The sequence below is a fragment of the Phyllobates terribilis genome, unplaced genomic scaffold (assembly GCF_046119375.1).
Source record: "Phyllobates terribilis strain yellow unplaced genomic scaffold, ASM4611937v1 Scaffold_2__4_contigs__length_985480577, whole genome shotgun sequence".
Classification (NCBI taxonomy): Eukaryota; Metazoa; Chordata; class Amphibia; order Anura; family Dendrobatidae; genus Phyllobates; species Phyllobates terribilis.
This window is the reverse complement of record NW_027362762.1, coordinates 778,415,706-778,704,063: the sequence shown is the minus strand read 5'-3', so window position 1 is coordinate 778,704,063 and position 288,358 is coordinate 778,415,706. Positions and strand designations below refer to the sequence as shown.

The window sequence follows — 288,358 nt, the reverse complement described above, 5'->3', positions numbered from 1 at the left end:
GAAGATGAGGAGGATACATTTCACCCTACGGCGCAGACACGGAGTGATGCAAGCATGAGGAGCACTGCATCCTTAGCCACAACCGTGTCTGTGGCCAACAGCGGTCACAGGTCTGCATCTCGCAGGGGCAACAAGGGTTGCCTAGCATGGGTCTTTTTTGTCACTGCAAAGGATGAGCCAACTCACGTTATTTGCAAACTTTGCGATAAAAAACTCAGTAGAGGGAAAAACTGCAATAATTTGACTACTACATCAATGAACGACCACATGCTCAAACAGCATTCTTTATGCTGGGAATCTTACAGCGCTGAAATGCGAACCAGCGCACCTCAACAACTATCAGCTGCCCCACCAAACGCATTCGCTGCTTCTTCCTTCTTCTGTGTTACCGTGCCAAATATTGTCATGAGAGTCTCTCATCGCAGAAACTCAGGTTCTTTACCCACTCCAGTCAGGCTGAGTGAAAGCCCGTCAGCTGTAACGGAAGCGGACACGCCTACTGTGTTTGTTTCACCGAGCACACTGCATGTTTTTCAATCCACCGTAACATCTGCACCTCACTCATGCTCAACCAGTTTTTCCTATTCACCATACTTTGCCCTCTCTCAGCACCTTAGCCAACCCTAGCTCCCGCAGTTGTGGTCACATAAAAGATTGTTTCATCCTACGCATGTCAAAGCTAAGAGGTTGAACTCCATCATCTCCAATCTCTTGGCCTCAGAAATGCTGCCTTTCCACCTGGTAGATACAGACGGTTTCTGAAAACTGATGGCCGTTGCAGTCCCCCAGTACCAATTGCCCATTCGCCATTATTTCTCTAAGAAAGCTGTGCCTGCGCTACACCAGCATGTTGCAGACAACATCACCCATTCCTTGTCTAAATCTACGTGTGCCAGGGTGCATTTCACCACAGACACCTGGATGAGTGATCATGGCCAAGGGTGTTACTTTTCGCTGACTGGGCACTGGGTGACTCTGGTGGCTGTGGGGGCAGGCGGGGAAGGGGCTGCTCCACAAATCTTGGAATTCCCAAGGCTTGCAGAAGAAACTTCTGTATTTCCCACTTCCTCCATTGCTTCTGCGTCCTCCGCCTTCTCTAGGGCCTCCACCTCCACACTCAACCTCTGCCTTAATGAGACACGCATTCCAAGGGTGCGGAGCGAATACACACCACCTCCGTACAGCGCAGTCAGGGCTCACCGTAATCAGGCAGTCTTCAAATTAATATGCCTTGGAGATAGCTACAGGTGAAGAGTTGTGGGCAGCTTTCCAGGCTCAGTTTGAGCAATGGCAGTCTCCACTGAACCTAGAGCCAGGGAAGGCTGTGTGTGATACAGGGTACAGCGATTTCTCCGCCACAGTCCTGGCCTGGATGAGCTGCTTCATAAAGTACGGAAGCTGTGTTCTCACTTCCGCTGTTCGCACCCCTCATGTCATCGACTTGCATCGATACACTAGCACAACAGAGTACAAGTCTGACACGTTGTGAACGATTGGAAAGGATGGTGCAGGAGTATCTAGAGTTCAATATCAATACCATCAGGGAGGGTTTGGACCCCCTTACATTTTGGTCTTCAAAAATGGATGAATGGCCTGAGCTCGCCTCTCACGCCTTGGAGGTTTTATCATGCCCGGCAGCCAGCATGCTCTCTGAACGTGTCTTCAGCGCTGCTGGTAGTGTCTTGACAGATAAGCGCACGCGGCTGTCCCCTGAAAGTGTAAACCGCCTAACTTTCATCAGGATGAAGTCATGGACCTCCAAGGACTTTTGAACCCCAATTACAGACTGTACAGAATAGGCGATGTTGTCGTTTTGAGTGTGCTGCATTGATCTCTTGAAATTGCAGTCTGTGATATTGCTTCTGTGCCTGCTCTTGCTGCTGTTGCTGCATGTTTTAGGCCCTAATTTTGGAAAATGTGGAAAATTCTGATTGTGTCTCCATCCATTGGGTTGGCTGTAGTGGGACAGGTATGGGTCTGTGTTAAACTACTTGTAGTCTGATGACATTGATTTCACTTCGGTGGTGTTAGGCCCTCATTTAGGGCAATGTGAACACTCCTGGTTAGGTCTCCATCTCCTGGGTTGCCTGTACTGGAAGAGGTGTGGGTCTTATTTACACTATTTCTACAGTAGTGAAATTGATGCCACTTTGCTGGCGTCTGCACAATTTCTTTTAAATGTGGGGAATCCTGATTGGGTCTTCATCTATTGGATTGACTGTAATGGAACCTTCCTGTTCTGCAGTCTAAATTGTGTAAGGTTGCGTACCAGTCCCTGCTGCACTCCTGATACAGACTCTGCCTGCTGCACTCCTGATACAGACTCTGTCTGCTGCACTCCTGATACAGACTCTGCCTGCTGCACTCCTGATACAGACTCTACCTGCTGCACCATCTAGTCTGTCCTACTGGGTCAAGCTGCTGCGCATCCGTTGGTCTGTCCTAGAGTGGCACCTGGCGTTCCTCGGGAGCCAAGTCTAATCTCACCATCAGAGGCTCTAGTGAACAGTCCGGTGCTTGCTTAGTCACGCCCCTCCAGGCTCTCCGGGGTCCGTGGCACAGTGGTTCCACAAACCATGTCCGTGACAGTGCGCCCTCTCAGGCAGGGTCCTCTCTCCTGTTGCACCAGTCGGTGAACCCTTTTGACATGTAAAGAGCAACTGAATAAATGTCGCTGTCACAGTAATAATAATTATAGTACTTGTACTCTGATTCAATTGATGGCACTTCCCTGGTGTCTACACCTAATTTGATGTGTTTTGGCAGCTTTTGGTCCCGTTTCTAGGTGTTATATATGCAGTTTTTTGGTCACCCCATTGACTCCTATGGGATTCGGAAATGTTCGACGAATATTCGGAGAATGAATTCGGCGTATATCAATTTGTTTGGTGAACTTTTCCGAACAGAACATTGAAATGTTCTCTCATGTCTACCGGTAGCGGGATTTTTCGGAACCCATGACAGCACCACGAGCGAGGGGATCCGCCAACCAAGGACAGGAAACCTACAGGCTTAAAAGGGCGGCATCTCAGAGCACGAGAGGACTGCCAAGATTAGTACAACAACAACCCAATTCACAACAAAGTACATACCCATAAAAATTTTCCTATAATATAAATATTACACATACACACACATATACACACACATACACACATGTGTCACCCTGGCCTGGATGCCACAAATGTATAATAAAGCTGTGTCTGAGAGCAAGGGGTAGGTTCTCTGGTCAGGGACCATTAGCATGCAGTACCTCCTGTCCCAGGCCAGTAGGGGGAGCAGGCTGCCCCTATAAAAGCTGGAGCTGGGGGCAGGGTTAGAGAGAACTGGATGACCTGTCTCTGAAGAAAGAGGTGTCCCAGAGCAGGGACAGACAGTTGTGTTGCAGCCTAAGAGGCCATGTGGCAGTAGGAGAGCCACGAGCCAGGGGCAAGAGGTGAAGCGAGCCTGTCCTGGCAGATAGAGAAACTAATCTACCAGACTTTGGTGTCTGAGGCTGTGAGGATTCCAAGTCCTACAGAAAATAACCATGCATGTTCCTTGGCCTAAGAAGTCCGGAGGTTCCGCCACAGCAGAAGGGACCAGCAAAGCCGTACCAGGCCGGGAGTAGAAAGGGACCCAAGTTGCAAGTCATACGGGCGAGAAGACATGGCGAGCTCAGGAACGTGGGCTATTATACCACGAGGAGGGAAATAGCCAGAAAGAGCGCAGAGAGCACGGTAGGCCTACACCCTCACCCTGACCAGGAGGGCTTCTCACTTGTTCTCAGACATTCACGCCTCCTCCTAGCCGGGACTGTTTTTGGGTCGTTTCACCTGTTTTAATAAAGACCCTGAACTGTTTAGAGGCCTCCGTTTCCTGGCTGCTGCGATCGGAATCATCCCCTCCACCATCCACTTACACTGCCCTGGGGCTACACTCTTCCCGTGGGGAGTTGTCCTACCCCTGTGCTGCGCACCAACACCAGCCTCAGTGGTCTGCCTAGCAGCGGCGGTTATCCCTGACCGCAATCCACGGGTGGCGTAGTCAGACATTCAAAACATTGATAAATAGACTGCCACAGCATTTGGTCTGACCACCCTGAGCCACGGACCGGGTTGCCACTACTACCCCCATTATTGCCCTGTTGCCCGGCTCCGAGTGCCCCACGGCCCAGGGGGCGAGTCAGCTTTGGCGTAGTCGGCAGGATTGTGACCAACCCGCCACAGACGGGTATTGCGTGCCTGGAAAAGACTTCACACTTACCTGAAAAACAGGTTTCCCGCCATCCGGAGCCGTTTCCCGCCATCTTCAGCCGTTTCCCGCCATCCTCAACCGTGTTCCCGCCATCGGACGCCATCTTCAGGACGCCGCGTGGACGTCCAAGCCGCGTGAGACCCGAAGCCCCGCCCTACGCACCGACGCTACGCAAGGTCCTGGAAGGAGTGAGAGCGACTCTGACGTCACCAGGACGCGATGCAAGGTCCTCGCCCGGAGCAGCACCAGCGGAGCCGCGGCCTACGGAAGAGGATCAATGGAAGGTAGGCCACGGTTGACTAGGGGGGAAGAAGATGTCGGACACGGAGGCGCCCACTACCACCAGTGCGGCTGCATCAGCGGTGATGCCATTCTCCCTGCCTTACATCCCTGGAGCGGCCTGGCTGCCCAAGTATTCAGGGGAGCCCCATGCACTAACTGACTTTAAGGAAAGGCTGTACAGTTTATTCTAAGTTTACCCCCTGACAGAGGAACAGAAGATTAGCATACTGACAGGGCAGTTAACTGGCGCAGCCCAGCAGGAAGTCATGGCCCGCTGAGGAGAAAAGGACTGAAAAGGACATTCTGCCTGGCTGCGGGGTACCTTTGATACACGTACCTCCGCTGAAATTAAAATGCGGTTCTACGGATGTAAGCAGCACAGGACAGCATCAGAGACTATGCCCTAAATTTGCAGGAAGCCTTGAGAGCCATCAAACAAGCTGACCCTGGCAGCGTGCAGGATACAGATAGGCTATTAACAGAACAGTTCATAGAAGGTATGCTGTCTAGCGCCCACAGGACCCAGCTGCGCTTCATGTTCTTTCAGAACCCTGATCTGACCTTTGCCCAATTTAAGGACAAGGCCATAAGGGGGCTCCGTGAACCCGCAACAAGTGGCGCTATAAACCCCCGGCGCCCTGCTCTCACCTACCACCAGGAGGCGGCGCCCTCCTCTATGGACTCTGTGGGGGGCGATGCACAGGCCCTGAACCAAGCCCCATCGAAAGATCTGCACCACCAAGTCCAGGAGATGACCAGGAGCGTCGCGGCGTTGACCAGGACCATCCAGGCGTTGCAAGTGGACCCGTCAAGACCCATCGAGTTGGCCTCAAGTCCGGAGGATGTCCCATGTCGTTGACAGAGGAGGACCCCGTCGTTCCGAGGGAGGCCCACAGACCGCTACGCGGAGGATGGACAGCCCATTTGCCGTCGATGCAACCAGCCCGGACACATTTCCAGGTACTGTAATTTAAACGGGTCCAACCTGGGGCAGAGGGCCAACCCCCAGGCATAAGATCACCAGGCCGTTATAATTGGCGTGATAAGTACGTTGGGGGGCGCCCGGTTTTACCCGTGGTGCTGGACGGTATCCCCATGAGCGCCTTGCTGGATACCGGGTCGCAAGTAACTACTATCCCTTATGTACTTTTTAAGCAGTATTGGACTGATGCTGATATAACACGGTATCCAGACAGTGACTTGAGCATCATCGCCAGTAATGGCTTGCCCGTGCCGCAGATGGCGTTAAAGGAGATGACCATTAAGATTGGTAAAGTTGAACTGCCGTCACAGGGAGTGATTATTGTGGACATTGACCGTCGTGAAAGTCACCCTAAAATAACTGTGCGTACTAACGTGATTGAAAATTGTCTTTCAGAGGTAATTGTAATTCTACAACAGGTGGCGGTGAATGCTAGTTCCAGCCAACAGAGAGTCCTCAACAAAGAGATAAAAGCCCTGATGAGACGGCAGCAGGTAGAACTGTCTGGTGGTGAGATCGGTAGCGTAAGACTGAGTGATCCGTTCCCCATTTCCATGCCTCCCAAAAGTGAAATGATGATCTGGTGTCGGACTGCAATCGGGTTGAGAGGTAGAGACTACCAAGCCATGGTAGAACCCGTGTACTCAGACAGTAGGCCCACCATTTTGACAGCCCGGGGGGTGGTTCATGTCCGTCATGGGAGGGTGCCCGTCCGCATTCTCAACATTGGGGACAGGGAGGTACACTTACCTAGGTACGATACACTTGCCAAACTGTTTGCTGTCGAACACAAAGCTATCAGGGCCGTGGAGCCTTTGCCTCCATCTCCACAGGCGGAGGGTAATGGCTCCCAGAAACAAAAGGAGGACTGGTGCCAGAAACTCCATGTGGGTGCTGACTCCACTCCCCTGCACCAAAAACAAGGAGTCTACCGGGTGGTTCAGGAGTACAAGAGAATCTTTAGTAAGCACCCGTTAGACTTCGGCAGAGTGAAAGGGGTAGAACACCACATCCCCACGGGGAGCCACCCACCAATAAAAGAGAGACACAGGCCTGTACCCCCTGCACACTATCAGAACGCAAAGGGCATGCTGAGAGAAATGAAAGAAGCCGGGGTCATTAGAGATAGCTGTAGCCCCTGGGCAGCCCCCTTGGTTCTGGTAAAAAAGAAAGACGGCACCATGAGAATGTGCGTGGACTATAGACAAATCAACCGTATTACCCACAAAGACACATATCCGCTGCCTAGAATAGAGGAGTCTTTGACCGCACTAAAATCAGCTAACTTCTTTTCTACTTTGGACCTTACTAGCGGGTACTGGCAGGTTCCTGTGGCAGAGGCTGACAAGGAGAAGACCGCCTTCACCACCCCGATGGGATTAAGTGAATTTAACTGCATGCCCTTCGGGCTCTGCAACGCACCAGGGACCTTCCAGAGGCTGATGGAATGCTGTCTAGGGCACCGAAACTTCGAGACGGTCCTACTTTATCTGGACGACATGATCGTCTATTCGAAGACCTACGAGGACCATCTAAAACACCTGGCAGAGGTGTTCGAAGCCCTGGCAGGCTATGGCCTGAAGGTGAAACCATCAAAGTGTCACTTGTTGAAACCGAAGGTCAAGTACCTAGGGCACGTGGTAAGTGCAGAAGGAGTAGCCCCCGACCCTGACAAGGTCACAGTAATCAAGAGCTGGCCAAGCCCCTCAAACATCAAAGAAGTAAGCAGTTCCTCGGGTTGGTAGGCAACTACCGAAGGTTCATCCCCGGGTTCACTAAGATGGCAGCTCGAATGCAGGACCTCCTGATAGGTCAATCCAAATCCAGAAGTCAAAAGCCACCCTTCAAGTGGGATAAGCCGGAAGAGGAGTCCTTCCGCCAGTTGAAGATGGCCCTCACGGGGGATGATATCCTGGCCTATCCCGATTATGGCCAGCCTTTTATTCTCCACACAGACGCCAGTAATGTGGGGCTGGGAGCCGTACTGTCACAAAACCAACAGGGCAGAGAAAGGGTGATCGCGTATGCCAGCCGGAAGCTGAGGCCCACTGAAAGAAACCCGGAGAATTACAGCTCCTTCAAGCTAGAATTCTTGGCAGTGGTGTGGGCCGTCACAGAACAGTTTAAGCATTACCTGGCCTCCTCAAAGTTCACCGTGTACACGGACAACAAGCCGTTGACACACCTGGACAATGCAAGATTAGGTGCCCTAGAGCAGCGGTGGATGGCGCGACTCTCGAATTATGACTTCACGATCAAGTACCGGGCAGGCAGAACCAATGCCAACGCTGACGCCCTATCAAGAATGCCTCACTTACCTGACGGAGGCGAAGACCCAGAAGAGCTGGAGGAGGTAGAACTCCCTGCGTTTCACTGGTATGGAGCCACTCAATACTCCCACTGCGTGAAGGAGGAAGACTTAACAACCATCATGATCAATCCCCTACCTCACCACAGCTGGGCCGAGACACAAGATAGTGACCCTGCAAACTGCATGGTGAAGACCTGTTGACCCGAGAAGACGCCCGTCTAGATCCGGATGCTCCAGAGGAAGCCAAACAGCTATGGAAAGAGAAGAGCAGGCTGTTCCTCTATGAAGGTAAGCTGTGCAGAAGACTCGTCAACCACCGGACGCACGAGTTGACCTGGCAAGTCGTGGTCCAAAGGCGAGATGCAGCTATGGTCCTGGAGGCTTACCATGACAGAGCGGGGCACTTCGGCTGGAAGAAACTGGAGTTCCTGCTAAGAGGCCGGTTCTTCTGGATCGGCATGAGAGGGGCTGTGGAGAAGTGGTGCAGAGACTGTGGCCCTTGTAATCTAAGGAGGAAGGACCGCACCAGCCAGAAGACACCCTTGAGGCCCATCGTCACCCAGCAGCCTCTTGAGCTGGTAGCTCTGGACCACGTCAAATTGGCTCCAAGCCGGTCAGGATACGTTTATGCCCTGACAATCGTGGACCATTATTCCCGATTTCTAGTGGTGGTCCCTGTAAAAGACTTGACAGCTCAAACGGCCAGAGCCTTCCAGCAATACTTCTGCCGCCCACACGGGTATCCGGAATAAGTCCTGACAGACCAGGGTCCAGGGTTCGAGGCTGAAATCTTCCAAGAGTTCTGCAACCTCTATGGCTGTAAGAAGATTCGGACAACGCCTTACCACCCACAAACCAACGGGATGTGTGAGAAAATGAACAATATAGTCATTGATCTCCTAAAGACGTTGCCCCTGGAGGAACACAGCCTGTGGCCAGAAAAACTGCCGGACCTGATAGACTTATACAACCATATCCCGGTGAATGCTACAAACTGCACCCCGGCTTACCTGATGCGAGCCAGACCAGGTAAGCTGCCCATAGACCTGGAGATGGGGGTCCTAACACTCGAGGACACCTCCCCAGATGCGGACTGGGATACGGAAAGGCGACTGCAGTACAAGAAGGTACAGGAGAGTGTGGAGAAGAGCCTGGCCCAGGTGAGAGAAAGGCAAGAGAGACTCTTCAACCAACACGCCCCTGCTGGTCCCCTAGAACCTGGTGAGCAAGTCCTGAAGCGAAAGAGAAGGCTACACAAGCTGGACGACCAGTGGGAAAGGGAACCCTACACAGTACTGCAGTCTGATCACGACAACCCGAAGGTGTGCGTGATCACTAAGGATCGAGGAGAAACCACTAGTACCGTCTCCAGAGACCACCTAAAAAGGTGCCCCGAGCAACTACAGAGTGCAGAAGAGGATCAAAGTGACCTTGAACCCGCAGAGGACAAGGAAGAGATGATCAGCACAGTTCTTGGGGAGTTCCCTCAGTCTTGGACTCGAATAAACGATGCCATAGTGGTACCCGTCCTGCATTTCCTGCAACCAATGCAGCAACAGCTTACACCAGAGCCGGAAGGTGAAGAAGAACAAGCAGTTCCAGAGGCAGAAGAGCCTGTACCAGCGGCCCAGGAGAATCAACCCTCTGCTGACAGTGAGCCTGCCATGCCTGCGGTAAGCCAGAGGACCCGCAGACAGCTGCCTGCCCTGCCTGTAAGTCTAGCTAGTGATTGCACCCCGAGCGCTAGTGAGAAAAACCAGGTTAGACCACCACCAGACATTGGGTTATGTAGGTCAACCCGGAGCACTAAGGGGCAAACACCCGCTCGCTGGAGAGTGTAGAGTGTAATAGCAAATGTAACTATCCTGTAAAATGTTGAATTATTTGAAATGTAATTGCATGACCAGTAACTACACGTTTTCTCAGTTTCTTTCAGTTAAAACATGGACTAACAGGTTATGGACTGTGAGTAACCGGACTTCCCTGTAAATATGTTTGGAGCTTAACCAGCGGAATGACTAAGGACTGAAATGGACACCCAGTCACAGACCACACTGTGACCTTAAGAACTCAACCTGTGCGTCGTTTGTTTCTACTTGCCTAATAATGTTTTTATGGTCATGCATATTACCCTTGTTTCTTGTTTAGTCCCGGAGTACTAAATGTTACTAGGGGGGAATGTGTCACCCTGGCCTGGATGCCACAAATGTATAATAAAGCTGTGTCTGAGAGCAAGGGGGAGGTTCTCTGGTCAGGGACCATTAGCATGCAGTACCTCCTGTCCCAGGCCAGTAGGGGAAGCAGGCTGCCCCTATAAAAGCTGGAGCTGGGGGCAGGGTTAGAGAGAACTGGACGACCTGTCTCTGAAGAAAGAGGTGTCCCAGAGTCGGTACAGACAGTTGTGTTGCAGCCTAAGAGGCCGTGTAGCAGTAGGAGAGCCACGAGCCAGGGGCAAGAGGTGAAGCGAGCCTGTCCTGGCAGATAGAGAAACTAATCTACCAGGCTTTGGTGTCTGAGGCTGTGAGGATTCCAAGTCCTACAGCAAATAACCAGTCCGCAGGGGATTGTATGTTCCTTGGCCTAAGAAGCCCGGAGGTTCCGCCACAGCAGAAGGGACCAGCAAAGCCGTACCAGGCCGGGAGTAGAAAGGGACCCAAGTTGCAAGTCATACGGGCGAGAAGACACGGCGAGCTCAGGAACGTGGGCTATTATACCACGAGGAGGGAAATAGCCAGAAAGAGCGCAGAGAGCACGGTAGTCCTACACCCGCACCCTGACCAGGAGGGCTTCTCACTTGTTCTCAGACATTCAGGCCCCCACCTAGCCGGGACTGTTTTTGGGTTGTTTCACCTGTTCTAATAAAGACCCTGAACTGTTTAGAGGCCTCCGTTTCCTGGCTATTGCGATCGGAATCATCCCCTCCATCATCCACTTTTACTGCCCTGGGGCTACACTCTTCCCGTGGGGAGTTGTCCTACCCCTGTGCTGTGCACCAACACCAGCCTCAGCGGTCTGCCTTGCAGCGGCGGTTATCCCTGACCGCAATCCAGGGGTGGCGTAGTCGGACATTCAAAACATTGATAAATAGACTGCCACAGCATTTGGTCTGACCACCCTGAGCCACGGACCGGGTTGTCACTACTACCCCCAATATTGCCCTGTTGCCCGGCTCTGAGTGCCCCACGGCCCAGGGGGCGAGTCACACACATACACATGCACACACACACACACACACCCACATGCACACACACACATACACACATATATACACACACACATACACACACACACACATTGAACATTCACACTGAAGGCATCAAGACTATGAATTAACACATGTGGAATTATATACCTAACAAAAAAGTGTGAAACAACTGAAAGTATGTCTTATATTCTAGGTTCTTCAAAGTAGCCACCTTTTGCTTTGATGACTGCTTTGCACACTCTTGGCATTCTCTTGATGAGCTTCAAGAGGTAGTCACCGGAAATGGTTTTCACTTCACAGGTGTGCCCTGTCAGGTTTAATAAGTGGGATTTCTTGCCTTATAAATGGTGTTGGGACCATCAGTTGTGTTGTGCAGAAGTCTGGTGGATACACAGCTGATAGTACTACTGAATAGACTGTTAGAATTTGTATTATGGAAAGAAAAAAGCAGCTAAGTGAAGAAAAACGAGTGGCCATCATTACTTTAAGAAATGAAGGTCAGTCAGTGCGAAAAATTGGGAAAACTTTGAAAGTGTCCCCAAGTGCAGTTGCAAAAACCATCAAGCGCTACAAAGAAACTGGCTCACATGAGGACCATCCCAGGAAAGGAAGACCAAGAGTCACCTCTGCTTCTGAGGATAAGTTTCTCCGAGTCACCAGCCTTAGAAATCGTAGTTTAACAGCAGCTCAGATTAGAGACCAGGTCAATGCCACACAGAGTTCTAGCAGCAGACACATCTCTACAACAACTGTTAAGAGGAGACTTTGTGCAGCAGGCCTTCATGGTAAAGTAGCTGCTAGGAAACCACTGCTAAGGACAGGCAACAAGCAGAAGAGACTTGTTTGGGCTAAAGAACACAAGGAATGGACATTAGACCAGTGGAAATCTGTGCTTTGGTCTGATGAGTCCAAATTTGAGATCTTTGGTTCCAACCACCGTGTCTTTGTGCGACGCAGAGAAGGTGAACGGATGGACTCTACATGCCTGGTTCCCACCGTGAAGCATGGAGGAGGAGGTGTTATGGTGTGGGGGTGCTTTGCTGGTGACACTGTTGGGGATTTATTCAAAATTGAAGGCATACTGAACCAGCATGGCTACCACAGCATCTTGCAGCGGCATGCTATTCCACGCGGTTTGCGTTTAGTTGGACCATCATTTATTTTTCAACAGGACAATGACCCCAAACACACCTCCAGGCTGTGTAAGGGCTATTTCACCAAGAAGGAGAGTGATGGGGTGCTACGCCAGATGACCTGGCCTCCACAGTCACCAGACCTGAACCCAATCGAGATGGTTTGGGGTGAGCTGGACCGTAGAGTGAAGGCAAAAGGGCCAACAAGTGCTAACCATCTCTAGGAACTCCTTCAAGATTGTTGGAAGACCGTTTCCGATGACTACCTCTTGAAGCTCATCAAGAGATTGCCAAGAGTGTGCAAAGCAGTCATCAAAGCAAAAGGTGGCTACTTTGAAGAACCTAGAATATAAGACACATTTTCAGTTGTTTCACACTTTTTTGTTAAGTATATAATTCCACATGTGTTAATTCATAGTTTTGATGCCTTCAGTGTGAATGTACAATTTTCAAAGTCATGAAAATACAGAAAAATCTTTAAATGAGAAAGCGTGTCCAAACTTTTGGTCTGTACTGTATACACACACACACACACACACACACATACACATATATACACACATACATATACACACACATACACACACATATACACACAAACACACACATATACCCACGCATACACACATATATACACATACATAAACACACACACACATACACACATACATACACACACACACACACACATATATACACACACACATACACACATACATACACACACACACACACACACATACATACACATATATTTATGGTTTTTCACCCTATAAGCATGAGATATGATATACCTAAAGGAATGCTCCCACAAATGTGAAGGGAGGCAATATAAGTTTGCTGTCATGGGTTCCGAAAAATCCCGTTACCGGGAAGTAACTAAGACTTTATTCATTCACCGATGACAGCACCACAAGAGAATTACAGACAAAAAATTTCTATGGAGGGATCACAGCCTGAAGCACCCTTCTCCCAAAAGGTGAGATCGGTAGAGGCACCCTTATCTAACCTACAGTGCTTGTAAAAAGTAGAGGGAGAGGACCAGGTAGCAGCCTTACATATCTCCTCTATGGAGACGTCCGTCTTCTCCGCCCAGGAGGTCGCCACTGCCCAAGTTGAATGGGCTTTCAGACCTTCGGGTACTTCCTCACCAGTTGACGAATAGGCAAGAGCGAAAGGCCTCTCTTATCTATCTGGCAATAGTGCATTTAGAGGCCCATAACCTTTCCTAACCCCCTGGTAACATAAGAAAAGGGACCTATCTTTTCTGTAACCCTCCGAGATTGCAAGATATTTAATAACGCATCTCCTAACATCCAATGTGTGTAATTTTTCTTCCTTCTGATTTTTAGTTTTGTCCTCCTTCTGTACAAACCCTATCTTTTGGGTCCTGTGAAAACGAGTAGAGGGAGATAAGCCAAGTCTGGTTTGAAGATTATTTTATCCTTTAATATTTGAGTGAAGGGGGGGTGGCCATGGAAAGTGCTTGGATACCTCCTACCCTTCTGGCTGAGGTTAATGCGACAAGAAGAGATGTTTTAAGGGAGATAATTTTTAGGGATGCTGACTCTAAAGGTTCAAAAGGAGGGTTGGTCAGTGCATTTAAAACCAAGTTCAAGTCCCAAGGCTCTAGCTTAGATTTTACAACAGGCCTGCATCTAAATGATGCTTTAATAAATTGTGAGATCCTGTAGTTCCCTGCCAGATCACGGGAAAACAAGGCACCTAATTCTGAGACCTGAACCTTCAGAGTACTAGTAGCCAAGCTCAATTCCAGGCCTTTTTGAAGGAATTCTAAAATCCTATAGGTGCCCCTTCCTCTACTTTGGCACCTGAGAAAGATAGAATTTTTTTCCCAGGTTCTAGCATAAATACGCTTCCTACTACACAAAAAAAGTTTCTATTAGGCTGGATGAGAACCCTTTTTTCTTTAATAATGCCCTTTCAAATTCCATACCGTCAGATGTAATCCTGGAGCTGGAGGGTTGCCAATCGGGCCTTGAGAGAGGAGGTCCTGGATCTCTGGCAGGATCCATGGATCTGTCACTGACATTTCCTTCAGACATGCAACCAAGGTCCTCTTGGGCCAAAAGGGTGCAGTGAGCAATATTCATGCTCTGTCTGTCCTGACTTTCCTTATGACCGGTGGAAGCAGGGATAATGGGGGAAAGGCATAGACCAGACTGAATGTCCATGGAATTAGGAGAGAATTCACAACCAGGGGATCTTCCCTGGGATTCAGGGAGCAGAATTCTTATATTTTCCAATTTTGTCTGGTGGCAAATAGGTCCACCACTGGAAGACCCCTCATCTGGGTCATCTGAAAAAAACGAGTTGTTGACTCAATACCCATTCTCCCTCCCTTAAAGTACTGCGGCTCTGGAAATCTGCCTTGGTGTTTTCGCTTCCCTTTATATGTAGGGCAGTAAGGGAGAGTAGATGTATTTCTGCCTTCTTTAACAGCGATTTTGATCGGGTACCCCCTTGGTGGTTTATATAGGCCATGGCTACATGGTTGTCCGAGACCACACTACCGTCCTGGCCCTGCAAGGATACAAGGAATTTGTTTACTGCTTTATCAACTGCCAATAGCTCCTTGGTATTAGAGGAGAATTTTCTCTCTTCTTCTGACCAAACCACCTGAACCAGTTCTTCTCCTGGATGGGCACCCCAACCTGAAGGACTTGTATCAGTGACTAACACCCGGGAGGGGCTCACCCCCCAGGGAATCCCTCTGGACAGGTTTCAGTCATCTAACCACCATCCCAGGGACTGTCTCAAGCGGGGGGAAAATGTTAATTTACCTTCCAGCTGCCCCCTGTAGAACCGACTCATTATATAACACATCCCACTGTAGCACCCTAGAGTGGAATTTAGCCCGTAAGACTGCAGGGAAACAAGATGTTAAGGTACCCAATAGGGACATGGCACTCCTTAATAACATAGAGGGGACGTGTATGGCATTCTTCACTTGCTGTTGAATCGCTCTGATTTTTTGAGGCGGTAGGAAAGATTCTTGTTTTTTTGAATCTAGCATGACTCACAAGAACTGCTGGACCCCTGAAGGAACTAGCTTAGACTTTTGTAGATTTAACAACCAACCCTGTAAGGTTGACATTACTTCCTTCTAGTGAAGTTCACAATCATGGAAGGAACTCCCTCCTACCAGGAAATAGTCCAGATAGAGAAAAGGACATTCTCATCATGCCCTAACATGAGCCATAGCCTCAGCCACCACTTTAGTGAAAACCCTGGGTGCTATGGCTAGCTCAAAGGGAAGGGATGTGTACTGGAAGTGTTTAATTACACCCCCCATATTCACCGCCACTCTTAAATACTTTTGGAAATCCATATGAATGGGTACATGGTAGAACGCATTTTTTGAGATCTAAGACCACCATATAACAACCAGGAAAAATAAATTTTATTGCAGTTTTCAGCGTTTCCATTTTAAAAGGTATACACCTTTAGGTATTTATTCAGGGCCTTCAGATTGCCTATTGTCCTGAAGGAGCCATCTGGTTTGGATACCAGAAAAAGAGGGGAGTAAAACCCTGCCTTCTCCCTGCTACCCCGGAACCTCAACCAGGACTGTCTTTGCAACTAAGTCATAAACCTCCTGCTGTAGGGAAAGCTGCTGCTCTGGAGAGGAGCGAGAGGGAGCAATCATAAATCTACCCCGGAGTAGAAAAGAAAATTCTAAATTCAGTCCCGATTTCACCAGGCCGAGGATCCATCTGCTTGCAGTGATGCGCTCCCAGGATGGGAAAAAGGAGGAGAGCCTTCCCCCCACCTGGGCTAAACATCATTGCCCTGACTTTCGGGCTCCCTGGGAAGAGGATCCAAACAGTAATCCTCTACCTCTCGGCTTGCGCATCTTGTACTTGTCCTGGTCCTTTGCTGGTCTCCTGCGGATAAGCTTCTTCCAAAATGACCATTTGTAACTAGGCATAGACACTGATGTAAACCCTTTTTTAGAGTCTCCTGCCTTCTCTAGTATTTCATCCATCGTAGGACCGAACAGATATTCTCCCTCACAAGGGATGGAACACAACCTGGACCTGGCCTGAATGTTCCCCGGCCAACATTTGATCCATAGGGCTCTACAAGCAGCATTTAAGAGGGCGACTGAGTCTGCTGATACATCGGAAAGAAAGGCTGCAGCACTCTGAACAAGGGGTATTGAGGACAAGATCTGACTTCTTGCTACTCCCTCCTTTAACTGTGATTCTAACTGCTCCAGCCAAATCATTAGAGTCCTGGAAGTGCAGGTAGCTGCTACTGCTGGCTTTAAGGCCCTCGCTGAAGTCTCCCATGTGCCTTTTAGAAAGGTATCCGCCCTTCTATCAAGCGGATCCTTTAACACCCCAGTGTCATCAAAGGGTAGAGATGATTTCCTGGAGGCTTTGGTTATGGCCACATCTAGCCTAGGAGCTTTGGAACAAGAGGAGCATGATGCTTCATCAATGGGATATTTCCTCCTAAATGAAGGTGCAAGAGAGCCTTTTCTTTCTAGCTTCTTTGACTCTCTCTGGATTAAACCTTGAATTTTACTATTTTAGGGCAACCCTTTCTTCTTCTTCTGGTCTAGACCCCCAAACATCCTATCCTCAACAGATTTCTCTATCTTAGAGTCCACGATACCCATTGTGGTACGGACGGCTTTAACCAGGGCGTCAACTTCGTTCAGGGGAAAACAGTGACAGCCTGAGTCGGTATCTAAAGAGGATTCAGAAAGGGAAGAATCATCCGAATACTCGGGATCAATAGGAACTGAGGAGTCTTCGGATATCGGAGGTTACCTTCTTCATTTTCCTGATGTTTTTTTTGGAGAGGGCCTTGCCTATTTCTTCCTTGTTTAAGGATCTTAATCCTGAGGAGAAATCAGGGGTCTCTTCAGCCACAGTCTGATCCATACATGATCTACAGAGTTTTTTAAGGTAAGAGTCTGGTAGGGGAATTTTACATAAGGCACACTCCTTGTGCTTGGATTTTGTACCACACTTCTTTCCCTGGAAAATTAAACAAGGAGAAGGGATAATCACCAAGTGAACTCTTACAAAGATCACTTACCCTTTACTCAGACATATGGTACCGGGTTAGCCAAAGGATCTTTCTCAGCCGGAGGGTTCTCTCTCGGGGCTGTAGAAATCTTCCTCCTGCCTGAACTTTTCCGGCTGGACCTTGTGAATCTATGTCTGCCTGTGGAACGGCCGCTCCCTCCATTTGAACAAGGGCGACACTGGACCACTAGTTCTTGTGGCTCACCAGGCAGCACCTGATCTTGTTGTTGCTGCTGCTCCTGCCCCGCAATGGCTCATCATGGATATCATGTGAAGAGCTGGGAAGCACCCCAGCAGTGGAGCCAGCCTTTTTTTTTATATTGGCCACTGCCCGCTACCATCGGGTCACCAGACCCTCTACGTGGCCTTGGATAGGTTCCCTGGCGAAGAACCCCTCCCCTGGATGAGAACGCCCATCCGGCTCGTCTACAACCGACATCCTCCGGTACTTTCGGGTGACCATGCGGGCTGCCATCTTGGATTCGTGTCATCAGGCCACGCCCGCTGTGGCACACGGTCGCTCCCACTGCATCACACGGCTTCGCCCACCGTGCTACACGGCCGCGTTTCCATGCTGCATGTCGCACGGCCTGTGTCCTCAGCCGCGTCACCCTCTGTCACGGCCCACCTTCCTGCTGTCTCACCGCGGAGTGCGGAGCTGCAGGTTTCCCCGCATTCAAGCCACGCTGAGCGGTCCATCCCCAGACAGGGGAGGCCAACTCATTTTGCCATCGCTCACGGAGCAAGCCTCCTTGAGCCAACCGTGACGCCTCCAGGGATTCCACATCGGCTGAGGCAGAGAATGCATGCCTGCCAGAACTGGTCGGAAGGGTCTGGGACAGGAAGGTCTTCCATCTTCTCAGGTAAGCCTGACAGGTTTCCCCATCAAGGACAGGAAACCAAACTGAGGTAAGGAGAGAGGTGCCGCCCTTTTAAGCCTGTAGGTTTCCTGTCCTTAGTGGACGGATCCCCTCTCTTGTGGTGCTGTCATGGGTGAACAAATAATGTTTTTTGCAATAAAAAGAGGGTGGTAGCAGTGGTAGGTCAGCCTAAAACACCTGCTGCAAGAAATACAACCAACCATAGATTGGCAAATTATAAAATAGGAGGTAAAATAGTGGTACTTGCGCTGGATGTATAAAATGTAGGATAAAAGCCATAAAATATACAGTACAGACCAAAAGTTTGGACACACCTTCTCATTTAAAGATTTTTCTGTATTTTCATAACTATGAAAATTGTACATTCACACTAAAGGCATCAAAACTATGAATTAACACATGTGGAATTATATAGTTAACAAAAAAGTGTGAAACAACTGAAAATATGTCTTATATTCTAGGTTCTTCAAAGTAGCCACCTTTTGCTTTGATGACTGCTTTGCACATTCTCTTGATGAGCTTCAAGAGGTAGTCACCGGAAATGGTTAATTAGTGTTGAGCCACCCCCGTAGTGTTCGAGTTCGGTTCGGTTCGTCGAACACCCGTGTGTTCGTCGAACTGTTCGTCGAACACCTTCGAACACCGTTAAAACCAATGGCAGGCAAACAAAAACACATAGAAACACATAGAAAACACCTTCAAAGGTGTCCAAAAGCTGACAAACTGCTCAGAAGACACAACTAACACATGGAAAAGTGACAAGTACATATAGTCATGCGAAAAGAAAAGAGGTGGAGGAGTAAAAGGAGGGGGAGACACAGATATAGGCATGTCATGCCCTTCTAAAATCCAAAAAGTGAGAAGCCGACACGTTCAGTCCGCTCCTGCCCGTGCCACCTCCGTGTCGCCGGGTTTGTGCCAGAGCCACGGTGAACCCTGACGGCCAGCCCCCCTCTCCCAATACTGGTGCCTGTCCGCTGGTGGGTCGAGCGAGCCCCCCTGTGGTGGAGGCAGCTCTAAGCTTTTTAATTTAAATTGTCTCTCTAATTTGAATGAATACACTTTAAATCAATTTACAAGGATCTATTGGAGGGCAAGTCTCATGCCATCAGCCGCGTAATTCCAGCTCCAGTAGCGTCCACTAAAGCTGCTGCAGTTAAAAAGCTTTTATAAGGATCGAGCTCGGCTGTCCACCGCAAGGCATCCTACTGCCAGTCCCAGCCCCTATGCCTTGGGGTGCCTCCTGATGCTCTTCACTGAGTATCCCGTGGTCCCGAAGCATTTCCTTTGAAAAAATTAAGTGTCCAAACTACAGGTGGTGTAGCTTGCTTAACAGCCGGGATAATCCGTTGACTAGCAGACACTGCTACTAGGCACAAAGTATTTCCTGGGCTAGATGCAGTTAAAAATTTGTAATTAGATACTCTCGTTGGATGCTGAGAAAGCATTCCATAGAGTCTCCTGGCACGCCATATATGATTCTCTTAAAAAGCTTGGGGTAGGGGTCTAGAGGACCCTTTTATAGCCAAAATCACTGCCCTGTATCACAATACGTCACCTAGGCTGAAGATAAATGGAACTGTAGCACCCTGAGGGCTCGGTTGCTACAGAGGTATTGCACCTCACCCAGAGGTGTGATATCTCACTCTCAGGTAAGGATGGAGTGTGGATCAGGACCCGACACCTGCATGCATTACACCACATTGCCGTGGGGCAGGGCGACCAATATGCCTCTGAGATGGGCACGATAGTCCCTGTCCCTGGCTGGAGTGGGGGGAGGGAACACTGAGGAAGGGGAACCCTGTAGTGCAGGAGCAGGGAGGAAGCAGTTCCTGGGTGCATTGAGAAGGGAGTATAAAAGGTGGGCACCATCTTAGTTCAGTGCAGAGAAGTCTGAGCAGAAGTGGCAGGGAGCAGGGGCTCTGCATGAGCTCTGCTCCGGAGGTGGGCCTAGTAACAGAGGCCCAGGCCTGGAAGAGGGAGAAGGAAGGAAGAGGAGCGGAGAAGGCTCCAGGAACGAGGAATGAAGGGATCCCAGGGGTGCGGACGGGCGAGTCGCCACCACACGCCCGAATCCACCTGCGTGGAGGGGTCAGACCAAAGGGGGAGACCGGTCCCCGAAACTAGTGGAGGCAGGAAACGACCCTCAGCTAGAAACCGGAGGCTGTGACATTTTATGTGGCGCAGCCCCTCGCTACACCCGCTAGGAAGGCACCACATAGGGTCAAGGAAACTGGCGCCAAGTTTACCAAGAGGAGGCCCGAGGCAGCCGGACAGAAGGGTTGGTAAGAAAGGCCAGACAAAGGACACACAAAGGGGGTCCTGTGAAGCGCTCCAAAGTTATCTGGGAGTGGTCTGAGCCCCTCACCTGGTGAGCACAGTACGACGTGGGCAGCCGTTACCTGCAGACGTGGTCTGGATAATAAGAACTGTGAGTAAAGGCCCTGGACTGCATCACTGACTCCGTGTCGTTACTGCTGCTGCCCTGCACCATCACCCCCATCCTCCGCATACACTGCCCTGAGGCTATACTCCTCCCGTGGGGAGTTATGCTACGCTCTGCTGCACCCACAACACCAGCCTCAGCGGTCTGCCCTGCAGCGGCGGTTCACTCTGACCGCAATCCACGGGTGGCGTAGTCGGACATTTAAACATCAAAACCACATAAATAGTTCCGCCACTGGTTTGACCACCCTGAGCCACAGAACCGGGTCGCCGCCACGAAGACTACAACCACCAGCATCCACCAAAACGGGTCCGGCTCCGGGTGTCCCAAGGCCCAGGGGGTGCATCAGAACATTTTCATCACCTTTCACAATCACCAATGGGACAAGGCAGGGATGTCCTCTGTCCCCTCTCTTATACATCCTAGTGACGGAGCACCTGCTCTCATCAATTCGCCATAACCCCAATATTAGGTGGATTGAGGTGGGAGGCACCGAGTACAAGTGCTCTCTATTTGCTGATGATGTCCTAGTATATATCACTCAATCACATATATCCATCCCTGCTGTTATGGCTGAAATAGATCACTTTGTTACATGGTCAAATTTTAAAATCAATGCAGCGAAGTCTGAGGCCCTCGATGTCTCCCTCCCCAAATCCATATAGGATTCCATCCAGTCCAACTTTCCCTTTGCCTGGCCCTCACAGGGTATCAAATACTTAGGAATTCCTATTCATAGAGACCTCTCCCATCTATGTTATCTTAATTTTGGGCCCTTTATTGAACAACTCCATACAGACCACGGTTGGCAAGTTAGAACTGTAAGATTCACTACGTGAACCACTGGTGTTTTGTGGAAAAGCACATGTACACTGTGTTCCAAATTATTATGCAAAAAGTGTTTAGGAGTGATAAGGGAAGAATTTGTTTGTTTGTCAGTTAAACTCATTGATGGTGATGTGTGTCAGGGCTCTTTATATCACTGTAAGCAATTGCAGACACCTGTGCTAATTAGTTTGGCAGGTGTGTCCAATGAAAGGCAAGACTACTTAAGAAGGCTGTCTCACATTATTAAGCAGCCTACATTTTCTGCCAAAATGGGAAAGAAAAAGGATGTGTCGGCTGCTGAGAAGCAACAAATTGTGGAGTGTTTAGGTCAAGGCATGACTACAATCAACATTGTGCGATGATCAGGATGAAGTGTCTTGACAATCAAGAAGTATGTAGCTGATTCACAGTACACACGTGTGCGTGCTGATAAGGGCAAATTGAGGACTCTTTCCTACAGGCAATTACGTCAGGTTAAAAGAGCAGCGGCAAAAAAGCCTTGTCATAGCAGCAGACAAGTTTTTGAAGCTGCTGGTGCCTCCAACGTCCCCCGAACAACAAGATGCAGGGTCCTTCAGAGGTTTGCAGCTGTGCGTACGCCATCCTGTCGACCTCCTCTATCCACTTCACACAAGCAGAAACGGCTCCAGTGGGCCAAACATTACATGAAGACTGATTTCAAAACTGTTTTGTTCACGGATGAGTGCCGTGCAGCGCTCGATGGTCCAGATGGATGGAGTGGAGGATGGCTGGCTGATGGACACCCCACGCAAACACTGCTACAGTGCCAACAAGGAGGGGGTGGAGTAATGTTTTGGGCTGGAATCATGGGGAGAGAGATTGTCGGCCCCTTTAGGATCCCTGAAGGTGCTAAAGATGAACTCCATAATGTATGTGGATTTTCTCAAACAGCACTTCCTGCCATGGTTCAAGAAGAAGAACCGTGTATTTCACAGCAAGATCATTTTTTTGCATGATAATGCACCATCTCATGCTGCACATAAAACATCTGCATCTCTGGCTGATATGGGCATAAAAGGGGACAAACTTATGGTGTGACCCCCATGCTCCCCTGACCTCTACCCCATTCAGAACCTCTGGAGCATCATCAAAAGGAGTGTCTATGATGGCGGGAGGCAGTTCACATCTAAGCAACAGCTCTGGGAGGGTATTCTGTCCTCATGCAAAACAATTGAAGCAGAAACCATCCAAAACCTGACAAATTCAATGGACAAGAGAGTTCAGAAGCTCCTTTCGAACAAGGGGTCCTATGTGAAAATGTAACATTACCTAGAATAAAGTTTTGAGTTGAAAACTGTTTGATTTCAGTTTCTAATAACCTGCTAATGCTTATAATTTCAAAAATGACCATTTTTTTGGTCTTTATTAAAATGAAAAGGTTGATCGAAAAGTTTGGGGGATCTAAGAGTGTGGCAACCCAGTAGTCATGATTACTTAGAATTCTGACAATTTGAGGGTCATGTTGCAGGTAGTGCAGCAAGAAGGCACTTATGTGTCTTGCGCATCTCGGAGCCCCAAAATTATTTTCCGGGCTAGATGCAGCTAAAAATTATTCTTAATTTTAAATCTGGTGGAGCTTAGTATAGATGACCTAATAGGATCAGTGCTGCACACTGCTACAAAGCCCAAATTATTTTCCAGTCAAGATACAGATAAACATGATTAGTAATTTTAAATCTGGTGGAGCTTATTATAGATGGCCTAATAGAATCAGTGCTGCACACTGCTACAAAGCCCAAATTATTTTCCAGCCAAGATACAGATAAACATGATTAGTAATTTGAAAGCTTAAAACGGTTGGTAGGGTGATTTTAACCAATCATCAAGCTTTTACTCTCCCCAGGATGACACAGGGGTAGAAAAGTCGTTTCGGATCCATGATTTGTTCATCTTTATGAACGTGAGTCTGTCTACATTATCAGTGGAGAGCCGCGTGCGCTTATCTGTCAGCACACCACCAGCAGCGCTGAACACACGTTCAGACAGAACGCTGGCTGCGGGGCATGACAAGATCTCCAAGGCGTAAGTGGCTAGCTCCGGCCATTTATCCAGATTGGAAGCCCAAAAAGAGCAAGGGTCCAGTGACACAGTCATGGCTTCAATGTTTACTTGGAGATACTCCTGTACCATCGTCTCTAGGCGTTGACTATGTGTCAGACTTCTTGTCTCCTGTGGCCTTGCAAAGGATGGGCTAAAAAAGTGGTGAAATGATTCCGCAAAATTGATGTTACCAGCAGATACTGTGGTTCTGTTACTGTTTGAGTGCTGAACACTTGACGGTCCCACGGTTGGCAAGTTGGAACTGTGAGATTCACTACGTGCACCACTGGTGTTTTGTGGAAAAGCACATGTAAGATTCTGCAACAGTCTCTGCTGATACTCCTGCATGCGTGCATCCCTTTCTATGGCAGGAATAATTTCTGCAAATTTACTTTTGTACCGGGCATCTAACAGTGTGGCAACCCAGTAGTCAGGATTATTTCTAATTCTCACAATTCGAGGGTCATGTTGCAGGTAGTGCAGCAAGAAGGCACTCATGTGTGTTGCGCATCCAGGAGCACCAAGTCCCTGTTGTGTTGGTGGCGAGGTAACAATCATGCTTCCTTCCTCTGTCCTCTCCCCCCAACCTCGCACAACAGAAATGTGATCAAGGTCTCCCTCATCTGATGAGTCTTCCATCAGTTCGTCCTCCAATTCTTCCTGGGCTCCTGCACCTTCCTCACTAGTTTGGCTGCTACCATGCGCCCTGGTAAAACCATCTCCCCCACCCTCACATGCCTGCCGCCTTGGTGCTGCCGACCGTCTGGACCTTGCAGATGTTAGCCCTTCCGCATACAACTCCTCCTCCTCTACTTCCTCCACCTCCTCTTGTGCCACCACCTGACTCCGAATTCTGTTTAACATGTGCTCCAGCATGTAAATCACCGGAATAGTCATGCTGATAATGGCATCGTCAGCACTAAACATCTTCGTCGCCATTTCAAAACTGTGCAGAAGGGTGCATAGGTCCCTGATCTGAGACCACTCCTCCAGCGTGATTTGCCCCACCTCTGGATCTCGTTGGCCCTGGCTATACGTCAGAATGTATTGCACCAGGGCTTGTCGGTGCTGCCACAGTCGCTGCAACATGTGCAGAGTTGAATTCCACCGGGTAGGCACATCGCATATTAGCCGGTGAAGTGGCAGGCCCAACGACTTCTGTAGAGATGTAAGTCGCTGAGCTGCGGGATGCGAACGGCGGAAGTGAGCACACAGCGACCGTGCCCTCTGCAGAAGGCCATCTAGTCTGGGATAGTGGGCTAAAAATTGCTGGACAACCAGGTTCAACACGTGAGCCATACAAGGCACGTGTGTGACATTGCCCCGGCGAAGGGCCGCACCCAGGTTTGCAGCATTGTCGCACACGGCCTTCCCTGGTTTCAGGTCCAGTGGAGACAACCATTCATGAAATTGGTTCTCCAGAGCTGACCACAACTCCTCAGCTGTGTGACTCACATTTCCCAGACATTTCAAAGTAAAAACCGCCTGATGACGTTGAGCCCTACTGCCAGCATAGTAAGGAGGTGTGCAGGATCCCTTCTGCGCAGTTAGAAAGCTTGTGGCATGACCAGACATGCTTTGGGTGCAGGTGGAAGACCGAGACTAGGTTGAGGAGGCAGAAGCAGTGGAGGAACTTTGACATAAAGAGGATTGACGCACAACTCGTGGGGACGGCAAGACTTGGACAGCAGCCCCTTGTCCTGCTGTCACCATAGTTACCCAGTGCCCAGTCAGCGACATGTAACGCCCCTGTCCATGCCTACTCATCCAAGTGTCTGTGCTGAAATGTACCCTGTCACACACAGAGTTTCTCAAAGAAGCGGTGATGTTGTGTGCGACATGCTGGTGGAGCGCAGGCACACCTTTCTTTGAGAAGTAGTGCCGACTGGGCATCTGGTACTGGGGCACTACGACGGACATAAGGTCTCGAAAATCCTCTGTGTCCACCAGGCGGAAAGGCAGCATTTCTGTAGCCAAGAGCTTGCAGATGGTGAAATTCAACCTCTTAGCTTTCTCATGGCTAGGAGGAAATGGTCTTTTACTTGTCCACATCTGAGGGACCGAGGGCTGGCTATTGTGCTTAGACGGGTTGATAAGGGTGTCCCCGGCAAACTGCCGTTCTGTGAGGAAGATGCAGGCGGACATGTTAGGTTGCCTTGATCCAAAGGTGGTGCTATTGATGTCGGACAGCGCTCAACACCAGCTGGTGTTACCACCTCCAAAGAAAATGATGACCTGCCAATCACGCTGGCTGTTGCGGGTAAAGAGGTGGCAGGTCTGCGCCCCAAAACAGGTGTGACTGCTGTCCCCCCAGTCACAGAGGATGAAGAGGCCGCGGATGCACAAGATATGGCAGACGGTGGTTGGCCCGGCCGGCTAGGCCGCATTGTAGCACACTGAGCTTCCCACTGCAACTCATGCTTCATGTCCATGTGCCGGTTCATGCATGAAGTACTCAAACTATGTATTTTTTGGCCTCTACTTAGCTTTTGCTGACAAATGTTACAGATAACACGAGTTGGGTCATCTATCGATCTGAAAAAATGCCCAGGCTATGCAAGGCTTAGCACCCATGCGACCTGAAGAGCCACCATGACTTGTGAGAGGCAGAGTTGTGTTTTAGGATGCAGTTGTTGACGTGCTTCCAGTACTACGTCTCTGTCCAGGAAGGCGCAACCTGACCTCGTCGTCACTAGCATCTTCCTCCACCTCCTCTGCTGACCTCATCTCTTGGCTGACTGTGGGTTGACAGTAAGTGGGATCTCCAACCTCATCATCATCACCCTATGCGTTATCACACCCGTCGTCCTCAGAGCCAACCTGTTCCTGCCCTGACAAAAAACTAAAGTTGTCTCTCCAAGCAGGTATTTGAGTCTCATCATCGTCTTCCTCATTGTCTCCACCAACAGGAGTTACAGTTTGGGAATGAGGGTCTACATTATGGGTCTGGTCTGGTCCTGGATCCGACTCATAAAGATTCTGGGCATCAGTGCAGATCATTTCCTCGTCTGGATTCACAGAAGCGCTGGAGTCGACCTCTGATTCCCAGGCTATAGTATGAGTAAACAGCTCTGCAGACTCAACCATCTGTTCTACCTCATACTCAGATGGGCAGCTGGAGATTTGGGAGCTGTGAGGAAGCAAGTGCGATTGGGGTGACACCTTTGAGGACTGGAGTATTTGTGATGTTGAAGTTGATGTGGAGGAGAGCCCACTTAAAGGAGCACTTGATATCCGTTGAAGCACCTGCTGTTTTTGTGCCTTATCTGGAATTTGTAGCGATTGGCGTGGCTGTAAGAAAGGGATCTTATCACATTGTCCGCTAAAAGAAGTAGACATTTTAGTTTGGCTGGAAGATGGTCTTTCTTCTGCAGATGTTACTGTTGCTTTAACACCTACCCCACGGACACAACCTTTTTTCCCCTTCCCAACACGCCTATTCCCCTTTCCACCAGCAGCAGGCCTTTTTCCACTCATTTTGGTGGTTAACTAATTCACAACTCTGGAGTTGTTTGCACAAAAAAACAATGGATGGGAACCGAGCAGAGCTGAGTGGCCAAACTGTGGTATTAGGCCAAAACTATTGGCTGGGTTAGATGCAGAAAAAAATTATATTCAATTTGCAACCTGATGGAGGTCAGTATAGATGGACTAATAGAGAAAGTCCCACACACAGCTAGAAGCCCAAATATTTTTTCAGAGGTAGATGCAGACAAAAAATTATTTTTAATTTGCAACCTGATGGAGGTCAGTATAGATGGACTAATAGAGAAAGTCCCACACACTGCTAGAAGGCCAAATATTTTTTCAGAGCTAGATGCAGATAAAAATTATTTTTAATTTGCAACCTGATGGAGGTCAGTATAGATGGACTAATAGAGAAAGTCCCACACACTGCTAGAAGGCCAAATATTTTTTCAGAGCTAGATGCAGAAAAAAATTATATTCAGTTTGCAACCTGATGGAGGTCAGTATAGATGGACTAATAGAACAAGTCCCACACACAGCTAGAAGCCCAAATATTTTTTCAGAGGTAGATGCAGAAAAAAATTATATTCAGTTTGCAACCTGATGGAGGTCTGTATAGATGGATTAATAGAACAAGTCCCACACACAGCTAGAAGCCCAAATATTGTTTCAGAGGTAGATGCAGAAAAAAATTATATTCAGTTTGCAACCTGATGGAGGTCTGTATAGATGGATTAATAGAACAAGTCCCACACACAGCTAGAAGCCCAATATTTTTTCAGAGGTAGATGCAGAAAAAAAATATATTCAGTTTGCAACCTGATGGAGGTCAGTATAGATGGACTAATAGAGAAAGTCCCACACACTGCTAGAAGGCCAAATATTTTTTCAGAGCTAGATGCAGAAAAAAATTATATTCAGTTTGCAACCTGATGGAGGTCAGTATAGATGGACTAATAGAACAAGTCCCACACACAGCTAGAAGCCCAAATATTTTTTCAGAGGTAGATGCAGATAAAAATTATTTTTAATTTGCAGCCTGATGGAGGTCAGTATAGATGGACTAATAGAGAAAGTCCCACACACTGCTAGAAGGCCAAATATTTTTTCAGAGCTAGATGCAGACAAAAAATTATTTTGAATTTGCAGCGTGATGGAGGTCAGTATAGATGGACTAATAGAACAAGTCCCACACACTGTTAGAAGGCCAAATATTTTTTCAGAGCTAGATGCAGAAAAAAATTATATTCAGTTTGCAACCTGATGGAGGTCAGTATAGATGGACTAATAGAACAAGTCCCACACACTGCTAGAAGCCCAAATATTTTTTCAAAGCTAGATGCAGAAAAAAATTATATTCAATTTGCAACCTGATGGAGGTCAGTATAGATGGACTAATAGAATGATGCTATGCCCAAAAGATTTTACTTCACTAGGTGCAGTAAAAAAATTGGTATTCTATACACAGGTGGTATATCTTGCAACACAGATAGGCTACTCCACTGACTAACACACTCTGCAATAGGCCAAAAAGGATTAGCTTTGCTAGATTCAGCCAAATGCTGTGAAAAAAACTTGCACAGCACTGGCACAGACCTGCCTGGCAAAAACTGATAGGAACTGATGTAACCTAGTCCTGAAAAGGACTGCAATTACAATTAGTCTTTACTCCCACAATCTATCTATTTAAGAGCACAGACCTGCCTGATAAAAGTCGTAGGAAATGCTGTAACCTAGTCCTTAAAAGGACTGCAATCACAACTATTCCCTACTCCCAAGCTATCTGTATATTTGTGCGAAAATTGGCTTGAAATTAACAAGGTATAGCGCACACAGCAACAGCGGTGCCGTCTAACACGCAGCTGCAGCAGTGAGAAAATGGTGGCGACGGGGAAAATGGCTTGGTCTTATAGGGCAAGGACATGTGACATACACTGCCAATGACACATGCCCTTGCTTGTGTGAAAAAAAGCACTTCGCTCCGTGTGTGCGCTGCTAATAGGCTGACAGATTGCACCTCCCCACTGCAAATGCGGGAAAGAGGAAAAAAAATGGAGATCTTCATTGTTCCTGCAGAGATCCATCCCCTGCCCCTCCCCCCACCCCGCTGTACACTCAAACTGCGTGTTAACATTAATTTTCATCATTACTGAGAAAAAATCCAGTTATGATTTTGGTGCACGAACAGTTATCGAACATAACCTCGAACAGCCGAATTTTTCTCAAATCGTTCGTGTTCGCCGAACGGCTCGAACACCGCCCAAAACAGCTCGAATTTGAGATTGGCGAACAGTTCAAGTCGAACAACGCTCATCTCTAGTGTTAATTCATAGTTTTGATGCCTTCAGTGTGAATGTACAATTTTCATAGTTCTGAAAATACAGAAAAATCTTTAAATGAGAAGGTGTGTCCAAACTTTTGGTCTGTACTGTATATAAGTGACAACAATAATTTAAAACAAATTCATGATTTTATTAAGGGGATGTTCACAATATTAGGTAGGGAGGGGGGTTTTAAAAATAAAACACAATTTGTTAAAATTTAATATAAATCCGCGGTGGAGATGACTGCGGAGTAGCAGTAATAGTATGGCATGTACTAGTAAAGTGCATATGATCCCAGGTGTATACTGCAGGAAGAGGAGGGGATGAGAGTTAGATGATGGGTGATTGTCCCTGGTTGAATGGATAGAAATGTGTTTACCTGGTGTGGAAGAAGTAGAATTTTTAAAGATGACTGGGGTGGAGGGAGGAATGACACGAGCCTGGGGACAAAAAGGATACATATAGTTGAGGGATAATAGATTTATAGAAAAAAATGTTTTAGAATACAACAGTGAATGCTGTGATTACCTGGAAGAAGGCTCAGTTCTGAATGATATTGATGACCATAGGGTAATAGTAGTGTAATCGTAGCAGCAGGTCCTAATTTAGTTTGAAGTTGCTCTAAGAGGAGAGATAAGGCTACAGTTATAGAACCATCAGAGGAGGGGGAAAAAAGGCGGTAAATAGTTACTAAGATAGTTCTACCTGTGTTTTTATGTCCTATTGTTTTCACAGCACCGAGAAACGTGTTACTGGTAACACTTAGGGAGCGTAGAGGCTAGACTTGAACGAGTTTTAGATGAACCCGGTGCCTTTTGTAGACATGCTTGATCCTCTCTCTTTATGTGAGACGATATATCGGTGTCCCCAAAGGGAGTTAGGGATCAAATAGTTAGGCTGTCGGTGCGTGAATAGCACAAAATGAAAATGATGAGCCTTTTCCCAGCGATATTGGCTGCGTGAGGCAGGCTTGCTAGAATATAGTACGGTCTATGAGGCGCAGCTGGAGTAAGGAAGGGAGAGGTTCCCAGTTAACTTACGTGTCCGGCGTGCGCGTCTTTATGTGGCTGTTGATCGGCGATCCTCACATCCTGTAGACCGCCATGTAGTGCGGGTCTATCCTTGCAACGCTCCAAAGGCTGGTGAGTGATGGTGCGGCAGGTGAGGAGAGGGGGAGAACAGGGTCCCGGCCGGTGACTGGCTGTTCCCTCTGTAACTCTCCAGACGTCTGTGTGCGGCAGCGGTCAGAGGACCTGTAATGCCGCACTGCAGGATAGAAGGACCTGCGTGACGTCAGACACACCTCGTACGTACCAATATGGGGACCTGGGAGGACCAAAAACCTATGCGTTTCAGAAACTCCGGTTTCCTTCCTCAGGGTTGGTCTATAGGTGTAAGTGGGTCCCTTATATACGTGTGTGCTCACTTTGATGGAGGGTTTGGTCAGGATCCTGATGGGAAGATCAAGCTGTCAATCAATCTCTGTATCCTGATTGATGAAATCATGCGGGCTGTCAGATTCTGTAATTAGGCGTCATTGAAGGCAAATAGCTCTATTTCAGAGTTGAGGCCTTTTGGTTTAAGGGTGTCCAGGATGAAGATTCATTTGCTTTCTGTGCGCTACATTTGTTTTAGAAAGTCTCCCTCCGCCAATGTTTTTTACCTTTTTGTAGGCCCATGATTTGGATGTTTTTTATACTGCCGTCATGTTATTCAATAAAATGTTTCGAGAGGGGATGTCCCTCGAGATTGCTGGTAATATTTCTTAGATGCTCGTTGATGCGTACCTGTAGGGGGCGTTTTGTTCTGCCTATGTATAGCTTCTTGCATGGACATTTCAGGCAGTAAATGACGCCTTCTGTGTTACATGTAATAAAATCTGGTATTGTGTGAGTAATTTTTCCTTCTGTGATGGTTTTGCACTTAGTGGTGGTGATTTTTTTGCATACTGTGCATTTTTTGCAAGGAAAGAAACCTTTTATCTTATTGTTAAAAGGGAGGGTTCGATCGGCACTAGTTGGGTGGTTTCTTATTGTAGGCGCTACTAGGTTTCCCAGATTTTGTGCCTTCTTATATATAAACGTTGGGTTTTTTGGGATCATGTCACCAATAATTTTATCATGCTTAAGTATGCTTCAGTGTTTATTAATCATTTTCTTTAGTAAATGGGCGTTGGAGTTATATTGGGTGATAATTGGGACATCTATCTAGTCGCTGTTTTTTGTGCTTGATGGGTGTTTTTTGTGTTGTGATGGGTTTGTGTTACAAGGGTTTCTCTAGGTATGGCTAATACTTTGTTTTTAGCGTTAGTCAAGAATTGTGAGTTTTATCCTTTTTCTAGAAATTTATTGGTGAGGTGGGTTGCTTCTTCAAAATCCAGACTGTTAGAGCAGTTCCTATGGAGATGCATGAATTGACTGCGAGGAATATTGAATAACCAAGTTGGGAGGTGACAGCTGTCAAGGGAAATGTAACTATTAGAATCTGTGGGTTTTGTAAATGTCCGGGTGTGAATGCGATTGTTTTGGATGAAGATATTAAGGTGTAGAAAGTTAACCTGTTGCGTACTGGTGGTTGAGGTAAACTCTAGAAAGAAATCTTTCTGATTAATTTCCCTAAAAAAAGAAGTCAGTGACAGTTGGTCACCGGACCAGACGAAGATGATGTCATCGATGAGACCATTCCTCCCTCCACTCCAGTCATCTTTGAAAATTCTACTTCTACCACACCAGGTAAACACATTTCTATCCATTCAACCAGGGACAATCACCCATCATCTAACTCTCATCCTTTCCTTTTCCTGCAGGATACACCTGGGATCAGACGCACTTTACTAGTACATGCCATACTATGACTTCTACTCCGCAGTCATCTCCAACGCGGATTTATATTAAATTTTAACAAATTGTGTTTTATTTTTAAAACTCCCCTCCCTACCTAATATTGTGAACATCCGTTTAATAAAATCATGAATTTGTTTTAAATTATTGTTGTCACTTATATATATTTTACGCCTTTTATCCTACACCTTATACATCCAGCGCGAATAAAGTTTTTTGCATCCTTTTAATTTGAGAGCTATAATTTTTCAATTATTCACAGTACTGGCTGTGTGTGCTCTGGTTCAAAGATGGAACCACATCAACATTCAGGCTGACTGATTTCATTGCGTTCACCATAGTATGGCCACAGCTCCCTTGTCTGTATAATTGCTAAGACGTACTGGTATGTCCATTTGGGGGCATGCACTACAAAATAGGACATACCGGAACATCCAATGTCAAGAAAGGGTTAAAGAATTTTTTTTTTTTTTTAACTTTCTGAGAGCCGTAACTTTAATTTTTAAACTTTGATGGAGCTATATGATGACTTAATATTTTGCACAGCTGGCTGACTTTTTGTAGTTATATGACTTTGGGCTACACACAATTTTAATTGGTACACATTGTATTTTTTGGAGAGAGGTGTAGCCTTATTTTTCTCTTTACAGTATGTAATCATATAGGTTAATTATTTTTTATTATTTTAATAAATAGGAATTTTATTGAGGAGTTTTTTTCACGTATTTTAAACTCTGAAAAGGGAGGCAATTTGATTTTGAATAGAATTTTTACTTTATTTTTATGTTCCCTTAGGGGACTTGAATCTACGATCCTTTGATAGCTTGTTCTATATAATGCAATACCACTTCTGTATAGCACAATACAGCGTAAATCCTGGGCTTCACGAGTGCCAAGATTGCTGCTATGTAGCCTTCTTCAAGTCCCATACTGCCATGGTAACTCATAGGCCATTGGTCCTAGTAAATGCTTCTGTCAGTGATTGGCAGCAGCATCTAAATGGTTAAACAGCAGCGATTGGAACTAGTTCCTTTCGCTGCTACTACAAGCAGATAACGACAGTTTAGTACAACTGACAATTGCTGTGCATGGAGTGGGCGTGGACATGCATACAGTTAGGTCCATATGCACCAAAAGGTTAAAGTATCCAAATGGTGTATATTAGCGACTATCCTGATTTAAAAATATTGTACTAGATTTGAGGCTGCAATGTTCATTCATTCATTTTAAGACCCATGTCAGTTTGCAATTAATCGTATAGGTAGACTTTTTCATGCGAGTATGTTCCTCTCAGAAATACTGGACATCAGCTCTATGATTTGAGAATGCCTTTGTAACATACCTGGCGGCGTCCTTGCATGGTGGTCCATCTCCCACTGTGCAAGAGAGCGCACTTGATCTCCTGTCCAGAGTGTCTCTCTGGCTTCCCTCCATGCTGTCTGTTTGTGTCTGTCTCTGCTGCTTAAGGGCGGCGCCCGATCACTTCCTGCTTTTTGTACCTGCTGTGGGTCACACCCCTTGTGCGTCCTCAGCCTATTGCTGTCTGACACTTGGTATATAGCTCAGCAGCTCCCTTCTATCCCTGCCTGAGCATATGTGTTTCTTTCAGTGTGTGCTTGCACTCTGAAGGTGCCAGGTCCCGTCTTTGTTTCCCTGTCCGCCTTTCCTGGAGGCTTGTTTCCAGGCCTGTCTGAACTAAGTCCTGTATGTTTCCTGCCTTGCGGTGTCAGCTCCCGTGTCTGAACTGTGTCCTGTATGTCTCCTGCTTTTCGGTATTAGTTCCCGTGTCTGAACTAAGTCCTGTATGTCTCCTGCCTGGCGGTGTCAGCTCCCGTGTCTGAACTGTGTCCTGTATGTCTCCTGCTTTTCGGTATTAGTTCCCGTGTCTGAACTAAGTCCTGTATGTCTCCTGCCTTGCGGTGTCAGCTCCCGTGTCTGAACTGTGTCCTGTATGTCTCCTGCTTTTCGGTATTAGTTCCCGTGTCTGAACTAAGTCCTGTATGTCTCCTGCCTGGCGGTGTCAGCTCCCGTGTCTGAACTGTGTCCTGTATGTCTCCTGCTTTTCGGTATTAGTTCCCGTGTCTGAACTAAGTCCTGTATGTCTCCTGCCTGGCGGTGTCAGCTCCCGTGTCTGAACTGTGTCCTGTATGTCTCCTGCTTTACGGTATTAGTTCCCGTGTCTGAACTAAGTCCTGTATGTCTCCTGCCTTGCGGTGTCAGCTCCCGTGTCTGAACTGTGTCCTGTATGTCTCCTGCTTTACGGTATTAGTTCCCGTGTCTGAACTAAGTCCTGTATGTCTCCTGCTTTGCGGTATTAGTTCCCGTGTCTGAACTAAGTCCTTTCTGTGTATCTTGTCTGTCCTGTCTGAACACGCTCCTTGCCTGTTCGTCCCGCCCCTCTGGGGGCAGTATTCCCAGACCCGCTCCTGTATCCCGCTGCAGTGTCGGTCTCCTCCGTACACTCAGTTCCAGTCTGAACTCTCTCCTATCCTTTACCTGTTTTGCCCTGCTTCTGCCCGCTGCTCCTGCAGTCCTGTCCTGCCCTGCTTCTGCCCGCTGCTCCGGCAGTCCTGTCCTGCCCTGCCTGTACCCTATCCTGCCTGTATTGTTCCTGAGTCCCAGTGTGTACTGGGCCCTATCCTGCCTGTATTGTTCCTGAGTCCCAGTGTGTACTGGGCCCTATCCTGCCTGTATTGTTCCTGAGTCCCGGTGTGTACTGGGCTCTATCCCGCCTGTGTTCCTACCTGCTAGTGCCTCCCCGTCTGCACTCTAGCTGTGCTTGCCTTTACCCGCCTGCCTGCATACCCGCCTGCCTGCATACCCACCTGCCTGCATACCCGCCTGCCTGCATACCAGTCTGTTCCTGTATTTCCCTGTGTGGGTCAACAGCCGTGTCCGGGGTCTGTCCTGGAGTAGCACCTGGTCCCTCTGCTCGGTTCCTCCTTGGTGCACTGGCGTCGTATGCCGTCGTGCCACCTTGGTCGGATCGGGTAGATACTTAGTTACGCCCCTCCAGGCATACACTCTCCGGCACGGTCCAGTGGAATCACTACCAATCACATGCACACGCCGCTCTAGCCCGGGCGTGTGCATAACAGCCTTCACTAGTTCTCATGTACTGACAATGGCTCATCTTCATTCCTGTACTGATCCTCCTACAGCTCATGAGAGACTCCCTTTTTTCTTTTAAGGGGAGGAAATGAGAAGTTACATGATCATAAGCATCAGTGTCTATACAGTGTCTGGAGAGGATGCTTTCTTTTCTTTCCATACTGGTAAATAGCCTAGTGATCCCCCTCCATCTACATACTGCCCTTGTATAACATAAAAGTATAAAGCATATGCAATCTGCCCCCTAAAGACTTGAATGGGTACTTCCCGTTCTACACTTTAAATCTGTTGTGTAAAACATCTACCTCCATACTGCTATCAAATATAAGGAAAGAGGGGTAGAGGAGAGAACTCATTCAGTAAATTGTTCCTAACGCACATACTTATTTCAATGCGGGTCTCCTCAAAGTGGGAAGTTCATCACTGCTCATTAAATGTTTATAGAACTCAAGTAGTGGGAGGTTTGCTGTATACACCATATAGAAGGCACTGAAATTGCTAATATATTATATATCATAAGAGACACTACAGCTCTACTGTATATACATCACATAGGAGACACAGATTGCTGTATTTAAATCTGATAGACACAGACCGTTGTATATACATTGCATAGGATTCACGGAAACTGTTGTATGTACATCACATAGAATACACTGCTGTATATATCATATGTGAGACGCAAACTGCTGCATAATCATCAGATAGGAGATACTGATTGATATATATGCATCACATAGGAGACATTGAAAATGTTATATATACACATCACTTTGAAGACAGTGACTGCTGTATATACAGTTAGGTCCATATATATTTGGACAGAGACAACATTTTTCTAATTTTGGTTCTAGACATTACCACAATGAATTTTAAACAAAACAATTCAGATGCAGTTGAAGTTCAGACTTTCAGCTTTCATTTGAGGGTATCCAAATTAAAATTGGATGAAGGGTTTAGGAGTTTCAGCTCCTTAACATGTGCCACCCTGTTTTTAAAGGGACCAAAAGTAATTGGACAGATTAAATAATTGTAAATAAAATGTTCATTTCTAGTACTTGGTTGAAAACCCTTTGTTGGCAATGACTGCCTGAAGTCTTGAACTCATGGACATCACCAAACGCTGAGTTTCCTCCTTTTTGATGCTCTGCCAGGCCTTCACTGCGGTGGTTTTCAGTTGCTGTTTGTTTGCGGGCCTTTCTGTCTGAAGTTTAGTCTTTAACAAGTGAAATGCATGCTCAATTGGGTTGAGATCAGGTGACTGACTTGGCCATTCAAGAATATTCCACTTCTTTGCTTTAATAAACTCATGGGTTGCTTTGGCTTTATGTTTTGGGTCATTGTCCATCTGTAGTATGAAACGACGACCAATCAGTTTGGCTGCATTTGGCTGGATATGAGCACACAGTATGGCTCTGAATACATCAGAATTCATTCGGCTGCTTCTGTTCTGTGTCACATCATCAATAAACACTAGTGACCCAGTGCCACTGGCAGCCATGCATGCCCAAGCCATCACACTGCCTCCGCCATGTTTTACAGATGATGTGGTATGCTTTGGATCGTGAGCTGTACCACGCCTTCACCATACTTTTCTCTTTCCATCATTCTGGTAGAGGTTGATCTTGGTTTCATCTGTCCAAAGAATGTTCTTCCAGAACTGTGCTGGCTTTTTTAGATGTTTTTTAGCAAAGTCCAGTCTAGCCTTTTTATTCTTGATGCTTATGAGTGGCTTGCACCGTGCAGTGAACCCTCTGTATTTACTTTCATGCAGTCTTCTCTTTATGGTAGATTTGGATATTGATACGCCTACCTCCTGGAGAGTGTTGTTCACTTGGTTGGCTGTTGTGAAGGGGTTTCACTTCACCATGGAGATGATTCTGCCATCATCCACTACTGTGGTCTTCCGTGGGCGTCCAGGTCTTTTTGCGTTGATGAGTTCACCAGTGCTTTCTTTCTTTCTCAGGATGTACCAAACTGTAGATTTTGCCACTCCTAATATTGTAGCAATTTCTCAGATGGGTTTTTTCTGTTTTTGCAGCTTAAGGATGACTTGTTTCACCTGCATGGAGAGCTCCTTCGACCGCATGTTTACTTCACAGCAAAACCTTCCAAATGCAAGCACCCCACCTCAAATCAACTCCAGGCCTTTTATCTGCTTAATTGAGAATGACATAACGAAGGGATTGCCCAAACCTGTCCATGAAATAGCCTTGGAGTCAATTGTCCAATTACTTTTGGTCCCTTTAAAAACAGGGTGGCACATGTTAAGGAGCTGAAACTCCTAAACCCTTCATCCAATTTTAATGTGGATACCCTCAAATGAAAGCTGAAAGTCTGAACTTCAACTGCATCTGAATTGTTTTGTTTAAAATTCATTGTGGTAATGTCTAGAACCAAAATTAGAAAAATGTTGTCTCTGTCCAAATATATATGGACCTAACTGTACATCACATAAGAGTGGAACAGGAGCACAAAGCATGCTAACTCCATACACAATGAATGTCCTGATGATTGCACTGGTCAGTATCGGATGCTGATGTGGCGTTCATTAGTAAGCACTGCGTGGATTCTATGGAAGAATTAAGTACTATCAGCCCAAGCAATGCGGTCCACTGGAAATCTGCCTGAAAGACGGACCAAATTACAATGGCCCATGGACTGGGGGTTGCCCAGCCATGACTGTAAGTGAACACTAAATAATACACTGTCAGGTAAATTAAGAATAATCTGTGACAATTACTGTTTTACTTGATGCAAGATCAGTAAGGCAATTTCACAGTCAAAAAACTTGTTTAATAGTAAATTGTGAAATTTGAACATTATTATAGAACATGAATTGCAGACAAACTAAGGCTATGCATATACAGTTATTTAAAGGTGTATTCCCATCTCCAAGAGCCTATTCCAATATGTAGTATGTGTAATAATAATAATATTTGCAAATACCTTCAATAAGAAATGTAGTATACTTCTCCTGAAAGTTGCAGGGCATTGCAATAGCTTAGATATACAGTACATGGTCAAGACCACTAGCACCTAGCTAATTAACTGTCACTATATGAGTGGCTATGAGTGGTTATTGTGGTCTTCCTTATCACACCAGCAGAAAGGAAATGTCCCACAGCATGGCTGTAACCAGGGCCTCCAAACAATATTGAGGAAAGAGAACTGCATAGGCACCACACTCATGGTCTCCTGGTGTTCTGCTACTGCCATATTTATTCTCTTCAGTATGGAACTATATTGTGGATCTATTTGAGGGTCAAGGTGGTTGGATTCTGAAGGATCAGCTGATAGTTCAAATAATAATGGAGGATCATGGTAAGTAACGTGGTCTCCTTCACATTCACACAATTTTGTATTATAACATCCCACTGCTCCTTCCGGGAAAAAGACTGGAGTCATATAGTGAGCTTTCCAAATAGCGCCACCTAGGAATAAAAAAATTTAAATACATAATTTAATTTATAAATGGATTAAAAAATTTGCGGCAAAATCATGATGTAGCAGGCAGGGTTCAGATCTGAATGTCTGTGTGCCCTAACATTCTTGCTGATTTTTTCCTCGGCATATATGAGTTTGCTTTCGAAAACCACATTCACAGTAGTGTAAATTTACATTGCTGAAATCCACAACCAATTACAGCAAATCAACCACTTATTTAACATGGACTAAAGTTATCAAATCACTAGAACAGATACTGCCATGTAGCATCTATAAGACATGATAGCGCCATTAAAATCCGATTCAGTGTGCCAGAAGAAAGAATGTCCAGGTGACCGGAAACAGAGAATGACCTCAACTCCGCTTCTGGCCACAGTAGAACTCATAGGCTAACAGTAATATACGTGTGCATGAGGTCACTGGAGGACATCTACCCCATACAAAACTTTCATGGGCATGGACAGAATAAACACACAATGTTAACCACAAAAAAAGTCCCATAAATACAAACATGATATTATAGCAAACATGGAACAAGGCACTTACTCGCTTTCTGATGCCAGCGTACTGCATGTAGTTTAGTCCCACAGTAATGAAAAAGAAACTCGTGTTCTGAATGAGGCGTTTTTTTTGTAAGCAGAGGTATCAGGTTCCTTCCATCAATTATTCTAAAGTAATATAAAAAATGCATAATAAGCAGGTAAAGATAGATATAGGTTTTATCTTTAAAGAGATTGCCCAGGACCGATTTGTTTATGACACTGCTTTGGACAGTTTCCAGAACTGAGCAATATTTGTGGCGGAGCACAGAGGCTTTGTACATTAATTAGTGCTTGCTGTTGACTACTGCCATCTGCCACTCAAGCGAATGGGAGATAAAGTTCAGTACTCAGCAGGGGCCACTAAGCAATGTATGGGGCTGATTGGTGTCAGACACTCACTGATCTCGTTGACTGGCTATCCTTTGCATAGGTCGTCAATAGTTCAGTCCTGGACAACAATTCAAATGTACTTATGTCACTTTATGGCTACAGGTTTGTTCTTCCTCATCTTTCCTTGATGCATATTATACCCTGAGTGGCACGAGAAGACCAGTTTTGAAACAATGTGAATTTGCAATACTCTGTTGGGAGAGGTTTATGTTTCTTGTGCCTATAGATGGCCACTCAGCAGGCTGTTAACATGACACAGTAACGTCTTGAATTTGTATTGTGAGAATTGGAGTCTTTTAGGAAATTTACAAAAACTTAAGTGCGGAAACATCTGCATGTGAAGGAATTAAGGGATTTGGAAATCTGTATTAGCCAACCAAACTTTGATACTTGGACCATCACTTACATGGATGTAATGTAGCCATGTTTTATCATTAATATTTCTAGATGTACTAGGAAAATAGTTGAGTACATTGGCATAGCCCTTGATGCTTTTTCTGCTACAGTAAGAGATGACATGTCGCTAGAATATAGCATCACTTTCTGACCCAAAGTTGTCCACATCTGTCTTAGCCACTGCAGCTGAGCAATAACATGCTTTAATAGCTTTGGCAATACTAAGGCTGTGTGCCCACAAAGCATTTTCCAAGCATTTATGCTACGGAATTTACGCAGCATAGACGCTTGGGAAACGCTTGCTAATCCGTCCCCCATGGTCCCCAATGACAAGCCGCAATGTCAATGCCCATGCTGCGGATTTTTCCGCAGCATTTATGCTGCGCTCAAAAATCCACAGCTTGTCCATTAATTTTGCGGACACGCAGTGTAATCACCGCCATTGACTTGCATTGGACCGCGTGACATCCACATCACTGCATCTGCACAAGCGGATATCACATGGTTCAATGTGCGGATCGTATCCAGGTCTGGAGGAGAGAAGACTCTCATCCAGACCTGGGTACCATAGAAACTGTAAAAAAAAGAATTTAAAATAAAAAATAAAGATTATACTTGCCTTCCGATGTCCTCCCGGTGTTTTCTCCCCTTTGTCCAGTCTCTTGCACTGCTCGCGGTGTTGTGAAGGACCAGCCATGACATCATTGAGTCATGTGACCTGTCACATGACTCAATGATGTCACCGCAGGTCCTTCACAACACCACGAGCAGTGCAAGACACCGGACGCAACAGAGAAAACACCGGGAGGACATCGGAAGGTGAGTGTAATCTTTATTTTTTATTTTTTACCATTCTTTCGGTCACACTATATAAATCCATGCCGGTTGCATGGATTTATATAGTGTGAACAAGTTGTCAAGCACTTTTCCAAGTGATGCTAAAATCGCTTGGAAAGCGCTTGACAACCCGCATGCGAAAATGCATGCAAAAACGCTTGACAAATGCTTCTACATGGCGGGAAAAATGCGTGTAAAAACAGCATGCGTTTTTCCTGCCAGGGAGAAGCGTAAAAAATATGCAGCATTTCTGCATCGTGGGCACATAGCCTAAGAATGCACAAGGTTAAAAAATAAAAATACTAGATCTCCGATCACAAACCTGTCTTTAGGCAATTCTCCACCACCCAAGAAGACCACAGTTGGATAGATGTCCATTAGACTTGTAGGTTCATCAATTTTCACATTAGAAGGAATCACACCAGGCCACCGGAATATTCCTGGTACACGGATCCCGCCTTCCCAACCAGCCATACCTTTTCCACCTGGGAAAAAAATAACACATTCTAAACGTCTTACATTAATTAATGTTATTTAGATTGTATACAGTGTTTATGACTGGTATTAAAATAAAGGGGCAGCACGATGGCTGGGTTCAAATTCCACCAAGGACAACATCTGCAAGGAGTTTGTATGTTCTGCGTGGGTTTCCTCCCACACTCCAAAGACATACTAATAGGGAATTTAGATTGTGAGCCCCAATGGGGACAGCGATGATGATGATTATGTATGTAAAGCGCTGCGTAATATGTTGGTTCTATATAAAAATAAAGATTATTATTATTAAGGTGAAACATCAGCAATATTTCAGGAATCAAACTGTGTGCTTCTTCAAATCTGCCTTTTTCCAGGAAAATTGTCCCCCTTCCCCAAACCCTTCTGTCCTAGGAAAGATGTAATTAAGTTTATGGACTGTAGACTAAAGGGGCACCGCACTCAACTGACTGCTGAAATGTAAGAGCAGAAAGTCAGTGGAAGTCATAAGGCCTCATCTCTCTAAAACATTCTGACAGTGTTTTCGATCCGATTTTCATCAGGTCAGCAGCCCATGGAATTTAAGATGTACATGTACCATCTGTGAAAATCTTGAATAAAACACGCACATGGATTCATGGATGTCTGAATGAGGCCAAACACTAGTTCCACCAACATAGAACATGTCTGAAATGTCACCATGACCGTATAGAATAGATTTTCCTGCTTTATATCACACTATAAACTTGTTTCTCACCTCTATAAATTCCATTCCATCCTCCAGTTTGGAACTTGCCATATTTAGCTTCCAAATGTCCTCCGTGATCAGAGGCAAAATAGATCATGGTGTTGTTCTTTAGTCCTGCATTATCGATAGCATTGACTACCGAACCTGGGGAAAAAATACATTGACTGGGCACAGAAATAAAGAGATCACAAACTATGATGACAAAAAGCTAAAAGCAGCAAATTATACACATCTGGAACTGAGTATAAAACGGTGTTCTACCCATCTTACTGCTACCTAGAAGGCATGAAAAACGCAGAAATTAGGTTACATCCAGACAAAAAATCTGGTCCTCATCACTGAGAAAATGTCTTTTTTACAAATCTAGACAAACAAAAAATGGAAAGAGAATTCTGCTCGCCTGGGTGAAGTTCTTTCGCTTGCTTTAGTTTGCACACGAGAAATTGAAGTACAGAAGATTTTTATACAGCAGTGCCACATTGCTTTATACTATGAATGTTATCGATGATACAGACTTACTCGTCTGCATTGTGGATGGGTGCAGGAACTTGCATTTATTGCATGCACTAGTCTGGTCCATAGTACATGCTATGATTTCCACTCAGCCCATTGATCAATGGTGTGTGTGCTAGCACATAAATTATTATTAGTCATTCTGCTGTCCATTGCAGACAGGGACAGCACATGATCTGAAAACATGCTCACCTGAATAAGCCCTTATTGATACAAAATCTGTATCCCTTAATTTTAGTTTAATATTAATATATGTGTTGAATTAATAAGAGCCAAATTGTTTCAAAATAATAAATCTCATTTGTTGGAAATAATGTACAGCATTACTATATTCCTGACTTACCAACCATATAGTCCATTTCTTCAACATTATCCCCATAAAGCCCATGTTTGCTTTTTCCAATAAATGCTTCTGTGGTTACCAACGGAGTGTGGACATGTAGAAATGAAACGATGAGCAGAAAAGGAGCATTCTTATTTCTTAAAATAAACAAGAATAAGGAAATGAAAAACTATAACAGGAGAAAAATGTGAAGAAAAAGTCTAACTTCTCCAAATTAACACGGATAATATTCTCATGTTGTAATTATTATTCAAACATTTGCTTACGAGCAATAAAGTTTATAAATCACTGTCCAACCGTCTAGTGAAGCAGAAGCTGATAATAGCATAAAATCAAGAGGAGAGTAGATATCTACTATTATTTAACCAATTCCTAACTGGGCCTTTTTAACTCATTTTGAACTGTTACAACTTTGGGTGCATGCCTTTTAAGCCTCTTTGTCTATTTTATAGTTTTTTCCACAAGACATGGGGGCTTAACTTTAATGTAATTTTTAAAAATGTTTTTGGAATTTTTGCAGATATTAGGTTAGAAATAAGAAAAAAACACGTATTTCCTAATTTTTTTTAAAGACCACAAAAGAACAGTTAAAAACGAGTTTTGAATCGTATTTTCATTGCCAATTAAATTATCTTTATATATTGGACAGATTTTTTCAATGGAGGCAGGTATAGTGACAGCAATTCAGACTATCAGTATTATTTTTTTTATGCATTTTTATAGTGATGGGCGAGCACTAAAATGCTCGGGTGCTCGACCCGAGCAACAAGCCAAAATGTAAGTCTATGCGAAACTCAAGCATTTTTCAGACTGCTCACCCCGGCGGTCTGCAGAGGGCCAAAAAATTGCCCAAATCGATAGGAACAGTGCTCAAATGACATGGAAACAGCATGGGGAAGACCCCTGAGAGCACTTCGGACTCCCAGGTCACTGCTGTCAACAACGTTGCTAGAGGTATTACGCCACTTTTACGGACTCACAATAAAACATACAAAAACGAAACCAAAATGGATTTTCCTGGGAAATATGTTAAGGAACATCCTTTCCAGGGTAATGACTTGTATATAAAGCAAAATAAATAGCTAAAAACAAAAATGCTCCTCCACACCTTGGGCTATGTTCACACGTAGCGTTTTTGATGCGTTTTTTCACTTTTGCATTGCTTTCAACCGTGACAAATGCATTCACAGGGAGATGTCATTTTAACATTTTATAACCTTATCTGGCCATGTGGTGTGTGAGATATCATCAGACACATCATGTTTCATTTATGAAGGAGGGACTCTGAAAGTCACAAAGCCTATTTTTATAGGGCCATCAGGCGGCCTTTACTATTCTTAAAGAGCCAGAAGTCGGCCCTCACTATTCTTAGAGAGCCATCAGCCGGCTATGTTTTAGTGTTCCCATTACTAAAGAGTGGGTCTCCTATACTGTTATTACGTATGCAGTGAGTGGCAGAGCTGCCCAAAATTTGGACGCACCCCAATACCCCTTTGAAGAGACTTCGAGGAGGGCCTCCTGAAAAACAATGTTCCCATTTTAAGGAAGTAGGTCTCCCATTGTGTTTGCCTATGCTGTGAATGCAAGGGTTGCGAAAAATTTGGAGGTACTCCAATGCCCCTTGGAAGAGACATGGAGGTCAGAGGGCCTCCTTAAATCAATGTTCCCATTATTAGGAAGAGGGTCTCCCATTGTGTTTGCCTATGCAGTAAATGCAAGGGTTGCCAAAAATTTGGAGGCACTCCAATGCCCCATGGAAGAGACGTAGAGGAGGGCCTCCTGAAAAAAAATGTTCCCATTATTAGGAAGTGGGTCTCCCATTGTGTTTACCTATGAAGTGAATGCAAGGGCTGCCAAAAATTGGGAGGCACTCCAATGCCCCTTGGAAGAGACGTGAAGGAGGGCCTCAAAAAAATGTTCCCATTATAAAGGAACGGGTCTCCTATACTTGTAATGCCCATGCACTAAGTGTATGGGCTGATAAACATTTACCCCTGGGGGGCATACATGAACATACTGTGTACATTTTTTTTTTTTATGGGCATCATAAACACCCTTTAAAAAAATTATGTGGGTGTTGCATCACGGACCACGGTCACCCTGGTGATATGGTGGTGGAGGATAAGGATGAGGAGAAGGAGGAGGATAAGAGCAAATAGCCAAAATCAGGAAGCATATACCCATGTATGGGTGTGAAGAGGTGCATGGTAATACACCTCCCAAAAAAAGACACTGGATTTGAGTTTATGTTATGCTGCTATCATTCGGTGGTGTTGAGAAGTCTGGCCCAATCAAGCCCTTGTTCATTTTTATAAGAATCAGCCTGTCAGCATTTTCAGTTGACAGGCGGATGCGCTTATCAGTTATAATTCCACCAGCGGCACTAAAAACCCGCTCTGATAAAACGCTGGCGGCAGGGCAGGCCAGGACCTCCAAGGCATAGAGAGCCAGTTCATTCCACATATCCAGCTTGGATACCCAATAATTATAAGACACAGAGGAATTACGGAGGATGTTGGTAAGCTCGGCAAGGTACTCCCTCAGCTTCTTCCCAAACTTTGCACTCCTTGTGAGAGTACCCCGCGCCTCAGGGCTTGTGCGATGGGAGGGGCTGAGAAAATTTTCCCATAACTTTGACAGTGTTCCCCTGCCTCTGCTGGATTGAAGTTGTGTCTCTCTCGCCTGTACTCCTTGGTTGTCCAATGAACTGTGACCTCTGCCGTCAGCGTTTTCAGATGGGAATTTTTTTAATAGTTCCGCAACAAGGGCCTTCTGGTTCAGCCCCATTTTTGAAGACCTGTCCGCCTCAGGAATAAGAGATATAAAGTTCTCCTTGTAGCGTGGGTCTAGAAGTGTCACCAACCAGTAATGACTGTCACTCAAAATTTTGAGAACACGAGGGCCATGGGAAAGGTGGCGTAACAAATTCAGCCATGCGTGCCAGACTGCTAACAGGCAAGACTTCTGTGTCCTCGCCAAGAGGATGACTGACCATGCTCTCCTCCTCCTCCTCCTCTCTGTCCTCTGGCCATCCACGCTTAACAGACGGTATGACAGCTGTGCAGGTAGTACCGTCTATAGCGCATGAAACTAGCTCCTGTTCTTCCTCCTCCTCTTCATCATTGTCACTCAATCCACATTGGGAAGAGATGAGGCTGGGCTGTGTGTAAGCACCCTGTATGGTTCCTTGATCCATCTCATCGTGCTCCACTAGCAATGCATCCTCTTTCATTGTGAGCAGAGAGCGTTTCAGAAGACAGAGAAGCAGGATGTTGGCGCTAATTATGGCATCATCGCCGCTCACCATCTTGGTGGAGTCCTCAAAGTTTTGGAGGAGGGTACATATGTCTGACATCCATGTCCACTCTTGAAGTCTTATGTGTGGAGTCTGAACTGAATACCGACAGCCTTGTTGATGCTGGTACTCAACAACTGCCCTCTTCTGCTCACAAATCCTTCCCAACATCTGCAGTGTAGAGTTCCAATGCGTAGGGACATCACATACCAGTCTGTGAGCCGGAAGCTGCAAATGCTGCTGAAACACGGCAAGGGCGGTGGAAGCCATAGCTGACTATCTAAAATGGGCACACAGGCGGCGTACTTTAACAACCAGATCCAGCAGCTCTGGGTAGGATTTGAGAAATCGCTGAACCACGAGGTTAAGCACATGGGTCAGGCATGGTACGTGTCTGAGCTCACCTCGCCTCAGAGCCGCCACCAGGTTCTGGCCATTGTCACATACGACCATGCCTGGCTGTAGGTTCAACCTGTCCACAACTCTTCAGCATTGTGCGGTTTGTCACCTAAGCATATTAGCTTCAACACAGCCTGTTACCGCTTGGCCGAGGCAGTGCTGCAGTGCTTCCAGCTTGTGACTGATGTGGTCATTTCGGAGATGGAGGCTGAAGAGGAGGAGGAGGCTGAGGAGGATGAGGTGCAGGAGCTGTAGACTGTGGGGGCAACCCTGATTGACCTAGGGCCCACAATCCTTGGCGTCAGGAGGACATGTTCCGTCCCAAGGTCTGACTAGGTCCCGGCTGCCACTATGTTAATCCAGTATGCCGTCAGCGCGATGTACCGTCCCTGTCCACAAGCACTTGGCCACGTGTCCATGGTTAGGTGGACTTTCCCGGTAACTACGTTATTGAGGGTACGGCTAATGTTTTGGGACACGTGCTTGTGTAATGCGGGGACGGCACACCAGGAGAAATAGTGGCGGCTGGGGACCGAGTACCAAGGGACGGCCGTCACCATCAGGTTGCAGAATGCTTCCGTCTCCACGAGCCTAAAAGGCAACATTTCGAGTGCAAGGAGTTGTGAAATGTGGGAATTTAGTAGTGTGGCCTGTGGGGCATTGGCTGCGTATTTGCGCTTGCGTTCTAAGGACTGGGGTATGGACAACTGAATTCTGCGCTGGTACAAGGACATGGACGTGCTTCCTGATGCTGCTACTTGAGACTGTGCAACAAGAGGTGCAGGGCAGGAGGCATCTTTTCATGCACCATGGACAGGGGATTGGCTTGCATGCACAACAGCGGAAGAAGCAATGGTGCCACCCGCAGATAGTGTTCCTGGACCCTGGGGTGCGGCCCACAACGTCGGGTGCATTGCTGCCATGTGCCTGATCATGCTGGAGGTGGTCAGGCTCCTAGTTTTGCCAACCCTGCTAATGCTGGCCCAGCAGGTAGTGCAAATGGCCTTTTTGGGGTTTATCGGCAGAGTCTTTAAAAAACAACCAGACTCGGGAAGGCCCAACAGTTGTACTGGCAACTTCCTTCGTGTTGGTGTTACAGGGAATGGTTGCCTGTCTTCAGTCTGCGGCCACCACACTGCTTCTTCCTGCCTGTTGGGGTGCTCTGCCTCCCTCCCCCTGTGTGCTGCTGTCCTCGCTCTGCATATCCTCCTGCCAGGTTGGGTCAGCTACTACACTGCTCAAAAAAATAAAGGGAACACTTAAACAACAGAATATAACTCCAAGTAAGGCTGTGTGCCCACTATGCCTTTTTTAAGCGTTTCCGCAGCAGCAATTCCACGGCAGAAACGCTTAGCAGACCTTGTACCAAGCGTTTTTTATGTTCCCCAATGATAATCCGCATATGCTGTGCACATTCTGCGGAAATTTCTGCTGCAGATTATCATTGCGGAAAATTCCTCAGGACTACCAATTATTTTGCGGAGTCGCGGCATTTTCGCTGGCATTAACTTGCATTGAATCACATAATATCCGCATCACTACATGTGCACATGCGGACATCATGCGGTTCAATGTGCGGATGGTACCCGGTTTTGGAGATGAGGAGACTCTCATCCAAACCCGGGTACCATGGTACCTGTAAAAAAAGGAATAAAATAAAAAATTATACTCACCTTCTGATGGCCCGCGGTCTTCATAGCGAGGCATCCTGGCTTCCCGGCAGCTCGCGATGGTCTAAAAGGACCTGCCATGGATGTCATTTAGTCATGTGACGGGTCACGTGACCGCTGACGTCGGCGGTCGCTTGACCTGTCACATGACTAAATGACGTCATGGAAGGTCCTTTTAGACCACTGCGAGACACCGGGAACACCGGACGGATCGGATAAGGACACCGGGGGCCATCAGAAGGTAAGTATAATGTTTATTTTTTACCATTGTTTTACGGTCACACTATATAAATCCATGCCGGTTGAATGGATTTATATAGTGTGACCAAATTGTCAAGCACTTTCCAAGTGATGCTAAAATCGCTTGGAAAGCACTTGACAACCCGCATGCGGAAATGCATGCTTCACTACCGCTTGTCCCTGGCAGGAAAAACGCATGTAAAATCTGCATGCGTTTTTTTCTGCCTGGGAGATGCAGAAACGCTCAAGAAAAATCTGGAGCATTTCTGCATCGTGGGCACTTAGCTTTAATCAAACTTCTGTGAAATCAAACTGTCCACTTAGGAAGCAACATTGATTGAAAATCAATTTCACATGCTGTTGTGCAAATGGAATAGACAATAGATGGAAATTATTGGCAATTATCAAGACACCCTCAATAAAGGAGTGGTTCTGCAGGTGGGGACCACAGACCACATCTCAGTACCAATGCTTTCTGGCTGATGTTTTGGTCACTTTTGAATTTTGGTTGTGCTTTCACACTCGTGGTAGCATGAGACGGACTCTACAACCCACAGAAGTTGCTCAGGTAGTGCAGCTCATCCAGGATGGCACATCAATACGAGCTGTGGCAAGAAGGTTTGCTGTGTCTGTCAGCGTAGTGTCCAGAGGCTGGAGGCGCTACCAGGTGACAGGCCAGTACACCAGGATACGTGGAGGGCGCCGTATGAGGGCAACAACCCAGCAGCAGGACCGCTACCTCTGCCTTTGTGCAAGGAAGAACAGGAGGAGCACTGCCAGAGACATGCAAAATGACCTCCAGCAGGCCACAAATGTGCATGTGTCTGCACAAATGGTTAGAAACCGACTCCATGAGGGTAGTATGCGGGTCCGATGTCCACAGATGGGGTTGTGCTCACAGCCCAACACCGTGCAGAAGTCGCTACTGGCACCCTGTGCTCTTCACAGATGAAAGCAGGTTCACTCTAAGCACATGTGACAGACGTGACAGAGTCTGGAGATGCCATGGAGAGCGATCTGCTGCCTGCAACATCCTTCAGCATGACCGGTTTTGCAGTGGGTCAGTAATGGTGTGGGGTGGCATTTCTTTGGAGGGCCGCACAGCCCTCCATGTGCTTGTCAGAGGTAGCCTGACTGCCATTAGGTACCGAGGTGAGATCCTCAGACCCCTTGTAAGACCATATGCTGGTGCGGTTGGCACTGGGTTCCTCCTAATGCAGGACAATGCCAGACCTCATGTGGCTGGAGTGTGTCAGCAGTTCCTGCAAGATGAAGGCATTGAAGCTATGGACTGGCCCGCCCTTTCCCCAGACCTGAATCTGATTGAGCACATCTGGGACATCATGTCTCGCTCCATCCACCAACGTCACGTTGCATCACAGACTGTCCAGGAGTTGGCGGATGCTTTAGTCCAGGTGTGGGAGGAGATCCCACAGGAGACCATCCGCAACCTCATCAGGAGCATGCCCAGGCGTTGTAGGTAGGTCATACAGGCACGTGGAGGCCACACACAATACTGAGCCTCATTTTGACTTGTTTTAAGGACATTACATCAAAGTTGGATCAGCCTGTAGTGTGTTTTTCCACTTTAATTTTGGGGGTGACTCCAAATCCAGGCCTCCATTGGTTAATAAATTTGATTTCCATTGATGATTTTTGTGTGATTTTGTTGTCAGAACATTCAACTTTGTACAGAACAAAGTATTCAATGAGAATATTTTATTCATTCAGATCTAGGATGTGTTATTTGAGTGTTTCCTTTATTTTTTTTGAGCAGTGTAGATTAAAAGAGTTGTCCTCGGTCATGCTCGGAAATTCCACTTACAGGCAATCTATGATACAACAAAGGAAGTTGCATTGATGCGAATGACCGCTTGCTTAGAATATTGGGTCACAGATAGGCAGATGGGGTGTTGTATGGAAGAGGAGTGTTGGCGAGCCATTGTTTTGAAAATTGCTAGAGTTTCAAGCTCAAAAATGAAACTTAATAGATTCTACAATATCTCTTCACTGTTCACATGTGTCTGTTTTAGACAATGTTCCAGCAACTTCAGTTTAATAATTAATTAACAATGAAACAAGTCATCCTACAAATATATATGGAGATACTGTGTATAGAGAGCGGTAGCTGTAAACGCGCCCCCAGCACTGACAGTGGCTCAGCATTATAGCTGGCTGTCAGTCACTGTGGGAAGCGTGGTCACAGCCGCCGCTCTCTATACAAAGTTGGCGCCTCCCCTATGACTGAAACCTGAACACGGCTGAGAGGAATAAAGTAATTTTTTTACCGGTAGTGTGGGTCTAATGCGGGTGCCGGGCAGGTTCACAATGCTACTATCCTACAGATTAACCAAATATCTGCAGGTTAATAGCATTTTATTTTCAGCTGACAGGTTCCTTAAACAATGACCCCAAAAATTCCTGCAAGGCCTCTACAGCATTCTTCAAGAAGAATAAGGAGAAAGTTGGCAGTGACCAAATACAGTAATACAGTAGGTCACCCAGAATCTGTGGAGAATTTTAAAGAAACATGTTCCACAGTACTCCCTAACAGACATGAAGGCACTCAAGGAGTTCCTTCTTCAGGAGTGAAAAAGGATAGACATACTATTATATTGCAATCCTGTACGCTCCATGCCAAGAATGATTAACCCTTAATTGTTAGCCAGCACAGTTTTATTAAGGAAAGAAGATGTCAAACCAAGCTGATTAGTTTTTATGAAAAGGTGAGTAGAAACCTTGACAGAGGGGTATGTACTATGATTAAGGGCGTTTAACACACCAAAAACGTTAGTTTTTAATTTCCCTGTCCACCATTTTTAATCGATTTAGAATAAAGGATTTTTGCATTTTATTCACTGTTTGGAAGCGCTGCTCTCTTGGTTTCCTCTTCTGTTCCATTGTGCCGCACCAGCCAGAGACAAGGCACCCATTGGATTGAACCTCCCTCCGTTCCATGTACTACAGGCGTGGTAAGCTCCTTCCGCCATTTTCTACTATCATGGGGAGAGTCACTTGTAAAGAAGGATTTTAGTGTACATGTAGTGCCCCTGAGGGTTCAGCCGCCACCGAGGTACTGCACCTCACCCAGAGGTGTGGTATCTCCTTCTCTCAGGTAAGGAGGGAGTGCTGCCTGGAACCCTAACACCTGCATCCAACACTACACTGCTCCAGGCTGGCTGGAAGGGCAAGACGCAATGTATGTTCCTGCTGAGCCCTGTCCCTGGCTGGAGTGGGGGGAACCCAGAGGTAGGGGGAACCAGTAATGGGTGTGGGTGGAGGAAGTAGTTAGGAGAAGCACTTTGGTAGGAGATATAAATAGGGAAGCCATCTTAGGGTGGCAGAGAGAACAGAATGGTTAGTAGTGAGAGGAGAGCAGTTCAGAAGAACAGCTCAGGACAGTTCAGAAGAACAGTCTGGGAGCATTAGGAGCTCTGCTCCACAAGTAGTGCCCGGATTGGAGGCCCTGGAGGGGAGCAGGGAGTAGGCTCCATTCTAATATGGGATTCTAGGGGGTACGGCAGGTGCAGGACGGCACCCGTACGCCCCGAAACTGTCAGAAGACAGAGGGATCATAAGCCGCATTCTAATCCCCGTGAGGGTCAAGCAGGTCTGTGAACTCCGAAGTCGGTCTAGCTAGGAACACGAGAAAGTGGGGTCCTGTCAGGTACTCCTAACCTGCCTGAGGAAGAGCTGAACCCCTGCCTGGTGAACGTAGCATGACGTGGGAGGCTGTAAGCTGACAGTACACCCTGAGGAACTAAAGAACTGTGAGTAAAGACTCGGATGACTGCACCGCACCGCCTCTGTCCATTATTTCATCCACGCCATCTTTCCCCCTGCACTACAATGCCCAGCGCATCCTTCACCGCCTTACATTGCCTTGGAGCAAGGTCTACCTGTGGAGAGCCACACCATCCCTGCTGCTGTAACACCAGCTCCAGAGGACTGCTCCGTAGCAGCGGCTCCCATTAGCCGCAATCCACAGGTGGCATCACGAACAATCCCAAAAAACCCCATATAAAAATAACCCCCCTTTTGAGTGACCGCCCTGGGCCACGGACCGGGCCAGCCACCGTGATATCCCCCAACCGGCATCCAGAGGCCCGGCTGCCGAGTACCCCACGGCCCTGGGGGCGCGTCATACATGTAGATCACAGACTAAGTAACAGAATACCATGTATCAGTGGCTTCCAAAGCTGCAGGAAAGTGTAATTTATTATAAGTGGTATGGAGTGGTGGAACAGGGTTGTAATACTACCACTTTTCAGAGCATTAATGTGACCTCATCTGGAATATGAATGTGGAGCCCCTGGGGGTTCAGTCGCCACAGAGGTACTGCATCTCACCCAGAGGTGTGGTATCTCACTCTCAGGTAAGGAAGGAGTACTGCCCAGGACCCTAACACCTGCATCCAACACTACACTACTCCAGACCAGCAGGAGGGGCAAGATGCGTCGCTTCCTGCTGAGCCCTGTCTCTGGTTGGAGTGGGGGGAACCAAAGTGAGGGTGAACCATGTAGTGGGTGTGGGTGGAGGAAGAAGTTCAGGGGAGCACTTGTTAGGGATAGTATGAAGAGAGAAGCCATCTTGGGAGCTGAGTTCAGTCTGAGAGGAGAAGTAGAGGGAGCAGGAGCTCTGTAGGAGCTCTGCTCAGTAGGAGGGCCTAGCCAGAGAGGCCCAAGACTGAAGAGAGAGAGAGAGGAGCAGGAGAAAGGCTCCAGGAATGTGGAAGGGACCCCAGGAGTACGGGTAGTGCTGGAGGCCACCCATACGTCCGAATCTACCAGGAGGTGGAGGGGTCAGGTCCCACAGAGGGGACCGGTCACTAAACTAGCTGAGTTCTTAAGCCTCAACTAGGAAACCGGAGGCTGCAGTATTTCAGGTACTGCAGCCAAAAAGCCACATCTAATCACCAGAAAGGTGGCCATAGAGGACCCAGGGGACAGAGAAGACGTCGCCCAGCAAGGTCCACGGCCACTGGCCTGAGACACTGGGTGTGAGGTGCAGGGAGACGGCCATAAGGAACACACAGAAGGGGGTCCCGTTACGTATTCCGGAGAGACCTGGGAGTTTGCTGAACCCCTCCCTGAGTAAGCACAGAACGCCGTGGGAAGTTTCTGCAGTACTGGTAACTGGAAGTCTGAGAAACCGTGAGTAAACCCTGAGGACTGCACCTTACTGTCTCTGTGATCATTATCTGCGCCATCCTCTGCACTACACCATAACAGCAACATCTACACTGCCCTGGAGCTAAGCTCTACCTGTGGAGAGCTAAACCAACTCTGCTGCATTCACACCAGCTCCAGAGGACCTGCTCCGCATCGGTGGCTCCCTTTAGCCGCATACCACAGGTGGCGTCACAAACTGTATATAAAAACTATAAATTCCCTGTAATATACCCCCTTTGGATTGACCGCCCTGGGTCACGGACTGGGTCACTGCCACTGTGACATCACCCCTAGCAACGACCGGCCCGGCACCGGGTACCCCACGGCCCAGGGGGGCGCGTCATGCATTCTAGTTATGGGCACCTGTTAATAGAAATGCATGAAACTAAACATATAGATACACCAATGTCGTTTTGACATAGCTGTGTTTTATGTTCTTTTTTTGCTGTGCTTTTTCCAGGCAGAATCTGGTTGAAAAAAACCCATTGTATGCACATACCCTAAATGTTTGTATGTGCCAAATATTTTCTTACAGAAAAGAGTCAAGCTATAACATACCTGTCAATGAACTGTTGTGCTTCTCTCAGTATTTGAGATGCAGTTCTTTCCAATTTCATTGGTTGCTCAATGATTTCATGGTTTCTCATTATTATGCAGTTCCAGTATTGTACAAAACCATATTTTAAGTACCATGTGATAAAAAATAAGATGCAAAACAGTGCACTGTAGATAATTAGATTCTTGTTAATGGTAAGCATATTACTGTATCTAGCGATCACTAATGTCATCACAGCAAAAGCCATAAACTGAGTAATTAGTGTCAGTTGTGCTGTAAAGGGGGCATCAAGTTCCCGCAACCCCCCGGGCTGACATTCGGTGATGAGACTAAAAAGCATACCATAGAAATAATCAAAACCATGGCTAAGAGGATGATGGCAGTGATCATTAGGAGATTGACAATTCACCCCAAGATGCCATTTGCCTAAAGAAATTAAAGAAAAAGATACTGCAGTTAAAGTATGGAACACAATCAAGAGGAAATAACCAAGTCTTGTTTCAAAGCCTTAAAATATGTATATCATCTGTGTGTGTCTGCCCTTTTTATTTAGTAAAGCAAAGGGCAGATGCACAAAGAGGATTTTGCCAAACATCATTGAATAAAAATGCCCTAACTGTCCCAAAACATGGTCCAAAACCAAGGCCGTGGAGTGAGAGTCGGTGTCCATTTTGGTGGAGTTGGAATAAAATGGACCGACTCCAACTCCTAAAATATATAATAAATTGGGTACTGTAGTTCAATGCAGTTTTTTGGGGAATATGTTTTTCATAACAATTTGGGAAAGTTCTGAAATGTCCTATAAATGTCTGTCTTATTCCTGATCTAAGGGTCTAGACTTTTAGCTGAGATGAATCTGTGCTACAGTAAATTTATCACTTAAACATGAGCCATGTATGAGGGAGTCGGAGTCGGAGTCGTGTCATGGAAATTGAGGAGTCGGAGCCCTGTCCAAAACACAGACTATCAGCCAGATCAATAATCTGTAATCGCTGAATGCGAGACCTGTGAATCTCCTCACCTCCCGGCATTCCCGGCTCCTTTTTTGAATAAGCGGACTGGTGTGACGTCATCATTGCGGCACGGCGTGATGCATACGCAACGTAGCGCCAGCCCGGCTTCTCAAGACAAGAGCTGGGAATGGACAGGAGCCTGCAAATCGATCCACCCATCTCTACACCCAACTTTCTAGCAAAAGTTGGGTTCTGGGATCCCAACTTGCCGACTGTGATACCACCAGTCTAAGCAACAGTCCTCATTGTTAAAATGTTTGGTTTGCCTGCTTTTAGCTAAAACAGCACTGTGTATGTCATTTCTGATCAGTACCTGCATGCATCAGGTTTGGCACAAGATTGTATATTGTTAGCAGCACAATGAACAAAGTAAATAGACAGAAATAATTTATTATCCTTTTAAAACTTTCCTGGAGAACATACCAGTACACTACTCCTATTCAGCTATAACTGTGTAATTATATATATATATATGACTCAGATGAATAGAGGACATTTCTCCATTTCTTTTATTTTGTGTACCCAAAATGCACGTCACAATTTTCAGATTTATTTTTTTTAAATACAGTTATATGAAAAAGTTTGGGCACCCCTATTAATCTTAAGCTTATTGTTTTATAAAAATTGGTGTTTTTGCAACAGCTATTTCAGTTTGATATATGTAATAACTGTTGGACACAATAATGTTTCTGCCTTGAAATGAGGTTTATTGTACTAACAGAAAATATGCAATCTGCATTCAAACAAAATTTGACAGGTGCATAAGTATGGGCACCTCACCAGAAAAGTGACATTAATATTTAGTAGATCCTCCTTTTGCAAAAATAACAGCCTCTAGTCGCTTCCTGTAGCTTTTAATGAGTTACTGGATCCTGGATGAAGGTATTTTTGACCATTCCTCTTTACAAAACAATTCCAGTTCAGTTAAGTTTGATGGTCGCCGAGCATGGACAGCCCTCTTCAAATGATCCCACAGATGTTCAATGATATTCAGGTCTGGGGACTGGGATGGCCATTCCAGAACATTGTAATTGTTCCTCTGCATGAATGCCTGAGTAGATTTGGAGCGCTGTTTTGGATCATTGTCTTGCTGAAAGATCCATCCCCTGCGTAACTTCAACTTTATCACTGATTCTTGAACATTATTGTCAAGAATCTGCTGATACTGAGTGGAATCCATGCGTCCCTCAACTTTAACAAGATTCCCGGTGCCGGCATTGGCCACACAGCCCCAAAGCATGATGGAACCTCCACCAAATTTTACTGTGGGTAGCAAGTGTTTTTCTTGGAATGCTGTGTTTTTTTGTCTCCATGCATAACGCCTTTTTGTATGACAAAACAACTCAATCTTGGTTTCATCAGTCCACAGGACCTTCTTCCAAAAAGAAATTGGCTTCTCCAAATGTGCTTTTGCATACCTCATCCGACTCTGTTTGTGGCGTGCTTGCAGAAACGGCTTCTTTCGCATCACTCTCCCATACAGCTTCTCCTTGTGCAAAGTGCGTTGTATAGTTGACCAATGCACAGTGACATCATCTGCAGCAAGTTGATGCTGCAGCTCTCTGGAGGTGGTCTGAGGATTGTCCTTGACTGATCTCACCATTCTTCTTCTCTGCCTTTCTGAAGTTTTTCTTGGCCTGCCACTTCTGGCCTTAACAAGAACTGTCCCTGTGTTCTTCCATTTCCTTTCTATGTTCCTCACAGTGGAAACTGACAGGTTAAATCTCTGAGACAGCTTTTAGCATCCTTCCCCTGAACAACTATGTTGAATAATCTTTGTTTTCAGATCATTTGACAGTTGTTTTGAGGAGCCCATGATGCCACTCTTCAGAGGAGATTCAAACAGGAGAACAACTTGCAAGTGGCCACTTTAAGTAGCTTTTCTCATGATTGCATATACCTGGCTATGAAGTTCAAAGCTCAATGAGGTTACAAAACCAAAAAAAGTGCTTTAGTAAGTCAGTAAAAAATAGGTAGGAGTATTTAAAGCAAGAAAATGATAAGGGTGCCCATACTTATGCACCTGTCAAATTTAGTTTGAATGCAGATTGCACATTTTCTGTTAGTACAATAAACCTCATTTCAAGGCAGAAACATTACTGTGTCCAACAGTTATTACATATATCAAACTGAAATAGCTGTTGCAAAAACACCAATTTTTATAAAACATTAAGCTTAAGATTAATAGGGGTGCCCAAGCTTTTTCATATAACTGTAATTAGAAAACCATGTATCATTTCCTTTACAAATACTTGCTACTTTGTGCTGGTGTAAAACAAATCCTAATATAAAATACATTTAAATTTGAGGGTATAATGTAAAAAAAAATGTGGAATAGCTCATGGGGTTCACTTTTTTAAGGCACTGTATATCTTCCTTATGAAAAATGTCTTTAGATGGCAGAAAATGTGGACAAATGGAATAAAGTATAAACTATATAGGAAGAATGGGACAGTCTTTAAATGGCAACATATAAAAAATAGTATGAGGGTTTTAACTGTCTAAAGCATTACCTAGAATTCCAGTAGAGTATCCTTGTTTTTTCAGGATTGATGCAAAGGTAGTCTCATTAGGGGGAAGTCCACCAGTAGCACCAAGCCACTTTATAGTACGAGCTCCTCCACTTGACTCCATACCTAACAAAACAAGTCCGATTAGAACTGCAATGTAATTTGACATCTAATGCACAAAATAGCACCCAGATGTTTTTAAAGGGAAAATCCAAGAATAGAAAAATATCAATCCATTTAAAGAAATTTACATATTAGATGCACACAGTACAAACACCACTCACATATTACAGTAGATTCATAATGCATACAGCGTGCACACACACACACACACACACACACACACACACACACACACACACACACACACACACACACACACACACACACACAATCAGGGATGTCAAACGCAAATACACAGAGGGACAAAATTAAAAACTTTTACAAAGTCACGGGCCAACCTTGATATTTATTAAAAAATGTGTCTACCATTGAGGAAGTTATTATCAAATATAACCATGAACATTTTCATTTGGAAACAAAACTTAAAAGGGGTTGTCCCATGAACAAAGTACATTTTAATTAATAGATTTTAGTATAAAATAAACACAGAATCACAAATGGGGCATATTGGAATAATATAATATGGTATGTAAGCGCAGTAAAAAGCATATGGCCCAATGGCCTAATTTAAATATGTAATAAAAAAGGATAAAAAACCTTGAATTAATAATAATACAGATAATAAAGTATGATGCCAACAAAAGTAACATAAAAAACGAAACACAGTATGATACCCCCACAGTGAATTTCTCCACAGTAACCTCTAAATGCACAGTATGATGACTCCACTGTAACCCCCCCCCAGCAAAGTACAGTCATGGCCAAAAGTATTGAGAATGAGACAAATAGTAATTTTTCCAAAGTTTACTGCTTCATTTTTTGTAATGGCAATTTGCATATACTCCTGAATGTCAAAGAGTGATCAGCTTAACAGCAATTACTGTACTTGCAAAGTCAATATTTGCCCAGAAAATGAACTTTAACCCCCAAAACACATTTCAACATCAATGCTGTCCTGCCTTAAAAGGAGCAGCTAACATCGTTTTAGTGATTGATCCATTAACACAGGTGTGGGTGTTGATGAGGACAGGGCTGGCGATCAATGAGTCATGATTAAGTAAGAATGACATCACTGGACACTTTAAAAGGAGGCTGGTTCTTGGTATCATTGTTTCTCTTCAGTTAACCATGGTTATCTCTAAAGAAACACGTGCAGCCATCATTGCACTGCACAAAAATGACCTAACAGGGAAGAGTATCGCAGCTACAAAGATTACACCTCAGTCAACAATCTATCGCATCATCAAGAACTTCAAGGAGAGAGCTTCCATTGTTGTCAAAAAGGCTCCAGGGCGCCCAAGAAAGACCAGCAAGCGCCAGGACCGTATCTTAAAACTGTTTCAGCTGCGGGATCGGACTACCAGCAGTGCCGAGCTTGCTCAGGAATGGCAGCAGGCTGGTGTGAGTGCTTCTGCACGCACTGTGAGGCGGAGACTCTTTGAGCAAGGGCTGGTTTCCAGGAGGGCAGCAAAGAAGCCACTTCTCTCCAGAAAAAACATCAGGGACCGACTGATATTCTGCAAAAGGTACAGGGAGTGGACGGCTGAGGACTGGGGCAAAGACATTTTCTCAGATGAATCCCCTTTTCGATTGTTTGGGACTTCTGGAAAACAGCTTATTCGGAGAAGAAGAGGTGAGCGCTACCACCAGTCTTGTCTCATGCCAACTGTAAAGCATCCTGAAACCATTCATGTGTGGGGTTGCTTCTCAGCCAAGGGAATCGGCTCACTCACAGTCTTGCCTAAAAACACAGCCATGAATAAAGAATGGTACCAGAATGTCCTCCAAGAGCAACTTCTTCCAACCGTCCAAGAACAGTTTGGCGCCCAACAATGCCTTTTCCAGCATGATGGAGCACCTTGCCATAAAGCAAAGGTGATAACTAAATGGCTCATGGAACAAAACATAGAGATTTTGGGTCCATGGCCTGGAAACTCCCCAGATCTTAATCCCATTGAGAACTTGTGGTCAATCATCAAGAGACGGGTGGACAAACAAAAACCAACAAATTCTGGCAAAATGCAAGCATTGATTATGCAAGAATGGACTGCTATCAGTCAGGATTTGGTCCAAAAGTTGATTGAGAGTATGCCAGGGAGAATTACAGAGGTCTTCAAGAAGGGGCAACACTGCAAATATTGACTTGCTGCATTAACTCATTCTAACTGTCAATATAACCTATTGGTACTCATAATATGATTGCAATTATATTTCTGTATGTGATATAAACATCAGACAAACACTAATAAAAACCAGAGGCCAGCAGATCATGAGAAAATATAATTTTGGTGTCATTCTCAAAACTTTTGGCCATGACTGTAGGGTGACCCCAATACAGTATGAGGCCCCAATGGTGATCCCTTGAAAGTATAATGGGTCCACATAGTCCTCAATACGATATAATTGGCCCCACATAGTCCTCCCTGCAGTATAATGGCCCCCATATATAATCCTCCACACAGGATAATGGGCTCAACATTACACATTAACTAAAAAAAACAAAACAAAAACACACCTCTCCCTGGTCCCCCTCTGCTCCGGTCTCGGCAGCAAGCATTCAGACATGTGTGCATTAGACATGCCACTGGCTGGGAGCCCCTGGATGAGTGGGGGCCCTGGGCAATTGCTCATTTTACTTACCCAACGTCAGCCCTGATTTTGTATCACAAAAGCAGTAGCTGTGGCTATTTTGAGGTCTGTGGATGGGGATAACCACTCCATTTAGCTCCATTTTCCTTTTGCATGGATGGTGTGAACTAATGGCTTTCCCTTATTCTCAGACATTTTCTCTTACTCGTTTTACCTAGAGTCACCCTATATTTAGCTTTTGTCACATAATAATGTATAATGTATTTATAATCTACATTTAAAATTGCCAGCAGTGCATACTGGCATTCATATCATCACAGTAAACCTGCCAGTAATTACCAGAAAAACAGGCAAAAGTGCGTATTCATCAGATGACTGGATCGCTTATGCTGCTGGTGTAAAGTGCTGCAGAGCGGTAGTCGTGACAGAGCTGCTGTGACTGTCCAGTTGCGCTCTGGCACTTTACAGACAAGGGGTGTCCCAGTCCCAGTGTGCTGTAGGGTGTGGGGTCCATCCAGGGGCTGGCTGCCAAGTTTTGGTCTCGGGGGCAACACTGGCCCAACATCGGCCCATTCTTAGTTTATTTACAAGTGACATTAGGGCCTGGGCTACACTGACTATTTTGTAGCACTAGTGATTGATTTTAACTATTAAGAGGCAGCTGCAGTGCACCCAATTCCATACAACTCAATGTATTGTTTTGGACTCCAGCTGTAGCTAACTAGTTAAAATCAATCAGTAGTACTACAAAGAAATCGGCATGCAGCTAAGGCTTTAATGACAGTGACAGGTGATGCTTTTGAACACTCGTGTGGAGCTGAAATGTTCATACAGGTTATGAATAAAAGAATCAAGATTCCACATGCAACACAAGGAGTGGAGTGCCCATCACTATTTAGATTTTCTAATATGACTGTTCAAACCAAGCACATGTTTTGTGCTTTCCAGATTCAGAGACGCGCACTGTGCATGATCAGAAGCCATCTTCTGAACTTCCGGTCATGCGCAGTATGCCTCTGAAACAAGGAAGCGTACACCTGGCTTCAGAGACGCAGTGACGCAGCTGAAATGTGCAGCACGCGTGTGCGAGATTTGCAGAAGCTGGCGATTATGTCGGCTCTTTCAAATTATGTTGTCACTCCCACAGGGGCATGATAACATGAAAAGAGGGTTGACTAGTCTGGGGAACTAACGCCCCATTGACTAGTCAAAGCCCTCATTAGCATAGGGAAAGCTGAGGTTATAAATGCTTTTTTTAAATCTAATTTTCACCGAAAAACGTTATACAGGGATGGTTAGGCAGGGAATTTACTCATACATAAGTGAATGCTACTGGGTTGGAGGCATAGGGGACCTGACATGTTCCCTTTAAGACAGGGTTGTCAAAGAGGAGGGTGGAGGGAAAACAAGCAGGTGGGAAGGTTTATTTAAATGCTTAGCCCTGCTGTGAAGCACCGAGCGCCTGGTTTGAACAGTCATTCTGTGCTGACAGTCCATTTAAAAGTGCCAATATTTTGGAAAACTTTCAGGGACACTTTTTTAGTATGAGAGAGTGTTGCAGTTGATCACATTTTTTGCCTACTTTGGTAACTACAAAGTGAGGTTTGACTCCAGACTCATGGGGTCACAGAGTTAGAGTGACCTCCATATCTACTCTACTTTCTTAGACCTCATTCACACTTCCATGTTTAAACATGTACGTGAAAGAATGGTACCAGTGTCATCAGTGTTTTGGATCAATGTCATCAGTGTTTGGTCCATGTGTCCATTTTCACCATCAGTGATAAATAAATTAAAAAGCTTCTTCTATCCTTTGCAATATTAAATATGGACGGCACATGGATTGTACGCCCTCCATGTGCTGAACGTGTTATTCATGGACCCATAGACTTGTATTGTCACTTTTCATCTGTGATATCTAAGAATAATGGACATGTCTCTGTGAGCTTTGCACAGACACATGGTCTGTGAAATAATACAGACATCTGAACAGCCACATAGACTATAATGGATTTAAAAAAAATAATAATGGGCATGTGTTGTATCTGTGAAAAACACGGACAGACCAAGGATGTCTGAATAAGGTCTAAACATTGATACTGCAGTTCATCACATAAACCCCCTGCGCCCGATGTCTATACAACTAAAGGAGCTGTCTGGTCAAAACACAGTGATGACCGATTCATGGGATAAGTCATCACTATTAGATGGTTTGGGGTCAGGTACCCTGCCGATCAGCTGTTATTTGCAGCAAGATGTAAACACTTTGAATGGAGCTGCATAGTGCGGGTGCTGCTGTGTAGCAGGCGCTGCCAGGAACTGTAGAAAGATTTCAGCTATAATAGGAGCCGGTCTGCAGTACCCAGCAGTGCCTGCTACACATTGAATGGAACTACAATTTGCCATCACATTCAGTTATTATAGCTGGCCCAAATAACAGCAGTTCAGTGGTGGTGGTGGGGAGGGGGAAACTGGATGTTGGACTCCAACAATCTCAAATTGATGACTTAATCCGTGGTTATCAATCAAGTTTTGACTGGACAACCCCTTTAAATTATGCAATTTCTCACACAACAAAACAAAACACACTTTAGCAAACTTTCACTCTGCTAAATCCATGGTAGTTTTGCTGTTCTGACTATTATATGGTCTGGGAGCAATGGGACAAGATTTACTGGCCACATGTTCTCCTTATGAGTGAGAGAGGTGATGGATTCATGGCTCCTTCCCTCTCAGTGTGAACGGAGCTCTTGTCTGGGCACTGCAGTATTAAAGGGGTTGTTTGGTACTTTTTTTAAGTTGCCCAATGTATTCAGCATGTGGGCATAAGTATCTCTGTAAATACCTTGTGTTGCAGATAATGCCTGTGAGCGGCGCTATGACTGGTCGCTCACAGGCATCACGTTACCCTCGGCTGACGTCACGACAAGTCCAGGCTGCAGCCCAGGGTCCCTTTTCTGCGTTCCACCGGTGGCTGCTGGGTTGTGCGCTGGGTTATTCCCCTACGTCACACCCGGCGCAAGTGAACAGAGCCGTCACTTACAACTCTTACCTACGGTACCGGAGACAGTTTGGATTAGAATCTCAGGTTAGTTGGGTGCCTTTTTGGTCCGTGGGAGGCTAAATGGGATCTGATAGACTTTATCTGGAAGAGACTTGCGGCCTAGCGGGAAGAACCAGTGGCCCCCGCTAGGGCCATATAAAGAGAATTCACGTGGTGTCTGCCACGACTGGGTGCATCACACTGTGGCAAAGGACTGTACTGTTATTCACTGAAATATTTCTCATTGTTATTTCAAGTTGCTGTTTATTACCATTGCTACTAACCCCCTTTGTAGTATAGTTGTTATACATATAAAGTGGGTATATCAACCCCTGACTGTTCTCGTCTTGTGTCTCTGTGCGATGCATTCCGGTACCTGCATTACACATCACCATAATACACTACATAAGACACACATCACTTTTACTTATAAAACCACACGACAGTATTCACATGATGCGTTTGTTGTCTTCAGGGGAAGGAGCAGGGTAGGACAGTCCACATCCCTACACTGGCACCTTAGTCACCGTTATCAGCAGCACATCGTGGGGTAAGCAGGTGATGTGCTGCTGATGACATGATGCTGTATTATAGGAGGACAGAATGATTGTATAAACAGCTTGTGTAGAATTTATAAGATCTCATTTATAGGCATGAAATTGGCAATGTAAATGTTTCTGTATAATGGTACAATATCTTAGCATTTGAGACCCCGCTTTTGTTTGTGTCCAGGGCTACATTTGTCTAAAAATCGGCCCTGCATGCAGCACACCACTTAGGCTGTGTTCATATGCCAGTATTGCCCTTATGGTAGCCTTACAAGTGGTCTTCTGCAGCAATGAAGATAAACCTGTTGTATTATCCTAACTCAGATGTCACTTAATTTCCCTTAATCTGTTAAAGAGGTTATCCAGCCTCTGAACATTGTTAGAAAGCACTCAATGCTGTAAAATAATAGCATCAATAAAATGCACTTTAATTATCCCCCACCCCCTGTTCCCGTTACAACAGTCCCCTGTTGGGTTCTATAATTTTGGTTCTGTCCAGATGGTCATGTGACCCAACTGGTGAGCAATTCCATGCCCGTCTTGATGGAACAAAAAGCAGGACAACTCCTTTAATGACAAATTAATTTTACTACTGCCCAATGTTAAATGTGCCCTGACCAGTGTCTCATTCACAAAGATAATTCCAGAGGAAGGGCTATTATTATTAACTTACCAGACCTAAGGGGATACCGTCCTGTCATAAAAGCAGCTCTGCTGGGTGAACATAATGGTGCTGCAGAGATGTGCTGGGTTAACTGAATGCCATCATTTGCAAGTTTGTCAATATTAGGGGTCCTTTAAAAAGAAATAAAAGGTAGGTTTTCACATATGCTACTTGTTTTAAGAGCACGAGCACTAAGCTGCAGCAACACACTATATTTTGTATAAAAAAAATTGTAGGGGTCATTAAGGGGTTAATATACCTTTTCAGCAGTCACAGCTCCATTTTAGCTACACAGAGCTTCAAATATCCCGCATAACCAACGTGAAAAGAGAAAATTATGACTGCCTGATGCCCCCACTAGAATTCTCTCAGGTGTATACTAAATACTCAAGCAGCTCATTGGTTGTTCCAGTGTGGCCCGTGGACCGGGACAACCAAAGGACTGGATACAATCAATACATTGGAGTCCCGCACCACACAACTACGACTCGCCTGATGCAAATGCAGATGCCGGTGAAAACAATTATGGAACACACCTCTTCCATCATTTAGCCTATGCATCTGAGAGTGCAGCAGGCATGATGACATCACTTCATTGCGCCAGCTATGCCTCAATACACAGCGCAGACTGGAGCAGTCATGGAACAGGGTTAGGCGAGTAGAATTTTTTTTTTCAATGACAGTACACAGTGTGAGACTGTTGGGTAGTAATACTGTGTGAGGACATCATACTTTGTTATGGGATTGTGTGGAATATCACACTGTGTGTGGTGGCTCTGTAGTGACATATTGTATGAGGGGACATTATACTGTGTAGGGGGGGCCATGTGAGGGCATTATACTGTGTAGGGGGGTCATGTGAGGGCATTATACTGTGTAGCGGGGCCATGTGAGGACAATATACTGTTTAGGGGGCTATGTGGAGATGTCATACTGCATGGAGTGCCATGTGAGGACATTATACTGTGTAGGGGGGGGGGGCTATGTGGAGAAATCATACTGCATGGAGTGCATCTGACGCGCCCCCTGGGCCAGTGTTGTTTGGGGGATACCCGGAGCCGGATCAGATGGGGGTTGTAGTCTCCGAGTGGCGGTGACCTGGTCCGTGCCCAGGGTGTCAAGCTCAGTGTGTGGCAGTCCTACAGATGTTGCTGGATGTTCTTTAGTGTCGACTACGCCACCCGTTGATTTGCGGTCAATACGGCCGCCGCTGCAGCAGGGTCCGCTGAGGCTGGTGGTGTGTGTGCAGCTTCTGGTAGTATAACCCCCAACGGGAGGGGTATAGCCTCAGGGGGTCAGTTGTACAGGGTGGTGGTTGTGGTGGTGCAGTGAGGATGGTATTAAGACTCAGAGTCGGGCTGTGCAGTTCAGGGTTTTTACTTACTGCTGTTGTTCTGGTCACTCCGGCCTTGAGTGACCGCCCGAGCCGTGCTGCGTCCACCAGGTCCTGGACTCGGCCAACCCCCAGGTAATTCTGGAGCGTGATCCTGAGCTCCCTTTCTGACGTTCCTTTTCTCTGGCCTTCCCCACCAGGGATCCACTTATGTCCGGCTCCCTCGGGTCTCTTGGTGGGTACACCTCTTCTGGGTTCCCTGACCCTATACTTGGTCTGCCTTTCGGGTGGATTTAGTGGGGGGTCGTGGCAGATCCTGCCCACAACCTCCGGTCTCTGGCTGAGGATTAGTGCCCTCCACCAGCTTGGGATCCGGTACCCTTGTGCCAACCCTTCACCCTGTTGCTTGTATTTGGGCTCTTGGGGTTCCCTCTTCTTCTCTCTGGGTCCTTCTGACTCCTCTCTCTCTTCTTTCAGGACTGCTTGACCCTCTACAAAAGACTGACTAGTAGCTGTCTGCCTGTCTGACCCTGATCTAAGATGGTTCCCACCTTATATACTCCCTCTATGTGTGAGCTCAGGTGACCAGCACCCAATGAGCTCCTAGCTTTACCCAGACTGCTCCCCCTATCTGCCCCTACACTACTGGGATGTTCCACCCACCTCCCACTCCAGCCAGGGACAGACACTATCGTACCTGCACATAAACTGGTGGGAGTACCGTCGATCTGTCCCCCGGAAATGGGATGTATGTAGTGTATGCAGCCTACTGAGCTCAGTTCCACACTCCATCCTTACCCGGGAGTGGAATACCACACCTCTGGCTTGAGGTGTAATACCCCTGTAGCAGCCGAATCCTCAGGGTGCTACATTCCCCCCTGGTAAATCACAGCACGTCCTTGGGCTGTAAGAGAATAAACATCCAAAACATACAATTTTTTTTTTTTTTTCATAAAACATAAACATATAAAACAATATATATATCAGCATAAACTTTTCATAAATAACATTCTTGTTCCTCCGGCCACGGTGCAACTTGTGACCGGGTAAAGTGCGACAGTCTCTTCAAGAAAAAACAACAGTTTCCTATAAAACCGGTAGGGGGCGCCTTAGAAAGCGCAACTATATACAGGGGGAAAGTGGCCGCTCTCAGTCCTCGGCCAGGTATAAGGAAGGAATGACCGCTCTCAGTCCTCGGTCAGTGGGATTAAGGGAAATACGGGTAACAGTTTACACTTGTCCCAACGGGGACATATTTAAAGCAGCAACAGTTCACTGTACCCCGACGGGTAACTATTTACAGTCTCTTTACCGTACTTTAACGACGGCGTCCTCCTGCTCCTTCTTTATCTTCAGACCCGTCCGGGTCCTCTTGCTCCTCCTCACACCGCAGCTCCTCCTCCGTCAGGCGATGCACATGGAGGGCGTAGGGTCCTTTGGCACACTTGTGCCGGGTGAACGTGACCTCGTCCCCTACGTACAGGTCACGACCTCTGTGTCCCTCCGGCAGATGGCTTTCTACGTCTCTGCGGGTTACAAAGACGTCGCCGGGGGTATGATGGTCTCTTATGAAGCCCCACCCATGCTGCAGGTTGAATTTAATCACAGTCCCGGTGGTACGGGGACCATGAGCTGCACGGGGGTTCCTCCTGGTCCGGCTCTGCTCTGCACTCTGTTCCTGCAGCCGCTGCTCTCGGACCCGCCTCTCTCTTCGCTCCCGGTCAAAGACCTCTAACTGCTGCCGGCAGCACTCCGCACGCTCAGCTGCGGCTGCCCAAGTCTCTTGGGTGAATCCCATGAGGTCTCCTCCGGTGGGGTCCCACGCAAACTGCGCTTCCTCCAACGAGAGTGGGGTGATCTTAACGGGCTTCGGAACCGGAATCAGGGGCTCATCTAGGGGTCTTTCTTTCCGGAGTCGGGGATGGTGGAACTCCGGTGGCCACACAAAGGGCTGCCCATCCGGGCACGTGTGCTGGGCAAATAGATCTTCGCCCAGGTGCGGCACTCGAGATGTTGAGGGCGCGTTGATGGTAGCGGCGCCCGGGTTGACCAGGCCTTGCGACCAGGCTTGGGGCACCCTAAAGGTAAAGGGCACCGTAAGGACGGCGGCGCCCGGGGGTACTCGGCCCTGCGACCAGGCCGGTGGCTCCGCGGAGGAAGGGGCCGCTGTTGGAATTGCGGCGCCCGGAGGTACTAGACCTTGCGACCAGGCCGTTGGTATTTCCTGTTTGGTCGCGCTCAGGGTCGAGGCGTGTGACGTCACAGGGGTCGCGGCCGCGACTTCTGCTTGAGGCCTAGTCCGGCACGGTGACGATGCAGTGACGGGCACGGCAGGGGGAATTTCGGGCTCTGCGACGGGGAGCTGGGACAGGTACACGGTTTCTCGGCTCGGGGTAGAGACGTCCCCTTTACCTGCCTCCGTCCGTTCAGCTCCCTCCTCGGCGCCGTCTCCGGCCTTCACTCCTCCTGCACCATCCTCAGAGGCGGTCTGTCTCCTCGTCTCGGGTGGCGTGCTCCGCTGACGGGTTACGGTCTGCTGGGCCATCTCACGGCTCCACTCCGTCAGCGTGTCTTGCTGCACCTGGGCCATCCTCCGTGCGAGGCCCTCCAGCGCGGTCTGTGCACACTCCCGGTCTCGGGGGAGCTGTGCCAGGATTTCCACTAAGCCTAGTGGGGTTGTTGCTTGCAGCAGGCTCCTGACCACTGGGTCGGTGCTGCCTGTCTCTCCCTCCATCTCCGGGTACGCTTTCTCCGGAGTCCTCTCCAGACTTCTTGTCTCCGGGTGCGCTCTCTCCAGACTCCTCCAGGCTGCACCCATCTTCGTTCTTTTGTTCAGTCTCCGCCCACATTGAGGGTGGTCCCGGGGCAACTTTGTGATTGTCAGTTCCAGGGGCAGTTCTCTTACGCTGATGGACACTTCCAGCATCACAGTCTCTGTTGGTGGGCGCGGTTTCCGCTTTTGGCGCCATTCTTCGACCTGGCCCACGATGGGAGGTGACCTCTTGCCACCCTCTGGCACGCCCATAATGGCGTCCGCTCTTCCAAGGCGGGAAATCTTTGGAAATGGCGGGAATCGTCTCCCAGTGGCGGGAAACTCCATGGATGGCGGGAAAAAGCTGCAAATGGCGGACAACCGGCGGGAAACGACCTGTGATGGGGTCCGTTTGCGGGGACCCTCCGGAACCGGCGGGAGACTTTTTTTTTAAGGTAACGGTGAACTTTTCTTCAGGCACGCAGTACCCGGTTGTTGCGGGCACGTAATCCTGCCGACTACGCCAAAGTTGACGCGCCCCCCTGGGCCAGTGTTGTTTGGGGGATACCCGGAGCCGGATCAGATGGGGGTTGTAGTCTCCGAGTGGCGGTGACCCGGTCCGTGCCCAGGGTGTCAAGCTCAGTGTGTGGCAGTCCTACAGATGTTGCTGGATGTTCTTTAGTGTCGACTACGCCACCCGTTGATTTGCGGTCAATACGGCCGCCGCTGCAGCAGGGTCCGCTGAGGCTGGTGGTGTGTGTGCAGCTTCTGGTAGTATAACCCCCAACGGGAGGGGTATAGCCTCAGGGGGTCAGTTGTAGAGGGTGGTGGTTGTGGTGGTGCAGTGAGGATGGTATTAAGACTCAGAGTCGGGCTGTGCAGTTCAGGGTTTTTACTTACTGCTGTTGTTCTGGTCACTCTGGCCTTGAGTGACCGCCCGAGCCGTGCTGCGTCCACCAGGTCCTGGACTCGGCCAACCCCCAGGTAATTCTGGAGCGTGATCCTGAGCTCCCTTTCTGACGTTCCTTTTCTCTGGCCTTCCCCACCAGGGATCCACTTATGTCCGGCTCCCTCGGGTCTCTTGGTGGGTACACCTCTTCTGGGTTCCCTGACCCTATACTTGGTCTGCCTTTCGGGTGGATTTAGTGGGGGGTCGTGGCAGATCCTGCCCACAACCTCCGGTCTCTGGCTGAGGATTAGTGCCCTCCACCAGCTTGGGATCCGGTACCCTTGTGCCAACCCTTCACCCTGTTGCTTGTATTTGGGCTCTTGGGGTTCCCTCTTCTTCTCTCTGGGTCCTTCTGACTCCTTTCTCTCTTCTTTCAGGACTGCTTGACCCTCTACAAAAGACTGACTAGTAGCTGTCTGCCTGTCTGACCCTGATCTAAGATGGTTCCCACCTTATATACTCCCTCTATGTGTGAGCTCAGGTGACCAGCACCCAATGAGCTCCTAGCTTTACCCAGACTGCTCCCCCTATCTGCCCCTACACTACTGGGATGTTCCACCCACCTCCCACTCCAGCCAGGGACAGACACTATCGTACCTGCACATAAACTGGTGGGAGTACCGTCGATCTGTCCCCCGGAAATGGGATGTATGTAGTGTATGCAGCCTACTGAGCTCAGTTCCACACTCCATCCTTACCCGGGAGTGGAATACCACACCTCTGGCTTGAGGTGTAATACCCCTGTAGCAGCCGAATCCTCAGGGTGCTACACATCCTGTGTGAGGGGACATCACACTGTTTAAGGGGCTGTGAAGGGACATTATATAATGTTGGGAGCTGTTGATCAAGGTACCAGGGCTGAATAACAGAAGCTGTATGATTTACTGTTCTTTATAAACTTCATAAAAAGTAGTAAATGGTTATGATTAGTGGTTACAAGTAAGAATACTTAGTACATTATACATTAGGGTGTATTATAACAACAGTAGCATTGAGTAAACAGACTAAATTATGCTCAATATTAAGAGATAAGAATTAATATAAATTAATAATCATGAGCATGATTAAGTTTGCTGTGAAGTGCAGAACCATCCAGCCAGTCACACCCTCTCATGTGGCCCCTAGGAAAAATGAATTATTCATCCCTGGTTTACACTGTGTGCCTTTTCGGGTTGAGGGTGGAGTGAAGCTCAACTCCCAGGCCTACTGCCAGTTTCTGGAAGACAACTTCTTCAAGCAGTGGTACAGGAAGAAGTCGGTATCGTCCAAGAAAAACATGATTTTCATGCAGGACAATGCTCCACCACATGCATCCAACTACTCCACAGCGTGGCTGGCCAGTAAAGGTCTAAAAGAAGAAAAAATAATGACATGACCCCCTTGTTCACCTGATCTGAACCCCATAGAGAACCTGTGGTCCATCATAAAATGTGAGCTCTACAGGGAGGGAAAACAGTACACCTCTCGGAACAGTGTCTGGGAGGCTGTGGTGGCTGCTGCATGCAATGCTGATCGAAAACAGATCAAGCAACTGACAGAATCTATGGATGGAAGACTGTTGAGTGTCATCATAAAGAAAGGTGGCTATATTGATCACAAATTTTTTGGGTTTTTGTTTTTGTATGTCAGAAATGTTTATTTCTAAATTTTGTGCACCGATATTGGTTTACCTGGTGAAAAGAAACAAGTGAGATGGGATTATATTTGGTTTTTATTAAGTTGCCTAATAATTCAGCACAGTAATAGTTACCTGCACATACAGATATCCTCCTAAGATAGCCAAATCTAAAAAAAAAACAACTCCAACTTCCAAAAATATTAAGCTTGGATATTTATGAGTCTTTTGGGTTGATTGAGAACATAGTTGTTGATCAATAATAAAATTAATCCTCTAAAATACAACTTGCCTAATAATTCTGCACACAGTGTAAAGGTGTCCAGCAAATGCCCAAGATCCCTCTAGTGGTGGCTGCAGACAGCCAGAATTGCATGGAAAAGTTCAAGTAATGATATTCAAGTTATTAGATAAGCCACTATGTTTGCCTATAATATACCTTCTGCTTTAGTGTCATCTATCCCCATATAATACCTAATTATAAGCATAATAAAATTTTTGTCTTAAATTGATTTTAAGATGTAAATTTACCTTATTGTAGCATTTCCATAGCATCCAATATCTCCAATGCCAAGATCATCCGCCAGCAGTAGCACAAAGTTAGGTTTAGGGTTTAATGCCATAATAAATGTGCCACTGGCTAAATGCAACATAACCAGAAAATTCCTAAAACAAAGTTGCATAAAAGATAGGTGGAATTCATGTTACTAGAATTTACTCATATAGGAAAAACCAAAAGCTGATATGTGCCAGGACTTGAATCAGGACAATGGTAACTTTAAGGCTGTGTGCCCATGATGAGTATTTTGTGAGTTTTTGATGCTGCGTATTTTCACTGCATCAAAAACGCAGCATGTTACAGTTCCAGAAAAGTGGATGAGATTTATATAAACCTTTCTTAACTGACCTGCTGTGCAAGTTTCAAATCCACCACCAGGGGTGTAACAATCGTGGTCGGTAACGGTGTGACCGTGACTGTGCAGGGGGGTGGGGGAGGGTGCTGATGACTGCAGCTGGATGTGTGTCATTATAATTAATATTATATACAGTACAGACCAAAAGTTTGGACACACCTACTCATTTAAAGATTTTTCTGTATTTTCATAACTATGAAAATTGTACATTCACACCGAAGGCATCAAAACTATTATATGTTATTATATACTTAACAAAAAAGTGTGAAACAACTGAAAATATGTCTTATATTCTAGGTTCTTCAAAGTAGCCACCTTTTGCTTTGATGACTGCTTTGCACACTCTTGGCATTCTCTTGATGAGCTTCAAGAGGTAGTCACCGGAAATGGTTTTCCAACAATCTTGAAGGAGTTCCCAGAGATGCTTAGCACTTGTTGGCCCTTTTGCCTTCACTCTGCGGTCCAACTCACCCCAAACCATCTCGATTGGGTTCAGGTCTGGTATAATTCCACATGTGTTAATTCATAGTTTTGATGCCTTCAGTGTGAATGTGCAATTTTCATAGTCATGAAAATACAGAAAAATCTTTAAATGAGAAGGTATGTCCAAACTTTTGGTCTGTACTGTATATATATATTTTTTATATATAATATATAGATATAGATATATATTCCATTTCTCTGATGAAGGAGGATGCCATCTCCAAAACATATAGGACAAGATTGACTGGCAGGACTCTAATTTGTAACATCACAAGCAGTGGAATGGCTGCTCAATTTTTCGATGTTTTTTTATCTTGGTTCTAAGGACATTTATTGGACAATATTACAATTGTATGGGATAATATACATGCAGAAAGAGACACATGGAAAGAGATTAATTAAGCGCAATTAACCCTACAAACCACCAGGTACAGGTAGGAACCAGTGTAATTTCAGAACTGTAAAGACATGTATATATGGCATATTTACACACGTGGTCAAAATTGTTGGTACCCCTCGTTTAATGAAAGAAAAACCCACAATGGTCACAGAAATAATTTGAATCTGATAAAAGTAATAAATTGAAGATCTATGAAAATGAACAAATGAAAGTCAGACATTGCTTTTCAACCCTGCTTCCACAGAATTTTTTAAAATATTAAACTCATGAAACAGGCATGGACAGAAATGATGGTACCCCTGAAAATAATGTAACAAAAGGGACATGTTACATCAAGTTGTGTTCACTAATTAGCATCACAGGTGTCTACAATCTTGTAATCAGTCAGTGGGCCTGTATAAAGGGCTACAGATACTCACTGTGCTGTTTGGTGACATGGTGTGTACCGCACTCAACATGGACCAGAGGAAGCAAAGGAGAGAGTTGTCTCAGGAGATTAGAAAGAAAATTATAGACAAGCATGTTAAAGGTAATAAGACCATCTCCAAGCAGCTTGATGTTCCTGTGACTACAGTTGCACATATTATTCAGAAATTTAAGATCCATGGGACTGTAGCCAACCTCCCTGGACGTGGCCGCAGGAGGACAATTGATGACAAAACAAAAGAGACGGATAATACGAATGGTAACAAAAGAGCCCAGGATAACTTCTAAATAGATTAAAGGTGAACTTCAAGCTCAAGGAACATCAGTGTCAGATCGCACCATCTGTCGCTGTTTGATCCAAAGTGGATTTCATGAGAGACAACCAAGGAGAACAATTGTTGAAAAAAAATCATAAAAAAGCCAGACTGGAAATTGCCAAACTACATGTTGACAAGCCACAAAGCTTCTGGGAGAATGTCCTATGGACAGATGAGACAAAAATGGAATATTTTGGCAAGGCACATCAGCTCTATGTTCACAGACGGAAAAATGAAGCATATCAAGAAAAGAACACTGTCCCTACTGTGAAACATGGAGGAAGCTCTGTTATGTTCTGGGGCTGCTTTGCTGCATCTGGCACAGGTTGTCTTGAATCTGTGCAGGGTACAATGAAATCTCAAGACTATCATGGGATTCTAGAGAGAAATGTGCTGCCCAGTGTCAGAAAGCTTGGTCTCAGTCGTAGGTCATGGGTCTTGCAACAGGATAATGACCCAAAACACACAGCTAAAAATACCCAAGAATGGCTAAGAGGAAAACATTGGACTATTCTGAAATGGTCTTCTATGAGCCCTGACCTAAATCCTATTGAGCATCTTTGGAAAGAGCTGAAACATGCCGTCTGGAAAAGGCAACCTTCAAACACGAGACAACTGGAGCAGTTTGCTCATGAGGAGTGGGCCAAAATACCTGTCGAGAGTCTCAATACAGTTACAGGAATCGTTTGATTGCAATGATTGCCTCAAAAGTTTGTTCAACACAATATTAAGCTAAGAGTACCATTATTTTTGTTCATGCCTATTTCATGAGTTTATTTTATTTTTTTAAATTCTGTGGATGCAGGGTTGAAAAGCAATGTCTGACTTTCATTTATTCATTTTCATAGATTTTTAATATATTATTACTTTTGTCAGATTCAAGTTATTTCTGTGACCATTGTGGGTTTTTCTTTCATTAAACGAGGGGTACCAACAATTTTGACCACGTGTGTATATCTTAGCAAAAAGGCAAGAGGTTAGTGCTATTCTCACATATAGAATAAGCTACAATAGAATATTGCTGCAACAGGATGTATAGTAGATATAAAAAAAAGTCTACACACCCCTGGACCCTGTGAAGCATGGTGGAGGCAGCATTATGCTTTGGGGCTGTTTTTTGGTAGCTGAAACTGGGGCTTTGGTCAAGGTGGAGGGAATTATGAACAGTTCCAAATATCAGTCAATTTTGCAACAAAATCTTCAGGCCTGCGCTAAAAAGCTGTAGATGAAGAGAAATTTCTCCTTTCAGCATGATCATGACCCCTACGCATACCTCCAAAATCAACAAAAAATTGTATTCACCAGAAGAAGATAAAGGTTTTGAAATGGGCCAACTAGCGCGTAGGCCTGAATCCAATTGAAAATCTGCAGGTTGACCTGAAGGGGGCGCTGTACACAGGAGATGCTCTCGTAATCTGACAGATTTAGAGTCCTACTGCAAGAAATGTGGGCAAAAGCTGCCAATCCTAAATGTGAAATGCTGATAGGCTCCTACCCAAATAGACTGAATATTGACCAGTGCGCAGACAGATAGCTGTATTTCTTGTGCGAGGATTGCATTGCAGTACATGGACTGGCCCGGCACCTCTCCTGACCCGAGCGTGACAGCGTGATGTATTTCTATGCAGCTGTCACTGTGGCGCCCCTGAGGGTTCGGTCGCCACAGAGATACTGCACCTCACCCGGAGGTGTGGTGTCTCCCTTCTCTCAGGTAGGATGGGAGTGCTGAACGGAACCCCAAACACCTACATCCAACACCACACTGCTCCAGGCCAGCAGGAGGGGCAAGAAGCAATGTAGTTTTCTGCTGAGTCTTGACCCTGGCTGGAGTAGGGGGGAACCCAAAGGTAGGGGGAACCAATAGTGGGTGTGGGTGGAGGAAGCAGAAACAGGAAGCACTTATACAGTAGGTATATATTAGGAAGCCATATTAGGGTAGTAGTTGTGAAGTGCGGGTGACGCGCCCAAGGGATGGGGACTCGGCGCCCGGGCCTTGCTGTTAGTTTTGGGGGATGCCGCAGTGGCCGGCTCCCGAGGCCGTACCCTGGGGTCACTCTTAAAAAGAAGGGAAAGGGGGGAAAGTAAGTGGGATAGGGGAAATGTTCGTGACGCCACCCGTGGTGTCTGGTGAGGATCACCAGCACTGCTACAGTCCTCTGAGGCCAGTGGTCAGGCAGCTTAGTTGGTGCGGCTCCCCACAGGTGGAGCGGGGCCTCAGGGCAGCCTAAGTGTAGGGATGCAGGACGGAGGGGACCCAGCCGGGTCAGAGGAAGAACAGGCATGCACACGGGAGTTCAATTCAGTACCTTTACTGGTGGTGTTTCAGGCACGATCCAGGGCACTGTAGGGTGAAGGGTGCATTTCAGGACTCTCCCCAGTGAGCGGGTGTGGGGCCTCCTGTTTCTTGCCTTTTCCTGATAAGTTTATGACCTGCCTGTAGCTAGGCCTAACTTGGTCTCTGTCTTGCACCGGCTGACCTGGTGGTAGGGCCTTCTGTTGGAGATCACTCTCCCTGGTCTCTTGGGCCTCTGTGACTCCTGACCCTGGTATAACGGTCAGCTTTTGGTGTTCCTGGGACATGTAGTTCGCCAGGGGTTCCGGTAGTTTCTGCTGGTCCTAGAGATCCTTGCAGACACGGACCCGGTGTCCGGTATATGGTCTTGGGGTGAGCTGGCTAAGCTCCTCTGCCCCCTATGTAGCTCGCTTACTCCACTTGCCTTCGGCCACGCTCGGACCCTGCCCTGACTAGGCTTCACACTGGCAGTAGGCCTCGCTACTCTTCACCGCTCTTATGGCGTCGGCACGCCTTGGGCTCACTAACCTGAGCTCCTTGAGTCTGGGCTGTCTCTAGAGGGACTGGAACTACCTCTGTCCCTTGAGAGAACTGTTCTCTAGACTGAGCTCCACTGCACGCTGACCTCTCAGGCTCATCTACTGCAGGGTCTGAGGTGGAAGGTGCAGGTGTGTGAATGCTGTGAGGGCCTCTTGTGGAGGAATCCATCCATGCACCCCTCTAGGATCTGTGGCACGAATGCACAGCAGGGGCGCCACAAGGGCGGTTCATAGGAACAGTCCAGGAGCAGATGCTCAGCAGGAGCTCTGCTCCAAAAGTTAGGGCCCAGGATAAAGGTCTCGGAGGGGAGCAGGGAGTAGAAACATGAGAAAGTGGGGTTCCGCCAGGCATTCTTAAACTGCTTGAGGAAGGATTGAACCCTTGCCCGGTGAACGCAGCGCGACGAGGGAGAACTGTAAGTAAAACCTTGGACAACTACATGGAATTGCCTCTGTCTGTTTCTTCACCGGCGCCATTATTCCTCTCCACACTACAACGCCCAGCGCACCATCCATCTATCTACACTGCCCTGAGGCCCGCTCCGCCTGTGGGGAGCTGTACCATCTTTAGCTGCCTTGACACCTGCCTCAGAGGACTGTTGCAGCGCTGGTGACCTTCACCAGACACCATAGGTGGCGTCACGAACTCTCTTAACTTTTACTAATAATTGATACCCCTTTGTGCACTGACCGCCCTGGGCCAGCCACTGTGATATACCGCCCCAGACAGTACACCGCGGCCCTCGGGGGCGAGTCATCACACTTAGGTCAGGAGAACTGACAGTTAGTCCTAGGATTGCAATGCAATCCTCGGACGAGAAATAAGGTCGTCTGTCTGCCCCTAATTCAAAGAATTCTTCAACAAAGCACTAGTTTAAGGGTGTGCATATTTATGTAACCACATCATTTTAGTTCTTTATTTTTCCTTTTTCCACCTCTACATAATTTCCTTGAAGGGTGTAGTTTCCAAAATAGGGTAACTTGTGCAAGGCTTCCATTGTTTAGGCACAGTAGGAACTACCCTTGTGAAAATGAAAAGTTTGGGTCTAAAGCAACATTTTTTTGGGAAAAAAAATTTAGATTTTCATTTTCACGGCTCAACGTTATCAAATTCTGTGAAGCACCTGGGGGTTCAAGTAGCTTACCACACCTCTAGATAAATTCCTTGAGGGGTGTAGTTTGCCAAATGGAGTCACTAGTGGGATATTCCACTGTTTAAGCACATTAGGGCCTCTGCAAACGCGACATGGAGTCTGCTATCTGTTCCAGCCAATTTTACGCTTCAAAAGTCAAATGGTTCCCCTTTTCTTCCGAACCCTGCCATGTGCTCAAACAGTAGTTTTCCACCCCATATGGGGTATAGACGTACTCAGGAGAAATTGCACAACAATTTTTTGGGTCCAATATCTACTGTTACCCTTGTGAAAATGAAAAATTTGAGGCTAAAGCAAGGTTTTAGTGGGAAAATTTAATATTTTCTTTTTTACCTCCCATATTGCTTTAATTCCTGTGAAGCACCTAAAGGGTTTTGTAAATTTTGTTGAAAAAAATTAGAAATTGCTTATAAACTTTCAGCCCAACTAACTTCCAATTTTTTTTTTGTTATGTTTAACCAGTAATGCTGATGTAAAGTAGACATGTGGTAAATGTTATTTATTATCTATTTTGTGTGACATATCTCTCTGGTTTAAGGGCATAAAAATTTAAAAGTTTGGAGATTGCAAAATTATTGAAAAATTTCCAATATTTTAACAAATGAACGCAAAGTATGTCGACCTAAATCTACCACTACCAAAAAGCACAATGTGTCTTGAAAAAAAAACAACAAATTTTAGAATCACTGGTATACATTGGAGCATCCCAGAGTTTTTAAAGAGATGAAGTGACACTAGTCAAAATTGGAAAATTTGGTCTGGTCAGGAAAGTGAAAACAGGCTTTTGGGTGAAGGTGTTAAAGGTGGAAAAAGGTTCTGAAATAATTCTTCTAGGTATGATTTTCTTTTAAATGACATTTTAACAGGGGCGTGTACACTTTTTATACCCACTGTATATACCGTAAAACAAAAATATTCCCAGATGCAGCTTAAGGCTCAATTTTCATGAAAATAGAATGTCAAACTATAGCTATGTTAGTGAGTTTAATAAGTTCCTATTACACAACTTTATTCAGACAGGGAGAGCTTTGTGTCTCCTAATAAGTGCTCTATTAAGATGAGCGTACTGGTCCATTAAATCCAGACATGCTCCCCTGGGTTCTGCTGAACTAAATTTTCTGTACCATGAATCTGTTTATTTAGTCCTAAAAAATGGTTTGTGGGAACAGCACTTCTATTCACAGATGTCCATAGTGCCATCTACTAGTGCCAAGCAGCGCCTGCAAGGGTCCATTCTCTACATACGCCACTGCTGCCCCTGTGCATTTACACTTTCAGTGTCTTGGAAATAATATATGGTCTGCATGTAGCAGGAATTCTTACCATTGTTTTCTTGTAAATCCCATTCTTCACTCTGAAATAGAGAAAAAATTGAGAACCAATATCACAATGTAGACTATAATGATTTACAAATCTAACAGGCTTTGGATGTATGACAAAACCAAGGTAAAAATTAATCTCCATTGCTGTCAGCATGAATGTTATCAGGGAGACCTAAGTAGGAGAGATAAGTAAGAATATTCACACTGTCCTGGTCTGACTTCCTGTCCAGTATTCAATTGCAGCCAGACCAGGGCTGTCCTCACTTCTATGCCCAGCTTCATCTGTGTGGCATCATGGGCGCTTCTTGACCACACATGATGGGGTTTAGTAAGTGGAAGTGTGCCGTCTCAGCCGCTGCGGTCACGGTACTGGTGCACGGCGGTCCGAGTGCTGGTATGGTTCGACCGGGGACGCGTGCCAGTCTTTATCAATTGTGGGGGTTAATCATAAAATAATAAAAAGGTTTGTGACACCAGTTGGGATGTTTGGCCTGCTATGGCTGTGCATTGATGAGGGCCCCTGGGAGTTAGGTGGTGATGAGCAGTGCTAGACGATTAACCGTTCCCAACCAGGGAAGCTTCTGTACAATTCACACACAGGGTTTTGGTCAGACCTGCATGGTGAGGGTTCAGACTCTCTGCTGTGTAGTTGTGTAGCCTTCTTGCTGCTAATTATACCTCTGGTAGACGATTCCTTGGATCCCCAGGGGTCCAAGGTGAACAGTTACTGGATCTGAGATTCCTTCCAGCGAGCAAGCAACATGAATCCTGTCAGAACACTCGCTTTCTTTTGCAGCAGTGTCTTTGACTCCATGCAGTTGCTGAACTCCCGGGAAAAAAGCATTTTTCTGCCAGTCATAAAGCCTGAGCAGTCTTTCAGTTTACCACAGACCCTGGAAGTCTCTGTGATCACGGGACTGAGACTTGGCCTTGTGCAGCTTGTCCTTGCAAAGGGAGCACGCTTCTCTCCCCTGCACCAGGACCCTCCATGATGCTACATTTTTCCTCCTCAAAACTACAACTACAACTCAAGCACCTACTCCCCTCTCTGAGGGATCATGCAGAGCCTCCTGGTTTGGACAAAAGTGCATAATCCTACAGTAAGGGATCGGAAAACAATACAGGTGCTTCTCACAAAATTAGAATATTATCAAAAAGTTAATTTATTTCAGTTCTTCAATACAAAAAGTGAAACTCATATTACATAGAGTAACTACAAACAGAGTGGTCTATTTCAAGTGTTTATTTCTGTTAATGTTGATGATTATGGCTTACAGTCAATGAAAACACAAAAGTCATTATCTCATTAAATTAGAACACCAGCTTGAAAAATGATTTTAAAATCCGAAATGTTGGCCTACTGAAATGTATGTTCAGTAAATGCACTCAATACTTGGTCGGGACTCCTTTTGCATCAATTACTGCATCAATGTGGCGTGGCATGAAGGCAATCAGCCTGTGGCACAGCTGAGGTGTTATGGAAGCCCAGGTTGCTTTGATAGCAGCCTTCAGCTTGTCTGCATTGTTGGGTCTGGTGTCTCATCTTCTTCTTGAAATTACCCCATAGATTCTCTATGGGTTTAAGGTCAGGCAAGTTTGCTGGCCAATCAAGAACAATGATACTATTGTTTTTAAACCAGGTATTGGTACTTTTGGCAGTGTGGACAGGTGCAAAGTCCTGCTGGAGAATGAAATTTCCATCTCCAAAAGTTTGCCAGCACAGTGAAGCATGAAGTGCTCTAAAATTTCCTGGTAGACGGCTGCACTGACTTTGGTCTTGATAAAACACAGTGGACCTACACCAGCAAATAACATGGCTCCCCAAACCATCACTGTTTGTGGAAACTTCACATTATACCTCAAGCAGCTTGGATTGTGGCCTCTCCACTCTTCCTCAAGACTCTGGGACCTTGATTTCCAAATGAAATGCAAAATTTACTTTCATCTGAAAACAACACCTTGGACCACTGAGCAACAGTCCAGCTCTTTTTATCCTTGGCCCAGGTAAGATGCTTGTGGCGTTGTCTATTAGTCATGAGTGGCTTGGCACAAGGAATGCAACACTTGTAGCCCATGTCCTGGATACGTCTCTGTGTGGTAGCTCTTGAAGCAATGACTCCAGCAGCAGTCCACTCCTTGTGAATCTCCCCCAAATGTTAAAATGGCCTTTTTTTAACAATCCTTTCAAGGCTGCGAGGCTGCCGTTATCCTGGCTACTTGTGCACCTTTTTCTACCACACTTTTTCATTCCACTCAACTTTCCATTAATATGCTTGGATACAGCACTCTGTGAACAGCCAGTTTCCTTAGCAATGACCTTTGGTGGCTTACCATCCTTGTGGAGTGTGTCAATGACTGCCTTCTGGACATCTGTCAAGTCAGCAGTCTTCCCCATGATTGTGGAGCCCACTGAAACAGACTATGGGACCTTTTTAAACATGTAGGAAGCCTTTGCAGGTGTTTTTTGTTAATTATTCTGATTTACTGAAATAATGACTTTTGTGTTTTCATTAGCTGTAAGCCTTAATCATCAACATTAACAGAAATAAACACTTGAAATAGATCATTCTGTTTGTAATGACTCTATATAATATAGGAGTTTCACTTTTTCGATTGAAGAACTGAAATAAATTACCTTTTTGATGGTATTCTAATTTTGTGAGAAGCACCTGTATGTGTATGTATTGAAAACAGCAGAGAACTTATCCCTCACCATTGCTGGCAATACAGATAAACCAGCCCCAGGCCACCAGCGCCAGGCCAGCAGATGCCCTATGCAGGCCATCAGCACCAGGCGCCCAGGCCACCAGCGCCAGCCACCAGAGCCAGGCCCAGCTTCCTGAAGAGTGTGCAAAGCAGTTATCAAAGCAAAAGGTGGCTACTTTTAAGAACCTAGAATATAAGACATATTTTCAGTTGTTTCACACTTTTTTGTTAAGTATATAATTCCACATGTGTTAATTCATAGTTTTCATGTCTTCAGTGTGAAAGTTTAATTTTCATAGTCATGAAAATACAGAAAAATCTTTAAATGAGAAGGTGTGTCCAAACTTTTGGTCTGTACTGTATAATATATATATATATATATATACACACACACATATACATACACACACTCAGTCTACATCACACACACACACACCATATACATAATCTATACCATATACCCAGGGGGTATGTAGAGAGCTCACCAGTCTCTACAGACTCTAATATAGACGGATAATGCAGGATCGGCATTATCAGTGCAGTATCTGTTTTTTCAGGGCAGGCAGCCCCCCAGAACTGCAGTTGTATAAATTTTGGCAGTGCAGGGTTGTCAAACTCGGCTCCAATTTGCTTCTTGACAATTGAATCAAAAATCACAGACAGTTCAAATTTTTTATGAACATACAATCTACCCTTTTTATAGGCCACGTTCTCATAAACCATTCCCTTTTATGTTGTATTCACATGTGCATTTTTTAATTCAGTTTTTGAGCTAAAGTCAAAAAAGTGTATGTAAAAGAAAAGAAAAATAAAAGGCAAGGACTCATACTTCTCCTTCTGCTGGATCTATGTCTAGCTTTGACTCAGAAAACAGCATACAAAAAACTGCTTCTTTTCAGCCTAATACAATAGGTTATTGTAAAAAAATAAATACCATATTTTACATATTATAAAACGCACTTTTATCCTCCAAATTTGTGAGGAAAATGGGGGTGCGTCTTATTATACGAAAGTATACTCTGGCCTCGACCTGCAGTGGAGCTTGAAGAAGTAAATTATCTGTAATGTAAATCTTCACTGAAACATTAGAGCATTTCAGAGAATAATATAGCTGCAGGCAATCATGCCTCCAGACTGATTCATGCTGCCCATGGTTTGGGCAGGAAGAATCTCCTGACAGGTGTCCTCTAATTGCAGCAGCCCTTTTACATGTTTGTCATGATTCTGCTCCTGGTGGGTTTTGATACACACTACACCAGGGATTTGCTGGTTTTGAAAGCCATTCATTTTTATGTGAAGGACTCAAAGATGGAGGGGCAGTTTCAGACAAATATGTTAAAGGGAACCTGCCCATATAAAGTACAGTCAATATCTTTAAGACTTTTACAGCATATGCAGGTCACCAATCCACTCTGCAAGGCACAAAAAATAAATAAAGACCTCTTATTATACTCACATACTCGCCCATCGGTCCGGTCCAATGGGCGTTGCTGGTCTTGATCTGGCCCTTCTCGTCTTACGATCTCCGTCCTCTAGTGTTGAGCGAGCACTAAAATGCTCGGGTGCTCGAAGCTCGGGCCGAGCTCACCGTGATACTCGGGTGCTCGACCCGAGCAACAAGCCCAATGTTAGTCTATGGGAGACCCGAGCATTTTTGCGGTGGCACCCCCGGCAGTCTGTAGAAAGCCTAAAAATTGCCCAAAACGATAGTGACAGTGCTCAAAAGACATGGGGACAGCATGGGCATCGCCCCAGGAAGCATTTCTGACCCCCAGGTCAATTGCTGTCAACAACGTGGTCAGAGGTATTAAGCCACTTTTACGGGCTCACAATAAAACGTTCAAAAACGAAACTGAAATGGTTTTCCTGTGAAATATGTTAAGGAATTTCCTTTCCAGGGTAAAGACTTGTGCATAAGGTAAAATAAATAACCAAAAACAAAAATACTCCGCCACACCTTGGGCTAGGTTCACAAGTAGCATTTTTATGCGTTTTTGCACTTTTGTATTGCTTTCAACTGTGACAAATGCATTCAGCGGGAAATGTCATTTTAACATTTTACAACCTTATCTGGCCATGCGCTGTGTGACACATGCATACAGTGCTGAAAAGACATGGGAACAGCATGGGGAAGACCCCTGGAAGCATCTCTGACACCCAGGTCACTGCCTAAAAGTGTGCCCATCAGAAGTGATCCTGGCCGCCTCAGAAGATGCAGACTTGCAGCTATCCCCGTGCAAGTCCTTGTCCCAGGGCAGTGTTCAATTGTACCTCCCCCATTCCTTGCAATGCAAGCGCAAGTATACAGCCTGCCACCCACCCACCCCCAGGCTGCAATACCATACTGCTAGCTTGCACTTGAAATGGGGCCTTTTAGTTTGGAGGAGGCCGAAGCTGGCCACTACCTCATGGCTGCTTTGGCAGCGAGGTATCCATACTCAGTCCCCAGCTGCCCGGCGGCCGGGTGTCCACTCTCGGTCCCCAGCCACCAGGGGGCGGCCCGGTGTCCATTATCGATCCCCAGCCGCTCCGCGGCCGGGTGTCCACACACGGTCCCCAGCCGCCCCTATTTCTTATTGGAACTTCCCCCCACACTTTTCTTAGCCCGGCCTGCTTTAGGGCAGCATTGGACGAGCCCACCAGAGAACCAGACTCCTCCGGTGGGACCTGGCTTCTCCATCAGGGGAGTTGAGAGTGCCAAGGTGAGGAGAATGATGATGATAGAAGTTAGCATCTGCTTTGTTTTCTTGGAATGCAAGCGCATATATGTAGTAGCGGCTAGGCCTGAGGTGGTCAGCGTTTTGGCGCATATCCTACCACCTCCGAGGATTGCTGGATGTTTTCCTGCTACTATCCCAGTTCTATGGCTTACGTTAAAACAAAGCTTCAGGTGATAAATGATGGATGAGGTGGTAGCAAAGGAGAAAGAGCAGGAGGAACAGGGACCATTCACATCAATATCAGGCGAGTCAACCACACATGTCTTAAAAAAAAACAAAAAAAAAACCTAAGCAATGTGAACTGAGGTCTAAGATGGTACACATGCAAGAAATAGGAGCATGTTCACACTAGCAAAAAGATACAGAACCTACAAAAGACAAAAAATATGTCATACCCTACCATCATTATATATAAATGTAAAGCAAAGTTGCATATGAAATATAGGGTACTTAGTGAACTATTTTTGATCAAAAAAAGTATACAAGACATCCCACCAGCGACAAGGTAACCCTAATTGGGACGGTCCTACACTGTCTATATTAAAAACCTTACTGTATATCAAAGTTGAAGTAATGCATATAAAAGGTTAAACAAATAGAACCGGGTCCCAATATCAGACCACCTAAGCCCATGGTAAGCTACATATATACTAACCAGCTCAACCACCTTGTCACTGGTGGGACGGCTTGTATACTTTTTTTGATCAAAAATAGTTCACTAAGTACCCTATATTTCATATGCAACTTTGCTTTACATTTATATATAATGATGGTAGGGTATGAGATATTTTTTGTCTTTTGTAGGTTTCGTATCTTTTTGCTAGTGTGAACATGCTCCTATTTCTTGCATGTGTACCATCTTAGACCTCAGTTCACATTGCTTGTTTTTTTGTCTTGTTTGCACTTCTGTGCAAATTAGGGATGTGGCATCCCCCTTGTTGAGCTGGTTAGTATATATGTAGCTTACCATGGGCTTAGGTGGTCTGATATTGGGACCCGGTTCTATTTGTCTAACCTTTTATATGCATTACTTCAACTTTGATATACAGTAAGGTTTTTAATATAGACAGTGTAGGACCGTCCCAATTAGGGTCACCTTGTCGCTGGTAGGACGGCTTGTATACTTTTCTTGATCAAAAATAGTTCACTAAGTACCCTATATTTCATATGCAACTTTGCTTTACATTTATATATAATGATGGTAGGGTATGAGATATTTTTTGCCTTTTGTAGGTTTTGTATATTTTTGCTAGTGTGAACATGCTCCTATTTCTTGCATGTGTACCATCTTAGACCTCAGCTCACATTGCTTGGTTTTTTGTCTTGTTTGTCCGGGTCCCAATTAGGGTCACCTTGTCGCTGGTGGGACGGCTTGTATAATTTTTTTGATCAAAAATAGTTCACTAAGTACCCTATATTTCATATGCAACTTTGCTTTACATTAATATATAATGATGGTAGGGTATGAGATATATTTTGTCTTTTGTAGTTTTTGAACCACACATGTCTTGTAGGATATGTTTCTGTACCAAAAGGAGCGGTTAGGCTACACAGTTATAGGGCATGCAGTGAGTGCAATGCCTCCCAAAAATTTTGAGGCACTCCAATGCCCCTTGGAAATTACATGGAGGTCAGAGGGCCTTAACTAAACCATTTTCCACTTATAGCAACTGGGTCTCCTGTGCACTGTTGGCCTAAGCAGTGAATGGAAGGCTTTCCAAAAATGATGAGGAACTGTAATGCCCCTTGAAACCGAAGTGGATTACAGCATACTAAAAACCTTCTACCCATTATTGGGGAGTGGGTCTCCCTTAGTGTTCGCCTATTCATTGAAAAGCAAAAGCAGACTAAAATTAGGAGGAAATGCAATGCCCGTTGGAAGAATGGTGGAGTTCGCAGTGGAATAAAAAGACAATATCAATGCCCCTTGAAAAAGTGGTGGAGGTCGCAGTAGCTTAAAAAGACAGTTTTAATGCCCCTGGGAAAAGTGGTGGAGGTCGCAGTAGCTTAACAAGACGGTTTTAATGCCCCTTGGAAGAATGGTGGATGTCGCAGTAGCTTAAGAAGACGGTTCTAATGCCCTGGGAGGAGTGGTAGAGGTCGCAGTGGAATAAAAAGACAATATCAATGCCCCTTGAAAAAGTGGTGGAGGTCGCAGTAGCTTAAAAAGACAGTTTTAATGCCCCTGGGAAAAGTGGTGGAGGTCGCAGTAGCTTAACAAGACTGTTTTCATGTCCCTTGGAAGAATGGTGGAGTTCGCAGTGGAATAAAAAGACAATATCAATGCCCCTTGAAAAAGTGGTGGAGGTCGCAGTAGCTTAACAAGACGGTTTTAATGCCCCTGGGAAAAGTGGTGGAGGTCGCAGTGGAATAAAAAGACAATATCAATGCCCCTGGGAAAAGTGGTGGAGGTCGCAGTAGCTTAACAAGACTGTTTTCATGCCCCTTGGAAGAATGGTGGAGTTCGCAGTGGAATAAAAAGACAATATCAATGCCCCTTGAAAAAGTGGTGGAGGTCGCAGTAGCTTAGCAAGACGGTTTTAATGCCCCTGGGAAAAGTGGTGGAGGTCGCAGTAGCTTAACAAGACGGTTTTAATGCCCTGGGAAAAGTGGTGGAGGTCGCAGTAGCTTAACAAGACGGTTTTAATGCCCCTGGGAAAAGTGGTGGAGGTCGCAGTAGCTTAACAAGACGGTTTTAATGCCCCTTGGAAGAGACGTGGAGGTCGCAGTGGAATAAAAAGACAATATCAATGTCCCTGGGAAAAGTGGTGGAGGTCGCAGTAGCTTAACAAGATGGTTTTAATGCCCCTTGGAAGAGACGTGGAGGTTGCAGTAGCTTAATAAGACGGTTTTAATGCCCTTGGGAAGAGACATGGAGGTCGCAGTAGCTTAACAAGACGGTTTTAATGCCCCTGGGAAAAGTGATGGAGGTCGCAGTGGAATAAAAAAACAATATCAATGCCCCTGGGAAAAGTGGTGGAGGTCGCAGTAGCTTAACAAGACGGTTTTAATGCCCCTTGGAAGAGACGTGGAGGTCGCAGTGGTATAAAAAGACAATATCAATGCCCCTGGGAAAAGTGGTGGAGGTCGCAGTAGCTTAACAAGACTGTTTTAATGCCACTTGGAAGAGACGTGGAGGTCGCAGTAGCTTAACATGATGGTTTTAATGCCCCTTGGAAGAGACATGGAGGTCGCAGTAGCTTAACAAGATGGTTCTAATGCCCCTGGGAGGAGTGGTAGAGTTCACAGTGGTATAAAAAGACAATATCAATGCCCCTTGAAAAAGTGGTGGAGTTCGCAGAAGCTTAACAAGGCGGTTTTAATGCCCCTTGGAAGAGTGGTGGAGTTCGCATTGGAATAAAAAGACAATATCAATGGCCCTTGAAAAAGTGGTGGAGGTCGCAGTAGCTTAACAAGATGGTTTTAATGCCCCTGGGAAAAGTGGTGGAGGTCGCAGTAGCTTAACAAGATGGTTTTAATGCCCCTTGGAAGAGACGTGGAGGTCGCAGTGGAATAAAAAGACAATATCAATGCCCCTGGGAAAAGTGGTGGAGGTCGCAGTAGCTAAACAAGACGGTTTTCATGCCCCTTGGAAGAATGGTGGAGTTCGCAGTTGAATAAAAAGACAATATCAATGCCCCTGGGAAAAGTGGTGGAGGTCGTAGTAGCTTAAAAAGATGGTTTTAATGCCCCTTGGAAGAGACGTGGAGGTTGCAGTAGCTTAGCAGGACGGTTTTAATGCCCCTTGGAAGCGACGTGGAGGTCGCAGTAGCTTAACAAGACGGTTTTAATGCCCCTTGGAAGAATGGTGGAGGTAGCAGTAGCTTAACAAGACAGTTTTAATGCCCCTGGGAAAAGTGTTCGAGGTCGCAGTGGAATAAAAAGATAATATCAATGCCCCAGGGAAAAGTGGTGGAGGTCGCAGTAGCTTAACAAGACTGTTTTCATGCCCCTTTTAAGAATGGTGGAGTTCGCAGTGGAATAAAATGACAATATCAATGCCCCTGGGAAAAGTGGTGGAGGTCACAGTAGCTAAACAAGATGGTTTTCATGCCCCTTGGAAGAATGGTGGAGGTCGCAGTGGTATAAAAAGACTATATCAATGCCCCTTGAAAAAGTGGTGGCGTTCACAGTAGCGTAACAAGGCGGTTTTAATGCCCCTTGGAAGAGACGTGGAGGTCGCAGTAGCTTAACAAGATTGTTTTAATGCCCCTTGGAAGAGACGTGGAGGTTGCAGTAGCTTAACAAGACGGTTTAAATGCCCATTGGAAGAGACATGGAGGTCGCAGTAGCTTAACAAGATGGTTTTAATGCCTCTTGGAAGAGACGTGGAGGTCGCAGTAGCTTAATAAGATGGTTTTAATGCCCTTGGGAAGAGACGTGGAGGTCACAGTAGCTTAACAAGACAGTTTTAATGCCCCTGGGAAAAGTGGTGGAGGTCGCAGTGGAATAAAAAAACAATATCAATGCCACTGGGAAAAGTGGTGGAGGTCACAGTAGCTTAACAAGACGGTTTTAATGCCCCTTGGAAGAGATGTGGAGGTCGCAGTGGTATAAAAAGATAATATCAATGCCCCTGGGAAAAGTGGTGGAGGTCGCAGTAGCTTAAAAAGACGGTTTTAATGCCCCTTGGAAGAGACGTGGAGGTCGCAGTAGCTTAACAAGACGGTTTTAATGCCCCTTGGAAGAATGGTGGAGTTAGCAGTAGCTTAACAAGACGGTTTTAATGCCCCTGGGAAAAGTGGTGGAGGTCGCAGTGGAATAAAAAGACAATATCAATGCCCCTGGGAAAAGTGGTGGAGGTCGCAGTAGCTTAACAAGACTGTTTTCATGTCCCTTGGAAGAATGGTGGAGTTTGCAGTGGAATAAAAAGACAATATCAATGTCCCTGGGAAAAATGGTGGAGGTCGCAGTAGCTTAACAAGACTGTTTTAATGCCCCTTGGAAGAGACGTGGCGGTCGTAGTGTAATAAAAAAAATATCAATGCCCCTGGGAAAAGTGGTGGAGGTCACAGTAGCTTAACAAGACGGTTTTAATGCCCCTTGGAAGAGATGTGGAGGTCGCAGTAGCTTAACAAGACAGTTTTAATGCCCCTAGGAAGAACGGTGGAGATCGCAGTAGCTTAACAAGATGGTTTTAATGCCCCTGGGAAAAGTGGTGGAGGTCGCAGTGGAATAAAAAGACAATATCAATGCTCCTGGGAAAAGTGGTGGAGGTCACAGTAGCTTAACAAGACGGTTTTCATGCCCCTTGGAAGAGACGTGGAGGTCGCAGTAGCTTAACAAGATGATTTTAATGCCCCTTGGAAGAGACGTGGAGGTCGCAGTAGCTTACCAAGACGGTTTTAATGCCCCTGGGATAAGTGGTGGAGGTCGCAGTAGCTTAACAAGACAGTTTTAATGCCCCTTGGAAGAATGGTGGAGTTCGCAGTGGAATAAAAAGACAATATCAATGCCCCTGGGAAAAGTGGTGGAGATTGCAGTAGCTTAACAAGATGGTTTTCATGCCCCTTACAAGAGCCATGCAGTACAGCATATTAAAAACATTATTCCCATTGTTGGGGAGTGGGTCTCCCATAGTCTTTTCCTATGCCTTCCAAGAAAAGCTGCCAAAAATTAGGACGGAGGAACTTGCAATGCTGGCAACACGGACCACGGTCACCCTGGTGGTATAGTGTTGATGGAGGCTGAGGATAAGGAAAAGAGCAAAATACAGCCGAAATGAGTAAGCGTATACCCATGTGTGGGTGTGAAGCGGTGCATGGGAATACACCTCACGAAATAACACAGTGGATTTGACTTTATGTTACTCTGCTGTCATTTGGTGGTGATGAGAAGTCTGGCCCAATCCAGCCCTTGTTCATTTTGATAAGGGTCAGCTTGTCAGCATTGTCAGTTGACAGGCGAGTGCTCTTATCAGTTATAATTCCCCCAGCGGCACTTAAAACACGCTCCGATAACACGCTAACGGCAGGGCAGGCCAGGACCTCCAAGGCGTACAGAGAGAGTTCATTCCAAGTGTCCAGCTTGGATACCCAATAATTAAAACGCACAGAGGAATCATGGAGGACGCTGGTACGGTCGGTAAGGTACTCCCTCACCATCTTTTGAAACTTTCCACTCCTTGTGAGAGTGCCCCGCACCTCAGGGCCTGTAAGCTGGGCGGGTCCCAGAAAACTGTCCCAGAATGTTGACAGTGTTCCCCTGCCTCTGCTGGATTGGAGTTGCATCTCTCTCGCCTGTACGCCTTGGTTGGTCAACGAACTGTGATTTCTGCCGCTAGTGTGTTCAGATGGGAATTTTTTTAACAGTTTTGCAGCAAGGGCCTTCTGGTACTGCCCCATTTTTGTAGATCTCTCCACATCAGGAATAAGAGAGTGAAAGTTCTCCTTGTAGCGGGGGTCTAAAAGTGTCACCAACCAGTAATGACTGTCACCCAACATTTTGACAACGCGAGGGTCACGGATAAGGCAGAATAACAAAGTCAGCCATGCGTGCCAGACTGGTAACGGGCAAGATTTCCGTGTCCTCACCAAGATGACGTAGATAGGAACTACCGCACTTCCTGGAGTAGAGGTGGTGCTCAGGTAGGGTTACAAGCCCATAGTCGTATAGAGAAATGACCTGGCACTCAGGAGACTCATGAAATCTTTTTTATATTTTTACCTAATAGGCTCATACTTAGTTTACATCCCTTCTCACAACCTGTACACCGATGAAGGTCTAATATGACCGAAACGTCTGTTAATTTTTTGCACTTTATTAAAAATATAAAAAAGATTTCATGAGTCTCCTGAGTGCCAGGTCATTTCTCTCACCAAGATGACGACTGGCCTTGCTCTCCTCCTCCTCCTCCTCCCCCCTGTCCTCAGGCCACCCACGCTGAACCGACTGTATGACAGTTGTTTAGGTACTACCGTCTACAGCGCATGATACCAGCTCCTGTTCTTCCTCCTCCTCCTCTCCCTCATTGCCCCCCAATGCACGTTGGGATGAGATGAGGCTGGGCTGTGTGTAATTGCCCATTACGGGTTCTTGATCCATCTCATCATACTCTGGCTGCAATGCCTCCTCTTTAATTCTCTGCAGAGAGCGTTGCAAAAGACAGACAAGTGGGATGCTGACGCTAATGATGGCGTCATTGCCACTCACCATCTTGGTGGACTCCTCAAAGTTTGTCAGGATGGTACATATGTCAGACATCCAGGTCCACTCCTGAGGTCTTATGTGTGGAGTCTGACCTGAATATCGACGACCTTGTTGCAGCTGGTACTCCACAACTGCTCTCTTCTGCTCACAAATCCTTTGCAACATGTGGAGGGTAGAGTTCCAATGTGTGGGGACATCACACACCAGTCGGTGTGCCGGAAGCTGCAAATGCTGCTGCCACACAGCAAGGGCGGCGGAAGCTGTAGCCGACTTGCGAAAATGAGCTGACAGGCGGCGTACTTTGACGAGCAGATCTGGCAACTCGGGGTACGATTTAATAAACCACTGAACCACGAGGTTAAGCACATGAGCCAGGCATGGTACGTGTATGATCTAGCCTCGCCTCAGAACCGCCACCAGGTTACAGCCATTGTCACACATGACCATGCCTGGATGTAGGTTCAGCGGTCTCAGCCACAGATCTGCCTGCTCTTTCACAGCTGTCCACAACTCACAAGCAGTGTGAGGTTTATCACCTAAGCTTATGAGTTTCAGCACAGCCTGTTGCCGCTTGGCTGAGGCAGTACTGCAGTGCTTCCAGCTTGTAACTGATGTGGTGATATCTGAGATGGAGGCTGAACATGAGGAAGAGGAGGAGGATGATGCACAGGAGCTGTACACTGTGGGGGCAATTCTGACTGACATAGGGCCCGCAATCCTCGGTGTGGGGAGGATGTGTTCCGTCCCAAGGTCCTACTGGGTCCCGGCTTCCACTGTGTTTACCCAGTGTGCCGTCAGGGAGATGTACCATCCCTGGCCACAAGCACTTGTCCACGTGTCCATTGTCAGGTGGACTCTCCCAGTAACTGCGTTGTTGAGGGCACGGCAGATGTTTTGGGACACGTTCTTGTGTAGTGCGGGGATGGCACACAAGGCAAAATAGTGTCGGCTGGGGACCGAGTACCGAGGGACGGCCACCGACATAAGTTTGCGGAAGGATTCCGTCTCCACCAGCATAAAAGGCAGCATTTCCAACGCAAGCAGTCGTGAAATGTGCGAATTTAGGACTGTGGCCTATGGGGCATTGGCTGCGAATTTGTGCTTTCATTCAAAGCTCTGGGATATGGACAATTGAACGCTGCGGTGGGACGTGGACGTGGACGTTGATGCTGTTTCTTGAGAAACTGCCATAACAAGTGAAGACTGAGAGGAGGGGGCATCTTTGCATGCAGTATGGACAGGGGATTGCCTTGCACGCACAACAGGAGGTTCTATTACACGCACAACAGCGGAAGAAGCAGTGGTGACACCCGCTGACACTGGTCGTGGACCCTGGGGTTCGCCCCATAAAGTCGGGTGATTTGCTGCCATGTGCCTGATCATGCTGGTGGTGGTCAGGCTGGTAGTTTTGTCACCCCTGCTGATGCTGGCATGGCAGGTGGTACAAATGGCCTTTTTGGGGTTATCAGCAGAGTCTTTAAAAAAATTCCAGACTCTGGAAGACCTACCGGTTGTACTGGCAACGTCCCTCGTGTTGGTGTTACGGGGAACTGTTGCCCGCCTTCTGTGTGCGGCCACCACACTGCTTCTACCCCCCCCCCCGTGTGCTGCTGGCCTCGCTCTGTGTGTCCTCCTGCCACGTTGGGTCAGTTACTAGATCATCCACCTCCTCCTCCTCTTCCACTTGCGCACCACGATCCTCCTCTTCACTACGTGGCAATTGTGTCTCGTCATCGTCCACCTCTTGTGACAAATTGCCAGCGTCGACTTCCTGTGGCCGTGGCTGTTCAAATATTTGGGCATCGCTACATGGGATCTCCTCTTCCACCACTTCAAGCGGAGCAGGCGAGGGGCACAAATATGGAAATGAACCAGTGAACAGCTCTTCAGAGTGTCCAAGTGTGGGATCAGTTGCTGTCTGACGACACTCGGCATGGTGGGAGGAAGGAGCATCAGGGTGAGGAGGAGTATGCGGTCGAGACTCACGGCTACTAAAACTTGACCATGTGGAAGACAGACCGGAGGTGGTGGTGCCCAGGTAACTGGAAGTATTATCTGCTATCCAATTAATAACCTGTTCACACTGATCAGTTCGCAATACTGGTGTTGTAGTGTGCTTCCTTAGTAATTCAGTCAAGTAGTGGGAGCGAGAAGATGTGGCTGTTGGTTGTGGCACATTTTCACCTTGACCACGGCCCCGTCCTCTACATGCACCATCACCAGAACGTCCAGTTCCACGTCCCTTGCCACGCGCCTTGCCCATTGTAAAAGAAGTATTGAAGTAATAGCTTACACTCGCACTATCAATGGGAAAAGGGTAATAAAAAGGAGATTAGAACCGTGGAAGAGGAAAACCACAGTTCTATTCCTCTGGCCTACACCAGACTCTTTTAAACAGATATATTGGTGTCTGACCAGTCAGGGAGACACTATTACAGTTTTTTTTACAGCAAAAAATGCCAAAAGCAGGATAATACAGAGATTTGACCCGTGGAACTGCAAAACCACAGTTCTATTTCTCTGGCCTACACCAGACTCTTTTAAACAGATATATTGGTGTCTGAACAGTCACAGACACACTCAATTTGTTTTTTTTTGGGGGGGGGGGGATACCAAAAGGTTAATAAGATGCGTATTTGTACAGTCTGACTGAGGAAAAAAAAAACACAGAATTTAGATAAAAAAAAAAAAAATTTCCTGGCCCCTGAGACTGGGTTGATAAGTCTAGCAATTTGACCAACAGGAGTACACAGGACTGTAATGCAGCGTTTGCTGGTATAACCACTGCGTCTCCTATACAGCCTGCCTGCCTGCCTGATATCTGGGATGGATATTACACATGTAAACAATGGTGCAGCAGTCTCAGGGAGCGCCAAAGGAATACTGGACAATTTAATAGATGATTTACCCCACCTGATGAAGATGGCTTAGACCGTCGAAACGCATTGTGGCAGTGGTATAGGAGGAAGAATAAAGGTCGGTTATCATCTATTAAATTGTCCAGTATTCCTTTGGCCATCCCTGAGACTGCTGCACCATTGTATACATGTGAAATATCTCCATACGGAGCCAAAGCGGCAGGAGCAGCCTGGCATATTTGGATGTTTGAGGACCTGCGGTTATCTAGCCACCGGGATAAACAACTAAGGACCTGCGGTGACATGTTATCCGGTCCAGCAGGATCGCGCGACCACTCGAGGAGCACGGACTAGCGATGCAAACACCAACAGGACGGTATTACAAATAGAGAGAGGCAACCCAGAGCCTCATTAATCACACGCTTAATCATGGTTGTGTAGACGTACACAACCATCACAGGTGGGTGCACTGGCACTTTTTAATTTATATAAATTGCCCTGTGAGTCTACACATGCACCCTTTCCCTTTTTTTTGCATGGGATGGATATTAGTCCTGAGAAGGACTGTTTATTTGATTTGGCAGGCTTTAGAGACCCTACACTACCTATTTCGCACTATATATCTCTCCCTAACTCAGCAGCACCCTCTCTACACTGTCTGATCCGGAGCGACTGTGTCCAAGATGGCGGTGCCCGGTTTTAAATACTCGAGGTGACGCTGTGCGGCCAGCCAATCACTGTAATGCCCACAAACAACATGGCTGCGGCATTACAGTGACTGTCTGGCAATCCCTGCATGTTCATTGGCTCTGTAAAGAGCGCCAAACGTGCAGGGCGGAGACCCGAGCTCCCGCTCGAGTAATCCGGAAATGCTCTGTGCTCGCCGAACATCCCGAGTAGTGAGATGCTCAGGCGAGTAACGAGCAGTGTCGAGCATGCTCGCTCAACATTACCATCCTCCATCCCTGCTTCATGTGAATGATGCGCCCTAGGTTATCCACGCAGTGTCCCCCATTGCGCTCCTGTGCATGGGTGATTTTCTCTATAGAGCGCTATAGAGGACACGATATGGATGACATAGGATATATCATCCACACAAAGCAGGTTCGAGATCAAAAAAGAGAGGAGGCACCGGATCAAGACCAGTGACGCCTATTGGACCGGAATGGACCATCTGGGAGTAGAGTAAAAGCTCTTTTTTGTGCCTTTCATAGTGAATTGGGGACATACTGTATATAGAGCATTCTAGAATACTGTATATGAGGGCATATAGCTGCTGGCCGTACCTTGAATCTGTATAAACTGTAGCCACCACTTTCAGCTGCATTTAAAAGCCATCCGGCAAGATCCCAGCCACCCGCAAACCTAAGAAAAATCAGTTATCATTCTCCTTCATGTAAGCTAATCAGCAGCATCCAGTCAGATAAATGTGTATGGACCATACTCAGAGCTTCCTCTGACCCCGCACTTGCCGTCCTACTGCCTTTATTGACATGGCTGACGTCTCCAATGTCCTCCACAGTCTGTTCCCTCCTGTGCAAGGACGAGAGTTGAACAGACTGTGGATAACATAGAAAACGTCAGCCATATCAATCAAGGCAGGAGATCGTGAATCAGGCCCATAGTGAGCAACTGTTGGCCACACATAACCGCTATATCCTGGGAGCTGGTTCAGCCCCGCTCTCTTTTTTCTTTATTCCTTGTGCTCTCTGTTATCAGCTTCTTATTTTCTGCCATATTGGCCATTCCTATACTTATTTCTTCATCCAGTGATCTTGTCTGCTTCTCACTCTCTGTATTAGTGCCACGCCCCCTGGGGCCATGGGGTACTCGGAAGCCGGGCCGGTCGGTTCCTATTGGGGTAGTCACGGTGACGTGACCTGGTCCGTGGCCCAGGGGGGTCAATAAATAAAGAAAAGAGGGAAATAAAGTTTTGGGGATAAAGTTTCGTGACGCCATCAGTGGTATGCGGCTATAGGTGGCCGCCTCTGTTCAAATCCACTGGGGCCATTGGTGATGCAGCAGAGATGATTCAGCTCTCCACGGGTAGAGCTAGGCCCCAGGGCAGTTAAATAGGTAATTTTAGATGTTGTTGGTGTAGCACAAGGCAGGTGACGCAGCAATTAAGCAAAGGACACAGCGGGGTGCAGTCTTCAAGTTTTTACTCACAGTTTTTACGGTGCTCCAGGTTACAACTGCTAGCCATGTTATAACAGCCCACTGAGTCCTGTGTCCTCCGGGGAAGTGATCCAGCTAACTCACGGATAACTTGGGTGCACTTGATCGGGACCCCTACTTGTGTACCTTTCCTGGGTCGTCTCTCTCTGCGCTGGCTCTCACCCTCCTGCCCTGCGCCTCACACACAGTGTCCCGAGCTAGTGGCCGCGGGCCATGTCGGGCAACGTCCTCTCTGTCCCCTTGGTCCTATATGGCCACCTTTTCAGCGAATGTGTGTGGTTTTGGCTACGGCACTTAGAGATACCGCAGCATCCGGTTTGCTAGCTGAGTCTTGCAGTCCTCCACTAGTCTGGGGCCGGTCCCCTACTGCGACCTGATCCCTTCACGGTCGGCGTGAACTCGGGCACACGGGTGGACTCTGCACTTCCCGTGCCCCTAAGATCCTTTCTCTGTCTCTGAGCCCTTCTCACTGCTCCGGTCTTCTCTCTTCACTCCCTGTGACAGACTCCTGTTACCAACTGCTCTGACTGACTTTTTAGATCTTTCTACCTTTCCTTTTGTACTACCTGTCATGTGACCCATGTCACCAATTGTCACTCTACGTGGTCCCCTCTACCTTCAGTCCTTCCTTCAGTGCTCCCCTAAACTACTTCTTCCACCCACCTCCTCTACCTAGTTCCCCCCTCCAGACAGGGACAGTGACTGTGCTCTTCCTCAGGAGCAATCTCTCCCTTCGCCTACTGGAGTGATGTGGTGTTGGATGTGGGTGTGTGGGTCCCGAGTAGTACTCCCCTCCTTACCCGAGAGTGGGGTACCACACCTCTGGCTGGAGATGCAGTACCTCTGTGGCAACTGGACCCGCAGGGGCACCACATTCTCCCCCGTTAAACACAGCACATCCGCGGGCTGGAACAGAGTAAAAATAAAGAATTTACGTAAGACATGAAAATTTTTTAAAATTCTTTAACAGAAAAACAGTAAATAAATAACTTTTTCTTCCCTTTATGGGAGGTACTTTTACTTAAACGTTACATATAACTACCGGGTATATAAAACAATATTAGATTACGTTAAATAACATTCTTTCAAATATAACACACGATATCACTTTAAATAACACTTTTTCAAGCAAGTTCAGAAGGCTCCAGTGAGATCCATATCACGGTGTCCATCTCACTGTTTTAAGTGCAATATGGGGGGCCTGTCCTAAAACCCCCAAAGTAGGCCCTGGGCATGGCTGCACAGCATAGCTGATCCACTCGTTGGACCACGTGTTCAGCCACGCCAAACGGGTTTTTGTTCAATGGCCTATAAAACCAACAAGAAGCACATTAAGAAGTGCCAAGTTTTTACAGTAAAAGTTCTGGCTGTTCACTGTCCACAACCATGTCTTTTTCTAACCGGGTACTAATTTATTCCTTATAAAACACCTATCTGGATTACTTTCCACCTATTTACATTTGTTCACACTGTGGTTCGTCAATACTATTGCTCCTGCCGCTTCCAGGGTGGAACTTGTGGCCTCTTCCAAGGCAAAAGCTGAAGGTGAGCTCCTTCTCTCTGTCCGGGGAGTTCATTTGCTTGTCTGCCACTAGACGGCAGAAGCGGGTTCTTTGCTGCAGCCAGAGCGGAAGCTGACGCTTGTTGTCGGAAAAAGGTCAGCAACACCGGATGTCAGGTGCATGTCCTCCGCGCTCGCCTTCCACACATTAAGCGCGTACCACCCCCTCTCTCCTCGATCCCGGGTGTAAGTGACTCAGTCACCGGGATATAGGTGGCGATCTGGATTACCTTGCTGGAGGTGTGACTCTACATCCCTCCTGGTCACAAATAAGTCTTGGGCTCTATTGGACTCCCAGATAAATCCCCAGCCTTTGTCCAGGTTGAACTTAACAACCATGCCCACCACTCACTGACCCCGGTCGGCGGGTTTGGCCTTGCGGGCCTGGGCCCTCATGTTTCTCTCCTCCATGGCCTGCTATCGGGTTTGCCGTTCCTTTTCCTCTGCCTCCCACTTCTGAATTTGTTACCGGCAGAACTGCTCTCTTTTCAGGGCTTCCTCCCGGGTCTCTCTTACTTGGGCCCCCCCAGGGAATCTCATCAGGCCTGCTTCATCTGCTGACCTAGATTCTGTATCTCAGCCTGCAAAAACTTCGGGACTCCTTGGGGTATTTGCTCCAAAGCTCCCTCTGGGCTGCTGGGGGAATCCTCCACGTCCACTCCACGCACCGGAGCCTTTCCATTTTCTTTCTCCATCACACGTACCGGGTTATCTGTGACTCCTCCGCAGCCGCCCGTGTATCTGCCCTTCTCCCAGGGCTTCTTCCTCCCTCTCCCCTTTCGTGGGCGGATCTTTTCCATTCCGCTGTCGGCCACACCAGGAGGCTAATGGACAAGTCTATTGATATTGCAGTCGTTGCAAAGGGCGGGCACGGCTTTTCGCGGCATTCGGTTACCCGGCCCACGATGGGAGGCTGCTTAACTTCCCTGGATATACACATGGCGCCTGCTCTTTCTGGGCGGGCGCCACTACTCAGTCTCAAACACAGTCTCTGGGCGCACGAGACCTGGTGTAACGGGTCGGTCCATCCTATTCGTGACGCCAAATTGACTCGCCCCCTGGGGCCGTGGGGTACTCGGAAGCTGGGCTGGTCGGTTCCTACTGGGGTAGTCATGGTGGCGTTACCCAGTCCGTGGCCCGGGGGGGGGGGGGGGTCAATAAATAAAGAAAAGAGGGTAATAAAGTTTTGGGGATAAAGTTTTCTGACGCCACCCGTGGTATGCGGCTATAGGTGGCTGCCGCTGTTCAGATCCACTGGCACCGTTGGTGACACAGCAGAGATGGTTCATCTCTCCACAGGTAGAGCTAGGCCCCAGGGCAGTTAAATAGGTAATTTTAGACGTTGTTGGTGTAGTGCATGGCAGGTTTTTATGGTGCTCCAGGTTACAACTGCTAGCCATGTTATAACAGCCCACTGAGTCCTGTGTCTTCCGGGGAAGTGATCCAGCCAACTCACAGATAACTTGGGTGCACTTCTTCGGGACCCCCTTCTTGTGTACCTTTTCTGGGTCGCCTCTCTCTGCGCTGGCTCTTACCCTCCTGCCTTGCGCCTCACACACAGTGGCCAGAGCCAGTGGCCGCGGACCCTGTCGAGCGACGTCCTCTCTGTCCCCTTGGTCCTATATGGCCACCTTTTCAGCGAATGTGTGTGGTTTTGGCTATGGCACGCCAACTGAAATCTGATCCCTTCACGGTCGGCATGAACTCGGGCACACGGGCGGACTTCGCACTTCCCGTGCCCCTAAGATCCTTTCTCTGTCTCTGGAGCCCTTCTCATTGCTCCGGTCTTCTCTCTTCACTCCCTGTGACAGACTCCTGTTACCAACTGCTCTGACTGACTAACTGACTTTCTAGATCTTTCTACCTTTTCTTTTATACTACCTGTCATGTGACCCACCTCACCAACTGTCACTCTACGAGGTACCCTCTACCTTTAGTCCTTCCTTCAGTGCTCCCCTAAACTACTTCCACCACCCACCTCCTCTACCTAGTTTCCCTCTCCAGACAGGGACAGGGACTGTGCTCTCCATCAGGAGCAATCTTGCCCTTCCCCTACTGGAGTGATGTGGTGTTGGATGTGGGTGTGTGGGTCCAGGTAATACTGCCCCCCCTTACCTGAGAGTGGGGTACCACACCTCTGGCTGAGATGCAGTACGACTGGACCCACAGGGGTGCCACATTAGCTCCTCTGCCATGTCTCATTCTGCAAGCTATTGTCCTCTGTTGTCTGTCTTCCTACCCTTGTGCTTGTGTGCGGTCATTGTAAGAGATGGAAGCTGTAGGCAAATGCCTAGTTTGCCTACCCCTAATGCCAGCTCTGGGTGACCTATCAAACTGCCAAGCAAAGCTGAATCCTAACATGTCTTATGGCAATATAGTAGACCATGTCTTTTGGCAATACAGTCGACCATGTCTTAGTGCCTGCCTCAAATAGATGGATACTGATGAAGATTATTTCCGACAGAGCATACACACTGTGCGCACAGTTATGTGGCAAGTGAATATTTTGACTAGATTATCATTTTTATGCATATTTTCCAACTCTGCGCTATATGAACCTGAATTCTTATTGGATGAAACAGATCAGGTGATGTGTATTTGTATGATGAGGTAGGATGTGACCTAAGAAATAAACGCCATTTATCAAGGTGTGCAGAATTATTAGGCAGCTTGTTTTCCTCAAACAAAATGGGCCTAAAAAAGAGACTTACCTAACTCTGAAAAGTCAAAAATTGACGTGTCAAAGAAATTGAGGCATGATCACAGAACCAGCAGGGAACAATGATGAGAGTAGGCGCAAGCAAGGGACAATGTGAAGAGTTGCCTTCAGCATCTGGCACCGGGAAACAGCATGAACTGTACCGCTGATTCCCAGGCACCGGTATGTGTCACAATGAATACACACGGATGTCATCCGTGTGTCATCAGTTTGCACGTGTGAGGGACATTTTGCGGCCTGGACAAGTCAGCGTGTTTTTCCCACGGAGACACGATCCATGGAAACACACTGACATGTGCGCAGACACATTTATTTGAATGGGTCTACATGTGTAAGTGACTCCAGTACGTGTGAAAACTGTCACCACACATACTGGAGACACTGATGTGTGAAGGGGGCCCAACGCAAACAAGATGATTTATTTTCTTGCAATAAATCTTGGAGGTTACAGCCACTACAAGAGGTACAGGAGTGTAATGTTTACTATCTATCATTAAGGTACAAAGTTTGCTCATTACTCTGACACTTGATGGGTCACAGCAGGACAGGAAATTGTGTAAGAGTTGCCGAAGTTTTGGATTATAATTGAGGCTTTCAGGTCAACTGCATCCCAAGATGGCTGACTGCTCTTGACCAAACCCACATGTGGTTCGCTTAAAAAGGAAGTTCCTCCCTATCATAGCATACGATGTCTACTTCTTTGTCTTGGTGTTTCGCAAGCTTGTACCAACCAGCCACTTCACTTTAGGATTCCCTTGGGGCACCTGGGAATATTTGCAATCACTAGACCACTACCTTTTTCCAGAATCCCACTGGCCACATATATGGTGGGCTTGTGGCTTGCACACTGTTTAAATTGGAAATTAGAGTGGTTCCTAGTAACACAGTTAGGTCAAGTTCACACTTTCAGTATTTCACATCACTATTTGTCATCATTGAATCATTACTACCACTGCACTGTCAGATTATGGAAATGTAAAGGAATTCATTTAAAGAGCATTTCTGGATTGTAAGGCCACGTGCACACATTCAGTATTTCGTGAGTTTTTACCTTAGTATTTGTAAGCTAAAACCAGGAGTGGGTGATAAATGCAGAAGTGATGACGTGTTTCGATTTATACTTTTCCTCTGATTGGAAAATGAATTGAAAGGTAAGAAACAATGTACAATATGGTCCCATTGATTTATTTTAGTCCAGTTAACATCTTACAATAAATTACTGTAATAAGGGTATTTCACTCGGAGGTAGAAATGAGCGAGAGAGAGGATAGATAGATATAGATACATAGATAGATAGGGTCCACTGATCCGTACTCGAAGGATTTCTCATGTGAAAAAAATCCAATGTGTATACATACATACATTAGAATGCATAGCAGAAATCAATTTGCAGTTTTTATGCATATTTGCAGTTTGAACTGTCGTGTGTCTGTAAGGGCTTGTGCAGACGACAAAATATTACACACATCAAAATTCTGCTGAAGGTCAGCTAGGGTTTACTGAAACTTCACACAAATATTGGCTCGCACTCAGACCAATGTTATTCTATGGGGCCGTGCATATCTCCAGTTTTTAACTCAAACAGAGACAGTCCGGGGAGAAAAAAAATGCCTGAGTTGAATCACACGCATCCATGCAAGTCAATAAATCCATGGAAACCAGTGGACTGCTGCAGTATGGACTGACAGAATGGAGAATTTTTTTTCTTCGCATCCAAGAAGGTCAGATCATATCATTAGTATTTGATCAGAGTGTGATTAGCATAATCGGCCGATTCTTACAGACGAGAGAAGATACGCTGGTGTGTCCCGAGCCTCAGGCAGATGTTATCAGCATTTAATCACTCGCTGAGGATCCCAAGCAGAGTTTGCACAGAAGCAGCTTCAATAAATAGCAAAATATTTCAGCGACTGAAGAATCTGAAGCCGTAAGGACGGGCACATTTCTCATTTTCGCTTTGGTTTTGGAATCCGAGTCTAAAACCAAGTGACAAAAACTACATGTGACTATTCGCCACAGGAGAACATTATCTCATATATTGTATTACATTTACACTTTTCATTTTACACAGACAAAAAACAAATTAAATAATGACAAAAACTGCAGCAGATCTCATAAGTAAGGGTGCGTCTGTTTTACTGACCTCAGACTGTAGTTCGAGGAGTTGTTCGGGTGCGGGAAACTTCCATTACTGCTGCATCGTGCGCTGCTTCCTGGATTACACTGCCCTGCAGTTTCATTGGATTGGTCTGTGCGGCTGGAGCAGCTGACTGAGCTGATGTCTTTCTTCACTTTCATTCATTCAGCTCCAGGTGTCAGTAGATGAGGCAGCCCACACGCCATGTATTCTGGCTTCACACTTAGATTAAAGTGAATGGGGAAAATCCACCGCAAACATTATGAGTTGGATCACGCTGAGGTGTTAGAAATCAATGCGTCATTGAATCATTACTATCAATGCACTGTCAGATTATATAAATGTAAAAGCATTAATTTAAAGAGCATTTCTGAATTGTAGGGCCACGTTCACACGTTCAGTATTTTACCTCAGTATTTGTAAGCCAAAACCAGGAGTGGGTGATAAATACAGAAGTGGTGACGTGTTTCCATTATACTTTTCCTCTGATTATAAATACTGAGGTAAAAAACTCACCGAACACTCAATGTGTGCACGTGGCCTTGGAGTCTGATGTGGCTGCTAAAATGCTCTTTTTTGCAGTTAATTACTGGCAACTTGGGCTGTGTTAATAATAATCTTTATTTTTATATAGCACTAACATATTCTGCATCACTTTACACACATTATTGTCACTGTCCCCATCAGGGTTCATAATCTAGATTCCCTATCAGTATGTCTTTTGAGTGTGGTAGGAAACTGGAGGAAACCCATGCAAACACAGGGAGAACATACAAACTCCTTGCAGATGTTGTCCTTGGTGGGATTTGAACCCAGGACCCCAGCACTGCAAGGCTGCAGCGCTAACCACTGCACCACTGTGCCTGTGTTGCTGAAGACAGAGTCCTGACCCATTTCACAATAAGTGCTCGTGCACACAATCGTATTTTTCATCCGAGTGCCATCCGTGAGAAACAGCGCTCGGACCAATGTTATTCAATGAGGCAGTGCAGAGGAAAGATTTTTTTCACTGACCAAATCTGTGTGTGAAAAAAAAAATGGCAGCATGTGTAGTGATGTGGATGGTCTTACCCTGTTCCTGCCCCTGAAAACAACAGATGCGCTATGTGAATACCGTCGTGCGGTTTTATATGTGAAAGTAACGTGTGTTCAATGTAATGTATTATGGTGATGTACACTATGTAAAGTGTTAATGCATAATGTGGGTATAGCATAAGGATAACCTTAGGACAGCATAAAATATAGGATAAGGATAATAGGTTTAGTATGTAAGAGGAATTGGCCCTGTGGGTGGGCACTAGTGTCACTAAAAGGGGTCACTTCTTGATTAGAGAGAGTTCAGTTTCAGTGAAGTGCATAGTGAAGGCCAAGTTCAGGTGCGGTGGGATGCTAGGGGCAGCATGGGTAAACCTTTCGAGGCAGTGGTTGGCAGAAAAGAGTTCCCTGATGGACATTCCTGCAACGTCTGGAGCCTAGGGCTCGGGCCAGATACCAAGGAGCGGGCCTGATCTTCTGACATAACGAGGTCAGTGGTCGTGAAATTATGAGAAGGGCAGGTGGCCGGTCCTGGGTGCACTGCCGGAGTGGACAGCGAATCCTTGAGGCTGATGGAGTCAGCAGGCTTGGTGGTAGCCCAGGACGAGCAGGTGGCAGGATAGAAGAGGGGTTGTACAAAGGAGGAAGGAAGTGCAAATTGCTATGCCCTATCCCACCTGTGCCCACTTGATGAACTTGGGCTGTTTAGTAAAAGTTTGACTGTTGCAAAGAACTTGGTGTCCCCTGAGTTGTGTGCGGCGGCTCCTGAGGACGGGAGCCTGGAGGAAGCGGAGGCCTGTGGCCTACAAGTGATTGTGATGCACCCCACACCCAACAACACACTGGGACTGGGACACCCTTATAAAAAAGTGCCAGACCGCAACCAGACAGCAGCTCGGTCGTGACTTCCACTCTGCCGCACTTTACACATGCACTAGTTTCTTCCATATATCGGATGAAACTCACTCATTCAGTGTGTGAAAAAAATTGGATGCCTTATGGAGCCACAGTACAGATTCCGACTTTTAGAGTTACATTGCAATTCTGTAACATAGGAAACTGTAAATGGACTTGTAAATGATTAATAGCTGTTGATTAGTGATGAGCGAGCATGTTCATTGGTGCTCGCCCGAGCATCTCACTGCTTGACATGCTCGGCACTCGCCGAGTATTTCCGGGGTTAGAGCACCAATGAACATGCAGGGATTGCCTGCCACTCACTGTAATGCGTAGCCATGTTGGTTGTGGCATTATAGTGATTGGCTGGCCGCACAGCGTCATCAGGTCTATATCAGTCCTGGCGCCGCCATGCTCGTCACAGTCACTCTGGAATCAGACAGAGTAGGGAGAGGTACTGCTGAGCTAGAGAGAGATTTGCTTGTTTCTAGTTAGTGTATTTGTACCAAACTATATTAGAGACACATATCCATCTCAACAAACAGTCCTTCTGAGGACCAATCCATCTGCAGAGAGGCAGGCAGTGTATATAGCATACTGCAGTGCATATAGCACAAGAGGCTCCATTCCAGTTTTGTCTGCTATGGCTGCTGTTAGATATTTCTAGATATAGACCCAGGTCTCAGGGGCCAGGAATAATTTTTTTTGGATCTTAATCCTCATTATTTGCTTAAAAAGCAATCCAGAGAACAGTTTTTCTGCGCCATTTGCTTTTTGGCACTGCAGAATACAGCCAGGTCCTTTCCATATTACAGCGCTAAAAATCCAGCTATTTAAAACTGTGGTTTGTCCGTCACACGGATCACATATAATTGCGCTGAAAATACTGCCATTTCTGGCCTCCATTAACATTTTTTTCAGTGTGTCAGTGAAGCAATTGACACCAGTTTGCTGTTCAAAATAGTTACCTACAGGCCAGGTATTTAAAACTGTGTTTTCTCCGTTACATGGATCACTTATACGTTTTCAGAAAATACTGCCATTTCTGACCTCCATTAAAAATTTGTTTCAGTGTGTCAGTGAAGCAATTGACACAAGTTTGCTGTTCAAAATAGTTACCTACAGGCCAGGTATTTAAAACTGTGGTTTGTCCATTACACGGATCACATATAAGTTCGCTCCAAATTCAGTCATTTGTAGTGAGCGTGGAAGATATTGTCCTCCATTTAAAAGGGGCAAGGCACGTGGCAAGGAACGGGGAAATGGACGTGATGGTGATGATGGTGCATGCAGAGGCCGAGGCCGTGGGCAAGCTGAAATTGTGCCACAACAAACACCCAAATCTTCTCGCTCGACCTTCCTGTCCCAATTAATAGGGGACCGCAGAACACCATTATTGAACACAGAGCAGTGTGAAAAGGTTATTGGTTGGATAGCAAATAATGCTTCCAGTCACTTAGCCACCACCACTACCACCACCTTGTCTTCTACATGGTCAAGTCTCAGTAGCTGTGAGTCTGGACCGCATATTCCTCACCCTGAACCTCCTTCCTCCCACCATGCTGAGTGCCCAGAGATAACTGATCCCACACTTGGACACTCAAAGAGCTGTTCACTTTTCCATTTATAGATTCGGGCCTCTCGCCCGGTCCACTTGAAGCTGGGCAAGAGGAGATTGCATGTAGCGATGCCCAAATATTTGAGCAGCCACGGTCACACAAAGGCGACGGTGGGAAAGTGTCACAAAGGTGGACGATGATGAGACATAATTTCCAGAAAGTCAGGAGGAGGACCAGAGTGCGGAAGTGGAAGACAAGGTGTAGGATGATATAGTAATGGACCCAACCTGGCAGGAGGACATGCAGAACAAGGACAGCAGCACACAGGGGGAGGGAGGCAGAGCACCCCAACTGGCAGGAAGAAGCAGTGTGGTCGCTGCAGAAAGAAGGCAGGCAACCACTCCCCGTAACACCAACACTAAGGAAGTTGCCAGTACAACTGTTAGGTCTTCCCGAGTCTGGTTGTTTTTTAAAGACTCTGCCGATAACCCCAAAAAGGCCATTTGCACCACCTACCGGGCCAGCATCAGCAGGGGCGGCAAAACGACCAGCCTGACCACCACCAGCATGATCAGGCACATGGCAACAAAGCACCCGACTTTGTGGGCCGAACCCCAGGGTCCAGGAACAGTGTCTTCAGGTGGCACTACTGCTTCTTCCACTGTTGTGCATGCAAGCCAATCCCCTGTCCATGGTGCATGCGAAGATGCCTCCAGCCTTGCACCTGTCATTGCACTCTCTCAAGTAGCAGCATCAAGAAGCACATCCACGTTCTTGTTCCAGCGCAGAGTTCTGTTGTCCATACCCCAGTCCTTGGAACGCAAGCACAAATACGCAGCCAACGCCCCACAGGCCACACTACTAAATTCACACATTTCGTGAATGCTTGCGCTCGAAATGTTGCCTTTTAGGCTCGTGGAGATGGAAGCTTTCTACAACCTGATGGCGGCGGCGATTCCTCGGTACTCGGTCCCCAGCCGCCACTACTTCTCCCGGTGTGCCGTCCCCGGATTGCACAAGCACGTGTCCCAAAACATTAGCCGTGCCCTCGACAACGCAATTACTGGGAAAGTCCACCTAACCACGGACACGTGGACAAGGGCTTGTGGGCAGGGACGGTACATCTCACTGACGGCACCCTGGGTTAACATAGTGGCAGCCGGGACCCAGTCGAACCTTGGGACGGAACACGTCCTCCCGGCGCCAAGGATTGCGGGCCCTATGTTAATCAGGGTTGCCCCCACAGTCTACAGCTCCTGGACCTCCTCCTCTTCAGCCTCCATCTCTGAAATGACCACATCAGTCACAAGCTGGAAGCATTACAGCACTGCCTCGGCCAAGCGGCAACAGGCTGTGCTGAAGATAATATGCTTAGGTGACAAACCGCACAATGCTGAAGAGTTGTGGACAGCTCTGAAAGAGCAGGCAGATATGTGGCTCACACCACTGAACCTACAGCCAGGTATGGTTGTGTGTGACAATGGCCGGAACCTGCTGGCGGCACTGAGGCGAGGCAAGCTCACACACGTACCATGCCTGGCCCTTGTGCTTAACCTCGTGATTCAGTGGTTTCTCAAATCCTACCCGGAGCTGCCGGATGTGCTTGTTAAAGTACGCCGCCTGTGTGCCCATTTTAGAAAGTCACCTACAGCTTCCGCCACCCTTGCCGTGTTTCAGCAGCGTTTGCAGCTTCCGGCTCACAGACTGGTATGTGATGTCCCCACGCATTGGAACTCTACACTGCAGATGTTGGGAAGGATTTGTGAGCAGAAGAGGGCAGTTGTTGAGTACCAGCATCAACAGGGCCGTCAGTATTCAGTTCAGACTCCACACATAAGATTTCAGGAGTGGACATGGATGTCAGACATATGTACCATCCTCTAAAACTTTGAGGACTCCACCAAGATGGTGACCGGCGATGATGCCATAATTAACGTCACAACCCCACTTCTCTGCCTTCTGAAATGCTCTCTGCTCACAAAGAGGATGCATTGCAGGCAGAGCATGATGAGATGGAGCAAGGAACCATACAGGGTGATTCCACACAGCTCAGCCTCATCTCATCCCAACGTGGATTGGGTGACAATGAGGAAGAGGAGGAGGAGGAGGAAGAACAGGAGCTAGTTTCGTGCGCTATAGACGGTACTACCTGCACAACTGTCATACCGTCTGTTCAGCGTGGATGGCCAGAGGACAGAGAGGAGGAGGAGAGCATGGTCAGTCATCCTCTTGGTGAGGACACGGAAGTCTTGCCTGTTAGTAGTCTGCCACGCATGGCTGAGTTTATGTTACGCTGCCTTTCCCATGACCCTTATGTAATCAACATTTTGGGTGACAGTCATTACTGGTTGGTGACACTTATAGACCCACGCTACAAGGAGAACTTTATATCTCTTATTTCTGAAGCGGACAGGTGGTCTACAAAAATGGGGCAGTACAAGAAGGCCCTTGTTGCGGAACTATTAAAAAAATTCCCATCTGAAAACGCTGGCGGCAGAGGTCACAGTTCGTTGGACAACCAAGGAGTACAGGTGAGAGAGACACAAATGCAATCCAGCAGAGACAGGGGAACACTGTCAAAGTTCTGGGACAGTTTTCTCAGACCCTCCCATTGCACAGGCCCTGAGGTGTGGGGTACCCTCACAAGGAGTGCAAAGTTTGGGAAGATGCTGAGAGAGTACGTTGCCAACAGTACCCATGTCCTCCGTGATTCCTCTGTGCCTTATAATTATTGGGTATCCAAGCTGGATACATGGAATGAACTGGCTCTCTACGCCTTGGAGGTCCTGGGCTGCCCTGCCGCTAGCGTTTTATCAGAGCGGGTTTTTAGTGCCGCTGGTGGAATTATAACTGATAAGCGTGTCCGCCTGTCAACTAAAAATGCTGATAGGCTGACTCTTATAAAAATGCACACGGGCTGGATTGGGCCAGACTTCTCAACACCACAAAATGATAGCAGTGTAACATAAACTCAAATCCAGTGTCTTTTTTTGTGAGGTGTAATCCCATACACCTCTTCATACCCACACATGGGTATACGCTTCCTGATTTTGGCTACTTGCTCTTGTCCTCCTCCTTCTCCTCATCCTCATCCACCACCGCCATATCACCAGGGTGACCGTGGTCCGTGATTCAACACCCACATAATTTTTTTAAAGGGTTTTTATGATGCCCGTAAAAAATAAAAAATATACAGTATGTTCAGGTATACCCCCCAGGGGTGAATGTTTGTCAGCCCATACACTTAGTGCATGGGCATTACAAGCTTTATTACATGGGAGGAATGTGTAAGAAATAGACATTCCTCACATGTAATAAAACTGTCAAACAGTCGCAAATCATACACATGGGAACGATTTAACCTTATCACTGAGCAGCTATAAATACGCTGGAGCTCGGCCCGAGCATACTCGGCGAAAGGGTTAATAGAACATACTCGCTCAACACTAATTCTGACCCAATTTTATTTTAACCGTCATGTGCATGAGCCCTTAGAGAAGGACTATGAAGCAATGGAAAAGTTGACTTGCGTCTTGTTTTTTTTACCGATGCAGCAGGCACCATCCCAAATGTCACAGCATACCATGGAATGTTGCGCACCTACACTATTTGTAAAATGTGGACATTAGTGAATATTACACTAGAATGGCTTTTCTACGCAAATAGCGTAGAGCCACATGTTATGCTGTTTGCTGAGTAGTGCTTCGGTAGTTAGGATGGCGCTTGCTAAATTTGGGAATCAAAAGGAGGCCAAGATACATATGTGTTGCTTACCTTGGAAAGAGGTGGCACTATGAAAAAAAAGAGAAGCTGGTGAAAGCTCTGTGATGCTCTGTGACCTGTTGTGCTGTTAAATATTGGGTCCTGGCATTTAACTGGATGCTACTATGACACGTACCACTTACCTATACAATGTTTTAAACCAAGTACACCCTATTGATACACACCATCAGTGATATCTGATGGTATTAACAATAGAATGCACCCTGCTAGGCTGCAAAAATTGTTAAGGAATGGTTTCAAGGGGCTTTGCCTGGCAGCAGGGTTGCTTTTTTGGGCCCCTGCTGGCTCTGTGTTGTGGCAGCTATTACTATGCATTGCTGCAATATAAAATAGAAACTCGCCTAACAAGGTTGCCTTGATATGGCAAAGGGCTTTTACACTTTGATCAAAATACAAACTAAGAACATTAGGCTGACTTTTATAATTTTGCCTGCTGAGGTAAATCAGTTTATATTGTATTGAGGATGTGCGGTCTTTTTCGCTAAAGTTGTTGTAAATACATGAAATCATGAAATACTATAAAGCCTTTAATTCGTTGGACAATGTGTAGCGTGGCATGGGGCAGTAGCTGTGGACGAGGTACTCGTCGCTTGTTTCCCGGCACGTTACATGAAAGAAGTGGGGGTCCTGGCTGGATGTGTGGACTGGTGCTGTGGGGGCGCTACGCCCATGCAGGCCACATGTAATCGATGTTTATGGTTTGTTGGACAGTTCAATGACGGAGACCACCATTTAAAAATAAACCTTTCACTGAACAAAAACTTGGAAGGGAATATATACAAGAGATAGCGGGTACACAGTCTTATGAACGTTTCCTTTATAACTCAAAACATTTTCCACACATAGTTTCATGCCTTTTTCTTTCCTTTGTTCTTGCTTTACCTTTCCTCTTTACTCTTTCTACTGGTCCTCTGTCTCCACTGTTTCTTACTACTTCACCACAACCCAGCTTAACTTTACAGTCCTGCTCCGCAAGAGTCCTTTACTCGCCCAAAGGTTCCACGTCTTCTTTCCCTCTAGAGTGCCAATATGGCAGGACTTAGCTTCAAGCTCTCTGACACTCTGGAACTCCCTCCCGGGACTTTCTCCTTTACTCGTCTCACATACTCAGTCCTGTCCAGGGCCGTTACCTTCAAGAGTTACAAACTCTGGGCCTTTCTGCTAGGCGTCCTCTCCCAGAATCAGTCTCCGATCGATCACTCGGTCTCTTAGTCACTTCTGCTCCAGATCTTGCTATCCATTTTCCTTCGGTCTCCTCTCACTTTAAGGACACCCCAAAATGTGGCACTGCTCACAATGGACCTCAGGTCCTCTTTCTATGCACTCCAGGTCCTATCTGACTTCCTAACAGGAAATTGTCACTTTCCCTTCAACTTAAACCCTCCCACTCTGGGCTAGTCCCAAACATGAACTCTAACTGACCCTATGGTCAAACTAAAGACATTATCAATATCACTAATACATTTAACACATATCATGATTCACACTATACATTTCACATTGCATCACATAACATATTACAAGGGGGGAACACAGGCAGCATATCCATCTCCTTACAGATGAGAGAAGCAGCTTCCACGAATCTTGCAACAGCAACTGACTTAAAAATTTTGATAAACCTGGATTACATGTTATGTAAAAGAGGAAAGGAGTGATGATGCTGTCAAACCTGTTTAGAGATAAAGGTTGGCAGTGGGATAGGGTAGTGGGAAGAAATCAGGGCTGGGTCCCAGAGTTAAGTCAGTAGTTATATTACACAATCGAAAGTTGAGAGGAAGTTGGAACACACCCAGGGGAGCGGTGATTCTTCAATTAAGGCATCCCCCCAAACTTCCTCCAGGTCAAACTGTTGATCAATAGATAACAGTGTACAGGCGCAGGAAGTTAAAGGGGTGGTATTGGAGTTAGATATTCATGGCCTATCCTTAGAAGAGGTCATTGGTATCAGATCTGGGGAGGATGCTGACGTCCTTTGTGTCACTTGCCTGGTGAAGAGATTGCACTAAGATGCACTATGGGAAAAAGGCAAACTGGTAGAGGCAGGGTGATGCTCTGGACAATTTTGGGTACTGTTATTCATTTGAATGTTCCTATGATATAAGAACCAAGTTATACATTGAGAGTGAAGGAGGCCACAAGAATAATGTATTTTATATTTCAATATGATCTGTCTAGTCCACATACACAGTGAACCTGGAGATGGAATTTGACTCTGTACATACTACCAGTCCAGCGCCAGCTGTGCTACACTGGAAACTGCTAATCTCAGATGGCACAGTGGTGTAAACTACAATGCTGTACAAGATGTGAAAATTCGATTTATAAAGTAGTTCAGCTGCTGGGCATTATGCCCATGTGACATGGAGAAGTAGTGCTGTTGCTTCTAAAGCATTCAGCTACTGTTACAAATAACACAAGCACAGCAGACAGGACGTGTTGTGCTTCAGAAGCATCCAGCAACTAGAGGGGTTAACACAATCACAGGAGACAGGGAGTATTTTAGCAGAGCCCCAGGGGGATTGTGGGGAACTTGTTATTGTAGTCTGGCTGATGCCGAAGAGAAAGGCGGTGTGTTATCTGGATCTTGCAGAAGGCAACTGAACAGGATTAATACCAGGAGAGAAACTAAACACAGGTCAGATAAACTCCCTGAACTAACAGTGCAGAGTATTATCAGGCAGAAAGATAAGGACTGGAAGGAATTGTGTAACAGGGATCCTCTCCCTCATCAAACCCTCCTCCCCTCCATCTCCATGCAGGATGAAGAATGCTGTGTACTATTGTGTCCTTGTGAAGGAAAATCCTGTGGTTGTGTATGCATAGAAGTGTGCTGCTAAAAGATCTAATCTATGCTGAATTATGCTACTGAAGAGACTGTAATACTGTGCCTTGAGAAGAAACTACTGTATTGTTACTGGAGCCAGTTGCTCAAGAAACTCAGACTGTACTGCAATGAAGATTGTTGCTGTAATATCCCTGAATTGCACTGGCCGTGCTTCAGATTAAATTCCACTGTTAAACTGTTGAAAAAGACTCTTGTCAGATGTGTCTGGTCAGCAATTGAATATATTGTGTGCCTGAGAGAAGCTGCAGCCTATAGTCGCCTTGAGTAACGGTTCTCCCAGGATTCCAAAGAATTCATGAAACCCGTCTCGCCCTATCTGAACCTAGCGGCGTGCGTGTAACACATGACAACATTAGCCTGCTCTCTGTTTCACCAGCATGGGTAGTGGTGTCAGGCACCTTTTTTATTTTGTGAATCAAATTTCAAAATGTTCAAATTCATGAATTAATTTGTATTTAACAAGCAAGTGAACAATGAAAATCTTTTGCTGGAAAACTACCCCTGGTTGGTTGGAGGGGAGCTACAGCTCATGAATATTGAAGACTACTTGCATGTGCATATCTAACTTAGTAGACCACAGAATCTGGGTCATGCTCCAACTGATTAAAGGGAATCCGTCAGCAGGATTTTCACCCCCCTAAACTATTTATTTGTGCATGCATCTCTTTCAAAGACAGATTCAGAAATACGTGTACCAGTCCGTTACTCCATTACTGAGAAATGAGCATTTAAATTGATATGCAAATGAGGCTGAAGGACTATTTGTAGAACTGAAGTCTCTATCACTTCCCTGTCCAGCGCCATCTCCTCCTGCTTGCCTGAAGTTACACAGCATAGAGGCTGTCAGTCAGGCAGGAGGGGGTGGCATTGGGCAGGGAAAAGGGCTAGAGTGACATAGGCTTCAGATATAAAAATAGTTCTTATGCCTCATTTGCATATTAATTAAAACTCTGATTTCTCAGCAACAAATCAATGGACTTTCAATGTAAAGATATTGCAGGACTTGACTTTGAAAAAGTTACATGCGCATAGAAATAATTTTTGGAGGGGAATCCTACTGACAGATTCCCTTTAAAGCTCACCTGTCAGCAGGATTGTGCTCAGTAAACCACATACACTGTCAGGTGGGCGACATTACACTGATTAAAATTATACCTTGGTTGATGAAATCCATCCTGTGGTTCTTGTGTAATCTTTACTTTCAGTTTGAAGATAATGATATGCTCGTGCTTCGGGGTAGTGTAATGCACCTCCATATAGCATAATGCACCCCCATATTCCTTCATAGTATACTGCACTCTCTATAGACATCCATAAAGTATAATGCTCCACAAAGTCCTCCATGTACTATAATACACTCCCCATTGCCCTCCATATAGTATAATGCACACCCCAGTCCTCCATATAGTATAATGCACCCTCGATAGTCCTCCATACAATATAATGCACCCTCAATAGTCCTCCATACAGTATAATGCACTCCCCATAGTCCTCCATACAGTATAATTCCCCCCATAGTTCTCCATAAAGTATAATGCAGTCCACATAGTTCTCCATATAGTATAATGCACCCCATAGTCTTCCATATAGTATAATGCACCCTATAGTGTTCCATATAGTATAATGCACCCCATAGTCCTCCATATAGTATAATGTGCTGCCCATAGTCCTCCTTATAGTATAATGCACCCCATAGTCCTCCTTATAGTATAATGCACCTCATAGTCCTCCATATAGTATAATGCACTCCCCATAGTCCTCCATACAGTATACGGCACTCCCCATAATCCCCCATATAGTATATTGCACGTCATAGTCCTCCATATAGTATAATACACCCTCTATAGTCCTCAATACAGTATAATGCACCCTCCACAGTCCTCCATACAATATAATGCACCCTCCATAGTCCTCCATACAATATAATACACTCCCCATAGTCCTCCATACAGTATAATTCACTCCCCCATAGTTCTCCATATAGTATAATGCGCTGCCCATAGTCCTCCATTGAGTATAATGCGCTCCCCATACACCCAAATATAGTTTAATGCACCCCATAGTCCTCCATATAGTATAATGCACCCCATAGTCCTCCATATAGTATAATGCACGTCATAGTCCTCCATATACACTGTGTGCAGAATTATTAGGCAAGTTGTATTTTAGAGGATTATTTTTATTATTGCTCAACAACTATGTTCTCAATCAACCCAAAAGACTCATAAATATCCAAGCTTAATATTTTTGGAAGTTGGAGTGGTTTTTTTTTTTAGATTTGGCTATCTTAGGAGGATATCTGTTTCTGCAGGTAATTATTACTGTGCAGAATTATTAGACAACTTAATAAAAACCAAATATAATCCCATCTCACTTGTTTATTTTCACCAGGTAAATGAACATCAGTGCACAACATTTAGAAATAAACATTTCTGACTTGCAAAAACAAAAACAAAAAAAATTAGTGATCAATATAGCCACCTTTCTTTATGATGACACTCAACAGCCTTCCATCCATAGATTCTGTAAGTTGCTTGATCTGTTTTCGATCAACTTTGCGTGCAGCAGCCACCACAGCCTCCCAGATACTGTTCCGAGAGGTGTACTGTTTTCCCTCCCTGTAGATCTCACATTTTATGATGGACCACAGGTTCTCTATGGGGTTCAGATCAGGTGAACAAGGGGGTAATGTCATAATTTTTTCTTCTTTTAGACCTTTACTGGCCAGCCATGCTGTGGAGTAGTTGGATGCATGTGATGGAGCATTGTCCTGCATGAAAATCATGTTTTTCTTGAGCGATACCGACTTCTTCCTGTACCACTGCTTGAAGAAGTTGTCTTCCAGAAACTGGCAGTAGGTCTGGGAGTTGAGCTTTACTCCATCCTCAACCTGAAAAGGTCCCACAAGTTCATATTTGATGATACTAGCCCATACCAGTACCCCACCTCCACCTTGCTGGCGTCTGAGTCGGAGTGGAGTTCTCTGCCCTTTACTGATCCAGCCTCTGGCCCATCCATCTGGCCCATCAAGGGTCGCTCTCATTTCATCAGTCCATAAAACCTTTGAAAAATCAGTCTTGAGATATTTCTTGGCCCATTCTTGACGTTTTATCTTATGTTTCTTGTTCAAAGGTGGTCATTTTTCAGCCTTCCTTACCTTGGCCATGTCCTTGAGTATCGCACACCTTGTGAATTTTTGATACTCCAGTAACGTTGCAACTCTGAAATATGGCAAAACTTGTGGCGAATGGCATCTTGGCAGCTTCACGCTTGATTTTCCTCAATTCATGGGCAGTTATTTTGCTCATTTTTTGGCCAACACGCTTCTTGCGACCCTGTTGGCTATTTGCCATGAAACGCTTGATTGTTCGGTGATCACGCTTCAAAAGTTTGGAAATTTCAAGACTGCTGCATCCCTCTGCAAGACATCTCACAATTTTGGACTTTTCTGAGCCCGTCAAATCTCTCTTCTGGCCCATTTTGCCAAAGGAAAGGAAGTTGCCTAATAATTAAGCACACCTTATATAGAGTGTTGATGTCATTAGTCAACACCCCTCCTCATTACACGATGCACATCACCAGATTTACTTAATTGGTAGTTGGCTCTCAAGCCTATGCAGCTTGGAGTAGGACAACATGTAGAAAAAGTATCATGTGATGAAAGTACTCATTTGCCTAATAATTCTGCACACAGTGTATTATAATGCAACCCATAGTCCTCCATGTATTATAATGCAACCCATAGTCCTCCATATAGTATAATGCACTCCCCATAGGCCTCCATGTACTATAATGCATCCCACAGTCCTCCATATAGTATTATACGCTCCCTACGATATAATGCACTCCCCATAGTCCTCTATACAGTATTATGGCCACCACAATGTATTATTTGATTAAAAAAAATACAATACTCAAATCTCCTCCTCGTTCCCCCACTGCTCTGGTCTTTTCAGCATGCGTTCTAGAGTGCCTGCACATCTCAGCACAGCAGGGGTCATGACGCCGAGGAAGAATGATGGAGGAGGAAGACTCAGGTGACGCTCCTTCTTTCATCATTGCTTTCAACTGTACTGGCATCCAGGATGTTGAAACAGTTTGAACTTGTGATGACAGGCTGAGGGGCTCACTGGCCCCATAGCAGCCGTGTGCCCTGGCGCCATTGGTGGTACGCTACTGATCATGGTGAGTCACATGGTCTCTTTCACAAACACAGATCATTGTTTCAAAACTTCCCACTACACCTTCCAGGGAAAAGACTGGAGTCATGTGGTGAGCTTTGCAAATAGCGCCACCTAGGAACAAAAATTTTAATTCAGTATTTAATTTTCTAGATAAGATTTAAAATTGTGCAGCAAATCAACTATAAAGCAGGCCTAATGCAGATCTGACTGCTCACAGGATGCTAATTTTTTTTTACAGTATATTAATTGGCTTTTGGAAAATCTATTTGCTGTACGGTACTTGTTGAGTATTATAACACCGACAGTTCACAATAAATCCACTAAGAGTGAACCTTAATTAAAGTAATCATTCAATGAGACAGATTCCTTTGAATTACAGCATCTAAAATATACCTCTAAAACATGTTAGCACTGCTAAACTCTTTTTCACGGTACCACAAGACACCGTGTCGAGGTGACTGGGTGTAGTAGCCAAAGGCAAGTGCTGAGTCTCCTGCGCCTCCGCACGCTACAGACATGGGAGGATCCTGAGGGCCCTCGGGTTTCTGGGTGTGTGAGTGTTGTGGTGTCTCAGTGGAGGAGACCTCCATGCTTACTTCTGCCTCACTTAGCGTGGCGCCAGTCCCTTTGGACTCCAGAATGAGGAAACTACACCAGCTCGAAAAGACAAAGTCCTTTTTACAGACAACCAGGCTCAAATTCTGTGAGTAGCATGTGACACACTTTCCATTGTCATCTGGCATGCACAACGGCACATTTCCAGTGGTCACGGACACAGACACAGTTTTTGCAATAAAGATTACTGGAGAACAACTCAGCACTCCATTTTCTAGAACTTTGATGTAAGTGAGCTCTTCCTACCAACTTACTGTACCTGCTACCAGTCTGCCCTGGATCCACCACCGGCTCTTCAAGGCGGTCCACAGCCCCTGTACATTGCTGCTGTGTTACAGCTTGGCAGTAATGAAATCCTCTTTCTAGCCTGTTCGATGGAAACTGCTCCTGGTTCCCTGTATTCCCCACACACACCTGTTCCCCTTGATAACACTCCTTCTGCTAACACTTAAAGGGGTTTTCCCAAGAACATTAATTTTAAATTCATTTTAATCTATTCATATTGGAATATTAATAATTTCACAATTGGATGTGTTTAAATAAAATGTTCCTGTGCTGAGATAATGTTATAAATGTTCCCCTGCTGTGTACTGTGTAATGGCTGTGTCTGACTGTACAGGAACATGGTCTGATCATACCACATCTCCTGGGCAGGGGAGGAAGCAAAAAGAGGATACAGACAGTACAGCATGATTACAGCTGATTCTTTTTGTGAGGTAAAGCATTTCCCTGCCTGTTTTTAAAAAATGTTTTACATCAAAGAAATAATTATTTGCAATCCCATGTTGTCCTGTCTGTATACTCTCTTTTGCTCCCCCCACTGCCCAGGAGATGTGGTATGATCAGACCATGTTCCTGTACGGTCAGACACAGCCATTACACAGTACACAGCAGGGGCACATTCATAAGATTATCTCCGTACAGGAAGATTTTTTTTTAAACACATCCAATTGTAGAAATTATTCCAAGATCAACTTTGTTTGTGGGAAAACCACTTTAACTATCATTACAAAAGACAGGAACTGACTCTAAACTGGTCCTATAGCTCCTTTCGCTAAGGAATAATCCCAATTGTCAACTCTATTTTTCCCATTTCTAGCTCTCTGTCGCCAGAAAGACTATAAAAGCACCACTGCCATCTACTGGCCATTAAACATACAATAACATTACATTTACATACTACATTGCAATAAAACACAGTAGTCTTCAGGGAGGTGCAGGAGCCTCTAAACACCCCCTCACAAAGAATGCTCTCATATACGTTCTGTCCACGGTGGGATTATCACAATGTTTTACCTATAAAGCAGGCTGATTTTACTGGAGGGAAATGAACCTATTCACATGGTTTTAGTCCGTGTTGAAACTAGAGAAAACCCTCTTGAGCGTGGGTAGAACATATAAACTCTACAGTGATGACCAGAATAAAACAGTAACATTAGAGATGACGGGATCGATCCGCGGAGGATCGAGTTTGCGTCAAGTTACCTGAAATTCGCAGATTCACGTGAATAAAAAAAAAATGCCTGTCACCATTTCCCACACTGCTGAAGCATCAAAGAATGGGCTAATGTTATTTAGCTTCCCCATGCTGCTATGATAGCTTACAGATTATCATACCTTGTACAGTGGTGGTCAGTATCTGGACCATCAGAGATCAGTAGCTCCCAGCAGAGTAGTATGTACCGCAGAGTCATTTTCCATCTCCGGAGTCACTGGGTAAGTCTCTCTCTGCGGAGTGTAAGCTCTTATGGTCAGCGGGTTCCTCTCACTGTCTTCTCTCCCCATGTGTATTTTTAGAGCAATTACAAACCTTCTAGTATTAAGATTTGCGCAAATTTATTCTCCGCAAAACAAACTTTATGGTGAAAATTCGACAAAGTTGTCAAATTTGAATTTCAAAAGATCCGCTCATTCTAAGTAACATGTATTCAAACACATATTACAGTAAAAATGAGACAAGACACTTAGGCTCTTTATGATGCCAGTGGACCGCATGTAAATAAGTCCTACAGTAATAGAAAAAAAACTCATGTTCAGAGTGAAGCGTTTCTTTTGCAAGTAGAGACAGCAGGTTCCTTCCATCAATTATTCTGATACAACAGAAAAATATAAAAATAAGGTTTTTCATTTCATTTAGGTTGACAAAATTCTGAGCTCCAATTCTCCACTTTTCCTAACGCAGACACTAGGTGGAGTTCACTGCATACAGATGTATCCAGATCACATTCAATTCAATATTCCACCGAAGTAAACATCTATGAATGTTCTCAGTTGCTGCTTCGGGCAACCAGAATGTTATAATGCCTATGGCTACGTGAAGGAAGCCGGGGATTTGGAGCAGGTGTGGATTAAAATTTCTAACAACTGGTTCCCTCCTTTGCACACCGGGTCCTCACAGTGTAATGTGCCACTGAAAATGATTCCTACTCTATTATTCAATTACAGTGTTAGAAAATTTCTATGTATTAATATACACTGCTCAAAAAAATAAAGGGAACACTCAAATAACACATCCTAGATCTGAATGAATGAAATATTCTCATTGAGTACTTTCTTCTGTACAAAATTGAATGTGCTGACAACAAAATCACACAAAAAATCATCAATCGAAATCAAATTTATTAACCAATGGAGGCCTGGATTTGGAGTCACCCCCAAAATTAAAGTGGAAAAACACACTACAGGCTGATCAACTTTGATGTAATGTCCTTAAAACAAGTCAAAATGAGGCTCAGTATTATGTGTGGCCTCCACGTGCCTGTATGACCTCCCTACAATGCCTGGGCATGCTCCTGATGAGGTTGCGGATGGTCTCCTGTGGGATCTCCTCCAGACCTGGACTAAAGCATCCTCCAACTCGTGGACAGTCTGTGGTGCAATGTGACGTTGGTGGATGGAGCGAGACATGATGTCCCAGATGTGCTCAATCGGATTCAGGTCTGGGGAACGGGCGGGCCAGTCCATAGCTTCAATGCCTTCATCTTGCAGGAACTGCCACCCACTGCCAAATCGGTCATACTGAAGGATGTTGTGACTCGCCCCCAGGGCCGTGGGGTACTCGGCAGCCGGGCCTTATGGCTGCTCTTGGGAGAGATCACGGTGGCTGGCCCGGTCCGTGACCCAGGGCGGTCAGTGCAGAAAAGGGGATATTTATAGGGGATTTGTCGTGACGCCACCTGTGGTGTCTGGTGAGGATCACCTGCGCTGCAGCAGTCCTCTGAGGCAGGTGACAAGGCAGCTAAAGAAGGTACAGCTCCCCACAGGTGGAGAGGGCCTCAGGGCAGTGTAGATAGATAGATGGTGGGATGTTGTGCTGGGCGTTGTAGTGAGGTGGGGATCAGCAATGCCGGTGAAGAAACAGACAGAGGCTATTCGATGCAGTCGTCCAAGGTTTTACTTACAGTCCTTAGGCGAGTCACAAATGCACTTTGCAGGTGAAGGCCTCCCTCGACGCGCTGCATTCACCGGGCAGGGGTTCAGTTCTTTCTCAGCAAATTTAGGAATGACTGGCGGAACCCCACTTTCATATGTACCTATCTTGACCTTTTCCACACTCGGTCCTTCTCACCGCTGCCCTGCGCTGCTCACTCTCGTTCCCTCTCAGGTATGCTGAAATCCTTCTGGTACGTCGGATCCGGGACCAACCTGATCCCCTGGGGATTTGAGTGTAGCAACCGATCCCTCCTGATCCTGGCAGGAGTGGGGCGTACGTGTGCCGTCCTGCACACGCCATACCCCCTGGGATCCCTTAAGTAGAATGGAGCCTGCTCCCTGCTCCCCTCCGGGGCCTCTATCCTGGGCCCTAACTTGTGGAGCAGAGCTCTGACTGAGCCTCTGCTCCCTGACTGTTCTGCACTGCGTGCTGAACTGAACTTCACTCCCTAGACCTAATATGGCTTCCTATTATATACTTACTGTATATGTGCTCCGTGTAACTGCTTCCTCCACTCACACCTGCTATTGGTTCCCCCTACCTTTGGGTTTCCCCCCTACTCCAGCCAGGGCCAGGGCTCAGCAGAAAACTACATTGCGTCTTGCCCCTCCTGCTGGCCTGGAGCAGTGTTGTGTTGGATATAGGTGGTTAGGGCTCCGTGCAGCACTCCCTCCTTACCTGAGAGAAGGGAGACACCACACCTCGGGGTGAGGTGCAGTATCTCTGTGGCGACTGAACCCTTAGGGGCGCCACATTCCCCCTCGGTACAACACAGCGCGTCCGCGGGCTGGAACAAAGCAAAACAGGGGTAAATGACATGCAAAATTTTATAAAACATTTCTTCCCTTTACGGGAGGTACATTCTCTTTAACCGTAACATTGCAAAAATACTTTTCTCATAAAAACATTATAAGAGCACTTTTCAAGAAAGTTCCTGCACCAGGGTGCAACAGTAGTAGCATGAGGGACCTGCTCCAAACCCTCAACGTAGGCCCTGGGCGTGCCAACGGGTTTTTGTTCTGAGGTACTATGGTTCAAGTATAAAACCAAGAGGGTGCACTTTAAGAAGTGCTAAGCTATATACAAAGTCAATGTCCGGCTGCTCACAGTCCTCAGCCTGTGTACCCTGACGGGTATTTATAGAAAACTTCACACTATGAAAACATTATTATAAAGTCAACCTGGTAAACTTTAGCAAAAAGAAAACAACACAGGACCCGAATGGGTGACTATAAACAGTTATTTGCAGACCCAGTACTAAGCCTAGTACTGGGGACCCCCCCTGGGGTACTCCTGATGCTTCCCTGACCCAGCCGGGTCAAGAGGGATTTCCTGCAGGGGATTTTCTTTGGAGACGCGGTACACCTGCAGGGCAAACCAGCCACGTACACCATGATGCCGGGTGAACGTGACGTGATACCCAGGGTAGAGGTTCCGGTCGGGATGGCCTTCTTCCAACTCAGGCTCCACATCCCGCCGGTTCACAAAAATGTCCCGATTAAATTCGGGGCTTCGGATGAAGCCCCATCCAGCCTGGAGGTTAGATTTCACGATGAGGCCTTCCTCTCGGGGGCTGGGGTTGGCTGTCTCTGCCTGGCGGGTCTGCGCCTTGGCGGCCTTGTCTCGGGCCTCCAGGCGTTCACTGCGGGCGCGTGTCACGCGTCGCTCCCTCTCGAGCTGCCGGAGCTCCCACTTGCAGAACTCCTGCCTTCGTAGTTCTTCGGCCTCGGTCTCCCGCAGGAACCCCATCAGGTCCCCCCCCCGGTTGTCCCAGCGTAACTCCACCCCGCTGGTATAGGCGACCGGGGGCCCTCGTGTCGGGATCAGCAGGTATGGCTGCGGGTCCTCCGTCTGGGCGGACCAGTCGAAGGCCGGCGCTCCGCACACCCACTGGGGTGCCGGAGGTGGCGGGAGGGCTTCCAGAAGTAGTGGACTCACGGTTTCAGCACCCGGGATTAACGGTTCCGGAGAGGCGCTATGTATGTCGTCTTCCGGTGCAGCGCCTTGGAGCGGCAGTTCCGGGACGGCTCCAGGTGGGTGGTCTTTGGTTTCGCGCCCGAGGGTGAGGGTTCCAGGCTGCACATTTGTTCCCACAAGGGCACGGCGGCATATGGCGAGGGCGGGGGAAGGAGGCCAAGGAGCAGGTCGGCGCCTGGGACTGGGGATTCTCTCCTACCTGCTCCCGGGTTCTTCACGGCCTCCTGGTTCTCCGCCGGGACTGGAACACCACTGCCGACTTCTGGTGCTGTCTTCTGGCGTGCCTTTAATTTATGCTGCAGCTCGCCTTTCCATTTGGCGATCGCTGCCTGCTGGGCCTGCTCGACCTGCTGGCCCAGCTCGAGAACCTCACTCTCGAGGAACTCCACGTCCTCCAGGGACATCTTCTCTCCCTCCTGGATGAGGGGGGTTACTTGCTGCAACGGCAGGCCTGAGGCGGAGGTTGGGCTCTCGCGTACTTCCGTCTCGGCTGCCGGGTGCGGTCTGACCAGACAGGTGGAGACCACCCCCCAACCTCCATTCTTTCTCTCCGCCTCCTTTCTTCTTTTGGGGCTGGTCCCATGGCAACTTGCTGTCGATCACTCCCTGTGACGGCCCCCCCACTTTGACGGACACATCTATGCGGACAATCACTGTGGCAAGGGGCAGGGCCTGCTTTCGGCGCCATTCTGGGACCTGGCCCACGATGGGAGGCTCCATTTTGTTGTCTTTTGGCATGCAGACAATGGCGCCCATTCTTCTGGGGCGGGCGCCACATTCAGTATCACAACACAACTGTTTAGGTACACTTCACCCGCTGGTACGGGCTGGTCACGCATCCTGTTCGTGACGCCAGATCTGACTCGCCCCCAGGGCCGTGGGGTACTTGGCAGCCGGGCCTTATGGCTGCTCTTGGGGGAGATCACGGTGGCTGGCCCGGTCCGTGACCCACGGCGGTCAGTGCAGAAAAGGGGATATTTATAGGGGATTTGTCATGATGCCACCTGTGGTGTCTGGTGAGGATTACAAGTGCTGCAGCAGTCCTCTGAGGCAGGTGACAAGGCAGCTAAAGATGGTACAGCTCCCCACAGGTGGAGTGGGCCTCAGGGCAGTGTAGATAGATAGATGGTGGGATGGTGTGCTGGGTGTTGTAGTGCGGTGAGGATCAGCAATGCCGGTGAAGAAACAGACAGAGGCTGTTCGATGCAGTCGTCCAAGGTTTTACTTACAGTCCTTAGGCGAGTCACAAATGCACTTTGCAGGTGAAGGCCTACCTCGTCACGCTGCGTTCACCGGGCAGGTGTTCAGTCCTTTCTCAGCAAATTTAGGAATGCCTGGCGGAACCCCACTTTCATATGTACCTATCTTGACCTTTTCCACACTCGGTCCTTCTCACCGCTGCCCTACACTGCTCACTCTCGTTCCCGCTCGGGTATGCTGAAATCCTTCCGGTACGTCGGATCCGGGACCAACCTGACCCCCTGGGGTTTTGAGTATAGCAACCGATCCCTCCTGATCACCTGGCAGGAGTGGGGCGTACGGGTGCCGTCCTGCACACGCCATACCCCCTGGGATCCCTTAAGTAGAATGGAGCCTGCTCCCTGCTCCCCTCCGGGGCCTCTATCCTGGGCCCTAACTTGTGGAGCAGAGCTCTGACTGAGCCTCTGCTCCCTGACTGTTCTGCACTGCGTGCTGAACTGAACTTCACTCCCTAGACCTAATATGGCTTCCTATTATATACTTACTGTATATGTGCTCCGTGTAACTGTTTCCTCCACCCACACCCACTATTGGTTCCCCCTACCTTTGGGTTCCCTCCCTACTCCAGCCAGGGCCAGGGCTCAGCAGAAAACTACATTGTGTCTTGCCCCTCCTGCTGGCCTGGAGCAGTGTTGTGTTGGATGTAGGTGGTTGGGGCTCCGTGCAGAACTCCCTCCTTACCTGAGAGAAGGGAGACACCACACCTCGGGGTGAGGTGCAGTATCTCTATGGCGACTGAACCCTCAGGGGTGCCACAGTTGCAGGCAGCAGATCTCTCTCCACGGCGTCTCCAGACTCTGTCACGTCTGTCACATGTGCTCAGTGTTAACCTGCTTTCATCTGTGAAGAGCACAGGGTTCCAGTGGCGACTTTGACAATCCTGGTGTTCTGTGGCAAATGCCAAGCATCCTGCATGGTGTTGGGCAGTAAGCACAACCCCCATCTGTGGACTTCGGGCCCTGAAAGGTTCCTCCTTGCACAAAGGCGGAGGTAGGGGTCCTGCTGCTGGGTTGTTGCCCTCCTACAGCCCCCTCCACATCTCCTGGTGTACTAGCCTGTCTCCTGGTAGCGCCTCCAGCCTCTGGACACTACGCTGACAGACACAGCAAACCTTCTTGCCACAGCTCGCATTGATATGCCATCCTGGATGAGCTGCACTACCTGAGCAACTTCTGTGGGTTGTAGAGTCCGTCTCATGCTACTACAAGTGTGAAAGCACAACCAACATTCAAAAGTGACCAAAACATCAGCCAGAAAGCATTGGTACTGAGATGTGGTCTGTGGTCCCCACCTGCAGAACCACTCCTTTATTGAGTGTGTCTTGATAATTGCCAATAATTTCCATCTATTGTCTATTCCATTTGCACAACAGCATGTGAAATTGATTGTCAATCAGTGTTGCTTTCTAAGTGGTCAGTTTGATTTCACAGAAGTTTGATTTACTTGGAGTTATATTCTGTTGTTTAAGTGTTCCCTTTATTTTTTTGAGCATTGTATATATATATATATATATATATATATATATATATATATATATATATATATATCTAAATAACTATATGGTAGAGAAAGGCCGGGTTCAGATGAGCATATGAAAAATTGTCATCTGTATTCAATCTGTGTTCCATTCATGTGTTCATGTCCGTGTGACATTCATGAATCCGTATTTTACCACCGTGTGACACCAATATGACATCTTTATTTATAGATCAACATTTTAAAATGTAAATGATCAAATGCAGTTTTCTAGGTTAGTATGGCAATGTAACTGTAAAAATTGGATGAAATGTTCTGTCTGGTATATGGATTTTTTTTTGGGTCCCCTTAGGCTTGTATATACGAGTCTTATCTGAGATACTGAAGAGAAGAGTGCATGCTGAAAGTTTTCCACATAGTTTATGAAATAGAATTAATTTCTATAATCTAAACAGCCCAATTGAATTACATTGGTCAGTGTGCTGTCCAATTTTTCCTTGGACACCACAAGTCCATATAATATGTTCGTCTGAATGAGTTCATAGGAATTTGGTCCAGCGGCCATGATGGTAGATGCTAGATCCAGGGTATTTTGGTGCCGTAGGCAGATAAAACTGATGGTGCCCTCCACAACCCCGCCCCTAAGCAAAGGAATAGGTCAAAGACTAAGTAACAAGACCTCCAAACACCACCCCCCTCCAATACGTTAGGTATAAAGCTCTGATGACCACTTCCATTAGAACTGTTACATTTTTCACCAATAAATATCAGCAAAAGTAAAAAAGTGGTGTAATTTAGGGATGAGACTTAACAGGGGGTGCAATGTCAAAGTTAGATGTAGAATTATTCAATGTCAGACCCAAGGGTATTCATGAAAACTGTTACGCTCACACCCGGACTGTTTGGCGTGAGCGTTGTTAGTGGTCCCATTGGGCCACGAACCGAGGAGTGCCTGGAGGGGCGTGACTAGGGACCTCGCCAGATCCGACCACGGACGCACGGTGGCTTAATCGACTCCGTGGTCCGAGGAGGGACGTGGGAGGTGGCCCAGGTGCTACTCCAGGTCAGACCCCGGTCACACAGCTGTTGACCCACACCGGGAAATGCAGGAACGAGCAGGTTTGGCTGGTATGCAGACAGGCGGTTATTGGCAGGCACGGCTGGTATGCAGACAGGCGGGCACTGGCAGGCATTGCTGTTATGCAGATAGGCGGGTACTGGCAGGCATGGCTGGTATACAGACCTGCCAGTACCCGCCTGTAGGTAAACAGGCTGGATAGGGACTAGTACAGACTGGGGTACAGGAACAGAGCTGCATGTGCGGAGGGGAAGCAGAGCAGGGCAGAACTGAGGGTATGCTTGGTAGATATTGATCTTCATATAATAACAAAATTTCTGTGAAATTGCAGTGATTGCAAGAGACAACAGGTGGTTTAAACAAACTATATATTGTATTGAGGGTATGTGCAATAGATATTAAGGTGGTCTAAACATAGTATGTATTGTATTGAGGGGAAGTGCAATAGATGTTAACTCTTATATAATCATGATATTTTTGCGAACATTGTACAGTGATTATAATTGACTATCAGAGACAAGCCTAGGATATAAATTATCAAGTTTTCTATGAAATGGGAGGAAATGAACAGAGAATGGGTTAATACTCAGTGCGCCACATGCCACTGAGTTTTTACTTGTGTTTTAGGTTTATTTTGGGTGTTTAAAGCAATTGTGGATATAAAATAAAATTTATATATATTTTGAATCTTTAGAATTTTGGGTGATCACTGCAAACATAGTGTACCTCTTTTTCTTTTTGTTGATATACAGTGTAATTTTGGCACACTGCATGTAGATCCCCATTAGATAGGGTGGTGCCCTCCAAAAAGTGTTGGTTTCGGAGAAGCGGAGCAGGGCAGAGCAGAGCCACAGGTGCGGAGGGGAAGTGGAGCAGAGCAGAGCTGCAGGTGCAAAGGGGAAGCGGAGCAGGGCAGAGCCACAGGTGCAGGGGGGAAGCGGAGCACGTGCGGAGGGAAGCAGAGCAGAGCAGGAAAGAGCAGAGCCGCAGGTGCGGACGGGAAGCAGAGCAGAGTAGTGCCGCAGGAGCAGACAGATTGGACAGGGCTCTATTCACAAGGAACAGACAGGGACAGGGAAACACAGGAAGGTAGCTAGAACACAGGAGGTAGATACGGAGGCAGGGAAACGGGACAGGCAGAACTAGATACACAAAAGGTACTTGCTATGAAGTAGCGAGTGGACACAAAACTCACAAACAGAAGTACAGAGACAACGAGTAGGAGTTAGGTACTGGTTCAGACACTGCAGGAAAAGGGAAGGATCGGACATAGAGACAAACAGGTAGCGGTCTAGGACACAGTTCAGACAGGAACTGACACAGGAACGAGATACAGGAACGAGCCTGGGCATTCAGCCCCCAGGGTGGCGGAAATAGACTATAAGTCACAGATACAGGTAACGGGCCTGGGTACTCAGCCCCCAGGGTGCGGAAATAGACTATAAGTCACAGATACAGGTAATAGGCCTGGATACTCAGCCCCCAGGGTGGCGGAAACAGGCAAGATTCAGGACAGGACCTGGCAACTCGCAGTTGCACAGAACACACTGTAAGAAAGTGTTGCTCTAGCGCCTCCCACTGGGTGGAGGAGGTTTAAGTAACCCGTGTCTCACAGCAATAGGCTGGGGACGCATTAGGACTGCGCACATTGTAACTTTAAGAATCAGGAAGTTCCAGCGCCGCCGCCCTAAGCCAGCAGACAAGAGACATGCACACAGCAAATAGAGGATCATAGTGCATAGCCTGGACTGGTAGGTAAGTTGGCGGTCTTGCCTGGTGGGAGATGGTAAGCCATGCCAGCACGCCACCAGGGATGTTACAGAAACTAATATAGCTTAACTATAATGGGGGCCATTTGGTTTCAATTAAGGTGTCCAAAGTGTGGTAGATACTGTAATATAAACTAAACAGACCCCATTGTAGGTAAAATAATTTGTCTGATGGTGTTTGCATCCGACATGGAAACCATATAGCTTGTAACAAAACTGATGGTGGTTCTGGTGCCGTATTCCTGTACTGATAGTAGTTCTGGTGGCGTATAAATGTACTGATAGTGGTTCTGGTGGCGTAGTTATGTACTGATGGTGGTTCTGAAGCCGTATTCCTGTATTGATAGTAGTTCTGGTGGCGTATTCATGTACTGATAGTGGTTCTGGTGGCGTAGTTATGTACTGATGGTGGTTCTGGTGCCGTATTCCTGTAGTGATGATGGTTCTGGTGATGTATTCCTGTTCTGATAAAGGCTCTAATAATGTATTCATGTAGTGATCATTGTTCTGGTGCTGTATGCATGTACTACTGATGGCTCTGGTGATGTATTCATGTAGTGATGATGTTTCTGGTGATATGAAACCAAAAATGTTAGATACCTGTTCCAGATCCGGGCTGAGCTCCGATCATTCTGGTCTCTTGAACTCTGTTATGCTCCATGTCGGGCTTTAGAGGTGGTCCGGCGTGATTCCATGTGATCATCTGTCTGGACCTACAGTACAGACCAAAAGTTTGGACACACCTTCTCATTTAAAGATTTTTCTGTATTTTCATGACTATGAAAATTGTACATTCACACTGAAGGCTTCAAAACTATGAATTAACACATGTGGAATTATATACTTAACAAAAGAGTGTGAAACAACAGAAAATATGTCTTGTATTCTAGGTTCTTCAAAGTAGCCACCTCTTGCTTTGATGACTGCTTTGCACACTCTTGGCATTCTCTTGATGAGCTTCAAGAGGTAGTCACCGGAAATGGTTTTCACTTCACAGGTATGCCCTGTCAGGTTTAATAAGTTGGATTTCTTGCCTTATAAATGGAGTTGGGACCATCAGTTGTGTTGTGCAGAAGTCTGGTGGATACAGAGCTGATAGTCCTACTGAATAGACTGTTAGAATTTGTATTATGGCAAGAAAAAAGCAGCTAAGTAATGAAAAACGAGTGGCCATCATTACTTTAAGAAATTAAGGTCAGTCAGTCCGAAAAATTGGGCAAACTTTGAAAGTGTCCCCAAGTGCAGTTGCAAAAACCATCAAGCGCTACAAAGAAACTGGCTCACATGAGGACCGCCCCAGGAAAGGAAGACCAAGAGTCACCTCTGCTTCTGAGGATAAGTTTATCCGAGTCACCAGCCTCAGAAATCGCAGGTTAACAGCAGCTCAGATTAGAGACCAGGTCTGAAGCCGTATTCCTGTATTGATAGTAGTTCTGGTGGCGTATTCATGTACTGATAGTGGTTCTGGTGGCGTAGTTATGTACTGATGGTGGTTCTGGTGCCGTATTCCTGTAGTGATGATGGTTCTGGTGATGTATTCCTGTTCTGATAAAGGCTCTAATAATGTATTCATGTAGTGATCATTGTTCTGGTGCTGTATGCATGTACTACTGATGGCTCTGGTGATGTATTCATGTAGTGATGATGTTTCTGGTGATATGAAACCAAAAATGTTAGATACCTGTTCCAGATCCGGGCTGAGCTCCGATCATTCTGGTCTCTTGAACTCTGTTATGCTCCATGTCGGGCTTTAGAGGTGGTCCGGCGTGATTCCATGTGATCATCTGTCTGGACCTACAGTACAGACCAAAAGTTTGGACACACCTTCTCATTTAAAGATTTTTCTGTATTTTCATGACTATGAAAATTGTACATTCACACTGAAGGCTTCAAAACTATGAATTAACACATGTGGAATTATATACTTAACAAAAGAGTGTGAAACAACAGAAAATATGTCTTGTATTCTAGGTTCTTCAAAGTAGCCACCTCTTGCTTTGATGACTGCTTTGCACACTCTTGGCATTCTCTTGATGAGCTTCAAGAGGTAGTCACCGGAAATGGTTTTCACTTCACAGGTATGCCCTGTCAGGTTTAATAAGTTGGATTTCTTGCCTTATAAATGGAGTTGGGACCATCAGTTGTGTTGTGCAGAAGTCTGGTGGATACAGAGCTGATAGTCCTACTGAATAGACTGTTAGAATTTGTATTATGGCAAGAAAAAAGCAGCTAAGTAATGAAAAACGAGTGGCCATCATTACTTTAAGAAATTAAGGTCAGTCAGTCCGAAAAATTGGGCAAACTTTGAAAGTGTCCCCAAGTGCAGTTGCAAAAACCATCAAGCGCTACAAAGAAACTGGCTCACATGAGGACCGCCCCAGGAAAGGAAGACCAAGAGTCACCTCTGCTTCTGAGGATAAGTTTATCCGAGTCACCAGCCTCAGAAATCGCAGGTTAACAGCAGCTCAGATTAGAGACCAGGTCAATGCCACACAGAGTTCTAGCAGCATGCACATCTCTACAACAACTGTTAAGAGGAGACTTTGTGCAGCAGGCCTTCATGGTAAATAGCTGCTAGGAAACCACTGCTAAGGACAGGCAAAAAGCAGAAGAGACTTGTTTGGGCTTATGAACACAAGGAATGGACATGAGACCAGTGGAAATCTGTGCTTTGGTCTGATGAGTCCAAATTTGAGATCTTTGGTTCCAACCACCATGTCTTTGTGACACAGAAAAGGTGACCGGATGGACTCTACATGCCTGGTTCCCACCGTGAAGCATGGAGGAGGAGGTGTGATGGTGTGGGGATGCTTTGCTGGTGACACTGTTGGGGATTTATTCAAAATTGAAGGCATACTGAACCAGTATGGCTACCACAGCATCTTGCAGCGGCATGCTATTCCATCCGGTTTGCGTTTAGTTGGACCATCATTTATTTTTCAACAGGACAATTACCCCAAACACACCTCCAGGCTGTGTAAGGGCTATTTGACCAAGAAGGAGAGTGATGGGGTGCTACGCCAGATGACCTGGCCTCCACAGTCACCAGACCTGAACCAAATCGAGATGGTTTGGGGTGAGCTGGACCGCAGAGTGAAGGCAAAAGGGCCAACAAGTGCTAAGCATCTCTGGGAACTCCTTCAAGATTGTTGGAAGACCATTTCCGGTGACTACCTCTTGAAGCTCATCAAGAGAATGCCAAGAGTGTGCAAAGCAGTCATCAAAGCAAAAGGTGGCTAGTTTGAAAAACCTAGAATATAAGACATATTTTCAGTTGTTTCACACTTTTTTGTTAAGTATATAATTCCACATGTGTTAATTCATAGTTTTGATGCCTTCAGTGTGAATGTACAATTTTCATAGTCATGAAAATACAGAAAAATCTTTAAATGAGAAGTTGTGTCCAAACTTTTGGTCTGTACTGTATATAAGGCCTACCAAGACACACACCTGTGTCTTGGTATTAAGACTTTCTGGTATAATACTATATTGCTCTGAAGCGCTATCTGCTACCTGTTTGTGGCTTCCACTACCTCTGTTACCTGTCTGCGGTCTCCTGGATGTATCCTGTTTGCGGCTTCAAGTACCTCTGCTACCTGTCTGCAGTTTCTCTGATGTCTACTGCCTGTCTGCAGTTTCCAGTACCTCTGCTACCTGTCTGCTGTCTCCCAGAATGTCTACTGTCTGCCTGCAGCTTCCAGTACCTCTGCTACCTGTTTCCAGGTCTTCCAGGACCTCTGCTATATGTCTGACGCGCCCCCCGGACCGTGGGGTACTCGGCAGCCGGGCCTCTGGATGCCGATGGGGGATATCACGGTGGCTGGCCCAAAATCCCCGTGATTCCCCAAAAAGGGGAATATTTATTGGGGATTTGTAAAGTATTCATGACGCCACCTGTGGAATGTGGCCAAAGGGAGCTGCCGCTGCGGAGCAGTCCTCTGGAGCTAGTGTTACGGCAGCAGGGATGGTGTGGCTCTCCACAGGTAGAGCTAGCTCCAGGGCAGTGTAGGTAGTGTGAGTTGCGCTGGGCGTTGTAGTGCCGGGAGGGAAAGATGGCGCAGATGAAAGAATGGACGGAGGCAGTACGGTGCAGTCACCTGAGTCTTTACTCACAGTTCTTATGACAGTTCCACTGGTGCACTGTACGGGTGCCAGCCTCCCACGTCGCGCTGCATTCACCAGGCAGGGGTTCAGCACTTCCTCAGGCAGATTAGGAGCACCTGACGGAACCACACTTTCCTGTGTTCCTAGCTAGGCCGTCTTCACGCTGGGTCTTTCTCCCTCCTGCCCTGCGCTTCCCACTCTCAATCCCGCTCGGGTGCTCTGAAGTCCCTCCTGTCTTTTTAGAGTTCCCGGACCTGCTTGACCCTCACGGGGATTAGAATGAGGCTTCAGCAACTGACTATATAAGCCAGAAGCCTCCGGTTTTCCCAGCAATTACGTAGAGTAACACGGCTGGACCAGGGGCCGGTCCCCTTCTTGCAGCCTACGATCCCTCTGTCTTCTGACAGATTAAGGGCGTACGGGTGCCGTCCTGCACTCGCCGTACCCCCTAGGATCCCTTCTGTAGATCGGATCCTACTCCTCTGCTCCCCACCTGGGCCTCTAGGACTGGGCCCTACTTGTGGAGCAGAGATCCTAAAGAGACTCTGCTCCCAGACTGTTCTCCACTGACTAATCTGCCACCCTAAGATGGTCTCCCTTTTTATATCTTCTTCTATGGTGCTCCCATAAACTGCTTCCTCCACCCACACCCACTACTGGTTCCCCCTACCTTTGGGTTCCCCCCACTCCAGCCAGGGACAGGGCTCAACAGCTGCGCACATGCATCTTGCCCTTCCAGCCGGCTTGGAGTAGTGTAGTGTTGGATGCAGATGTTGGGGTTCTGGGCAGCACTCCCTCCTTACTTGAGAGAAGGGGATACCACACCTCTGGGTGAGGTGCAGTACCTCTGTGGCGACTGAACCCTCAGGGGCGCCACATGTCCGCCTGCAGCTTCCAAGACCTCTGATGTCTCCTGCCTGTCTGCAGTTTCCAATACCTCTGCTACCTGTCTGCTGTCTCCCAAAATGTCTCCTGTCTGCCTGCAGCTTCCAGTACCTCTGCTACCTGTTTCCAGGTCTTCCAGGACCTCTGCTATGTGTCCGCCTGCAGCTTCCAAGACCTCTCCTTTAACCTTGTGACTTCCAAGACCTCTGCTACCTGTTCCTGGTCTTCCAGGACCTCTGCTATGTGTCCGTCTGTGGCTTCCAGGACATCTTCTGTCCGCTTGCAGCTTCCAGGACCTCTGCTACCTGTTCCCGGTCTTCCAGAACTTCTCCTATATGTCTGCCTGAAGCTTCTAGGACATCCCCTGTCCACTTGTGGTTTTCAGGACCTCTCCAACCTGTCTGTAGTTTCCAGGACCTCTGTTACCTGTCTGCGGTTTCCAGTATCTCTGCTACCTGTCTGCGGTCTCTAGGATCTCTGCTACCTGATTCCTGCTTGCCTCAGCTGCCTACTGCATTGACACTCGTGCTCTGTGTGCCCACCTGGATCTTGGGTTTTGAGGATCCACCTCACCTAGTGAGCCTAGCAGAATACCAAAGCGATGGATTCCAAAGGAGTAGCAACAGCAACACATTTGCCGTGGGTTACGGATGCATTTGGAAGGGGCCTTAAGGTGGGGGGTACTGTTATTCACCTGTCCCAGATCTGTGTTGAAATCACCTCACTCCAGTCTGCTGAACTCAGTTGTGCTCCATTTCGGGCTTTGCAGGTGGCCCGGCGTGATCCCATTTGATCATCTATATGAGGCCTACCAAGACACACACCTGTCTCTTGGTATTAGGACTTTCTAGTGTGACTTTCTAGTTGCTCCGGAGTTTTGTCTGCTACCTGTTTGCGGTTTCCAGTACCTCTGCTGCCTGTCTGCGGTTTCCTGGAGGTCTCCAGCCTGCCTTCAGCTTCCAATATCTCTGTTACCTGTCAGTAGTATCCAGGACGTCTCCGGTCTGCTTGCGACTTCCATCACATCTTCAAACCACTTGCTGCTTCCAGGACCTCTGCTACCTGTTCCAGGTGTTCCAGAACCTCTGCTATGTGTTCGCCTGCAATTTCTAGGATGTCTCCTGTACACTTGCTGCTTCCAGTACCTCTGTCTCCTGTCTGTGGTCTCCTGGACATCTCCAGTCAGCCTGCTGCTTCCAGTACCTCTGCTACCTGTTCCCGGTCTTCCAGAACCTCTGCTACATGTCCACCTGCAACGTCAAGGATGTCTCCTGTCTGCTTGCGGTTTTCATGACCTCTGCCTACCTGACTGCAATTTCCAGGACCTCTGTTACCTGTCTGCGGTCTCCAGGACCTCTATTACCTGTTCCCGGTGTTCCAGGACTTAGTCTCCTGTCTGCCTGCATCTTCCAGTGCCCAGTGCCTCAGCTACATTTTTGGAGTGTCCTGGATGGGTTGGGTCTGCTTGCGGCTTCCTGGACGTCTACAGTCCACTTGCTGCTTCCAAGACCTCTGCTACCTGTTTTCAGTCTTCCAGGTCCTCAGCTCCAGGTCTTCCAGGTCTTCTGCCTGTGACTTCCAGGACGTTTCCTGTCAACTTGCAGTTTCCAGGACCTCTGCTACCTGTCTACGGTTTCCAGGATCTCTACTACCTGTCTGACGTCTCCAGGACCTCTGGTACCTGTTTTCTGCATGCCTCAGCTGTCTGCTACCACAACACCTGTTGCATGTGTGCCCAACAACACCTTGGGCTTTGATGATCCACCTCACCTAGTGAGCCTAACACAAAATCATCATCATACATAAAGAGAACATCCAGAGCTATTATTAGTACATGAATACGGCACCAAAAGCATCATCAGAAAATAATTAAGTCATGTGGTATAACCACTCTTTTCTATATATAGTGATACAATGGCAGGATATCAATAGTGGAATATCCGAAACCTAGAATGGATAATCACTGCGATACTAGTACTCCTATCTGGACCGTAGTCTGAAATCACTATGAAGATACTTAGCTAAAAGTAGTGGTAGAGAATGATATATGTATATACTGTACTGTGTGTATGTGTGTCTATATTGTAATGCAGCGACTTGCTGGCATTACGGTAATGGTCCAGGATGTGTTTTACCTGACCATGTACCTTCCCCCTCAGGTGACTGGTCACATGACTGTGACATAGCACAAGTCCTGCACGCACAGAATGTCTGTCTGATCACATGACTGTGACATCAGCAAGGTCCTGTCAGTATGTGTGTGTGTGTGCACGGGATGCATATTTAAACCCTGCTTGATGGGAGACAGAGGTGTTCTGTGAGAGAGGCGTAAGGCCTGTTCCTGTGTGTATTGGACACCGACCGTGTGAGGCCTAGTGAGGCCGAGTGAAGCCTGGTGCCTGAAAGGTCGAGACTGGATCCTGTGTGGATGCTAGTGGCCTTGGAAGGCAGAGGCTTGAGGAAGAGTCCTGAAAGGCAGAGCCTGGATCCTGTGTGGATGTCAGTGGCCTTGAGGGAACGACGGCTGGAGACCCCTACCTGGGAAGCCGCAAAGCCACAGTGGTGGCGGAGTAATGGACTGAGACAGCTAAACCCGGCAAAGGTAATACCCTGTGTTATATGGACATTAATATGGACATTGCTATGTTATTACCTTGCTGAAGGCTGTACCTGGAGCAAGTGGGCCGGTGTGTCACTTGGCTCGTGAATATTATATAGATGTGTGTCGGCGTGCCACTGAGTTGGACCCGATCATATGCGGTTTATGAAGTGCAATAAACTGCAGCATTGTGAAATACCGGAAGGACATTGATGGTGTGCTTTGATTTACCTGGTGCAGACCAAAAGTTTGGACACACCTTCTCATTTAAAGATTTTTCTGTATTTTCATGACTTTGAAAATTGTACATTCACACTGAAAGCATCAAAACTATGAATTAACACATGTGGAATTATATACTTAACAAAAAAGTGTGAAACAACTGAAAATATGTCTTATATTCTAGGTTCTTCAAAGTAGCCACCTTTTGCTTTGATGACTGCTTTGCACACTCTTGGCATTCTCTTGATGAGCTCCAAGAGGTAGTCACCGGAAATAGTTTTCACTTCACCGGTGTGCCCTGTCAGGTTTAATAAGTGGGATTTCTTGTCTTATAAATGGAGTTGGGACCATCAGTTGTGTTGTGCAGAAGTCTGGTGGATACACAGCTGATAGTCCTACTGAATAGACTGTTAGAATTTGTATTATGGCAAGAAAAAAGCCGCTAAGTAAAGAAAAACGAGTGGCCATCATTACTTTAAGAAATGAAGGTCAGTCAGTGTGAAAAACTGGGAAAACTTTGAAAGTGTCCCCAAGTGCAGTTGCAAAAACCATCAAGCGCTACAAAGAAACTGGCTCACATGAGGACCGCCCCAGGAAAGGAAGACCAAGAGTCACCTCTGCTTCTGAGAATAATTTTATCTGAGTCACCAGCCTCAGAAATCGCAGGTTAACAGCAGCTCAGATTAGAGACCAGATTAATGCCACACAGAGTTCTAGCAGCAGACACATCTCTTCAACAACTGTTAAGAGGAGACTTTGTGCAGCAGGCCTTCATGGTAAAATAGCTGCTAGGAAACCACTGCTAAGGACAGGCAACAAGCAGAAGATGCTTGTTTGGGCTAAAGAACACAAGGAATGGATATTAGACCAGTAGAAATCTGTGCTTTGGTCTGATGAGTCCAAATTTGAGATCTTTGGTTCCAACCACCGTGTCTTTGTGCGACGCAGAAAAGGTGAACAGATGGACTCTACATGCCTGGTTCCCACCGTGAAGCATGGAGGAGGAGGTGTGATGGTGTGGGGGTGCTTTGCTCGTGACACTGTTGGGGATTTATTCAAAATTGAAGGCATACTGAACCAGCATGGCTACCACAGCATCTTGCAGCTGCATGCTATTCCATCCGGTTTGCGTTTAGTTGGACCATCATTTATTTTTCAACAGGACAATGACCCCAAACACACCTCCAGGCTGTGTAAGGGCTATTTGACCAAGGAGGAGAGTGATGGGGTCCTACGCCAGATGACCTGGCCTCCACAGTCACCAGACCTGAACCCAATCGAGATGGTTTGGGGTGAGCTGGACCGCAGAGTGAAGACAAAAGGGCCAACAAGTGCTAAGCATCTCTGGGAACTCCTTCAAGATTGTTGAAAGACCATTTCTGGTGACTACCTCTTGAAGCTCATCAAGAGAATGCCAAGAGTGTGCAAAGCAGTCATCAAAGCAAAAGGTGGCTACTTTGAAGAACCTAGAATATAAGACATATTTTCAGTTGTTTCACACTTTTTTGTTAAGTATATAATTCCACATGTGATAATTCTTAGTTTTGATGCCTTCAGTGTGAATGTACAATTTTCATAGTCATGAAAATACAGAAAAATCTTTAAATGAAAAGGTGTCTCCAAACTTTTGGTCTGTACTGTATATATAATCTCCAGATAGTGAAAGGTAGCGGGGCTTGGAGCAGCAGGCAATCCTGCGTGTGGGCACCTTCTTATGCTTGGTGCTGGAGTTGGAGTGCTTTTGGACTCACGCTGCTAGCTTTCCAGGTGGTGGATGGTGCTGGGACTAGAAGTGGCTGGAGATCCTGGGTGTCGGCATCTCCTTGTGCTCACCTGTGCAGGCGTGGGTAACTGCTTCAATCCCGAAAATGAGCGATCTGCCCTGATCATAAAATGGGTTATATATCAAAGTGCTGGGAAGTAGTGGAGTGTGGAAAAGCTGTGGATCCTCTGTGTTGGTACCCTCTTTCGCTAATCCATGTACAGTGTAGGCACAGTGCCAGCTGGTTACATACGTGTCTGGACACTCGTTAAAAAAATCCCCCCGTGTGGAATAGTGACATCACTTAGACAGGTGCGGGCTCTCTCTAGGGAAAGAGTAACAATATCCGACGCGTTTCAGCTGCTATGACAGCCTTCCTCAGGGATTACATCCATCCCTCCTAGTAGCACTTATATACAGTTAGGTCCATATATATTTGGACAGAGACAACATTTTTCTAATTTTGGTTCTAGACATTACCACAATGAATTTTAAACAAAACAATTCAGATGCAGTTGAAGTTCAGACTTTCAGCTTTCATTTGAGGGTATCCACACTAAATTGGGTGACGGGTTTAGGAGTTTCAGCTCCTTAACATGTGCACCCTGTTTTTAAAGGGACCAAAAGTAATTGGACAATTGACTCCAAGGCTATTTCATGGCCAGGGGTGGGCAATCCCTTCGTTATTTTCATTCTCAATTAAGCAGATAAAAGGCCTGGAGTTGATTTGAGGTGTGGTGCTTGCATTTGGAAGGTTTTGCTGTGAAGTAAACATGCGGTCAAAGGAGCTCTCCATGCAGGTGAAACAAGCCATCCTTAAGCTGCAAAAACAGACAAAACCCATCCGAAAAATTGCTACAATATTAGGAGTGGCAAAATCTACAGTTTGGTACATCCTGAGAAAGAAGGAAAGCACTGGTGAACTCATCAATGCAAAAAGACCTGGACGCCCAAGGAAGACAACAGTGGTGGATGATCACAGAATAATCTCCAAGGTGAAGAGAAACCCCTTCACAACAGCCAACCAAGTGAACAACGCTCTCCAGGAGGTAGGCATATCAATATCCAAATCTACCTTAAAGAGAAGACTGCATGAACGTAAATACAGAGGGTTCACTGCACGGTGCAAGCCACTCATAAGCATCAAGAAGAAAAAGGCTAGACTGGACTTTGCTAAAAAACATCTAAAAAAGCCAGCACAGTTCTGGAAGAACATTCTTTGGACAGATGAAACCAAGATCAATCTATACCAGAATGATGGAAAGAGAAAAGTATGGCGAAGGCGTGGTACAGCTCATGATCCAAAGCATACCACATCATCTGTAAAACACGGCGGAGGCAGTGTGATGCTTGGGCATGCATGGCTGCCAGTGGCACTGGGTCACTAGTGTTTATTGATGATGTGACACAGGACAGAAGCAGCCGATTGAATTCTGATGTATTCAGAGCCATACTGTGTGCTCAGATCCAGCCAAATGCAGCCAAACTGATTGGTCATCGTTTCATACTACAGATGGACAATGACCCAAAAGATAAAGCCAAAGCAACCCAGGAGTTTATTAAAGCAAAGAAGTGGAATATTTTTGAAAAGCCAAGTCAGTCACCCAATCTCAACCCAATTGAGCATGCATTTCACTTGTTAAAGACTAAACTTCAGACAGAAAGGCCCACAAACAAACAGCAACTGAAAACCACCGCAGTGAAGGCCTTGCAGAGCATCAAAAAGGAGGAATTACAGCATCTGGTGATGTCCATGAGTTCAAGACTTCAGGCAGTCATTGTCAACAAAGGGTTTTCAACCAAGTACTAGAAATGAACATTTTATTTACAATTATTTAATCAGTCCAATTACTTTTGGTCCCTTTAAAAACAGGGTGGCACATGTTAAGGAGCTGAAACTCCTAAACCCTTCATCCAAGTCTGAATTTCAACTGCATCTGAATTATTTTGTTTAAAATTCATTGAGGTAATGTCTAGAACCAAAATTAGAAAAATGTTGTCTCTGTCCAAATATATATGGACCTAACTGTAGCTGCATGTCCAATCACATTGGTCCACAGTTAATTTGAAGCGAATAGTTCTATCTCACTATTGAGACCCTGTGGTCTCAAGGTGTTTAGTGTGAATATCCACCTACTTTCTGCTCTTGACATTAAACCCACATAATCTCCTCCTCTCCAATGTTGCTGTATTTTTTCCACATCCCATTATAAACTTCCTTTTGTTTTCCCATTGCGTACTTGTTTGTAAAGTTGCGATAATGGATGACCCATGAACTGTCTTTTAATATTATAAATATGTTCTTTGACTCTTATTCGCAACTCCCGCTTAGTTCTTCCAATACAATTCTTGTGACAAGGACATACTATGCAATATATCACTCCTTTTGTATGGCATGTTATGTGGGTTTTAATTGTATATCATTATTCTGGGGTCTTAAAAGTATAAATTGGATGATATGTTCCTATTACTTTGCACATTGCACAATTTCTGCAGGGAAAAAAACTTTTTTTCTGTCCTACATTGTCAATTCTTCTGCATGTACAGTCATGGCCAAAAGTTTTGAGAATGACACTAAAATTATATTTTCACATGATCTGCTGGCCTCTGGTTTTTATTAGTGTTTGTCTGATGTTTATATCACATACAGAAATATAATTGCAATCATATTATGAGTACCAATAGGTTATATTGACAGTTAGAATGAGTTAATGCAGCAAGTCAATATTTGCAGTGTTGCACCTTCTTCTTCAAGACCTCTGTTATTCTCCCTGGCATGCTCTCAATCAACTTTTGGACCAAATCCTGACTGATAGCAGTCCATTCTTGCATAATCAATGCTTGTATTTTTCCAGAATTTGTTGGTTTTTGTTTGTCCACCCGTCTCTTGATGATTGACCACAAGTTCTCAATGGGATTTAGATCTGGGGAGTTTCCAGGCCATGGACCCAAAATCTCTATGTTTTGTTCCATGACCCATTTAGTTATCACCTTTGCTTTATGGCAAGGTGCTCCATCATGCTGGAAAAGGCATTGTTGGGCGCCAAACTGCTCTTGGACGGTTGGGAGAAGTTGCTCTTGGAGGACATTCTGGTACCATTCTTTATTCATGGCTGTGTTTTTAGGCAAGACTGTGAGTGAGCCTATTCCCTTGGCTGAGAAGCAACCCCACACATGAATGGTTTCAGGATGCTTTACAGTTGGCATGAGACAAGACTGGTGGTAGCGCTCACCTCTTCTTCTCCGAATAAGCTGTTTTCCAGATGTCCCAAACAATCGAAAAGGGGATTCATCAGAGAAAATGACTTTGCCCCAGTCCTCAGCAGTCCACTCCCTGTAACTTTTGCAGAATATCAGTCGGTCCCTGATGTTTTTTCTGGAGAGAAGTGGCTTCTTTGCTGCCCTCCTTGAAACCAGCCCTTGCTCAAAGAGTCTCCGCCTTACAGTGCGTGCAGAAGCACTCACACCAGCCTGCTGCCATTCCTGAGCAAGCTCGGCACTGCTGGTAGTCCGATCCCACAACTGAAACAGTTTTAAGATACGGTCCTGGCGCTTGCTGGTCTTTCTTGGGCGCCCTGGAGCCTTTTTGACAACAATCGAAGCTCTCTCCTTGAAGTTCTTGATGATGCGATAGATTGTTGACTGAGGTGCAATCTTTGTAGCTGCGATACTCTTCCCTGTTAGGCCATTTTTGTGCAGTGCAATGATGGCTGCACGTGTTTCTTTAGAGATAACCATGGTTAACTGAAGAGAAACAATGATACCAAGAACCAGCCTCCTTTTAAAGTGTCCAGTGATGTCATTCTTACTTAATCATGACTGATTGATCGCCAGCCCTGTCCTCATCAACACCCACACCTGTGTTAATGGATCAGTCACTAAAACAATGTTAGCTGCTCCTTTTAAGGCAGGACTGCAATGATGTTGAAATGTGTTTTGGGGGTTAAAGTTCATTTTCTGGGCAAATATTGACTTTGCAAGTACAGTAATTGCTGTTAAGCTGATCACTCTTTGACATTCAGGAGTATATGCAAATTGCCATTACAAAAAATGAAGCAATAAACTTTGGAAAAATTACTATTTGTCTCATTCTCAATACTTTTGGCCATGACTGTATTTCTTACCACTCTGGGTGCTATTATACTTGCTAGATTACTAGCCTTTCTATATGTTAAACTTGGCAGTGATGGCTACGTTCTCCTTTTTGTTTTATCCTCCAGCAACCAAGACCAATGTTTATTAACAATATTCTTTAACAATCTACAATCTTATATTGAGTTATTATGGGTACCTTCAATAGGGTATCCATTACCCGCATTTTTTTACTTTCTTTTTCTACCCTAGTAGTTAGTAAAGACTCTCTCCATATTTTATCTACTACTTTATTTCCTTTAACTTAGTCTGGTTATATCCTTTTTGTACAAATTTGTCTATAATTTTTTGTGATTCCTCATTGTAATCTTCCTGCCTTGTGCAATTTCTCTTAATCCAAGTGAGTTGACCCTTTGGTATATTATCAAGCCATAGTGTTTTTAAAATTTCCTTTGTGTTATACTAGAGTAGCAACTCACTTGGGATAATAGGTAACAAATTAAAAACTTCAACTGACCCTGCCGGTTCCTGTACAGACTGGAGACCCTGATCAGCAGTCCCTAATGGTTCCTGTGTGAGCAGAGATAACCCTAACCACAGACTAGAAGATGGCAGCTCAGACCTAAACTACCTGAAAGGCCGCTTAGTGCTTCACGTTTCTCCTAAAGAACTGGAAGGCAGTGCAGAGTGTAAATTACCTACAAAAGTAAAAGGGTGCTGAAAAAAAGAAAGATCCCAGAGTGAATAAAAAAAACATGAAATAAAAAATATATAAAGTATGCACTGAAGGTAGGTGTAGAATAAAGAACAGAAACAGCAAGGAGAAATACTCTAGCTGGAATATTCACCTTTTATCTTTATCCACTTTTTATCATCTTTAGCACTTTAGCACTTTAGCTATTGTCGCCATTATTATTTATAACATCCCTATTTTGACTAATTTTTCCACATTCAGAGAGCCACACCTTTTTTTCCGACAATATAGCTATATTGAGGTTTCTTTTTTGCACGATAAATTATATTTTTCAGTAGCAGTATCTTGAATGATAAATCTCCACCATCAATAACATGCTACTTTTATTTTATTGGCAAATACAATTAAGGGAATACCAAATATGCATTTTTTCAATTACCATAGTTTTCTGACTTTAAGACTATAAGACGCACCCCAAATTTTGGAGAGGAAAAGAGGAAAAAATGTTTTAATGTTAAAATGGGGATTTGTCTTATAGTCCGAATTTAGCTTACTGAGAGGGCAGCGGCAGTGGAGCGGGGGTCACAGGAGGCACGGTAGCTGCCGTAGGAAGCCGGTGATGGCAGGAGTGGGGCGATGCTACGGGCCCTGCCTCCATTCCTGCCTCACTGCCAACAGTTTCTTGAAGCCCAGTGACTCCGGGACACCCCCTCACCTTCACAGGCATGATGGTCTTCACTCCTGTCCATCATGGGAACTCATCAGTGATAAGAACAGCCATGATTTGCCGGATCTATTGCCGGCTCAGATCAGTAGTAATGAGCAGGCAGAAGACCACACTGTTAGTGTGTGTTGTAAAACTACCCAGCTTACAGAGACCAGCACTTGTGGTGGCGGCCCTGGTCTTTGCAAGCCGAGTATCCATCTTACAACACTGTGTTGTTCCTGTAGCAATGGGAACCCTGAAATCTATGTAAACAAAAGATATTCATTTCTTTTGAAGGGGTTATCCCATGAGGAACATTTATCTATTTGTGAAATAGGTAAAATATTATGATTGCTAGATGCCCAACTATTCACTAGCATTAGAGTCCCAAGGTACATGTTCCTTCTTATTTTCTTGCCGCAAAAATGGAAGTGTCAATGAAGCTCCAGTGCATATGTCTGACCATGCAATGTCCATAAGGTCGATGCATATGCCCAATGCTGGACTCTGGATATGGACAACTGAGAAATATTCAATATTCACTTTCATTATACTGTGGCTCCCATTACACACAGGAATACCCAGTTACCCAGACCAGTAAAAAAGACAAAGAAAAAAAAATAAGATTTTTAATACATTTACAAGCTGTATCTCCATAACTTTTTGTAAATGAACCTCTAACTTTCTCAAAGTTACACAAATAATATATTTTTTAGACAAATTATTTGGCATTTTCTTCATTGCACCAACAGAATGGAAATATTCCACAGCATGGCTGCAGCCGGGGATCCCACAGGTTGTTGAATCCGTACAGCTGCTGGGGCACTGCATGTAACGTTGCATTATGGTGGGCTACAGCATTCTGTATGGTTTGCAGCACTTCATTGTATAGTTCTGAATCAGTAGGGAGAGGATTCTTCTCTGAAGGATCGTTGGAGAGATTATAAAGCAGTGGAGGAACGTGGTAGATCACCTTATCACCACTGCAGCCACACAGTTTAGAGCCATAGCATGCCCCAGCTCCTGGACTGAACTTGGGAGAAATATAATGAACCTTCCAAACAGTATCACCTAAAAAAAATATATATATTTGATTAAATGAACCATTTGTAGCATTCTGTTATTTATTTTCATATATAAGCCGGCATCAATAATAAAAAGTTCTACAATATTCCAGTGTACTTGCTTTATCAGCTCTTCATGGTTTACAAGATCAGTGCTTACTGTTATTCAGTGGTAGTGAGAGTTGGGTGAATCGATTTGTGGGACTCCAGTCCATTAGCCAGGTCAGTGCTCTGTGACAGCTGGATGGGACCTCTCTGAATCTCCCGTCCACTGATGACAGAGCACTGAGCTGGCTAATCGACTGCAGTCCTGTGAATCGATCCACCCAACTCTCACTACCACTGAATAACAGCCATATTTTTGGTAGGAATGGATGAAAAAAATGACAATTCTTCATTTTTTATATATGGTGTAAATAGCATGTTAAGGCTACAATCAAACAGCTATTTCCATTTTTAGATCAATCAGAAACGGACAGTTCTCATGTTTTCCATTCGATCCATCTATTTTTTTTCTCATCCTTATTTAAAAACTGAAGCAGGTAGACTATCTGAACTTTTTAACCATTGGCATTAAAAACCAATGAAATATTAACTGGAACACTGAAAAAAAAGTCTGGCTTCCATATTTACATTATGGTCAGAAATAGTGTTATTCTTCATCTGCACCAAGAGGTATGCTTTAACAATTTAGGTAATTTAAATAATTTGTAATTTTTATTCAGTAATGCTTCTTGGAGAAAATATCCACATAGTATGGAGTACCCACTATGAGGCTGTGTGCCCACGATGAGTTTTTGGTGCGTTTTTTGGTGTGGATTTGCAGCGCATAAACGCTCCAGAAACGCATTGCATACCTTATCCCATGATTCCTATGACATTCTGCAAGTTCTGTGCACATGGTCAGGATTTTTTCTGCGCGGATTTTACTCGCAGAAAAAATACGGACATGACCAATTCTTGTGCGTTTCTGCATGCGTATTTGCCTATACAATGCATTGGAAAAACGCATGGCAAATACGCATGCAAAAACGCATGTAAAAACCGCATGAAAAAACCGCATGTGTTTTTCTGCCAAGGAGACGCAGAAATGCTTAGGAAAATTTCTGCTTCATTTCTGCATCGTGGGCACATAGCCTAACTGTGCTAAAGAAATATCTGTGACTGTGTGGAAGCATCCACACAGTGATAATCATGGAAAGTCATACAATATCTTGCTCCTTTTTAAAGTATAGATTTCACTTGTTGACTTTTTGAACAGTCCCAATTGAACCAGATTTATTAGGAGGTGGTGTAAGCCACTTCATCTATCTTCTTTACTACCCCGGTGTTTGGCTATGTTCACATGTCTATTAGTTATTTCAGATTTTGGATCACTTTTGAGATGACAAAAACAGAAATGAAATGAGCTAATACAGGATTAATTCAGTTAAATGGGAACAGAAATGTTTTTAAAATATCTTCCATTTAGCTATGATCCAACTGCTGCAAACTAATTTTTTGTTTGTTTAAAAAAAGTTTTTGTCCAGCCAAAAAAACTGGTAGCAACAGAATTCTTTTATTTTTAGCATTGCTGTCTATGAAAAATGGATCATAATGGTCATCTGTTATGCCATCTATTAATGGATCAGTTTTTTAAGCACTGTGTATATCCAGAACACTAGAGATGTTCAGAAACCTTGAATCCATTTTGCTCTGTTTGTAATGGATCCAGTTTTGTTTTTTGTTTTCTCAAATTCTTGATCTGTTACAAATGGATGACAACTGGACATGTGAACAAAGCCTTAGAAATATAATTCAAGAATTGTTTGCTATCTTGTATTACTACGAGAGGAGCTGCCTTGATCCTTAAGAATTTGGCCCATCGGAGTTAAATGATCCTGCCAATGGTTTCTGCTGATGAATGTCATATTCAGTTTGATACTTTTATATGTGCCCAATACCTTACTGCCTGTAGTAACAGTAAGTAGCCCCCAAGTGGCAGACTGTTCTGGGGACAGTGTGGTATGCCAGGCACTTGATTGGCCAGTGTTACATGGCATGCAGTACTATATTAGAACATTTTTCGCATACCCATTGTTTTGTTCTTTATTCTATGTTTAAATTATGCCAAATCATTTTTCTGTACTTACTACTGTTGTGCTGCCATCGAACCGCGTGCAAGTACTCGTCACAGTAATGAAACATAAATTCATGGTCAGAGTTGGGTACCAATCCTTGCAGAAGAGGCATCAAATCTTTACCATCAATTATTCTGAAAGCATAGAAATGTGTTTGTTATTCCATGATTCCATGTAATATAAGCTCACGGTAGACACTGTAAAGTACAATGAATGGGCCAGTTCTCCAGTCTTGATCTCAGAAAGCACAAGAGCAAAGTATGGCGAGTAGTGTTGAGCCACCCCCGTAGTGTTCGAGTTCGGTTCGGTTCGTCGAACACCCGTGTGTTCGCCGAACTGTTCGTCGAACTGTTCGTCGAACACCTTCGAACACCGTTAAAACCAATGGCAGGCAAACAAAAACACATAGAAACACATAGAAAACACCTTCAAAGGTGTCCAAAAGCTGACAAACTGCTCAGAAGACACAACTAACACATGGAAAAGTGACAAGTACATATAGTCATGCGAAAAGAAAAGAGGTGGAGGAGTAAAAGGAGGGGGAGACACAGATATAGGCATGTCATGCCCTTCTAAAATCCAAAAAGTGAGAAGCCGACACGTTCAGTCCGCTCCTGCCCGTGCCACCTCCGCGTCGCCGGGTTTGTGCCAGAGCCGCGGTGAACCCTGACGGCCAGCCCCCCTCTCCCAATACTGGTGCCTGTCCGCTGGTGGGTCGAGCGAGCCCCCCTGTGGTGGAGGCAGCTCTAAGCTTTTTAATTTAAATTGTCTCTCTAATTTGAATGAATACACTTTAAATCCATTTACAAGGATCTATTGGAGGGCAAGTCTCATGCCAGCAGCCGCGTAATTCCAGCTCCAGTAGTGTCCACTAAAGCTGCTGCAGTTAAAAAGCTTTTATAAGGATCGAACTCGGCTGTCCACCGCAAGGCATCCTACTGACAGTCCCAGCCCCTATGCCTTGGGGTGCCTCCTGATGCTCTTCACTGAGTATCCCGTGGTCCCGAAGCATTTCCTTTGAAAAAATTAAGTGTCCAAACTACAGGTGGTGTAGCTTGCTTAACAGCCGGGATAATCCGCTGACTAGCAGACACTGCTACTAGGCACAAAGTATTTCCTGGGCTAGATGCAGTTAAAAATTTGTAATTAGATACTCTCGTTGGATGCTGAGAAAGCATTCCATAGAGTCTCCTGGCACGCCATATATGATTCTCTTAAAAAGCTTGGGGTAGGGGTCTAGGGGACCCTTTTATAGCCAAAATCACGGCCCTGTATCGCAATACGTCACCTAGGCTGAAGATAAATGGAACTGTAGCACCCTGAGGGCTCGGTTGCTACAGAGGTATTGCACCTCACCCAGAGGTGTGATATCTCACTCTCAGGTAAGGATGTAGTGTGAATCAGGACCCGACACCTGCATGCATTACACCACATTGCCGTGGGGCAGGGCGACCAATATGCCCCTGAGATGGGCACGACAGTCCCTGTCCCTGGCTGGAGTGGGGGGAGGGAACACTGAGGAAGGGGAACCCTGTAGTGCAGGAGCAGGGAGGAAGCAGTTCCTGGGTGCATTGAGAAGGGAGTATAAAAGGTGGGCACCATCTTAGTTCAGTGCAGAGAAGTCTGAGCAGAAGTGGCAGGGAGCAGGGGCTCTGCATGAGCTCTGCTCCGGAGGCGGGCTTAGTAACAGAGGCCCAGGCCTGGAAGAGGGAGAAGGAAGGAAGAGGAGCGGAGAAGGCTCCAGGATTGAGGAATGAAGGGATCCCAGGGGTGCGGACGGGCGAGTCGCCACCGCACGCCCGAATCCACCTGCGTGGAGGGGTCAGGCCAAAGGGGGAGACCGGTCCCCGAAACTAGTGGAGGCAGGAAACGACCCTCAGCTAGAAACAGGAGGCTGTGACATTTTATGTGGCGCAGCCCCTCGCTACACCCGCTAGGAAGGCACCACATAGGGTCAGGGAAACTGGCGCCAAGTTTACCAAGAGGAGGCCCGAGGCAGCCGGACAGAAGGGTTGGTAAGAAAGGCCAGACAAAGGACACACAAAGGGGGTCCTGTGAAGCGCTCCAAAGTTATCTGGGAGTTGTCTGAGCCCCTCACCTGGTGAGCACAGTACGACGTGGGCAGCCGTTACCTGCAGAAGTGGTCTGGATAATAAGAACTGTGAGTAAAGGCCCTGGACTGCATCACTGACTCCGTGTCGTTACTGCTGCTGCCCTGCACCATCACCCCCATCCTCCGCATACACTGCCCTGAGGCTATACTCCTCCCGTGGGGAGTTATGCTACGCTCTGCTGCACCCGCAACACCAGCCTCAGCGGTCTGCCCTGGAGCGGCGGTTCACTCTGACCACAATCCACGGGTGGCGTAGTCGGACATTTAAACATCAAAACTACATAAATAGTTCCGCCACTGGTTTGACCGCCCTGAGCCACGGAACCGGGTCGCCGCCACGGAGACTACAACCACCAGCATCCACCAAAAAGGGTCCGGCTCCGGGTGTCCCAAGGCCCAGGGGGCGCGTCAGAACATTTTCATCACCTTTCACAATCACCAATGGGACAAGGCAGGGATGTTCTCTGTCCCCTCTCTTATACATCCTAGTGACGGAGCACCTGCTCTCATCAATTCGCCATAACCCCAATATTAGGTGGATTGAGGTGGGAGGCACCGAGTACAAGTGCTCTCTATTTGCTGATGATGTCCTAGTATATATCACTCAATCACATATATCCATCCATGCTGTTATGGCTGAAATAGATCACTTTGTTACATGGTCAAATTTTAAAATCAATGCAGCGAAGTCTGAGGCCCTCGATGTCTCCCTCCCCAAATCCATATAGGATTCCATCCAGTCCAACCTTCCCTTTGCCTGGCCCTCACAGGGTATCAAATACTTAGGAATTCCTATTCATAGAGACCTCTCCCATCTATGTTATCTTAATTTTGGGCCCTTTATTGAACAACTCCATACAGACCACGGTTGGCAAGTTAGAACTGTAAGATTCACTACGTGAACCACTGGTGTTTTGTGGAAAAGCACATGTACACTGTGTTCCAAATTATTATGCAAAAAGTGTTTAGGAGTGATAAGGGAAGAATTTGTTTGTTTGTCAGTTAAACTCATTGATGGTGATGTGTGTCAGGGCTCTTTATATCACTGTAAGCAATTGCAGACACCTGTGCTAATTAGTTTGGCAGGTGTGTCCAATGAAAGGCAAGACTACTTAAGAAGGCTGTCTCACATTATTAAGCAGCCTACATTTTCTGCCAAAATGGGAAAGAAAGAGGATGTGTCGGCAGCTGAGAAGCAACAAATTGTGGAGTGTTTAGGTCAAGGCATGACTACAATCAACATTGTGCGATGATCAGGATGAAGTGTCTTGGCAATCAAGAAGTATGTAGCTGATTCACAGTACACACGTGTGCGTGCTGATAAGGGCAAATTGAGGACTCTTTCCTACAGGCAATTACGTCAGGTTGAAAGAGCAGCGGCAAAAAAGCCTTGTCATAGCAGCAGACAAGTTTTTGAAGCTGCTAGTGCCTCCAACGTCCCCCGAACAACAAGATGCAGGGTCCTTCAGAGGTTTGCAGCTGTGCATACGCTATCCTGTCGACCTCCTCTATCCACTTCACACAAGCAGAAATGGCTCCAGTGGGCCAAACATTACATGAAGACTGATTTCAAAACAGTTTTGTTCACGGATGAGTGCCGTGCAGCGCTCGATGGTACAGATGGATGGAGTGCAGGATGGCTGGTTGATGGACACCCCACGCAAACACGGCTACAGCGCCAACAAGGAGGAGGTGGAGTAATGTTTTGGGCTGGAATCATGGGGAGAGAGATTGTCGGCCCCTTTAGGATCCCTGAAGGCGCTAAAGATGAACTCCATAATGTATGTGGATTTTCTCAAACAGCACTTCCTGCCATGGTTCAAAAAGAAGAACCGTGTATTTCACAGCAAAATCATTTTTTTGCATGATAATGCACCATCTCATGCTGCACATACAACATCTGCATCTCTGACTGATATGGGCATAAAAGGGGACAAACTTATGGTGTGACCCCCATGCTCCCCTGACCTCTACCCCATTCAGAACCTTTGGAGCATCATTAAAAGGAGTGTCTATGATGGCAGGAGGCAGTTCACATCTAAGCAACAGCTCTGGGAGGGTATTCTGTCCTCATGCAAAACAATTGAAGCAGAAACCATCCAAAACCTGACAAATTCAATGGACGAGAGAGTTCAGAAGCTCCTTTCGAACAAGGGGTCCTATGTGAAAATGTAACATCACCTAGAATAAAGTTTTGAGTTGAAAACTGTTTGATTTCAGTTTCTAACAACCTGCTAATGCTTATAATTTCAAAAATGACCATTTTTTTGGTCTTTATTAAAATGAAAAGGTTGATCGAAAAGTTTGGGGGATCTAAGAGTGTGGCAACCCAGTAGTCATGATTACTTCGAATTCTGACAATATGAGGGTTATGCTGCAGGTAGTGCAGCAAGAAGGCACTTATGTGTCTTGCGCATCTCGGAGCCCCAAAATTATTTTCCGGGCTAGATGCAGCTAAAAATTATTATTAATTTTAAATCTGGTGAAGCTTTAGTATAGATGGCCTAATAGGATCAGTGCTGCACACTGCTACAAAGCCCAAATTATTTTCCAGTCAAGATACAGATAAACATGATTAGTAATTTTAAATCTGGTGGAGCTTATTATAGATGGCCTAATAGAATCAGTGCTGCACACTGCTACAAAGCCCAAATTATTTTCCAGCCAAGATACAGATAAACATGATTAGTAATTTGAAAGCTTAAAACGGTTGGTAGGGTGATTTTAACCAATCATCAAGCTTTTACTCTCCCCAGGATGACACAGGGGTAGAAAAGTCGTTTCGGATCCATGATTTGTTCATCTTTATGAACGCGAGTCTGTCTACATTATCAGTGGAGAGCCGCGTGCGCTTATCTGTCAGCACACCACCAGCAGCGCTGAACACACGTTCAGACAGAACGCTGGCTTCGGGGCATGACAAGATCTCCAAGGCGTAAGTGGCTAGCTCCGGCCATTTATCCAGATTGGAAGCCCAAAAAGAGCAAGGGTCCAGTGACACAGTCATGGCTTCAATGTTTACTTGGAGATACTCCTGTACCATCGTCTCTAGGCGTTGACTATGTGTCAGACTTCTTGTCTCCTGTGGCCTTGCAAAGGATGGGCTAAAAAAGTGGTGAAATGATTCCGCAAAATTGATGTTACCAGCAGATACTGTGGTTCTGTTACGGTTTGAGTGCTGAACACTTGACGGTCCCACGGTTGGCAAGTTGGAACTGTGAGATTCACTACGTGCACCACTGGTATTTTGTGGAAAAGCACATGTAAGATTCTGCAACAGTCTCTGCTGATACTCCTGCATGCGTGCATCCCTTTCTATGGCAGGAATAATTTCTGCAAATTTACTTTTGTACCGGGGATCTAACAGTGTGGCAACCCAGTAGTCAGGATTATTTCTAATTCTCACAATTCGAGGGTCATGTTGCAGGTAGTGCAGCAAGAAGGCACTCATGTGTGTTGCGCATCCAGGAGCACCAAGTCCCTGTTGTGTTGGTGGCGAGGTAACAATCATGCTTCCTTCCTCTGTCCTCTCCCCCCAACCTCGCACAACAGAAATGTGATCAAGGTCTCCCTCATCTGATGAGTCTTCCATCAGTTCGTCCTCCACTTCTTCCTGGGCTCCTGCACCTTCCTCACTAGTTTGGCTGCTACCATGCGCCCTGGTAAAACCATCTGCCCCACCCTCACATGCCTGCTGCCTTGGTGCTGCCGACCGTCTGGACCTTGCAGATGTTAGCCCTTCCGCATACAACTCCTCCTCCTCTACTTCCTCCACCTCCTCTTGTGCCACCACCTGACTCCGAATTCTGTTTAACATGTGCTCCAGCATGTAAATCACCGGAATAGTCATGCTGATAATGGCATCGTCAGCACTAAACATCTTCGTCGCCATTTCAAAACTGTGTAGAAGGGTGCATAGGTCCCTGATCTGAGACCACTCCTCCAGCGTGATTTGCCCCACCTCTGGATCTCGTTGGCACAGGCTATACGTCAGAACGTATTGCACCAGGACTTGTCGGTGCTGCCACAGTCGCTGCAACATGTGCAGAGTTGAATTCCACCGGATAGGCACATCGCATTTTAGCCGGTGAAGTGGCAGGCCCAACGACTTCTGTAGAGATGTAAGTCGCTGAGCTGCGGCATGCGAACGGCGGAAGTGAGCACACAGCGACCGTGCCCTCTGCAGAAGGCCATCTAGTCTGGGATAGTGGGCTAAAAATTGCTGGACAACCAGGTTCAACACGTGAGCCATACAAGGCACATGTGTGACATTGCCCCGGCGAAGGGCCGCACCCAGGTTTGCAGCATTGTCGCACACGGCCTTCCCTGGTTTCAGGTCCAGTGGAGACAACCATTCATGAAATTGGTTCTCCAGAGCTGACCACAACTCCTCAGCTGTGTGACTCACATTTCCCAGACATTTCAATGTAAAAACCGCCTGATGACGTTGAGCCCTACTGCCAGCATAGTAAGGAGGTGTGCAGGATCCCTTCTGCGCAGTTAGAAAGCTTGTGGCATGACCAGACAGGCTTTGGGTGCAGGTGGAAGACCGAGAGGAGGTTGAGGAGGCAGAAGCAGTGGAGGAACTTTGACATAAAGAGGATTGACGCACAACTCGTGGGGACGGCAAGACTTGGACAGCAGCCCCTTGTCCAGCTGTCACCATAGTTACCCAGTTCCCAGTCAGCGACATGTAACGCCCCTGTCCATGCCTACTCGTCCAAGTGTCTGTGGTGAAATGCACCCTGTCACACACAGAGTTTCTCAAAGAAGCGGTGATGTTGTGTGCGACATGCTGGTGGAGCGCAGGCACACCTTTCTTTGAGAAGTAGTGCCGACTGGGCATCTGGTACTGGGGCACTGCGACGGACATAAGGTCTCGAAAATCCTCTGTGTCCACCAGGCGGAAAGGCAGCATTTCTGTAGCCAAGAGCTTGCAGATGGTGAAATTCAACCTCTTAGCTTTCTCATGGCTAGGAGGAAATGGTCTTTTACTTGTCCACATCTGAGGGACCGAGGGCTGGCTATTGTGCTTAGACGGGGTTGATAAGGGTGTCCCCGGCAAACTGCCGGTCTGTGAGGAAGATGCAGGCGGACTTGTTAGGTTGCCTTGATCCAAAGGTGGTGCTATCGATGTCGGACAGCGCTCAACACCAGCTGGTGTTACCACCTCCAAAGAAAATGATGACCTGCCAATCACGCTGGCTGTTGAGGGTAAAGAGGTGGCAGGTCTGCGCCCCAAAACAGGTGTGACTGCTGTCCCCCCAGTCACAGAGGATGAAGAGGCTGCGGATGCACAAGATATGGCAGACGGTGGTCGGCCCGGCCGGCTAGGCCGCATTGTAGCACACTGAGCTTCCCACTGCAACTTATGCTTCATGTCCATGTGCCGGTTCATGCATGAAGTACTCAAACTATGTATTTTTTGGCCTCTACTTAGCTTTTGCTGACAAATGTTACAGATAACACGAGTTGGGTCATCTTTATCGATCTGAAAAAATGCCCAGGCTATGCAAGGCTTAGCACCCATGCGACCTGAAGAGCCACCACGACTTGTGGTGAGAGGCAGAGTTGTGTTTGAGGATGCAGTTGTTGACGTGCTTCCAGTACTACGTCTCTGTCCAGGAAGGCGCAACCTGACCTCGTCGTCACTAGCATCTTCCTCCACCTCCTCTGCTGACCTCATCTCTTGGATGACTGTGGGTTGACAGTAAGTGGGATCTCCAACCTCATCATCATCACCCTGTGCGTTATCACACCCGTCGTCCTCAGAGCCAACCTGTTCCTGCCCTGACAAAAAACTAAAGTTGTCGCTCCAATCAGGTATTTGAGTCTTATCATCGTCTTCCTCATCGTCTCCACCAACAGGAGTTACAGTTTGGGAATGAGGGTCTACATTATGGTCAGAACCTTCTGCGTCTGGTCCTGGATCCGACTCATAAAGATTCTGGGCATCAGTGCAGATCATTTCCTCGTCTGGATTCACAGAAGCGCTGGAGTCGACCTCTGATTCCCAGGCTATAGTATGAGTAAACAGCTCTGCAGACTCAACCATCTGTTCTACCTCATACTCAGACGGGCAGCTGGAGATTTGGGAGCTGTGAGGAAGCAAGTGCGATTGGGGTGACACCTTTGAGGACTGGAGTATTTGTGATGTTGAAGTTGATGTGGAGGAGAGCCCACTTAAAGGAGCACTTGATATCCGTTGAAGCACCTGCTGTTTTTGTGCCTCATCTGGAATTTGTAGCGATTGGCGTGGCCGTAAGAAAGGGATCTTATCACATTGTCCGCTAAAAGAAGTAGACATTTTAGTTTGGCTGGAAGATGGTCTTTCTTCTGCAGATGTTACTGTTGCTTTAACACCTACCCCACGGACACAACCTTTTTTCCCCTTCCCAACATGCCGATTCCCCTTTCCACCAGCAGCACGCCTTTTTCCACTCATTTTGGTGGTTAACTAATTCACAACTCTGGAGTTGTTTGCACAAAAAAACAATGGATGGGAACCGAGCAGAGCTGAGTGGCCAAACTGTGGTATTAGGCCAAAATTATTGGCTGGGTTAGATGCAGAAAAAAATTATATTCAATTTGCAACCTGATGGAGGTCAGTATAGATGGACTAATAGAACAAGTCCCACACACAGCTAGAAGCCCAAATATTTTTTCAGAGGTAGATGCAGAAATTTTTTTTATTGAGTTTGCAACCTGATGGAGGTCTGTATAGATGGATTAATAGAACAAGTCCCACACACAGCTACAAGCCCAATATTTTTTCAGAGGTAGATGCAGAAAAAAAATATATTCAGTTTGCAACCTGATGGAGGTCAGTATAGATGGACTAATAGAGAAAGTCCCACACACTGCTAGAAGGCCAAATATTTTTTCAGAGCTAGATGCAGACAAAAAATTATTTTGAATTTGCAACCTGATGGAGGTCAGTATAGGTGGACTAATAGAACAAGTCCCACACACTGCTAGAAGGCCAAATATTTTTTCAGAGCTAGATGCAGAAAAAAATTATATTCAGTTTGCAACCTGATGGAGGTCTGTATAGATGGATTAATAGAACAAGTCCCACACACAGCTAGAAGCCCAAATATTTTTTCAGAGGTAGATGCAGATAAAAATTATTTTTAATTTGCAACCTGATGGAGGTCAGTATAGATGGACTAATAGAGAAAGTCCCACACACTGCTAGAAGGCCAAATATTTTTTCAGAGCTAGATGCAGATAAAAATTATTTTTAATTTGCAACCTGATGGAGGTCAGTATAGATGGACTAATAGAGAAAGTCCCACACACTGCTAGAAGGCCAAATATTTTTTCAGAGCTAGATGCAGATAAAAATTATATTCAATTTGCAACCTGATGGAGGTCAGTATAGATGGACTAATAGAACAAGTCCCACACACAGCTAGAAGCCCAAATATTTTTTCAGAGGTACTGTAGATGCAGATAAAAATTATTTTTAATTTGCAACCTGATGGAGTTCAGTATAGATGGACTAATACAACAAGTCCCACACACAGCTAGAAGCCCAATATTTTTTCAGAGGTAGATGCAGAAAAAAATATATTCAGTATGCAACCTGATGGAGGTCAGTATAGATGGAGTAATAGAACAAGTCCCACACACAGCTAGAAGCCCAAATATTTTTTCAGAGGTAGATGCAGATAAAAATTATTTTTAATTTGCAACCTGATGGAGGTCAGTATAGATGGACTAATAGAGAAAGTCCCACACACTGCTAGAAGGCCAAATATTTTTTCAGAGCTAGATGCAGAAAAAAATTATATTCAGTTTGCAACCTGATGGAGGTCAGTATAGATGGACTAATAGAGAAAGTCCCACACACTGCTAGAAGGCCACATATTTTTTCAGAGGTAGATGCAGAAAAAAATATATTCAGTTTGCAACCTGATGGAGGTCTGTATAGATGGATTAATAGAACAAGTCCCACACACAGCTAGAAGCCCAATATTTTTTCAGAGGTAGATGCAGAAAAAAATATATTCAGTTTGCAACCTGATGGAGGTCAGTATAGATGGACTAATACAACAAGTCCCACACACAGCTAGAAGCCCAATATTTCTTCAGAGGTAGATGCAGAAAAAAATATATTCAGTCTGCAACCTGATGGAGGTCTGTATAGATGGATTAATAGAACAAGTCCCACACACAGCTAGAAGCCCAATATTTTTTCAGAGGTAGATGCAGAAAAAAATATATTCAGTTTGCAACCTGATGGAGGTCAGTATAGATGGACTAATACAACAAGTCCCACACACAGCTAGAAGCCCAATATTTTTTCAGAGCTAGATGCAGAAAAAAATTATATTCAATTTGCAACCTGATGGAGGTCAGTATAAATGGACTAATAGAATGATGCTATGCCCAAAAGATTTTACTTCACTAGGTGCAGTAAAAAAATTGGTATTCTATACACAGGTGGTATATCTTGCAACACAGATAGGCTACTCCACTGACTAACACACTCTGCAATAGGCCAAAAAGGATTAGCTTTGCTAGATTCAGCCAAATGCTGTGAAAAAAACTTGCACAGCACTGGCACAGACCTGCCTGGCAAAAACTGATAGGAACTGATGTAACCTAGTCCTGAAAAGGACTCCAATTACAATTAGTCTTTACTCCCACAATCTATCTATTTAAGAGCACAGACCTGCCTGATAAAAGTCGTAGGAAATGCTGTAACCTAGTCCTTAAAAGGACTGCAATCACAACTCTTCCCTACTCCCAAGCTATCTGTAGATTTGTGCGAAAATTGGCTTGAAATTAACAAGGTATAGCGCACACAGCAACAGCGGTGCCGTCTAACACGCAGCTGCAGCAGTGAGAAAATGGTGGCGACGGGGAAAATGGCTTGGTCTTATAGGGCAAGGACATGTGACATACACTGCCAATGACACATGCCCTTGCTTGTGTGAAAAAAAGCACTTCGCTCCGTGTGTGCGCTGCGGATAGGCTGACAGATTGCACCTCCCCACTGTAAATGCGGGAAAGAGAAAAAAAAAATGGAGATCTTCATTGTTCCTGCAGAGATCCATCCCCTGCCCCTCCCCCCACCCCGCTGTACACTCAAACTGCGTATTAACATTAATTTTCATCATTACTGAGAAAAAATCCAGTTATGATTTTGGTGCACGAACAGTTATCGAACATAACCTCGAACAGCCGAATTTTTCTCAAATTGTTCGTGTTCGCCGAACTGCTCGAACACCGCCCAAAACAGCTCGAATTTGAGATTGGCGAACAGTTCGAGTAGAACAACGCTCATCTCTAATGGCGAGGAGAATGTACAGTAAAGAAGACTGCAATAAAACAATTCTTAAATTTAAACAGTAATTAACCCTTTACAAGTTTTCATATTTCTGTGACCCTATAATGGCAAGCAGATCGATGGAGGTCGGGGCCCTGACTGGAGTAAGGATTCAATAGAAAAAAGTAAGCGATGAAGCCTATGCTTTCTATTAAATCTGTACCCTGGTCTCTGTGCACACTCAGACAAGAGGCGTGCGCTTTTGACAGCTAAGCTGCACATTTAGGTGGTGGGCGAGGGGGGGATTTGATTGATCAGTGAAGGTCTCTGGATCCTGGCCCCCACCAATCTGCTTATAATTATAAGAGCACTGAAATATTAAATACCATATTAAAGGTTAATTACGCTTTATCACTGAAGCTGCAAGTCAAAGCCGATGAAAATTTAAGGAATTAAAGAAGCACTTCCATTAAAGTTTTTATACTTTTAATATATTGCAGTCATCACATTGTATAGCACTGTGTACTAACAATTGCTCATTTTGCCCTTCTACCCAGCTAAGTCTTCTCTTTTCCAATAGGCCTATGACATCACTTGATTAAAAACTGACTAGCTGAATCCTTCTAAGTCCTATGTAGCAACAGGAGGTAAATTTTCCCTGCATGAGTCAGGAGTCACTGCAAAACTCCCTAGCAGGGGGAGGAGCGGAGCAGCTGGGTCAGGAGTTGAAGAAGGGAATGATTTATGCAGGGAAGAGAGCCTTCCTGTTTCTACACAGAGCAGAGAAAAGAGAAGATTTAGTTGGGGAGAAAAGCAAAATGAGCAATTGTAAGTACACAGTTCTATATAATATGATGACTGCAATATATAAGGAGGATAAAAACTTTGATGGGATGAGTGCTTCTTTAAATGAAACTGGGTACTGTTTAAGTGTCAAGCATAGAAAACCGAGCGTTACACATTTATCGTATATCGCTTTAGAAGTTAGCAGGGCCAGGACAAAGGATAGGCAGGGGTAAGAACTCCCCTAGGGCATCAGTAGACCTCAGATAAAGTGTGGAGCAAGGTACCAACAGCAACTATATTTCCTGGGCAGCTTTTCAGCCCTAAGTCTTCAGTGCCCGGACCTAACATATATTTTCCATGCAGTGCAGGGAAGGGCTCATTGGTTACTGAGAAATGCCTGCTAGGCCTCGTTCAGACGACCGTATTTTTTGGTCCAAGTGCACTCAGAACAATTATATTGAAAAGGGCAGTGCCGAAGAACATTTTTTTTTCACTGACAGAATTTGTATGTGAAAAAATCCCAGCATGCTACAATTTTACTTTGAAATCAGATGAGACTCACCCATTCAAGTGTATGGGTGTGAGGAAAAAAAAATCAGATGTCACAGTATGACATGTGATTTTTACAGAATACACTGCAAATCTGTAACATGGAAGACTGTAAATGGTCTTGTAAATGATTTTTTTTTTTGCTGTCGTGTGACAATATCCTTATACAGATGCATCCCAGCCCTATTTGACAGGCATCTGGTAGTCAATGCTCAGAAAGCTGAAGAGACGGGACCTCAGAGCCGGCAATGTGAGTGCAGGGAGAGCTGCACTTTGGAAGAAACGAAATGAGAGAAGGCTTAGGTAAAAATGTTTCTGATGAACACTGCCCCTCAAAATTATCCCCATCACACTAATGCAGGGAAGGGATCTGTATACAGTGAATGGCACCTTGTCATCTCTTATCCTTGGTTGACTCCTCTCTTATCTGACTTTCTTACATTATGCTTCTCCAGACTCACTGACAGATAAATAAAAGATAAGCAACATACGGCCTGGCATTGTCCTGTTGAAAAATGGTTCCTAGGACACTTTGAAGAAATGGTAGTACAACTGATTCCACCACCAAATGTAATGTAAGCTGTTAATGCACCTGGAATGAAGACTAGTGAGGTCCAGATATATTATGCCACCTCTACACCGGAGTAGGTCCGGTGTGACATTTCCTCATGAAGACCACTTTATGACGTTGCCCACGTTGTCTACAGCCAGATCTTCAGCTATCGTTGCACCCAAAACAAAAGCGGGTCTCCTCTCTGAAAAGGATAGCTTTCCATACCAGCCTTCATTGCTCCATTCCAGCCTCCGGTTTCTACCTGGAGATCACATGGACAAAGCCATGTAGGGGACTTCACGAGGGAATGTCACACTGATCCTTTTCCTTATGGTGTGGGGTGGCATATTGTACAGTAGCTGGACCCCTCAGGCCACAGAACTGCAATAAGGGCTGCCAGAAGATTAGTCAGCTGAGCAAGTCATGAAAACAACAAGAAGGCATGCTATGTAGCAGAATAGCACATGTGGTATATAGGGTTACATATTTTTTTAATTTCCAACCAAATAACAGGTACAGTTTAAAGAGGATATGTCACTATGTCAAAAGTGGAGAGCTTTTTCTCTTATTTTATTCCCACTGCTCTCCTGAGTATTCGGGTGTTTGTTTTTTTTTAAATCTGTCATTCAGTTCTAGAGATATGGGGCATTTTATTTAATGACACTATTTATTGGCTTTTTGAAGAGGGCATGGCTCACTGGATTCTCTGGGGTCGTGTCTTTAGGCTGCTCTGTATATTTACACTGAACCACGCCCCCTTGGAAATACCAGACACAGCCCATCGCATGGAGTGGTGATGTTTTTGAAGTCAGATTTTTTTTTCTAGATCAATTTTTTTTTTTTTAAAGATGATGTATGAGATAGAAAAAAGTTTTTTTCCCCCCTGAAAAAGCACCACTTTTGCTCAGGGACTCTGGTATAGCAGCTTCACTCCAAAAGAACTAAAACATCTCACACAACCCCTGTAGCATTTGTTGTGTTATTTTTAGAAGGGCAGATGGCATCCTGAATATTAAGCCTCATTCAGTGATTTTTCTCATCCACAAAAAATGATCCGAATTTCGGTGTTTTTATGTATTAGCATTTAGTCACTGTTCAGAGTGTTAGTTTTTACAATTTGAGTTTGGTCATGGTTTCACTTTTTCTCAACCTTCTCATATCAAACAGTCCATAAATATGGACACAAATTGCTTTCAGGCTCGGTTTGATTTTTTTCACAAACCCATAGGCTTGCATTGGCGATTCTGTTCTGAGACTCAGATCAAAATCGTACATGTAGCTGTGATTTTTTGCTGACTACTCAGTCAGAAAAAATATACTGACATGTGAACAGCTCCATAGACTATAACAGGTGCAAGTTCTATCTGTGAAAACCACAGACAGAACTCGTATGTGAAAAACTGACATCTGAATGAGCCCTAATAGGGCTAAAAACTATCCTATAAAGAACATCTAAAGTAATCCATTTTTTATTAAATGATAGTGTAACTTTGTTTGCACAGTCTTATTTTCATCACTTCATTAACAGATCAGTTCTTTAAACTTTTTACAAAGTTTAAATCAAAGTCCATATGTATAAAATAAACCTTTCTTACAAATTTAGTATTTTAACATTTTTGTGAAGTTTTTGATCTTGGAATTCCATTCTAAAATGAAATGGTCCTTAGTACTAATCTAAGTATTATGCCAATCTCACATTTAGTTAGAAGCACTTGGAGAGCTTTGTCAACATAAACTCAATGGCAGTATAATACAGACACTGTACCCTTGTCCTAGTGACACGCAAGATGTGTAAAAATAATAATTACTATTTGTCTACCTGTCTTGTGGTGGTGTGCCTCCTCCAAGCTTCACTACTGTACTGTATATATCCATGAGACTTGTTGCTTTATCAATTACAGTATTTGCAGGAAGAACACCCGGCCAACGTAGAATTCCTGGCACTCGTATCCCACCTTCCAGTCCTCCCATGCCCTTTCCACCTATGGGTGTAGACCAGGGAACAATGTATGCATGGTTAAATAGAAAACGGATACGTGGTGTGTAAGCAAAAATTGCTTCATTGTGATGAAAAAAATATACGAGGAGATGCCCGCTATTTTGCGCTAAGAACTACATAGTATTACCAGACAGGGCATTGATAAATTATAAGTACTTATATATAATCAGTTTATATAATAAATAATTCATTTATAAAGAAAAAGGAGTCCCATATCAAAGATCAAAAGAATGTCCCATTTATGGTACCGAGAGAGAAGGACATACTGTATTTGTTTCCTCTTCCACACACTTTCCATGTCTCTTCAGTCAATTTCCAAGTCACTTTTTGCTAGCAATGTAGTTCATCTAGAGCAGAGGTGGGGAATCTTTTTTCTGCCAAGCGCCATTTAGATATTTATACCATCCTTCGGGGGCTGTACAAATAGTGTGCTAACTCCACCTACAAAGTTCGTCCTGATGATTACACTGGTGTCCGGACGTATTCTTTTATTGCATGCATGTCAGCATTCAGTAGTGAACATTGCAAGCGTGTTCTCACAGAGCAAGAAAAAATGAATAGGCCGGCGGCCGTCAAAATACAGCTGCCGGCCCAAGAACTGGGGTCCCTGGGAATCTGCACTGGGGCCAGATAAAAGGTCATCGAGGGCCGTAAATGGCCTGCAGACCTGAGGTTCGGTTCCCCATCCCAGATTTAGAGCGTGGAGTCTAGAACAAGTACTTCAACTCAGAAATTTAAGGAATGGGACAAAGTCCTAAGACTAGAAGTGTTGGCTTCTTGTACATGCTTATAATCACAGTGTTACTAATAGGTGGATTGGACATTCAAAGTAGGTTGAAATATTTCCAAGACTATCTGCTTCTCAAAAAAAGTACACATTGCAAGGCTTTAGTACATAGTCATACACATTATTTGTACATACAGTTAAGAAGTAAAACAAGATACAAGATCAATAAATCCTTCATTTTTATTATTGTAAATTTCGACTCTATAAAAATATAATACAGAGATAAAAATTATTTATTTTATCTGATGTGATACTAGTCACTACTCTCGGACTAGCCACGTGGCAGGGTAGTCAAGAGGTCCAAGGTCAAAAGCCAGGAGGGTACATCATAGACAGAGGGGTGAGATAAAGGTGTAGTCAGGTCACAGTCTGGGGTCAGAATTCCGAGAAGGTAGCACATTACAACAAAAGGGCTAGGCAAACGCAAGGTCAAAGATAAATCCAAGGTAAAGCAACAAAGATCAGAATACAAGACTAGGAGCACAGAGCACACACACACATCTTGAGCAAAGCTACAATTGGCAGCAATCTAAGGCAGAGAACTGGCTAAATAGCCAGGCAATTACTCTGAACAGGAGACACATGGATGAAGCCCTGGCACATCCTGGTCCTGATTGGATGACTAAACTGTCACTCAAGACACTGACAGCTCAGCATACCCCAGCATCTGATTGGACAGCTGAGCTGTCCATCACCATACTGACAGCTCAGCACGCCCCTGTCCTAGATTGGACTGCAGAACAGTTATTCACTGCATCCAGACACACTAATAGGAGGAATCATAACATCTGATTGCAACAATATTACTGAAAGATACATTATGTCAGTTGGCATCATGTAATAAAAACATACTGTAAGACTAAATGGGAATTTTAGTATTCATAACATAAAGAGTACACAAAAAGATGTTCATTCAGGTTGCATTTCTTACCTCTATAAATGCCATTACTGCCTTTTAGGTGAGGACTTCCCTCCATTCCTTCCAAATAGCTACCATGGTCGGAAGCAAAGTAAGTTAATGTGTTGTTCATTAAACCTTCTTGATCAATGGACTCAAGAATTTGCCCTTTGTGGATGAAAAGAATGAAAGGTTCATTTTTTTTTGCCTTGTCTTATTATACCCATTTACTGTATACTTTATGGTATAAAACCACAAGAAGAAAAATTAAATTGAAATACATACATTTACAAACATAATAAAATCTCTCCAAAAGACCAACCTCCTATCTACACCAGAGTTCCTGTGTCATATTTCCAGTTTTGCGACATATTATGCATACAAGCCTTCTTCTTTGAATGAACCATTCCACTAGAGCACCACATTTTAATACAGTTTTGGATGGTTGTCTAAGGGTATGTGCGCACGATCAGGATTTGAAGCAGAAATTTCCTGAGTGTCTTTGCATCTCCTTGGCAGGAAAAACGCTGGGCGTTTTTGATGCGATTTTTGAAGTGTTTTTGCACATCAATGAATTATTTTTGGCGCTAAATAAAGTTATTTGGTGGGACATTGCTTAAACCCTTGGATTACCGTTAGAACTGGGGGGAGTATATTGGTTAATTTAAATGATTATAGAATGTGTCTGTTGTATTCCAAATAAAGTGTTTGCTCTGTGTATATGTGTTTATTTAACTCTTTACTTTACTTTAATTAGTTTTGGTCATGAAAAGGTCTGATTGACACCTTATCATAACCAAACAAAAGAGCTAGGTGTCAGCTAGTCTCATTCACCCAATCTTCATTAGCATTTATATTCATGTAATTTATGCGGCTGCTGTGAGCTGGTCTTTTTAGCCTGGGAGGTGCCATTTACAAACATGTTCCCTGGCCATTAAATAACATCTCACAGCTGGTTCATTAACCACTATGTCCCCCCCGATCAGCACTCAGCAGCGCTTTGGATGCAGCGTATTTTTGCTGCGTCCAAAACGCGGTGTTCTAATGCAGCACTTTTGTTGTCGGTACATGTGAATCTGCCCCATATAATGACATTTAAATTGGTCAAAATCTGCAGTGGAGACCAGCGTGTCTGCTACAGAAATTGACATGCTGCAGGTGAGTTTAGGTGCGTGGCCACGGTCAGGAGCCGCTGCAGGTTTTACGCTGCATGTTTATACGGCGTCAAACCTGCAGCGTCCAGATGTTACAGTGTAGCGGATGGGATGTCTAGAAATCCCATGTCCACTATGCGTGCATCTGAGGCTGCGGATCACCCATGGACACTGACATGTGGCACGTCTTTCAGGACCGCAGCATGTCAAATTCTCTTGCGGAGTCTCTAGTCTCTGCAGCAGAAATTTGACCACTAGAATGTATAGAATGCGGTAAATGCGCATGGTTCAGTGAAAACATGTGGATTTACCTGCGTTCAATAGATTGCAATGTTTTGGATGCAGCAAAAAATATGCATCCAAAGCGCTGCTATGTCTGGATCATGGGCACAGAGCCTAAAATTTAAAAAGAAAAATGGCGTGGTCTCCCGCGTCATTTTTATAACCAGAAGAGGGAAAGCCGACTGCTGGAGGCTGATATTAGTAGGCGGAAAAGGGGCCATTAGCCAACAATGTTCCCTGGCTATTAATATCAGCCCACAGCTGTTTGTTTAGCCTTTACTGGCTAAATTACAGGGGGACCGCGGAAAAAAATTGACGTGGGGTCCCTCTAAGATCACCTAAAAGGACTTTTGCTTATAGAGCATGATTTTGTAAAGTAAAGACATGGCTGTAACTGTGCTGTAATACTGATTACATTAATACCTTTAGTGAAGAAATACGCTTTGTGTTTTTTCTTTAATCACCATGTGAAGTTTTCTGCTAATAAGATCTCTGTATACAGGGCGGGACTGTACACTGGATCTTCTCCTCCCTGTGATTCCTTGCTCCTCTGTCTGCCTCCAGTCTCTAAATTACATATCACTGCTTATTCAGTGACCTGGCTCCTGTATTTGAAATCTCGCACAGGTGCAGTCATTGCTGTAGGAGGCACATGCGCACATTGAGTTCTTGGCTGATCTACAATAAAATGGCACCATCACTGCCATGGGTGGCACATGCTAAGCTGTCTCTTGAAGATGCCATTGAGACGAGTACTCAATCTATGCACGCACTGCCCACGGCAATGACAGCGCCAGTGTGAAATTTCTAACACAGGTAATAGGTTATTAAAAAAGCAGTGAACTGTCATTTGGAGACCGGAGGCAGGCAATGGGCCCAGAGAATCATAGACAGGGAGGAGAAGACCCCCTGTAAAGTGCAGCACCTGTGCACTGAGATATAACTAGCAGAAAACTTCAAATGGTGATTAAAGAAGATCAATTTCTTCACCAAAGCTATCAATTTAATCAGTGTTACGGTGCCATTACAGCCATGTCTTACATTCCAAAATCATGCTGACAGGTTGTCTGTAAGCACAAGTCATTTTAGGTGATCTTGCACTAGGATGAGTCATATGTTTAGTTTCAAAATCCACTGGATAATTTTAGAAAAAACAATATGTTCATATTCAAATCAGGTGCCCAGAGCCACCCTCGGGTCCACACTGTCACGATTCTGTTGTCAGATTATCTGAGGCCGGGGGCTCCTTCCCTGTCCCTAATGCTAGGGGCACCCTAGCTATCCATACTCCCCAGATTACTTCTGATGGTGAAGTGGCTGGGACCACATGTCTTGCTGAACTCCTGAATCAGTAGTATATCTGTCCCCCTCCTTCCACCCAGGGTAGTGGGGAGGAATAGTGTATGTATATATACAAACCAGACAAACAAAGAAGGATGTACAGGAATAAATAAAAATACAAATATACAATCACAGAAAACAGAGAGAAACACCGGGGAGAAAAGGAAGGGAAACTAAATAGGAGAGGACGAGGATTTGCACACAGTCAAAACACCTAGCAACAGTCAATGATAAACACTCCAAACGCCTCTACCAACAACCGACTCCTTCATTCCTCACCAGGCAGCAGTACAAGACTTAACACTGGCAATCCCGATTGCAAGAGGGGAGAATATATAGGAGAGGGGAGTCGCCAATACTGATCAGCTGAGATCATCCAAGCTGGGAAGCTTTAGAGGCTCCAAGCTGAACAGATTAACCCCTGCATTGCTAACAGAAACCTGCACTTCTTAATATGAAGAAGTGGTTGTGATCAGTGCAGAAGTACGTGAAATCAGACGCTGCGGTCTTCTGGCCCCTCTCTGTCGTGGTAAACCCGTGACACACATGGTTCTGAAAACACTTCTTTGGCCCATTTTCTGGGAAGAAGTGGAGTGCTTGTGATCATGTGTCTCCACCTACAATGCTTCAAACACTTCATCTGCATATAAAGAATGTTGTCTCTAAGACTATCCAGCAGATTAAATTCTAAAGATGTGGCTCCTTTTAGCAAAAGGACATGTGCTTACTAGTGATGAGCGGTCTAAGTAACGAGCCCAATGTAAGTCTATGGGAAACTCGAGCATTTTTCTGGTGCTCCCCCATCCCTCCGGCGGTCTGCAGAGGGCCTACAAATTGCCCAAATTGATGGGAACAGTGCTCAAATGACATGGGAACAGCATGGGGAAGACCCCTGGAAGCATCTCTGACTCCCAGGTCACTGCTGTCAACAACGTTTTCAGAGATATTACACCACTTTTACAGACTCACAATAAAACATACAAAAACAAAACCAAAATGGATTTTCCTGGGAAAAATGTTAAGGAACATCCTTTCCAGGGTAATGACTTGTATATAAGGCAAAATAAATAACCAAAAACAAAAATGCTCTTCCAGACCTTTTGCTATGTTCACACGTAGCGTTTGTGATGCATTTTTGCACATTTGCATTGCTTTTAACGGTGAAAAATGCATTCACCAGGAAATGTAATTTTAACATTTTACTACATTATCTTGCCATGTAGTGTGTGAGACATCATCAGACACATCCTGTTTCATTTATGAAGGAGGGACTCTGAAAGTCACAAACACTATTTTTATAGGGACATCAGGCAGCCCTTACTATTCTTAAAGAACCAGCAGACAGCTATGTTTTGTTGTTGCTATTATTAAAGAGTGGGTCTCCTATACTGTTATTGTGTATGCAGTGACTGCAAGGGCTGCCAAAAAATTTGGACTCACCCCATTACCCCTTTGAAGAGACATAGAGGAGGGCCTCAGTAAAAAAACTGTTCCCATTATAAAAGAGTGGGTCTCCTATAGTGGTAATGCCCATGCAGTGACTGCAAGGGCTGCCAAAATTTTGGAAAAACCCCAATGCCAATTTAAAGACACATAGAGCTGGGCCACAGTAACGACATGTTCCCATTAGAAAGGAGTGGGTCTGCTATACAGTTATAGGGTATGCAGTGAGTCCAACGGCTGCCAAAATTTAGGAAATACCCCAATAACAATTTAAAGACACATAGAGCTAGGCCACAGTAATGACATGTTCCCATTAGAAAGGAGTGGGTCTCCCATTCTGTTTGCCCATGCAGTGAATGCAACAGCTGCAAAAAATTTGGAGGAACTCCAATGTCCCTTGCAAGAGACGTAGACGTTGGAGGGCCTCCTGAAAACAATGTTCCCATTATTAGGAAGTGGGTCTCCCATACTGTTTGCCTATGCAGTGAATGCAACCGCTGCTAAAAATTTGGAGGAACTCCAATGTCCCTTGCAAGAGACGTAGATATGGTGATATGGTAGATATTGTGGTGATATGGTGGTGGAGGATAAGGATGAGGAGAAGGAGGAGGACAAGAGCAAATAGATAAAATCAGTAAGCTTATACCCATGTATGGGTGTGAAGACATGTGGCATGCGAATAGAACTAGACCTCCCAAAAATAAGACACTGGATTTGAGTTTATGCTATGCTGCTATCATTCGGTGGTGTTGAGAAGTCAGGCCCAATCCAGCCCTTGTTCATTTTTATAAGAGTCAGCCTGTCAGCATTTTCAGTTGACAGGCAGATGCGCTTATCAGTAGTGTTGAGCCACCCCCGTAGTGTTCGGGTTCGGTTCGGTTCGTCGAACACCGGGATGTTCGAGGAACTGTTCGTCGAACTGTTCGTCGAACACCTTAGAACACCGTCGAACACCGTTAAAACCAATGGCAGGCAAACAAAAACACATAGAAACACATAGAAAACACCTGCAAAGGTGTCCAAAAGCTGACAAACTGCTCAGAAGACACTCTGTTTAAAAAAGCCGGCCGGCAAATTCAGCAGCGGCATACACCGGTACCCGACAATTTAGACAAGAAGGAATAGAGCATCACACATAGATTAGATAGATAGAAACATGTCAGTCAAACATATAAGAAGCACAGTGACAGTGTTGGATACTGCATTTGTCATTTAGTGTAAAGGATTTATTAAAAAAAATATTAGTGTTTTCATGCACCGTCTCTTTAAAAAAGCCGGCCGGCAATTCAGCATCTGTACCCGACAATTTAGAACAGAAAGAATAGAGCTTCACACATAGATTAGATAGATAGAAACATGTCAGTCACATATATAATAAGTACAGTGATAGTGTTGCTTACTGTACTTGTCATTTAGTGTAAAGGATTTATTTAAAAAAATAATAGTGTTTTCATGCACTGTCTCTTTAAAAAAGCCGGCCGGCAATTCAGCAGCGGTACCCGACAATTTAGAACAGAAAGATAGAGCATCACACATAGATTAGATAGATAGAAACATGTCAGTCACATATATATGAAGTACAGTGATAGTGTTGGTTACTGTACTTGTCATTTAGTATTAAAATAAAGGATTTATTATTAAAAAAATTGGCGTGGGGTTCCCCTTAATTTTAGGCTCTAGCGGAGGTTAAGCAGACGGCTGGGGCAGATGTTTGAAGCCTGGGAAGGGGGTAATACCCACGGAGCTTCCCAGGCTACTAATATCAGCCCCCAGCTGAATACATAGCCTTTACTAGCTATTAAAATGGGGGACCCCCCCAAAAAAATGACGTGGGGTCCACCCTAATTTAATAGCTAGCAAAGGCTAGGCAGACAGCTGGGGGCTGATATTAATAGCCCAGGAAGGGAGCCATGAATATTGGCCCCCTCCCAGGCTAGAAACACCAGCCGTCAGCCGCCCCAGAAATGGCGCATTCATAGGATGCGCCAATTCTGGCACTTAGCCTCGCTCTTCCACGCTGCCCTGGTGCGGTGGCAGGGGGTAATAGGGTTGGGGTTGATGTCAGCTTATAATGCCAGCTGACATCAAGCCCAGGTTAGTAATGGAGAGGCGTCTATAAGACACCCCCATTACTAACCCCATAGTCAAAGTTAAAAAAAACACAAACACCCAGAATAAAGTCCTTTAATTGAAATAAAGACACAATCCTTTATTGTTCTAAATTAAACCATACCTACCATCACGCCCATTCCAGCTGAAGCCAACGATCTCCTGCAATAAAAGAAAAATAATAAAGCAACCTCATCCTTACCTTTCCATGGTTCCCACGACAGCTTCAGCTCTGCTACATCGAGATGACAGGCTGGACCGCAGCAGAACGCCGCCATCCAGCCTGTCATCCCGCAGACACTGAGAAGCGCAGGCTTGCTTGCGCTGCTCAGCGTCTCTCTGTGACGACATCCAGATGAGCCGAGTTCATGTCCAATGAACTCGGCTCACCTCATGCACGTCACTGACTGCGTGGGAAAATTCTCACGCTGAAGCGCTGATTGCAGGAGAATTTTCCCACGCTGTCAGTGACGTGCAGGAGGTGAGCTGAGTTCATTGGACATGAGCTCACCTCATGCACATCACTGACAGCGTGGGAGAATTCTCCTGCACTCAGCACTTCAGCGTGAGAATTTTCCCACGCTGTTAGTGACGTGCATGAGGTGAGCCGAGTTCATTGGACATGACCTCGGCTCATCTGGATGCCGTCACAGCGAGACAGTGAGGAGCGCAAGCAAGCCTGCGCTTCTCAGTGTCTGCGGGATGACAGGCTGGATGGCAGCGTTCTGCTGCGGTCCAGCCAGTCATCTCGATGTAGCAGAGCTGAAGCTGTCGTGGGAACCATGGAAAGGTAAGGATGAGGTTGGTTTATTATTTTTCTTTTATTGCAGGAGATCGTTGGCTTCAGCTGGAATGGGTGTGATGGTAAGTATGGTTTAATTTAGAACAATAAAGAATTGTGTCTTTATTTCAATTAAAGGACTTTATTCTGGGTGTTGTGTTTTTTTTAAATACTTTACTAGAAATTCATGGCGGTCATGTCTAATACTGGCGTGACCCCATGAATTTTGGGCTTGGGGCCAGCTGATAATACCAAGCTGGCCCTAACCCCTTTATTACCCAGTGAGCCACCGCACCAGGGCCCTGGATGAGTTGGGTACAGCGCCAGAAGATGGCGCTTCTATGAACGCGCCATTTTCCGGGGTGGCTGCGGACTGCAATTTGTAGCGGGGGGGGGCCCAGAAAGCTTGGGCCTCCCTGCGCTGCAGATTCCAGCCCCCAGCTGCCTAGTTGTACCTGGCTGGACACAAAAATAGGGCGAAGCCCCACGTACTTTTTTTTTAATTATTTCATGAATTTCATGAAATAATTAAGAAAAAAAGGCCTTCCCTATATTGTTGTGTCCGGCCAGGTACAAATAGGCAGCTGGTGGTTGGGGGCAGCCCGTTCCTGCCTGCTGTACCTGGCTGGACACAAATATAGTGCGAAGCCCCACTTCAATTTTTTTTAATTATTTCATGAATTTCATGAAATAATTAAGAAAAAAAGGCCTTCCCTATATTGTTGTGTCCGGCCAGGTACAAATAGGCAGCTGGTGGTTGGGGGCAGCCCGTTCCTGCCTGCTGTACCTGGCTGGACACAAATATAGTGCGAAGCCCCACTTCAATTTTTTTAAATTATTTCAGGAAATTCATGAAATAATTTAAAAAAAATTGACGTGGGGCTTCGCACTATATTTGTGTCCAGCCAGGTACAGCAGGCAGGAACGGGCTGCCCCCAACCACCAGCTGCCTATTTGTACCTGGCCGGACACAACAATATAGGGAAGGCCTTTTTTTCTTAATTATTTCATGAAATTCATGAAATAATTAAAAAAAAAGTACGTGTCATCTCGATGTAGCAGAGCTGAAGCTGTCGTGGGAACCATGGAAAGGTAAGGATGAGGTTGCTTTATTATTTTTCTTTTATTGCAGGAGATCGTTGGCTTCAGCTGGAATGGGCGTGACAGTAAGTATGGTTTAATTTAGAACAATAAAGGATTGTGTCTTTATTTCAATTAAAGGACTTTATTCTGGGTGTTTGTGTTTTTTTTAACTTTGACTATGGGGTTAGTAATGGGGGTGTCTTATAGACGCCTCTCCATTACTAACCTGGGCTTGATGTCAGCTGGCATTATAAGCTGACATCAACCCCAACCCTATTACCCCCTGCCACCGCACCAGGGCAGCGTGGAAGAGCGAGGCTAAGTGCCAGAATTGGCGCATCCTATGAATGCGCCATTTCTGGGGCGGCTGACGGCTGGTGTTTCTAGCCTGGGAGGGGGCCAATATTCATGGCTCCCTTCCTGGGCTATTAATATCAGCCCCCAGCTGTCTGCCTAGCCTTTGCTAGCTATTAAATTAGGGGGGACCCCACGTCATTTTTTTTGGGGTGTCCCCCATTTTAATAGCTAGTAAAGGCTATGTATTCAGCTGGGGGCTGATATTAGTAGCCTGGGAAGCTCCGTGGGTATTACCCCCTTCCCAGGCTTCAAACATCTGCCCCAGCCGTCTGCTTAACCTCCGCTAGAGCCTAAAATTAAGGGGAACCCCACGCCAATTTTTTTAATAATAAATCCTTTATTTTAATACTAAATGACAAGTACAGTAACCAACACTATCACTGTACTTCATATATATGTGACTGACATGTTTCTATCTATCTAATCTATGTGTGAAGCTCTATTCTGTCTGTTATAAATTGTCGGGTACCGCTGCTGAATTGCCGGCCGGCTTTTTTAAAGAGACAGTGCATGAAAACACTATTATTTTTTTTGATAAATCCTTTACGCTAAATGACAAGTACAGTAAGCAACACTGTCACTGTACTTCGTATATATGTGGCTGACATGTTTCTATCTATCTAATCTATGTGTGAAGCTCTATTCTGTCTGTTATAAATTGTCGGGTACCGCTGCTGAATTGCCGGCCGGCTTTTTTAAAGAGACGGTGCATGAAAACACTATTATTTTTTTTAATAAATCCTTTACGCTAAATGACAAGTACAGTAAGCAACACTTTCACTGTACTTCGTATATATGTGGCTGACATGTTTCTATCTATCTATGTGTGATGCCCTATTCTTTCGGTTCTAAATTGTCGGGTACAGGTGTATGCCGCTGCTGAATTGCCGGCTTTTCATGTTTCACTGTTGGCACTGTTCCCATCGATTTGGGCAACCACTGTAATGCCACAACCACCATGGCTGTGGCATTACAGTGAGTGGCAGACAATCCCTGCATGATTGGTGCTCTAAATAGCGCCAGACATGCAGGACACGCTTTTGGTGCACGAACAGTTATCGAACATAACCTCGAACAGCCGAATTTTTTGCAAATCGTTCGGGTTCCTCGAACAACTCGAACACCGCCCAAAACAGCTCGAATTTGAGATTGGCGAACAGTTCTAGTCGAACACCGCTCATCTCTACTTATCAGTTATAACTCCACCAGTGGCACTAAAAAAACGCTCTGATAAAACACTAGAGGCAGGGCAGGCCAGGACCTCCAAGGCGTAGAGAGCCAGCTCATGCCACATATCCAGCTTGGATGCCCAATAAATATAAGGCATAGAGTAATCACGGAGGACGTTGGTACATTTGGCAAAGTACTCCCTCAGCATTTTCTGAAACTTTTCCCTCCTTGTGAGATTACCCCATGCCTCAGGGCCTGTACGATGGGAGGGTCTGAGAAAACTGTCCCAGAACTTTGACCGTGTTCCACTGCCTCTGCTGGATTGCATTGTGTCTCTTTCGTCTGTACTCCTTGGTTGTCCAACGAACTGTGACCTCTGCCGCCACCGTTTTCAGATGGGAACTTTTTTAATAATTCCGCAATAAGGGCATTCTGGTGCATTTTATTAGGCCTGTGCTGCAAGGGAATAAGAGACAGAAAGTTCTCCTTGTAGCGTGGGTCTAGAAGTGTCACCAGCCAGTAATGACTGTCACCCAAAATTTGGACAACGCGAGGGTCAAGTGAAAGGCAGCGTAACATAAACTCAGCCATGTGTGCCAGACTGCAAAGAGGCAAGACTTCCGTGTCCTCACCAAGAGGACTACTGACCATGCTCTGCTCTTCATCCTCCTCTTCCTTCTCCTCTCTGTCCTCAGGCCATCCATGATGAACAGACGGTATGACAGTTGTGCAGGTAGTAAAGTCTATAGTGCAGGTAACTAGCTCCTGTTCTTCCTCCTTCTCCTCCTCTTCCTCATTGTCACCCAATCCCGTTGGGATGAGATGAGACTGGGCTGTGTGGAATCACCCTGTATGGTTCCTTGCTCCATCTCATCGTGTTCCGCCTGCAATGTATCCTCTTTAATTGTGAGCAGAGAGTGTTTCAGAAGACAGAGAAGTGGGATGGAGATGCTAATTATGGCGTCATCGCCGCTCACCATCTTGGTGGACTCCTCAAAGTTTTGGAATATGGTACATATGTCTGACATCCATGTCCACTCCTGATGTCTAATGTGGGGAGCCTGACCTGAATACCGATGGCCGTATTCATACTGGTAATCAACATCTGCCCTCTTCTGCTCACAAATCCTTCCCAACATCTGAAATGTAGAGTTCTAACGCGTGGGGACATTGCACACCAGTCGGTGAGCTGGAAGCTGCAAACGCTGCTGAAGCACGGCAAGGGCGGCGGAAGCTGTAGCAGACTGTCTAAAATGGGCACACACATAGCGTACTTTGACAAGCAGATGCAACAGATCTGTGTAGGTTTTGAGAAACCGCTGAACCACGAGGTTAAGCACATGGGTCAGGTTCCCGCCATTGTCACACACGACCATGCCTGGCTGTAGGTTCAGGGGTGTCAGCCACAGATCTGCCTGATCTTTCAGAGCTGTCCACAAACTCTTCAGCGGTGTGCGGTTTGTCACCTAAGCATATTTGCTTCAGCACAGCCTGTTGCAGCTTGGCAGATGCAGTGCTGCAGTGTTTCCAGCTTCTGACTGATGTGCTCATTTTGGAGATGGAGGCTGAAGAGGAGGAGGTGCAAGAGCTGTAAAAAGTGGGGTCAACCCTGATTGACACAGGGCCCCCAATCCTCAGCGTCGGGAGGATGTGTTCCGTCCCAAGGTCCAACTGGGTCCCAGTTTCCATTATAGTAACCTAGTGACCCTTCAGCGAGATGTACCATCCCTGCCCACATGCACTTGTGCACTTGTCCACGTGTCCGTGGTTAGGTGGACTTTCCCAGTAACTGCGTTGTTGAGGACAAGGCTAATGTTGTGGGACACGTGCTAGTGTAAAGCGGGGACGGCACCCCGGGAGAAATAGTGGCGGCCGGTGACCGAGTACCGAGGGACAGCCGCCGCCATCAGGTTGCGGAAAGCTTCCTTCTCCACGAGCCTAAAAGGCAACATTTCTAGCGCAAGCAGTCGCGAAATGTGGGAATTTAGTAGTGTGGCCTGTGGGGCGTTGGCTGGGTATTACCGCTTGCGTTCCAAGGACTGGGGTAGGGACAACTGAACGCTGCACTGGGACAAGGGCGTGAACGTGCTTGCTGATGGTGCTAGTTGAGAGTGTGCAACAACATGTGCAGGGCGGGAGGCATCTTTGCGTGCGCCATGGACAGGGGATTGACTTGCACTCACAACAGCAGAAGAAGCAGTGGTGTCACCCACAGACACTGTTTCTGGACCCTGGGGTTCGGCCCACTTAGTAAGGCACTTTGCTGCCATGTGCCTGATCATGCTTGTGGTGGTCAGACTGCTAGTTTTGCTACCCCTGCTGATGCTGGCCTGGCAGGTGGTGCAAATGGCCTTTTTGGGGTTATCTGCAGAGTCTCTAAAAAACAACCAGACTCGGGAAAACCTAACTGTTATGATCTGCAACATAAACTAAGGAAAGAATGGGAAAAGCTGTCCCTACAGTAAGACTAAGCTGAATCCCTACGATGTTGCGAGCAGCCTGTTCCTTGTGAACAGACCTGCCTTCATCCTCGGCTAGTCTGAACGGAGACCTATATAATAAAGGGAGGAGTCCCTAAAAGAACTAAGGACTGGGACAAAAATGGGACACCTCTTAACAGAAGTTGTTGCAGAGCAAAAAGACAAACTGACAAAAAGTACTAGCGGTCCAAGAGGACCAAGCAAACTAGACAGAGATAGGAACCGAAGCACCTGGCTAGAGAGACAGGCAAAACACACTGAAGTCCAGCAAAGCCAGAAGGGCGGAGCTGGAATATATAGACAGCTGGTCACGTGACCGCAAAACACAAGATAGCAAAAACTAACAGGAGGGTTCTAACAGTACCCCCTCATCTATGAGGATCCTCCGGATCCTCCAGGCCCAGGCCTATCAGGAAACCTCCTGTGGAAAGCTTTAACAAGCCTAAGAGCAGAGACATCACCCGTCCTTACCCAGGAGTTGTCTTCGGGACCGAAACCCTTCCAGGAGACAAGATACTGTAATATCCCTCTATGCCATCTTGAATTCAAAATGCGAGAAATTTCATATTCACCGTCTTCCACCACAGGAGGAACTGTGACAGTGGCGTCCCTATTAGAAATGTCAGCCTTTTTCAACAAGGAAACATGAAACACAGAATTAGTCTTCCAGGAAGTAGGGACATCCAACCTGACAGCAGACGGGTTAACAACCTGAAGCACTTTAAATGGACCCACAAACTTAGGACTCAGTTTTTTAGAGGGAATCCTCAACCGCAAGTTCTTCGAGGACAACCAAACCATGTCACCCACAGTAAACAAAACCTCTTTACGTTTCCTGTCAAAATACTTCTTGGACTTCTTGTTAGCCTCTTGCAGGTTACAACGTACATTAGTCCAAACTCTCTCCAAATCACTGGAAAAATGCTCCTCCTCCGGCACCGCCGACCCCAATTTGGAGAACGAACCAAAAGACGGATGTCTCCCAGTGCAACAAAAAAAAGGAGAACACCCAGCAGAGGAGGATGTATGATTGTTAAGAGCAAATTCTGCTCCACAAAACAACGCAAAAACTGTTCAACATCCTGGTTCTTTCTTTCAGTCTGTCCATTAGACTCAGGATGATAACCAGACGAAAATGACAAATGAACTCCCAACCTGTCACAAACAGCACGCCAAAAGCGAGCCATAAACTGAGGTCCTCTATCAGAAACAATATCCATGGGAACGCCATGGATCTTGACAATCTCCTTAACAAACGCCTTAGCGAGTGTCTTGGCGCAGGGCAACTTAATGAATGGAACCAAATGACACATCTTACTAAAATGGTCTACGACCACCCAGATGACAGTAAAACCCTCAGACACAGGAAGATCAGTAATAAAATCCATAGAGAGATGCATCCAAGGCACACTAGGAACCTCCAGAGGGCAAAGCAACCCCGCAGCAGGAGTAAGTGAGGCCTTTGACCTAGCACACACAGTACACTGACGCACCCACTTGATGACTTCCTTCTGCCATCCAGGCCACCAAAAACTGCGACTGATAAGTCTCTTAGTCTCCTAAACTCCTGGATGACCTGCCAACCGAGACTCATGACACTCCACAAACAAATCTCTCCTAAAGGCTCTAGGCACGAACAACCTCCCATGTGGAGTGTTAGATGGAGCATCATCTTGAGCATTCAGAATCCCATACTACAAATCGGAGTCCAATGCCGCCACCACACCGGCACCGACCGTAGGAGAGAAGCTGCGAAATAAAGCATCGGCTTTAACATTCTTAGTACCAGGGATATAGGTAACAGAAAAATGAAACCGAGAAAAAAAAAGTGCCCACCTAGCTTGACGGGCATTCAAGCGCTTGGCAGCATCCAGATAGATCAAATTCTTATGATCTGTGAAAACCTGAATAGGAAATCTAGCGCCTTCCAAAAAATGACGCCAGTGTTCAAACGCAAGTTTAATAGCCAGCAACTCCCGATTTCCAACATCATAATTCAGTACGGTTTCCGAAATTTTTTCGAAAAGAAGGCACAAGGCACCCTTGTTCTCCTGAGACAAAACTGCTCCGACCCCCACCGATGAAGCATCGACCTCGACCAAAAAAGGTTTGGACTCATCAGGCTGTATAAGGATAGGGGCAGAACTGAACCTCTCTTTGAGATACTCAAACGCTTCAATGGCTTCAGTAGTCCACTGGGTCGTATTTGCACCTTTCCTGGTGAGATCGGTTAGAGGTTTAACAATTACAGAAAAATTCTTAATGAATTTCCTGTAATAATTGGCAAAACCCAAAAACCTCTGTATAGATTTCAAACCAATAGACCTAGGCCATTCCTGCACAGCCTGAACCTTCACAGGGTCCATCTCAAAGCCCTCGCTGTAGACAATATTGCCCAAAAAACTAATTTTCTGCACAGCAAACTCACATTTCTCCAGCTTAGCAAAGAGTGAATTATCACTCAATAACTGCAAAACTTCACGTACACTCTGCCAATGGGACTCTAAATCTGGTGAATAAATCAAAATGTCATCCAAATACACAACCACATTCTTACCAATCAAAGGTCTCAGGATGTCATTAATAAGGTTCTGAAAAAATGCAGGTGCATTGGAAAGACCGAAGGGCATCACCAGATTCTAAAAATTACCTACCGGAGTGTTAAAAGCAGTTTTCCATTCATCACCCTCCTTCACACGTAACAAATTGTATGCCCCTCGGAGATCAATTTTTGAGAACCACTTGGCTCCCACTAACTGGTTAAACAAGTCAGGAATTAACGGCAATGGGTAGGAATTGCGTACGGTAATCTTATTAATTTCACGAAAATCCAGACATGGACGTAAACCGCAGTCCTTTTTTTTAACAAAGAAGAATCCGACTGCCACAGGCGACTTAGAAGGTCTAATGTGACCAGCAGCCAGGCTAATCTCTATGTACTCCTCCAAGGCCTTTCTTTCAGGGATAGTAAGATTAAACAAGTGATTTTTGGGAAGAGTAACACCTGGAACAAACTCAATGGCGCAATCATAATCCCTATGAGGAGGTAAAACTTGCGACTCCTCCTCCGAAAAAACCCTCCAAAAATCTTGAATCGGTACTGGTAATTCTCCTTTTTCCACAGCCGCAATGCGACCATTACAACATTTATTATAGCACTTCAGACTCCAAGACTTAATCACATTAGTAGACCGGTCCAACAAAGGATTGTGCAGTTTTAACCAAGGCAATCCTAGAACAACTGGAGAGGACAAATTATCCATAACAACCAAGTCCAAAATTTCTTGGTGAACACCATTGATAGTGAGAGGAAATGCAGCAGTCTTGTGAGTAATACATTTCAAAGGAGTGTTATCAATTGCAACCACAGAAATAGGAGATGACAAAGGTTTGGATTTCAATTTAAGTTTTTAGAAAAAAAACCTTTATCAATCACATTAAGTGTTGAACCACAATCCACAAAGACCTGAAATTCAATCAAATCTCCCTGCAGAGTAGTACACCCAGAAAGGAACACTCCTGCAGAGCGTAAACAAGCTATATGGGCGTAACTGCCCTTTTTTTTTTTTTTTACTTAAACGACGCTCACAATACTTAATCAAATGATCAGCTTTACCACAATAAAGACACAAACCGTCGGCGAATCTCCAATCTCTTTCTTGAGAGCAGAGTGACATCGCCCCAACCTCCATTGGTTCTCCGCTGTCAGAGCAGATTTTCTGGAAACTAGGACCTGAAGTTACAGGAGTTTTTACATCATTGACCCTGGACCTTATTCTCCTGTCCACACGAACAGCTAACTGCATAGCTTCCTGCAGAGTCTCAGGTGCAGGGAATGCAATTAGCAAATCCTTAACCCTTTCACTCAGACCAGCAAGAAATAAACTTTTCAGAGCCGAATCATTCCACTTAACTTCTGAAGCCCATCTCCTGAAGTGTGTGCAATAAATTTCAACATCATCTGACCCCTGATTCAAACGTCTAAGTTCTGATTCAGCAGATGAGATTCGATCAGGATCGTCATATAATAGCCCCATAGCAGAAAAAAATTCCTCAACAGAACTTAAACACGGATCATTAGGTTGGAGAAAAAAGGCCCACCCCTGTGGTTCTTTGCGCAAAAGTGACATAATAAAACCAATGCGCTGTGATTCATTCCCAGAGGACCTCGGTCTCAAACAAAAATATAACAAACAAGCATTTTTAAAGGAAAAAAAATCTTGCTGTTTACCATAAAAATATCAGGCAGTCCTACCTTCGGTTCCACAAAATGCGCTCCAGGACAGCTACTCACGTGTTGCTGAAGCTCGGCCACCTCCAGAGACAATCCCTGCAGGCGTTGAGCCAACTCCTGGATGGAAATCATATTGATCCCCGAATTTCTTTCTTTTTAGTTTTTTTTTTGGGCTGGACTTACTATTATGATCTGCAACATAAACTAAGGAAAGAATCGGAAAAATTGTCCCTACAGTAAGACTAAGCTGAATCCCTACGATGTAGTGGGCAGTCTGTTCCTTGTGAACAGACCCGCCTTCGTCCTCGGCTAGTCTGAACGGAGACCTATATAATAAAGGGAGGGGTCCCTAAAAGAACTAAGGACTGGGACAAAAATGGGACACCTCCTAACAGAAGTTGTTGCAGAGCCAAAAGACAAACTGACAAAAAGTACTAGAGGTCCAAGAGGACCAAGCAAACTAGACAGAGATAGGCACCGAAGCACCTGGCTAGAGAGACAGGCAAAAAACACTGAAGTCCAGCAAAGCCAGAAGGGCGGAGCTAGAATATATAGGCAGCTGGTCACGGGACCGCAAAACACAAGATAGCAAAAACTAACAGGAGGGTTCTAACACTAACAGTTGTACTAGCAACTTTCGTCGTGTTGGTGTTACAGGGCACGCTTTCCCGCCTTGTGTCTGCGGCCACCATATTGCTTCTTCCTGCCTGTTGTGGTGCTAAGCCTCCCCCCCGTATGCTGCTGTCCTCGCTCTGCATGTCTCCCTGTCAGGTTGGGTCAGTTACTATATCATCCACCACCTTGTCTTCCACTTCCGCTCCCTGGTCCTCCTACTGACTTTCTGGCAATTGTGTCTCATCATTATCATCATCGACCTCTTTCGACAGTAATTGCACTTTCCCACCATTGCCTTTGTGTGACCGTGGCTGCTCAAATATTTGAGCATCGCTACACGCATTCTCCTTTTGGCTTGCTTGAAGCTGGCCGGGCGAGAGGTCCAAATCTACAAATGGAAAAGTGAACAGCTTTTGTGAGTGTACAAGTGTGGAATCAGTTGTTTCCAAGCACTTGGCATGGTGGAAGGAAGGAGGTTCAGGGTGAGGAATATGTGGTCCAGACTCAGGGCCACTGAGACTTGACCGTGTGGAAGACAGGGTGGTAGTGGTGATGGCAAAGTGACTGGAAGCATTATCTGCTATCCAACCAACAACCTTTTGACATTGCTCTGGGTTCAATAATGGTGTGCTGCGGTACCCTAGCAATTTGGGACAGGAAGGTCGGGCAACAAGATGTGGGTGTTTGTTGTGGCACAATTTCAGCTTGCCCATGGCCTCGGCCTCTGCATGCACCATCACATACACTTCCGCGTCCCTTGCCACGCACCTACGCCATTTTAAATGGAGGACAATATTTTCCATGTTCACTAGAAATGGCTGATTATGGAATGCAGTTATATGTAATACGTCTGACAGAGAACCACGGTTTTAAATAGCAGGCCTGTAATTTACTAATATTATTCTTCACAGAGACCTAGTGTGAATAGCTTGACTGACACACTGCAACGAAATGGAAGGCAGAAATGGCTGATTTTGGAACAATATTATACTGTATGTGATATGTCTGACAGAGAACCACAGTTTTAAACAGCAGGCCTGTAATTTACTAATATTATTATACACATAGACCTAGTGTGAATAGATTGACCGACACACTGCAACAAAATGGAAGGCAGAAATGGCTGATTTTGGAACACGGTTATATATGATGTGTCTGATAGAGAACCACGGTTTAAATAGCAGGCCTGTAATTTACTAATATTATTCTACACAGAGACCTAGTGTGAATAGCTTGACCGACACAATGCAACAGAATGGAAAAGGAGGCCAATATTTTCCAGGTTCAATTCAAACTTCTGGATTTTTATCGCTGAATTATGGAACAGATCTGGCTGTATTCTGCAGTGCTAACAAGCAAATGGAGCAGAAAAATGGTGTACTCTAGATTGCATTTTAAGCAAAAAACCAGGATTAAGATAAAAAAAAATTGCCCTGGCCCCTGATATATGGGGCTATGTCTACAAATATCTGTAAGAACAGCAGCAGCAGGAACGTGCTATGGACCCTCTTGCACTATATGCACTGCAGTCTGCCACATACACTGCCTGCCTGCCTAACTCCTGCTATCACCTTCACCACTGATTATATGCAGCTGGATTAGTAATCAGAAGGACTGTTATTTCAGATGGATTTCTATATATATGTTTTGGAATACCAATACTAGCTCTAAATAAGCAAATCACTCCCTGACTCAGCAACTGCTCTCCTTACTCTGCCTGATTCCGGGGTAGACTGTGACCAGCATAGCGGCACCAGGTCCTATATAGACCTGATGACGCTGTGCGGCTAGCTAATCACTGTAATGCCCACAACCAACATGGCTACGGCATTACAGCGCTTGGCAGGCAATCCTTGCATGTTCATTAGCTCTCTAAAGAGTGGCAAACATGCAGGGCGGGGGCCCGAGTTCCCGCTCGAGCAACTCGGAAATACTCGCCAAGTGCCGAGCTTGTTGAGCATTGTGATGCTTGGGCGAGTACTGAGCAGTGGCGAGCACGTTCTCTCATCACTAGTGCTTACTTTAATACCACTATTTGAACTGACAGATTACCTGTAATATTAGGTTGATACTTCCTGTTCAATACAGATCACTTTTCAGCAGTCATAGTATTATTATCACAGACTTACAATGAAAGATAACACCTTTATAAAGATAACTCACCTTCATCTTATCCGTCTTTGAATACAATGACCTCTGTAAATGTCACAGAGCATGTCTAGAAAATTCTCCTATAAAAGTCAGTCACAGAAACTCAATTGCTCTCTATAGACTATGTGCTGCTGTAAAGCATTGCTGCAAATGCTGTAGAAATCTCAAGTATAAAAAAGAAATTGCTGAACATCGATAACATCTTGTCTCCAAATTTTAAAACTGATGATTATCACCATTGCCCATTGACCTACACCATCTTCACCATTGTCCACAACATCCAACTCTTCAGCCTTTCTTCCTCTCCATATTCCTAAATCTCCTATTTTCTCCTTAAATTGGTCAAGTATAAAATCAATGAAATATACCCATCAGTAGATATGAAGATGAACATATCGGGTACTTAACTAATACTTTTAAATATGCCAAATTTTACCCTCACTTCTCCAGCTCATATAATCTCTTCGCATCCCTCCTATACTTGGGCACCATACTTGTCATCAGTCATCTAAATGTTATTATCTACTCTTTATTTCATATAATATAAGACTAATAGTAAACAGGGCTAATCATGTGTTATAATTTAGTGATTTTTTTTAAATATTCTTAATTTTCTGGTAACTAGAAGACTTCTTGAAGAGAAAACAGAATTGTACAGCAATAAAGCTGCCTTGGTCTTTTACCTAGTATGGTCTTCTGTGGAGGATGATCTTCACAGGTGCACACGGCATCTTCAGCCCTTCATCCTTGGCACCTCTTGCACCAACTAGGCCCTGCAACGTCATAACATCACGTGAGGCCTAGTCATTAGGCCTTACATTAAGTCATGATGTGTGTTATGTGTGATGTGAGGAAATTGCAGTGCCTCGGTGGCACTTAGAATGCCAGGCTGGGGATGCCAGATGCAGATATGAAGATCAACTACCACAGAGGACCAAACTTTAGACTAGAACAAGGCATGACAAATTGACTTCTTCATCTCTTTGGGATAAAGAGAAAAGTATTGCACTAAATTATAAATTTACATAACTTAGAGCAGCAAAGGCCCAACACCACAAAGAAGATTGGAACTAGCCAAGAATATCATTACACTGTGTTCCAAATTATTATGCAAATAATATTTTCTCAGATTTTCCCAAATTACCTATATGAATTGCAGTCATTGTAATTTTCCAGTCAAATAACTATTAGAGTACAATTGAAAGGTTTTTGTACAAACTGCCTATGATAACAGTATATTTTTAAAAAAATAAAAAACTCAAACTGCACTCAAAATGCATGTTCCAAATTATTATGGACAGCAGAGTTTTCAACCTTTTCATTTTAATAAAGAACAAAAAAATGGTCATTTTTGAAATTATAAGCATTAGCAGGTTACTACAAACTGAAATCAAACAGTTTTCAACTCAAAACTTTATTCTAGATGATGTTACATTTGCACATAGGACCCCTTGTTCGAAAGGAGCTTCTGAACTCTCTCGTCCATTGAATTTGTCAGGTTTTGGATGGTTTCTGCTTCAATTGTTTTGCATGAGGACAGAATACCCTCCCAGAGCTGTTGCTTAGATGTGAACTGCCTCCCGCCATCATAGACACTCCTTTTGATGATGCTCCAGAGGTTCTCAATGGGGTTGAGGTCAGGGGAGCATGGGTGCCACACCATAAGTTTGTCCTCTTTTATGCCCATAGCAGCCAGAGATGCAGATGTGTTATGTGCAGCATGAGACGGGGCATTATCATGCATGAAAATGATCTTGCTGCGGAATACACAGTTCTTCTTCTTGAACCATGGAAGGAAGTGCTGTTTGAGAAACTCAACATACAGTGCCTACAAGTAGTATTCAACCCCCTGCAGATTTAGCTGGTTGACACATGCGGAATTAACTTGGCATTGTGACATTTGTACTGTAGATCAGCCTGGAAGTGGGAAATGCACTGCAGCAAATTTTTTTTTTTTAAACGTTAAAAGTTAATTCAGAGTGTCATTTATTATTCAACCCCTCAAACCACAAGAATTCTGTTTGGTCCCCCTAAAGTATTAAGAAGTAGTTCAGGCACCAAGAATAATGAGCTTCACATGTGTGGATTAAAGATCTCTTTTGCCAGCCTTTTCTGACTATTTAAGACCCTCCCCAAACTTGTGAACAGCACTCAGACATGGTCAACATGGGAAAGACAAAGGAGCATTCCAAGGCCAGCAGAGACAAGATCGTGGAGGGTCACAAGGCTGGCAAGGGGTACAAAACCCTTTCCAAGGAGTTGGGCCTACCTGTCTCCACTGTTGGGAGCATCATCCGTAAGTGGAAGGCTTATGGAACTACTGTTAGCCTTCCACGGCCTGGACAGCCTTTGGAAGTCTCCTCCCGTGCCGAGGCCAGGCTTGTCCGAAGAGTCAAGGCTAACCCAAGGACAACAAGGAAGGAGCTCCGGGAAGATCTCATGGCAGTGGGGACATTGGTTTCAGTCAATACCATAAGTAACATACTCCACCGCAATGGTCTCCTTTCCAGACAAGCCCGTAAGGTACCTTTACTCTCAAAGCGTCATGTCAAGACTCGTCTACAGTTTGCTCATGATCACTTGGAGGACTCTGAGACAGACTGGTTCAAGGTTCTATGGTCTGATGAGACCAAGATCGAGATCTTTGGTGCCAACCACACACGTGACGTTTGGAGACTGGATGGCACTGCATACGACCCCAAGAATACCATCCCTACAGTCAAGCATGGTGGTGGCAGCATCATGCTGTGGGGCTGTTTCTCAGCCAAGGGGCCTGGCCATCTGGTCCGCATCCATGGGAAGATGGATAGCACGGTCTACCTGGAGATTTTGGCCAAGAACCTCCGCTCCTCCATCAAGGATCTTAAGATGGGTCGTAATTTCATCTTCCAACAAGACAACGACCCAAAGCACACAGCCAAGAAAACCAAGGCCTGGTTCAAGAGGGAAAAAGTCAAGGTGTTGGAGTGGCCTAGTCAGTCTCCTGACCTTAACCCAATTGAAAACTTGTGGAAGGAGCTCAAGAATAAAGTCCACATGAGACACCCAAAGAACCTAGATAACTTGGAGAAGATCTGCATGGAGGAGTGGGCCAAGATAACTCCACAGACCTGTGCCGGCCTGATCAGGTCTTATAAAAGACGATTATTAGCTGTAATTGCAAACAAGGGTTATTCCACAAAATATTAAACATAGGGGTTGTATAATAATTGACCCACACTTTTATGTTTAAAATTTAATAAAATTCAACTGAGCAACATAACTTTTTGGTTTGTAAGATTTATGCTTCTGTTCATAAAACCTACTCTCGTTTGCAGTTTGAAGGCTCTAACTTATTTGCATCTTATCAAACCAGCTAAATCTGCAGGGGGTTGAATACTACTTGTAGGCACTGTACATTATGGAGTTCATCTTTACCCCTTCAGGGATCCTAAAAGGGCCGACAATCTCTCTCCCCATGATTCCAGCCCAAAACATTACTCCACCTCCTCCTTGTTAGCGCCGTAGCCGTGTTTGCATGGGGTGTCCATCAACCAGCCATCCTCCACTCCATCCATCTGGACCATCGAGATCATTTTCATGCATGATAATGCCCCGTCTCATGCTGCACATAACACATCTACATCTCTGGCTGCTATGGGCATAAAAGGGGACAAACTTATGGTGTGGCACCCATGCTCCCCTGACCTCACCCCATTGAGAACCTCTGGAGCATCATCAAAAGGAGTGTCTATGATGGCGGGAGGCAGTTCACATCTAAGCAATAGCTCTGGGAGGGTATTCTGTCCTCATGCAAAACAATTAAAGCAGAAACCATCCAAAACCTGACAAATTCAATGGACGAGAGAGTTCAGAAGCTCCTTTCGAACAAGGGGTCCTATGTGCAAATGTAACATCACCTAGAATAAAGTTTTGAGTTGAAAACTGTTTGATTTCAGCTTGTAATAACCTGCTAATGCTTATAATTTCAAAAATGACCATTTTTTTGTTCTTTATTAAAATGAAAAGGTTGAAAACTCTGCTGTCCATAATAATTTGGAACATGCATTTTGAGTGCAGTTTGAGTTTTTTATTTTTTTAAAAATATACTGTTATCATAGGCAGTTTGTACAAAAACCTTTCAATTGTACTCTAATAGTTATTTGACTGGAAAATTGCAATAACTGCAATTCATATAGGTAATTTGGGAAAATCTGAGAAAATATTATTTGCATAATAATTTGGAACACAGTGTATATGTCCTTGGGAGTCAAATGACAGGAAAAAACATTTACAGAAAAAACATTTTCATTCATAAAACAAAAAAACAAAAAAGCAAAGCAAAAACAAAGAAGAAAAACCCAATGGATTGTGATCTAGTAGGGCATCTGTTCTCTCTAATCATGTTATTTTAGTTTCTACACAGAACTTATCCTTTCAATAAGCCTGAAAATAAAGTAATATACAAAATGTATACATAGAACATACCAACCATCCAGTCCATTTCCTCTATGTTATCTCCATACAAGTCGTGTTGGCTTTTCCCTCTGAACTCCTTGGTGGTATATAAAGGAGTGTGGATATGAAGGAAAGATACAAAAAGAAGAAATGGCCTGTCTTTGTTCCTGAAACATAATAGAAACCAATGATTGGTGATATGATAGGCAAAAAACATGTGATATCCATGATAGGGCCTGCCCCCTCTGTTTCAGTTTCTGTCACTGGGCAGCGCCGCAGAGTGATAGCACTGTAGCTTTTTGTATATTCCTTGCGACCTGTGGTGTCATACAAGTGCTTAAAGAGTAACCGTCATTTTAATTTAATTTAAATTAATAGTACACATGATAATAAGCAACTTTGTAATATATCTGACAGGACTGACCATTCATTTTAAAAGTCCTCAATTCTGAGGAAAAATATGTATTTGGTGAAGACTAGTGATGAGCGAGCACTAAAATGCTCGGGTGCTCGTTGCTTGGGTCGAGCAAATTGGAATACTCGGGTGCTCGACCCGAGCAACGAGCCCAATGTAAGTCTATGGGAAACTCGAGCATTTTTCAGGAGGCTCCCCCCGGCGGTCTGCAGAGGGCCTAAAAATTGCCCAACTCGATGGGAACACTGCTCAAATGACATGGGAACAGCATGGGGAGGACCCCTGGGAGCATCTCTGACTCCCAGATCACTGCTGTCAACAAGTGGTCAGAGTATTACGCCACTTTTACGGACTCACAATAAAACATACAAAAACAAAACCAAAATGGATTTTCCTGGGAAATTTGTTAAGGAACATCCTTTCCAGGGTAATGACTTGTATATACGGCAAAATAAATACCCATAAACAAAATTACTCCTCCACACTTTGGGCTATGTTCACACGTAGCGTTTTTAATGCGTTTTTGCACTTTTGCATTGCTTTCAACCAAGACAAATGCATTCACCAGGAAATGTCATTTTAACATTTTACAACCTTATCTGGCCATGTGCTGTGTGACACATCATCAGACAAATGCATACAGTGCTGAAAAGACATGGGAACAGCATGGGGAAGACCTCTGGAAGCATCTCTGACTCCTAGGTCACTGCCTAAAAGTGTACCCATCATAAGTGATCCTTGGCGCATGCGAAGATGCCTCCCGACATGCACCTGTCGTTGCCGACTTGCAACAATCACTGTCCACGTCCTTGTCCCACTGCAGTGTTCGGTTGTCCTTACCCCATTCTTTGGAATGCAAGCGCAAGTATTCAGGCAGCCACCCACCCACCCACAGGCTGCAATACTATACTGCCAAATTTTTGACAGCTGCTTGCACTTGAAATGTGGCCTTTTAGGCTCGTGGAGGCAGAAGCTTTTCATAACCTCATGCCGGCGGCAGCCGGGTGTCCATACTCGGTCCCCAGCCGCCACTATATTTCCCTGTATCGCCTCCGCCTTTGACAAGCACGGGTCCCACAACATTACTCATGCTCTCCCCAGTGCACTTACTGGGAAGGACCGCCTAACCACAAACACCTGGACAGGTGAATGTGGCCAGGGACGGTACGGAGCCAGTCCACAACTTTTTTTGCTGAGAGTTGTATTTAGCTCGGTGAAAGGACTGACATAGAGGGAGACCGTATCTACCCTGCATGTCATTTCTCCCAGGAAGTCCAGTAACTGAGCTTGTTGCAGAAGCAATGGCAGCCCGTCCATCATCAACTCGTACTTGTCAGTGGTGCTTTGACACACACACATCTTTCTTTGCGCATTTAATTTCTTGAATACAGACTTGGACAATGGCCTGATCTGTAATGCATTTTGAGAAATAACATGCAAAGGCATGGCCGACCCACATTAAAAAATCAGCCATAGAGTGTCCGGGAACCTTTCCCCACACTTTTCTTAGCCAGTGCTGCTTTTTGGCAGGGTTGGACGGGCCCACCAGAGAACCGGAGACTCCTCCGGCGGGCAATGGCTTCTCCTTCAGGAGAGTTCATAGTGCCGAGGTGAGGCCATGATGATGATAGAGGCCACCATCTGCTTAGTTTTCTGTTACTTGGAATGCAAGCGCAAGTATGCAGCCAGCCACCCACCCACCGACCCACAGGCCGCAACACTAAACTGACAGATTTCTGGGCAGCTGCTTGCACTTGAAATATGGTCTTTTAGGCTCGTGGAGGCAGAAGCAGTCCACAATCTTGTTTGCGTGTGTTTCCTCCTCAGTAAAAAAGCAGCCATAGAGTGTCCGGGAACCTTCCCACACACTTTTCTTAGCCAGGACTGCTTCTCGGCAGGGTTGGATGGACCAGAATCCTCTGGTGTGCCTTGGCTTCTACCTCTGGAGAGTTCATGATAGCGCTAACTTTACAGTTGCTATTGGGCTCTTGAGCAGGGGAGAAAGGTTAGCCCTCAGAATCAAATCCTCTGGTGGGCACAATGTTTTTCAATCTTAAACAGCTTCTCAGTGGGAGTTTTATTTCACCACAGCCATATTCTTTAGCTCGGTAAAAGGACTGGCATAGAGGGAAACCGTATCTACGCCGGCTGTCATTTCTCCGTCACCAGGTTCCGCCCAATGTCACACACGACCATGCCTGGCTGTATGTTCAGCGGTGAGAGCCACAGATCAGGCTGCTGTGTTACAGCTTTCAACAACTCTGCAGCACTGAGCGGTTTGTCAATTAAGCATTAAGCATGTTATCTTCAGCACAGCCTGTTGCCGCTTGGCCAAGGCAGTGCTGCAGTGCTGTTAGCTTGTGATTGATGTGGTCATTTCGGAGATGGAGGAGGAGGTGTATGAGCTGAACAATGTGATTACATTGAGGTTAAATTGGTGACACTATTTTTTATACTAAAGAAACATCCTATTGTTTTGTTTTTTTTTTAAGTTATTTTTTAAGACAAATGCATTCACTGGGAAATGTCATTTTAATATTTTACAACCTTATCTGGCAATGTGGTGTGTGACACATCATCAGACACATCCTGTTTTATTTATGATGGAGGGACTCTGAAAGTCATAAAGCCTATTTATATAGGGACATTAGACGGCCCTTACTATTCTTAAAAGGCCAGCAGTCAGCCCTACTTATTGTTAGAGAGTCATCAGCTGGCTATGCTTTGTTGTTTCCATTATTAACAAGTGGGTCTCCCATACTGTTATTGCGTATCCAGTGACTGCAAGGGCGGCCAAAAATTTGGATGCAACCCAATACCCCTTTGAAGAGACAGAGAGGAGGGTCTCAGTAAAAAAAATGTTCCATTATAAAGGAGCGGGTCTCCTATAGTGGTAATGCCCATGCTGTGACTGCAAGGGCTGCCAAAATTTGGGAAAAACCCCACTAAGAATTTAAAGACACATAGAGCAGGGCCACAGTAACAAGGTATGACATGTTCCCATTAGAAAGGAGAGGGTCAGCTATACAGTTATAGGGTATGCAGTGAGTGCAATAGCTGACCAATTTTAGGAAAAAACCCACTAAGAATTTAAAGACACACAGAGCAGGGCCACAGTAACAAGGTACGACATGTTCCCATTAGAAAGGAGAGGGTCTGCTATACAGTTATAGGGTATGCAGTGAGTCCAACGGCTGACCAATTTTAGGAAAAACCCCACTAAGTATTTAAAGACTCACGGAGCAGGGCCACAGTAACAAGGTACGACATGTTACCATTAGAAAGGAGAGGGTCTGCTATACAGTTATAGGGTATGCAGTGTCTCCAACGGCTGACCAATTTTAGGAAAAACCCCACTAAGAATTTAAAGACACATGGAGCAGGGCCACAGTAATAAGGTACGACATGTTCCCATTAGAAAGGAGAGGGTCTGCTATGCAGTTATAGGGTATGCAGTGAGTCCAACGGCTGACCAATTTTAGGAAAAACCCCACTAAGAATTTAAAGACACAGAGAGCAGGGCCACAGTAACAAGGTACTACATGTTTCCATTAGAAAGGAGAGGGTCTGCTATGCAGTTATAGGGTATGCAGCGAGTCCAACAGCTGACCAATTTTAGGAAAAACCCCACTAAGAATTTAAAGACACATGGAGCAGGGCCACAGTAACAACTGTAATGCAGCAGCTTGCTGCATTGCTAAAATGTCCAGGGGGTGTGTTCTGGCTGACCATTTACCCCCCCCTCAGGTGACTGATCACATGACTGACATCATCACAGGTCCTGTGTGCATAGTAGGATATATACAGTACAGACCAAAAGTTTGGACACACCTTCTCATTTAAAGATTTTTCTGTATTTTCATGACTATGAAAATTGTACATTCACACTGAAGGCATCAAAACTATGAATTAACACATGTGGAATTATATACTTAACAAAAAAGTGTGAAACAACTGAAAATATGTCTTATATTCTAGGTTCTTCAAAGTAGCCACCTTTTGCTTTGATGACTGCTTTGCACACTCTTGGTATTTTCTTGATGAGCTCCAAGAGGTAGCCACCGGAAATGGTTTTCACTTCACATGTGTGCCCTGTTAGGTTTAATAAGTGGGATTTCTTGCATTATAAATGGGGTTGAACCATCAGTTGTGTTGTGCAGAAGTCTGGTGGATACACAGCTGATAGTCCTACTGAATAGACTGTTGGAATTTGTATTATGGCAAGAAAAAAGCAGCTAAGTAAAGAAAAACAAGTGGCCATCATTACTTTAAGAAATGAAGGTCAGTCAGTGCGAAAAATTGGGCACACTTTGAAAGTGTCCCCAAGTGCAATTGCAAAAACCATCAAGTGCTACAAAGAAACTGGCTCACATGAGGACCGCCCCAGGAAAGGAAGACCAAGAGTCACCTCTGCTTCTGAGGATAAGTTTATCCGAGTCACCAGCCTCAGAAATCGCAGGTTAATAGCAGCTCAGATTAGAGACCAGGTCAATGCCACACAGAGTTCTAGCAGCAGACACATCTGTACAACATCTGTTAAGAGGAGACTTTGTGCAGCAGGCCTTCATGGTAAAATAGCTGCTAGAAAACCACTGCTAAGGACAGGCAACAAGCAGAAGAGACTGGTTTGGGCTAAAGAACACAAGGAATGGACATTAGACCAGTGGAAATCTGTGCTTTGGTCTGATGAGTCCAAATTTGAGATCTTTGGTTCCAACCACCGTGTCTTTGTGTGACGCAGAAAAGGTGAACGGATGGACTCTACATGCCTGGTTCCCACCGTGAAGCATGGAGGAGGAGGTGTGATGGTGTGGGGGTGCTTTGCTGGTGATACTGTTGGGGATTTATTCAAAATTGAAGGCATACTGAACCAGCATGACTACCACAGCATCTTGCAGCGGCATGCTATTCCATCCGGTTTGCGCTTAGTTGGACCATCATTTATTTTTCAACAGGACAATGAACCCAAACACACCTCCAGGCTGTGTAAGGGCTATTTGACCAAGAGGGAGAGTGATCGGGTGCTACGCCAGATGACCTGGCCTCCACAGTCACCAGACCTGAACCCAATCGAGATGGTATGGGGTGAGCTGGACCGCAGAGTGAAGGCAAAAGGGCCAACAAGCGCTAAGCTTCTCTGGGAACTCCTTCAAGATTGTTGGAAGACCATTTAGGGTGACTACCTCTTGAAGCTCATCAAGAGAATGCCAAGAGTGTGCAAAGCAGTCATCAAAGCAAAAGGTGGCTACTTTGAAGAACCTAGAATATAAGACATTTTTTCAGTTGTTTCATACTTTTTTGTTAAGTATATAATTCCACATGTGTTAATTCATAGTTTTGATGCCTTCAGTGTGAATGTACAATTTTCATAGTCATGAAAATACAGAAAAATCTTTAAATGAGAAGGTGTGTCCAAACTTTTGGTCTGTACTGTAAATCCTAGTGGTTTTGAAACAGGGAGAGAGAGTGGCCTGGTGAGGCCTGGAGTGGCCTTGTGAGGCAAGAGGCCTGGTCCCTGTGTGGGACTCCACTAGCCTGGAAGGCAGAAGCTGGATCCTTGTGGTTGAGATACCAGTAGCCTTGGAAGGCACGTGGCTTGGAGATTACGTCTGGGAAGCCTTAAAGCCACAGCTGTGGCAGAATCGAGCTGACAGAAGGAGCTGAGACCCGGCAAAGGTAAATCAGCGCTATAAGTGAATATTGTTGCTATACTTGCTGAAGTCTGTATTTGAAGCCAAGCGGGCATAGCTGCCACTGAGAAGGCTCTAGGATACATGTGTAACAATCCTGCGAGCCACTGAGATGGACTATGTTATGTGCAGTTTATGATGTGTAATAAACTGCTGGACTACATATTACCGGAAAACGTTGCATGTGTGCTTTAAATGACCCGGTGAAGCGAGTTCCCCAGAGTGATGAATAGTGCTACCTTACATGTGGTGGAGAATGTGGGCAACTGCAACCTGGTTGCTAGGGGTAACGGCACAGGACGACGATTGTGCATGCAAGCATCTTGCTGTGGCTCGGCGGGGTCATGAAGATTAAAGCATCTGGCTGTAACTCGGCGGGGTTACGAAAATTGTTGTTGCACTCAAACTTGGTTTGCTGTGGCTTGGTGGGGTCACAAAAATTTTCCGGGGAGAGTGGTGTGAAGTGTCTAGTGTGAACAGTGCACCGCGATGGCTATGAATGGAGCAGTATCCCCAGACGGAATGGAGAAGTGGTTAGATGGTCGGCTGCAAACGGTCTGCAGCAAAATAGAGTTTCCTGAAGAAATGCAGGAGCTGATAAAGATGGCTGTGAAGGGAGCAGCAAATGAGACTGAAGCTGTTGAACGATTAAAGTGCCTGTTAAAATCGCAGCAGCATGCATTTGCGAAACAACAGCAGATATTTGAGAAACGACAACAGGACTCGCAGCAGGCATTTGAGAAACAACAGCAGGTATTTGAGAAACGACAACAGGACTCGCAGCAGGCATTTGAGAAACAACAGCAGGTATTTGAGAAATGACAACAGGACTCGCAGCAGGCATTTGAGAAATGACAACAGGTCTTGGTACAGGAAGGGCAGGAGCTGTTGGCCCTTTACAGAAGGACGGTAGCGGACCATTCCTTGAGTTCTCCTGTGGCGCCTGTACTATCCCAGAGTGCCCAGAGAGGTAGTAAGATATGTTGTGAACGGGGTCCTAAGACTATTGCGTTTTTTTTTTAAAGTATCCCCTACAGGTGTGGTTGTCCAAAAGGGGGCAGAGTCTCAAAAGGGGGCGGAGTTTCAAAAGAGCGTGGAGTATAGAATACCAAAGTTGGTTACTGGTTGTGGGTTGGTACCGCCTAAAAATAACAATTTGATCGTTGATAACGGGGTAGCTCCAGTAGAAGGGGTTGACATCAAAGTGGGAGGTAACTTGTTGGTCCACAACATCATGGGGAGTGACACAGACCCCGTAGCTCGCGGTGACACTACGAAAGTAGAAAGAGAGTTCAGTCAGGAAGAGCTAGACGAGGTGAGGAAGTCCCCCTCTCGTCGTCGACGGCGCAAGGGCCACAAAAAAGTTGCTTCTGTAGCCTTTGCTGAAAGGGCAAATAAAGAAAATGCAATGTTGTGTGCCTTTATTCCGAGTGTGGATCCTCCTTTAGAAGATCAGGAGGAAGAGTTGGATGCAGTTACGCAGATTACTTACAAGCAGGATGATCTACTGAGACAGAAGGATCAGGAACCGACAGCCCTGAAAGAGGAGGGGGCCAATCCTGACCAAGAGCTGGAGCCTATCAGGCAGCAGTATCAGAGTGACGTGCAGCAACTAAGGAAAAACCTGGAGAACGTGTCCTTAGACCAGATGAGCCTGGAGTCTGAACGGCAGAAAATAAATCAGGTTGTGAGGAACTTGCAGCGAGGACTGGAGGAAATCAACAAATGGAAGGAAAAGTTCAAGAAAAATAAAGAGGAGGTTTTTCAGTTGAAGCTTGACAAAGCGGAGTTCGAAGATGAGCTGTGCGATATGAAGGATCGTTTCTCCCTGGTACAATTAGAGCTGTCTGCCTTAAAAGAGGCGCTGCAGGATGAAGTTTCTAGACGTGATCAAAACCTAGAACGACTGCGCGAACAGTTCAACCGGGAGCTGTGTGAATCCAAGAAGGAGTATAGTGAACTCAGTAATGATCTGCAACAAATTAAGAGAGACTATGAGGATCTCCTCAAGGTTAAGGAAAAACTAAGGATGATAAGGCGGATGCAGAGCACATGCGCCAAGTGATTGAGACCACTCTACAGGGTGAAGAAGCTGAAAGTCAGTTGTCCCTGAAACCTGAGCCAGATGATCATTTGGAGACCACTGGTGAGACAGAAACGTCTCGGTACAAGTGTCTCATAGATGTACCCGAAGATTTGAGAGAAGAATGCACCAGAGTCAGTGCATGAAGAGTTTAAGAAGGCTAAACAGTTGGTGGTCCTGTCCACAACCGAAGTGACAGTGAAGAGGGTGGCTATCCTAAGTGACATGCACTGGCGATGTATTCGCACGAAGCGGTTTGTCCGGTTGAAAACAGAACAAGCCATTAGATAACTGGAGCTTATGAGAAAAGCTCAAAGTCTGCGGGAAGAAGTCATCTGGGTGCCTCATGCTTTGGTAAGAAAGCTCATTGGGAGAAATGGCCGAACCATGCAAATGATGGTAAAGAAGTCTGGTGTGATGAAAGTAAGCAGTCCACGTGATCGTCAGGACTGGATACCAGATGAAGACAGCATGGTGTCATTCTCCGCTGTCGGAACAGAAGAAAGTCTTGCATATATACGCATGCTGATGGAGCACCGAGTGACCTACCTGCAAGAGGTAGAACAAGTTGTAAGTTGTACAAGTTGTATCTCGCCAGACTGCGAATGGAAAGACAGCATCGTCTGAGCAGCAGAAGAAGGCAGCCATCTATAAGTTATGGGACCAGACAGAGAAAGGGCCCTTCAAATAATAGGACGGCTACAGTAGAAAATAGAGACCTTCCAAGATTTCCTGAGGATAGTGGGCGTGGGTTTAGAGGTAGTGAGACCTCCAGTAACTCAGGTCTGAGAGGCCTATACAAACGACCCAATTGAGTACGGGACAGCACAAAGTCAGACCTGACCTTAGATACAAGGGCAAGTGAGTCACACTGCTGTATTGACCGCTGGGAGCAGGGGAGGTCTGACAAAGTTACGACTGACCGCTAGGAGCGGGGGAGGTCTGACAAGGTTACGGCTCGGAAATGTGACTTGATGAAGTTTGTGACAATGACAGATGGTAGGTCCCTAAGGAATGGGCTAATGTTGATGACTAATGTTCCAGGGGCTGAGCAGCGCAAATGTCAAGTACATGGTCTCTGTGTGAACTGTTGGTTATAATGATTGTGTATATTATGTGTTCAACCCCACAAGTTTGAACAGAGGGGGGGGGGGATATGCAATGCAGCGGCTTGCTGCATTGCTAAAATGTCCAGGGGGTGTGTTCTGGCTGACCATTTACCTCCCCCTCAAGTGACTGATCACATGACTGTGACATCATCACAGGTCCTGTGTGCACAGAAGGATATATAAATCCTGGTGGTTTTGAAACAGGGAGAGAGAGTGGCCTGGTGAGGCCTGGAGTGGCCTGGTGAGGCAAGAGGCCTGGTCCCTGTGTGGGACTCCACTAGCCTGGAAGGCAGAAGCTGGATCCTTGTGATTGAGATACCAGTAGCGTTGGAAGGCACGTGGCTTGAAGACTACGTCTGGGAAGCCTTAAAGCCACAGCAGAACCGAGCTGACAGAAGCAGTTGAGACCCGGCAAAGGAAAATCGGCGCTATAAGTGAATATTATTGCTGTACCTTGCTAAAGTCTGTATTTGAAGCCAAGCGGGCATAGCTGCCACTGAGAAGGCTCTAGGATACATGTGTAACATTCCTGCGAGCCACTGAGATGGACTATGTTATGTGCAGTTTATAATGTGTAATAAACTGCTGGACTACATACTACCGGAAAACGTTGCATGTGTGCTTTAATTGACCCGGTGAAGCGAGTTCCCCAGAGTGATGAATAGTGCTACCTTACACAAGGTACGACATGTTCCCATTAGAAAGGAGAGAGTCTGCTATACAGTTATAGGGTATGCAGTGAGTCAAACGGCTGATCAGTTTTAAGAAAAACCCTACTAAGAATTTAAAGACACACGGAGCAGGGCCATAGTAACAAGGTACGACATGTTCCCATTAGAAAGGAGAGGGTCTGCTATACAGTTATAGGGCATGCAGTGAGTCCAATGGCTGACCAATTTTAGGAAAAAACCCACTAAGAATTTAAAGACACATAGAGCAGGGCCACAATAATGACAAATTCCAATTAGAAATGAGAGAGTCTCCCATAGTGTTGGCCTATGCAGTGAATGCAAGGGATGCCAAAAATTTGGAGGCACTTCAATGACCCTTGGAAGAGACGTGGAGGAGGGCCTCATAAAAAAATGTTCCCATTAGAAAGGAGTGGGCCTCCAATACTTGTAATGCCCATGCAGTAAGTGTATGGGCTGACAAACATTTACCCCTGGGGGGTATACATGAACATAGCGTATAAAAATTTTTTTTTACGGGCATCATAAACACCCTTTAAAAAAATTATGTGGATGTTGCATCACGGACCATTGTCACCCTGGTGATATGGTGGTGGAGGATGAGGAGAAGGAGGAGGACAAGAGCAAATAGCCAAAATCAGGAAGCGTATACCCATGTGTGGGTGTGAAAAGGTGCATGGGAATACCCCTCCCAAGAAAAGACACTGGATTTGAGTTTGTGTTACGCTGCTATCATTCTGTGGTGTTGAGAAGTCTGGCCCAATCCAGCCCTTGTTCATTTTTATAAGAGTCAGCCTGTCAGCATTTTCAGTTGACAGGTGGATGCGCTTATCAGTTATAATTCCACCAGCGGCACTAAAAACACGCTCTGATAAAACGCTGGAGGCAGGGCAGGCCAGGACCTCCAAGGCATAGAGAGTCAGTTCATTCCACGTATCCAGCTTGGATACCCAATAATTATAAGACACAGAGGAATCACGGAGGACGCTGGTACGATCGGCAAGGTACTCCCTCAGCATCTTCCCAAACTTTGCACTCCTTGTGAGAGTACCCCGCGCCTCAGGGCCTGTGCGATGAGAGGGTCTGAGAAAACTCTCCCAGAACTTTGACAGTGTTCCCGTGCCTCTGCTGGATTGAATTTGTGTCTCTCTCGCCTGTACTTCTTGGTTGTCCAACGAAGTGTGCCCTCTGCTGCCAGCGTTTTCAGATGGGAATTTTTTTAATAGTTAAGCAACAAGGGCCTTCTGGTACTGCCCCATTTTTGTAGACCTGTCCGCCTCAGGAATAAGAGATATAAAGTTCTCCTTGTAGCGTGGGTCTAGAAGTGTCATCAACCAGTAATGACTGTCACCCAATATTTTGAGAACGCGAGGGTCATGGGAAAGGCAGCGTAACATAAACTCAACCATGCGTGCCAGACTACTAACAGGGAAGACTTCCGTGTCCTCACCAAGAGGATGACTGACCATGCTCTCCTCCTCCTCGCTGTCCTCTGGCCATCCACGCTGAACAGACGGTATGACAGCTGTGCATGTAGTACCATCTATAGTGCATGAAACCAGCTCCTGTCCTTCCTCCTCCTCTTCCTCATTGTCACCCAATCCACGTTGGGATGACATGAGACTTGACTGTGTGTAATCACCCTGTATGGTTCCTTGCTCCATCTCATCATGCTCCGCCTGCAATGCATCCTCTTTGATTGTGAGCAGAGAGCATTTCAGAAGACAGAGAAGGATGGTGACGCTAATTATGGCGTCATCGCCGCTCACCATCTTGGTGGAGTCCTTAAAGTTTTGGAGGATGGTTCATATCTGACATCCATGTCCACTCTTGAGGTCTTATGTGTGGAGTCTGAACTGAATACCGACGGCCTTGTTGATGCTGGTACTCAACAACTGCCCTCTTCTGCTCACAAATTCTTCCCAACATCTGCAGTGTAGAGTTCCAACGCGTGGGGACATCACACACCTGTCTGTGAGACAGAAGCTGCAAATGCTGCTGAAACACTGCAAGGGCGGCGGAAGATGTAGCTGACTTTCTAAAATGGGCACACAGGCGGCGTACTTCAACAAGCAAATCCGGCAGCTCCGGGTAGGCTTTGAGAAACCGGTGAGCTACGAGGTTAAGCACATGGGCCAGGCATGGTACGTGTGTAAGCTCGCCTTGCCTCAGAGCTGCTACAAGGTTCCGGCCATTGTCACACACGACCATGCCTGGCTGTAGGCTCAGCGGTGTGAGCCACAGATCTGCCTGCTCTTTCAGAGCTGTTCACAACTCTTCAGAATTGTGCGGCTTTTCACCTAAGCATATTAGCTTCAGCACAGCCTGTTGCCGCTCGGCCGAGGCTGTGCTGAAGCGCTTCCAGCTTGTGACTGATGTGGTCATTTCGGAGATGGAGGCTGAAGAGGAGGCTGAGGAGGATGAGGTGCAAGAGCTGTAGACCATGGGGGCAACCCTGATAGACCTAGAGCCCGCAAACCTTGGCGTCGGGAGGACGTGTTCCGTCCCAAGGTTAAACTGGGTCCCGGCTTCCACTATGTTATCCCAGTGTGCCGTCAGCGAGATGTACCGTCCCTGATGACAAGCACTTGTCCACGTGTCCGTGGTTAGGTGGAATTTACCGGTAACTGGGTTGTTGAGAGCATGGCTAATGCTTTGGGACACGTGCTTGTGTAATGCGGGGACGGCACACAGGGAGAAATAGTGGCGGCTGGGGACCAAGTACCTCCGCCATCAGGTTGCGGAATGCTTCCGTCTCCATGAGCCTAAAAGGCAACATTTCGAGCGCAAACAGTCATGAAATGTGAGAATTTAATAGTGTGGCCTGTGGGGCGTTGGCTGCATATTTGCGCTTGTGTTCCAAGGACAGGGGTATAGACAACTGAACGCTGCGCTGGGACAAAGACATGGACGTGCTTCCTGATGCTGCTACTTGAGAGTGTGCAATGAGAGGTGCAGGGCAGGAGGCATCTTCGCATGCACCATGGATAGGGGATTGGCTTGCATGCACAACAGAGGAAGAAGCAATAGTGCCACCCTCAGACACTGTTCCTGGACCCTGGGGTTCGGCCCACAAAGTCGGGTGCTTTGCTGCCATGTGCCTGATCATGCTGGTGGTTGTCAGGCTGGTCGTTTTGCCACCCCTGCTGATGCTGACCTGGCAGGTGGTGCAAATGGCCTTTTTGGGGTTATCGGCAGAGTCTTTAAAAAACAACTAGACTCGGGAAGACCTAACAGTTGTACTGGCAACTTCCTTCGTGTTGGTGTTACGGGGAACGGTTGCCTGCCTTCTGTCTGCGGCCACCACACTGCTTCTTCCTGCCTGTTGGGGTGCTCTGCCTCCCTCCCCCTGTGTACTGCTGTCCTCGCTTTGCATGTCCTTCTGCCAGGTTGGGTCACTTGCTATATCATCCACCACATCGTCTTCCACTTCCGCACCCGGGTCCTCCTCCTAACTTTCTGGCAATTGTGTCTCATCATCGTCCACCTCTTGTGACACTTGCCCGAATCTATAAATTGAAAAGTGAACAGCTCTTCAGAGTGTCCAAGTGCGGTATCAGTTGTCTCTGGGTACTCGGCATGGTGGGAGGAAGGAGGATCAGGGTGAGGAATATGCAGTCCAGACTCCCGGCTACTGAGACTTGACCGTGTGGAAGACAGGGTGGTGGTGGTGGTGGCTAAGTGACTGGAAGCATTATCCGCTATCCAACCAACAACCTTTTGACACTGCTCTGGGTTCAATAGTGGTGTGCTGTGGTCCCCTAGAAATTGGGACAGGAAGGTCAGGCGAGAAGATGTGGGTGTTTGTTGTGGCACAATTTCGGCTTACCCACGGCCTTGTTCTCGGCCTCTACATGCACCATTACCATCCAGCTCCCCGTCCTTTGCCTTGCCCATTTTAAATGGAGGACAGTATCTTCCACGCTCACTACAAATGACTGAGTTTGGAGCGAACTTATATGTTATCCGTGCGACGGAGAAAACAGAGTTTTAAATACCTGCCCTGTAGGTAAGTAGTTTGAACAGCAAACTGTTGTGAATTGCTTCACTGACACACTAAAGGAAATTTTTAATGGAGGCCAGAAATGGCAGTATTTTCTGACAACTTATAAGTGATCCGTTTGACGGAGAAGATACAGTTTTAAATAGCTGGATTTCTAGCGCTGTAATATGGAAAGGACCTGGCTGTATTCTGCATTGCCAACAAGCAAATGGCGCAGAAAAAACGGTGTTCTCTGGATTGCTTTTTAAGCAAATAATGAGGATTAAGATCCAAAGAAAAGTATTCCTGGCCCCTGAGACCTGGGCCTTTGTCTAGAAATATCTAACAGCAGCAGAAGGCAGAATTGGAATGGAGCCTCTTGTGCTATGTGCACTGCAGTCTGCTATATACACTGCCTGCCTATACACCCTGCCTGCCTGATATCTCTGCAGATGGATTAGTCCTCAGAATGACTGTTTGTTAAGATGGATATATGTAATGTACGTTTTTTCTCCCTACACTACCTAATACACAAGCAAATCTCTCCCTGATGCCGCAGCAGCTCTACCTACACTGTCTGATCCAGGGTGACTGTGACAAGCATGGCGGCGCCAGGTCTGATATAGACCTGATGACGCTGTGTGGCCAGCCAATCACTGTATTGCCCACAACCAACATGGCTACGGCATTACAGTGCATGGCAGGCAATCCCTGCATGTTCATTGGCTCTAAAAAGAGTGCCAAACATGCAGGGAGGACCCAAGTTCCCGCCCGAGCAACCCGGAAATACTCGGCGAGCGCCAAGCATCTCGAGCAGTGAAATGCTCGGGCGAGCACCGAGCAGTAGCGAGCATGCTCGTTCATCACTAGTGAAGACAGATTTTTGCATTACTGAGATAGGAGATATCAGTTGCTCCTGATAAGATTCTGTGGAGACAGGCAGAGGTAGGAGGAGCTAGAGGCAGAGCTCCTAAGGAGCAACTGCCATCTTCTGTCTCAGTAATGCAATAATCTGTCTTCACCAAATACAGATTTTACCTCAGAATTGAGGATTTGTAAAGTGAATGATCAGTCCTGTAAGAGAAAGAAGTGAATTTCTCTGCTAATATATGTTAAAAAGTTACTTATTTTAATGTGCATCACTGATTTATGAAATAAAAATTAAAAATTATGTTTACTCTTTAAAGGTTACTTCTGTCTCACGTTTCTGGTTGCTCCTTGCTGATTAACCCTAGCTGGGACTACTGCTATTTGAAGGGAATCTGTCACCAGGTTTCTGCTACCCCATCTGAGAGCAGCATAAGGTGGAGACAGAGACCCTGATTCCAGTGATGTTTCACTTGCTGGTCTGCTTGTTGTCATTTAGATAAAATAACTGTTTTCTCTGCTGCATATCTAGCAGTTATTTGAAAGTGGAGCTATAAAACCCCGCCCACACCTCTGATTGGCAGCTTTCTGCCCATGTACAGTGTATACAGAAAGCTGCCAATCAGTAATGTGGGCGGGGTTATTCAGAGTTTATGAATATGCTTGACTATGTGACGCTGAGATGAATCACTTTTCACGGACAAGCAGTGAGTCGGGATAGTCAAGGAGTCTGAGGTCAATAGCCAGGAGAGTATGTCATAAACAGAGCAAAGAGACAAAGGCGTATTCAAGTAATGATCTGAGGTCAAAATACCAGGAGGATATTGGATCAGAGCAAAAGAGTTAGACAAACTGATGGTCAGAACATGGCCCGAGGTCAAAATATTTTGACGTTTCGGCCTTGTTTGGTCTTATTCAGAACTATAAATTAACAGCCTTATTCAGAACTATAAATTAACAAACAATGATCAGTATAATGCCATATACAAAAAGGAAAAAATTAAAATATAATATAGTCAATTTGTAGCACGTGATATATCAATATAGTCAGACTTAACTAAATATACAAAGATAGTCAAGTATAGTGAAATAGAATACAATGTTTAGTAATCATATAACATCTCAAGTGAAATCCAGTACATAGGGGTAAGACTACAGTATATTGCTTGTCTCAAAACCATGATGTCTATATAGGGACTCAGCCCAATGTTATCTTCAAAAAGATCAAAGGAATAAAGACAACAAAAAATAGATTTACCCAAATGTCCTAGTGGCCACTAGTTCTGAAGAAGGCCAAACAAGACCAAAACGTCAAAATATTTTTTTCACAAGTGGATTTTCTATATCATAAATTATCATGTTGCATCTAATTTTCTGGAGTGCCAAATTAATTTAAAGACGATATTGGAGATGTATCCTATTTGTGCACCCTATATAACTGAGTACCACGCAGCTGTACATTTGAAAGCCCAAGGTCAGGCAGCGATAGATCAATAAGCAAGGTACTAGACTCAGGGAAAACAATCCACACAGAATTAAAGCTATGGCTGACAGCTATCTGAGACTGCCAGTTCAGTTAAATAGCTGAGCAATCAAGGGAACAGGGAGCATCTGGCGAGAGTTCAGCATCTTCCAGTCTTACACTGGACAGTCGAGCTGCCAATAAAAAAACACAGACAGATCAGCACGTCCTTGCAGCAGACTGGATAACTGAGCTGTCAATCACTGCACAGACAGCTCAGCATGCCCCTGCACCAGACTGGACAACTGAGCTGTCAATCACTGCACAGACAGCTCAGCACACCTCTGCACTAGACTGGATGACTGAGCTGTCAATCACTGCATTCTAAGACAATCATTACAGACTACCTGGCAGCAGGTCAAGTAGTCCTCTAATGATAATCTCCTACTGATTAAACAGTGATTTTATCAAAACTACAAGAAGCAGCTCAGTAAGTGACACATTGCTGGAATCAGGATCTCAGTCTCTACATTATGCTTCTCTCATATGAGGTGGAAAAAAATGGTGACAGATTTCCTTAAAGTATTTTTAAACCTTGTCCCATAGCAGTGGTCCCACACCTTTGCCAGTTATTTAGTTCCTCTAGACCTTATCTACAGCTCTGCTTTACTGTTCCTTTGGTACTATTTTAATCCTCCTGTTTTCTGACCTCAGCTTGTAACTTAGCCAATTGCTTTCTTGCTGCCAGTTTGCTCCACCAGTCAGCAACCATCCTCAACCTCAATCTCAAAGCCAGTCCAGATCCTTGTACAGTTGAAGGCCAGCGCAACTTCTGGAATCTGGTACACAGAAAGGCAGGGGCGTAACTATCGTGGTCACAGAGGTCGACACCGTGACCGGACTCGGCATGCTGGGGGACCGCCGATGACAGCAAATACTTCAGCTGGATGTGCGACATCTGACACATATTCAGCTGAAGTGTATTGCAGTGCAGAGAACCTTTGGGTCAGTGCACGGCAATACACGCTGCCTGCCAATCAGAGGCCAGCAGCTGACATAGGTGTGCATGTGACTGGTGGCGCATGGCAGTGACATCATGCATTCCCGCCGCTTGCATGCATGAAGGAATTCACCATGAGGGTATCATACTGTGTTTTGTCAGCACTTTTACTTGCATAATACTTTATGGGGGCAATGAAAGAGGAATCTAGGACTTCAGCAGGAGGAAAATTACTATGTAAAAGCTGGAAAATTGTGAGATATGCTCTTCTGTGACCCTGACAATTATTTTTTTTTTTTTTGGGGTCGGGAGGGTGGCCCAATTAGAAGTTCTGCTATTGGGGCCCATGATTTCTATGTATTCCCCTTGGAGATACTCACAAAATAAAAATAAAATAATATCTGGAATATATTTATGTAGTTTACAAAAGGATGAGAGATCCCTTCAAACTGGTTACTAAATAGGAGCTAGTAATAAAATATTAAAATGGTATGTTGTCAGCAGCTTCAGCAAATGTTCATGGTTTAAAAAAAATGAAAAAGAAGAAAAAAGCAAAGCAGTAAAGGACTTAAGTCTAATCCCCACCTCCAAAAAAGAAAGAAACATATACACTGCCCAAAAAAATATAGGGAACACTCAAATAACACATCCTAGATCTGAATGAATGAAATACTCATTGAATACTTTGTTCTGTACAAAGTTGAATGTGCTGGCAACAAAATCACACAAAAATCATCAATGGAAATCTAATTTATTAACCAATGGAGGCCTGGATTTGGAGTCACCCCCAAAATTAAAGTGGAAAAACACACTACAGGCTGATCCAACTTTTATGTAGTGTCCTTAAAACAAGTCAAAATGAGGCACAGTACTGTGTGTGGCCTCCACATGCCTGTATGACCTCCCTACAACCCCTGGGCATGCTCCTGATGAGGTTGTGGATGGTCTCCTGTGGGATCTCCTCCCAGACCTGGACTAAAGCATTCGCCAACTCCTGGATAGTCTGTGATGCAACGTGACGTTGGTGGATGGAGCCAGACATGATGTCCCAGATGTGCTCAATCGGATTCAGGTCTGGGGAACTGGCGGGCCAGTCCATAGCTTAAATGATTTCATCTTGCAGGAACTTCTGACACACTCCAGCCACATGAGGTCTGGCATTGTCCTGCATTAGGAGGAACCCAGGGCCAACCGCACCAGCATATGGTCTCACAAGGGATCTGAGGATCTCATTTCGGTACCTAATGGCAGAAACTAACTCTAGCGAGCACATGGAGGGCTGTGCGGCCCTCCAGAGAAATGCCACCCCACACCATTACTGACCCACTGCCAGATCACTCTCCACGGCGTCTCCAGACTCTATCACATCTGTCACATGTGCTCAGTGTGAACCTGCTTTAATCTGTGAAGAGCACAGGGCGCCAATGGTGACTTTGCCAATCCTGGTGTTCTGTGGCAAATGCCAAGCATCCTGCACGGTTTTGGGCTGTGGGCACAACCCCCATCTGTGGACGTTGGGCCCTCATACCACCCTCATGGAGTCAGTTTCTAACTGTTTGTGCAGACACATGCACATTTGTGGCCTGCTGGAGGTCATTTTGCAGGGCTCTAGCAGTGCTCCTCCTGTTCCTCCTTGCACAAAGGCAGAGGTAGCGGTCCAGCGGCTGGGTTTTTGCCCTCCTACGGCCCCCTCCACGTCTCCTGGTGTACTTGCCTGTCTCTTGGTAGCGCCTCCAGCCTCTTAACACTACGCTGACAGACACAGCAAACATTCTTGCCGCAGCTCGCATTGATGTGCCATTCTGGATGCGCTTCACTACCTGAACAACTTCTGTGGGTTGTAGAGTGGGAGTCATGCTACCACAAGTGTGAAAGCACAACCAACATTCAAAAGTGACCAAAACATCAGCCAGAAAGCATTGGTACTGAGACGTGGTCTGTGGTCCCCACCTGCAGAACCACTCCTTTAGTGAGTGTGTCTTGATAATTGCCAATAATTTCCATGTATTGTCTATTCCATTTGCACAACAGCATGTGAAATTGATTGTCAATCAGTGTTGCTTCATAAGTGGACAGTTTGATTTCACAGAAGTTTGATTCACTTGGAGTTATATTCTGTTGTTTAAGTGTTCCCTTTATTTTTTTGAGCAGTGTATTTTCACTAGGCAAAGAGAGCAGTTAACAGACCAAAAAGATTATATAACGTTCTACCAGTTTTAATTATTAACCATTATACTCTAGTTTGTTGCTAAAGTGCAATGTATGTTTTACCTGTTAATGAATGCCTTGGCCTCCTGTAATATTTTCCCAGCATTTTTTTCTGTGTTCACCGGTTGTTCAACCACATCAAAATTTCTCATAACTATACAGTTCCAATATTGTAGGAATGCATAGGCTATATACCAATACATGAAGAACAATATGCCAGGCAGAGCACAGATCACAATAATTTTCCAGGGAATGTTGATTAATTTCCATTTCTTGCAAGCTATTAGTGTAAGCACTGTAATAATGAATACCTGTGCCTGTAACCATAACTTATTTTTATAGTCCTTATGAAGTTCACTTGGCCTTGAGACTTCACAGTCATTTATGGCTGTTAAAGGATTACCATAAAAATAATCAAAGCCATGGTTTAATGGATGGTGGCAATAATCATCTCTAGAGTTACAATTTACCCCAAGATGCCATTTACCTGTGTGGAAAAAAAAGAAATAAAAATTTATTGTACATTGGATTTTAATCCACAATTTCAATTATAAATGTAAAATTAAATGGAGGCTTTTATGAAATTATGGAAGGGAGAAAAATAGAACTGTGGTCACTTCAATCTACTTGGATAATTGGGAACTAACCCAAAAATTCACATCTGGACAATTTATGATTATGGGACCTTAATGGATTGGTGAGTCCATAACATACAGGTGGTACGGAAAGTATTCAGACCCCTTTAAATTTTTTACTATTTGTTTCATTGCAGACATTTGGTAAATTCTAAAAAGTTCATTTTTTTCTCATTAAAGTACACTCTGCACCCCATCTTGACTGAAAAAAACCCAGAAATGTAGAAATTTTTGCAAATTTATTAAAAAAGAAAAACTGAAATATCACATGGTCATAAGTATTCAGACCCTTTGCTCAGACACTCATATTTAAGTCACATGCTGTCCATTTCCTTGTGATCCTCCTTGAGATGGTTCTGCTCCTTCATTGGAGTCCAGCTGTGTTTAATTAAACTGATAGGACTTGATTTGGAAAGGCACACATCTGTCTATATAAGACCTCACAGCTCACAGTACATGTCAGACCAAATGAGAATCATGAGCTCAAAGGAACTGCCCAAGGAGCTCAGAGAGAGAATTGTGGCAAGGCACAGATCTGGCCAAGGATACAAAAGAATTTCTGCATAACTCAAGGTTCCTAAGAGCACAGTGGCCTCCATAATCCTTAAATGGAAGAAGTTTGGGACCACCAGAAGTCTTCCTAGACCTGGCCGTCCAGCCAAACTGAGCAATCGTGAGAGAAGAGCCTTGGTTAGAGAGGTAAAGAAGAACCCCAAGCTCACTGTGGCTGAGCTCCAGAGATGCAGTAGGGAGATGGAAGCAAGCTTCACAAAGTCACCTGTCACTGCAGCCCTCCACCAGTCGGGCCTTTATGGCACAGTGGCCCTTCGGGAGCCTCTCCTTAGTGCAAGACAGATGAAAGCCAGCATAGAGTTTGCTCAAAAACACATGAAGGACTCCCAGACTATGAGAAATAAGATTCTCTGGTCTGATGAGACGAAGATAGACCTTTTTGGTGATAATTCTAAGCGGTATGTGCGGAGAAAACCAAGCACTGCTCATTACCTGCTCAATACAATCCCAACAGTGAAACATGGTGGTTGCAGCATCATGCTTTGGGGTGTTTTTCACCTGCAGGGACAGGATGACTGGTTGCAATTGAAGGAAACATGAATGTGGCCAAGTACAGAGATATCCTGGATGAAAACCTTTTTCAGAGTGCTCTGGACCTCAGACTTGGCCGAAGGTTCACTTTCCAACAAGACAATGACCCTAAGCACACAGCTTAAATAACAAAGGAGTGGCTTCAGAACAACTCTGTGACCAGCCTTAACTGGCCCAGCCAGAGCCCTGACCTAAACCCAATTGAGCATCTCTGGAGAGACCTGAAAATGTCTGTCCACCAACTTTCACCATCCAACCTGATGGAACTGGAGAGGATCTGCAAGGAAGAATGGCAGAGGATCCCCAAATACAGGTGTGAAAAACTTGTTGCATCATTCCCAGCAAGACTCATGGCTGTACTAGCTCAAAAGGATGCTTCTACTCAATACTGAGCAAAGGGTCTGAATACTTATGACCATGTGATATTTCAGTTTTTCTTTTTTAATAAATTTGCAAAAATTCTACATTTGTGTTTTTTTTCAGTCAAGATGAGATGCAGAGTATACTTTAATGAGAAAAAAAATGGACTTTTTAGAATTTACCATATGTCTGCAATGAACCAAAGAGTAAAAAATGTAAAGGGGTCTGAATACTTTCCGTACCCACTGTACGACCCTTTTAAAGACATCATCTCTTTTATATCAAGAAGCAGATTTTAGAAATACCCTAAAAACTAATGCTCACCAATGATTCCTGTTGAATAACCTTGCTCCTTTAGGATTTTGGCAAATGTAGTTTCATTTGTGGGAAGTCCTCCAGATGCAGCATTCCAAGTTAGCACCTTATAGACATTTTCACGGCCGGTCATACCTAAATAGATTCATAATATAGCATTGTGATTCAGAGCTACGTGTCTCAGGTTTTAAGCATACTGTAAAATTCCAAAAATGTAAATGTTCCCTCCCAAAAAAAGCCTATGAACTGAATTATATTAACCCCTTCACGCCCGAGCCTGTTTTCACTTTCCTGACCAGGCCAATTTTTTCAATTCTGACCAGTGTCACTTTATGAGGTTACAACTCTGGAACACTTTACCATATGTCAATGATTCATAGATTGTTTCATGTTAGTGGTAAATTTTGGTCAGTATGATTTGCATTTATTTATGAAAATATTGAAAATTTGACCAAAAATATGAAAATTTAGCAATTTTCAAACTTTGAATTTTTGTGCCCTTAAACCAGATAGTTATACCACACAAAATAGTTAATAAATAACATTTCCCACATGTCTATTTCACATCTGCATAATTTTAAAACATATTTTTTTTAATTAGGAAGTTAGAAGGGTTGACATTTTATCAGCAATTTCTAATTTTTCCAACAAAATTTACAAAACCACTTTTTTAGAGACCACATCCAATTTCAAGTAACTTTGAGGAGCCTATATTACATAAAATATCCAAAAGGGACCCCATTTTAAAAACTGCACCCCTCAAAGTGCTCAAAACCAAATTAAATAAGTTTACTAACTCTTTAGGGCAGTGGTGGCTAACCTTTTAGAGACCGAGTGCCCAAACTTCATTCCAAAACCCACTTACGCGTATTTATCGCAAAGTGCCAACACAGAAATGTAACTTGAATTCTGAGGTTTTAGTTTAAAAAAACAACTCATTCATTAACACCCTATAGAGTCTATAGCAAAGAGCTTGTAAGCCCTGCACTCCAATCCTAAGATACTAGCCACCGATTGCAGTGGAGGTCTGTTCTTGAAAATGGAGAGGATTTTTAATCAAAAGTAGAATTGCAAAGTTGTTTGTTTTTACAACCTCTTTGTAATTTTAACCCTTTATCATGGTGAGAATAACCCTTGAAGGGATGTCAAACTCAAATACATAGAGGGACAAAGTTAAAAGCCTGGACAAAGTTGTGGGCCAGCCTAGATATTTGTTAAAAAAATGTTTACAATTGAGGTAGTTTTCCTTATCAAATAAAACGATTACGTTTTGGAATTATAGTGGAATAATATATGTTATGTAAGAGCAGTAAAAAGCATATGACACAATGGCCTAATTTAAATATGTAATAACCAAGGATAAAAAAACCTTGAATAAAACAGATAAAGTATTATGCCAACAAAAGTGCCCCCAAACACATATGATACCCCCACAGTGAATTCCTCCACACACACAGTATGATGACCCTACTGTACCCCTCTCCCTCAATCCCCTCGACATAGAATGGTGACCCCATCACAGTATTATTCCCCAACTGTAATCTCCACACAGACCTCCATACAGTATAATGGACCCATGTAGTCCTCCATACAGTGTAATGGGCCCCACATAGTCCTCCATACAGTGTAATGGGCCCCACGTAGTCCTCCATACAGTGTAATGGGCTCTACGTATTCCTCCATACAGTGTAATGGGCCCCACATAGTCTTTCATAGAGTGTAATGGGCCCCACATAGTGCTCCATGCAGTGCAATGGGCTCCACATAGTGCTCCATACAGTGTAATGGGCCCACCATAGAGCTCCATACAGTGTAATGGGCCCCACATAGTGTTCCATACAGTGTAATAGGCCCCACATAGTACTCCATACAGTGTAATGGGCCCCACAGGGTGCTCCATACAGTATAATGGGCCCAACATAGACCCATACAGTATAGTGGGCCCCACATAGTCCTCTATACAGTATAGTGGGACCCACATAGTGCTCCATAGAGTATAGTGGCCCCACATAGTTCTCCATACAGTATAATGGCCCGACGTCTTCCTGCTCCCCGACTGCTGTGGCAAGCGCCGCACGCAGCTTCCCGGGCACCGTACTTAGAATGCGTGCGCACTCCCTCCCTCTTTAAGTGGCCCCACGCGCTGTCCTATATTGTCCCCGGCCAATGGCCGGCGGACTTCTCCTATGTAAGGCACCTCCTCCAAAATGGAGGTGCCTGTGCAAGGTTGTTGTTCCGTGTGCTAAAACTTGCTTCAGCCCTCAGGTCCCGCTGCCTGTCAGTCCAGCCCGCCAGTCTGTCTGTCTTCAGTTCAGCCCTCTAGTCTGTCTAATAGTTCTGCCCGCCAGCCTGCCTACCTCGAGCACCTGCCAGTTACCTGCCGTGCCTGCCAGCCTGCTTATCCAGAGCACCTGCCTGTTACCTGTTGTGCCCACCAGCCAGCCGACCTGGAGCACCTGCCTGTAACCTGTCATGCTCGCCAGCCTGTCTTCCCGGAGCACTTGCCAGTCACCTGCTGTGCCCGCCTGCTTACCTACCCGGAGCACCTGCCTGGCTATTTGCCGTACCAGCCTGCTGATCTACCCAGACCACCCGTCAGCCTTCCTGCCATGCTCATCCACCGTATCGGTCAGCTCCTGTGATCTGACCCGTGGGAGTCACCTGCTCTCACACAAGGTCAGTCCCAGAGTGGCACCTGGTCCACCTGCCCTGTCCCTCCCTGGTTCACGGAGTCGACTGAGCCACCGTGTGACCTGGGTCGGTCCGAGTAGGTACTTAGTTATGCCCCTCTGGTCCCTCCTTGCACCGCAGCACAGAGGTTACACCCCCCGGACCTTTAACAGTTTGCACAGGCCATGGAACTCGGTGGCCCCCAGGCTCCTTTACCAGGAGGTCTCACGTTAGAGATCCCAACAGGAAACTATCCTGTCCTATCTGCGGACTGTCAACTCCCGCCTGGACACGCTGTCCATCCCATCTGTGTCCGTCTCTTGCCGAGTGGCACCTCAACCCAGTGGCGCTGTGGCACCCGGGTTTGGACCCCGGCTCTCTGCGCCTCCACGTTTTGATGGTGACCCCGTCTTATGTCGGGGCTTCATAAATCAGTGCACGCTACACTTTGAACTCCTGGCATACCAGTTCACCTCTGACCGGGCCAAGGTGGCGTTCATCATGTCTCACCTCACCAGGGAGGCATTGGCATGGCTAAACCCTCTGGGGGAAAGAGGGGATCCCCTGATGTCCGATCTTCTGGCTTTCCTCGCTGCCTTCCGGAAGGTCTTTGATGCGCCCGGATGAAAATCTTCTACTGCCTCCTCACTTCTTCGTCTCCTCCAAGGGAGTCTCACCTTGGGCCAGTATGCCATCTGTTTCCAAACCCTCACATCTGAGCTTGCCTGGAACAACGAGGCCCTGGTGTCCACCTTTTTGGAGGGTCTTTCCGGACGGATCAAGGATGAGCTAGCCGGTCTTGACATCCCTTCCACCCTGGACGACCTGGTGTTATTAGCTACCCGGATTGACATCCGTTTTCTGGAACGCGCTGATGAGACTACCTGGGAGAGAAGATTTCCGCATCTCGCTCCAGTATTCCAAAGACCAGCCTCGCACCCAGCAATTCCCCGGGCATGTTCACCTGAGCCTATGCGAATTGACCAAACCAAGATGGTCAAGTCTCACCGAGCCGAGGGGAGTTGCTTCTACTGTGGCAGTATAAAGCATCTGATCCGTTCCTGCCCGGTGAGACTTGGAAACTCTACTGTCTAGGACAGCTCGGAGAGGTTGTCCTAGGCAACAGTAAATTCTCTCCGTCCTTGACTCTGTCTGTTTCTATTTCTACATCTTCGAGACTGCTTATCTGGATTCCGGAGCCGCTGGGAATCTCATTCAACAGGCTGTTGTAGAGAGGTATCAGATTCCTACCGTACATCTGGCTGAGCTGTTGGCGGTTGCCTCCGTGGATGGGAGGCTTCTTCCGGAGACCATCTTGCTCGTCACAGAGCCTGTAACCCTTCAAGTGGGAATGCTGCACTCAGAGAAGATCTCCTTTCATGTGCTGTTCGGTCTCTCTCACCCCCTCTTGCTTGGTCTACCCTGGTTACAAAGACATGAGCCCATCCTGAATTGGAGATCTGGTGAAGTGCTCCATTGTGGTCAGGAATGCCATGAGTCCTTTCTGGTTCTGGTTCGTCCTGCTCGACCCCCGTCTACTCCGGCTAATCTACCTGGTCTGCCGGCACCCTACTGGTCTATATGTCCTATGTGGATGTCTTTGACAAAAAAGAAGCGGAGACACTACCACCTCATAGGCCGTATGATTGCCCCATCGATCTGATACCTGGTGCTTCTCCTCCCCGCGGACGAATCTACCCTTTGTCGCTGGCTGAGACCCGGGCCATGTCTGAGTACATAGAAGAGAATCTTGCTAGGGGATTTATCCAGAAATCCACCTCTCCGGCTGGAGCAGGATTATTTTTCGTCAAGAAAAAAGACAGCTCTCTACGTCCCTGTATCGATTACAGGGGCCTTAACCAGATTACCATCAAAAATAAGTACCCCCTGTCTCTCATCTCGGAGCTGTTTGACCACCTTAAAGGCGTGAAGATCTTCACCAAGCTCAATCTTCGTGGGGCTTACAATTTGGTCTGGATCTGCCAGGGAAATGAGTGGAAGACTGCTTTCAACATCCAGGACGGTCACTACGAATACCGCGTGATGCACTTTCGTCTCTGTAATGCTCCAGCTGTCTTCCAGGAGCTGGTTAACGACATCTTCTGTGATCTCCTGTATTCTTGCGTGGTGGTGTACCTGGACAATATCTTGGTTTTCTCTCCGGATCTGCCCTCACACCGGAGGGATGTTCGTCAGGTTCTGCTAAGGCTCCGGCAGAATCACCTATACGCAAAATTTGAGAAATGCCTCTTTGAGCAGACCTCCCTACCATTCCTGGGCTATATATTCTCCGAGAGTGGTCTGCAGATGGATCCCGAGAAGGTGTCTGCCGTCTTAAAGTGGCCCCGACCGGAGGGGTTGAAGGCGATTCAGTGATTCCTGGGCTTCGCAAACTATTACCACCTCTTCATTCCTCACATCTCCTCCCCGACTGCTCCTATCTCTGCGCTCAACCGTAAAGGAGCAAATGCCAGGGAATGGATTTCCGAAGAGGAGAGGGCCTACATCTCCCTTAAACAAGCCTTCTCCTCTGCTACTGTGCTGCACTGTCCGGATTGCAACAAGCAGTTCTTCCTGGAGGTTGATGCTTCCTCCTCCGGAGCCGGAGCGGTGCTCACCCAGAAATCCTCATCCGGGAGAATGGTAACCTGCGGTTTCTTCTCCAAGCTCTTCTCCTCGTCCGAGCGCAACTACTCCATAGGAGATCATGAGCTGCTGGCCATCAAATTAGCGCTTGAGGAGTGGTGCTACTTGCTGGAGGGGGCTCTGCACCCGGTGGTCATCTACACTGACCACAAAAACCTCGCTTATTTGCAGAACGCCCAAAGACTAAATCCGCGTCAGGCCAGGTGGTCTCTATTCTTTGCCTGATTCTGCTTCACTCTGCATTACCGCCCGGCGGACAAGAACATTAAGGCTGATGCTCTATCCCGCTCATTCCTGTCTTCCGAACTAGAGGAGGAGTCTCTACATATCATTGACCCCTCCAAAGTAATGACTGTTGCTCCGTTTGACCTGTCTCATCTGCCAGCTGGTAAGACCTTTGTAGCGGTTCCGGATTGAAAGAAGGTACTTCTCTGGGGCCATTCATCCAAACTAGCCGGTCATGCTGGCCAGAGAAAGACCTTTCTGCTCGTCACCCGACATTACTGGTGGCCTTCCCTGCGCAAGGATGTTGCGGACTTTGTCACAGCTTGTTCCTCCTGTGCCCGTAACAAGGTTCCCAGGCACCTTCCAGCTGGCCGTCTCCTTCCTCTTCCCGTGCCTTCCGCTCCATGGCAACACATTGCAATGGACTTCATCACGGATCTCCCTATTTCTGCCGGTTGTACTGTCATTTGGGTGGTCGCCGACCGCTTTTCTAAAATGGCCCACTTCATCCCTCTTGTCAGCGAATTTTCGGCTATTTGGGAAGACACTAGATCTGCACTTCTTCAGTCCTCCGAGCGGATGAAGAGACATGCTGATAAGAGACATCTGGATCCACCTCAATTCCGTCTGGGATACAAGGTCTGGCTTTCCTCAAAATATGTTCGTCTCAAGATACCTTCCTATAAGTTGGGTCAGCGGTTCATCAGTCTGTTCTATCTTCTGAACCAAATCAATCCCGTGGCTTACAAGCGGAAACTCCCGGTCACCTTATGGATTCCCAACTCCTTTCATGTATCCCTCCTCAAACCTATTGTCTTTAATTCTTTCTCTGATGATCCAGGTACCGCTCCAGCTCCAGTCTCCGCTGAGGACGTCTTTGAGGTAGAAAACATTTTGGCCACCAAGAGGGTAAGAGGAAAGACTTTCTTTCTTGTGGATTGGAAGGGGTTTGGCCGAGAAGAGAGGTCTTGGGAATAGAGTTGAGCCACCTCCGTAGGGTTCAAGCTCGGTTCGATTCGTTGAACACCCGTATGTTCGTCGAACTGTTTGTCGAACACCTTCGAACACCGTTAAAACCAAACAAAAACACATAGAAACACATAGAAAACACCTTCAAAGGTGTCCAAAAGCTGACAAACTGCTCAGAAGACACAACTAACACATGGAAAAGTGACAAGTACATATAGTCATGCGAAAAGAAAAGAGGTGGAGGAGTAAAAGGAGGGGGAGACACAGATATAGGCATGTCATGCCCTTCTAAAACCAAAAAAGTGCGAAGCTGACACGGCCAGTCCGTTCCTGCCCATGCGACCTCCGTGTCGCCGGGTTTGTGCCAGAGCTGCGGCACAAACCCTCTCCCAATACTGGTGCCTGTCCGCTGGTGGATTGAGCGAGTCCCCCGGCGGTGGAGGCAGGTCTAAGCTTTTTAATTTAAATTGTCTCTGTAATTTGAATGAGTACACTTTAAATCCTTTTACAAGGATCTATTGGAGGGCAAGTCTCATGCCAGCAGCCGCGGTACTTCCTGTTTGGTCAGTGGGAGGACTGCTGCTGAGGAGAGTGGTTGTGATTTTGGAGCTCCTGGGCCGTAAGGTTTTTTTTCCTGGAAGGACCCCCCCCTTGGATCCGGAGGAAGGAGGGCGGTTGGTGGACTATAGTGGAGCTTGTCCCCTGTCTCCCACCCCTCGGTTGATACCGGGGGTGGGAGTCCCATTGTTTTGGACTGTGTGGACTTGCTGGGACTTTTATTTTTATTATTATTTCTATAGGCCTCCCCTGAGATGAGGGGCACCAAAAAGGCCAAAGTGGCCAAAGAGGCCAAGGCGGTGCAGCCGGAGAGAGGCGGCAGGGCGCGGGCTGCAGCTGGGCTGGGAGCAGAGGGGATCTCTCCTCCCAGAGGAGAACCTGGTGCTTGCTGGGGTACAGCGGCAGTCCCCAAGGACTGGGGTGTCCAGGCCATGGAGGAGCCTATAACCACCTATGGTTCCCGCCTCAACTTGTACCTCAGTGAGCACAAAGAGGTATGCAAGATCTTGAAGCGACTCCGGGAGGAGCTGCGGTGTGCCCGGCAGGCTGCAAACCAGTGGGGTCTGGTTGTCCGACCCAGGCAGAGGTGGAGGAGGCCAAGGAGCCTGACAAGATCAAGGAGTCTGCCATGGAGGAGGAGGAGGAGGAGAAGAAGCCGGACAGCCTGCCTGGGGACCTGGTAAGTGATCACCAGGTCACACATAGTGGGCTATTAGACCCTCACCAAGTCGCGCTCCCATCGGACGCCAGTAGTGTGGAGGATGATGGTGGGAGTAGTGACAGTGGTGGCGAGGGGGGTTACCTCATGCGCCAGATCCTGGCTCGAGTCCCCGGGAGTGGATTTCTCCCAGTTTACATTTGGGGGCGAGGGCTGCCTGGATGAGGCAACTGGGAAGGTGAAGAAGAAAAAAGGGAGGAATAAAATCAGAATGGAAGAAAAACTCGTGTATGTCCCCCTTCCTGGGACCCCCGGGTCCCACTATGTGCCCGCTTCCCACCCCGGCCTGGTTTCTGGTGTGGGCCCAGTGCAAGGGGGCGGGAAGAAAAATGTAACTATGGTGAAGGCTGCCATCCATGCTGGCTGTAGCATGGATGGGGGAAGAGTACCTAACATGAAGATGGTGTCGGAGGTCCGGCTGACCCGCGACCCCACCTTGGTGGGGGAGGTTGTGCTACCGGGGTCCCTGGCAAGTGTGTCATCTACCGGGTCTGCGGGCGCCCCGGGGCCAGCTAGTAACAGCAAGGGGTCGGCTATGATAGCCGCTGCCATCCTACCCCTGCCCGCACGCTCGGCGGAGGGGGCCGGCCAGCCGGGGCCCCCTGCTGGCCTGTTTCCACCTGGGGCTGTGGGGGCCTTGGCACCGGTAACATCAAGGGGCGAGAGGTCTGTCGTGGCTGAGGTGCAGCCGGCCATGTCCCGGACCGCACCATCGGCGGTGGGGGTGGTGTCGCCGGGGTCCCCTGTGTGCCTGCCACCATCTGGGGCCATAGGGGCCTCGGCGCCGGCAGTGAGTGAGGGCGGGCGTTTGGGGGTTAAAACTGCGGCTACACAGCCGGCCGTGTCCCTGACTGCCACTTTGGCAGGGGGCACGGTGCTGCCAGGGTCTGCAGAAGTCCCGGTGCCAGTTTTAAAACCCAGAGAAGCAAAAACATCAGCAAAATCAGTAAAAACAGTTAAAACTACAGTATCAGCTGTGGCCCTGCCCCCATCCGCGGGAGGGGGGGTCGCACCATTGGGGGCCCCCGCTGGCATGGTCTTACCTGGGTCGGTGGGGTCCTCTGCGGTGGCTGGTCCCCTCAGGGGAAACGTTCTGCGGGCGGGAATGGAGGAGCAACGCTCTGCAGCAGCTCCCACTGTGGCTGCAAGCTCTGCTAAGACAGGGGGCGTGTCCAGCTAGGTCGGCAGCAGTGAGGGCTGTGAAAGGAAAGAGGAGACTACACCCAAGGCACCCATACCACCCATTCCTAAGCCCAGGCTCCATAGGATAACACCAGCTGCTCCTAATCAGCACACTATGGTTAATGTGAGTAATATGAAATATAATAACAAAGGAGGGAATAATGAGACGGGGTCTGGTGTGAGAGTGGCAGGGGAGGGGCAGGATATGAGTGGCAGGGGAGGGGAAAAACGCGGGGGGGGGGAAATGCAGGTTTATGGTGTGAATGGCGCCAATGGAAAAAATGGTGAAAATGGAAAAAATGGAGAATGTGTGGAAATGGATGAATGACCAGTTTTGGGAGGGGGCAGGGTGAGTGGTGAGGCTGGTGATGCAAGGGGGGTGAATGGTGAGATGAGGGCCGGTCCACCATCCAATCAAGTGAGAGGTGCCGGCGCTAATGGCGGCGCCGGAATGAATTTTTCACTGGCTGTGGCGGGGTCTTCCTCACCTTCAGGCTCAGGAGAGGGAGATTTCCACCGCCATCTTGTGCAGGCCCTGAGGCGTGGGGATCGGACAATCCAAGTAGAGGGGAGGGATGTGGACCTGTCCTTTTGGTTGGACAAATTTGGACAGGCCGCTTTTCAAGAGAAAAAGGGGGGAGAGACTGTATGGTCTCTCCCTACAGCCAGGCGGGGGGTGTCCAGGAGAAATGTGGTCCGTCTCCGGTGGAGGGGTAATGATGCGTGCCCACCAAGATCAAGGGTAGTGAAGCTCCTCCTGGAGATGGGATTCAGGGCGAATGACATTTTTGCCCTGATACATCCTTTTGGCGCCTCCATCTTTGATGTTAGCTTTGTTCGGCCGGAGGGTATGGAGCTTTTCTGGTCGAACTATGAGCTGGCAAAAGAGACGCCCAGCTGGCGGGGTCTTGTCGCGGAGGCGATATCCCGCCAGAATGGCCCTAAGAAGGTGACCGTGCTGACGTGCAATGAGTCACTTTCGGGAGTCGATATCATGACCTGGCTCAGCAGGTACGGAGAAGTGGTGGAGGCACCAAAAAAGATCATGGACGAGGGCATTTGGTCAGGGGGCTGGACCTTCATGATGAGGTTGAAGAGGTCCGCCGGCACTGTCACCCACATCCCTTCCTCGGCTTTCCTTGGGAGGGACAGGATCCTGGTTTTCTACCAGGGGCAGCCGAAAGTGTGCCACAGGTGCGGTGATCCCACGCACTTTAGTGCAGCATGCAGGGTGCAGAAATGCACCCTGTGTGGTGGGATAGGCCATCTCGCCGTCTCCTGTGGTACGGTTCGGTGCCACCTGTGTGATGCCGTCGGGCATCCGTTCAGTCGCTGCCCTTGTTCCTTCGCCAACGCCGTCTTTGGTCAGGCGAAGGGTGGCCGTGTCGGGGTGGATCCCAGCAGTGCGCCCTCTGCTGAGCCTGAGGCTGGTGGAAGCGGAGGGGCTGAGGGGCCAGTGAAGAACAAGAAGGTCCGGGGCCCCTCTTATCATCGGAGGCAGGAGAGGCGCCTGGTTGGGGAAGGGCAGGGGGATCCCCAGTCAACTGGGGTGATGACTGCTCCCCCTCCAGGGGTCTCGACCGGTGCCACTGAGGCCCTGGGGGAGGAGGTGCTGAGTGAGGAGACCAGGAGGATGGAGAAGAAGGAGGCGACTCCGCTCTCAGATTCCTCCCAATATGAAAGTGTTGAGGAGGACGTGGACGCGCAGCATACAGTAGAGGGTGACAGTGAAACCCAAAAAAGAGGCGAAGGAGGACGAGGAAGATCAATGGGAAGGGGGTTAAAAAATCTGCCCCCCCCCTTGACGAGCAAGGTGCCGGCGGAGGGCTCCACGATCTCCCCTCTGATCTCTGTCTCCAACCGGTTTGGAGTCCTCGAGGACCCTGATGTGGCGGGGGTCGAGGGCAAAGAGCCGGGGGAGGGGCCTGTGGGGGACGGCGAGGTCATTCCCTCAGGGGGTACGCCATCTTCCTCTGGGGGAGGGACTGTCCCTGAACCTGGGGGTGAGGAAAAAAGGGGAGGGGGAGGTGCTATGGATATGACAGTGTCCCTCAAACGCCGTGAGCGTGACAGCAAGGGGTCTTTGTCGGACGGTGAGGGGGGTGGAGGGAAGAAGAAAGCCATCTAATTCGATCACCCAATGGCTGAACCCACCCCGTTGACGCTGGCGTCCATTAATGTCACCAGCATAAAATCAGATGCGGCTAGATTTACGGCCTTTGATTTTCTCACCCGGTTTGAGGCTGAAATTTTATTTTTGCAGGAGACCAGACTAACTGACATGGGGGCCATTCACAAGCCAAGAAGTGAGTGGAGGTGTGGGCCCTCATACTGGTCTCTTGCGGCCGAGCCGTATAGCGGGGTGGCGGTCCTTTTTAAGACCGCAGCGGTAGAATGCCGCAGGGTTATCGAAGTAGAAATGGGGAGGTGCTTGGTTTTAGACGTCTTCATGGGGGGACAGGAGCTTCGGCTCATAAACATCTACGGTCCCCAATCAAAGTGGGACCGCAAATGTCTCCTCCTGATGATCAAGCCCTATCTTTTTACGAGTCGGCAGGTGGTCTTTGGAGGGGACTTCAACACCGTCACAAGATTACGTGACCGGGGAGGCTCCAATGGCCGGCTGGCTTACGATAGCGTGACTCTGAATAGTATAGCTAGTGATGCTCGCCTGGTGGATGTCCACATCCGGCACACCCCAGGTCACAGTGGTTTCACCTATTATAGGGGTAGTTGTAGGTCTAGAATAGACAGTTTTTTTTTAAAGGAGGAGGCCGTCTCTTCAGCAGTGTCCGCTGTGGAGGTGGAATTCTCCGATCACTGTCTAATTTTCTTTTCCTTGAATGTTTCAGAAACCCCCCGGATGGGGAGAGGACTATGGAAGCTGAATTCATCACTGCTGGAAGAAGCGGAGGTGAGACAATCCTTTGAGGATTTTCTTCAGAGCCAGGTACCGCTATTGGATCTGTGTAGCACTAAGTCTGAGTGGTGGGAGATGTTCAAAGATCGGGTTGCGAGTTTCTTCTGCCAGCTCTCTAGCCTCAGGAGCCTGAGCAGGTACCGCCTGTACCAGAGCCTGAGGAGGAAACTTGAGCAGCTCGTCTCGACAGGAGGTGACCGTGAGGAGATCTCCAGAGTGAAGTCTTTGCTCAAGAGGAGTCAGTATGATAGACACACATCTTTGGTTTTTGAGAGGGATTTCGGGAAGTACCGCTCGCCTGACCCCTACAGAAACTGTAAGATGTCAGTGAATCGTAAAGTAGTGACCGGCCTGATCGATGGTACAGGTTCCCTGAACAGATCCAAATCAGGGATCCTGGAAGTCGTCAGGTCGTTCTACTCACGCCTCTTGGGAAAGAGGGATCTAGATCGAGACGTGACGTCGACTTTCCTGGCCGAAGCCGTTCCTGAGCCAGGGGATGACCCCTCTCTCGGCGTTTTGACTGAGGCAATCAGGGAAGAGGAAGTGAGACTGGCCATTGATGGGCTTCGGCTCAAGAAATCGCCAGGTCCAGACTGCTTAACGTCTGAATTTTATAAAACCTTTAGGGACTCTTTGGTCCCCCTCTTGACGGAGGTGTTCAACGAGTGCCTTTCCTCGGGTGCTCTTCCCCGTTCAATGAGGAGGTCTGCCCTGATTATCCTGTCAAAAGGTAGGGACTCGTCCCGTATTGAGAATTGGCGTCCCATAGCACTTCTCAATACGGACCGGAAGGTTCTGGCAAAGGTGCTTTTTAATCGGTTGGTGAAATTTGCACCCCGGCTCCTCTCGGGGTCCCAGCATTGCTCTGTTCCAGGCCGCAGCACATTTAGTGCTGTACTTGGTGTCCGAGAGGCAGTGGAGCAGGGTAGGGCTGGCCTCTGGAAGGGGTTTCTGCTGTCCCTAGATCAGGCAAAGGCTTTTGATCGGGTGAACCACGACTACCTCTGGTCTGTCCTTTTGAGGTACGGTCTGCCCGGGGGGTTCATAAATTGGTTAAAGGCATTGTATGCAGGGGCTGAGACTTTCCCGCTGGTGAATGGTTGGTCTGGCCGCCCTTTTGAGGTGGAATCTGGGGTTCGCCAGGGCTGTCCGTTGAGCCCGCTGTTATACGTGTTCGCCCTCGACACCTTTTTAAGGAGAATCGAGGGTGGACCGTTGGCGGGAGTCCGGATGGACTGGGCGGCCCAGGAGGCCACCTTGAGGGCAGTGGCGTACGCCGATGATGTCTCCTTGTTTGTATCCTCGAAAGAGGAGACGGACTGGGTGATGTCTGAGGTTGATCGCTACTCGGAGGCATCTGGGTCTAAGATCAACCAGGAGAAGTGTGAGAGTCTCTGGCTGGGAGGGGGAGACCCTAGTTTCGGTCTCCCGGACACCCTCCCAGAACCCCAAGCCACAGCAAAGATCTTAGGCATCAATTTCAGCCCGGGTGATTACCCCCAGCTAAATTGGGAGGGCAGGCTAAAGATCGCCACTCAAAAGGTGGACCAGTGGAAGGGTTGGACTTTGACCCTAAGGGAGCGGGTGAACCTGATCAAGGGTTACCTTCTGCCTTTGCTGAACTATTTGGGCAGCGTTTGCATTTTGCAAGAACCTCTTTGGACACGGGTCTACGGCCTGTTTTTCCAGATGTTATGGGGAAACAGGCTCAACCTAGTCAAGAGGGAAGTCACATACCGTACGAGGAGACTAGGCGGGTTGGGTATGGTCAACCCGGTGGTATTCTTAGTGAATGCCTTCCTTAAAACCAACATAGGGAACCTCTGGCCAGAGAGGGCTCCTCCGTGGGTTTTCTCCTGCAAGTTATGGCTTCGACCCTTCTTCCAGGAATGGGAGTCAGGAGGGCGAGTCAGGGACCTACGTACACTGCACGGGCATCTCCCGGCTTATGTTACCCTGGTTTTGAAGGTGATCCGCCAGTGGGGTCTGGGAATGTGGGAGATCAGAAAGGTTCTGTTGACCCGTTTCCAGAAGCCTCTGGTCCTCAAGGATTGCCCAGGTCGGGATCTGGAGGGGGGGCTGAGGTTGCTAATTTCTACTCGGATCCCCATGAAGTTTTGGGACTTGGCCTGGCGCTGCTTTCACGGGAGGCTGTATGTAAAGGGCAATTTGAAGTACAGGAATTCCGATGACCGTGGTTGCCCCCGTGAGGAATGCTGCGACGTGCTGGAAAGCATGGAGCACTTCCTCCTTCAGTGCCCCTTTAATACAGGGGTCTACAACAGGGTGGGTGCTTCCATAGGCTGGCCTAGGCTGGCTCGCCTCTCCTATCCGGAGTGGGCGTATGGAGCATTCGGGTCCCTGGGTGGCCGAGATCGGTGCACGTTATTCCTAGTTAGTTTAGTGGTCAGGTTCTACACGTGGAATGCACGCTGTCTAGTGTCCACTCAGCAGAAAACCCTCCCCATGGATGAGGTGGTTAGGAACATTCTGGGTGACCTCAGTAAAGTGCGCTCGCTGGAATTTGACAGGCTGGGCACTAAGAAGGCCTCCCGCCTCTGGAGGGGTCTTTCTTTTGAATTGCCTTGAGGGCCAGATTATTTTCAGTGTTACAGCAGTAGGGGCAGGTATTTAGGCAGTAGGGAGAGATACGCATAGGGACAGCTAGGGACAGAGGAGGGAAAGATAGTTAGGCACGTGGTGAGGTACATAGAGCGATAGGGGCTGGGAGGGATAGATAGGGATAGGTTTTTAATTAGGGGCAGTTTTGAGATAGTGAGGGTAAGATAGGTTTATTTTTGTGTAGTAGGGAAAGTGCCTGTCTTTCCGGCTCCTGGTGGTGGGCTGTCAACTTCCACCGCAGTCTTTTGTTTTCAAAACTCTAGGCAATGTATGGGGCTCGCAAGCACCGAGCCATGGCTGAGAAATGTATTGTTTTTGGTGAGATGTAATATTGTTATGTCATTTTGTTCTGGGAGAAATGTGCACAGTTGTTAGTCGGCTGTGATAAATATTAGGGGAAATGCAGTAGTGGGGTGAAGGTAAACCCCACAGGTTAGGTTGATGGGTAAGAGTAAATATGTGTTTTGAGGTGTTATATATGTGTTATATGCGTTATATGTGTTATATATGTTTTAGGTGTTAAAGCTATGATCCTTTCTTTTGTGATAAGAGTTGGGGAAAAAAAAATAAAAAAATAAAAAATAAAAAAATAAAAATAATAATAATAATAATAATATGTATATGTCGGTGTATATGTATGTATGTATATGTATATGTATATATATGTATATGTATGTGTGTGTGTATATATATATATATGTGTGTGTATGTGTGTGTATGTATATATATATATATATATGTGTGTATAGTGTGGATGGGATAAGTTTTAGTTATAGTTTGGTTTGGCGGATTGCCATATGAATTATGTTGGGGCGGTGGACCGGGGTTTTTTGTAGGTTGAGAAGTGAAGGAAGTGTGATAGTGTGTAATGTGGGCCCTTCTCTCTTTTTTTTCTCTCCTTGTCCTATGTCGGAGCCTGGAGGATGAAGGGTGAGGAGCTCGGGAGGAGGAGAAGGGTTAAGGAGTCAAAGAGGAGGAGAAGGAGAAGGAGAAGAAGAGGAGTAAGCTAAGGAGTGAAGTATAAACTAAAACTAAGGAGAGGAAAGGATCAGAGCAGAGCAGGCTGGGAAACGGACTTTTGTTTACCCATGCCAGGACTTACAAGAGATTCTAGGACTCAAAGACTCATGGACTCTAATGCTCCCTCCGGTAAGGAAACTTTTTGACAGAGCCTGATGGACATCCGGGACTCCTAAAAATCTCTTTGAACTCTGCTAGGGTGTTTGTTTTATTTCTGAGGTCATACGGGCCTTGTATAAGGTCTATAAAGTTTATATGTTTTCTTTCCCATTTTAGTGTGGATCCAGATGAGGACATGTTTCGTTAAGGTTTTGTGTTTATGGTTGGGTTGTGGTAGGGGAATTGGTTAAGTGTGGAATATGTATTTTGTATGGTTTTCTATTTTTATAATAAAAAAAGAGTTCCAGCTCCAGTAGCGTCCACTAAAGCTGCTGCAGTTAAAAAGCTTTTATAAGGATCGAGCTTGGCGGTCCACCGCAAGGCGTCCTACCGCCAGTCCCAGCCCCTGTGCCTTGGGGTGCCTCCCCGATGCTCTTCACTGAGTATCCCGGGGTCCCAAAGCATTTCCTTTGAAAAAATTAAGTGTCAAAACTACAGGTGGTGTAGCTTGCTTAAAAGGTGGGATAATCCGCTGACTAGCAGACACTGCTACTAGGTCCAAAGTATTTCCTGGGCTAGATGCAGTTAAAAATTTGTAATTAGATCTACAGGCGGCGGCTACTCCGCTGACTAGCAGACACTGCTACTAGGCCCAAAGTATTGCCTGGGCTAGATGCAGTTAAAAATTTATAATTAGATACTCTCGTTGGATGCTGAGAAAGCATTCCATAGAGTCTCCTGGCACGCCATATATTATTCTCTTAAAAAGCTTGGGGTAGGTGTCTAGTAGAGATGAGCGGTGTTCGACTAGAACTGTTCGCCAATCTCAAATTCGAGCTGTTTTGGGCGGTGTTCGAGTTGTTCGACGAACCCGAACGATTTGCAAAAAATTCGGCTGTTCGAGGTTATGTTCGATAACTGTTCGTGCACCAAAAGCTTGTCCTGCATGTCTGGCGCTTTTTAGAGCACCAATCATGCAGGGATTGTCTGCCACTCACTGTAATGCCACAGCCATGGTGGTTGTGGCATTACAGTGATTGCCCAAATCGATGGGAACAGTGCCAACAGTGAAACATGAAAAGCCGGCAATTCAGCAGCGGCATACACCGGTACCCGACAATTTAGAACCGAAAGAATAGAGCTTCACACATAGATTAGATAGATAGAAACATGTCAGTCACATATATATGAAGTACAGTGACAGTGTTGCTTACTGTACTTGTCATTTAGTGTAAAGGATTTATCAAAAAAAATAATAGTGTTTTCATGCACCGTCTCTTTAAAAAAGCCGGCCGGCAATTCAGCAGCGGTACCCGACAATTTGGAATAGAAAGAATCGAGAATCACACATAGATTAGATAGATAGAAACATGTCAGTCACATATATATGAAGTACAGTGACAGTGTTGCTTACTGTACTTGTCATTTAGTGTAAAGGATTTATTAAAAAAAAATAATAGTGTTTTCATGCACTGTCTCTTTAAAAAATCCGGCCGGCATTTCAGCATCTGTACCCGACAATTTAGAATAGAAGGAATAGAGCATCACACATAGATTAGATAGATAGAAACATGTCAGTCACATATATATGAAGTACAGTGATAGTGTTGATTACTGTACTTGTCATTTAGTGTTAAAATAAAGGATTTATTTAAAAAAAAATTGGCGTGGGGTTCCCCGTAATTTTAGGCTCTAGCGGAGGTTAAGCAGATGGCTGGGGCAGATGTTTGAAGCCTGGGAAGGGGGTAATACCCACGGAGCTTCCCAGGCTACTAATATCAGCCCCCAGCGGAATACCTAGCCTTTACTAGCTATTAAAATGGGGGACCCCCCCAAAAAAAATGACGTGGGGTCCCCGCTATTTTAATAGCTAGCAAAGGCTAGGCAGACAGCTGGGGGCTGATATTAATAGCCCAGGAAGGGTGCCATGAATATTGGCCCCCTCCCAGGCTAGAAACACCAGCCGTCAGCCGCCCCAGAAATGGCGCATCCATAGGATGCGCCAATTCTGGCACTTAGCCTCACTCTTCCCACTGCCCTGTAGCGGTGGCAGTGGGGTAATAGGGCTGGGGTTGATGTCAGCTTATAATGCCAGCTGACATCAAGCCCAGGTTAGTAATGGAGAGGCGTCTATAAGACACCCCCATTACTAACCCCATAGTCAAAGTTAAAAGAAAACACAAACACCCAGAATAAAGTCCTTTAATTGAAATAAAGACACAATCCTTTATTGTTCTAAATGAAACCATACTTACCACCACGCCCATTCCAGCTGAAGCCAACGATCTCCTGCAATAAAAGAAAAATAATAAAGCAACCTCATCCTTACCTTTCCATGGTTCCCAGGACAGCTTCAGCTCTGCTACATCGAGATGACAGGCTGGACCGCAGCAGAACGCTGCCATCCAGCCTGTCATCCCGCGGACACTGAGAAGCGCAGGCATGCTTGCGCTCCTCAGTGTCTCGCTGTGACGGCATCCAGATGAGCCGACAATGAACTCGGCTCACCTCATGCACGTCACTGACAGCATGGGAGAATTCTCCTGCACTCAGCGCTTCAGCATGAGAATTTTCCCATGCTGTCAGTGACGTGCATGAGGTGAGCCGAGTTCATTGGACATGAATGAGCTCACCTCATGCACGTCACTGACAGCGTGGGAAAATTCTCACGCTGAAGCGCTGAGTGCAGGAGAATTTTCCCACGCTGTCAGTGACGTGCATGAGGTGAGCTCATTCATGTCCATTGAACTCAGCTGACCTCATGTACGTCACTGACAGCGTGGGAGAATTCTCACGCTGAAGCGCTGAGTGCAGGAGAATTCTTCCACGCTGTCAGTGACGTGCATGAGGTGAGCTGAGTTCATTGGACATGACCTCGGCTCATCTGGATGCCGTCACAGCCAGACACTGAGGAGCGCAAGCAAGCCTGCGCTTCTCAGTGTCTGCGGGATGACAGGCTGGATGGCAGCGTTCTGCTGCGGTCCAGCCTGTCATCTCGATGTAGCAGAGCTGAAGCTGTCTGGGAACCATGGAAAGGTAAGGATGAGGTTGCTTTATTATTTTACTTTTATTGCAGGAGATCGTTGGCTTCAGCTGGAATGGGCGTAATGGTAAGTATGGTTTAATTTAGAACAATAAAGAATTGTGTGTTTATTTCAATTAAAGGACTTTTTTCTGGGTGTTGTGTTTTTTTTAAATACTTTACTAGAAATTCATAGTGGTCATGTCTAATATTGGCGTGACCCCATGAATTTCGGGCTTAGGGCCAGCTGATAATGCCAAGCTGGCCCTAACCCCTTTATTACCCAGTGAGCCACCGCACCAGGGCCCTGGATGAGTTGGGTACAGCGCCAGAAGATGGCGCTTCTATGAACGCGCCATTTTCCGGGGTGGCTGCGGACTGCAATTTGCAGCTGGGGGGACCCAGAAAGCTTGGGCCTCCCTGCGCTGCAGATTTCAGCCCCCAGCTGCCTAGTTGTACCTGGCTGGACACAAAAATAGGGCGAAGCCCCACGTATTTTTTTTTTAAATTATTTCATGAAATTCATGAAATAATTAAGAAAAAAAGGGCTTCCCTATATTGTTGTGTCCGGCCAGGTACAAATAGGCAGCTGGTGGTTGGGGGCAGCCCGTTCCTGCCTGCTGTACCTGGCTGGACACAAGTATAGGGCGAAGCCCCACGTCAATTTTTTTTTAAATTATTTCATGAAACTAGATGGTGGCCCGATTCTAACGCATCGGGTATTCTAGAATATGTATGCGGCAGACCCGGCGCAATCAGCAGAGCGGTGTTTAAATTTGGCGCCAAAATCGCTGACTGGTCGCGGCCAGCAACCGCGACCAATCAGCAAAGCGGTGTTGAAATTTGGCGACTATATCACTGATTGGTCACGGTCGGCGGTCGCGACTAATCAGCAGAGCGGGGTTTAAATTTTGAGCCAATAATGCTGATAGGTTGTGGTCGCGACCAATCAGCAAAGCGGTGTTTAAATTTGGCGCCAATAATGGTGATTGGTCACGACCTCGACCATTCAGCAGAGCGGTGTTTAAATTTGGCGGCAACAATGTTGATTAGTCGCGGCCGGCGGTCGCGACCAATCAGCAGAGCGGGGTTTAAATTTGGCGCCAATACTGCTGATTGGTCGCGGCCGGCAACCGTGACCAATCAGCCGAGCAGGGTTTAAATTTGGCGCCAATACTACTGATTGGTCGCGGACGGCGACCGCGATCAATCAGCAGAGCGGTGTTTAAATTTGGCGCCAATAATGCTGATTAGTCGCGGCCGGCATCCGCGACCAATTAGCAGAGCGGGGTTTAAATTTGGCGCCAATCTCGCTGATTGGTCGCGGCTGGAGTCCGCGACCAATCAGCAGAGCGTTGTTTAAATTTGGCGCCAATCTCACTGATTGGACGCGTCTGGCGGCCGCGACCAATCAGCAGAGCGTTGTTTAAATTTGGCGCCAAGCTCGCTGATTGGTCACGGCCGCTATTTAAATGTGGCACCCAAATCGGTGATTGGTCGCGGGCAGCGACCGCGACCAATCAGCAGACCGGTGTTTAACTTTAGCGCCAAGATCACTGATTGGTCGCGTGCGGAGAGTGCGACCAATCAGCTAATCGTATTGGTGAGGACCGGGGAGCGCCGCTGCCTGGTCGGATACTTCCGTTGCGAGAAGCCGGGAGATGAGCGACTGCTCGCAGCAGAAGTATCCCGACCCGCAGCGCCGCTCCCCGGTCCTCCCTTGACACCCTAGCCGCTGATGTCCCCACAGTATCCGCATGGTGTTACAAAGATCCGGACATTTGTGTTAAAAATCGCTGATTGGTCGCAGGCGCTGCCCGCGACCAATCACCGATTTGGGCGCCAAATTTAAATATCGGCCGCAACCAATCACCAATCTTGGCTCCACATTTAAACACCGCTGTGCTGATTGGTCGCCGACGCTGGGCGCGACCAATCACCGATTTTGGCGCCACATTTAAATAGCGTCCGCGACCAATCGGTACAGCGGTGTTTAAATGTGGAGCCAAGATGGGTGATTGGTCGCGGAGGATATTTAAATTTGGCGCCCAAATCGGTGATTGGTCGCGGCTGATATTTAAATTTGGCGCCCAAATCGGTGATTGGTCGCGGGCAGCGCCAGCGACCAATCAGCGATTTTTAACACAAATGTTCGGACCTTTGTAACACCATGCGGATACTGTGGGGACATCAGCGGCTAGGGTGTGAAGGGAGGACCGGGGAGCGGCGCTGCGGGTCGGGATACTTCTGCTGCGAGCGCCCGCTCATGTCCCGGGTTCTCGCAGAGGAAGTATCCGCACAGGCAGCGCCGCTGACATCCATGCGGCTAGGGTGTGAAGGGAGGACCGGGGAGCGGTGCTGACATCCAATTGGTCGCGGCCGCTATTTAAATGTGCCGCACAAATCGGTGATTGGTCGCCGTCTTGACCGCGACCAATCACTGATCTTGCCGCCAAAGTAAAAAACACTACTGTGCTGATTGGTCGCGGACGCTGCCCGCGACCAATCACAGATTTGTGCGCCAAATTTAAATATCGGCCGCGACCAATCACCGATCTTGGATCCACATTTAAACAACCCTGTGCTGATTGGTCGCGGCCGATATTTAAATGTGGCGCCCAAATCGGTGATTGGTCGCGGTCTTGGCGCGCGACCAATCACTGATCTTGCCGCCAAAGTTAAACACTACCGTGCTGATTGGTCGCGGACGCTGCCCGTGACCAATCACCGATTTGTGCGCCAAATTTAAATATCAGCCTCATGCACGTCACTGACAGCGTGGGAAAATTCTCCTGCACTCAGCGCTTCAGCGTGAGAATTCTCCCACGCTGTCAGTGACGTACATGAGGTGAGCTGAGTTCATTGGACATGAGCTCACCTCATGCACGTCACTGACAGCGTGGGAAAATTCTCACGCTGAAGCGCTGAGTGCAGGAAAATTCTCCCACGCTGTCAGTGACGTGCATGAGATGCGCCGAGTTCATTGTCGGCTCATCTTTATGCCGTCACAGAGAGACACTGAGGAGCGGAAGCATTCCTGCGCTTCTCAGTGTCTGCGGGATGACAGGCTGGATGGCAGCGTTCTGCTGCGGTCCAGCCTGTCATCTCGATGTAGCAGAGCTGAAGCTGTCGTGGGATCCATGGAAAGGTAAGGATGATGTTGCTTTATTATTTTTCTTTTATTGCAGGAGATCGTTGGCTTCAGCTGGAATGGGCGTGATGGTAAGTATGGTTTAATTTAGAACAATAAAGAATTGTGTGTTTATTTCAATTAAAGGACTTTATTCTGGGTGTTTGTGTTTTTTTTTTTAACTTTGACTATGGGGTTAGTAATGGGGGTGTCTTATAGACGCCTCTCCATTACTAACCTGGGCTTGATGTCAGCTGGCATTATAAGCTGACATCAACCCCAACCCTATTACCCCACTGCCACCGCACCAGGGCAGCGTGGAAGAGCGAGGCTAAGTGCCAGAATTGGCGCATCCTAAGGATGCGCCATTTCTGGGGCGGCTGACGGCTGGTGTTTCTAGCCTGGGAGGGGGCCAATATTCATGGAACCCTTCCTGGGCTATTAATATCAGCCCCCAGCTGTCTGCCTAGCCTTTGCTAGCTATTAAAATAGGGGGGACCCCACGTCATTTTTTTTGGGGGGTCCCCCATTTTAATAGCTAGTAAAGGCTAGGTATTCAGCTGGGGGCTGATATTAGTAGCCTGGGAAGCTCCATGAGTATTACCCCCTTCCCAGGCTTCAAACATCTGCCCCAGCCGTCTGCTTAACCTCCGCTAGAGCCTAAAATTACGGGGACCCCCACGCCAATTTTTTTTTTAATAAATCCTTTATTTTAACACTAAATGACAAGTACAGTAATCAACACTGTCACTGTACTTCATATATATGTGACTGACATGTTTCTATCTATCTAATCTATGTGTGATGCTCTATCTTTCTCTTCTAAATTGTCGGGTACAGATGCTGAATTGCCGGCCGACTTTTTTAAAGAGACAGTGCATGAAAACACTATTATTTTTTTAAATAAATCCTTTACACTAAATGACAAGTACAGTAACCAACACTATCACTGTACTTATTATATATGTGATTGGCATGTTTATATCTATCTATGTGTGAAGCTCTATTCTTTCTGTTATAAATTGTCGGGTACCGCTGCTGAATTGCCGGCCGGCTTTTTTAAAGAGATGGTGCATGAAAACACTATTATTTTTTTTAATAAATCCTTTACACTAAATGACAAGTACAGTAAGCAACACTGTCACTGTGCTTCTTATATGTGTGACTGACATGTTTCTATCTATGTAATCTATGTGTGATGCTCTATTTCTTCTTGTCTAAATTGTCGGGTACCGGTGTATGCCGCTGCTGAATTGCCGGCCGGCTTTTTTAAAGAGAGCGTCTTCTGAGCAGTTTGTCAGCTTTTGGACACCTTTGAAGGTGTTTTCTATGTGTTTCTATGTGTTTTGTTTGCCTGCCATTGGTTTTAACGGTGTTCGACGGTGTTCTAAGGTGTTCGACGAACAGTGCGACGAACAGTTCCTCGAACATCCCGGTGTTCGACGAACCGAACCGAACCCGAACACTACGGGGGTGGCTCAACAGTAGTGTCTAGGAGACCCTTTTATAGCCAAAATCATGGCCCTGTATCGCAATCCGTCAGCTAGGCTGAAGATAAATGGAACATTTTCATCACCTTTCATAATCACCAATGGGACAAGGCAGGGATGTCCTCTGTCCCCTCTCTTATACATCCTAGTGATGGAGCACCTGCTCTCATCAATTCGCGATAACCCCAATATTAGGTGGATTGAGGTGGGAGGCACCAAGTACAAGTGCTCTGCATTTGCTGATGATGTCCTAGTATATATCACTCAATCACATATATCCATCCCTGCTGTTATGGCTGAAATAGATCACTTTGTTACATGGTCAAATTTTAAAATCAATGCAGCGAAGTCTGAGGCCCTCGATGTCTCCCTCCCCAAATCCATACAGGATTCCATCCAGTCCAACTTTCCCTTTGCCTGGCCCTCAAAGGGTATCAAATACTTAGGAATTCGTATTCATAGAGACCTCTCACGTCTATTTTATCTTAATTTTGGGCCCTTTATTGAACAACTCCATAAAGATCTTACTTCTTGGACGGTGAAGGATTTTTCCTGGTTCGGCAGAATAAGTATACTAAAAATGAACGTCCTGCCTAAACTCTTATACCTCTTCCAAACCATTCCCGTGGTAATTCCCTCAAGTTTTTGGAAAAGACTACGCAGTAGCTTTTAGTCTCCCCAGGATGACACAGGTAGGGCATATGGTGGTTGTCCCTGCCCGCTAGGCCGCATTGTAGCACAGTGAGCTTCGCACTGCAACTTATGCTTCATAACCATGTGACGGTTCATGCATGAAGTACTCAAACTATGTATTTTTTGGTCTCTACTTAGCTTTTGGTGACAAATGTTACAGATAACACGAGTTGGGTCATCCTTAGCGATCTGAAAAAATGCACAGGCTATGCAAGGTTTAGAGCCCATGCGACTCTGCTACTAGCAATACTATCAAATGATTGGCTGGGTTAGATGCAGAGCGTCTGGGTTTGGTTGGGGGTCCCCACAGTCTGCCTAGGCTAGATGCAGTTAATAATTCTCATTAGATACACAAGCGGTGCAGCTTGCTTCGCAGCTGGGCTAATACGCCCAAAGTATTGGTAGACTCTTTACTAAATAAGGAAGGATTCACTGACTGTGGTGGCCCCTCCGTGGGCCGTGGAGATTGCTGGAGATTTGGTGGATGATTATAGGAGAAAGCTCCTTATAGAGAAAGTTGGTGGATTTATACTTTAAATACACGTGTACCAGCGGGTTTAAACATCAGACATGATTTAATGTATCATTATGAGTGATCATTTATAGATTATTATTATATATATGTTCCTTTTTTCTTCTTTTCTTTTTCTTTTTGATTATTTACATTTATATGCATTGTTTCTATGCTATACGATTTTAACATGGTATGTGTGTTTAAATTTCTGATTAACTCAGCCTTGAACAGGTGCATAGCAGGACATGACATATACATACCACTTCCTTTCTGTTTTTTTGCTATGCAATGATTAAGAACTCATATATATATTGTGCATAAAGAAGGGTGAAAGTCCGCCCAGGCGGGAGGAAATTGGAGTTTCATAACACATATTTGAACTGGAGAGGTATTAGAGGCCTGCAATGGCCACAGGTACTAATGGAGGTAATCAAGGTAAGGAGAGAGGCAAGAGGTCCGGTCATCTTAGTTATACAGGCCGGGGGAAACGACATAGCTTATCACAAGAGTGCATAACTAATGGCAATAATGAAACTAGACACTGAGCGCTTCAGAGAATTTTTCACAAAACTAACTATAGTATGGTCAGAGATTGTGCCGGGAATGGTATGGCAAGGTGCGTGAGACATCACGGCCATCGAACGGACAAGGCAGGTAATAAATATTCGGATGACAAAATTTATAAGAGACAGAGGCTGTGTAGTGATACGACACCGACAACTGGAAGGAGATAAAGCAGGCCTCATACGGCCCGACGGTGTTCACTTAATGGATAATGGATATTGGACTGGACATATTACTGTCAGGACTCCAGGACGGAGTGGAACAAGCGTTAAGAGTGATGGATGGGGGTCGGAGTCCTGCATACGAGTAAGCAGGATCCTCCGTGGCCTGGAAATAGAAAGGACATGTTGGAGAGTTACACTTGTTGGCCAACTTGCCGTTGTGGAGACTGGAGACACAGGGCATGCTGCAACAAGCTGAATTATTTTAAAAATAAAATGCATTTCTAATGGAATGAGTATAAACAGTTAATAAAGCTGTGACCGATCCTCACCCATCCAGTTGTAAGAGTTACATGATTGTATTGTCAATGAAAGGGGGGCGTTAGGGGGCTGAGTGTCTGGGTTTGTTTAGGGGTCCCCACAGTCTGCCTAGGCTAGATACATTTAAAAATCATTATTAGATACACATGCGGTGCAGCTTGCTTCGCAGCTGGGTTACTACGCTGACTAGCAGACACTGAAGCTTTGGAGCAGACCTCTGAGTAAACAGCTCTTCAGACTCAACCATCTGTGTTACCCCAAGCCATAGTGTATGTATTTTCTTACGGTTAAAAGGGGGGGGAGACCCAACCCACCTCTAATTGACGATGGCAACGTCACGTAAAACAAAGCAAGGGGACTCCAAAAAGAGTCTCCATTTTTTCCAAAAATTTGTGGCACAGACACCACTTAAGTGCCATCAATTGCCCCAGAGTTGCTTAAAATGGTTGGATAGAATGAGTACCACACACTGCTACTATGCCCAAAATTATTTTCCAGACAAGATGCAGCTAAAAATTATTAGTAATTTGAAAGCTTAAAACGGTTGGTGAGGTGATTTTACGAAATCCTCAAGCTTTTACTCTCCCCAGGATGACACAGGGTAGAAAAGTCATTGCGGATCCATGATTTGTTCGTGAGTCTGTCTACATTCTCAGTGGACAGCCGCGTGCACTTATCTGTCAGCACACCACCAGCAGCGCTGAACACACGTTCACAGAGAACGCTGGCTGTGGGGCATGACAAGATCTCCAAGGCGTAAGTGGCGAGCTCCAGCCATTTATCCAGATTGGAAGCCCAAAAAGAGCAAGGGTCCAGTGACACAGTCATGGCTTCGATGTTTGCTTGGAGATACTCCTGTACCATTGCCTCTAGGCATTGATTATGTGTCAGACTTCTTGTCTCCTGTGGCCTTGCAAAGGATCGGCTAAAAAAGCTGTGAAATGATTCCATAAAATTGCTGTTACCAGCAGATACTGTGTTTCTGTTACGGTTTGAGTGCTGAACACTCGACAGTCCCACGGTTGGCAAGTTAGAACTGTGAGATTCACTATGTGCACCACTGGTGTTTTGTGGAAAAGCACATGTAAGATTCTGCAACAGTCTCTGCTGATACTCCTGCATGCGTGAATCCCTTTCTATGGCAGGAATAATTTCTGCAAATGTACTTTTGTACCGGGGATCTAAGAGTGTGGCAACCCAGTAGTCAGGATTATTTCGAATTCTGACAATTCGAGGGTCATGTTGCAGGTAGTGCAGCAAGAAGGCACTCATGTGTCTTGCGCATCCAGGAACACCAAGTCCCTGTTGTGTTGGTGGTGCGGTAACAATCATGCTTCCTTCCTCTGCCCTCTCCCCCCAACCTCGCACAACAGAAATGTGATCAAGGTCTCCCTCATCTGATGAGTCTTCCATCAGTTCGTCCTCCACTACTTCCTGGGCTCCTGCACCTTCCTCACTAGTTTGGCTGCTACCATGCGCCCTGGTAAATCCATCTCCCCCACCCTCACATGCCTGCCGCCTTGGTGCTGCTGACCGTCTGGACCTTGCAGATGTTAGCCCTTCCGCATACAACTCCTCTTCTCTACTTCCTCCACCTCCTCTTGTCGCACCACCTGACTCCGAATTCTGTTTAACATGTGCTCCAGCATGTAAATCACCGGAATAGTCATGCTGATAATGGCATCGTCAGCACTAAACATCTTCGTCGCCATTTCAAAACTGTGCAGAAGGGTGCATAGGTCCCTGATCTGAGACCACTCCTCCAGCGTGATTTGCCCCACCTCTGGATCCCGTTGGCCCAGGCTATACGTCAGAACGTATAGCACCAGGGCTTGTCGGTGCTGCCACAGTTGCTGCAACATGTGCAGAGTTGAATTCCACCAGGTAGGCACATCGCATTTTAGTCGGTGAAGTGGCAGGCCCAACGACTTCTGTAGAGATGTAAGTCGCTGAGCTGCGGGATGCGAACGGCAGAAGTGAGCACACAGCGACCGAGCCCTCTGCAGAAGGCCTTCTAGTCCAGGATAGTGGCCTAAAAATTGCTGGACAGCCAGGTTCAACACGTGAGCCATACAAGGCACGTGTGTGACATTGCCCCGGCGAAGGGCCGCACCGAGGTTTGCAGCATTGTCGCACACGGCCTTCCCTGGTTTCAGGTCCAGTGGAGACAACCATTCATGAAACTGGTTCTCCAGAGCTGACCACAACTCCTCAGCTGTGTGACTCACATTTCCCAGACATTTCAAAGTAAAATCCACCTGATGACGTTGAGTCCTGCTGCCAGCATAGTAAGGAGGTGTGCAGGATCCCTTCTGCATAGTTAGAAAGCGTGTGGCATGACCAGACAGGCTTTGGGTGCAGGTGGAGGACCGAGGGGAGGTTGAGGAGGCAGAAGCAGTGGAGGAACTTCGAGATAAAGAGGATTGACGCACAACTCGTGGGGACAGCAAGACTTGGCAGCAGCCCCTTGTCCTGCTGTCACCATAGTTACCCAGTGCCCAGTCAGCGACATGTAACGCCCCTGTCCATGCCTACTCGTCCAAGTGTCTGTGGTGAAATGCACCCTGTCACACACAGAGTTTCTCAAAGTAGCGGTGATATTGTGTGCAACATGCTGGTGTAGCGCAGGCACACCTTTCTTTGAGAAGTAGTGCCGACTGGGCATCTGGTACTGGGGCACTGCGACGGACATAAGGTCTTGAAAATCCTCTGTGTCCACCAGGCGGAAAGGCAGCATTTCTGTAGCCAAGAGCTTGCAGATGGTGAAATTCAACCTCTTAGCTTTCTCATGGCTAGGAGGAAATGGTCTTTTACTTGCCACATCTGAGGGACCGAGGGCTGGCTGTTGTGCTTAGATGGGGTTGAGAAAGGTGTCCCCGGCAAACTGCCCGTCTGTGAGGAAGATGCAAGTGGACATGTCAGGTTGCCTTGATCCAAAGGTGGTGCTCTCGATGTCGGAGCGTGCTCAACACCAGCTGGTGTTTCCACCTCCAAAGAAAATGATGACCTGCCAATCACGCTGGCTGTTGCGGGTAAAGAGGTGGCAGGTCTGCATCCCAAAACAGGTGTGACTGCTGTCTCCCCAGTCACAGAGGATGAAGAGGCCGCGGATGCACAAGATGGGGCAGACGGTGGTCGGCCCGGCCCGCTAGGCCGCATTGTAGCACAGTGAGCTTCCCACTGCAACTTATGCTTCATATCCATGTGACGGTTCATGCATGAAGTACTCACACTATGGATTTTTTGGCCTCTACTTAGCTTTTGGTGACAAATGTTACAGATAACATGAGTTGGGTCATCCTTATCGATCTGAAAAAATGCCCAGGCTATGCAAGGCTGAGCACCCATGCGACCTGAAGAGCCACCACGACTTGTGGTCAGAGGCAGAGTTGTGTTTGAGGATGCAGTTGTTGACGTGCTTCCAGTACTACGTCTCTGTCCCGGAAGGAGCAACCTGACCTCTTCGTCACTAGCATCGTCCTCCACCTCCTCTGCTGACCTCATCGACTGGCTGACTGTGGGTTGACAGTAAGTGGGATCTGCAACCTCGTCATCATCACCCTGTGTGTTCTCACATCCGTCGTCCTCAGAGCCAACCTCTTCCTGCCCTGACAAAAAACTCAAGTTGTCGCTCCAATCAGGTATTTGAGTCTCATCATCGTCTTCCTCATTGTCTCCACCAACAGGAGTTACAGTTTGGGAACGAGGGTCTACATTATGGTCAGAACCTTCTGCGTCTGGTCCTGGATCAAACTCATAAAGATTCTGCGCATCAGTGCAGATCATTTCCTCGTCTGGATTCACAGAAGCTCTGGAGCCGACCTCTGATTCCCAGGCTATAGTATGAGTAAACAGCTCTGCAGACTCAACCATCTGTTCTACCCCATACTCAGACGGGCAGCTGGAGACTTGGGAGCTGTGAGGAAGCAAGTGCGATTGGGGTGACACCTCTGAGGACTGGAGTATTTGTGATGTTGAAGTTGAGGTGGAGGAGAGCCCACTTAAAGGAGCACTTGATATCCGTTGAAGCACCTGTTGTTTTTGTACCTCATCTGGAATTTGTAGCGATTGGAGTGGCCGTAAGAAAGGGATCGTATCACATTGTCCGCTAAAAGAAGTAGACATCTTAGTTTGGCTGGAAGATGGTCTTTCTTCTGCAGATGTTACTGTTGCTTTAACACCTACCCCACGGACACAACCTTTTTTTCCCTTCCCAACACACCTATTCCCCTTTCCACCAGCAGCAGGCCTTTTTCCACTCATTTTGGTGGTTAACTAATTCACAACTCTGAAGTTGTTTGCACAAAAAAAATGGATGGGAACCGAGCAGAGCTGAGTGGCCAAACTGTGGTATTAGCCCAAAAGGATTGGCTGGGTTAGATGCAGTAAAACAATTTTATTACATACACAGCTGGTGGAGCTTAGTATAGATGGACTAATAGAATGAGTCTCACACACGGCTACAAGCCCAAAATAATTTTCCGAGCTATATGCAGCTAAAAATTATTTGTAATTTGCAAGCTGGTGGAGCTTAGTATAGATGGACTAAGAATAAGTCCCACACACTGCTACAAGCCCAAAATTATTTTCCGAGCTAGATGCAGCTAAAAATTATTTGTCATTTGCAAGCTGGTGGAGCTTAGTATAGATGGACTAAGAATAAGTCCCACACACTGCTACAAGCCGAAAATTATTTTCCGAGCTATATGCAGCTAAATATTATTAGTAATTTGCAAGCTGGTGGAGCTTAGTATAGATGGCCTAATAGAATGATGCTATGCCCAAAAGGTTTTACTTGGCTAGGTGCAGTAAAAAAAATTGTATTCTATACACAGGTGGTGTAGCTTGCAACACAGATATGCTACTCCACTGACTAACAGACACTGCCAGAAGCCAAAAAGGATTTGCTTAGCTAGATTTAGCCAAATTCTGTAAAAAACACTTGCACAGCACTGGCGCAGACCTGCCTGGCAAAAAGTCCTAGGAAATGCTGTAACCTAGTCCTCAAAAGGACTGCAATTACAATTAGTCCCTACTCCCAACCTGTCTATTTAAGAGCACAGACCTGCCTGCTAAAAGTCATAGGAAATGCTGTAACCTAGTCCTCAAAAGGACTGCAATCACAACTATTCCCTACTCCCAAGCTATCTGTATATTTCTGAGAAAATTGGCTTGAAATTAACACTCAAAGTATAGCGCACACAGCAACAGAGGTGCCGTCTAACACGCAGCTGCAGCAGTGAGAAAATGGTGGCGACGGGGAAAATGGCTGGGTCTTATAGGGCAAGGACATGTGACATACACAGCCAATGACATATGCCCTTGCTTGTGTGAAAAAAAGCAGTTCGCTCTGTGTGTGCGCTGCTGATAGGCTGACAGATTGCACCTCCCCACTGTAAATGCGGGAAAGAGAAAAAAAAATGGAGATCTTCATTATTTATGCAGAGATCCATCCCCTGCCCCTCCCGCTGCCCCGCTGTACACTCAAACTGCGTATTAACATTGATTATCAGCATTACTGTGAAAAAATCCAGTTATGATTTTGATGCACGAACAGTTATCGAACATAACCTCGAACAGCCGGATTTTTTTCAAATCGTTCGTCGAACGGCTCGAACACTGCTCAAAACAGCTCGAATTTGAGATTGGCGAACAGTTCGAGTTAAACACAGCTCATCTCTACTTGGGAACCCAGGGAAAACATTCATGCCTCTCATCTTCTTAAAAAAATTCTTGCGGGGCTAAAGAAGAGGGGGCATAAAGGGGGGGTACTGTAGCATCGGTGTCTCTGCCTCCTGCCAGGCAGAGACGCCGTTCCCCTCACCGGCGCAGTCCTGGTCCGGCGTATTCCTGCTCCCCTGCATCGCGTGCAGCTTCCCGGGTAGTGTGCTTAGGGCGCGCACGCACTCCCTCCCTAAGGGGCCGCGCGCGCCGTCCTATAGAGTCCCCTGCCAATGGCCAGAGTACTTCTCCATATAAGGCACCTCCTCCAAAATGGAGGTGCCTGTGCAAGGTTGTTGTTCCATGTGCTAACACTTGCTTCAGCCCCCAGGTCCCGCTGCCTGTCAGTCCAGCCCGCCAGTCTGTCTGTCTTCAATTCAGCCCGCCAGTCTGTCTAACAGTTCTGCCCGCCAGCCTGCCTACCTCGAGCACCTGCCAGTTACCTGCCGTGCCCACCAGCCTGCTTACCCAGAGCACCTGCCTGTTACCTGTTGTGCCCACCAGCCAGCCTACCTGGAGCACCTGCCTGTAACCTGTCATGCTCGCCAGCCTGTCTTCCCGGAGCACTTGCCAGTCACCTGCCGTGCCTGCCTGCTTGCCTGCCCGTAGCACCTGTCTGGCTATCTGCCGTACCAGCCTGCTGATCTACCCGGACCACCCGTCAGCCTTCCTGCCGTGCTCATCCGCTGTACCGGTGAGCTCCTGTCATCTGACCTGTTGGAGTCATCTGCTCTCACACAAGGTCGGTCCCAGAGTGGCACCTGGTCCACCTGCCCGGTCCCACCCTGGTTCACTGTGTCTCCTTGCACCGCAGCACAGAGGTTCCACCACCCCGACACGTAACATGCTCCATACAGTAAAATGGCCCCATATAGTGCTCCATAATGTATAATGACCCCACATGATGCTCCATACTGTTTAATGGCCCCACATAGTCCTGCATACAGTGTAATGGGCCCCACATAGTCCTCCAAGCAGTGTAATGGGCCTCATGCTCCCTACGGTATAATGGCCCCACATAGTGCTCCATACTGTATAATGGCCCCATATAGTCCTCCATACAGTGTAATGGGCCCCATATGGTGCTCTATACAGTGTAATGGGCCCCACATAGTCCTCCAGTGCCGCCACCCTCACCTTCTTCAGCACATGCGCAGACTGATGGGAGGGCGTATGGCCTGATGGGAGGGTAAGCGACCTCATGGGAGGGCACATGTGCAAAGGAGAGTGGCCGCAGTGCTAGTGGTGATGGGGATGGCACACGTGCCCACTGGGAGTGCTCTCAGTGCCTCTTCTGGCATGTGTACCATAGGTTCGCTACCACTGCTTTAGGGGCTTCAACAGAATTAAAGCAATGTGGAAGGTAAAAATGAAGATTTTAATTTCTCCCTCAAAAAAAAAATGCTTTAGCCCCAAATTTGCATTTTTAAAAGGGTAACGGAAGAAAATTGAACAAACAATTTGTTGTTCAGTTTCTCCTGAGTACACTGATACCCCATATATGGTGGAAAACTACTGTATTGGCACACGGCAGGGCTTGGAAGGGAAAGAGCACCATTTAACTTTTGGAGCGCAAAATTGGCTGGAATAGATAGCATATGCCATGTTATGTTTTCAAAGCCCCTGATGAACCTAAACAATGGAAACCACCCACATGTGACCCCATTTTTGAAACTACACCTCTCCAGGAATTTATCTAGAGGTGTGGTGAGCACCTTGAACCCGCAGGAACTTCACTGAATATTAAAACGTTGAGCATTGCAAATAGGAAAAGTCACATTTTTCACACAAAAATGTAGCATCAGCCCCCAAATTTTTCTTCTCACAAGGGTAACAGGAGAAAATGGACCCCAAAATCTGTTTCTACTGAGTATGCAGCTACCCAATATGTGGTGGGAAACTACTGTTTCGGCACTCAGAAGGGAAGGAGCACCAACTGAATTCTGGTGCGCAAATTTTCGCCATAATAGAATGAGGATGCTATGTAACATTTGAAGAGCCCCTGACATGATAAAACAGCAGAAATCTCCACAACTGCCTACATTTTGGAAATATACCTCTTGAGGACTTCATCTAGGGGTGCAGTGACCATTTTTAATCCTCTGGCAATTCACAGAATTGTATAATATTGCGCTGAGTTAATGTAAAATGTAGCGCCGGCGTCTCTGACTCCTGTGCCCCTCCCCCAGCAGAGGAGCCGACCCCCTCACTGCTGCGGCCCCCGGCTGGAGTGTCCTGCTCCTCCGTCCTTCTCGCACGCTAATGCTGCCAGGGGTACGCACACAGCATGCAGATTCACGGGCACTGTGCTTAGTGGGCGCGCTCCCCATCTCTTAAAGGGGTCACATGCGTCTTCCTAAAGTGTCCCCGGCCAATGGCTAGAGGACACTGACTATTTAAGGCACCTCCTCCAACATTGTATTTGTTTGTTAACACTCTTGTTAGTTCTCAGGCCCCAGTGCATGCATCTCCATTTACTTGCCTGTTTATCAGCCGTACCCACCTGCCTCTCTATCAGCCGTAACTGTCTGCCTGTCCATCAGGAGTGCCAGCCTGCCTGTCCATCAGGAGTGCCAGCCTGCCTGTCCATCAGGAGTGCCAGCCTGCCTGTCCATCAGGAGTGCCAGCCTGCCTGTCCATCAGTAGTGCCAGCCTGCCTGTCCATCAGGAGTGCCAGCCTACCTGTCCATCAGCCGTGCCAGCCTGCCTGTCCATCAGCCGTACCGGTCTACCTGTCCATCAGCCATGCCAGCCTGCTTGTCCATCAGGTGTGCCAGCTTGCGTCTGGCTCCTGTTCCTTGGGGGTCAGCTACCATCCACCCGAGGTCAGTCCCGTAGTAGCACCTGGTCCACCTTCCTCGTTCCTCCTCGGATCACAGAGTCGTTAAATGAGGTCGGATTTGGTGAAATCCCTAGTTACACTCCTCCAGGCTCTACTCGCACCATGGCACAGTGGTTCCTCAACTAGTGATGGGCAAACCCGTGACTGTTCGGGTTTGGCTAATATAGCCAAACACCGAACAGCAGTGGCATACTGCCAATGGTGGCAGGCCACGCCACTGCTATGGGGCACATGACTGGAGGGGGGCCCATGAACCAGGAGGGCCCCAAGCAGCGTGAGAATGAGGAGAATAGGTGAGTAGGAGGTTGAGGCGGTGGAGGAGTGGGGTACATGCAGTAGCCGCTGCTTCAGCTACCAGGTGAGCCCGCTGCTAAAGGGAAATGAATATTCCCTCTTCTCCACTCCCATGGGCCAGAACCTGGTGGCAGCTCTGAGGCGAGGCTAGCTCACACACGTACCATGCCTGGACCATGTGCTTAACCTCGTTGTTCATTTTAGAAGGTCAGCTACAGCTTCCACTGCCCTTGCCTTGCTTCAGCAGTGTTTGCAGCTTCCAGCTCACCGACTGATCTGTGATGTCCCCACACATTGGAACTTTACATTGGAGATGTTGGGAAGGATTTGTGAGCAGAAAAGGGCAGTTGTTGACTACAGCATCAACAAGGCCATCGGTATTCAGGTCAGACTCCACACATAAAGCCTCAGGAGTGCACATGATGTCAGACATCTTTACCATTCTCCAAAACTTTGAGGACTCCATCAAGATGGTGAGCAGAGATGACTTCATAATTAGCGTCACCATCCCGCTTCCCTGTCTTCTGAAACGCTCTGTGCTCACAATTAAAGAGGATGCATTGCAGGCGGAGCACGATGAGATGGAGCAAGGAACCATACAGGGTGATTCCACACAGCCCAGCCTCATCTCATCCCAATATGGATTGGGTGACAATGAGGAAGAGGAGGAGAATGAGGAAGAACAGGAGCTAGTTTCCTGCGCTATAGACGATACTACCTGCGCAACTGTCATACCGTCTGTTGAGCGTGGATGACCAGAGGACAGGGAGGAGGAGGAGGATGAGGAAGAGTGCATGGTCAGTTGTCCTCTTGATGAGGACACGGAAGTCTTGCCTTTTTGCAGTCTGGCTCACATGGCTGAGCTTATGTTACGCTGCCTTTCCCGTGACCCTCGCGTTGTTCAAATTTGGGGTGACAGTCATTACTGGTTGGTGACACTTCTAGACCCACCCTACAAGGCAAACTTTCTGTCTCTTATTCCCGTGCAGGACAGGCGTAATAAAATGGGGCAGTACGAGAAGGTCCTTGTTGCCGAATTATTTAAAAAATTCCCATCTGAAAACGCTGGCGGCAGAGGTTACAGTTCGCTGGACAACCAAGGGATACAGGAGAGAGAGCCACAAATGCAATCCAGGAGGGGCAGGGGAACACTGTCAAAGTTCTGGGACAGTTTTCTCAGACCCTCCCATCGCACAGGCCCTGAGGCACGGGATACTCTCACAAGGAGGGAAAAGTTTCGGAAGATGGTGAGGGAGTACCTTGCCAACCGTACCAATGTCCTCCGTGATTCCTCTGTGCCTTATAATTATTGGGTATCCAAGCTGGACACGTGGCATGAACTGGCTCTCTATGCCTTGGAGGTCCTGGCCTGCCCTGCCACTAGCGTTTTGTCAGAGCATTTTTTAAGTGCCGCTGGTGGAATTATAGCTGATAGGCGCATCTGCCCATCAACTGAAACTGCTGAGACTCTGATGAAAATGAACAAGGGCTGGATTGGGCTAGACTTCTCAATACCACGGAATGATATCAGTGTAACAAACTCAAATACAGTGTCTTTTTTTTGGGAGGTCTAACTCTATTCCCATGCACCTCTGTCTTCACACCCAGACATACAGTGCCTACAAGTAGTATTCAACCCCCTGCAGATTTAGCTGGTTTGATAAGATGCAAATACGTTAGAGCCTTCAAACTGCAAACGAGAGTAGGTTTTATGAACAGAAGCATAAATCTTACAAACCAAAAAGTTATGCTGCTCAGTTGAATTTTATTAAATTTTAAACATAAAAGTGTGGGTCAATTATTATACAACCCCTATGTTTAATATTTTGTGGAATAACCCTTGTTTGCAATTACAGCTAATAATCGTCTTTTATAAGACCTGATCAGGCCGGCACAGGTCTGTGGAGTTATCTTGGCCCACTCCTCCATGCAGATCTTCTCCAAGTTATCTAGGTTCTTTGGGTGTCTCATGTGGACTTTATTCTTGAGCTCCTTCCACAAGTTTTCAATTGGGTTAAGGTCAGGAGACTGACTAGGCCACTCCAACACCTTGACTTTTTCCCTCTTGAACCAGGCCTTGGTTTTCTTGGCTGTGTGCTTTGGGTCGTTGTCTTGTTGGAAGATGAAATTACGACCCATCTTAAGATCCTTGATGGAGGAGCGGAGGTTCTTGGCCAAAATCTCCAGGTAGGCTGTGCTATTCATCTTCCCATGGATGCGGACCAGATGGCCAGGCCCCTTGGCTGAGAAACAGCCCCACAGCATGATGCTGCCACCACCATGCTTGACTGTAGGGATGGTATTCTTGGGGTCGTATGCAGTGCCATCCAGTCTCCAAACGTCACGTGTGTGGTTGGCACCAAAGATCTCGATCTTGGTCTCATCAGATCATAGAACCTTGAACCAGTCTGTCTCAGAGTCCTCCAAGTGATCATGAGCAAACTGTAGACGAGCCTTGACATGACGCTTTGAAAGTAAAGGTACCATACAGGCTCGTCTGGAACGGAGACCATTGCGGTGGAGTACGTTACTTATGGTATTGACTGAAACCAATGTCCCCACTGCCATGAGATCTTCCCGGAGCTCCTTCCTTGTTGGCCTTGGGTTAGCCTTGACTCTTCGGACAAGCCTGGCCTCGGCACGGGAGGACACTTTCAAAGGCTGTCCAGGCCGTGGAAGGCTAACAGTAGTTCCATAAGCCTTCCACTTATGAATGATGCTCCCAACAGTGGAGACAGGTAGGCCCAACTCCTTGGAAAGGGTTTTGTACCCCTTGCCAGCCTTGTGACCCTCCACGATCTTGTCTCTGATGGCCTTGGAATGCTCCTTTGTCTTTCCCATGTTGACCATGTCTGAGTGCTGTTCACAAGTTTGGGGAGGGTCTTAAATTGTCAGAAAAGGCTGGCAAAAGAGATCTTTAATCCACACATGTGAAGCTCATTATTCTTGGTGCCTGAACTACTTCTTAATACTTTAGGGGGACCAAACAGAATTCTTGTGGTTTGAGGGGTTGAATAATAAATGACACTCTGAATTAACTTTTAACGTTTAAAAAAAAAAAAAAAAAAACAAAACCAAAATTTGCTGCAGTGCATTTCCCACTTCCAGGCTGATCTACAGTACAAATGTCACAATGCCAAGTTAATTCCGCATGTGTCAACCAGCTAAATCTGCAGGGGGTTGAATACTATTTGTAGGCACTGTAGGTATACGCTTCCTGATTTTGTCTATTTGCTCTTATCCTCCTCCTTCTCCTCATCCTCTACCACCATATCACCACCATATGTACCATATCACCATATCTACGTCTCTTACATTGGAGTTCCTCCAAATTTTTGGCAGCCGTTGTATTCACTGAATAGGCAAATAGTATGAGAGACCTACTTCATAATAATGGGAACATTGTTTTCAGGAGGCCCTTCGACCTCTATGTCTCTTGCAAGGGACATTGAAGTTCCTCCAAATTTTTGACAGCCATTGGACTCACTGCATACCCTATAACTGTATAGCAGACCCTCTCCTTTCTAATGAGAATATGTTGTTACTGTGGCCCATCTCTATGTGTCACCAGAAGGCCAGATAAGGTTGCAAAATGTTAAAATGACATTTCCCAATGAATGCATTTTTCACCGTTGAAAGCAATGCAAAAATGCATCAAAAATGCTACGTGTGAACATAGCCCAAGGTGTGGAGGAGCATTTTTGTTTTTGTATATTTATTTTGCCTTATATACAAGTCATTACCCTGGAAAGGATGTCCATTTTGGTTTAGTTTTTGTAAGTTTTATTGTGAGTCTGTAAAAGTGGTGTAATACCTCTGACAACATTGTTGACAGCAGTGACGTGGGAGTCAGGAATGCTTCCAGGGGTCTTCCCCATGCTGTCCCCATGTCATTTGAGCACTGTTCCCATCGATTTGGACAATTTTTAGGCCCTCTGCAGGGGGGGGCCATCGGAAAAATGCTTGAGTTTCCTATAGACTTACATTGGGCCAATTACTCGGACCGAGCACTTGAGCATTCCAGCATTTTAGTGCTCGCTCATCACTATCTATTATCTATATATCTAGCTATCCATATATCTAAATGGAAAAAATCGGGCAGCACTCCAGTTCAAGGAAAAATTGTGGATTTTAATCCAGCGCCAAGTGGTGCAACGTTTCAACCTCACAACACGGTCTTTGTCGAAACGTGTGTGAGGTCGAAACGTTGCACCACTTGGTGCTGTGTTAAAGTCCACAATTTTTCCTTGAACTGGAATGCTGCCTGATTTTTTCAATTTAGATATTTTGTGTTGGACTGCATCACTCAGGAAGTATTGCACCCAAAATCTGCTTAAGGTTGTGCTGCTATCTGTCTTTTTTATTTATCCATACATCTATCTATTGATCTATTATTTATTTATCTATCCATATATCTATTTATTATCTGTTGACCTATCTAATTATCTATCTAAGATAGAAAATAGATAGATATATAGATATACAGTACAGACCAAAAGTTTGGACACACCTTCTCATTTAAAGATTTTTCTGTATTTTCATGACTATGAAAATTGTACATTCACACTGAAGGCATCAAAACTATGAATTAACACATGTGGAATTATATACTTAACAAAAAAGTGTGAAACAACTGAAAATATGTCTTATATTCTAGGTTCTTCAAAGTAGCCACCTTTTGCTTTGATGACTGCTTTGCACACTCTTGGCATTCTCTTGATGAGCTTCAAAAGGTAGTTACCGGAAATGGTTTTCACTTCACAGGTGTGCCCTGTCAGGTTTAATAAGTGGGATTTCTTGCCTCATAAATGGGGTTGTGACCATCAGTTGTGTTGTGCAGAAGTCTGGTGGATACACAGCTGATAGTCCTACTGAATAGACTGTTAGAATTTGTATTATGGCAAGAAAAAAGCAGCTACGTAAAGAAAAAAAAGTGGCCATCATTACTTTAAGAAATGAAGGTCAGTCAGTCCGAAAAATTGGGCAAACTTTGAAAGTGTCCCCAAGTGCAGTTGCAAAAACCATCAAGCGCTACAAAGAAACTGGCTCACATGAGGACTGCCCCAGTAAAGGAAGACCAAGAGTCACCTCTGCTTCTGAGGATAAGTTTATCCGAGTCCCCAGCCTCAGAAATCGCAGGTTAACAGCAGCTCAGATAAGAGACCAGGTCAATGCCACACAGAGTTCTAGCAGCAGACACATCTCTTTAACAACTGTTAAGAGGAGACTTTGTTCAGCAGGCCTTCATGGTAAAATAACTGCTAGGAAACCACTGCTAAAGACAGGCAACAAGCAGAAGAGATTTGTTGGGCTAAAGAACAGAAGGAATGGACATTAGACCAGTGAAAATCTGTGCTTTGGTCTGATGAGTCCAAATTTGAGATCTTTGGTTCCAACCACCGTGTCTTTTTGCGAAAAGGTGAACGGATGGACTCTACATGTCTGGTTCCCCCCTTGAAGCATGGAGGAGGAGGTGTGATGGTGTGAGGGTGCTTTGCTGGTGAAACTGTTGGGGATTTATTCAAAATTGAAGGCATACTGAACCAGCATGGCTACCACAGCATCTTGCAGCGGCATGCTATTCCATCCGGTTTGCATTTAGTTGGACCATCATTTATTTTTCAACAGGACAATGACCCCAAACACACCTCCAGGCTGTTTGACCAAGAAGGAGAGTGATGGGGTGCTACGCCAGATGACCTGGCCTCCACAGTCAATAGGCCTGAACCCAATCGAGATGGTTTGGGGTGAGCTGGACCGCAGAGTGAAGGCAAAAGGGCCAACAAGTGCTAAGCATCTCTGGGAGCTCCTTCAAGATTGTTGGAAGACCATTTCCGGTGACTATCTCTTGAAGCTCATCAAGAGAATGCCAAGAGTGTGCAAAGCAGTCATCAAAGCAAAAGGTGGCTACTTTGAAGAACCTAGAATATAAGACATATTTTCAGTTGTTTCACACTGTTTTGTTAAGTATATAATTCCACATGTGTTAATTCATAGTTTTGATGCCTTCAGTGTGAATGTACAATTTTCATAGTCATGAAAGTACAGAAAAATCTTTAAATGAGAAGGTGTGTCCAAACTTTTGGTCTGTACTGTGCATATATATATATATATATATATATATATATATTCACTGCTCAAAAAAATAAAGGGAACACATATACACATATAAGGGGAACACAAATAGCACATCCTAGATCTGAATGAATGAAATATTCTCATTAAATACTTTGTTCTGTACAAAGTTGAATATGCTGACAACAAAATCACACAAAAATCATCAATGGAAATCAAATTTATTAACGAATGGAGGCCTGGATTTGGAGTCACCCCCAAAATTAAAGTGGAAAAACACACTACAGGCTGATCCAACTTTGATGTAATGTCTTTAAAACAGGTCAAAATGAGGCTCAGTATTGTGTGTGGCCTCCACGTGCCTGTATGACCTCCCTACAATGCCTGGGCATGCTCCTGATGAGGCTGCGGATGGTCTTCTGTGGGATCTCCTCCTAGACCAGGACTAAAACATCCTCCAACTCCTGGACAGTCTGTGGTACAACGTGATGTAGGTGGATGGAGCGAGACATGATGTCCCAGATGTGCTCAATCGGATTCAGGTCTGGGGAACTGGCAGGCCAGTCCATAGCTTCAATGCCTTCATCTTGCAGGAACTGCTGACAAACTCTAGCCACATGAGGTCTGCCATTGTCCTGCATTAGGAGGAACCCAGGGCCAACTGCACCAGCATATGGTCTCACAAAAGGTCTGAGGATCTCATCTCGGTACCTAATGGCAGTCAGGCTACCTCTGGCGAGCACATGGAGGGCTGTGCGGCCCTCCAAAGAATTGCCACCCCACACCATTACTGACCCACTGCCAAACCGGTCATGCTGAAGGATGTTGCAGGCAGCGGATCACTCTCCATGGTCTCTCCAGACTTTGTCACGTCTGTCATATGTGCTCAGTGTGAACCTGCTTTTATCTTTGAAGAGCACAGGGCGCCAGTGGCGACTTTGCCAATCGTGGTGTTCTGTGGCAAATGCCAAGTGTCCTGCACGGTGTTGGGCTGTGAGCACAACCCCTATCTGTGGATGTCGGGCCCTCATACCACCCTCATGGAGTCGGTTTCTAACCATTTATGCAGACACATGCACATTTGTGGCCTGCTGGAGGTCATTTTGCAGGGCTCTGACAGTGCTCCTCCTGTTCCTCCTTGCACAAAGGCAGAGGTAGCCGTCCTGCTGCTGGGTTGTTGCCCTTCTAAGGCCCCCTTCACATCTCCTGGTGTACTGGCCTGTCTCCTGGTAGTGCCTCCAGCCTCTGGACACTACGCTGAGAGACACAGCAAACCTTCTTGCCACAGCTTGCATTAATGTGCCATCCTGGATGAGCTGCACTACCTGAGCAACTTCTGTGGGTTGTAGAGTCCGTCTCATGCTACCACGAGTGTGAAAGCACAACCAACATTAAAAAATGACCAAAACTTCAGCCAGAAAGCGATGGTACTGAGATGTGGTCTGTGGTCTCCACCTGCAGAAACATTCCTTTATTGAGTGTGTCTTGATAATTGCCAATAATTTCCATCTATTGTCTATTCCATGTGCACAACAGCATGTTAAATTGATTGTCAATCAGTGTTGCTTCCTAAGTGGACAGTTTGATTTCACAGAAGTTTAATTTACTTGGAGTTATATTTTGTTGTTTAAGTGTCCCCTTTATTTTTTTGATAAGTGTATATATATTGATATATAGATATATGGATAGATAATAGACAGATAAATAGATAATAGATCGATATATATATATATATATATATATATATATATATATATATTTGGATAGATAAATAGATGTATAGATAGATAATAGTTAGATATATAGACATATTGATAGATAGATAATAGATATATGGATATATAGATAAATAGATTAATGTTATATGGATAGATAGATAATAGATATATGGATAGATAGTTAAATAGAATAATAGATAGATATATGGATAGATAATAGATAGATAAATAGATAATAGATCGATAGATAGATATATGGAGAGATATATGGATAAATAGATTTATAGATAGATTAAAATTAGATATATAGATATATAGATATATTAATAGATAGATAATATATATGGATAGACATATAGATAATAGATATATGGACAGATAGATAATAAATAGATATATGGATAGATAGATAGATAGATAATAGATATATGGATAGATAGAAAGCTAGATAGATAATAGATATATGGTTAGATAGATAGATAGATAGATAATAGATATATGGACAGATAGATAAATAGATTAATAGATATATGGGTAGATAGATAGATAGATAATAGAAATATGGATAGATATAAGGATAGATAGATAATAGATATATGGATAGATAGATATATGGATAGATAATAGATATATGGATAGATATATGGATATATAGATAATAGATAGATATACAGATACATATAAATATGTGATATATATAATTGGTGCTTTGCGTGTGTACCTTACTATTCATGCAATTTATTAATAAATGAACAAATTTCTGGAAAAAAAAATGGCATGGGGTCCCTCTTAATTTTATTAACCAGCAGAGGGAAAGCGGACAGCTGGGGCTGAGAAGGGGGTAATACCCATGGAGCTTCCCAGGCTACTAATATCAGCCCCCAGCTGAATACCTAGCCTTTACTGGCTATTAAATTGGGGAACCACCCCAAAAAAATGTTGTGGGGTCCCCCTATTTTAACAGCTAGCAAAGGCTATGCAAACAGCTGGGGGCTGATATTAATAGACTAGGAAGGGACCATGAATATTGGCCCCCTCCGAGGCTAGAAACAGGAGCCTTCAGCCGCCCCAGAAATGGCGCATTCACAGGTTGCGTCAATTGTGGCACTTCCCACTGCCCTGTAGCGGTAGCAGTGGGGTTATAGGGTTGGGGTTAATGTCAGCTTATAATGCCAGCTGACATCAAGCCCAGGTTAGTAATATTTTACTTTTATTACAGGTGATCATTGGCTTCGGGGATTAGGTGTAAGTTGAGTATATGGTGTTTTTTTATTTTTTGCAGGGGCGGCGAACATTGGGGACAAGGTGTAGGTGAGTATAAAGTGTTTCATTTTTATTTTAATATTTTTTCATTAATTTTAAAAAAATTTTTTAACATTCAGCAGAACACAGGTGTTGGCGGAAGGGAGACTACTGCTCCCATCCAGCGGTGCCTGCACTCACTGTTTCCTATGGCAGGGGGCGCCGGCTGATGGTGGTAGTACTACCATCAGCCGGCGCCTATGACCCGCGGTAAGCTTTTTACCATCGGGTCACTGTCAAAGCTGTGGCATTATGCTGACACCTGTCAGCATGATGCCACAGCACTCTGACCCCGATGATGCAATTGCAGCCGATCAGAGCCTGTGTTTCCTGCGCTGGCACACAAGTGACAGCGTGGAAAACACCTGTACCCGAACCCGAACAGTAACACGGACTTCCAGAGGACACCAGTAGGTGTTCGGTACGGACACCGAACTTTACTGTTCAGGTTCGCCCATCACTATCCACAACCCATCCTGTTACAGAAAATTACCATTTTTTCCACTAAAATGTTGATTTGGACCGAAGTTTTAAATTTTAAAAAGGGATAATAGGAGAAAAGGAATGGTACAATTTGTTGCGCAATTTCTCGAGAGTACACCAATACACCATATGTGGTTGAAAAACTACTTTTGAGGCACAGAAGGGTAGGAGCGTCGTATTGGAGTTCAGATTTTGCTGGAATGGTTTGAGGGTGCCATGTCATATTGGCCAAGCCCCTGAGGTGCCAGTGTGGCACCCCAGGGGTCTGGTTTCCACAGTAACAAGCAATGTTATGTCTGAGAGCAGGTGGGAGGTCTCTTGGCCAGGGATCCTGTGCATGCCACACCTCCTGCCCAGTCTTGGGAGGGGAAGACCTTCCCCTATATAAACCCGGGGCTGAAGCAGGGTTAGCAGTCAAGGAGAGTAGAGACAAGAAACAGCAGAAGCAATACTACTACGAGTCAGGGGCTGGCAGCTGCAGAGCTCGCCCTGACTGAGAAGCTTTCTTACCGGACCCGGCGTCCGAGGCTGTGGGGACTAACTCTTACCCAGCAGCAGAAGCCGACCGGCAGGGGATTTCAGGTCCTCAGGCCCAGAAACCCGAAGGCACGGTCACACGCGTGGGACCAGCACCGCCATCGTGGAGCGGAAGCCATTAGAAGGCCCCGAGTCACCGGCCATACGGGTGAGCACCACACGGTACACTCAGGGACGTGGGCTACTTATATCCGCTTCTAGCAAGGTAGCCAGAAGAGTACAGTCAGTTTGGGAGGCCTACAACTCCGCCTGGCCAGGGGAGATCCCATCTTCAGCCTTCTTCCCGCCATCCGTGGAGTTTTCCCGCCGTTGGACGCCATCTTGAGGACGCCGCGCGGGAAGAAGAGGGGCGTGGACTCCGAAAGCGCGCGAGAACTGAAGCCCCGTCTCACGTCCGGACATTGCGTAAGGTCCTGGAAGGAGCCCAGCAGACGCCGACGTCACCGGAGCGCGACGGAAGGTCCTCAACCCTGACGATCTACTGCGGAGCCGCGGCCTACGGAACAGGATCATCGCAAGGTAGGCCACGGTCCACTAGGGGGGAGGAAGATGTCGGATGCGGAGGAGAGCTTCATTGCCTCAACCCCCGCCAGCGCCACCGCTGCTGCAGTTATGCCCTTCACCATGCCCTATATCCCGGGAGCAGCTTGGCTACCCCAGTACTCAGGGGAGTCACATACCCTGCATGACTTTAGAGAAAAGCTGGATAGCCTCTTCCAGGTGTACCCCCTCACAGAAGAGCAAAAAGTGAGCATCCTGGTGGCCCAACTAACCGGGGCAGCCAAAAGGGAAGTAAAATCCTGGCCACCTGGGAGGAAGACTGTCGCAGGGATACTAACCCGGCTGAAGGACACCTTTGATACCCGCACCTCAGCCGAGATTAAGCTTAGATTCTACGGGTGCAAGCAGCGAGCGCATGAGAGTATAAGGGACTATGCACTAAACCTACAAGAGGCCCTGAGGGCCATTAAGCAGACCGACCCTGATGGAGTGGGAAACGAGGACAGGCTGTTGACCGAACAGTTTATAGAGGGACTGTATTGTAATACCCACCGAACCCAGTTGCGGGCAATGGCCTTACAGGATCCCCATCTGGGCTTTGCACAGTTCAAGGACAGAGCCATCCGGGTGCTCCGAGAACCGGCACCGGGTGGCGTTGTGACCCACAAGCGCCCTGCTATCACTTACCACCAGGAGGCGGCGCCCTTGTCGGCAGGGCCTGTGGGAGCTGATGCGCAGGCTTTGGACAATGACCCGGCTCCAGACCTACACCATCAGGTCCAAGAGCTAGCTAAGAGCTAGTGTTGAGCCACCCCCGTAGTGTTCGGGTTCGGTTCGTCGAGCACCGGGATGTTCGAGGAACTGTTCGTCGAACTGTTCGTCGAACACCTTAGAACACCGTCGAACACCGTTAAAACCAATGGCAGGCAAACAAAAACACATAGAAACACATAGAAAACACCTGCAAAGGTGTCCAAAAGCTGACAAACTGCTCAGAAGACACTCTCTTTAAAAAAGCCGGCCGGCAAATTCAGCAGCGGCATACACCGGTACCCGACAATTTAGACAAGAAGGAATAGAGCATCACACATAGATTAGATAGATAGAAACATGTCAGTCACACATATAAGAAGCACAGTGACAGTGTTGGTTACTGCACTTGTCATTTAGTGTAAAGGATTTATTAAAAAAAATATTAGTGTTTTCATGCACTGTCTCTTTAAAAAAGCCGGCCGGCAATTCAGCAGCGGTACCCGACAATTTAGAACAGAAAGATAGAGCATCACACATAGATTAGATAGATAGAAACATGTCAGTCACATATATATGAAGTACAGTGATAGTGTTGGTTACTGTACTTGTCATTTAGTATTAAAATAAAGGATTTATTATTAAAAAAATTGGCGTGGGGTTCCCCTTAATTTTAGGCTCTAGCGGAGGTTAAGCAGACGGCTGGGGCAGATGTTTGAAGCCTGGGAAGGGGGTAATACCCACGGAGCTTCCCAGGCTACTAATATCAGCCCCCAGCTGAATACATAGCCTTTACTAGCTATTAAAATGGGGGACCCCCCAAAAAAAATGACGTGGGGTCCCCCCTAATTTAATAGCTAGCAAAGGCTAGGCAGACAGCTGGGGGCTGATATTAATAGCCCAGGAAGGGAGCCATGAATATTCGCCCCCTCCCAGGCTAGAAACACCAGCCGTCAGCCGCCCCAGAAATGGCGCATTCATAGGATGCGCCAATTCTGGCACTTAGCCTCGCTCTTTCACGCTGCCCTGGTGCGGTGGCAGGGGGTAATAGGGTTGGGGTTGATGTCAGCTTATAATGCCAGCTGACATCAAGCCCAGGTTAGTAATGGAGAGGCGTCTATAAGACACCCCCATTACTAACCCCATAGTCAAAGTTAAAAAAAACACAAACACCCAGAAGAACGCTGCCATCCAGCCTGTGATCCCGCAGACACTGAGAAGCACAGGCTTGCTTGCGCTGCTCAGCGTCTCTCTGTGACGACATCCAGATGAGCCGAGTTCATGTCCAATGAACTCGGCTCACCTCATGCACGTCACTGACAGCGTGGGAAAATTCTCACGCTGAAGCGCTGATTGCAGGAGAATTTTCCCACGCTGTCAGTGACGTGCAGGAGGTGAGCTGAGTTCATTGGACATGAGCTCACCTCATGCACATCACTGACAGCGTGGGAGAATTCTCCTGCACTCAGCACTTCAGCGTGAGAATTTTCCCACGCTGTCAGTGACGTGCATGAGGTGAGCCGAGTTCATTGGACATGACCTCGGCTCATCTGGATGCCGTCACAGCGAGACAGTGAGGAGCGCAAGCATGCCTGCGCTTCTCAGTGTCTGCGGGATGACAGACTGGATGGCAGCGTTCTGCTGCGGTCCAGCCAGTCATCTCGATGTAGCAGAGCTGAAGCTGTCGTGGGAACCATGGAAAGGTAAGGATGAGGTTGGTTTATTATTTTTCTTTTATTGCAGGAGATCGTTGGCTTCAGCTGGAATGGGTGTGATGGTAAGTATGGTTTAATTTAGAACAATAAAGAATTGTGTCTTTATTTCAATTAAAGGACTTTATTCTGGGTGTTGTGTTTTTTTTAAATACTTTACTAGAAATTCATGGCGGTCATGTCTAATACTGGCGTGACCCCATGAATTTTGGGCTTGGGGCCAGCTGATAATACCAAGCTGGCCCTAACCCCTTTATTACCCAGTGAGCCACCGCACCAGGGCCCTGGATGAGTTGGGTACAGCGCCAGAAGATGGCGCTTCTATGAACGCGCCATTTTCCGGGGTGGCTGCGGACTGCAATTTGTAGCGGGGGGGGGCCCAGAAAGCTTGGGCCTCCCTGCGCTGCAGATTCCAGCCCCCAGCTGCCTAGTTGTACCTGGCTGGACACAAAAATAGGGCGAAGCCCCACGTACTTTTTTTTTAATTATTTCATGAAATTCATGAAATAATTAAGAAAAAAAGGCCTTCCCTATATTGTTGTGTCCGGCCAGGTACAAATAGGCAGCTGGTGGTTGGGGGCAGCCCGTTCCTGCCTGCTGTACCTGGCTGGACACAAATATAGTGCGAAGCCCCACTTCAATTTTTTTTAATTATTTCATGAAATTCATGAAATAATTAAGAAAAAAAGGGCTTCCCTATATTGTTGTGTCCGGCCAGGTACAAATAGGCAGCTGGTGGATGGGGGCAGCCCGTTCCTGCCTGCTGTACCTGGCTGGACACAAATATAGTGCGAAGCCCCACGTCAATTTTTTTAAATTATTTCAGGAAATTCATGAAATAATTTAAAAAAAATTGACGTGGGGCTTCGCACTATATTTGTGTCCAGCCAGGTACAGCAGGCAGGAACGGGCTGCCCCCAACCACCAGCTGCCTATTTGTACCTGGCCGGACACAACAATATAGGGAAGCCCTTTTTTTCTTAATTATTTCATGAAATAATTTAAAGAAAATTGACGTGGGGCTTCGCCCTGTTTTTGTGTCCAGCCAGGTACAACTAGGCAGCTGGGGGCTGGAATCCGCAGCGCAGGGAGGCCCAAGCTTTCTGGGCCACCCCCGCTGCAAATTGCAGTCCGCAGCCACCCCGGAAAATGGCGCGTTCATAGAAGCGCCATCTTCTGGCGCTGTACCCAACTCATCCAGGGCCCTGATGCGGTGGCTCACTGGGTAATAAAGGGGTTAGGGCCAGCTTGGCATTATCAGCTGGCCCTAAGCCCGAAATTCATGGGGTCACGCCAATATTAGACATGACCACCATGAATTTCTAGTAAAGTATTTAAAAAAAACACAACACCCAGAAAAAAGTCCTTTAATTGAAATAAACACACAATTCTTTATTGTTCTAAATTAAACCATACTTACCATCACGCCCATTCCAGCTGAAGCCAACGATCTCCTGAAATAAAAGAAAAATAATAAAGCAACATCATCCTTACCTTTCCATGGTTCCCATGACAGCTTCAGCTCTGCTACATCGAGATGACAGGCTGGACCGCAGCAGAACGCTGCCATCCAGCCTGTCATCCCGCAGACACTGAGAAGCGCAGGCTTGCTTGCGCTCCACAGTGTCCCTCTGTGAGGGCATCCAGATGAGCCGAGTTAATGTCCAATGAACTCGGCTCACCTCATGCACGTCACTGACAGCGTGGGAAAATTCTCCTGCACTCAGCGCTTCAGCGTGGGAGAATTCTCACACTGAAGCGCTGAGTGCAGGAGAATTCTCCCACGCTGTCAGTGACGTGCAGGAGGTGAGCTGAGTTCATTGGACATGAGCTCACCTTATGCACGTCACTGACAGCGTGGGAAAATTCTCCTGCACTCAGCGCTTCAGCGTGGGAGAATTCTCACGCTGAAGCGCTGAGTGCAGGAGAATTCTCCCACGCTGTCAGTGACGTGCAGGAGGTGAGCTGAGTTCATTGGACATGAGCTCACCTTATGCACGTCACTGACAGCGTGGGAGAATTCTCCTGCACTCACCGCTTCAGCGTGAGAATTTTCCCACGCTGTCAGTGACGTGCATGAGGTGAGCCGAGTTCATTGGACATGAACTCGGCTCATCTGGATGTCGTCACAGAGAGACGCTGAGCAGCGCAAGCAAGCCTGCGCTTCTCAGTGTCTGCGGGATGAGAGGCTGGATGGCAGCGTTCTGCTGCGGTCCAGCCTGTCATCTCGATGCAGCAGAGCTGAAGCTGTCGTGGGAACCATGGAAAGGTAAGGATGAGGTTGCTTTATTATTTTTCTTTTATTGCAGGAGATCGTTGGCTTCAGCTGGAATGGGCGTGACGGTAAGTATGGTTTAATTTAGAACAATAAAGAATTGTGTCTTTATTTCAATTAAAGGACTTTATTCTGGGTGTTTGTGTTTTTTTTAACTTTGACTATGGGGTTAGTAATGGGGGTGTCTTATAGACGCCTCTCCATTACTAACCTGGGCTTGATGTCAGCTGGCATTATAAGCTGACATCAACCCCAACCCTATTACCCCCTGCCACCGCACCAGGGCAGCGTGAAAGAGCGAGGCTAAGTGCCAGAATTGGCGCATCCTATGAATGCGCCATTTCTGGGGCGGCTGACGGCTGGTGTTTCTAGCCTGGGAGGGGGCCAATATTCATGGCTCCCTTCCTGGGCTATTAATATCAGCTCCCAGCTGTCTGCCTAGCCTTTGCTAGCTATTAAATTAGGGGGGACCCCACGTCATTTTTTTTGGGGGGTCCCCCATTTTAATAGCTAGTAAAGGCTATGTATTCAGCTGGGGGCTGATATTAGTAGCCTGGGAAGCTCCGTGGGTATTACCCCCTTCCCAGGCTTCAAACATCTGCCCCAGCCGTCTGCTTAACCTCCGCTAGAGCCTAAAATTAAGGGGAACCCCACGCCAATTTTTTTAATAATAAATCCTTTATTTTAATACTAAATGACAAGTACAGTAAGCAACACTGTCACTGTACTTCGTATATTTGTGGCTGACATGTTTCTATCTATCTAATCTATGTGTGAAGCTCTATTCTGTCTGTTATAAATTGTCGGGTACCGCTGCTGAATTGCCGGCCGGCTTTTTTAAAGAGACGGTGCATGAAAACACTATTATTTTTTTTGATAAATCCTTTATGCTAAATGACAAGTACAGTAAGCAGCACTTTCACTGTACTTCGTATATATGTGGCTGACATGTTTATATCTATCTAATCTATGTGTGATGCTCTATTCTTTCGGTTCTAAATTGTCGGGTACAGGTGTATGCCGCTGCTGAATTGCCGGCTTTTCATGTTTCACTGTTGGCACTGTTCCCATCGATTTGGGCAATCACTGTAATGCCACAACCACCATGGCTGTGGCATTACAGTGAGTGGCAGACAATCCCTGCATGATTGGTGCTCTAAATAGCGCCAGACATGCAGGACACGCTTTTGGTGCACGAACAGTTATCGAACATAACCTCGAACAGCCGAATTTTTTGCAAATCGTTCGGGTTCGTCGAACAACTCGAACACCGCCCAAAACAGCTCGAATTTGAGATTGGCGAACAATTCTAGTCGAACACCGCTCATCTCTACTAAGAGCGTTGCTGCGCTAACCCGAACTGTGCAGTCTTTACAGGCTTCCACCCCAGAGAAGATCCAGCTGGCATCCGGACCGGAGGACATCCCGTGGCGTCGACCAAGGAGGACCCCACCGGCCAGAGGAAGACCCAGTGACCGATACAGCGAGGACGGACGACCCATCTGCCGCCGCTGCAATCAACCTGGACATATGGCAAGGTACTGTTCTTTAAACGGGCACAACCTGGGGTAGAGGGCCAACCCCCAGGAAAAAGATCACCAGGCCCATCGAACTGGCGCGACAGATATGTGGGAGGACGTCCAGTCTTGCCTGTGGTACTGGATGGCATTCCCATGAGTGCCCTACTGGACACCGGGTCACAGGTCACCACCATCCCGTACGTGCTCTTTAAGCAGTACTGGAATGACTCGGATATTACCCGCTACCCTGACGACGACTTGAGTATCATCGCCAGCAATGGCCAGCCCGTGCCACAGATCGGATTTAAAGAGGTGACCATCAAAATCGGTAGAGTCGAACTGGCAGCACAGGGACTGATCATTGTAGATATTGACAAGCATGAGAGTCACCCAAAAATAACTCTAGGAACTAATGTAATTGAAAATTGTCTTGCAGAGGTGATTTTCCTTTTACAGCAGGTTGCCAAGAACGCCAGCTCCGGCGAGCAGCGGGTGCTCCAGAAAGAGATCCGGGCACTGATGCGACGGCAACAGGTGGAACTCTCCGGCGGTGAGATTGGTAGCGTAAGAATGTGTGACCCTTTTCCTATTGCCATGCCCCCAAAAAGTGAAATGATGATTTGGTGCCGGGCAGCTATTGGTCTGAGAGGTAGAGATTACCAGGCAATGGTAGAACCAGTTTACTCGGACAGTAGGCCCACCATTTTGACAGCACGGGGGGTGGTTGATGTACGCCATGGGAGGGTGCCCGTTCGCATAATAAATATCGGGGAGAGGGAAGTGTACCTGCCCCGGTATGCCACGCTAGCCAAATTATATACCATTAACCAAAATTCTATACAATCTGTGGAACCCTTGCCTCCATCTCACCCGGAGGAAGGTAACGGCTCTAAGAAAAACATGGAGGACTGGTGTCAGCAACTACATCTGGGTACTGACTCCACTCCCGCACACCAGAAACAAGGAGTCTATCGGGTGGTTCAGGAGTACGAGAGAGTGTTCAGTAAACACCCGTTAGACTTCGGGCGAGTCAAGGGGGTAGAACACCACATCCCCACGGGAGACCATCCTCCTATAAAAGAGAGGTATCGACCCGTACCCCCTGCCCACTACCAACACGCCAAGGGGATGCTTAGAGACATGAAGGAGGCTGGGGTGATCAGGGATAGCTGTAGCCCCTGGGCAGCTCCACTAGTCTTAGTCCAAAAGAAAGACAACACCATGAGGATGTGTGTAGATTACCGGAAAATCAATCGTATCACACACAAGGATGCATACCCCTTACCAAGGATAGAGGAGTCATTGGCTGCTTTAAGATCTGCTAACTTCTTCTCTACCTTGGATCTCACTAGCGGGTACTGGCAGGTTCCTGTAGCAGAGGCGGACCGGGAGAAGACCGCATTCACCACCCCGATGGGACTTAGCGAGTTCACCTGCATGCCGTTCGGACTCTGCAACGCACCGGGAACCTTCCAACGACTAATGGAGTGTTGTCTGGGCCACAGAAACTTCGAGACGGTCCTGTTGTACCTGGACGATGTCATCGTATATTCCAAGACGTATGAGGACCACCTGAAACACCTGGCGGAAGTGTTCGAAGCTCTGGCAAGTTACGGCCTAAAGGTGAAACCCTCCAAGTGTCACCTCCTGAAACCAAAGGTGCAGTACCTGGGACACGTGGTGAGCGCTGACGGAGTGGCTCCCGACCCTGATAAGATCACCGCAATTAAGGAATGGCCAAGCCCCTCCAGCGTAAAAGAAGTGCGGCAGTTCCTCGGGTTGGTAGGCTACTACCGAAGGTTTATTCCTGGTTTCACCAAAAAGGCAGCACCTATGCAGGACCTCCTGATAGGCCAGTCCCGGAAGGCCAAGAACCAGAAGCCGCCCTTCAAATGGGAGGAGCTGGAAGAAGAGTCCTTCCGCCAGCTGAAGATGGCCCTCACGGGGGACGAAATCCTGGCGTACCCGGATTATAGCCAGCCCTTTATCCTCTACACCGACGCCAGTAACATCGGGCTAGGAGCCGTACTGTCCCAGATCCAGCAGGGGAAGGAACGAGTAATCGCCTACGCCAGCCGAAAACTGCGACCCACCGAAAGGAACCCCGAGAATTACAGCTCATTTAAGCTAGAGTTCCTGGCCGTAGTATGGGCAGTCACCGAGCGCTTTAAGCATTACCTCGCTTCTTCCCGGTTCACCGTGTACACGGATAACAACCCGTTGACACACCTGGACACGGCAAGACTCGGTGCCCTGGAGCAGAGGTGGATGGCCCGTCTGTCCAACTACGAGTTCACAATCAAATTCCGGGCAGGACGCTCCAATACCAACGCGGACGCCCTGTCCAGGATGCCTAACCTGCCGGACGGAGGAGAAGATCCGGAGGGACTGGAAGAAGTTGAACTCCCTGCGTTCCACCGTCATGGGACTATCCAGTATTCCCACCGGGTAAGGAGTAAGCAGGCTGCTACGTTGAACCCCTTACCCCACTACAACTGGGCGGAAACGCAAGACAGCGACCCTGCCGTCCGACTGGTGAAGGAGATGCTGACTCGGCCGGAGGCTCGCCTTGAACCAGACGCTCCGGAGGAAGCCAAACAACTATGGGCAGAGAAGAGTCGACTGTTCCTTTACAAAGGGAAGTTGTGCCGCAGAATGGTTAACTCCCGGACGCATGAATTACTCTGGCAAGTAGTGGTGCCACGAAGAGACGCAGCCATGGTGATGGAGGCATACCACGACGGAGCTGGACACTTCGGGTGGAAGAAGCTGGAGTTCCTGCTGCGCGAGCGGTTCCACTGGGTAGGCATGAGGGGAACCATCGAGAAGTGGTGCAGAGACTGTGGCCCGTGCAACCTGAGAAGGAAGGACCGTGCCAGCCAGAAGACTCCCCTGCAGTCCATCGTCACCCGGCAACCGTTGGAACTGGTAGCCTTGGATCATGTAAAACTGACCCCAAGCAGAAGTGGCTACGTCTACGCGTTAACCATCGTGGATCATTACTCCCGGTTTCTGGTTGTCGTCCCCGTCAAGGACTTAACGGCTCAAACAGCAGCTAGAGCCTTCCAGCAGCACTTTTGCCGTCCACACGGGTACCCGGACCAAGTGCTGACGGACCAGGGACCTGCCTTTGAAGCGGAGGTCCTCCAGGAATTCTGCAATCTGTATGGCTGCCGGAAGATAAGGACGACACCCTACCATCCGCAAACTAATGGACTTTGTGAGAAAATGAACCAGGTGGTAATGGATCTTCTAAAAACGTTGCCCCTGGAAGAACGCAGTCTGTGGCCTGAGAAGTTGCCCGATCTGGTGGACCTATACAACCACATCCCGGTAGGTTCCACCAACTGTACCCCGGCTTACCTAATGAGGGCAAGACCTGGTAAGTTACCTGTTGACCTGGAAATGGGAGTCCTGACACCCGAGGACACTTCACCAGAAACAGACTGGGACACAGAGAGGCAGCAGCAGTACCGGAGAGTACAGGAGAGCGTGGAGCGAAGTCTCTGTCAGGCTAGGGAAAGACAAGAGAAAACTTACAACCAGTATGCTCCCGCTGTTCCCCTGGTACCCGGAGAGCAGGTCTTGAAGAGGAAGAGACGGCTCCACAAGTTGGACGACCAGTGGGAGAAGGACCCGTACACCGTACTGCCCTCAAGCCACGAGAACCCGAAGGTTTGTACCATCAGTAAAGACGGAGGGGAAACCACAGCCATTGTATCCCGGGACCACCTGAAGAAGTGTCCCGAACAACTGAGGAACCCTGAAGAGGAACAAGAAGACCATCGACCCGTAGAGGAAAGGGAAGATATGGTTAGTACTGTGCTCGGGGACTTCCCTCGGTCTTGGACTCAAGTCAATGGTGCAGTTGTGGTACCCGTACTCACCTTCCTCCAACCAGCATCCCAAGCACCTACGGAGCAACAGGTAGAGCTGGAAGAACAGCCGGTCCAGGAGGCAGAAGACTCCACACAAGCAGAACAGGAGGATCAACCCTCTGCTTATAGTGAGCCTGCCGTACCCCTAGTGAGACAAAGAGCCGGTAGACAGCTGCTCAGTTTACCCTTGACAGCTCCTACACCCTGTAGTTCAGGGCCAGACAGTCAGCTCCGTAGGTCCACTAGGGCCACTAGAGGCCAGTTACCCGCACGCTGGAGGATTTGAAGTGTATAAATTGTTTTATTTATGTTTATCTGTGTATTGTTGCTTGTGTATAATTTTGTGTTTCCAGTTATTTTTAGGAATCCTTGGTGGATTTACCGGGAATCCTTGTACATAGTTGGAGCGTAACCCAGGATGGACTAGAGACTCTTAAGGACTCGGGGTAGGACAGACCCCTACCTGGTTACTAGTGTTGAGCCACCCCCGTAGTGTTCGAGTTCGGTTCGGTTCGTCGAACACCCGTGTGTTCGCCGAACTGTTCGTCGAACTGTTCGTCGAACACCTTCGAACACCGTTAAAACCAATGGCAGGCAAACAAAAACACATAGAAACACATAGAAAACACCTTCAAAGGTGTCCACAAGCTGACAAACTGCTCAGAAGACACAACTAACACATGGAAAAGTGACAAGTACATATAGTCATGCGAAAAGAAAAGAGGTGGAGGAGTAAAAGGAGGGGGAGACACAGATATAGGCATGTCATGCCCTTCTAAAATCCAAAAAGTGAGAAGCCGAGACGGCCAGTCCGCTCCTGCCCGTGCCACCTCCGTGTCGCCGGGTTTGTGCCAGAGCCGCGGTGAACCCTGACGGCCAGCCCCCCTCTCCCAATACTGGTGCCTGTCCGCTGGTGGGTCAAGAGAGCCCCCCTGTGGTGGAGGCAGCTCTAAGCTTTTTAATTTAAATTGTCCCTCTAATTTGAATGAATACACTTTAAATCCATTTACAAGGATCTATTGGAGGGCAAGTCTCATGCCAGCAGCCGCGTAATTCCAGCTCCAGTAGCGTCCACTAAAGCTGCTGCAGTTAAAAAGCTTTTATAAGGATCGAGCTCGGCTGTCCACCGCAAGGCATCCTAGTGCCAGTCCCAGCCCCTATGCCTTGGGGTGCCTCCTGATGCTCTTCACTAAGTATCCCGTGGTCCCGAAGCATTTCCTTTGAAAAAATTAAGTGTCCAAACTACAGGTGGTGTAGCTTGCTTAACAGCCGGGATAATCCACTGACTAGCAGACACTGCTACTAGGCACAAAGTATTTCCTGGGCTAGATGCAGTTAAAAATTTGTAAGTAGATACTCTCGTTGGATGCTGAGAAAGCATTCCATAGAGTCTCCTGGCACGCCATATATGATTCTCTTAAAAAGCTTGGGGTAGGGGTCTAGGGGACCCTTTTATAGCCAAAATCACGGCCCTGTATCACAATACGTCACCTAGGCTGAAGATAAATGGAACTGTAGCACCGAGGGCTCGGTTGCTACAGACGTATTGCACCTCACCCAGAGGTGTGATATCTCACTCTCAGATAAGGATGGAGTGTGGATCAGGACCCGACACCTGCATGCATTACACCACATTGCCGTGGGGCAGGGCGACCAATATGCCCCTGAGATGGGCACGACAGTCCCTGTCCCTGGCTGGAGTGGGGGGAGGGAACACTGAGGAAGGGGAACCCTGCAGTGCAGGAGCAGGGAGGAAGCAGTTCCTGGGTGCATTGAGAAGGGAGTATAAAAGGTGGGCACCATCTTAGTTCAGTGCAGAGAAGTCTGAGCAGAAGTGGCAGGGAGCAGGGGCTCTGCATGAGCTCTGCTCCGGAGGCGGGCCTAGTAACAGAGGCCCAGGCCTGCAAGAGGGAGAAGGAAGGAAGAGGAGCGGAGAAGGCTCCAGGAACGAGGAATGAAGGGATCCCAGGGGTGCGGACGGGCGAGTCGCCACCGCACGCCCGAATCCACCTGCGTGGAGGGGTCAGGCCAAAGGGGGAGACCGGTCCCCGAACTAGTGGAGGCAGGAAACGACCCTCAGCTAGAAACCGGAGGCTCTGACATTTTATGTGGCGCAGCCCCTTGCTCCACCCGCTAGGAAGGCACCACATAGGGTCAGGGAAACTGGCGCCAAGTTTACCAAGAGGAGGCCCGAGGCAGCCGGACAGAAGTGTTGGTAAGAAAGGCCAGACAAAGGACACACAAAGGGGGTCCTGTGAAGCGCTCCAAAGTTATCTGGGAGTTGTCTGAGCCCCTCACCTGGTGAGCACAGTACGACGTGGGCAGCCGTTACCTGCAGACGTGGTCTGGATAATAAGAACTGTGAGTAAAGGCCCTGAACTGCATCACTGACTCCGTGTCGTTACTGCTGCTGCCCTGCACCATCACCCCCATCCTCCGCATACACTGCCCTGAGGCTATACTCCTCCCGTGGGGAGTTATGCTACGCTCTGCTGCACCCACAACACCAGCCTTAGCGGTCTGCCCTGTAGCGGCGGTTCACTCTGACCGCAATCCACGGGTGGCGTAGTCGGACATTTAAACATCAAAACCACATAAATAGTTCCGCCACTGGTTTGACCGCCCTGAGCCACGGAACCGGATCGCCGCCACGAAGACTACAACCACCAGCATCCACCAAAAAGTGTCCGGCTCCGGGTGTCCCAAGGCCCAGGGGGTGCGTCAGAACATTTTCATCACCTTTCACAATCACCAATGGGACAAGGCAGGGATGTCCTCTGTCCCCTCTCTTATACATCCTAGTGACGGAGCACCTGCTCTCATCAATTCGCCATAACCCCAATATTAGGTGGATTGAGGTGGGAGGCACCGAGTACAAGTGGTCTCTATTTGCTGATGATGTCCTAGTATATATCACTCAATCACATATATCCATCCCTGCTGTTATGGCTGAAATAGATCACTTTGTTACATGGTAAAATTTTAAAATCAATGCAGCGAAGTCTGAGGCCCTCGATGTCTCCCTCCCTAAATCCATATAGGATTCCATCCAGTCCAACTTTCCCTTTGCCTGGCCCTCACAGGGTATCAAATACTTAGGAATTCCTATTCATAGAGACCTCTCCCATCTATGTTATCTTAATTTTGGGCCCTTTATTGAACAATTCCATACAGACCACGGTTGGCAAGTTAGAACTGTAAGATTCACTACGTGAACAACTGGTGTTTTGTGGAAAAGCACATGTACACCGCGTTCCAAATTATTATGCAAAAAGTGTTTAGGAGTGATAAGGGAAGAATTTGTTTGTTTGTCAGTTAAACTCATTGATGGTGATGTGTGTCAGGGCTCTTTATATCACTGTAAGCAATTGCAGACACCTGTGCTAATTAGTTTGGCAGGTGTGTCCAATGAAAGGCAAGACTACTTAAGAAGGCTCTCTCACATTATTAAGCAGCCTACATTTTCTGCCAAAATGGGAAAGAAAAAGGATGTGTCGGCTGCTGAGAAGCAACAAATTGTGGAGTGTTTAGGTCAAGGCATGACTACAATCAACATTGTGCGATGATCAGGATGAAGTGTCTTGGCAATCAAGAAGTATGTAGCTGATTCACAGTACACACGTGTGCGTGCTGATAAGGGCAAATTGAGGACTCTTTCCTACAGGCAATTACGTCAGGTTGAAACAGCAGCGGCAAAAAAGCCTTGTCATAGCAGCAGACAAGTTTTTGAAGCTGCTTGTGCCTCCAACGTCCCCCGAACAACAAGATGCAGGGTCCTTCAGAGGTTTGCAGCTGTGCATATGCCATCCTGTCGACCTCCTCTATCCACTTCACACAAGCAAAAACGGCTCCAGTGGGCCAAACATTACATGAAGACTGATTTCAAAACTGTTTTGTTCACGGATGAGTGCCGTGCAGCGCTCGATGGTCCAGATGAATGGAGTGGAGGATGGCTGGTTGATGGACACCCCACGCAAACACGGCTACAGCGCCAACAAGGAGGAGGTGGAGTAATGTTTTGGGCTGGAATCATGGGGAGAGAGATTGTCGGCCCCTTTAGGATCCCTGAAGGTGCTAAAGATGAACTCCATAATGTATGTGGATTTTCTCAAACAGCACTTCCTGCCATGGTTCAAGAAGAAGAACCGTGTATTTCACAGCAAGATCATTTTTCTGCATGATAATGCACCATCTCATGCTGCACATAAAACATCTGCATCTCTGGCTGATATGGGCATAAAAGGGGACAAACTTATGGTGTGACCCCCATGCTCCCCTGACCTCTACCCCATTCAGAACCTTTGGAGCATCATTAAAAGGAGTGTCTATGATGGCGGGAGGCAGTTCACATCTAAGCAACAGCTCTGGGAGGGTATTCTGTCCTCATGCAAAACAATTGAAGCAGAAACCATCCAAAACCTGACAAATTCAATGGACGAGAGAGTTCAGAAGCTCCTTTCGAACAAGGGGTCCTATGTGAAAATGTAACATCACCTAGAATAAAGTTTTGAGTTGAAAACTGTTTGATTTCAGTTTCTAACAACCTGCTAATGCTTATAATTTCAAAAATGACCATTTTTTTGGTCTTTATTAAAATGAAAAGGTTGATCGAAAAGTTTGGGGGATCTAAGAGTGTGGCAACCCAGTAGTCATGATTACTTCGAATTCTGACAATATGAGGGTCATGCTGCAGGTAGTGCAGCAAGAAGGCACTTATGTGTCTTGCGCATCTCGGAGCCCCAAAATTATTTTCCGGGCTAGATGCAGCTAAAAATTATTTTTAATTTTAAATCTGGTGAAGCTTATTATAGATGGCCTAATAGGATCAGTGCTGCACACTGCTACAAAGCCCAAATTATTTTCCAGTCAAGATACAGATAAACATGATTAGTAATTTGAAAGCTTAAAACGGTTGGTAGGGTGATTTTAACCAATCATCAAGCTTTTACTCTCCCCAGGATGACACAGGGGTAGAAAAGTCGTTTCGGATCCATGATTTGTTCATCTTTATGAACGTGAGTCTGTCTACATTATCAGTGGAGAGCCGCGTGCGCTTATCTGTCAGCACACCACCAGCAGCGCTGAACACACGTTCAGACAGAACGCTGGCTGCGGGGCATGACAAGATCTCCAAGGCGTAAGTGGCTAGCTCCGGCCATTTATCCAGATTGGAAGCCCAAAAAGAGCAAGGGTCCAGTGACACAGTCGTGGCTTCAATGTTTACTTGGAGATACTCCTGTACCATCGTCTCTAGGCGTTGACTATGTGTCAGACTTCTTGTCTCCTGTGGCCTTGCAAAGGATGGGCTAAAAAAGTGGTGAAATGATTCCGCAAAATTGATGTTACCAGCAGATACTGTGGTTCTGTTACGGTTTGAGTGCTGAACACTTGACGGTCCCACGGTTGGCAAGTTGGAACTGTGAGATTCACTACGTGCACCACTGGTATTTTGTGGAAAAGCACATGTAAGATTCTGCAACAGTCTCTGCTGATACTCCTGCATGCGTGCATCCCTTTCTATGGCAGGAATAATTTCTGCAAATTTACTTTTGTACCGGGGATCTAACAGTGTGGCAACCCAGTAGTCAGGATTATTTCTAATTCTCACAATTCGAGGGTCATGTTGCAGGTAGTGCAGCAAGAAGGCACTCATGTGTGTTGCGCATCCAGGAGCACCAAGTCCCTGTTGTGTTGGTGGCGAGGTAACAATCATGCTTCCTTCCTCTGTCCTCTCCCCCCAACCTCGCACAACAGAAATGTGATCAAGGTCTCCCTCATCTGATGAGTCTTCCATCAGTTCGTCCTCCACTTCTTCCTGGGCTCCTGCACTTTCCTCACTAGTTTGGCTGCTACCATGCGCCCTGGTAAAACCATCTCCCCCACCCTCACATGCCTGCCGCCTTGGTGCTGCCGACCGTCTGGACCTTGCAGATGTTAGCCCTTCCGCATACAACTCCTCCTCCTCTACTTCCTCCACCTCCTCTTGTGCCACCACCTGACTCCGAATTCTGTTTAACATGTGCTCCAGCATGTAAATCACCGGAATAGTCATGCTGATAATGGCATCGTCAGCACTAAACATCTTCGTCGCCATTTCAAAACTGTGCAGAAGGGTGCATAGGTTCCTGATCTGAGACCACTCCTCCAGCGTGATTTGCCCCACCTCTGAATCTCGTTGGCCCAGGCTATACGTCAGAACGTATTGCACCAGGGCTTGTCGGTGCTGCCACAGTCGCTGCAACATGTGCAGAGTTGAATTCCACCGGGTAGGCACATCGCATTTTAGCCGGTGAAGTGGCAGGCCCAACGACTTCTGTAGAGATGTAAGTCGCTGAGCTGCGGGATGCGAACGGCGGAAGTGAGCACACAGCGACCGTGCCCTCTGCAGAAGGCCATCTAGTCTGGGATAGTGGGCTAAAAATTGCTGGACAACCAGGTTCAACACGTGAGCCATACAAGGCACGTGTGTGACATTGCCCCGGCGAAGGGCCGCACCCAGGTTTGCAGCATTGTCGCACACGGCCTTCCCTGGTTTCAGGTCCAGTGGAGACAACCATTCATGAAATTGGTTCTCCAGAGCTGACCACAACTCCTCAGCTGTGTGACTCACATTTCCCAGACATTTCAATGTAAAAACCGCCTGATGACGTTGAGCCCTACTGCCAGCATAGTAAGGAGGTGTGCAGGATCCCTTCTGCGCAGTTAGAAAGCTTGTGGCATGACCAGACAGGCTTTGGGTGCAGGTGGAAGACCGAGAGGAGGTTGAGGAGGCAGAAGCAGTGGAGGAACTTTGACATAAAGAGGATTGACGCACAACTCGTGGGGACGGCAAGACTTGGACAGCAGCCCCTTGTCCTGCTGTCACCATAGTTACCCAGTGCCCAGTCAGCGACATGTAACGCCCCTGTCCATGCCTACTCGTCCAAGTGTCTGTGGTGAAATGCACCCTGTCACACACAGAGTTTATCAAAGAAGCGGTGATGTTGTGTGCGACATGCTGGTGGAGCGCAGGCACACCTTTCTTTGAGAAGTAGTGCCGACTGGGCATCTGGTACTGGGGCACTGCGACGGACATAAGGTCTCGAAAATCCTCTGTGTCCACCAGGCGGAAAGGCAGCATTTCTGTAGCCAAGAGCTTGCAGATGGTGAAATTCAACCTCTTAGCTTTCTCATGGCTAGGAGGAAATGGTCTTTTACTTGTCCACATCTGAGGGACCGAGGGCTGGCTATTGTGCTTAGACGGGGTTGATAAGGGTGTCCCCGGCAAACTGCCGGTCTGTGAGGAAGATGCAGGCGGACATGTTAGGTTTCCTTGATCCAAAGGTGGTGCTATCGATGTCGGACAGCGCTCAACACCAGCTGGTGTTACCACCTCCAAAGAAAATGATGACCTGCCAATCACGCTGGCTGTTGCGGGTAAAGAGGTGGCAGGTCTGCGCCCCAAAACAGGTGTGACTGCTGTCCCCCCAGTCACAGAGGATGAAGAGGCCGCAGATGCACAAGATATGGCAGACGGTGATTGGCCCGGCCGGCTAGGCCGCATTGTAGCACACTGAGCTTCCCACTGCAACTTATGCTTCATGTCCATGTGCCGGTTCATGCATGAAGTACTCAAACTATGTATTTTTTGGCCTCTACTTAGCTTTTGCTGACAAATGTTACAGATAACACGAGTTGGGTCATCTTTATCGATCTGAAAAAATGCCCAGGCTATGCAAGGCTTAGCACCCATGCGACCTGAAGAGCCACCACGACTTGTGGTGAGAGGCAGAGTTGTGTTTGAGGATGCAGTTGTTGACGTGCTTCCAGTACTACGTCTCTGTCCAGGAAGGCGCAACCTGACCTCGTCGTCACTAGCATCTTCCTCCACCTCCTCTGCTGACCTCATCTCTTGGCTGACTGTGGGTTGACAGTAAGTGGGATCTCCGACCTCATCATCATCACCCTGTGCGTTATCACACCCGTCGTCCTCAGAGCCAACCTGTTCCTGCCCTGACAAAAAACTAAAGTTGTCACTCCAATCAGGTATTTGAGTCTTATCATCGTCTTCCTCATTGTCTCCACCAACAGGAGTTACAGTTTGGGAATGAGGGTCTACATTATGGTCAGAACCTTCTGCGTCTGGTCCTGGATCCGACTCATAAAGATTCTGGGCATCAGTGCAGATCATTTCCTCGTCTGGATTCACAGAAGCGCTGGAGTCGACCTCTGATTCCCAGGCTATAGTATGAGTAAACAGCTCTGCAGACTCAACCATCTGTTCTACCTCATAATCAGACGGGCAGCTGGAGATTTGGGAGCTGTGAGGAAGCAAGTGCGATTTGGGTGACACCTTTGAGGACTGGAGTATTTGTGATGTTGAAGTTGATGTGGAGGAGAGCCCACTTAAAGGAGCACTTGATATCCGTTGAAGCACCTGCTGTTTTTGTGCCTCATCTGGAATTTGTAGCGATTGGCGTGGCCGTAAGAAAGGGATCTTATCACATTGTCCGCTAAAAGAAGTAGACATTTTAGTTTGGCTGGAAGATGGTCTTTCTTCTGCACCTACCCCACGGACACAACCTTTTTTCCCCTTCCCAACACACCTATTCCCCTTTCCACCAGCAGCAGGCCTTTTTCCACTCATTTTGGTGGTTAACTAATTCACAACTCTGGAGTTGTTTGCACAAAAAAACAATGGATGGTAACCGAGCAGAGCTGAGTGGCCAAACTGTGGTATTAGGCCAAAACTATTGGCTGGGCTAGATGCAGAAAAAAATTATTTTTAATTTGCAACCTGATGGAGGTCAGTATAGATGGACTAATAGACCAAGTCCCACACACTGCTAGAAGCCCAAATATTTTTTCAGAGCTAGATGCAGAAAAAAATTATTTTTAATTTGCAACCTGATGGAGCTCAGTATAGATGGACTAATAGACCAAGTCCCACACACTGCTAGAAGCCCAAATATTTTTTCAGAGCTAGATGCAGAAAAAAATTATTTTTAATTGGCAACCTGATGGAGGTCAGTATAGATGGACTAATAGACCAAGTCCCACACGCTGCTAGAAGCCCAAATATTTTTTCAGAGATAAATGAAGAAAAAAATTATTTTTAATTTGCAACCTGATGGAGCTCAGTATAGATGGACTAATAGACCAAGTCCCACACACTGCTAGAAGCCCAAATATTTTTTCAGAGCTAGATGCAGAAAAAAATATTTTTAATTTGCAACCTGATGGAGGTCAGTATAGATGGACTAATAGAACAAGTCCCACACGCTGCTAGAAGCCCAAATATTTTTTCAGAGATAAATGAAGAAAAAAATTATTTTTAATTTGCAACCTGATGGAGGTCAGTATAGATGGACTAATAGACCAAGTCCCACACACTGCTAGAAGCCCAAATATTTTTTCAGAGCTAGATGCAGAAAAAAATTATTTTTAATTTGCAACCTGATGGAGGTCAGTATAGATGGACTAATAGACCAAGTCCCACACACTGCTAGAAGCCCAAATATTTTTTCAGAGCTAGATGCAGAAAAAAAATATTTTTAATTTGCAACCTGATGGAGGTCAGTATAGATGGACTAATAGACCAAGTCCCACACACCGCTAGAAGCCCAAATATTTTTTCAGAGCTAGATGCAGAAATTTTTTTTATTCAATTTGCAACCTGATGGAGGTCAGTATAGATGGACTAATAGACCAAGTCCCACACACTGCTAGAAGCCCAAATATTTTTTCAGAGCTAGATGCAGAAATTTTTTTTATTCAATTTGCAACCTGATGGAGGTCAGTATAGATGGACTAATAGACCAAGTCCCACACACTGCTAGAAGCCCAAATATTTTTTCAGAGCTAGATGCAGAAAAAAATTATTTTTAATTTGCAACCTGATGGAGGTCAGTATAGATGGACTAATAGACCAAGTCCCACACACTGCTAGAAGCCCAAATATTTTTTCAGAGCTAGATGCAGAAAAAAATTATTTTTAATTTGCAACCTGATGGAGGTCAGTATAGATGGACTAATAGAACAAGTCCCACACGCTGCTAGAAGCCCAAATATTTTTTCAGAGATAAATGAAGAAAAAAATTATTTTTAATTTGCAACCTGATGGAGGTCAGTATAGATGGACTAATAGACCAAGTCCCACACACTGCTAGAAGCCCAAATATTTTTTCAGAGCTAGATGTAGAAAAAAATTATTTTTAATTTGCAACCTGATGGAGGTCAGTATAGATGGACTAATAGACCAAGTCCCACACACTGGTAGAAGCCCAAATATTTTTTCAGAGCTAGATGCAGAAAAAAATTATTTTTAATTTGCAACCTGATGGAGGTCAGTATAGATGGACTAATAGAACAAGTCCCACACGCTGCTAGAAGCCCAAATATTTTTTCAGAGATAAATGAAGAAAAAAATTATTTTTAATTTGCAACCTGATGGAGGTCAGTATAGATGGACTAATAGACCAAGTCCCACACACTGCTAGAAGCCCAAATATTTTTTCAGAGCTAGATGCAGAAAAAAATTATTTTTAATTTGCAACCTGATGGAGGTCAGTATAGATGGACTAATAGACCAAGTCCCACACACTGCTAGAAGCCCAAATATTTTTTCAGAGCTAGATGCAGAAAAAAATTATTTTTAATTTGCAACCTGATGGAGGTCAGTATAGATGGACTAATAGACCAAGTCCCACACACCGCTAGAAGCCCAAATATTTTTTCAGAGCTAGATGCAGAAAAAAATTATATTCAGTTTGCAACCTGATGGAGGTCAGTATAGATGGACTAATAGAATGATGCTATGCCCAAAAGATTTTACTTCACTAGGTGCAGTAAAAAAATTGGTATTCTATACACAGGTGGTATATCTTGCAACACAGATAGGCTACTCCACTGAATAACACACTCTGCAATAGGCCAAAAAGGATTAGCTTTGCTAGATTCAGCCAAATGCTGTGAAAAAAACTTGCACAGCACTGGCACAGACCTGCCTGGCAAAAACTGATAGGAACTGATGTAACCTAGTCCTGAAAAGGACTCCAATTACAATTAGTCTTTACTCCCACAATCTATCTATTTAAGAGCACAGACCTGCCTGATAAAAGTCGTAGGAAATGCTGTAACCTAGTCCTTAAAAGGACTGCAATCACAACTATTCCCTACTCCCAAGCTATCTGTATATTTGTGCGAAAATTGGCTTGAAATTAACAAGGTATAGCGCACACAGCAACAGCGGTGCGGTCTAACACGCAGCTGCAGCAGTGAGAAAATGGTGGCGACGGGGAAAATGGCTTGGTCTTATAGGGCAAGGACATGTGACATACACTGCCAATCACACATGCCCTTGCTTGTGTGAAAAAAAGCACTTCGCTCTGTGTGTGCGCTGCTGATAGGCTGACAGATTGCACCTCCCCACTGCAAATGCGGGAAAGAGAAAAAAAAATGGAGATCTTCATTGTTCCTGCAGAGATCCATCCCCTGCCCCTCCCCCCGCCCCGCTGTACACTCAAACTGCGTATTAACATTAATTTTCATCATTACTGAGAAAAAATCCAGTTATGATTTTGGTGCACGAACAGTTATCGAACATAACCTCGAACAGCCGAATTTTTCTCAAATTGTTCGTGTTCGCCGACCGGCTCGAACACCGCCCAAAACAGCTCGAATTTGAGATTGGCGAACAGTTCGAGTAGAACAACGCTCATCTCTACTGGTTACGTCTCCCTGTTTTGGTGAAATGGACACCTTTGTTTCTTCAAAGACTGCACCCGGTTACGGACATGCCGTGACCACCTTTATGTGTTTCTTTATTGTATTGTTATTGTTATATCTTGTTATGTTTTTCTAAAATATGTTTCGTCCCGGAGTACTAAATTTCACTAGGGGGGAATGTGGCATCCCAGGGGTCTGGTTTCCACAGTAACAAGCAATGTTATGTCTGAGAGCAGGTGGGAGGTCTCTTGGCCAGGGATCCTGTGCATGCCACACCTCCTGCCCAGTCTTGGGAGGGGAAGACCTTCCCCTATATAAACCCGGGGCTGAAGCAGGGTTAGCAGTCAAGGAGAGTAGAGACAAGAAACAGCAGAAGCAATACTACTACGAGTCAGGGGCTGGCAGCTGCAGAGCTCGCCCTGACTGAGAAGCTTTCTTACCGGACCCGGCGTCCGAGGCTGTGGGGACTAACTCTTACCCAGCAGCAGAAGCCGACCGGCAGGGGATTTCAGGTCCTCAGGCCCAGAAACCCGAAGGCACGGTCACACGCGTGGGACCAGCACCGCCATCGTGGAGCGGAAGCCATTAGAAGGCCCCGAGTCACCGGCCATACGGGTGAGCACCACACGGTACACTCAGGGACGTGGGCTACTTATATCCGCTTCTAGCAAGGTAGCCAGAAGAGTACAGTCAGTTTGGGAGGCCTACAACTCCGCCTGGCCAGGGGAGATCCCATCTGCTCAAGGACTGACCAGGCCCCGTTCACTAGCAAGTACTCCGGGAGGGTCTATCGTTGTTACCAGTAAAGACCCTGAATTACACCGCACCGTCTCTGAGTGGTTCCTGCTACCCCCATCATCCACATCTGCTGCCCTGAGGCCATACCCCTCCCGTTGGGGGTTATACCATCTACGCTGCACCATCCATCCACCGGCCTCAGCGGACTGTCCTGCAGTGGCAGCTCCATAGCTGCATTCAACGGGTGGCGTAGTCGTCCTGCATCTACCGCTGTTACATCGCCGCTCAGTTTGACTCCCTGGGCACGGACCGGGTCACCGCCACGAGACTACAACCCTCAAGAGATCCGGCTCCGGGTAAGCTCCCGCGTGCGCAACGCAGCGCGACACAGGCCCAGGGGCGCGTCACCAGAAACCCCCCATAAGCGACCCAATTTTACAAACTACACTTCTCAATGAATTTATCTAGGGGGTACAGTGAGCATGTTGACACTACATACGATACTATACAATACACTTTTTACAGTATCACAGCAGCAGAACATAGACATAAATTACAATACACCAGTAAAATTTTGCAGGTATAATCTCATATACTCCTATTCATGACCAGTCAGTACTATATACAATTAGAACACCAATAATACACCAGTCACTTGGAGAATTTCACACTTAGATAGTTGTTGTACATTCCCATAGCAGTCGGCACGAACAATTTCCTGTATCTTTCCTTCTTACACCTTAGTAGAATTAGACGGTTGCTGAAAGTGCTTCTTTGCCTCATGAACAGCTCATATAATGGGTGTGCGTTATTGCTCATTATTGTCAAACACGTCTTCTGAATACTTTTCTCCACTACCTCCTCAAAAGTGTCAACATGATCCCAACAGCAGAGCTTGCCTTCTTAATAAACTTATTTAGCTTTTTGCCATCAGACAACTGCACACTACTTCCCTAGTATATGATTGTAAAAAAGTTGCCACTTGTCACTACAGACTTGTAGAACATTTCTAACATTTTGCTGCACACATTGAACAACCTTAGTTTCTGTAGGAAGTGCAGTTTGTTCATCCCCTTCTTGTACACCTTCTCCTTATGGAACCTCCAGTCCAGTTTGCTGTCCAAGTGGACCCCCAAATATTTGTAACTCTCAACTTGCTTCCTGACCAGCAATAGTGACAGGTGAACAGTCCATCTTTCTCCTGCTATAGTTCCCACCCAGCTCCTTAGTTCTCTTTATGTTTAGTTACATATGCCTCACAGAATTTTATACCATTGGGTGGTGAAGAAAGAATAATAACATTTTTACCACTTAAATGTTGTTCCAGCTCCAAGTTTTACATTTTTATAAGAGCTGTTAAGAAAAAATGAACTGTATAGTTTGCTATGTAATTTTTCTTAAGTGCGCCAATGCTCTACATGTAATTGGGAACTACTTTTAAGGCACAGTGGAAAGCTTAGAAGGGAAGGAGCACCATATTATAATGCAGATTTACTCTTATGGTTTGCGGGTGCCATGACCCACTGGGAGAGCCCCTGAGGTCCCAATCAGCAGACCCCACCCATAAGTGACCCCATTTTACAAACTATAACTCTCAATGAATTCATCTAAGGGTGCAGTGATCATATTGACACCACGCGTGTGCCACAGGATTTTATACCATTGGGCAGTGAAGAAAAATGTGGAAGCCCCTATTTTTATTGATAGATGATGGACCTGAGGTGGGATTTTCTTTTTTGTGGATTTAGTTGAAGCTTTTATTGGGTACATTTTACATAAAATTTTGGATCACATTTATTTTCTGCTCTACGCTGAGCACTTACATTGGGTTTCCATCTTAAATCTCCAGATGATGTGATTCAGGTGAAACTCCTGATCCATTTACTATAATGAGGCAGCAGAGTTACTTTGGACTCCGTATGGCCTCTGTTCAGCGGTGTCCCTTTTTTCAGAGGCGAACAAAACTGTGGCCGACTGTGCTTTTACGCACACTTAAAAAGACGGACACCGTCAGATAATTGGCCAGATGATGTCCACCGTGTCTCAGTCTGCCTCATTATAGGGAATCTTCCACCAGGGGTTCTGTCTGAATCATGTATCTCAGAGATTTACACAGAAACCCCGGAGCAAGTGCTCAGTGCAGAGCGCAGGATAAATGTGGGCCAAACCTTATTGCAATCTTTGGGAGGCAGAATGAACAAATCAACAGCAGGTTAAGAATTGTTTTTATTTATTTTTTATACTCTTCCGTGTGCGGTATAAGTGAATAGACAACTTTATTCTTCAGGTCGGTACGATTACAGGAATACCAGATTTATAGTTTTTTTTATGTTTGGCTGCTATCACACACTAAAAACGCTTTTTTTAAAAAAAAAAAAAAAAAAAAGTTTTTGCATTGCCATATTTTGAGTGCTATATTTTTTCTATATTTCTGCTGACAGAGTCATGGAAGAGCTTGTTTTTTGTGGGACAAGTTGACGTTTTTATTGGTACTATTTTTGAGCACATAATATTTTTTGATTGCTTTCTATTCTGATTTTTGGGAGGCAAAATGAGCATAAACCAGCAATTCAGGAGCCCCCTCCCTCTCCTAGCCTCCCAAATGCTGTGATCCATATTGATCGCGGCATTCAGGTGGCTAAACAGCTGGAAGTAGTGCGGCCACCGCTTCTGGCTGTGATAACCAGGGCTCGGCTATCACGTAAGCCAAGATCCTGGCAGTAATCGTGTGAGCACAGCTCCTGTGCCACGCAAGATTGTCATGACGTACCTATACATCAAGAGTCAGGAACCCTACCCGACCATGAATGTATGTACATCAAAGGTCGTGTAGGGGTTTGTCTTGATAATAGTATTTTCATTATTTTATGAATATGGTTGAAAAGATAAATATGTTCATCAAATATGTGCATGCAAATCACAATGAGATATCACTATATATTTTAGCTTTATTTTTTACATAGCCTGAAATTTTGGATCTTTGAGGGTGGGTCAAAGTCAAACCTCTAGTGCACATTAACCTTTCTTTTTAGGAAGGGAAATTGGAATCCTGACCATGGTGAAGCAGGAATTAAGAATTTAAACATAAAAAATTGTATAATACACTTGCTTATTTAAAGGGGCTTGTTTATGACGCGCCCCCAGGGCAGTGGGGTACTCGGTGCCGAGCCTATACATGCCGGGGGAGGGATATGTCACAGTGGCAGCGGCTCGGTCCGTGGCCCAGGGCGGTCAACAAAAAGGGGAAGAGATATTTATATGGGATTTGTAGTTCTTAGGAAGTGTTTGTGACGCCACCTGTGGTTTCTGGTAATAGGTACCAGCGCTGCTTCAGACCTCTGGGGCGGTTGATAGGGCAGCTGGGTTGGAACGGCTCCCCACAGGTGGAGCGGGCCCCAGGGCAGTGTAGTAGAAATGGTGGTGATGCTGTGGCTTGTAGTGCAAGAGAGAGATGGCGCAGCGGAAATAACTGACGGAGGCAGGGGAGTGCAGTCATCCGAGTTTACTCACAGTTCTGTTTAAGTTCCTCAGGTACACTGTACGGGTGTCAGCCTCCCGCGTTGCACTGCGTCTACCAGACCAGGGGTTCAGCTCTTTCTCAGTTATATCAGGAGCGCTTGACGGAACCCCACTTTTGTATATTCCTTTCTAGACCGACTTCCCGTGCTGGGTCTTCTACCTCCTGCCCTGCGCTTCCCCACATGAAGTCCCGATTGGGTGCTCTGAAGTCCCTCTGGGCAACCTGAAGTTCCCGGACCTACTTGATGCCCTTCACGGCAACTAGGGTGAGGCTGTGGCAGCTACACTATGGAAGTGCAGAAGCCTCCAGTTTTCCAGCCGAGACCTGGAGTAACACGGCTGGTCCAGGGACCGGTTCCCTTCTTGCGGCCTGATCCCTCTGACACTTGGCAGATTCGGGCGTACGGGTGCCATCCTGCACTCACCGTACCCCCTGGGATCCCTTATGTTACCGGAGCCTTTCTCCTCTGCTCCCCTCCTGGGCCTCTCTTACTAGGCCCCACTTCTGGAGCAGAGCTCCTGAAGAGACTCTGCTCCCCTCCTCTCCTTACTACTCACTGACTGAACTCAACTCTCTCCACTAACTAAGATGGCTTCCCTATATATACCTATTCTCTAAGTGCTCCCCTGTTCCAGGTCCTCCACCCACACCCACTTCTGGTTCCCCCTCTCTTTGGTTCCCCCCCACTCCAGCCAGGGACAGGGCAGCAGAAAAAGTGCATAATGCCCTTCCAGCCGGCCTGGAGTAGTGTAGTGTTGAATGCGGGTGTTGGGGTCCCGGGCAGCACTCCCTCCTTACCTGAGAAAAGGAGACACCACACCTCTGAGTGAGGTGCAGTACCTCTGTGGCGACTGAACCCCCAGGGGCGCCACATTTACTTAAAGGGGTTGTCACTGTTTGTGACTATAGTCTTCTGAATCCTAATAGTGTGCCATGTGCTGTTTGTCAGGATTTCCTAGTATTACCATCAAGAGCAGGAGTTCTCGTGACTATAAAGATTTTTAAACTTGCATTCATGTGCTGTCTAGAGGTGCTCGGGCTCTTTCAAATCACTTGTATTAAGATAATTCAGTCACGTCTAGTCAGAATGTAGCTGAAAGTAAGCAAATCACATACTTGTGGTCATGTGACCGCCTGCTGTCATAGCGCGACAGCAGACTTTTATCAGAATACTGAACAACCCCTTTAAAAAGACGGGCTAGTTCTGGTGTTTGATTTAGCAAATTCTGGTGTTCCTCATGAAATTACAATAATAGAGTTAGAAATTAATGAATGGACAGTTGGGGGTGTGTTTCTGCACACTAACTGTCCAATCAGTGCTGTCATATGGACACACCCCTTTGACATGGGTAATGGTTGCATTCAATTGTCAATTTATACATAATTATTCAGGAAGAATAATAGAGGAACAACACAATGTATTTTTTCACAAGGATTTACTGGATAGCTGGATTTCAGGATCTTAAATAGCTTGCAGCCCCACGCAAAGAAAACAGCAGTTAACTCTATGTCTCTCAGTACGGTTGGGACTACAAGTCCCAGAGGACACAAAACTAGAACTGTCACCTTGCATCACCCTCAACGAAAGTGCAGCGCCGCCTAGCGACAGGCGAAGAGGCAGGAAGGGCAGGCACTGACACAAATGTCACTATTAGTTACAAGCATTAATGTTTCACCTGATTAATGTCTAAATGTTCCTTGACATTTAAAAGACCTAGATTCAGTCATTTATTCCAAATCCCGTTTTTGAAATATTCTATGAAAATTGGTGAATATCAGCTGATGTAAAATCTGTACCGGCTGACAAATATAATGTATCATACACTCTCTTCTCCCTATATTAGAGAAATCATGGGCTTCCTTACCCTGAAGGATTGGCATGTGCTTCACACCCAGAATAGTTATGTCCCTAAACAAGTATATATGAAATGTTGGCTTGTGGGATCAGCAACATTTTCTATCATTAGGCATTGAAAATTTCCATTTCATATGTTAAAAATGTTAACTAAAATTAATAAGTAGGTATTCGTTACCTGTTCTGATGGGGTATCGGCCAGTCAAAAATGCTGATCTACTTGGGGTACATATTGAAGCTGCAGCAATGTGTTGAGTTAGTTTTACGCCTTCTCTTGCCAGTCTATCAATATTAGGAGTCCTGAAATTATATGAAAACTATAATTAACACAACAAAATTAAACTAACAGTTAAATAAATCCAAAATGATGGACCTGGTTGTTGTCTCTTAGCATGTTTGTTCCTGACCGTACTATTGGATTAACCCATAGTACTGCAATTTAAAAACTCAGATTGTCCCACTATCTTCTTGCTCTTTGGATACCACAGTGAATGTTTTAATTTTACTCTCAATTATTAAACCTGAGAACAGAGACTACACTTATGTGTTGTCCTCTGGAATCAATTGCCGAGATGTTCTTCCCAGGCAACTCCTAATCACTTTGCCACGATTTTCTTCTGATGATCTCCGACCTGTACCTGATCCCCACATACAGTTAATCTGCTTGGCCATTGCCAGCTGATGACTATTCTGGTGATCATAAACTGGTAATTCCTCAGTAGAAAAGACCAACCTTCCATGTTAGGTGCTGGGGTGAAGACCAAGTCCCTTAGACGGCATATCCCAGTCTACCCAGTGGCAAATCATCTATGGACTCTAGCATCCATTATACAGGTTAACATTGTTATAGTTACCTTATAGTGGTATTCCCATAACAACCAATATCCCCAATTCCAAGGTCATCAGCCAAAAGCAATAATATACTTGGCTTTTGGACAGCAGCTTCAATTTCTAGATATAAGCTGAGAACCAAAAATAGAAGTGGTAAAATGGCCATCTAACACCTGGAAATAGAAAAAAAACAACATATTCTAACATATGCTAACATATTCTATTAAAATGTAAGGTTGTCTACCCGAACATTTACCTGTATACTTTTCTCTGAGTGTTCAGTAATGCAGAATATCTGTTAATTCAGCCCCCGTCAGGTCCTGCTGATGCCGGGTTAAAGAAATGTAACTGTATCTAGTTGTTAGAACAACCAGCACTAGATGAAAGGTGAATGTTTGTAGAGAAGAAAGTCTGCTTGGTCAGCATTATAGTGACTGTCACAATAAGTAGCAAATTCTGAAGAACTCCCATTAAACATTTTCGACATGTCCTCTCTTAATTGTCATTCATGTATATAAACGTACACGTGTGTGTATGTATAATATATATATACAGTACAGACCAAAAGTTTGGACACATCTTCTCATTTAAAGATTTTTCTGTATTTTCATGACTATGAAAATTGTACATTCACACTGAAGGCATAAAAACTATGAATTAACACATGTGGAATTATATACTTAACAAAAAAGTGTGAAACAACTGAAAATATGTCTTATATTCTAGGTTCTTCAAAGTAGCCACCTTTTGCTTTGATGACTGCTTTGCACACTCTTGGCATTCTCTTGATGAGCTTCAAGAGGTAGTCACCGGAAATGGTCTTCCAACAATCTTGAAGGAGTTCCCAGAGATGCTTAGCACTTGTTGGCCCTTTTGCCTTCACTCTGCGGTCCAGCTCACCCCAAACCATCTCGATTGGGTTCAGGTCTGGTGACTGTGGAGGCCAGGTCAACTGGCGTAGCACCCCATCACTCTTCTTCTTGGTCAAATAGCCCTTACACAACCTGGAGGTGTGCTTGGGGTCATTGTCCTGTTGAAAAATAAATGATGGTCCAACTAAACGCAAACCGGATGGAATAGCATGTCGCTGCAAGATGCTGTGGTAACCATGCTGGTTCAGTATGCCTTCAATTTTGAATAAATCCCCAACAGTGTCACCAGCAAAGCACACCATCACACCTCCTCCTCCATGCTTCACGGTGGGAACCAGGCATGTAGAGTCCATTCATTCACCTTTTCTGCGTCGCACAAAGACACGGTGGTTGGAACCAAAGATCTCAGATTTGGACTCATCAGACCAAAGCACAGATTTTCACTGGTCTAATGTCCATTCCTTCTGTTCTTTAGCCCAACAAATCTCTTCTGCTTGTTGCCTGTCTTTAGCAGTGGTTTCCTAGCAGTTATTTTACCATGAAGGCCTGCTGAACAAAGTCTCCTCTTAACAGTTGTTATAGAGATGTGTCTGCTGCTAGAACTCTGTGTGGCATTGACCTGGTCTCTTATCTGAGCTGCTGTTAACCTGCGATTTCTGAGGCTGGTGACTCGGATAAACTTATCCTCAGAAGCAGAGGTGACTCTTGGTCTTCCTTTACTGGGGCAGTCCTCATGTGAGCCAGTTTCTTTGTAGCGCTTGATGGTTTTTGCAACTGCACTTGGGGACACTTTCAAAGTTTGCCCAATTTTTCGGACTGACTGACCTTCATTTCTTAAAGTAATGATGGCCACTTTTTTTTCTTTACGTAGCTGCTTTTTTCTTGCCATAATACAAATTCTAACAGTCTATTCAGTAGGACTATCAGCTGTGTATCCACCAGACTTCTGCACAACACAACTGATGGTCACAACCCCATTTATGAGGCAAGAAATCCCACTTATTAAACCTGACAGGGCACACCTGTGAAGTGAAAACCATTTCCGGTAACTACCTTTTGAAGCTCATCAAGAGAATGCCAAGAGTGTGCAAAGCAGTCATCAAAGCAAAAGGTGGCTACTTTGAAGAACCTAGAATATAAGACATATTTTCAGTTGTTTCACACTTTTTTGTTAAGTATATAATTCCACATGTGTTAATTCATAGTTTTGATGCCTTCAGTGTGAATGTACAATTTTCAAAGTCGTGAAAACACAGAAAAATCTTTAAATGAGATGGTGTGTCCAAACTTTTGGTCTGTACTGTGTGTGTATATATATATATATATATATATATATATATATATATATATATATATATTGTAAGGCGGCGGTGTTCACACCATGCAGTAACTGAGGCAGTGACCCAAAACAAGTCCAACATAAACAGCTTTTATTTAGCAACTCACGGGTAAACAGAAAGTCCTCCGGTTTGCAGCCGGGTTAACATGAGTCCATAAACAACGGTTGCCGGGAACAACGGACGCGCCGGGCCGCTCAGAGCCTGACAGGTGCAGAGCCTTCCTAGGCAGTGGTTCAGCCACACACAGTCCTGCTGAGCTATCCTGCTGTGCTCCTAGCAGGTTGCAACATAGAACAACACTAATAGTGCAGAAGTTTTAAAGGACCTGTGGCAAGAGCCACTGGAAAACCCGGGTTGGAGGGAGGAGGCCGCCCCACTGCTTCCTGTAACCTCCTCCAAGAAATGAAGGCCCTGCCGGGTTTTACTTAATCTGCCTTAGCCAGGTAGTCTGACCAGGCATTGCTCACCTTCATTCCTGCATTGCAGCCGCAGCTGTGTGTGTGACTGCAATGCAATCCAATGGATTTAATAGGTCTCTGTACACATTCTGGGGGATATATAACGTCCCTCGTATACGATCCCGGTCACTGCCTCACAATATATATATATATATATATATACAGTACAGACCAAAAGTTTGGACACACCTTCTCATTTAAAGATTTTTCTGTATTTTCATGACTATGAAAATTGTACATTCACACTGAAGGCATCAAAACTATGAATTAACACATGTGGAATTATATACTTAACAAAAAAGTGTGAAACAACTGAAAATATGTCTTATATTCTAGGTTCTTCAAAGTAGCCACCTTTTGCTTTGATGATTGCTTTGCACACTCTTGGCATTCTCTTGATGAGCTTCAAGAGGTAGTCACCGGAAATGGTTTTCACTTCACAGGTGTGCCCTGTCAGGTTTAATAAGTGGGATTTCTTGCCTTATAAATGGGGTTGGGACCATCAGTTGTGTTGTGCAGAAGTCTGGTGGATACACAGCTGATAGTCCTACTGAATAGACTGTTAGAATTTGTATTATGGCAAGAAAAAAGCAGCTAAGTAAAGAAAAACGAGTGGCGATCATTACTTTAAGAAACGAAGGTCAGTCAGTCCGAAAAATTGGGCAAACTTTGAAAGTGTCCCCAAGTGCAGTTGCAAAAACCATCAAGTGCTACAAAGAAACTGGCTCACATGAGGACCGCCCCAGGAAAGGAAGACCAAAAGTCACCTCTGCTTCTGAGGATAAGTTTATCCGAGTCACCAGCCTCAGAAATCGCAGGTTAACAGCAGCACAGATTAGAGACCAGGTCAATGCCACACAGAGTTCTAGCAGCAGACACATCTCTACAACAACTGTTAAGAGGAGACTTTGTGCAGCAGGCCTTCATGGTAAAATAGCTGCTAGGAAACCACTGCTAAGAACAAGGATGAGGACAAGCAGAAGAGACTTGTTTGGGCTAAAAAACACAAGGAATGGACATTAGACCAGTGGAAATCTGTGCTTTGGTCTGATGAGTCCAAATTTGAGATCTTTCGTTTCAACCAGCGTGTCTTTGTGCGACGCAGAAAAGGTGAATGGATGGACTCTACATGCCTGGTTGCCAACGGGAAGCATGGAGGAGGAGGTGTGATAGTGTGGGGGTGCTTTTCTGGTGACACTGTTGGGGATTTATTCAAAATTGAAGGCATACTGAACCAACATGCCTACCACAGCATCTTGCAGCGGCAAGCTATTCCATCCGGTTTGCGTTTAGTTGGACCATCATTTATTTTTCAACAGGACAATGAGCCCAAACACACCTCCAGGCTGTGTAAGGGCTATTTGACCAAGAAGGAGAGTGTTGGGGTGCTACGCCAGATGACCTGGCCTCCACAGTCACAAGACCTGAACTCAATCGAGATGGTTTGGGGTGAGCTGGACCGCAGAGTGAAGGCAAAAGGGCCAAGAAGTGCTAAGCATCTCTGGGAACTCCTTCAAGATTGTTGGAAGACCATTTCCGGTGACTACCTCTTGAAGCTCATCAAGAGAATGCCAAGAGTGTGCAAAGCAGTCATCAAAGCAAAAGGTGGCTACTTTGAAGAACCTAGAACATAAGACATATTTTCAGTTGTTTCACACTTTTTTGTTAAGTATATAATTCCACATGTGCTAATTCATAGTTTTGATGCCTACAGTGTGAATGTACAATTTTCAAAGTCATGAAAATACAGAAAAATCTTTAAATGAGAAGGTGTGTCCAAACGTTTGGTCTGTACTGTGTATATATATATATATATATATATATATATATATATATATATATATATATATATATGCTTGGTTGCTTGACTGGCCTATGATGAGTTGCAGAATTTGCTTTGTGCTTTGTGATTCTGTTTATTCACTCTGAACATCCAGCCGGGAAATATTTAACAAAGGACACGGTAAAGCAGGAGGGAAAGTTTTAGACACTTGGCACAAAAACAAATGACTTGAGTGG

The 288,358-nt window shown here is 46.3% G+C and overlaps 2 protein-coding genes across 5 annotated transcripts; both read right to left on the bottom strand.

The window, feature by feature from the left end:
• Positions 1-37,945: 37,945 nt before the first annotated feature.
• On the bottom strand, positions 37,946-118,507 carry LOC141228741 (arylsulfatase D-like). 4 transcript variants are annotated; one of them, XM_073667349.1, is made up of 12 exons: positions 103,214-103,443; positions 102,852-103,046; positions 79,181-79,211; positions 71,863-71,997; positions 64,692-64,813; positions 57,719-57,841; positions 54,195-54,618; positions 42,862-42,998; positions 42,015-42,149; positions 41,106-41,268; positions 39,165-39,286; positions 37,946-38,605 (listed from the first exon to the last, which is right to left on the bottom strand). In XM_073667349.1, exons 3-12 carry the CDS (start codon positions 79,201-79,203, stop codon positions 38,241-38,243), a joined length of 1,749 nt encoding a protein of 582 aa, XP_073523450.1. In that variant the 5' UTR covers positions 79,204-79,211; positions 102,852-103,046; positions 103,214-103,443; the 3' UTR covers positions 37,946-38,240. The 4 variants fall into 4 exon arrangements, with proteins under 4 accessions (XP_073523450.1, XP_073523451.1, XP_073523452.1 ...); XM_073667350.1 differs by lacking the exon at positions 102,852-103,046 and adding an exon at positions 95,899-95,977; XM_073667351.1 differs by lacking the exons at positions 102,852-103,046; positions 103,214-103,443 and adding an exon at positions 118,385-118,507.
• Positions 118,508-144,903: 26,396 nt separating this feature from the next.
• Positions 144,904-284,047, bottom strand: LOC141252977 (arylsulfatase H-like). The gene is made up of 10 exons (XM_073670730.1): positions 283,926-284,047; positions 283,693-283,842; positions 283,017-283,138; positions 209,894-210,019; positions 207,534-207,957; positions 187,996-188,132; positions 164,362-164,496; positions 162,464-162,626; positions 147,379-147,500; positions 144,904-145,253 (listed from the first exon to the last, which is right to left on the bottom strand). Exons 2-10 carry the CDS (start codon positions 283,833-283,835, stop codon positions 144,904-144,906), a joined length of 1,722 nt encoding a protein of 573 aa, XP_073526831.1. The 5' UTR covers positions 283,836-283,842; positions 283,926-284,047.
• Positions 284,048-288,358: the final 4,311 nt, after the last annotated feature.

Excerpts from the sequence above, each read along its gene's own strand:
- LOC141252977 (XM_073670730.1), bottom strand. The coding sequence starts at position 283,835 with ATGGCCATTTTACCACTTCTATTTTTGGTTCTCAGCTTATATCTAGAA. Across the intron at positions 164,497-187,995 it reads GGAAATGGACTGGATGGTTG|GGCAAATTCTTGAGTCCATT; the intron begins GTATGTTCTATG and ends TCATCCACAAAG. Across the intron at positions 145,254-147,378 it reads TCGATGGCAGCACAACAGTA|GTGATACTGTTTGGAAGGTT; the intron begins GTAAGTACAGAA and ends TATTTTTTTTAG.
- LOC141228741 (XM_073667351.1), bottom strand. The coding sequence starts at position 79,203 with ATGGGATTTACAAGAAAACAATG. Across the intron at positions 42,999-54,194 it reads GCACAACAGTTCATTGACAG|AAATAAGAATGCTCCTTTTC; the intron begins GTATGTTATAGC and ends GTTTATTTTAAG. Across the intron at positions 38,606-39,164 it reads ACGCTGGCATCAGAAAGCGA|GTGGCGCTATTTGGAAAGCT; the intron begins GTAAGTGCCTTG and ends TTTTATTCCTAG.